The following is a 288,358-nucleotide window of genomic DNA, read 5'->3' as shown; positions in this document are numbered from 1 at the left end:
TTTTCTTGCTTGTTTAGTAGACACTTTAAATCCATTCTTATATAATGCATACATCTCAGCTTCATTAACATAGCAATATATGTTTGTGGATTTTATTTTACTAAAAGTCAGGCCTGACTCCTCATCGAAATTTTGTAATGAGGGTTTAGATGGTTTGGAAACTGAAAGTTTAAATTAGCAAAATGAAAAATGTTTTTACACAATATATTTTTTAAATATTTTATTTTATTTTATTATTGTTTTGAATTTAAATTAATCCAAAATTGATCATGATGCTTGTATAAAACATAGTCAGCTCTCTTACATATGTAAATATAGATATTTAGAAAAAAACAGATTTATATACAAACCCCTTAGAGTGTAATATTCACTCCATATTTCAGATTCATTAATTTTAACTGTACAGCGGTACAACCCGGTTACATCTTTTGTAAGCCTAAACTCATATGTGTCATTGTTTGAAGAATAAACTAAATTATCCCAGTTGTACCAGAAATATGTACCACTAGGTACATCTGTGACACACCTCAGTGCAAAAGTTTGGTTCAAGAAAGGGTTCATGGTTGGTAAAACATGAGGTTCGTCTGGAATAATATGAAAGAATACACGAACGTTTAAGTGTATACATCTTTATATAAGATATATTATGTTTTCAAGTTTCACTATTTTGAAAAAAAATATATATTTACTGTAAAATGTGACTTGTGCTGGTGGACTAACAAGCCCAGTTTTGTTATAAATATTTGTGGTGCATGTGTAGGACCCACTAACAGAGTGTGGTAGGTATGCACTGCAGTCTTGATCATCAACATATCTGATACAAGCAAGACGTATTTTTAATTTAATATCGAAAAAAATGCCATTATTTAAAAAATAAATTATTTCATAAAGAGAATAATCTAAAGTATTGAAAAAAGCTTTTTATTTTCTTAAAAATATTTATTTTGAGTACTTTGCATAAAGACATATTTTTAACAGGTTAAAGATTGGTATTTTTAAAATACCTTTTGTTGTTAATGTAGAAGGTGCAGTAGCCAATTATTTCATATGTTTGACTTGAGCATTGTATTTGTGAATTTTTACCTCTATTCATTATCTGCGGTACTTGTGATAATGAAGAGTTTGGCACTTGTACAGAAAAAGATTAATTATATATATATATATATATATATATATATATATATATATATATATATATATATATATATATATATATATAGATATATATATATATATATATATGTATATATATATATATGTATATATATATATATATATATATATATATATATATATATATATATGTACATATATATATATATACATATATATATATATATATATATATATATATATATATATATATATATATATATATATATATATATACATAAAGCAATGTATGTCTGTGTGTCTGTCTGTCTGTCTTTTATGCATTACTACACCTTTCATCCAATCGCCATGAAACTTTGGGAAGCTATTGAGAATATTTCTTGAGAGGTTTCTGAGAAAAAAAAATGAAATTCGCAGGGGTGGCGCCCAGACAGGGTGCAATTTGTTTTTTCTCTATATGCTGTATATAAAAATAAAAGTCGATTGTGGTTTCTCGCCGTTCATCCGATGGCCATCAATCTTTGGTGAGTTAATTAGAGTACTATAGGGAAAGGTTATGTAAACAAATCATTTTTAATTTCGCAAGGCCGGCGCTACGGGAGGGTGCGATTTTTCTCTATGTACGGTATATTAAAAAAAAGACGATTGCGGTTTGACACAGCTTATCCGTGTGCCATATAACTTCAGGGAGTTGATGAATACTACCGACAATTTTCAGGGGTGAGAGAGAGGGTAGGTGTGGGTGGGTGGTGGTGGGAGGGGGGATTAAATTTGCATGGGCGCCCCCCCCCCCCCCCGTAGGTTGCGATTTTGCACCCTGATCTTTTCCGTGAGCGCTATTGCAACTACATTCTGTCCAACCAGTGTGATAGACAAGTGATAGGATGGGGCGTTACAAACGCTCACTTAATTGAATCAGGCGTGCCGCCGGCGCCCTGGTAGGGTGCTATTTGGCTGCAAATAAAAATGTCAGTTTCGGCCCCCAAAGGCTCACATGGGCCACTGAGGGCCATGAATACGTTTTATTTTTAATAATTAGAAAAATGAACCAAGGTTGGATTATTAACTTGGATGCTTCTTTTTGTCCATAAAACAATCCAAAAAGTTACGTCACTTTGCGAATGATGCAATTAGCATCTATTTTTAGACAATCCAATCAGAAATTGAGATCGAGCATCTAATAATAGACCATTAGTAACGCTAACATATTGCATCAGTCACACTGATGCTTAAAACACGTCAAATAATTTGTTTACGTGTTAAAGAAAAAATCCTATTAATTTGTGTCACTTTAGCGAATGACGAAATCTGCATCATTGTTAACAGGATGATATTTGGCACTCTGGGTTATCCTATGTGCACGATGGCGCCTGTTATTTTTAAGGAGCCAGGGGCCGTACGCTGCGCCTATGCGGTAGTATAATCGGCGGGGGGGGGGGGGCTCCTGTGAGCGCCCCTCTACGTCCCTGACACATGCGCGGTCACCAAAGTGAGTAATCAATGTACAATCAAGTTTTTTATGCGGTACTGTAGGTAAACCCGTGTCCCGATATTTATGATTCAAGCGCAGGCATTGTTTACATTTAAATAACTCACTTTTAGAAAACAAGATCACGTGTCTAAGAATATAGGGTTGGTAACGCATGGATGAAACCCTTCTTATATATTTCGACAGACTTTCTTCTATTCACGAGGCAACGCGCTGGGACGGGTACGCTAGTCTATCTATATATATATATATATAAAGCAATGTATGTTTGTTTGTTTCTTTGTTTGTTTGTTTGTCTTTTATACATTACTACACCTCTTATCACATTGCCGTGAAACTTTGGGGAGATGTTGAGAATATTCCTGAGGAGGTTTCTGCAAAAAAAAGTTTCTAATTCGCAGGGGTGGCGCCCCGGTAGGGCGCGATTTGTTTTTTCTCTTTATATAAAAATATAAGTCGAATGAGTTTTCTCACCCTTCAATCGATCGAAATCAAACTTTGGGGAGTTGATTACAACCCTGCAGGGAAGGGTTCTGCAAAATAATAATTTTTAATTTCGCTAGGGCGGCGCCATGGAAAGAAGCGCTTTTCTCTATTTACGGTAAATACAAATAAAAGTCGATTTTGGTTTGACACCGTTCATCCGATAGCAATGAGATTTTGCATGTGCGGCCCCCCGGAAAACTAAAACTTACGAAACTAAAAAGACTACCAGAAAACAAAAACCCTTCGTGGACTCGAATCTAATGTCTAGGGTAAAATTACACACGAAGACCTTCTGCCACTAATAATACTTTTAATCAATCTAGAACCTTCTAAAATGCATACAAGTCTAAATAATAAATAGCTAAGTAAAAACAAAAGAAATATACAAATGAAAGACCCAACTTACGATTTTAGGAATAACACACTGAAACTACTAACACTGGATAAGGCACTTAAGTAATCAGCACAAACTACACGTTATCAAATGAGACACAGAAGGGTTCTGTAAAAAAAATTATTAATTTCGCAAGGGCGGCGCCACGGGAGGTTCCGATTTTTCTCTATATACGGTATATAAAAATAATAAAAGTGAATTGCAGTGACACCGTTCATCCGATAGGCATGAAACTTTGGGGAGTTCATCATAAACTCTAGGGAAGGGTTATGTTAAAAAATCATTTTTAATTTCACAAGGGCGGCGCCACGGGAGGCTGCGATTTTTCTCTATATACGGTTTATAAAAATAAAAGTCTATTTCGGTTTCACACCGTTCAGCCGTGTACCATGAATCTTTGGGGAGATGATTAGATCACTCAATGGTAGGGTTCTGCAAAAAAAAAGAATATTGTTTAATATTGCAAGGGCGGCGCCCCCCGGGAGGGGGGGCGATTTTTTTCTCTATACACGGTATATAAAAATGTTTTCATGCGGCAGTGTAGGTAAACTCGTGTCCCGATATTTATGATCCAAGCGCAGGCATTGTTTTCATTCAAATAACTCACTTTTAGAAAAGACGGTCACGCTTCTAAGAACATATGATTGGTAACGCGTTGGTGAGATCCTTCTAATACATTTCGTCAAACTTTCTTCTATCCCCGCGGCACGGGGGGACGGGTACGCTAGTATATATATAAAGCAATCTATGTCTGTCTGTGTGTTTGTTTGTCTTTTATTCATTACTACACCTTTCATTCGATCGCTATGAAAATTAGAGAAGTTATTGAGAATACTCCTGGGAAGGTTTCTGCGAAAAAAAGATTTCAAATTCGCATGGGTGGCGCCCCGGGAAGGGCGTGATTTTTTTTTTCTTTATAACGTTAAATTTAAAATAAAAGTCGATTGCGGTTTCACACCGATCATAATTTAGCGATCAAACTTTGGGAAGTTGATTAGAACACTTCAGGAAAGGGTTGTGTAAAAAAAATCTTTTTTAATTTTGCAAGGGAGGCGCCCCAGGAGGGTGCAAAATTTCTCTATATACGGTATATAAAAATAAAAGTCGGAGTCAGTTCGACACCGCTCAGAATTCCAGCACGGCTATCTAAGCACTTTGTATCCGTTAAACTGGCGTCCTCAATAGCGGGTAAAGGGTACTATTATATTCAGCCTTAAAAATTCAACAGGCGCAGCTGCATGCACCCCAGCTATTGCGTGACCCGAAGCGTCACGGCTCTCTGTGACCACTATTTCGTCTTACTTTTCTTTATTTTTAAAGGCTATACACTGAAGACACGATGGACAACAATAATCGTTGATTATATAGAATCGGGTGTGACCGCCTGTGCCCCTGCGGGATGAGATTTGGCACCCTGTGCTTTCCCCTGAGCGCTATGACGCTTACGATATTTCAAAACAGTGCAATAGACAATGGATAAGATTGGGCGTTATAGTCGCTCACCAAATAAAATCTGGCGCGTTTGCCGGCGCCCCGGCAGGGTGCTATTACGCTATGGCGGCTACGTTAATTTTAAGGAGCATCCTTAATTATTGACTAGGCATATTGACATGATTAAACTGCGGCTCCCCTACTGTAGTGTTTTCGGGGGCTCACGAGAGCGCCCCTCTACATCCCCGACACGTAGGCGGTGAGTGATTAACGGTGATATTAAGGTTAGTGATTAGCGAACACTCTAGGCTTTCATACATCGGTTGTGTAGATAAATCAGTGTCCCGATAAATATAATCCAAGAATAGGCATTTTTTACATTTAAACAACTTAGTTTTAGAAAACAAGGTCACGCGTATAAGAATATAGAATTGGTGAAACCCACCTAATATATTTCGTCAGGCTTTATTTATCTTTTATGCATTACTATACATTTCATCCGATTGTCATGAAACTTTTCTAGGCTCCAGTCAATACTGGAAGAAGCAATGTTTTAAAAAATGTACTCCATACGTTTTTTTTTTTAAATTATCAACTCCAGTTTGTAACTTTCACTTGAATAGATCAAAACAAACTAAAAAAAAAACAAGTTTTACTTCAACAACTTTGATTACGACTAATTGCTATCAAGAAATGACCAGCTGATGATACTTGAAAGGCCTTAGACCCCAGAAATAAAAAATCGTGTAGACCTACTGATCCGTCTGACTGCACCGTTTGAAAACACAATGTTTTTGTAAGGTAAGAATTGCGTTTTGAGTGTTATTGGAAGTAACAGGTCGGATAGTAACGAAGTTTTTATGTGCTATTGTTAAGTTGGCACAAAGGTGTATACGATTTTCTATTTGGTTTAACCGAATCTAGACGCCAAATGTTAGCAACAAGGAAATGGTGGGGTTCATCTCAAGATTACAGAAATTGAAGTCGTGAGAGCGGTCGGCGTGGTCGAGTTGGTAAACCTCATGATTGCTAAACCGAAAAGTCACGAGTTCAAACCCTCGGGAGATGAGGTACAGCCACTCTTCTAGGAGAGACTACTCCAAAATCAAACAACTGCTGCCTTGTAGTTTGTTCTTGGTTGGAAAAAGGATATGGAATCAAAAAACAATCTTTATTCTCAAGATAAATACTAAGATAGCTGCAACAAGCTAAACCAAGTGTATTTTAACTCTCTTGCCAAATTATCATCAGGGCTTAAATAGCCGTCCACTGGCCTCTGTGAAAAACTATTAGCATGCTAAATGACCATGACTTGTGTGTTTAGTAATCAGCATGTATCCGGCATTCCCGGGTTTAGGATAACCGTAACCACAATTATCCGTAACCACAACCAACCAAATCCAAAACACAAAAAAACGCAAACATATCACAAGCGCAAACACAAAGGCAAACGCAAACGCAAAAAAAGCAAACCAAAAAAACCCAAATCCAAACGCAAACACAAACCCAACCACAAATGCGAACCTAAAAACAAAGAAAACACAACCGCAAACATTAACACAAAGTGCTCACAGTCTAGCATGGGGCGCCAAATCGCACCATGCTGGGGCGCTAGCGGAATCGCCTGATTCGAACTTAGTAAACGACTATAGTATCCCAACTTATTCATAGTCTTTTGCACTCACTTAAACGAACGAAAGCTCCTTAGCCAACACGGTAAGGCTCGAGCCGCCAAAAAAACACTCTGTCTGGACGCCAGAGGACGCCCAAATTCGATTCAGGTAAAGACTATAGTAACCTTTCTTATGCATAATCTATCGCACTGTTTGAAACGAACTAATGCACCATAGCGTTCACATGATAGCCCAGGGCGCAAAAATCGAACCATCCGTGGCGCTGGCGGACGCGTCTGATTCAATTTAGTGAACGACTATAATACCCCAAGGGTATCTGCAAACGGAAAGATAGAAGTAAACATAGAGGACATTTTGGAACTGGCTTCTAAACGGTTATTTGATTAAATAAAAAAATTAGTAAACTGTACGTTCGGTGTATAGAATAAATATAAGGCAGTATTAAAAATATCTGCGTTTTACTTACCACATTTCTATTGATCAATCCACGCTAATTATGTATATTTTTCCCAACACCAAAGCAAAGTAATAAAAAGTAAATGTCCTCCCCCCCCCCCCCCCATGTAATGTTTTTTAGCGCAATTTCCATATTGCGATTATTAACTCGTCATTTCTGGATGTATGAATGGATGGATGGATGTGTGTCCGCAGCTTTAAGTGGTATCTCCTCCTCAACAAAGCAATATCGAGGACTAGTTCCAAAAGCAAATATGTTAAGCAAGTTCCAAGGATGATTGTGGGCCAAACAAATTCACGGAATTCCTTCCTGGATTTCCCGGAAAAGCCAAAAAACCTCGAACAAATGAAGTTTTTGCTCCATATCTCGGCAACCAGACAACTTAGCGACTTGAAACATTTACCAATCAATTTCTGCCATAATTTAGACCAATATTGCCGAAGAAAGTTTTCAAAAATATCCTTTCGTTAGGTCACAAAAAAATATTTACTACTTTTTTAATCTGAGCATCTTGTAGGCCTAGGAAGAACATTTAAACTGAGCATCGTGTAGGCCTAGGATAATATTTACTACTTTTTTAAACTGAGCATCGTGTAGGCCTACTCGTTAAAATAAAACTATTAGCGTTGATATAGGTTAATATAATTGTCTTTTTTTTTTAGCGCAAAAAAATATCCTTTCGTTCGGTCACAAAAAATTAAAAATTGTTATGGATAATTTAAAAAATTAATTAAGGAAATTGCGCTTAAATTGTCACTGGACTTTTTATTAACTTGTTTTTTTAAAGGAAATAGTGTTTTCCTAATTTTCAAGGGACGTAATGAGTGCTAAAGTACTAAATGAAAATAATTTTCAGACACAATTAGAATTTTTGTGAAGAGCGATACATTTTCTTTAATTTTGCTCAACGCACAGCGTAAATTAACACTATAAGTTTGGAAAATGAAAATTAGTTTATAACATCCTCAATATTATTATTTTTTATATTTTTATCTTAGCTAATGAGCACTTTAGATATATCAATTATTTGCCGGTCAATCCATGCTTTGGTCCCACTTCGGGCTTTGACCGTAATATATATATATATATATATATATATATATATATATATATATATATATATATATATATATATATATAGGCCGATATATATATATATATATATATATATATGTATATGTATATATATATATACATGTAATATAAATATACAGATAGCATCAATATATACACGTAGAAAAAGGTCTAATTACTTTTTCAAACAAGCTATCATGTGCAAAATTAGTCAAAAGAAAACGAGGCATATTAGTTAATTCGAAGTAGGCCTTCTATTCATAATTATGTGTATGTGTGTTTTATGAACACTATTAAGGCTAAATAGCATTATATATTTGATCTTTGTTTTTATGTGAATAGTTTTAAATTAAAGTTGCTGTAACAGGTTTTCTTAAATAATTAAAAGTAACGAATAACATTGAAGACCTTATCGTTTAAGGTGCTTTAAGTCACAAAAACAAAATTTTAAGAGAAATGAGTTTAAAAATATATAAAACGTTTTTATTTTATTTGTTTGACATAGGCACTCACATAAATTCGTAACTTGTCATATTTGTACTTAAGAGAAATTCATATTAGAGGACTATGACAATTGCTTCGTTTGATTTTCATAAAACCTGACTTATGTACTTATAGCACTATGATCTTCTATTATTGCTAGTAAATTTTACAGTTGTAAATACATAACTATGACGTTTAATATTATAAATGATTCACATGCGATGATATGTTTATTGTAAACAAAAAGGACGAAATAAAAGTTTTTAAAAAATGGCCTACCTTGTTGCGTGTCCACTCTGGACAATCCAAGCAGTAGTAATAAGGTGAACAACATTTTTCCTATTAACAATAGAACGTTGAGTTTATGCTGAAACAAGAACATAATATACATTATAGATGTAACTCGTCAGCGTTACCTTGTACTTAGACTACGTACATTTTCTAAATCTACTCTCTACAATGTCAAATAGAGCAAATCGATTACTGCATACATTTACCATCGAATTGAAAGATATTATTTAAGCCTATTCCAATAAAAATCTATCTTTTCTTAGGAAGATTTCAAGGTATCCCTTCCCTCCACCTGTTATGTCAAGAAATTTTAGTCTATGTGATGAAATAAACTTATTAAAATTAATTAGTTATCATTTTTTTTTACAATAATGGTAGTTATTTTAAATCATCGATTGATTGTGTCTTTATGAATTACCTAAGTTAAGCTCAATTTTGTAAAATATATTAAACGAACATTTTTTTTAAGTGCCCTCAAATATATAAGATTTTCCAGAAGCTTTATTGTCACTTCTTTGCAACAAAAAATAATAATTCAATATGAATTAACATTACCTTTGTAAATTAAAATTTTACTCAAGATTAATTAATTATCCAACACTACAGGAAATATTCCAAACAGTATAGTTAGTCTAACCTACGAAAAAACCATCCCTCTAACGCTTCACTGTTGCTAATCTCAAGGGAGCTGAATAGTTTAGGTTTGTCGTGTTCAACAATTTATAGACTGTGATGTCACGCTTAGCTGCACGAAAAAAAACTTACACATGACTAATTCGGAAACTCGCCTGTCCCCACCCTAGCTTTACTTGTGAAACACGCAGAGTTGGGGCCGTCGGTCCGACCACCAAGTTCTCTGGGTTGGGATTTCCTAAATTATTGCTTATTTTTACTTTACCACTTTCGATATTCTTGTTATTTGATTATCATAGTACCAAGTGGTTTCAATATACCATATATTATGTTATCTTGCTGTTATGCATTATTAGTTACATACTTTACACTATTACCTTAATCATGATTCAGTCCATGTGAAAGTCGATAACTTAACTGATTTACTTTTAACTAAACTTTACACTGCACGTGTCTTTGCGCACATGACAAGGAGATACCTATTTCCATTGAATTATTCTGTCCGTGACATAATTCCACGTGATAGTTGAGTAGTCATTTTAGTTACCTACTTTAACACTTTCATCCTTCACGTGTATCAGCCACGGAGCATTAAATACGATACTATTATATACTGCATAATTTTACTTTGCTACAGGCCGTAAACCCTTGCCAGAGTCAAGTGGTCATCGGATCTGGTAAAAAAACATCATTCTAATAAGGCTGTAAACTTTGTGCAATATATTTCCACTTAGTCATAAGATCTTATTGATACTACATAATTATTCTATAATCTATCGCCGGTATAGACGTGGCACATAACCCTCATACCCGTTGAATTTACACATTTTATTGATTGTTTTCAGTTATAAACGGTACTATGTTACCTGTCACAGACTGTATTATTATGTATCTTTATTATATTGTGTTTTGCATGAATGAAGAGTACCTGGCTAGCGGAAGGACTGTCTGAGCGATCGTCATGTGTTTTTTCATGTTTTTGGGTGAGATCGCTCATGTACGTAAGGGGAGAGAATGGACCGTATAAAAGGGAGAGCAAAAGGTGAACGGGTGTTGTGTGCTAGGACTTGGGACTTGAACTGTGGCAGTGAATGTAAGATGTCTCCATGACTTGGAGTCGTGACTGTGACTGTAGTTGTTGAGTATCTTCTAATATGGATTTACCATGAATAACTATGGATTTATCATTCTCACTGTATATAGTGTAAATAAAGTCATCATTTGAAGTTGCCACTATTGCTTGTATTCCTGTGTGAAAACTAACCCACAACAACAAAGAATTCATGTTGTTACCGTTGACCATAGTTTCTTCCAGGCATCTCTTCGGGGGGGCGAAGCCCCCCCCCCCCCCCCCCCCGAAATTTTTTTACCGCCCCCCCCCCCCCCCGAACGAAATTAAATTTATATAATTTATATAGAATATATATTATTTTAACAGTGTCCGCCCCCCCCCCCCCCCCGAAGAAAGGCTACCGCCCCCCCCCCCGAAAATTTCAAGTGCCCCCCCCCCCCCCGGAGAAAAAAGTCTGGAAGAAACACTGCTGTTGACATGTGGGCTCATCTAATTAAATACTAGACACGAGTTAGCCACTCGTATTTAAATTTTAACTGTTTCATATACTTGAATTTTACTCCTGTTGTTTACTTCAAATTTTCAGAGAAACTGTCTGCGTTTATTGATACCTGCCCAAGAAGTATTCTGTACAACTGACGGGTGCACAAGAAGGACAAGTCCAATGGAATTGTAGCTAAGTGTCAAATATTAGCTTAGGCTTTGACTTGATTCGTTAATTCCTTTAGTTTTTATTTTAAAACTGGTATCCAATTCCTGTATTTAGTGTAGTAGTCTATTATTTGTAGAATAGGCCTACTTCTGTTAGTCTGTCTAATACTGTCTAAAAATTAAATTAAAAGAGTTGCAGTGGGAGGAAGAAATGGAATTGAAAGAGAGAAAATGGGCTATCAAGGTCAGTATCTATGATTACGAAAGAACGGAATAAGAAAATATCAAGGCAATTGAAAAACAAGAAGACGAACTTATAGATGATTCCAGTTTATAAACCGACGAACAAATTCAACTTTTAGATAAACGTATACAGTGGCGCATCGACACACAAGCACACTTGCTGATGACCGAGAGCAGAAGCGTAGCGAGGGTGGGGGGGGGGCGGGGGGTGTGGACCGCACCGGGTGACACCATTTAGGGGGGTGACACCAAGGCAAACAATAGCAAATATATATAGAGGAAAATTTGAGCGGGGGGGGGGGGGGAGGGGGTGCAAATCGAAAATTTGAAAGTTTGACCCCGGGAGGGTTGCTACGCCTCTGGGGGTGACACAATTAAGTGCCGCACCGGGTGACACCCGACCTTGCTACGCCACTGACCGAGAGTGCCATGCTTGAGCAACTGAAAAACTTGACAATATTAGAACCTGAAACAACACCCGCTATTATACCAGACCCGCCAAACCGGTTACAGGCAGAAGATATCTAGAATCTTTTCGGTACGCCGAGCCTTGAAAATGACTTCGTTGAAATTACTTCCCCTATCCTGACTGACTCATCGTTAAAAAGTTTCATTAAAAAAACGTTTTAATAACAAGCTTTTATGTACTGATGCACTAAAGAGTAGAAAATAAATTATAGACTACTTTTTAAATAACTATAAAGAAAAACTTGGGTCTCTTCCTAAACATTAGTAAAAGTATCCAATAGATACTAAAGTGACCCACGCTTTTCATTATAATTATATAAATAGTAGTCTATAATTTATTTTCTACTTTTTAGTGCATTAATACATAAAAGCTTGTTATTAAAACGTTTTTTATGAAAACATTTTTTTAGTACTTTACATGTTTTATTTACAATAGAGTTACGTGACTAAAAACCATTGCGCAGCTATTGAACGTAAAAAGTTCCCTTTCAAACCTGACGGTCTATGAGGCAAGTGAAGTAGAGTTCACTAGTTTCTGTGACCTCGGCATATGAAGAGATAGTGTGGTCAGCACTATGCCCAGCCGCCTTTACTTTCCCTAACGTGAGTTAGGTACCTATCAGAGTTGGGTGGACTCAGGGACGGTCTACTGACTTGAACCCGGATTCGAACTCGAGACTTACGGGTTAGCAGTCCAGCTGTTGAACGTGATGACGCGCTTTTGTCGTGATAACGCGTGTGGACAAAACTGCCAACTAATTTGGTCAAAATTTTAATGAATTCATAAAAAATTAATCAGGCGACCAATTAAGTCAAATTTAATGTCACGATGCATTGTCTTCATGTCTTGACCCACGTACCAATTAGGAACCGTATCTGTCAGTTAGAAGTGCCTGCAATTTCGCTCGGCCGTTTCGATCTAGACGGACGACTGACGAGGAAGTGAGTTAAATAAAAGCTTGTAAAAACACACCGGATGCTCCAGTCTACCTTGATTGTACGGCTCGTCATGACCCGCGGAGACAAAACAACAAACCTACCGATGACGTGAGTGTCAGTCTTATCAGCCCCACACCACATACCAAACCTTACCAGCCCCTGGCCAGATAACATAGATTTGCATTTTACTGCTGCATGTTGAAAAGAATGACCAGAAGGGTTATCTGAAAAGGGTACCCTCCCCACACCATTACCCAGAACATGAACCAAATCGCAGAGCCTGACACAATTGTTTCAACGCTTAAAATAGTAAAAAAAGTGACGTGGGCTGTCAACTTCTGTCCCAACGCCCCTTTAAAGGACCTGCTACACTAAACACAGCGACAGGAGGTCAATACCCCTGTGCGACACCACTAAACACGGACCGGCCGCCTGCCAAAGCTCTTATTTGAGAGTAAGGGACAATATCTCGATAGATAACGATGGCATATACTTCAACAACGAACAACAAGAAACGGTAGATGACATTAAATATACGAACCAGACCAGGATCCACAGCCCTAACCACAGACGAACAACGAACAACAGTATCAGTAAAAAAAAGACAAGACTTTTAATAAAAATAAAACAGCATACGAACATATAAAATGAACACATAATTGAAATGGATATTACCAAGAGCCCTATACGGCCAACCCAAACACGCCCAGCCCCAAAGGACAAAACCACGACAAAAAGGAAAACATTTACACCCCTTCACTGATCCCTAATCATGAACACATAATTGAAATGGATATTACCAAGAGCCCTATACGGCCAACCCAAACACGCCCAGCCCCAAAGGACAAAACCACGACAAAAAGGAAAACATTTACACCCCTTCACTGATCCCTAATCATGAACACATAATTGAAATGGATATTACCAAGAGCCCTATACGGCCAACCCAAACACGCCCAGCCCCAAAGGACAAAACTACGACAAAAAGGAAAACATTTACACCCCTTCACTGATCCCTAACCATGAACACATAATTGAAATGGATATTACCAAGAGCCCTATACGGCCAACCCAAACACGCCCAGCCCCAAAGGACAAAACCACGACAAAAAGGAAAACATTTACACCCCTTCACTGATCCCTAACCATGAACACATAATTGAAATGGATACTATCCAGAGCCTTACACGGCTTACCCCAACACACCCAGGCCCAACCTTCAACATTCAAAGCACACGCTGAATGGTAAATACGTAAGACAAAATTATTTATCCCAAACATAAACCTGACTTCATGATATTACAAGAAACAAATCTAAAAATAAATTCACAGCAGACAAGTTCAGTCACAACTTAGGTCTAACTCTGTTAATGAATATAGTAATCTAGTGATTTAATTATAGCTCACTTATCACGGGTAGCGGATCAATAATTTCTAACAGATCAAACAAGTACAACATAACAGACACGCACGCCGACTCAGACGGAGAATTAACAATAGTTACAAACGAGTGACAAGGGGAAAAACTAAGCATAGTCAAAGTGCATGGAGCACACAGACCCAACAACAGTAATTTTTATGAAAACCTGGAAAAGTTATTGAAACAACAGATACAATCAACATGACATCATGTAAGCCGGCGACTTTAATTTCGTGGAAGACAAACTAGACATTGTAGGACCAAAAGGCTTCATTTGAAACCGCTTAACGGCAGATAAACTACACGCCAACTTTATCAACAACATTAAAACATACTTCAAACAAGTCGACACATACAGAGCACGCTATAGAACACACCATACAATCCACCCACGGAAGCGAAACATCTTGGAATAGATTCCGACTAGACAGAATTTACGCCCCAGTGGACATAAAAATCAACAGAGTAGAACATCTATTACCAACTCTACAATTTAGCGACCATAATGCAGTTCTTATAAATTTAAACAACGAACGGACACAAAATAAACAAAAACGCAACACGTACTTGAAATTCAATAACACACTATTACTAGACAAGCACTACATTAAAAATTTCAAAGACATAATCCAATTTTACACACAGTCAGCACCAAAAACAAACACAATTTAACACTTGTAAGATTTTAAACAAGACATTAAGCGGACATCAATTCAATTTGGCTGTAGCATTAACAGCGTCAGGGCCCACATAGAAACTAGGCTAAAATAAAACAAATATAAAAACCTTTATAACAAGCTTTTAAATGCGCTGAAAATATGAAAATAAACAAACTCATATTCTTTTAGAAAAACTTTGTTCGCTAAAACATATAACAAATCTTTTGCGCAACCAAAGCTTTATTGAAGAATAAAAGTTTGTTTATTTTCTTATCATAAAGGTTTTTATATTTCTTTTATTGTCAACGTTTTATTAATTTATTCTAAATGAAGTTGACACTAGACCTATATTGGCTTCGACTAAAATAAATTGCGTTAAAACCCGACAAGTAGATTGCGATCTTTAAAAGATAGTTTTCTTCCCCTTCTACTTGGTCGATACACTGGCGACCAACCGTGACCAAACGCCATTCAGGGCGAACCACATCTCACCAAACTGGTCGGGTGCTAGCGTCTAGCTAATTTTGAAATTAAACATAGATAGGCTTGTATTATCATCAAAGTGGAACGTATCTGGAAAGTTTGAACAAAATCGCTACCTTAAAAGCGGGTCAAATTCAGCTTAAAGATTAGCCACAAACTCACAAGCAATCAGACGTTACGAACTAAACGGAAGCTTGTATAAAGCTTTATAGCGACAAGATTTTAAATGACTTGAAAATAACACAAAAAAACTAATTTACTTTCTTTCATAAAAGCTTGTTTTTGCTAAAATATGTAAAAGATCTCATGATCGACCAAAGTAAATTAGAAATCAAATTAGTTTATTCTCTTATTTTCCGACTCTAGATAGATCTAGATCTAGATTTAGACTATCTAGATCTAGAATCTATTCCAATAACAAATTTCTATATTAAACTATTTCAGGCCTTAATTATTTTATAGTTTGTTAGTTTATTTAGCTATGGAATTGGCTAATTTGGGATAAAATTTTAATTTGAAAGAATAGGGCCTATTCGCGTAAGTTAAGTTTCTTAATTACCTCTTTTATCCTACATGAATCCTAAGGTGACTCAGTAGTTGAGATGATAGTGTATTTGGTACCATGCGAGTGGTACTGGTTCGAGACACACCCACTTTTTCAATTTGTTTTTTTTTTATATGTGAATGATAAAGTTGCCTATAGGGACTTGGCGGAACACGGGGCAGGTGAAGTAGAGTTCACAGTTTTCTGTCTTTTCGATATATGAAGTGATTGTGTAGTCAGACTCATGCTCAGCCGAATAGGTGTTTTTAAAAGACAAAACAACACAACTACCATTGATCAGCCGAAATCTTTTAAGTCTCTTAATTTGAAGTCTCTTAATCAGCGAGTGCATTGAATATAGTTATGTGTTGACTAATACTGTATATATTTGGTTTTATATATTTTATATATTTATATTATATATATATATATATATATATATATATATATATATATATATATATATATATATATATATATATATATATATATATATATATATATATATATATATATATATATATATGCAACTCGGGTTATAGACATGCTTTTTATTTAATGTTTTTCCATATTTAAACTTTTAAAATTATAATAGAATCTCGTAGGAAAAAAATTGCGCACAAAGTGAACAGCAAACAATGTGTGTGTAATAGTGCGGAACATTAGTACTTAATAGATTCGTATGCGCTTTTTTTTTGAGAAATCAGAAATCGCGTAAAGTACTACTTCCGGTCACTTGAAATTACTAAAAATTTGACAGAAAACAGAGGATTAGATCTTTTACTTCAATGTGAAATTTCTTCTATCAGAAACAGTACTCACGTTATCGGCTTTTGAAAACCGAAAGTAGAATAAATTTTACTTCACGTTAATTATTTCATCAATCTAGCTGTAAGGGTACTCAAGTTATCGTGTTTACAGACACACACACATACACACACATGCACACAGACATACGGACAAGATTGCAAAACTATGTTTTTCCGACTTAGGGAGGTGTAAAACGTCGAGATTTGCAAAAGTATTGTAATCGTGCAAAAAAAAAAAATCGAGATTTTTTACAAATCTCGACGTTTTACACCTCACTGATACGGAAAAACATAATTTTGCAATCTTGTCCGTATGTGTGTGTGTGTGTGTCTGTGTGTCTGTGTGTCTGTCTGTGTGTAAACACGATTACTTGAGTACCGTTACAGCTAGGTTGATGAAATGTCATATATATATAAGTATTATATCAAAATCGTAGATCCGTATCAACTTTTGAGCGATTTCCGATAACCGGAAGTGGTACTTTTTCTACTTTGAATTTTTCAAAAGCCTATAACTTGAGTACTAATTCAGATAGATAAATGAAATTTCACATGTAAGTAAAAGATCTAATTCTCTACCTTCTGTTAAATTTTGAGTAATTTCCGTTGACCGGAAGTACTAATTTACGCTATTTCCGATTTCTCAAAAAACGCATGTAAATTTATAAAGTACTAATAATATTGCGCACTATTACGCACATTTGGTTTTGGTGCTCGCTTGGTGCGCAATTTTTTTTTCTACTAGATTTTATTCTATTTTTAAAAGTTTAAGTAAACAAAAATCATGTCTATATTCCGAGTTGACATCCCACGTAATGTTATATTAGAATATTCGAGAAAGTTTAGGGGAGATCACTCCCGGTTTATTTGGTACACGATTACAATACTTTCTCTATAGGCCTACTCTGTATACGAACAAGTAAAAAAAAAGAAGGGAAAGAAATGTACTAAAATAAACAAAAAATAACTTTTTAATGGGATTATCAGCGTCTGGAAATCGTTGCAACCGTACCAATGGTCGAAGAGTAGCGCTTACGACTGTTAAATCAACCGAGACCATCGATTTATTGGGGAAGACAACTAACATACAACTTTTTAATTTGGTAGGTTACGCTACAAAATACTAGTAGTATTGTAGATATGGGAGTGATAGGAGGTCGTCCGCCCCGGGGCGACGATCATTTAAGTTTATCTACAGCTGCATTTCTAAATCATGTACTTAAGGACTTTGCTGCCTTTTCCCTTAATTTGACTCACATAAAACAGACAAGTAATTTACTATAAGCGCATTAACTTATTACTTATTTTGAAATTTCTGTACTTCTAATTTTGTCGAAAGGTAACTAAATCTAACTTCAGTTCAAATAAATAGGTTTTGTATTGGTTTTCCCTCAGTTTTTTTTCCCGCTCACCTATAAAAAAGGCCCGTTTTTACCATGCCACGAAGAGTAATCAATCTTGATCTCAGTCTTGAATTGACCGAAAGTTTTTTGTTGAATAACAAAATATTTTTAAAAATATTGTGCGGTCTAGACGCCATATGAAATAGACTTCTTATAAAAGTGTTTAAAAATGTTTACGAAATTTAGAGACGAAAAATTCAAAAATGAAAAATAAAATGCTATGTTTTAAAATATTTCTTTATTAAAAATATTAAAGGCTATAGAAAAGTAGAAAATGTTACATGTCTTCATATGTATTTAGTGTTATATACAACAATCACGACTTCAAACTAAAACGCATTACGACAAGATATGTTTAGATGGATGTTCAGTACAAAATAATTAGAGAAAAAAACACAAATGATAATATGATACTGCTGTATCGGAACATGGATATAGAATAACATTTGATACTTTTTACTGTTGAATAAAGGAAGCAATATGCATTGTACTTGGTTTCATTGTTGATGTATTCAAGTCAACATAGTGATAGGTAAGCTGATGTGAATTGTAAAAAATGAACATACTTCAAATCTAAATTAAAAGGGCAGAGTTAAAACTTGTTATACACAAAAAAAACCTCTATAATGTAATAATTAGATATAAATATTAATCTTTATGTAGAATACAATAAGATTAGATGTGTTTCTTGGTTTCACTTTCTTTTCTATTTTCAAATGATGAATCCTTAAAAACCACCACGAAAGGACCAACACATGGCATTTTCATTTTAATCAGCTGTAAATGAAAACACATTTAAATACCATAATTAACAGGAGAAATAACAAAATAATAATCATATTAATTTTTTTTTACGCAAGATATATAAGTTAAAATGTAATCAAATCCTAAATTAGATGTTTTAAGAGTTGAACATCGGTCTCTATTATAAGCATAAATGAATAATGCTACTGCTTACCTTGATATTTCCTGGACTTGAGTTTATGTCTAACAACAAGAGTGGCAATAATAGATATAATTATTAAGCCACCCACTCCAACACCAACTCCAATTCCAATTTGCTTGTCTCTTGTCTCTTTTTCAATGTATCTGTGATACAAAATGTAAAGATAATAATAGGCACGTCTATCAATTATTAAACAACTCCTGCTTTTTATGTAACCAAATAAGAAACAAGATAGCCTACTTTCTCTTGTTGACACTAAAACGTAATTTTGATATTTTAAAATAAATGCATGTAGCATTTATACACTAAATTTCATATAAAAACATAAAAGATAATATTTTATTTAAGAAATAAGCAGTTCTCAATGCTTTGAAATCTTTAATAATTATCATTAAAAAAGTTTTAAAAAAAAAACCACGTTTCTGATTGAACTAAAAAGTAGAAAATAAATGCTATACATCACAATAATGCAAGCGATCACTCTACTATAAGCGATGAAAAACGTGGGGGCGCCGAAGTAAAAGTTTTTTATCGGTCATTGTTAATATAAGATGTAAAAGTTATATTACTATTGATTAGATAATACTATTGACTTTTATTAGGGAGCTTGTAGAAAGTCAACAGTATTAGAAACTGTAAAAAAATCACGGCGCCCCACGTTTTTCATCGCTTATAGTAGAGTGATCTCTTGCATTATTGTGATGTATAGCATTTATTTTCTACTTTTTAGTTCAATCAGAAAACGTGGGTTTTTAAAAACTTGTTTAATGATAATTATTTTCTACTTTTTAGTCTTTGTCTGTTTGTTTGCATTAAAATCTTGCTATCGATTTTATCTTTTCGCATTCACTTTTTTTTGGGGGGTAAACGAAGACAACTCGTAAAAAACACGTGCCTTGAACCCGTGTCGAGTGGGTTAGCAATCGTGTGCCCAACCACTCGACCATATCGTCTCCCCCATAATGGCCACCAGTTGTTACGTTCCGGTTGTTTGTACACAAACACCGTGTGACCACTACTCAGTAAGCCAAAAGAGGAAGAGTATCGAACCTTGTTTTCATCAAATTACAATTACTGGGTTATGTCCCTTTTCCCACGTTTTTTGTACAAATATATAGTGGTCTAAAATGAAATATAAAATGTTTCCATGGATCAATTTAGTAATAATAACAATTGAATATTCTATTGTCATCGGAAACAAAGCTTCCCTGAAAATTTCAGCGCGCTAGCTAACTGGGAAGTGCCCGAAATTTCGATCGCAAGATTTGATTGGAGAACCAAACAAACAAACAAACAAACAGACGCGAAAGCAAGTTAAAGAAAACGTGGGTAAATCAGGCTGAAACATTCTAAAAGCTATTAAATAGTTTGTAAATATGGGTTTTTTATGCAAAGAATTATATTGAAACCACTTTACAAGCCATGGTATATAAACAACTATTACACATTACCCTTTTCTACCCTGTTGTAAAACCTTGTCTTTAAAACTCAAAAATATTAAAGTTTTGACACCCTTCATGGGAATGTTACCAGCTGGGAACATAACTGTGAAATTATTTACGATGTGATCTTACTGGATTGTAGGCCTTTTGGGTCTACAATTTCTAATGGGTTTTTTTCTGCATGGATGTGAGTAAAAGTTATGTCATGTGGGATTCAGGGTATTGGACATTGATTTTCATGTGGCTGACATAAATTTCCGCGGAGGAGGTAGACATTCGGGATGGTGGCAGGGAGGCAGACATAATTTCCGCAGAGGGGGCAGACATTGGCTAAACTATATATTTTCTATATAAATCTTTCTATTTCTTCGCCCCCCCCCCCCCCCTGAACAGATGCCTGATAGAAAATGGTTGTTTGACAAGTATAGGTCTAATGAGGGGTTCTACTTCGCAGGGGCGGATTAAGCTTGAGTAAGGCTGGCTGAAATTTTCTTGTGGCACCTATTTATAGCCTATGTATATATGTAAACATTATATATATATATATATATATATATATATATATATATATATATATATATATATATATATATATATATATATATATATGTATATATATGTATATATGTGTATATATGTGTATATATATATATATATATATATATATATATATATATATATATATATATATATATATATATATATATATATATATATATATATATATATATATATATATATATATATATATATATATGGTTCCATGACAAATGATCTCAGGACAAATGATCTCAGACAAAATATCTCAGACAAAATATCTCACGGACAAATGATCTCAGGACAAATGATCTCAGGACAAATGATCTCAAGGACAAATGATCTCACGGACAAAAGATACCAGGACAAAATATATCAGGACAAATGATACCATGGACAAATGATCTCAGACAAAATATCTCAGACAAAATATCTCACAGCGAATTTTTAATAGTATTTACGATGATTTTAGTTGAACTTTTTTTATTGACTGTTAATATGGTTTTGTTTACTTTTTTACGTATAATAATTGTGAATAAAATGAATTAGTGAAACCTAACAAACCATCAAAAGGTGTATTAAGCAATTGTAGTAGAATTTGATTTGAAAAGTAAAAATTAAAACAAACTTACTCTTTTAGCCTGAAAAGTTTGATAAATGATAATGAATAAAACAAATAAAGTAAAGTTATTTATACAACATTAATGTTCATATCACGCGAAATATCTTTCAAAAATGTGATTGTGTCTGAAGGTTCGTAACGTTAAACTATTGTTTTTATTACATCATCAACACAAACATAACGTGTAAGTTTCTTTTCTGGTAGGTACATCGTTATGATCACACGTCTCTAATACTATGTGATCATCTATTGTGTGAACTCTTGCTCGACATGTCCTAATTTCACATTTCCAAATCTCTTTGCCTGTTTATGGCAAACATAAATTCACCAGAAACTAATGTCCAAATACCTTTCTGCGAGGTATGGTAAGAGACCATAGCAAAGCAATCACCATTACTACTGGTTTGTTTGATGCACACTACGACATACTTAGCTCCGCGATGACCGCTGTCATTTAAAAAAGCATTAGTCACCTGATCACTAAGGTGTGACCGACGCATAACAATGGACGTTATATGCTAGTCGTATTGTCCATGGAGGGCGGATGTCTTTCCCTTTGGCATGTCTCTACCATCAAACCTTGATACAAAGGTGTGTCCTTATTGTTATTCCATCCTCTGTGATCTAGTTTCGTCCACCTGACGTGGTAGGATTGTCTCACGTTTGTCAAGCACACCTACGCAGTCTTTCGAAATTATTTCTTTAATCTTGATATACTATATTACTAATACTAACCTTAAAATGTTTAGTGCAATATGACTATTTTATACGGCAAACGTTGCTTACAATTATTATATAGGCCTATAAACAATATTAAAAATAGTAAACAAAACCATAAGACAGTCAACAAAAAAAAAATTCAGATCAATTAAAATCATCCAATACACTATTAAAATTTAGGTGTGAGATATTTTGTCTGAGATATTTTGTCTGAGATCATTTGTCCATGGTATCATTTGTCTTGATATATTTTGTCCTGGTATCTTTTGTCCGTGAGATCATTTGTCCTTGAGATCATTTGTCCTGAGATCATTTGTCTTGAGATCATTTGTCCGTGAGATATTTTGTCTGAGATATTTTGTCTGAGATCATTTGTCCTGAGATCATTTGTCCTGTCACCATATATATATATATATATATATATATATATATGTGCGCCGCCCTTGTTGTAAATATATATATATATATATATATATATATATATATATATATATATATATATATATATATATATATATATATATATATATATATATATATATATATATTTACAACAAGGGCGGCGCACTGGGGGAGTGCGATTTTTTCTCTATATACGGAATATAAAAAATAAAATTAGGAGATCATAAGTTCAGATCTTAAAACTAATTTCTTATGAATTTTTATATAGTGGTTCCGTCAAAAACACTTGATTTAATGACCCAAAACTCCCAAAAATTTAGTGTTTTTACCAGATCTAAAATTTAAACATTCATAAGAAATTTGTTTGAAGATCTACATTTAAATTTTTTAGCTGAGTACCAAAAATATGGAAGAAGATTATGAATTCATAGTAGGAAATCCTACTAAGTGGTTAATATTCAAGATTGCCGCCATTGTCATAGTTACCAAACAAAATAACCAATTTTTTAAAAAGTGGAAATGCATATTCGAATGCACCTCAATAAAGCTGTAGAAAAAAAAATTGGTTTGCTCTCTAGTATTAAAAAACATTAAAGGGGAGGGGAGTTTTAAAGTTTTTCATGGGGAACAACACATAGTTTTGTCTCTTTTGGTAAATTAAATGGCTTATCATTTTAACCCAATTTAAACACGGTCACAAATTTTCATTGATTGCAAGGGTATCTTAAAATGCTGGTAGATTGAATGTTTGCGAGTGAAAACTAATTTACAGTGAAGACCCTATACGGTATTATTTTTTTTTAGATTTTTGTTAACAACACTTAACGCGATCTGTTGCTATCTGACGACATTGATCTCAATGGCCCCTAAAAATCGGGGGCCCCCGGTTGCAGCACTCTCACCTCCTCACTTAATCCCCTACTGCTACCTCGTCGTCATTTGCATTGTCGTTTTAATTTTTATCGTTGAAACTATTTTTCACGGCGTTGTCATAAGCATTGATGTAATCTATCACTGCAAAGCATGTTTAGCTTGTGGGTCGAAGTGCGTGATACGCTGAGTATACACTCTGCAGCATGCAATGAAGTGCGTCAAATATGGGCTATTCAACATATTACATGTGTTCATTGTTATCTTTCAGATGTGCCCCTTAACAATTAAACCCCAGTGGGTGAACATCACTAACATCCCCACTTAGGTATTGGTACACAATAAAACCACTTTTTTTTTTCTAGATTATTACATTTTAGAATGAATTTGTAATGTGTTCTTATTTAATGTATTTTTATTTTAATATTATAATTTTAATGATTATAGTTTACTAGACAGGAAAGGGAAGTTCAATTCTTTTGCACGTCACTATCTGCTCAACCTCTCTAATCAAATTAAATATTTGTCATGTTCTTTTTTTATAATTCACTTACTGTTTACAAACTGCCACACCATCACTGGCAGTAACACATATCTCATCATCACTGCAGGGGTCGACCTTTGACCTTGCTTCACACTGGCTAACTTCATTTGTAATCACTTTGTAAAATAAAATATATGAATATTTTAGAACGTTTTGTCATGGTCATAACAATTTTTTTAGATTAAGAAAATAAATTAATATAATTATTATAAGTTTCAGCGACACTATCGTTAAATACAAATAATGAGCCAAAGTATAGTTTATAAATAGTACATCTGATGCTACAGCTATTTTTGAATCACAATTCTATAATAAAGAATATTTTCCTCTACTTCACAAATGTTGGTAATTTTGTATTTCTGCAAGTGTAACCATATTTCTAGTTAATACATCAATGTCCTTATTATTTTAAACATTCATATAGATTGTATTATCAAACACATTATATAGCAGTATTTAGATGTTACATTCCTTAATAATCATACTCTTTGTTTATTACATCTAACTCTCATCTTTGATTTTTAGAAAACACTGCTAGAAAACACTATTATTCACCAGTCTCCCAAGTCGGTTTTAATGCAAACTAGCAATTTTCTACTTTCAGTTTTAAGGCAGTTTTTAACACGATGAACAGTGTTTGAACCAGAACCACACACTAAACCAGGGAATCGAATATCTATATTTTTGTAAAATAATTGAGGTGCCTCCAATTCTGGACACAAATTATTCCTATTATTATAGTCATGTCGTGTCAGATTTTACTATTTGAAAAAAAATACATACAAACTGAAATCTTTAAACTAGTTATAATTTCACAGAGAATAATCATGAAAACTTACCAAAGTTATTAATTGTGATTGTTGCATTAATCTGGTATGTGCCATTGACAGTCACCAGATCCATGTTGAGCTTAGTCAGAGCTTTGATAAATTCACCAGCAGGGTTTGTGTTGACACTTTTATCTATGATTGCTTCAGCCACAAAAATCAAACTGCCTTTTCTAAAATAAACAAATGTTTACAAATTTGCACTATATTTTTATTTTATAATTAAATTAGAAGTGATGAATACAATGGAATCAGCACATTATTGTAATGTTTTTAAAAAAACCAAATTGATTAATATATTAGCATTTACAAATTAATTCCACAATTTTAAAAGAGTATTCATATATTACTATTAACATACCTTAATGCTGTACTTCAATTATAAAAAAAAATTGTGAACTTAAATAATTCTACCTTATATTTTTCACAACAAAATCCAAGAAACCTGTAACCATCTTACTTAGTTGGTTTTTCATCTAAATAAATACAGGATAATTATGTGCAAAATTGTTTAACATAACATAAGTTTTTATGCAAATGATATCTATAATCCTAATACTAAGTAATAACAAAGTAAGTAAGTTTCCCTTTCTAACCTGACGGTCTATGGGGCAAGTGAAGTAGAGTTCACTTGTTTCTGTGACCTCGGCATGTGAAGAGATAGTGTTGTCAGCACTATGCCCAGCCGCCTTTACTTTCCCTAATGTGAGTTAGGTACCCATCAGAGTTGGGTGGACTCAGGGACGGTCTACGAAACCGGACTCGAACTCGAGACTTACGGGTTAGCAGTCCAGCTCTCTACCGCTAGACCACTCCGTCCCTTCAATAACAAAGTGTATAACATTAAAATATATAATTTCTAGACATAGACATTTAATACATAATATAAATAGGTTCTTTCTATAAATTGAGTATTCAAGACACTTACTGCACCCTGCAATTCCTTTATGATTGCTTTGTATTCTTCTGAGTTGTTAACAAATAATATGTCTGGTGGAACAAACAATGGGAACTTAAGTTCCAACACCTTTGAATAAATCACTGGGGAAAAAAACAATTTTAAAAATATGTTTGTTTGAATCATTAAAACAATAAAATTAAATATTGGTATAACATATAAAAAAGCACAAATGATGAAGTTCAAAAGATTATTTAAATCTTAAAATGAACATTATTAATTTTGAATTGCTATTATAAGAAAGAAAACATGAACCTACATGTGCAAGTACCATTGCTGGTCATTGTGAAAGTATCATAGCAAGAACAAGTGTATCCACCAGGATTATTAGTACATTTTTGATGACATGGTTTTACTGTTGCACATTCATCAACATCTAAACAATTTAGAGATCATATTAAGATAATATTTACAGCAACAAAAAAACTAATATAAACCAATAGTTTTGAAGAGGCAGCTGACAGATATGTAGAATTATAGTGAAAAACTAAGCACAACAGTTTTATAGTAAAAAAAATGCTAGTGCATAACTTTTAGTAGCTTTGTTTTTTAATAAATATTTTTTTTTTATTTTTAAAAACATACCAACACAGTTTCCAGTTGCTGCCAATGAATATCCCATTGGACAATTGCATGTGTAGGAACCAATGGAATTGTTGCAAATTTTATTTGATGTGCAAGGGTTACTAAAGCACTCATTGATATCTGTGAAAGAATATAAAAATATATATAATTTTAAAAATGTATTATTTGTACAATTACTACATTTAGAATAATTCATTGTAAGAATGGATTAATATTAAAATTTTGAAAATAATTGTAAATTAATTTTAATAAAGATCATTAAAATTTTCTATTGTTGCAAGTTTTATTTGAGTTGCAAGAGTTACTGGAGCACTTGTTGATATCTGTTAAGAAAATCTAAAATCTGTTGTTAATAAATGTTTTTTTTTTTCAAATGTTAATTTTTGTATTTAAACTACAATAGAAAGTTAATTAAAATAAAGAATACATAAACTTGACTTTCTTTATTCAAAACACAAAAATAAACCCAAATATAACACAAACACAAAAACATACACAAACGAAAACACAAAAACAAATGCAAACACAAACCAACCACAAACACAAAGAAAATATAAGCGCAATTATAAATGCAAAGTGTTCACAGTCTAGCCCGCGGTGCCAAATCGCACCATGCTGATGTGCCAGCAGAACCGCCTGATTCAACTTAGTTAACGACTATAGTACCCCAACTTATTCCTAGTCTTATGCGCTCACTTAAACAAACGTAGGCGCCATAATGAACACGAGAAGGCACGGGGCACCAAATAACACCCTGTCGGGGCGTCAAAGGATGCCGGACGGATTATAGATAAAAGTAAACATAGAGGACATTTAGTAGCTGGCTTCTAAACTGTTATTGATTTTAAAAAATATTTGCGGTGCAAATATATTTATATATATATATATATATATATATATATATACATATATATATATATATATATATATATATATATATATATATATATATATATGTATATATATATATATATATTTATATATATATATATATATATATATATATTTATATATATATATATATATATATATATATATATATATATATATATATATATATATATATATATATATATATATATATATATATATGGAACAGTTAAAAGTGTTTTGATATAACTAAATTGATAAGATTAAGGTAACTGTATTACTTGAGCATGGATCTTGTGGTGCCCTTCTTGTATAGCCATCAATACAATCACATGTGTAGCTTCCTACTGAGTTTTTACACTGTTCAAAACTTCCAGTACAAAGGTTGGGTTGTCGACATTCATTCACATCTGAAAACAAATGTGTAATTGATTATCAAAGCATTTCAAAATAGATATTTTAGGTTTTATCATCAGTTAGCTTTTACCTGAGCAAGGACTCAATAATGTTGAACGTTGAAATCCTGTAATACAGGTACAAGTGAAGCTGCCTATCACTCCATTGACATTGTCACAGCTCTCATAGGGGCCGCATGGCCTTAGTGTTAAACTGCATTCATCTATATCTGTGTAACAAAGGTTATTTGTGAGATATGTTAACAGCTTAAAACATGTATACAAGATAGTAGGCAAGATATAAAAATAAAGCATGTTTTGTAATTAAATAAACAGTAGTTTAGAGAGTTTCTAATTGTTTGGCAATGAAGATTTTGATTGGCCTCTCTTCTCTTCTTTTTTCTTATTCATAATTAAAATGGGGATTTTTACTCCCACGCAATTGAATTATTACGTTTCAACATGTTTTGCACCATAATTTTTTACTCAGATGTCACACTGCTTTTCTTTCTGGATTTTGCTTCCATAGCTTTTGTTTACCCAAGAACAATGTGCTATGCAATTGTTGTTTTAAATTTTGGAGTTTTTGCTCCTAGATGTATTGCTGCCGCCAGCTGATGGGCCTCATCTGCACAAGGTTTAAACTCAGGGTTTATGGGCAGTACTATAAAGAACTATAAACTTCATAAAGTAAGAAAAGTAAAGTTTCTTTTTCAAACCTGACGGTCTATGGGGCAAGTGAAGTAGAGTTCATATTTATGAATAAAAAATCCTCACCAACAGGATTGACAAAATTAGATGAATCACTTTCTGATTTAAACATGTTCACAGTTTTTACAGCAACACTTTGACCACTGATGTCAATTGTTGTAGGTGTGTTATAGTATTTCCTGTAGATCTCAGCACCCACACTGTTATACAGGTTAGAATGCACACCAGTGCTGGCTACAAGTGCAGCTGTTATTGCTGTCCTTTAGAGAAAAAAGATTCATTTTAATCTTTTCTATATAATTTGAAACATATTTATGAAAATTATGTTAGTATTTATTAGTATTATGCACTTAACAATAGCAAACACAATCAAATTTGATAACTAAAAACTCAAATGTACAGTTTTTATGTCATGCATTAAATAAAAAAAAAAAGACTTATACTTACTCATCAACATCTGCACCAGAACTACAAAGAAAAAAAAAATTAAGAAATAAAATAAGGGTAGTTTAAAATATAAAAGAGTTTCATAAATAATTTGCGTATGCAAAAGTATGTGGCTAATAATTAGATTTTTTAAATACTATTTTGTTTACTGACAGATTAATTCAGTGTTATGTAAAGTTGGTTATTTTTTCTTCTTACATTATTGCTAGGATTGAAACTATGGTCAGATTTAGAGTGGTGAAACCAGCAGATAATATACTTATTATTAACAAAAAGTATTATTTTTTCATTTAATTTCATTCATTTGAGATAACATTTGCTCAAATTCTATCCATGATACAATTTTCAACTCAAAATGTTATTTTTGTGTCATTCCTTTGGTATAACTAATAATTAAATAGTTTTGATATAATGAGAGATATTCAATACAAGTAATGATCCTCTTTACAAAGCATTAGAAACATTTTTTTAAAAATGTATCATAAATTTAATTTCTTAGAAAATTTGACAAGTCTGTATATCGTATTAGTGAGGACAACACATGTCTATATGAAAATTCAAAACAACAATATTTCTTCAATACTTACCTAACATTATAAATTAGAACACCAACAACATTTTTGATGTAAAGAAATCTATCATTCAACTAAAATGAAAATCAATATATAAGTAATTGCAGAAACAACAATTAAATTGCATTCCCTTTAAAAATAACTGAAATTTTACTTTAAAATTAAAACAAAAGCACCAAGGATCAATGCATGCTGATTCTATATTTAGGCATAGCTTACATTAGTTTTCACAGACTCCTTTGTTTCAGCATCAAACAATGAGCTGTATGTTTTGTTTATTGTAATTCTCAAATATAGAAGTTTTTCTGCTGGAACAGCTAAATAAACAATCATTTTATGGATAGTAAGTAAAATATTAACATCAGTTAAAATATTGGTGAAATTTCAGAATGGTTTTTAATTTAAACATGTTTAAAATTGTTTAGAATTGTTTATTTATGAGTATACACTGATTGCATTATGTGATTATACATTGATTTGAATTGAAAAAAAAGTGAATTTTGTTATTACAGAGGTATTGAAAAATTTATTGGTTATACCTTCACACTGGGCAATATCAGAAGCAGCTCTTACAAGAGTGAACAAGTTGCCAGGGCAGTGGACACAATCCATCTGATTACTGTTTGACTGGTAAGAACCAAATGGGCATGGCTGACAATTTCCAGTCACAGAAATATAGAAGCCTGGACTGCAGCCAATATCATCTGTAATCATTAAAAATTAATACTTAAATAAGAAAGAAGTATTAATAACATTAGAATCAATGTGTTGTTTTAAGTATTTTTAAAAGAAAATTTGGGACCTAAAACCTAGATTAAAGTTAGAGGGCTAGAGTGAACTTTTAAGTGGAAGTATAGAGATATGTGGTGCTTTTAAAATAACAAAATATTAATTTTGTATATTTTGTAAAATTACTATATTGTAAGGTCTAAAACTAAAATACAGTTGTATGAAGTAATTTGAGTTATTTTTTCAAATTATAAAAAGTTATAACTCACCAATCACATTCAAATTTAAGCTCTCACTAATCTGAGAAACACTGAGGCTGTTTCTAACAGTACACGAATAGATTCCTGAGTTGGTAGCAGCTGCTAGTGAAATTTGATAAGTGAATGCAGTCTGTCCTGCATCACTTATATAGCCACCAGTTGCTTTAAAAATTATCTGACCATCCTTGTAGAAAGTTGCAGAAACTACTGGACTACCAGTAGAAAGGCAGTAGATAGCAAAAGATGAACCAGCTTGTATTGGTGTATTGGCAGTGATGAAAATTTGTGGCTTGGAAGGTGATAGTCCAACTATAGATGAATTTTAGCATTGATAATTTTTAATTATAAATAATGGATAGCAAAAAAGCATGCACATAGACAATTTTAAATTAATCACAGAATTATTTTAAAATGTAATTATTCAACTAAAATGAAACTATGACTTTGGATGTAGGTTAATATACATGTAAACCTTTTTCACTTTTTTATTCATCTGATTCTATTTAAATGAATTTTTTTTTTTTTAATGCAGAGTTTTTAAGATTACTTTTTTTAAATTCTACACTGCCATACTAAAGATTCAGCAATTTTAATTTTAAATTGTAAACATTAATCAAACCATAATCTATTCCTGTTTGTGCCCAAGACAAATGGGGCAGATAAGTAGAGTTCTCTGTTTCAATGACTTCTTTATAAAGTGGTAAGTATTATTCCTAGATGCAGTTGCTTTCCTAATGTGAGTCAGGTGCTATTAAGAGATGGGTGGACTCAAGTATGCCCTATATACTCTAGTTAGGAAGCTGAATCAAATCCTTTCGGTTTAAAAGTTGTAAGCTCTAACCATCCAACTACTCTGTCCCTTTAATACCAGACATACTTACAATTAATGATAAATTCTGTACTCATTGGTGTTGTCCATTCCATATTTCTTTGCTGGCATGTGTAAGTTCCTTCATCATATTGAGATATTTTATTTAAACTGAGAACATTTGATGTCAATCCCATATTGATTCCATTTTTTCTCCAAGTAATTTCAATGCTGTTAGATTCCACAAGAGTGTTGCAGGTTAGGGTGAGATTAACACCCAATGAAGGAGATGGCACAGAAGAAGTAATGGTTGGTCGATCTATGTAAAGATTATATTTTTAACATAAAAAAAATTATCATTATATTACTTGCACAATGGTCAATGAAAATGCACTTTTAACAAACAAATATTATTACATTGTCATATTAATGCCTGTATAAAATAACACATTAACATAATATGATAATCAATTGATCATAAATAAAACATTGTTATACTCACCAGCTATTCTTACTAAGAGAGGGTAACTCATAAAAGATTGCTGTGCTTCTCTGCTAACTTGACAAGTGAAATTGTAGTCTCCTTTTGTAAGTCCAGAAATGGTAAACATGCCATTTGTGTTTGCAGGCTGAGTAATTTGACGATTTTTATAAAGTGTAAAGTTGTAAGGTGATTGATTCGTACTAGAAATCTGGTAGTCATTTATATGCATGACTTGCACAAAGCAACTATTAAAAAATTAAGAAGTTAGACATTTTTCTGATAATATTTAAGATAAGAGCTGAGAATAATTGGTAAAATAAAATAATTATTTATTATTTTATTTTTTATTTAATATTTGTTTTGTCTATTATAAAACCAAAATAACATTTAAAAAAAGTATTTAGCAATTTTTATTATCCACCTATATTATTACTTTAAATGTAGTGTATCTCCTTCACCAAATGTGTAAAAGACTGGTCCATCACCATAAGGATAGTATTTGTTCTTTAGGTCGAGATAGTTGGCATTAAACAATAATATTGGTTGTAGAGGTGGTAACACTAAGAAAATATAATATCAAACATTTAAAAACTCATAATAGATTCATAACAAACAAGACACTAATTTTTTTTTAAACTCATGCATGTCTATTTAATTTATACGCGCCTCTATTATGATTTGGATAAATATAATCAATGTAATTAGTCACGTACATGAAATAAAAACTGGGTCTGAAACTTTTTCCAACCAGTAATAGCTGTAATCTTCATTTGAACGATTGGAATAAGTGCAAGTGTAGAAGCCATGATCTTCTACTGTAAGAGATTTGAGGGACAAAGTGGGTCCAGTTTTCATTATGTTTGAGAAATCTTTCTGCCATGTTATTATGAAGTTTGGTTGTGGTGTCAGTATGTTGCATGTAAGTGTTATGTTATCACCAACTTGTGGATTTACGTTGTTCATGGTAACTTGAGGCTTTATAAATCCTGCAAATATATGGATTATAAAATAAACAATTGAAATATCTTTTCACTTTTTTTAAAACTATTAACTTAGTTTGAAAACAATATTGTATATGTTGAATCTTAAAGCATAGCTTTAGCCTTGTTTTCAAATTTAAAAAATCTTCCATTTGCTTTTTCTTTTACATTTGTAAAAAAATATAAAAAAAAGATTTATATTAAAATACAGCCCACCTAAACTTCTGGTAATGTACACAGCTTTTGATGGCTGAGATTCTCCAACTGAGTTGAGTGCTGTACAGGTATAGTTTCCTTCATTAGATACAGTATTAGCATCCACTGAATAAACCCTTTGTATGCTAAATTTTCCTGAGAAGTAAAGCTCATCCACATAGGGAACATTTTTTACTACATCTCCATTTTTATAAAGCCTGAAACAGGAATTGTTTAATGAATATAATATATTGCAAAATACATACACTTAAAATAGGTATGTTAGCTAATAAAATATTAAGATTAATAATCATGATCCCACGTATATCAATACTCTCTCAATTACAACTAACTTTATAAGCATATTATGCAAATTAATTGACAAAATGGTCAAGTAGTAAATCACAATGCTTCTTATTTAAAAGCCGTGAGTTAATTTCCAGGTTGTGATCTGGAGGACACCCCTAAATCTAACAAACTATTGGATAACTGACTTGTACCAAGTAGATTAAAAAACCGATGGGTTTAGTGCTGATCACACATGATGTCACAGTAACAAACTACAGTGAACAATATATTTGATGTATCTAAGACTCACCAAACCTGAATGGCTGTTATATTTTTCTTTAAAGATAAGAAGCTGTTAAGATGTCAATAAAACAGTAACTAAAGTAATTTTAGGCTAATATTGAAACAACATTTTTTTAAATAAATTTTAAAAAAAATTATTACAAGGAATAATTTGGTTCTGTAAAAACCACAGTTAATAAATACAATACTGGGGGAATGTGAACAAAGTTATTAGATCTACAAACCGGAATGGATTTCTTGCATTGATTAGAAGAGTGTCAGTATAACAATCAAAGTACACTATGATGTTGTCTGCTTCTGCAACTGTTGCACCGCCAACTGCTCTAGAATATATTGATCCTTGTTCACCCCTACCAGCTTGATTTCTCAGAGTGATTTCAGGTACACTAGGGAGTGATACTGAAAATGATAAAAAAATTATGCTGATAAAAAAAAAACAATTTTATAAAGTAAATGCAAAATGAATAATTTAAGCATTAGATATACACATTTATCATTATATTAATAACAATTATTATATTGGACAAAATATATTTATTCTAAAACAATTAATGATTTACTCAAATAATGTTGAATGTTTTATTTTCAAGCTAAAAAAGGTTTGTGAGAGAGAGAAAGAGAGAAAGCAGAAAGTAAGTAATGCAAGACTTACCAGCTAGAACATAATAATCTCGTGCTTTGGCTGTTGACTCTTGTTTTGTAAATTCACAAATGTAGACACCTTCATCTTGTTGCGTCAGTGGATTGAAGGTTAGATTTTGAGAGGGTATCAAAGTATTTATCCCTGTAGTTCTAAAATTATTTAATATGCTTTAGACATATAGTTAATAGTTTAGTTTTAGACAATTTTTAGATGAATTATAAAAAAATTAAACTTACTGTACAAAAATATTTATATATTCGTAAAAATGTATAAGACAGAACAGTTATTACTAGTTAAGAAATTAGCTTTAAAACATTTTAAATGTTTCTATTTAACTTTTTATGAAATATTGTTGGCTATACATTGGGAAAAATGATTGGCCAGAATAGTAATTTAATTTGCTTTTAGTAAGTAATTTAACAATTACTTATGAATTTCCCAAGTGTAAGATCCAGATGACTGGTTGTTTTTAGCGCTGCAGTTCAATGAAAAAGGCTGACCAACAGAGGCCACTTCACTGCTAGCAGTTATATGAACAGTCTCTATAGCAAATGAATAACAAAATGAATTAAAATAAATTTAATAATAAATTTAAAAATTATATCTTATTTACTCTTATTTACTCTTTTGTGTACCAAAATTTAGTGTGAGCATAAAAATATTAACAAATGCGTTTTTTAAAATGTAAGTTTTATTAGAAGTAAATGTATACGTTTTTAAAAGTTTTTATTTCCAAAATTTTAAATAATTAATAAATGAGATTAAACCTTAGAATTCTTTTATAAAAAGTTAATTCTAACCAATTGTTAATGCAGAAAACACATTGTTAAAACAGGAAATGTAAAAGAAAAAACTTCATACCTTTCTTCCCTAAGTAAACAGGTTCACTTTTTTCACTTTCACCAAGTCTGTTTGATGCAGTGCATGTATACATAACTCTTTCTGAATCAGAAAGAACTACTGTAAATAAGTTGTTACTTGATTGTTTAGTAGACACTTTGATTCCATTCTTATATAATGCATATGTTTCAGCATCTCCTGCATAGCAATATAATGTTGTGGAATTGTTCTCATTAAAACTAAATCCTGAATCCCGGTTGTAATTGTCTAAAGATGGTTTAGGTGGTCGAGAAACTGAAAGTACAAGTGGTTAAAATTAGGAAGAAGAACAAAAGGTTAAAAAATATAGTAAAGTTATACATTTATAAAAGCCCAATTCATTGCTATAAATTTTAGAAATTTTTGTTTATTTGTATATTTTACCTAAATTTAAATTCACACTAAATTAAAAATTATTCTAAATGTGAATTAATAAACATTTATGCTAGTGTAGGTTTAAAAATACATTTAGCTCTGTAACACAAATAAATATAAATGAAAAATTAAAAAAACAGTATAGTATACAAACCACTGATTGGGTAAAATTCACTCCATATTTCAGTTTCATTAATTTTAACTCTACAGCGGTAAGACCCAGCCATGCTGCTTGTTAAAGTAAACTCATATGTGTCATTGTTTGAAGAATAAACTAAATTATCCCAGTTGTACCAGAAGTATGTACCACTAGGTACATCTGTGATACACCTCAGTGCAATATTTTGGTTCAAGATGGAGTTCGTGGTTGGTGAAACACGAGGTTTGTCTGGAATAACATGAAAGAATAATGTAAGTTAAAATGTTTAAAGGTCTACACCTCTATATTACATCTTATAGAACTTCATATGTTCCTGTTAAAGCAATAATGATAAAAAATGTATTTACTATAAAATGTGACTTGCACTGGTGGACTCATGAGCCCAGTTTTGTTATAAATATTTCTGGTGCATGTGTAGGACCCACCAACAGAGTGTGGTAAGTACACTGAACAGTCCTGATCATCAACATATCTGTTAAAGGCAAAATATTTTAATCAAGGTTAACACAGAAAAATGGCTTATTTTTAAAAAAAATTATTTATAAACAGAACAATCTAACATATTAAAAAGAGTATTTTGTTAATAAAAAAAATTTAGGTAACATACTTTTAACTATTGTTAGAAATTTTTTTTTTAAATACCTGATGCCATTAATGTAGAAGCTGCAGTAGTTGGTTTCTCCATAAGTTGCAGGTGAGCAGTACAGTGACACTTGAGAATATTCACCTCTAAACATTATCTGAGGCGCTTGTGGCAAAGAAGAGTTACCCACTTGAGCATCTGAAAGTTAAATTTAAATAATTTACAACTAAAATGTTAAAAATCTTAATAAAACATTTAGAATATATATATATATATATATATATATATATATATATATATATATATATATATATATATATATATATATATATATTCCTTTGTGGTCCATGGGGAGCAAAGGGCTGCAATAAAACCTCTCCACTGAACTCGGTTTTGGGCTGCTCCCTTTATCTGTGCCCACTAGAGCCCAGTGGTCTCTGCCTCTTTGTCCACCGTTCTTCTCCATAATCTCTTTGGGCAACGCACTGACTTTTCCCCAGTGGATTCCAGTTCATAGCTTTCTTTAGAATATTTTCTTCTTACATTCTCATGGTATGTCCAATCCATCCCCATTTACGGGCCTGGATTACCTTATCTATTTCTGTTGTTTTGTGTTTTGCCACAAGTCTTTATTTGATATTTTGTCTGGCCATATTATTTTAAGGACCTGTCGTAAACATTTATTTATGAACAACTATAACCTATCTATATTTGCCTTTGTAACCCTTCAAGTCTCCAAGCCATAGAGCAATACTGCCTAGTCATTTGTGTTGAAGATTCTTAAATTACTCTGGAGTGAAAGGGCTAAGCCGTTATGCACTTCCATATCTGGGGCAGTGAGTTGAAGGTCCATCTAGCCTTGTTGATATGGCTTTTATGTCCTCGTCTGCTCCCCCGTCCTTACTGATCATGCTTCCCAGATACATGAATGTGTTTATTTCTGATATACCTTCTCCATTTAGCTGTATGAAGATGTCCTGATTGTTATTAGTTTTGATAACCTCTGTTTTATTTTTATTGATTTTCAGTCCAACCTTGTAAAATATGTTAATCATGTACAATCATTACGTGTATTAATATTATTTAATCTACTGTTGTTTATTTGTGTGAATTAACTATCAATACATATAGACCTACTTCTTTAATTTTAAAATTTCATCTTCAAATTGTTACTCTAAAATGTAATTTAAATTATCAACCCCAGTTTGTACCTTTCACCATAACAGATCCTGGATCACTATAGACTGATTCTCCTCTTTTGTTTGTAAAAGTGCATGTGTAGTTTCCAGAATCTCTCATTAGAGTTCTTTGTAAAAAGAACCTGGCATATCCAAAACTTCCATTTCTCTCAGCAACTTTTACACCATTTTGATACAGAAACACCCTACAATGATACAATCATAACTATTTAAGTTTAAGGCAACACAATTTTTTAATATTTGTTTCTAGTTTTGAGTTATTTTTTTTTACTTAGTCTAAAACTGCATTATAATTTCTTATGTAGGCCTCTTAAAAAGTTTTTGGATTCAATAGCTTACTTTAGAAGACCAAATCTCAAACTGTCGTTAGCATTGCACTGAAAGCTGAAGGAAGATCCAACGTTGACTGAAGAACCAGATGGTAAACTCAGTAAAGGTTTCTCTGGAGGAGTGACTGCAGATTTTTTTTTAAAATGAAATTTAATAAGACTTATGAATTAAAACATATACCAACCCCGGAAAAAGAAAAAAAAAACAACCAAAGTTTAATGTTATTTTAAAATTTATAATTATAACTAGGCATACTGCCTAGATTCGTTTAGGTGTTCAAAAACATTTGAGAATTTGAATACTTAATTATTTAGTGACGGTTAAGGTGTGGAGTGCTTAAATTTAAACAGTAATGCTAATTTTAGAGAAAATGTTGTTTATGTTTCTTGTTTAAAGTCCGTTTTCAGAGAAAATTTTGGAAAGTTCGCAATGTATGACTAAAATAGAATGAGAACTACAGAGGTTTCATGAACAGTAGGCCCATATCTCATAATTTATATTACATCGACTTTTAAAATTAATTAACTTATTTAATTAGGATACGTCCCTTAATTAACAACTAACTTTTTTACTGCAACAAATACTATACTTCGTCATTTTCTGTTTATGTTTAAAATAGTATACAATTGTATCTAAAAATAATTATTTTTAAAAAGTTACCTTCCTTGAAAATTGAACGAATGAAGTATGTCTTTGTATACTTTTTCACAAACAATTGTTTGTAAGAAAATACGTCAACTGGACAAATCTAACAACCCTAAGGGTTTTTTTCGACGGGAATAATGTTTTTTTGTTATCCTCCGGGGTCGGTATACGACCTCACAAAATATTAGGGAGATCGTTTGTCAATTTATTTATATATATATATATATATATATATATATATATATATATATATATATATATATATATATCATATATAATGAGAATTTCACTCGCTGTCACTTTTTAGCCCTCGGGTTAGTCTGACCAACAGTTTTTCCATACGGCCTAGTCATCTATAGAGGTGCATGCAATAAAATGGCCAGATAAAAAGAGGTTGAGTATCCTAATATTTATTTTGAAATTACCCTCTTTTTCCCATAAAATACAAAGATTACATAGGGAATTATGATATTCAGTTTTGGCCCATTTGCAGATTTTTCCCGGATGTGGCGAGTTTTTTTCTGACACCCCAAGGTGTTCTACCACCTCACAAAATTTCAAGGGGAGTCGTAGGAGAAATTTTTTTTTCGTAATATAGCCCATAGAAGGCGCCGGTCAGTCGAGGTCAGTTTTTACCCCCTCTTCGTAGACTTGTTGGCCAACCGCCACGGCTCTTGTGTTCTATCGCCCCAAGGCAGACTCATGCCAAATTTGAAGTGCCTGCGGCCACTTTGCTTTATATATATATATATATATATATATATATATATATATATATATATATATATATATATATATATATATATATATATATATATATATATATATATATATATATATATATATATATATATATATATATATAATTTATTTCTCATCTTTTTTTAGCATCCTACTATTTCATATTTAATTAGTGAAATCATATTTCTTAAAGTTCAAATAATTAACTCACAAACTATAATAAAACCAGAACTCTGCAGCCCCCTCACTTCATTGATGTCAAAGGAACACTTAAATTCTCCTGCATCGTCAGCTTTTATATTTGTCAAAGTGTAGACTTGTTCAGAGGCATTAGCTAATAGATTATTACCTCTAAGGAAAAAAAAATCATGTTTAAAAATTACTGACTGTTCAAATTAATGCTAAGTTATGTATACATGAATACTTAACACTTTTTTTTATTAATTAAAGAAGAAAAAAAATGAAATCATAAGAGTGATAAGTCGATAAAAAATAATACAAAAAAAGACAAATCTATAAAAATCAGAAGCCATCACCATTTTAATAATTTAATTTTTAAATACCTAGTCTTAGCTTAAAGTTAGCATTTTTAATTCTTTCAAATATATTTTTATGCAAGCTTAAATACGTTTATAATATCTATAGGCTACGCCGCTGAGATTTAACCTTACTTGAACCAAGTAAATTTAATTCCTACAACTTGAATGGGGAGTTGACATGTCAATGTTACATCATCACTTAGTTGTGGATAATCGTTCGTTGATATCAGAGTTGGTGGACCTGAAATTCGATGTTTTAATTTGCTAGTAATCTGCTAAATGGTTTGTTGGCATAAACATTTTTTCTTTAAAATTAAATAACATGGCTCCATATTCTAATAGAACATTGGTTTTCGCATTTGAAATCAACGCAAGGTTCTGGGCGGTAAGATGAGAATAGCCAGATGTTAACAATGTATCAGCCCCCGTCTCTCCACACAGATGTTGGACCCAAGGGACAGGACATACATATAGGCCTACAACTTGGAGTCAGCACTGTCACATGAGCTACCGAAAGCAAACCAGAGTTGGTAATCATAGTAAAGTAAAGTAAGTAAAGTTCCATTTCAAACCTGACGGTCTATGGGGCAAGTGAAGTAGAGTCCACTTGTTTCATAAGGGGCGGCAAATTGTTTGATTTCGGACCCTCATCCTCCCGAGGGTTCGAGCTTGGGACTTTCTGGTTGGCAAACATGAGTTTACCCTCCCGATCACTCAGACTTTTAAAATTTATTATCAATTATATTTTTTTGCAAAACGCATAAAGATAATAGCAAGTATTATTTACTGACTTTAATTAATTATTATATATTTAACTCATAAAAGACTTTCTTTGAAGTTAGACATGTGTTGCCTGAAATTTGCCTATTTTCGTTTTATTAAAATTTAAACTTACGCAAAATTATTAGGAGAATACTGTTGCTGTGCGCAGATTCACCATTTGAGTTTGAACCCGTGCAAGTATAGTTTCCAAAAAAATGATCTTTCGACGAATCGCTAAATTACAATGTAAACAAAGGATTATCATTGCTGCTTTTTTCATACCTATTCATTAAATAATATGATCAGCTTCAACACGTATTTAGAGACGAATAAAATCTTCACAAAAACATTTTTTCCGGGGCGTTTTTATCTGGAGGGGGGGGGGGGGGGGGGAAGAGATGGGTTGGGTTGATGTCCAGGTTTTTTTTTGTCTAACCATCATTTCCTATATAAGGTAGTGGGTGATGGTAAACAAAAGGCTTTACTTAATTTTGAAAAACTTTTTTTGTTTTTGAAATTCGGCAATTCTAAAACCGTCCATGAAAACACATATCTGCTAATTGTATGTTCATTGTAAAAAAATGAATTATTGATAAGCAGAACAAACGCTACTTATAGCAGATCTTTTTTAATTTATGGTAGGGTCGACAAAACACATTCCAATAAATAGAAAACATGTTTTATGTTTAATTATCAAAATGTGATTAGTATCCCACTTTGTTATTTGATTTAATATTTTAATAAAGCTGTGTTGTTAATTTCTACACATTTATGAAACAGAATTCGTTCCATTTTACAATCTTTGGGCAATTTATTATTAGTTTTACTTTTTTGCACTAAACATAGCTTCTGCTTATCATATTGTCACACAGTGTACCCCCCCCCCTCCACTTCTCATTGAAACAAGCGCCTTACCCTTCTTCACGGATCAACTAATCTTCCGGGTTGATATGAGAATAGCAAGTGTAGGTTTAACAGGGTGTGGTAAATTGTATGTAAGGTAACAAACACACGCTAACACAAAAAGGTTGATAAGTCTGTTTTATTTATTTAAATGTTAGTCTGTAAGTGTGTAGTGGAGTCGACTCTTAGCATAAAACGGTTTGGTAGGACCCACATATTAGACACGAATGAGAATCTATTCACATACCCTAATCACTAATGCGGCCTACTGGGCCGTCCATGATATATTAACACTTGAGTGAACTTAAATTTCTATATTTTGAAAACGACCAAAGAAATATATGAAAATATACCTTCAGTGTATAAACGCCCAGACACAATAACCCTGTCAAATCGACCCATTCAAAAGAGCCAACGACAAATGAATCACGTCAATTCAGCTCCCGACACTTAGTTTCCCATCATAAAGGCTTACAAGTGGGTGGAGGAAATGAAAACAATAACTATTCTGCATAATTTTTGCATGACATTGACATTTTTTGCTTTTTAATAAAGTTTTAATAAATTAATGTGTATTTGACTTTTACTGTTCTCAACTTACTTTTTTAATAACAGGCCGAGGTTATGGTGATAATGGAGTTGCTATGGGTACATTGGCTTAGTCTATATTAAAAGACTGGAACAAATATTTTGGGACTCATTATATGAAGATTCATTTGTTCAGGAGTCAATTTATCGGGAACTAAATTGTCGGGAGCCAAAATGTATTGAGCCCATTTGTCGTGGGCCATATTCTTGCAGCTATTTTGTCGGGTGTCATTTTCAGGAGCCAGATTGTCGTGGATAGTTTTGTAATGAGCTATTTAGTCGGGAGTAATTTTGTTGGGGACATAATATAGTCGGGGCTATTTTGATTGGCTCGTTTTTTTTTGAGAGAGATTGATCAGAACAATTAGATGGTTAATTATATTAAAACATATACTTACAGGTTATAAGTATTCCAACTTTGTGTGACTTTTAAAACTCCATTTTTATAGAAATTGTAGGCTCCCACGTTGTTATATTTGGTGTCACAGGTCAGGTAGACATAGCTGCTGACTATATAAGGGCCTGGTTTGTTTGACTTAAGGTTTGGTGCATCAGGGACACTGACTTTGGATGTAAGCGTGTAGATTAGTCACTGATCCTAGTTTATAGTATACGTAAGGAGATTTATTTGCAGGTGGTAAATAGGCGAATAAGTGTTAGATTTAGCAATAATTACAGGCATAAGTGAGAATGTAAATTAAAGGTGAATGAGTCTAAATTTGTGCAAAATTGTAAAAGTGGTAGATGACGTTCGTTTTCTAATACATTTCTAACTTCCCCACTTCCGAGCCTATGGAACTTTCACCACACGTCGTCGTCAGTTTTTAATTCCTATGTCCCCTCCATAAATTTTATAATTCTCACAGTTAACTTACATTTAAAAAAACCTTTTAAATACAATTTGAAACAAAAATTAAGCTGCTTAAAATTATAACCATCTACAATGTAAAAATTATTAATAAAATATCTATCTGGTATTTGTGACATCCTTATTAATCTTGCAATGATGTTTGTCTTCTCTTACATTTGAAAAAAATATTTGTCTCTATCAAACTCGAAAGAACATTTCTTTATATTGGGCTCGTCACAATAGGTCGCTCCTGGGTGTTTTTTAAATTCTATTTAAACGTTTTTGCTTACTATTTTATTCGTATGAAAGTTAAATGAATTATACTCAAGGAGAAATTCAAGACGAGCTTGAGCTAGGTGCGCAGTAAAAGATAAAAAAATAAAACGTAAATTTGTTTTTAATTTGCATTTTCCCTTTTCGAACTTTTTATAGCATATTACTAAAACTATACTTTTGATATATTTATTTAATAAAAAGTTATTCTGATTGTTCTATATTTGGGTATTTTGTGTCTATCATATGCATGTATTTTATATGAGCCTATCTTAAAGGTAGAGGCTAGGTCTCTATTCATAATCATTTTGAGCTTATTTAAACATGTTTGTGTCACTTTTCATGATTCTGAACTAAATAACAAAATAAGCTTATTCAAAAGATTTTTACTTGTGTCGTTTGCAATACAATTTAATTTTATAATTTCAGGAAAGTAAAGGTATTTAGTTTTTAAGTAGGCCTAGCCTACTGTTACCTGCTATCTCGTACAGGTTACTCCCAAAACTCTGCTGTCCGTTACTGATGTAGTAAGTACACCTGTAGAGGCCGCTGTCTGTCGTGCTGACCGGGTTGAACGACAGAGTCGACCCGCTGACGCCAGAGATGACGTTAAAGTTTTTCTGCCACTGAAATGTTGCGACACTAACACTGCTGGGTACGCTGCAGGTTAGGGTCAAGATTTGGCCTAGTTGTGGTATTGATGGTGTCGATGCCAGAGATGGCGTTGAAACTGTTAAAACAACCACAACATCAAGGGAGGTGCCAAGTTATAAAGGTATCTTGTTTGGTTTTGTTATTTAAATATTGGTCTATAGTCTATTATTTTACTACGCACAATAGCCTTTCTTGTGTTACTTCATGGATACATAAGAGATCTTGTGTTTTCTTTATATAGTTATTTTATAAACTTGGTCACGTTATGTGTGGGATGGTAGAGCGTTAAACTGTTAGCCTGAAAGTCTTGAGTTCGGATTTCGGGCTCGATTCGGTAGATTGTCTTTAAATACACCCAGCTCTGATGAGTGCAGAGGCGTAGCGATGGGGGGCGGGGGGGGGCAGGGGGGTAAATATGTCCCCGGGTTTGTAAAAACACATTAAAATGGCATTTTAGCTGCATTTTTGCATTATAAATAGTTTGCGGGGGTGCAAATCGAAAGTTTGAGGCGGGGGGTATGCAAATCGAAAGTTTGAAGAAGGGGGAGGGGGTGCAAATTGAAAATTTGCTCCCGAGGGGGGCACCAAATTGAAAGTTTGTCCCCGGGCGCCGGGAAGGGTCGCTTCGCATCTGGATGAGTACCTGCTTCGCTTTAGAGAAAGTAATGGTGACTGCACTTAACGTTCACCGCACTATCCTTTCATAAGCCGAAACAAAAAAGAGGCAAACTCATCTTCTTCGCTAGGTCCTAACGAGTAACTTGACTATTTAAAACTTAAGAATTCTACATTTAATATCCACATCCCATCAATCCACATCATTTGCTTCAAGTTAATACAGTCCGAGTTTAAAAGTTTGAACATAAGCGTACTGTCAATAGGTACAAGTAGAAGAAGTTCTAATACATTACTTCAAACATGTTATCATTTGCAAAATTAATGTAAAGAAAAGGCACATTATTAAATTTGAAGTATGCCTTCTATCATAATTACATTTAACACCATGTATGTGTATTTTATCATTAGTATACATGTTAAATAGCCTTATATATTTGTTCTTTGTTTTTTTTAATTATTTATAATATTGTTTTAAATTAAAGTCGTTGTAACATCTTTTCTAAAATATTTTAAATTAACAAAAACAAATTGAAGACCATAGCGTTTAAAGTGCTTTAAGTCACAAAAAAAACATTTTCAGATAAATATGTTTAAAAATATAAAACGTTTTTATTTTGTTTGTTTCACAGCGACTCATAAATTCTTATTTTTTATGTTTGTACTTAAGAGAAGGTCATATTAGAGGACTACGGCCATTGTCTGGTTTGATTTTCACTAAATGTGACTGATGTACTTTTAGCACTAGGATCTTCCAACATTGCAAGTAAATGTTACATATTAAATGTTGTAATTGCAGTACTATTGTGTTTGATTTTTAAAATGATTTCCAAAAGATAACATGTTCATTGTAAATAAAAAGGATGAAATAAAAGTAAAAATAATGGCCTACGTTGTTGCATGTCCACTCTGGACAATCCAAGCAGTAGCAATAAGGCCAACAACATTTTTCTTGTAAACATTAGAACGTTGACTTTATGCTGAAACAACAACATAATTTACATTATAAACTTTGCTCCTCCACGTCCCCGTTGTGCTTAGACTAAATACAGTTTCTAAATCTACGCTCTACATTGTCAAATAAAGCAACTCGATTAACCGATTAACGCATACATTTGCCACCGTAGAGAAAGAAATCAGTGAAGCGAGAGAGGATAGCCTATTACACAAAAATCTATTTTCAAGGTTATCTTGCCTGTACTGTGCAAGAAATTTTAGTGAAACTGTTGAAATAAACTTATTCGAATTAATTAATTAACATTTTTGTTTTGACAATAATTGTAGTTATTTAAAATCAATGGTTAAATTGTGTCTTTATGACTTACCTAAGTTTAGCACAATTTTTAAAAATGATATTAAAGGAACATAATTATTGTTTGAATGCCCTCAAATACAGTAGATTTTTCGAAAGGTTGACTGACCCTTCGTTGCAAAACTACAAATTTCAATATGAATTAACATCACGGTTTTTAGTTACAATTTTTACTAAACATATATTAAGAAAATATTCCAAACAGTATAGTTAGTCTAATTTATGTAAGCGTATAAAAATACGAACAAACCATCCCTCTAACACTTCACTGTTGCTAAACTCTAGAGAGCTGAATAGTTCCAATTTGTTGTGTTCAACACACACTTTATAGCCTGTAATGTCACGCTTAGCTGCACAAGTAAAACCCACACATCCTGTCCCCACCTCTAGTTTTATTTGTGAAGCTCAGGTCTCAAAGCTAGGCAAGCCTTTCTAAAACCAGTGAACCGTATTGTTCGGGTCAGGTACATTCCTATGTATGTGGCCTAATTTATTTTGATCCAATAGGAATTAGGTCCCGTTTGTTGTGCAAAAAATTTAACATCGAGGAACAAAATTACAGACAATTGATTAACAAAATTATATAATTGAGTTAGAATTTAATTTTTAATTTTTAGTATTTCTAAAAGTAAGCATTTATAAGTTAGTATTTTTCATTTTTTTTCCATCTAGACGCTTTGTATGTAACAAAAGCATGACTGAATTGACTTAATTTGACGTACTCACAGTGAATTACACGTCACGTTTACAAGTTTACAAGTCACGTGCGTTGGTGGTATTATGGAAGATAATAAACCGGGAGTGATCTCCCCTAAACGTTTTCGAATATTCTTATATAAAAAACAGGGGATGGGAACTCGGGCTGTAGACATGATTTTTAATCCATTTTAAATACTTAAAGTTTTAAAAATAGAATAAAATCTCGTAGACAAAAGAATTGCACTCCAAGTGAACGCCAAATAAAAAAAAGCATAATAGTGCGCAATATTATTAGTACTTTAAAAATGTACATTAGTTTTTTGAGAAATCGGTAGCGTAAATTACTACTTCCGGTAAATGGAAATTACTCAAAATTTAACAGAAGGTAGATAATTAGATCTTTTACTTACATGTGAAATTTCATTTATCTATCTGAAATAGTACTCAAGTTATAGGCTTTTGGAAAATTCAAAGAAGAAAAAGTACCACTTCCGGTTATCGGAAATGCTCTGAAAAGTTGATACGGATCTACGATTTTGATAAAATACATGAAATTTCATCAACCTAGCTGTAACAGTACTCAAGTTATCGTGTTTACACACGGACAGACAGGCAGACAGACACACAGACACACAGACATACGGACAGAATTGCAAAGCCCAGTTTTTCAGACTGGATTACGCATAAAACCTCTTAATTTTGATAAATCTGGATTGATAATTTTTGCCCGATTAAAATAAGTCCTCTATACTTCGGATGTGACGAAGGGCTGAGGTGTAATACGGTGAAAATTGTAAAAATTTCAAGTGATTTTTGTGCACGATTACAATTTTTTCTCTATACTTCGTATATACGAGAAAGTAAAAAGGGAAATAGTACAGACAATTTTGACAGGGACTATGTTTGTGACTTAAAGATAAAAAGAAGCATTTTATAGCATCACTAGCCATGGGTAACCGTTTCACGTGAGTTATAGGCTTTTACATTTTTACTGCTATACTTATTTAGAAAAAAACTAATTTAGAAGACATTTGTTGGTCAAAACGCTATGTGCTTTACAACACGTTGAACGTTATTAGTGACGAAGCAAAGAAATAACTAAATAGCTAAAAATCCGACACATTTAAACTAACATAGGCTACCAATACCTATTAGAAAAATTAGAACCAAATTATATACATTATTAGTCAACACAACACCATATTAAATGCACACACTGATTAAGAAACTTAAATGATTCCGTTAAAGACCTGACTGTTCAATGGTCATTATGTTTTTTTAACCTAATTTGTATTAGTTTGACTAAAAAAATTATATACATTTCATAAATAATTGAATGAAATAGTTTATTTCACCATATTTTGAATATGTAAGATGACGCCATTAGTGCTGTGTACTTTTCGTAGTTTAAACTTGTGGCAAGTGACGTCATTGTTTATTGCGTTCTTGTCACAACTATAAACACTTTTCCGGTTGCATAATTAAAATGTGTTTCTACAATTTTAGTTATACATTTAAAACATACAGCATATTATATTCTAATAAAGCATGTACCTTAAGGTTCTCAATTAATCGTTGAAGATACTGATCTCTTAGATCTTACGCTCAGGACATGCGGACAGAGAGATAGAGGGAGAGAGAGAGAAAAGATCGCATATGGGCTTTTATATATTAGGATGGTGGGGTATACCGTGCAAAATTGTATTACTTAGCAGTTAATGGTGCCTCGTAAAACATATGTTCACCAACAACTTAGCCTAATTATCTCCATGGCATTTACAAGCAGAGGCTTTTACAACCATTGAATAATTTTAACTTTTCTATGCTAGATGCTGACTTATTTTTGTTTTCGTCTATTTCTTTTGTTTAATGATTTTACGTTTTAAAGCGCTATGAAATAATAGCTGCAATAACATTATATTAATTTGTACATAAACCATTTGAAAAGTAGTATTATCTATTACTCTAGTAAATTGCATTCATTAGAAATCCTAAACAAGGCCTTTGTCAATGTAATACGTGTTTTACTTATGTTTAACTGAAATAAAAATTTTAATACGCTGTAAAAGATATGTTAAACACATAGGTAACATTATGTAAATGTGGGTGTCAGAATGTGTCTTGAGCACTGAAGGGAAACGAAAATCAGTAGTATTTAGAAATTATAACATCCTAGAAATGTGTACACACAAGCACACACACACATACACACACACACTCTCACACACTGTCACACACAACACACAGACACACGCACAAGAGCGACATTCTGTTTTGAGTAGGCCTACAATTCGAGAACCGAGAAAATGGATCATTGGGATTTAAATGTCGTGGAAAATAGTCAAGCATACAAAAATGGAACCAGTCGTGCATTGGAGCTATTTGATGGTACTTGGCAAACTAAGTAAGTACAAAACTGTTTGGAATTTTTTACGGACAAAAGGAAACATCCTAGTTAATAATCTAACCTCGGTTAATTTTTCTGATTAAAAAAAATCATTACAGGGCGCTCAGCGGCCCATGTGAGCCGCCCATGCGAAATTAAATCCCCCCTTCCAAAAAAAATCTTCTCGGGATTATTCATCAACTCCCTAAAGTTTTATGACACTCGGATAAACGGTGTCGAACCGAATCCGACTTTCATTTCTTTTTAAAATATCATATATAGAGAAGAATCGCATCCTTCTGATGCGCCGCCCTAGCGAAATTAAAAATGATTTTTTTTTACAGAAAAATCATCTGGACTGTTTTAATCAACTCCCCAAAGTTTGATGGCGTTCAGATAAACGGTGTCAAACTGCAGTCGACTTTTATTTTTATATACCGTATATAGAGAAAAAGCACACCCTCCCGGGGCGCCGCCTTTGCAAAATTAAAAAAAAATTTTTTTTACAGAACCCATCCCTGGAGTGTTCTAACAAAGTTTAATTGCGATCGGATGAACGGTGTGAAACTGAATCAGACTTTTATTTTTATATACCATATACAGAGAAAAAAATAAATCGCGCACTGCTGGGACGCCGTCCCTGAGAATTTAAAATTATTTTTTTCTCAGAAACCTACCCTAGAATATTCTCAACAACTTCCCAAAGTCTCACGGCGATGTGATGAGAGGTTTAGAAATGCATAAAAGACACAAACACACACACAAAGACACACACACACATACATTGCTTTATATATATATATATATATATATATATATATATATATATATATATATATATATATATATATATATATATATATATATATATATATATATATATATATATATATATAATATGTGTGTTTCTGTGGGTATCTGTTTTTTTTTTTGCAGTTTGGATATGATTAATTCATACACTCATTAGTTTTTAACTATTATTCCTCTGTGGGTGTCGCGACTTAAACCCCATACACGATCACATAGGAGACGTTAATATAATGCTTGCTAATGGACGAGTTACACCCTCCATTTTCTTGCCACATGATTCCATTGTGACAGAGGGACACAATACATTATGTTAAGGTAGATCGTGTCAGCCAGTGTATGTTACTTCCCGGTTTTTTTAAAAAATAAAGCATTGACAATATCACACAGATAGATCGTGTCAATATGTATGTTACTTCCTGGTTTTTATAGCATTGATGAAATTATAATTAGTTTTGTTTTTGAATTCCGCATTGTATTGAAATATTAATTAGGAATATGCATTTCTAAAATTATTTAGAAAGTATATTTAAAATAAAATAATCTATTGAACAAAATCAAGGTTAATATGTGTAGGCCCTTAAAATAAAAACACCATTTGTTTTGTGTTGAGAGAGGATTAGAAAAGAAATATATGTAAGTGTAGTTAATTAACCTTAAGGAATATGACTTTAAATATAGCGGGAGTGATCTCCCCTAAGCTTTATCGAATATTTTTATATAACACTATCGGGCAGTGGCGTAGCGAGGTCGAGTTTCATCCGGTGCGGCACTTAATGGTGTCACCCCCCAGCCCCCCAGAGGCGTAGCGACCATTCCCGGGGACAAACTTTCAAATTTTCGATTTGCACCCCCCCCCCCCTCTCAAACTTTTGATTTGCACCCCCCCCCCCCCTCAAACTTTTGATTTGCACCCCCCCCCCCCTCAAACTTTCGATTTGCAGCCCCCCCTTCTCAAGTTTTTCTCTATATATTTTGCTATTTTGTGCCTTGGTGTCACCCCCCTCGCTACGCCTCTGCTACCGGGGATGGCATTTTGGGATACAGACGTGATTTTTTATCAATTTTTAATTACTTAAACTTTTTCTCGTAGAAAAAATAATTGCGCACCAAGTGACCTTTATAAATGTATATGCGTTTTTTGATAAATCCAAAATAGCGTAAAGTAACAACCTCGGGTCATTGGAAATTACTCAATGTCGATATCAAGGATAGTTTTATGTTTATTTATACGAGAATAGCAGTTGAATAATTATTGACCAAGAAAATAATAGGCATTGTGTCAAGTGATTATCGCCTCTATCGTGGTGATGGGAATGCACATGGTAGTGGTACGCTTTAAATGTTAGTAGATCACGTGATCAAACACGACACTCTCACAGCAGCCCTAACAGTCATGTATAAATGTGTCATCTATTCCATATGGTCTTTGTGCTAAATTTCTCTTTTGCAAATTTTTCGTTGTGTTTTATCTGGTTGCGCATTTTTCTGTTTGCGCTTTTTCCATTTGCGCTTTTTTTCTGTTTGCGCTTTTTTCTGTGTTCGCTTTTTTTCTGTTTGCGCTTTTTCCGTTTGCGCTTTTTTTTGTTTGCGCTTTTTTCTGTCTGCACTTTTTTCCGTTGCGCTTCTTTCTGGGAACCATCGAACAGTACTCAAGTTATAGGCTTTTGTAAAACGGAAAGTAGAATAAATTACATGTCCGGTTACCACGAAAAACGAAGGGAAGGAAATGTGTTAAAAACAAATAAAAGATAAATGTTGATGGGATTAAAAGTTAAAAGCTTCTGTAAATAGTTGTAACCGTACCATCCAGTGGTCGAAGAGTAGCGATTGCGACTGTTTAATCGAAATACTTAAATTTAATTTTCGGACTAGAATATGTAGAAATATGTAGTATAAGGAAGTTTTAAGGGTAACAGCTAGCCTGACGAGTATAAAACAATGCTATAATTAATCTAATATAATTAGTCTACGTGTTGGTAATTACGGTTTTATTACTTGAACACAGTTGTTGTTACTGGACAAGACAGAAATGTGTATTAGAGGCGTAATCAAGTTTGATGGCTATTAGTGAACAGTCAATAGCTAAACATGATTTTTGTGTGTGATTAGACTAAAGGTTTGGTTTTGGTTGGCAGTTAATTGATTTGGCGTGGTGCTTTGATGTCTCGTTGTTTAAAAAAATATGTATTGTTTTGAGATTAAATACTGGAAAATATAAAAAGTTCTATACTATACTCAAACTACAAAAAGTAATATTGAACTGTGAAACTAAAGCATTATACACTTTACATTGTCAGCAACGGTATTCAAATTTTAAAATAATCTCAGGAAGGTGATAATGTTTTGTTTTGTCACTGGTAGCCGTAGTGTGGCAATTATATTAGTTAAATACTTTTACATAAACGTCACACATTGACCTGAATATTTTCTTTATTGTAGGTGTGAGTTAGGGTCCTTGTCTGGTATACTGAATTGATTATTGTACCTAAAAATATTAAGACAGAGAAATCGAATTAGCTGCTGCTTGACTACGACTATTCTCTTGAACTGGACCCGAATCTGACTAGGGTTTCATGAATTTGTGGACGGTTTCGATTCTTGTGATTTTATATATATATATATATATATATATATATATATATATATATATATATATATATATATATATATATATATATATATATATATATGTTTATAGTTACTGAAGCACTGACTGATCGGTCGTTCAGGAGTCAGGAAAAATATTTTTGTTTTCTTCAAGTAAAGTTATCAGAGACTGAGGTTTGTTTGGAGGACGCCCTACTTTTCATCGATTTGTTTGTCAGTTTGTAGAGTTGTTTTTTTTTCAATATAATACATTGGAAATGCGCGTACAAATAAGAAACTTTCTGCCGTCCAGAGCTTTACCAGCGGGAGTGTAAACTGCTGGCAGGTTTAACTAAGCTGGAAAGATCTGCGTGGGTAGGGGTCAGGCGAAACCTCGCACCCTGGTCATCTAGGATGGGGGTTTAACACAATGCTTGCAACTTGATTTCGTAAAAAGAAAAAAAAAACACAACATGAACCAAAACAGAAAGCATTTTACAGGCCAAAGTGGAATTGTACTTTTAAAAATGATGTACGCTGATGGAAGCTGTGCCATCACCAGAATCGCGCTCAACTAAACGCATCAAGGAGAAAGAAAACATAGGAGACACAACCGCCGAAAAACAGCTGACAAGAAGAGGACTATTTTAGTGAACTGACTAGAAAATTGCAAGAGAAAGGCAAAATTGGAATGTCTACCTCTTTTTACTATTTTTAGAAAATTTGTTAATAACAAGAGACAAATAGGCTTTAGTCATCCTTGGCGAAGCTATCATTTATTCCTTATCCTTCTTCTTCTTCTTCGTTCTTAATTTTTGTGTTGGCAGGGGTCCCGTCCAACACAATTGGTTATGCGTCATTGAGGTTACTGACTACAATTTCAACCTGCTTTTCTTTTTGGATTTGCTTCCATAGCATTTGTCCAACCAAAAACAAACTAGTAGGCAGCAGTTTTTTGATCTCCTAGAAGAGTGGCTTTCCCCAGCTAACAAGCCTCATCTGTCCGAGGGTTCGAGCTCGAGATTTTTCGGTTTAGCAACCATGAGCTTTACGCAGACTCCTATAATTTATTCCAAAGCCAGACGTATTTAATGGGTACATTTTTATAACTTTTGGTAGTTTTGTTGCGTGTTGTCGAATTCACTTAAAAGTACGAGCTAATCCGCGACGTAGCATACGCCTCTATTTAGTTTAATTCCTATTTTTCAGTAATTCATAATTTGTGAATTCAACACTAACAATGCTGTGACTGATAATATTTTGCTTGAGAACACTATCACTAACTAGCGAAGGTCGTTTATCCTCACCCGCACTTTTCACTCCTCTCCACCTCCCGACCCCCTTGCCTCCGTGAAATCAGCCGTCTGTGACGACAGTTTACAGACGACAATGAAAATAGCAAAGCAGAACATGATATTACCTCCCCTTAATTTCAAATCGTTTAAAGCTTACGTCTTGGTGGTATCTCCCATGATCCCCACGTAGAGAATTATATATATAGTTAAATTGACGTGTATAGGCATGCAGAGATTGACAGTTGAAATCAGTTTTTTAACTGTTTTGTCTAGCGCCAGTTCTGGGTTTGCACCAAATTACAGCAGCGAAACTCCACTGGATATCGATTTATATCAATGTAAGCCCTGCTAGGGGGGATACCTAAAATCTACCCTTCTAGGCTTATCTAACTAACTACTGTCCGGTCAGTGCAAGCCCGGATAAACCCAGACTGGTTAATAACCTAAACAATGTGAGCAGGTGAATGGATTATTTATTTTGTATTATTTTATTTGGTGCGAATCTGCGAGTGGATGATCCAATGGGGAGCGGCCACGGGGTTCCCCTTCCGCCCGAAGCGGTCAGTATATAAATTGACCGCTCGGATAATTTTCTTTCTTTTTGACCCGAGGCAAGATATAGATAGGGTCGGTTTCTGCGTGGGCGCGTGGCGCACCTCACGCGTGAAGGTATTTGTTTTTATTTTACTTTTATATGAGTGATTTGTATGAATGCAACTGCCGATGTTTCTCGTTTTCTTTCATTTTCGTCTAAAACGAGATAGTGAGCATCGGCATGTCTGGTATGCACGTGTTGTGTTCTTTTAGAAAGATTTAAAATGTATTTTTGTATTTTCTAAACCCTTGGCGTGTTTTAAACCACGTGGTTTAGGTCAGTGTGTTTAGGAGTGTTTCCTAAACTGGTGCGAATGCATGTATGCATTTACTTGTTTTGCTTTATTATGATGAGTTGTTATTGTGGGTTCCCCACGATGACTAGGATTGGCTTAGTCTATAGTCAGTCGTTTTAGACAGTAATGAGTATTTTAGTTGCCTCGAGTTTTAGGTTGTTTAAAATTAATGTGTGTGCTGTTTCGTGCAACGTCATGTTGAGTATCGCTTGCTTTGTGTCTGCCTTAATTGGGGCCTTAGCGGAGTGTGTTAACTTCAATGTTATCAATATGGATGTTGTATAGGTAGACCAATGGCTTCGGGCTGCTCGTGGTGTAGGAAAGATTGGTTCTACAATGAATTTGTTTTACACGTTATTTTTAAGTTGCTAGTTTTTGGTTAGACAGTGGTTAGTTGTGCTTTTGACAATTGCTTTTAGAATTGTAATAGTAGGGATTAGTTTTACTCGAGGCTTTAGATATCTCTAGCAGAAGTTATTAATATTTAAACATATGTATATATTGATGTATGTATTTTTCCATGCATTTTTCTTATGTTTTCCTTTTCTTTTTCTCCCCCCCCCCCTTCCAGTGAGGTTGCTTGGACAACTTGTCTGGGTGTTTTGTTTGGTGTAAAAAGTTTGTTTTGTATATATTGTTTTTTACGTAATGTATTGTACGTAGTAGTAGTACGTAGTGTTTTGTTGGGTGTGGACTTTTGGATGTCGAGAATCGATGAAGGGAGGTTTCTGTGTGTCAGGACCTGGACCATCCTAGACATCATAAGTCGGTGCAACACCATTAAATGGTCGAACGTAATGTTTTGTTGTATATAAATTGTTTTGTTTTGTCTAGATCTAGATTCTAGAGATCTAGTTATTTTTATGTAAGTTTCGGTTCCATATTTTTGTTAAATAAATTTTATTATATTGCCAAATAAAATAATACAAAATAAATAATCCATTCACCCGCTCACATCAATTAATCAGTATATTAAAAAAACAAAAAACTACTCAATTCTTTACTTCTTTTTTTTTTCATAGCTCTAACTTTAAACACATATTCAAATCTAATTCAATTTGGAGGATTATTAATAATCTTACATTTGAGCCTTCAGTTTTACAAAACATTTTTCTGTGTGTGCGTGTGTGTCTGTGTGTGTTTATGTGTGTCTGTGAACACGATAACACGAGTACCGTTACAGCTACGTTGATGAAATTTCAGATAAGTGTATTGTATCAAATTTGTAGTTCTGTAGCGGTGGTCCGCTACAATCACATGACGAACATTCATCTGGTGTCACGGATGTGACATAATTCACAAATTAGTACACAAAATAAACGTTCATTCTGTTCTTTAGGCGCTAGCTGTAAGGAAATAAAAACGGTATGTTAGGTTGCAATATGTGTAAGATATTTTGATAAAGAAAAAATAATGTTTAATTTGCGGATTCCTATTATTTTAATAAGGTTCGCCAAAACAGTTTAAAGTGACTTGTTGGTTGGCACGTATGTCCACATCCATGGACCTGTTGATGATACCAGGGCAACTACTGCAACCACTTAACACAAGTACCGAAAATGTGTCTAATTTAAATTAGTGATATGAATTTACAGTAAACGCTTTTATATTTCACTTACTGTTTATAAACTGCGAACCCTTCATAAGAAGTGACACATATTCCGTAATGAATAATATAATGATCTTTGACTCAGCTTCGCAGTGGCTCATCTTGAAAGTACTTATATCTAGTGATTATGCTATTTTTGTTTAATGCAAATGCTTTACATATACTTTTAAAATGTTTAATGTTACAAAGTAAGTGCAAACGAGAACAAATTAATTTAAGTTAAATTATCATACAATAAATAATTAGCTGACACTTAAACTATTTTTAAAATTAAAATTTAACATGTTTTTCAGTTCATATAAATAAAATAAAAAACTGTTTAAACTTACCTTTTACTTTTCTTTGTTTTTAAAGCTTTATTTAAGTACCTCTTATAAAACATAGAAGTATCACTTCAAGAGCTCTTCATCGGTCGGTAAAAAATTATTGGAGAGAAGGTAAGTAACACATTCCGAGTGATGAATAAATTCGAAAAACAGTAGGCCCTTATTACGAAACGGTAGCCTATTTCTTTACAGGTGCGGTTTTGATTTGGTATTAATACATATTTAAAAACACCGTGGGCGTATAATTATAAATAATGATATAGTAAATGAACATAAAATAAATAATTAATAAGAAAAATGTTACCTATGCAGTTAATGTATTTCGAGTAAACTCTGAGTAGAGCTAGTTCGTTTTCTGAGCAGGGTATGCATGGCAGCCGTTCGTTGATTACCCTGTAAGAGCCAGACGGGCAAGGCTGACAACTACCAGAAATGGATTTATAAAAACCATGACCGCAAGCATCATCATCTGCAAAAGTTTTAATTTAGTAGTGATTAAAATTCTTTCAAATTTTGGACAATAGATTAAATATTTAAAAATAAAAGTTTTTTTTTTCATGTGTAAAAATATAAGCAGACTAACCTATTATAAACAGAAATAAATTATCACTCGTTCTAGAAAAGCCTACAATGTTCTCCACAACGCATAAGTAATTGCCTAAGTTTTTTATAGTTGCATCACTTATTTGGTATGTAAATAAAGTTTGTCCCGCATCGTCGAAAAATCCATTAGCAGAATAAAATACTTCTTTTCCATCCTTATAAATAGTGGCAGAAATAAGCGGAGCTCCAGATGCGAGGCAATAGATTTCAAACGTTAGCCCAGACTTTAACGGGGTGTCAGCAGAGGTAAAAATTTCGGGTTTTGAAGGTACTGTCCCAACTGCATAAAGAAAATAGCAAACTTAATCAAATTATCATTACACATACACACATACACATAAACACAAAACACACGCACATACACAGACACAAACACACACACTCAAGTATGTCCTATGTAGGGATCTGAATCAGAGACTTTCTAGCAGTTGTAAGCTTTACCATCTAACTATATTGTCTTTTTGTTTCAAAGAGATACAAACAATTAATTATGAATTCTGCACTCAATGGTGTCGTCCATTCCATATTTGTTTGCTGACACGTATATGATCCTTTATCATACTGAGATATTTTATTCAAACTGAGAATATTTGATGTAAATTCCATATTGATTCCATTTTTTCTCCAAGTAATGTCAATACTGTTAGATTCCACAAGAGTGTTGCAGGTTAGGGTGAGGTTAGCACCCAATGAAGGAGATGGCACAGAAGGAGTAATGGTTGGTCGATCTAAATAAATAATTCTATTTGTTAGCTACATATCATTATATTTCTTGTAATAACACGTGTACAATGGTCAAAGAAAATACATGATTATTGCATTGGTCATATTATTTCTGTACATAATAAAACATTAACAATAATATGATAATGAATTGATCATAATACAAAACATTGTTATACTCACCAGTTATCCTTACTAAGAGAGGGTAACTCATAAAAGATTGCTGTGCTTCATGGCTAACTTCACAAGTGTAATTGTAGTCTCCTTTTGTAAGTCCAGAAATGGTAAACATTCCATTTGTGTTTGCAGGTTGAGTAATTTGACCATTTTTATATAGAGCAAAGTTGTAAGGTGATGGCATCATACTGGAAATCTCGAAGACATTTATAAACATGGCTTGCACAAAGCACCTAATATAAAATAAGGAAGTTATAAAATAATAAAAGTTAGATATTTTTCTAAATATATTTATGGAAAGGCTTATTTACTAGATAACTGAGAATAATTAGAATAATAAAAGGATAATGCATTTTCAGGAATTCTTTTGCTTTTATTAAACCAAAATATTTTTTAAAAACTAAAATATTTAGGCAAGTTTATTGTTTATATTCACGTATATAATTACTTTAAATGCAGTCTGTCTTCTTCGCCAAATGTATGAAATACAGGTCCATCACCATAAGCATAATATTTGTTCTTTATGTCGATATAATTGGCATCAAACAACAAAATTGGTTGTAGAGGTGGTAGCACTAAGGAAATATAATGTCAACTATTTAAAACAATCATGATAGAATTACAAGATTTGGAATACTAATTTTTTAAAGTCATATCATTTATATTTGTGCACAATTAGTTAATTATGATTAGGATAAATACAATCAATGTCATTGGTCTCTTACATGAAATTAAAATTGGATCTGAAACCTTTTCTAACCAGAAATAGCCTTCATCATTAGATGGATTTGAATAAGTGCAAGTGTAGAAACCATGATCTTCTACTGTTAGAGATTTGAGGGAGAGAGTAACTCCAGTTTTCAGTATGGTTGAGAAATCTTTCTGCCACGTTATAATGAAGTCTGGTTGTGGTGACAATATGTTGCATGTAAGTGTAATGTTATCACCAGCTTGTGGATTTAGGTTGTTCATGGTAACTTGAGGCTTTATAAATACTGCAAATATAATATGAGGAATATAAAATAAACAATATAAAATATCTAGGTAATACTTTTTTCAACTTTTCAACTAGTTTTGATAACCCAATCAGATAGCTTGAATAGCAAAGCATAACATTATATTTTTGCAAAACAAAACGCCATCTTCCTTTAGCTTTTCATTTTTATTTTAAAATAGGAATATTTTAAAAGTGGCTAAATATTGAAAGACAGCCCACCTAAACATCTGGTAATGTACACAGCTTTTGATGGCTGAGATTCCCCAACTGAGTTGAGTGCTGTACAGGTATAATTTCCTTCATTAGATGCAATATTGGCATCTATTGAATAGACTCTTAGAATGTCAAATCTTCCCCAGAAGTAAAGCTCATCCACATAGGGCACATTTTTTACTACAACTCCATTTTTATAAAGCCTGAATCAGATATTGATTAATGACTATCATTGATTGAAAAAAAAATAATTTACAAATATAATTTAATGAAGTAAAATATTTTTTTAATATTATACAAAAAATACTTATTAACTCTAGTTTCACTGGTTAAATATTTCACCATTAATTATCTAAGAATATCAAGTTGTAAATAATGATGCTGCTAATCCAAAACACTTTAGTTGTTTTTGTGGTAAAATTAAAGTAAGCATTTCTAACTATTATTCCTAAAAAACATTCAATTTGATAGGCAAATACTTTTTCTCCTCAGCTAAACAGTGATTTATTTAAAACATTATCAAAAAGATAAGTTTGTTAATATAAAAAAAATTGAAATAACAGAAAATATATTTATTAAAAAACATATATTGGTTCTAGAAAAATCACAATCAATGTAACATTTTAGGAGTTTTAACAAAGGTTATTAAAACTATAAACCTGAATGGATTCCTTGCATTGATTAGGTAAGTGTCAATAGAACATCTCAATGATGCAATGATCTTGGGGTCTTCTGTAGATAGCCCACTGCCATTTGCTTTAGAATATCTTGAATCTTGATCAGCCATACCCACTTGAATACTTAATACAATTTTAGGTACAATAGGGAGTGAAACTGAAATCAAACAAAATTTGCTTCTAATATAGTTCTAAAATATATTTAATAACATGAGAGATTAAAATAACAAAAACATTACTCACCAGCTAGAACATAATAATTGTGAACTATTGCTATAGACTCCTGTTTTTTAAATTTACAAATGTAGATGCCTTCATCTTGCTGAGTTAATGGATCGAAAGTTAGATTTTGAGATGGTATCACATAACTGATGCCTGCAAATCTAAAATTGTTTTATTAATTTTAGTCATATATCTAATGTGTTTTTCTTGTAAAATAATAGCTAATTTGACCTAATAGTGTATCTTTTTATGATAATAACACATATTAGTAAGGATATTGCAGTATTTGTTGAAAAATTAGATCTCAAATTTGATAAAAATTTTATTTTAAATTATAATAAAACATTTTCTCTCATTAAATAGAGAAAATCACTATTTAATAATTGTTAAATATCCATTTTTGAAATAGTCAATTTAAATTAATTTTACAACGTAACATAACAGTTACTTGTGAATTTCCCAAGTGTAAGATCCAGATGACAAATTGTTTTCAGTACTGCAGTTCAAATAAAAAGGCTGACCAACAGAGGCCACTTCACTGCTGGTAGTTATATAAACAGCCTCTAAATCAAATAAATAACAAATAAAATAAAGGCTAATATTAACATTTAATTTTACAAATTAGCGCACTTATTTTATTATGAACATGCATAAAATGAAAATGCATCTCATCAACTCTTACAATGACTCACTTGTGCATAAAACATGATTGCTGGTACAAAAATATATTTGCCTCTTTCATTTTAGAAGTATTTTTAGACGTTTAAGATTATCAATAATGTATAACAAAAAAATCCAATGAGAGAATTATTTAGAATTTAGAAGTCATTTCTAATCAATATTTTATGTAGATTACATTGTTGAAGTAGACAAATAAAAGCAACAAATTATTTTTAACCTTTCATATTGATGTAGATTGGTTCGCTTTGTTCACTTTCACCAAATATGTTTAAACCAGTGCATGTGTACTGAACTGTGTCCAACCGAGACAGAACTACTGTAAATGTGTTGTTACTTGCAGGTTTAGAAGACACTTTAATTCCATTCTTATATAAAGTATACATCTCAGCATCATTATTAGAGCAATAGAAGTTTGTTGAAATTAGTTTATTAAAATCCAGTCTTGATTCCATATCATTATTGCTTAAAGCGGGTTTGGAAGGTCTAGAAACTAAAAGTTTTAAGTTGTTACAATTAGCATTATAAAAAAGTTTTTACACAATACATATATATAAATATTTTATATAATGTGTTTGTACATTTATATGTTTGACCTCACATAAAACTTTATTGTACTGAATTTGAATTAACACAAATTGATGATGATGCTAGTATATAACAGAGTTAGCTCTCTTACATTTGTAAATATAAATATCTAGAAAAACAGAATTGTATACAAACCACTTAGAGTGTAATATTCACTCCATATATCAGATTCATTAATTTTTACTGTACAGTGGTACAACCTGGCTATATCACTTGTTAGAGTAAACTCATATGTATCATTGTTTGAAGAATAAACTAAAATGCCCTGTTTGAACCAGGAGTATGTACCACTGGGTATATCTGTGATACATCTCAATGCAAAATTTTGGTTCAAGAAAGAGTTTTTGATTTGTAAAACACGAGGTTTGTCTGAAATAATATGAAAGTAAATATGAATATTAAATGTATACATCTTTATATAAAATATGTTAGGTTTTCAAATGTTCCAATTTTAAAAACAAAAAAAAATGTTATTTACTGTAAAATGTGACTTGTGCTGGTGGACTAACAAGCCCAGTTTTGTTATAAATGTTTATGGTGCATGTGTAGGATCCACTAATAGCATGTGGTAGGTACACTGAACAGTCCTTATCATCAACATATCTGTTACAGGCACAAAAAATTGTTTTAATTTAATGTAAAAAAAATCCCATTATTTTTAAAATAATTTATTTCATCAAGAGAATACTCTTATATTTTAAAAACAGTTTTTTTATGTACTTAAAAGTATTTATTTGAGTACTTTTGCACATAAACATATTTTAACATGTTTAAGATTGGTGTTTTAAAAATACCTTATGTTATTAATGTACAAGGTGCAGTAACCAGTTACTACAGATGTTTCACTATAGCAATATATTTGAGAATTTTCATCTCTATTCATTATCTGAGGTACTTGTGATAAAGAAGACTTTTCTATTTGTACATCTAAAAAGTTAAATTTAATGCATTTATTACTTATATATTTAAAAACTGTATACATTAAATATCAAAACTGAATAGAAAATGCAGTTTGGTTGAAAATTAAGGTAGGCAGTATCTAGTTACTGTCTACCTAAGCAGAGGCGTAGCGACCCTTCCCGGCGCCCGGGGCGAACTTTCAATTTGGCGCCCCCCCCCGCTTATATATATATATATATATATATATATATATATATATATATATATATATATATATATATATATATATATATATATATACATGTGTGTGTATATAATTATGTGTGTGTGATAGTGTGTTTATATATAAGCTTGTGTGTGGGTAAGAGTGTATTTGTGTGTGTGTGTGTAAGCGTGTGTGTAAGCGTGTGTGCTTCCATCCGGACAAGGTTTAATAATTACATTGTAATGATTGTATGATTTTCATTCCTTAAAACTTTACGACAATTTAATTCCCATTAAGATGCGTTTAACTTTTTTTGCGAAAGATTAGTAATGTCAGTAAAAAAAAATAAGCCTGATCTGTGTTAGAGGGTAGTTTGTAGCTAACGCTAATTTGTTTAGACCAGCCTTTTATGTTCTAGTTTTGGAACGATCTCTGTTGTGATATGGTACATAGTTGGATTCGAAGTTTGTTAGAGTAAGGACACACAAGTGTCATACAAGAATAAGTTATCAGAAATATTTATTGTTCACATTGGAATACGACATGGGTATTTCGTAGATTGGTTGATGGTATGACAAAACAAGCTAGAGAAAACAAACTGGAATCCAACGGATGTTAACAGCTCGTAGTCTTGGATTTCGAAGATTTGCCCTGTCTTCTCGCACACAGAGTTTCTTCCAGGCATCTTTTCGGGGGGGGGGGGGGCGAAGCACGAAATGAAATTTATATAATTTATATATAGAAAATATATACTTTTAACAGTGTCCGACCCCCCCCCCCCCCCCCCGAAAATTTCAAGTGCCCCCCCCGGAGAAAAAAGTCTGGAAGAAACACTGCTCGCACAACGTCAACAACAAATGCAGAACTAATTGTATTGATTGAAGAAGCAGTAACAATCAACTTAATGATAGCCCACGACGTTCTGATTATAATCAGCAGCAATAAAACGCGTTTTAACACTCTAAGAAAATGTGGAATTCAAATGCATTGTCAAAAAAATTCAATCAGCATCTATAACTAAATGTGGTCTCTTTTACTGTATGGCTCGGAGCTAGATTACAGACAGTGGAGAATGAAATAAGAGCATGGAAAAAAGTGGTGGTTAGTGGCACAATATCAGTAAATAACATCACTAAGTAGGTGCTGATGTAAAGTCCACGGGAAAAGAGAAGGAGACAAAAAGTCCTGAAGGAAATCATTTGAAATAGAGATGTGGGAGGTTGGATTATTAGGGTTCGAGCTTCATAAAAATCATTTGAGTTGACCAAGTGTTGCCTACGCCTATACTCCTTAGGAAACCGAAACAAAAAAAAATGTTTTTAGCTCTTAAAGTTTCGGCAACTGTATCGTCTTCCGCCCACCTGCTCCGACCGTATACCATTGTACTGATCGGATAGGGATTCAAGAATCCGTGGTATTTAGTTCTCTTTAATACAGTTCAGTGATCCAGGCAAGATGTAATGCAATCAATCAAAAGTATCTGATCTCTCACGTTGAAGTTGAGAGAATCGTAAGAATCTTACAAAGAACTAGTCGCGTCTTTTTTTTTAACAAAACTGGCTAGTGAAATTGTACATTACGCGTTAATACACTTGGTTTCTTTACTAAGTGTTAAGAGAGTTATCTACTCACCAATCCAGTACAAATACTTGCGATTTTTGTTAGCGAAAAAAGCGCCCCACACACACACTCATCACAACCATCTTGGACAAAGTTTGTAGAGCGGTTTGTAACGTAACTAACTTTTTTTTTAAAAATGTTACACAATTATACAATGTACATTACAATTCGTTTCTTTCTGAGAGCTAAAGGTTGTTTACTCAGAATCCTGTGTAATTTTGCTATTTTATTTAGCCTAAAAGCGCCCTCCTGCACCATCTTGATAAAAGTCACTAACGTATTTTACAGTTCAACAATCGTACAATACGTTTTAATACAATTGGTTTCTTTTAATAGTGGTAACGTTTATCGACTCAACAATCTAGTGTAAATTCTTCCGATTTAAGTCTCGAAAAAGCGCCCCCCCCCCCCCCATCTAGGAAAAGCTTCAAAGCGGTTTTGCCGGTCACTGTTTCTTAAGAGTGATATGATTTACATTAAGAAATCAAGAAAGAAAACAGTTAAATCAGTATGTAAAGGCGTGTAGCCATTACATTTCTTAACTTAGACAGTTTATAATTCAAAACTGCAGCATAACATCAGCTTTAAAAAAATTTTCCCACCCCGTTTGGCGCCCCCATAGGGTCGGCGCCCGGGGCGGCCGCCCCCCCCCCCCCCGCCCCCCCTAGCTACGCCTCTGTACCTAAGACACAATGTCATATTCTGAACAAAAATGTATTGCAACTATACAACACATAAGGGTAATGGTATAATTTTAATGTATACATGTATTGTTTTTTTGTGTGGAAAACCCACAAATAAGTAGGTCTATTAAATATTACATACTATACATATCGTATGCTGTTAGTAGTATGTATTGTAATTCTTTTCTTTTTCTATTTTTCAAACTAAAGTCTTTTCAATTAACAAGACATATACCTAGGCTCCGAACGTCTGTTTTAAGAAGCCATGTTTAATAAAATTTACTCCAAATGTAATTTAAATTATCAACACCAGTTTGTACCTTTCACTTGAATAGATCCAGGACCACTTTGAACAGATTCTCCTCTTTTGTTTGTAAAAGTGCATGTGTAGTTTCCAGAATCTCTCATAGTTGTTCTTTGTATAAAGAAGTTGGCATATCCAAGACTTCCGTTTCTTTCTGCAACTTTTACACCATTTTGATACAGACACACACTGCAATGACACAGGCACAATGTAAGTATTGTAATTTTATCACAATTAAATATTTTTTTGTTTCTTGTTTTGAGTTTGTTTTTATATGACCTTAAATTACATAGCTGTTTTCCAGCTTCTCATCAACAAATAGCCTAGATGAGTGACGAAACGTTAATTTATTCAAATAGATTACCTTAGAAGACCAAAGTTCAAGCTATCATTGGCACGACACTGAAAGCTGATGTAAGAACCAAAGTTGACTTTTGAATCACTTCGCAAACTTATAGAAGGTTTCTCTGGAGGTGTGACTGTAGACATTAAAAAACAAATGAGTAAGGCCTAGATTCTACATTAAAAATTGCACGTAGAAATACCAATCGCGTCAGAAATAAATTAGTTTAAATATTTTTTTCTTTATTTAAAACATATTTTTGTTTATATACATCTTAAAATCTCAATCTTCATTAGTGGTAGGCCTATACTATTTTTAAAGTTAAAATATTAACTCACAAACTAATATATAACCAGAACTCCGCAACGCCATAAACTCATTGATTTCAAATGAGCATTTATATTCTCCAGCGTCGACAGCGCTAACATTTGTTTTAGTGTACACTTGTTCAGAGGCATTGGCCAACACGTCGACACCTCTAAGAGAAAATAAAATTGTGTGTACAAATAACTGAATGTTGCTATTATTTATAAGTTTAGTATACATTCATAAATAACAGCTATCGATAATTAAAAAATAAATAATTAAAAAATGTAGAAAACCCAATCATGAAACACACACACACACACATACACACACACACACACACCCACATTAAGAAAGTATCGAAATCAGTCAACATTAGATAATATGTTAATTCCTAGCTAAATTATTCAATTCTTTAGATTTTTTTTCACTTAAGGTTAAATACGTTTAAAATATCCGTTCGCCTAGAGTTTGAACCTTACTTGAACCAAATAAATTTAATTCCAATAACTTGAATGGGGGGTTGACAAGTCAATGTTACATCATCGCCTATTTGTGGATAATCGTTCGTTGATATCAGAGTTGGTGGACCTGAAATTCGATAATTGCACATGGTCTTGGCGGTAACATCAAAAGAGCCATATGTTGCCAATGTAACAGACCCCCAATAGAGGGGGGTCTGTTACATTGACAACAATGTATTTTACATTGGCAACAATATATTACTTGAAATCAGCAGTGTAACATTAGTTACCGAAAACAAACCAGAGTTGGTAATCCTAAAGGGATCCAAACAGTGTTTCTTCCTGACTCTTTTTTCCAGGTGGGGGGGGGGGGGTCGCTTGAAATTTTCTCGGGGGAGGGAGCGGAAAAAAAATTCCGGGGATGGGGGACATTGTGAAAAGTTTATTTTTTCTATATACATTCCATTTCTTTCGGAGGGAGCGGTAGACTCTCTTCGTGGGAAGGGGGGAAGGGTGCTCTGACCCCCCCCCCCCCCCCCAAGAGTTGCCTGGAAGAAACAAAGGCTCCAAGTTGTTTGTTTTTTAAGCCTCTTCTTCCCGCGGGTTCGAACTTTGGACTTTCGGGTTGGCAACCATGAGCTTACCCTCCCGATCACTCCGACTTAAAATGTATTATCGTTTATTTTATTATAAAACTCATACAAATAAAAGAAAAAAACACATTGAGAATTTAAATACTCATTATATATTTAATTCACAAAAAAAATTCTTTGAAGTTAGAGTAACTGTTGCATGAAAATTGATTATTTTCTACTTTATAAAAATGTAAACTTACCCAAAACGATTAAGAGAAGACTATTGCTGTGTGCAGATTCACCAACTGAGTTTGAAGCCGTGCAAGAATAGTTTCCAGAAAAATCATCGTTCCATTCATATCTACATTTCAATGTGAATAACAGATTATCAGTGCAGCATTATTTCTAAACTATTCACTTAATAATATAAACAGCTTCAACAAGTAGCTTTGCATTAGTTTTAACATTAAAATTTAGAGACGTATAACCCCTTTACAAAATTATATTTTTTTCGGGGGTTGGGGAAGGTGATTTCCAGGTTGCTTTTGGTGCGAACATCATTTCCTATATAAGGCAGTGGGTGTGATGTTAAATAAACAGCATCACTTAATTTTGAAAAGCTTTTTTTATGAGTTTCGGCAACTCCGCACCCATAGATTAAAAAAAATAACTGCTAATTGCATGTTAATTGCAACACAAAAATGATTGATTGATAAGCAAAACAAACGCTATTAATAGCAGACCTTTTGCAAGTCATGATGAGGTCGACAAAAAAAAATTCCAGTAAATTTTTATGTTAAAATATCAAAATTTAATTACCATCCTACTTTTCATTTGATTTAATATTTTATTAAAGCTGTGTTCTTGTTAATTTCTTACACATTTATCAAAAGAAGTTTGGTCTAATTACCATTCTTTGGGCAATCGATTACAAGTGTTAATTTTTTGGCACTAAACATTTGTTCTGCTAAACATAAAAATATTGTCACGTAGTGCCCCACCATCTCCCCGCTCCCAATGACGTCAGCGTTTTCTCCTTCCCGGATCAACTATCTTCCACGTTTGAATGAGAATAGCAAGTGTAGGCTTAATATAGGCGACCTTGTTCGTCCCCTGTTGAATCTGTTACTTTGCATGCTAACTTGTATGTACGGTAACAACGACATGCAAACACAAAAAGCTTGATAAGACTGAATTATTTATTTTAAACCCCCCCCCCCCTCAAAATTGCAGTTAAATTTTTCTTAAAATACGATATTTTTCCAAAATTTTGCCTGAACTCTGGCAACATAGAGTTTTAAATCAATGCCTCACTACAATTAATTAAAACAGTTGTCTAAAACGCAAAATAAAGGCTAAAATTCGTTATTTAACATTGCTTTTTTATAATGCAAAAGTGTGACGTCACACCATCTGAACCCACCCCTACTCCCCCTCATCACACACGTCCCAAAAAAATAACGACCCCCTCTCCCCCCACGAGTGTGGCGTCTTTATGGATTACCTCTAAGTGCACATTAAACCTTTTTGGAAGGTGGTGTCTTCTCTCAATTGAACTCTATGAGGAAGCATAAACAGGTTTGTAGGACCCTAATGATAGACAGGTATGAGAATCTAATCACGTTCCCGAACAGCTAAAGCGACCTACTGGGCAGTTCATGATATATTAAGACAATGATTATTAATCATTTAGAGAATGTTAACTATATTTTGAAAACATACATTCAGCGTCAAAACTGCCGCGACAAAACGGCCCCCACACAATAACCCTGTCAAATCAACTCTTTCAAAAGAACCAGTGACAAATGGGTCACATCACTCCATCTCCCGACACATAGGTTCCCATAATAGAGGCTAAAGAGTGGGTGGAGGAAATGACAATAATCATTACTCTGCATGATCTTTGCAATACATTGACATTTTATCTTTTTAGTAAAGTTTTTACACATTAATGTCTGACTGACTTTAACTGTTCTAAACTTAATTTTTTAATAACAGGCAGAGGTTTATGGTGGTATTAGAGGTGGTATGGTTACGTTTGCTGTGTATATTAAGTCTAAATTGGGGCCATTTAGTCGGGGCTATTTTGATTGGCTTGTTTTTCGGGAGCGATTGATCAGATTAATTAGTTAATTATATTAACTTTATTAAAATTATACTTACAGGTTATACGAATTAAAACTCATTTTGACTTTTAGAAATCCATTTTTATAGAAATTGTAGGCTCTCACGTTTTGAGTCTTAGAGTCACAAGTCAGGTGGATATATCCGCTGACTACATAAGGGCCACGTTCGTTTGACTGAAGGTCCGGTGCATCAGGGACACTGACTTTGGATGTAAGGGTGTAGATTAGTCATTGATTGTAGTTGATGAGTAAGGAGAAATTATTGATTGCAGGTGGTAAATAGGTGTGTAAGGGTGTGGATTTAGCACTGATTCAAGACATTAGTGAGCATGTAAATTAGGAGTGAATAATTGGAGTAAAAATTGTCAACGTGAAAGATGACGTTTGTCTTCTCATATATTTCTAACTTCCCCACACCCGAGCCTATGGAGCATTTACCACACGTCGTCATCAGTTTTCAATTTCCATTTCCTCTCCCTAACTGTTTATAATCCTCACAATTAACTTACTTTTTAAAATGTTTGAAATACATTTTTTAATCAATCTCCCATGTAAAAATAATAATAAAGAAACTATCTGGTACTTTTGTCTTCATTAAACTTGAAAAAATATTGTCTCTATTAAACTTGAAAGTACATTGGCCTCGTTATAATATATCTCTCCTGGGTATTCTATTTATTTTCTTTAATATTTTCTGCTTACAAGCTTATTCGTGTGAATTTTACTCAACAATACCTTCAAGATGAGCAGTAAAAGAATATATATGTGACTAGGGTAGGCCTAGCCACTAGTTACAAATCTGATAACGAACGAGAAGCCGAGACGCAGTATTGGTCTGATGCAACCGATAACAGGTGGCTTATTGGGTCGGGCTGATAACAACCTCAAAGCCAACGCGTGCTATTTTGGGAAACGGTACGAGGAGATCCAGACGGCCTGTCAACTTTGATTGATAGGATGCAGATGTTATTTTACGGACTGTACGTTAGAACTACGCAACTAGTGGTCGGAGACATCGAGTACAAGTATCGATTACGGAGGAATACAAGTACGGAGACGAGTACGGATACAAGGCATAAATAGGAGGGGACGACTGAACTCGTTCTCTTCCCGTTTGCGAGCTCTCTTCCATCTTCATCGCTCGCTTTAGATCAGTCAGTCTGTGTGACATACTCAAGTTGGTTATATTGTGTTAAGAAGGACAATAGACATGTGGATTCAGTTATATGAAGCCTAGTGAGGACTGTTAGGGGGTCAGTTGATTCAGACTATTATTGTGAAACATTTCTGTTGATTCATTGTGTTATATTGAAGCATTTCTTGATTCATGTAATAAAAGGATCAATAGCGAACCTGCATCTTCGAGTCTTTCTACTGTAGTCGATGTTGTGTAGCATGAGTGGTTCAACTCGTTACATTTGGCGTTGTCGGGCAGGATAGACTCAGGGAAGGTCACATTTGGCGTTGCGAACAGGAAAGATGCAACTAGCCTAGGTCACATTTGGCGTTGTCGAGCAGGATGAATTCAACTAGACTTGCCGAGTTAGGCACCCATAGTCAACCTTGTGCATAACTGTGTTTAGTGTGTGTGTGAATTCTGACATTCAGGAACTGTGAAAATCGAGGAAAATTTTTTTCATATACACACGGTAAGAAAGAACTCTTTTGTTTTACTTACGGAATAAAATGTCTACTCTGGACGAGAAGCAGACCCATATAGTGGTCCTACCCAGAGAGTCCCACATTAACAAATTTTACGGGGACGGGGATCCAACTTTAACCAACAGGTTCAGTGAAGAGGTCAAAGCGGCCTGGGCCTCGAGAAGCATGTCACCAGAGGAAAGATTAAGACTGCTGATGGGCAGTATAGGAGAGACGGTTAGGGCAGAGGTCAAATGCCACGATAAAACCATCCAATCAGATCCAGATAAGGTGCTGGATCTGATTATGGAGACCTTTGGGGAGAGACGGTCGGGATCGCAACTGCTGGCAGGGTTCGTAGGCAAAAGGCAGAGATTGGCGGAGAGTGTGATGGAGTACTCACACAGGATGAACAGGGCCTTTGATTCGGTAAAGGTAAAAACACCTGACATTGATGTGCGCCTACTGAGGGACCATTTCATCGAGGGGCTGGCAACCCCGATCCTAAGAAGAGAGTTGAAAGAGGAGGTCCACAAAGACCCGCAGTTGACCTTCCTTCAGGTCAGGAACTCAGCGACCCGCAGGTCCGAGGATGAGGACCAATCGAACTGTTCGGTGGACAAAGTCTCTGTGCCTGAACAGAGACAATCCCCACCCACAGGGGCCGACACGATGGAGACCATGATGGCTCAACTGTTGGCCCACCTAGATAAGGTTGACCAACGTTTGGAGAGGTTAGAAAGCAGGTCAACAGCTGAGAATCAGGAAAAGAACGGGACAAAACAGGGACGGGTTGGACGGCCGCGTCCTGCCAAGCCATCACTCCAATGGACGGCCGACGGTCGACCAATTTGTTTGTCTTGTTCACAACCCGGACATATGGCACGGTACTGCCAGGGAAACGGTCGTCCTCTGTAAGGCAGGGCCAGGCTACAGAGGGGCGAGGGTATGGCCCAAGAAGCAAATTGATGGGAGTCTGTCCCGAAATGGTGATTACGATTGGGGACATCGCGGTGAAGGCAATTGTGGATACAGGCTCCCAGGTGACGACAATCACGGAAAATTTTTACACCAAATGGATGAAAGGAAAAGACCATAGGTTGAGGTCTGACACATGCATGCGCCTGACGGCAGCTAATGGACTAACCATTCCATACTGTGGTTATTTTCTGGCGGATGTCGTGGTGGCAGGACATAGGTTGAAGCAGGTTGGGGTGTTCGTTACGAAACACAACCTAGAAACAAATGTGTCAAATATACCTTGCCTGTTGGGCATGAATATTCTTGGCCAGTTGCCAGAATTTCTTACAAATATTGTCGGATCGACCACACCAGGTCGGGGATCCAAGATGGCCAGGTTTGCCAAGACCAGAGGAAGGACAGCAGTCCCGGCAAACACGGTCAAGGCGATCACATTACAAATTGGTGATAGAAGCGTGAATGGTGATGTGATGATAGAACCATGTGGCGCCGCACTGAGGGCAGGTGTCGTGTTACTGCGGACATACACATCAGCGGAAAATGGACTAGTTCAAGGATTAGTGGCAAATGTTTTGGATGAGGAAATTTTTATACCGCCTAATACTCTGGTAGGAGTACCACAGAACGTCGAGGTACTAAGGTCGGCACAGTGCATCGAACTGAGCAATACCAGCAGTAATGAAGTAACAATTAGGTCGGTCAATGTGACGGCCGAGGTGAAGAAAGAGGATGGCCGATCATATACATTCCCGGAAACTGAGGACCCAAAACTAAATGAATTGCTGAATAAATACAGTGATATATTTGCCTCGTATGAGGGTGATTTGGGGTACACGGAAGTAATCAAACACCAGATACCCTTACTACAAGACAAGCCGGTGGCGCAACCTTATCGAAGATTACCACCGAGTCACTACTCGGCGGTGAAAGCACACCTGAATGATCTACTAAAAAAGGGAATTATTACAACCAGTACAAGCCCGTATGCGGCACCGATAGTAGTGGTAAAAAAGAAGTCAGGGGAGATAAGACTGTGTTGTGATTACCGGAAATTGAACAATATCACAAGAAGGGATGCATTCCCCTTGCCTCGTATTGATGAATGTCTTGATGCGTTGGGGGGAGCAAGATTTTTTTCTACCTTGGATTTGGCTAGTGGCTACCACCAAGTGGCCATGCACCCCAACGATCAACATAAAACTGCATTTATTTCTCCACTGGGACTGTACGAGTGGACCCGTATGCCGTTTGGTCTAACTAATGCACCTGCTACATTCCAGCGAGTAATGCAGAGTGCTATGAGTGACTTTCTATTTCAAATAATGTTGGTGTATTTGGATGATATTCTAGTTTACTCAAAAACTTGGGAGGACCATCTAAAAAGATTAGAACAAGTGTTTCTCCGTCTCAGGGAGATAGGAGTAAAGCTGAATCCAGACAAATGCTGTTTTGGTCTGAAATCGGTACATTTTTTGGGTTATGTGATTTCGTCGGATGGCATCGCCACTGACCCAGATAAAATTGCAGCTGTTAAAGAATGGAAACAGCCAACAACTACAGTAGAGGTCAGATCATTCTTGGGCTTTGCTTCCTATTATAGAAAATTTGTGCCTGGTTTTGCAAAAATTGCCGCACCATTGCATGACTTGGTAAACAAAATGACAAAGAAACACAGTAAGGAGAAAAAGAAAGGTAAAACACAACTGATAGGTGAATTATGGACTGATGAATGCCTGAACTCGTTTAAGCTCTTGAAAAAGGCTTTGACAGAGGCGCCGATATTGGGATACGCGGACTTTGACAAACCATTTCGGTTAGAAATCGACGCCAGCTCTAAAGGTCTGGGAGCTGTGCTATCACAACAACAAAAGCAAGGTTTCAGGGTTATTGCGTATGCCAGTCGAGCTCTGAAGGGATCAGAGAGGAACATGACAAATTACAGCGCCATGAAACTAGAACTTTTGACATTAAAATGGGCTGTGACTGAAAAATTCAGGGACTATCTATTAGGTGCTAAATGTGTGGTATACACTGACAATAACCCCTTGAGTCACCTAAAGACAGCAAAGTTGGGATCCATCGAACAGCGATGGGCAGCAGAATTGGCACTCTTTGACCTAGAGATAAAGTATCGCCCGGGGCGGTCCAATGGCAATGCGGACGCCTTATCAAGGAATCCTTACGAGAAACCGGGTGATGAGGAAGAAACGCTGACAGGAAGATGTGAGGTCAGAGCGTCAACAGATATCCCTCATGGGGTACAAGTGATGCAAAACGGGCAGACCGGGGTGGAGCACATATCCACGGAACCCGGACATATGGACAGTAGTGATTTTAATTGCTTTAATCACAAAAAGATAAGAGATGCCCAGAGAACGGATAGTGGCTTACAACCGCTATTGAAATACGTCCAGGAACAAAAATTCCCAGGAAGAAGGGAAAGAGAACAATTTGGTCGAGAAACAAAGAAAATACTGAGTCAGTGGGACCGTCTCAGTATAGAGGATGGTGTTCTCATGCGGAGAATTCATGACCAAATTGATGGGACAATACACCAGGTGGTGGTGCCTGGACATTTACGAGAAGAAGTGCTAAGGTTGGCACATGACAGGGCAGGACACCAGGGTCAGGACAGGACGCACAAAATATTACGACGGAGGTGTTACTGGCCCAATATGGAAATGGAGGTCAAACGCCATGGTGAGGCTTGTGTGAGGTGTCAGCATGCGAAAATGCCAGTTGTCAAAATGAGACAGCCATCAGGACACCTACTAGCGACAAAACCACTAGAGATTGTGGCTATGGACTTTACGTCGTTGGAGCAATCATCGGATGGGACGGAACATGTGTTGGTAATGACTGATGTATTCACCAAATGGACGGTGGCGGTGCCCACACGAGATCAGACTGCCAAAACAGTGGCAAAGGTCTTAATAGAACATTGGTTCATCAAATATGGCATACCAAGACAATTACACTCTGAACAAGGAAGGGCTTTCGAGTCAGAAGTAATTAACCAACTGTGCAGCCACTACGGGATCAACAAATCTAGAACAACCACATTTAATCCGAAAGGAAACGGACAGTGTGAACGGTTCAACCGCAGCATGCATGATTTGCTGCGTACTCTAGAACCTGAACAGAAAAAACGTTGGCCTGATTTTCTCCCAGAGTTGGTATATCTATACAACTGCACACCCCATGCCACAACCGGCTTTTCGCCACACATGTTGCTGTTCGGACGAGAGGCTCGACTCCCTCTTGATTTGTTCCTAGGAAAAAGGGAGAGTATGACTGGCTCATACACCGCACTGGAATATGTGAATGAACATATGAGAAGAATTAGAGAAATGTACAGGGTAGTACAGGAAAGACTAGAACATGAAGCACGGCGAAGGGAACCGCCGGTACAGACGAAGGACCCGCCACTCAAACTGAATGACAGGGTATTACTGCGTAGCCACCCGTTAGGCAGAAACAAAATCCACGATCTCTGGGGACAGGAGATATGGCAAGTCGTGGAGATGCCTAAAGTAGCAGGTGGCCCCTTTAAGATAAGACCCATCGATCACGCCAAACCGGATCGGTGGGCGAATATTGCTCAATTAAAGAAATATTGGAATAGGCAAGAAGAGCAGTTACACACAAGGAAATCCAAGACAATTAGGGAACCGGAAACTATAACGGAAATTCACATACCCATCCCGGAACCATATCACCATCAACAGAACAACCGCGTTACACAAGTGGAGGATAACGGCAACAAAGAGGATCCCGTTCCTTCCAGAAGCAGAGAGACAGTAGACCATCAGATAAGTGGTCCGCGGAGAAGTTTGAGGAACAGAAGGAAGACGAAATTTTTTGTCAGCAACCATCAAGTTTTTCATGGTCGCGCTGGTATGAGAACAGACGGTGCAAAAACCTATAAAAGTGAACTGGTGAAGGCACCAAACGGAAAGGGTGGATGTGAATTCTAGAACTGTTTTGTGTCTCAGGAAGACGATGTAGACACAGTTGATATGTGAAATAGGTATAACTGTCAATCGTATACGAATGGGACGTCGTGGACAGTGAGTGGAACAAGAAAATTTTTTTACGATTATGCGATTGACTTTGGAGGAGTGCACCTGCCAGGCGTTATTTGTGGTTGAAAACACACAAAAAAAGGCAGGGGTGGATGTGACTAGGGTAGGCCTAGCCACTAGTTACAAATCTGATAACGAACGAGAAGCCGAGACGCAGTATTGGTCTGATGCAACCGATAACAGGTGGCTTATTGGGTCGGGCTGATAACAACCTCAAAGCCAACGCGTGCTATTTTGGGAAACGGTACGAGGAGATCCAGACGGCCTGTCAACTTTGATTGATAGGATGCAGATGTTATTTTACGGACTGTACGTTAGAACTACGCAACTAGTGGTCGGAGACATCGAGTACAAGTATCGATTACGGAGGAATACAAGTACGGAGACGAGTACGGATACAAGGCATAAATAGGAGGGGACGACTGAACTCGTTCTCTTCCCGTTTGCGAGCTCTCTTCCATCTTCATCGCTCGCTTTAGATCAGTCAGTCTGTGTGACATACTCAAGTTGGTTATATTGTGTTAAGAAGGACAATAGACATGTGGATTCAGTTATATGAAGCCTAGTGAGGACTGTTAGGGGGTCAGTTGATTCAGACTATTATTGTGAAACATTTCTGTTGATTCATTGTGTTATATTGAAGCATTTCTTGATTCATGTAATAAAAGGATCAATAGCGAACCTGCATCTTCGAGTCTTTCTACTGTAGTCGATGTTGTGTAGCATGAGTGGTTCAACTCGTTACATTTGGCGTTGTCGGGCAGGATAGACTCAGGGAAGGTCACATTTGGCGTTGCGAACAGGAAAGATGCAACTAGCCTAGGTCACATATATATATATATATATATATATATATATATATATATATATATATATATATATATATAGTTCTCTTCTTGGAGACGTTAGAAAACAAGCTGTAAGCGCGCCTAGCAGTCCCCTCTCTTCCTCTCTAGGCATATCGCAACCTCCCCCACCCCCACATGGTCTGGTGAGCTGTGGTTAACGCTAAATGTTTACAATCGTACAGCCGGGTTTAGTGACGCCTATTAGGGGCAGATAAGTTAGTTTGAAAATATTTTAAACTTAGGGGAGGTAACTAAGAGGAGGCTGCTTTCACGGGGGTGGTGTAGGGGGTGTAGGGTAGGGGTTGTGGTTGGGGGAAAGGAGGGTGGGGGGGTATCGTCCTTAACGGCATACTGATAGTGTTTTAAAGCAAATATTTTCAGTGGCAGCGTTGATACTGTCGAATTCACACATTGTGAATGACTGAAAAGTAGAAAATAAAACAACTAAATATCGGCGTAAGATACGTCGCGGGTCGGCTCGTATATATATAATTCTCTACGTTGCCCAACCATGCGGTACACCACGCATGAACGCGGACTCTCTACCCCCCCCCCCCCCCCACCTCGGATTGATTGTATAATAAAACAAGCTCGAGGAAACAAACTGAAATCCAACCGACACATTGTTTACGAAGTCTCGGATTTCAGGATGTATACTGCCTTCTCGCACATACTTTAAAAAAAAACAGAAAAAAACTTAACTGGGTTGAAGAAGCAGTAATATCCGTTTTAACTGATAGTGGCATAACGTTTAGATTTTTAACTTTCTAATCCAATGTGGAATTAAACTCATTGTAAAAAAAATCAATCAGAATCTATAGCTTAATATGAAGCTAGGTTACAAAAAGTGGAGTTTGAAATAACAGCAACGACAAAATGGTGATTACGGCACATTATCAGAAAGACTGTAAATAGCATCACTAAACTTGTGCTGGTGTGAAGTCCGCGGGGAAAGAGGAGGAGAAGAAGATTTTTAAAAAAGTCCTCACGGAAATCTTTTGAAAGAGAGAAGGGGGAGTCTGTGTTATCAGGGATCGATCTTCATAAAAATCAAGTGAGTTGACAAAGTGTTGCCGACCATATTCTGCTTATGAAGCCGTAAAGAATAAAAGGAAAAAAAATCAAAAGAGTTTAGAACAGTGGTTTTTAACCAGGGTTCGATGGAACCCCAGATGTTCGGCGAGTGAGTCTAAGGGCTTTGGTGGAGGTCAAAACACACCGCCCCCCCCTCCCCCTTTCCCCGACTGATATGATTCACAATCGGATTTTGTCAGTGTGGACAATAGAACTATTAGGAAGGTTCTGTAAATGCGTATATGAAACTGGTGGGGTTTGTTACCTCCAAAAAGGTTAAGAAACACTGTTCTAGTGGAGTGGAGTATGTTAAGGCGAAAGCTTATTTGGTCCACTTTTGGTCGTGTGTTTAGAACAATTTTGATACTAGTAACATACTTTTAAATTATCAGTTAGGTTGAACAAAGTAACAAAACAGCAGCAATCGTCGCATTGTACAAGTTCACCTTAGATAACTTTTCGAAATTTGCTGTATTAGGTCTTGCTATGAAACAAGAAATTAAAAATAGTTATTCTGATTATTTTATATTTGGGTTTTTAAGTGTCTACCATATGATTGTGTATTATATAAGCCTACATGAAATAGAGGCCGATATTAATAATGAATTTGAGCTTATATAAACAATTAGGTATCACTTTCCATGATAATGAACTAAATAAAAAAAATAAACTTTGCAACTTATTTAAAAGATTTCGTTTCCTTTGTCGTTTGCATAACAATTTAATATGTCAGCAAAATAAACGTGTTTGGTTTTCAAATAACCAACTATTACCTGCTATCTCGTACTGGTTACTCTCAAAACTCTGCTGTCCGTTACTGTTGAAGTAAATACACCTGTACAGGTCTATGTCTGTAGTGTTGACCGGTTTGAATGACAGAGTCGACCCGTTGACGCCAGAGATGACGTTAAAGTTTTTCAGCCACTGGAATGTGGTGACTCTGATACCACCGGGTACGCTGCAGGTTAGGGTCAAGTTTTGGCCTAGTTGTGGTGTTGATGGTGTCGATGGCAGAGATGGCGCTGAAACTGTTAAAACAACAACATTAGTCGAGGTTGTCAATCCCAATATATAAAAGACCATGTGCGCACTTCTCTCTCTCTCCGTGTCTCTCTGGCTCTCTGGCTCTCTGTCTCTCTGGCTCTCTGTCTCTCTCTCTCTCTCTCTATCTCTCTCTCTCTCTCTCTCTCTCTCTCTCTCTCTGTCCGCAACATTTTTAGGCGATGTGATCAGTATGTTCAGCGATATATGGAGAACTTAAAGAAACGGACTTTGTTGAAAATAATAAGCTAAATTTTATTTAAAGCGGAAGAATTAAAAATAAAGGCATATTCGAATGTAGAAACACATTTCTAACTAAAATGTGTACTGTCGTTACAAGAACGCAATAAACAGTGACGTCACATCACACTTGTTTAAATTAAGGAAAGAACACAAAAATAATGGTATCAACTTCCAATTTTAGAATATAAAGAAATGAACTATTTCATTCAAATTTGATTTAGATCTACTTATTAAGCTGTACGCTGTGAATCGTAAACATTTTTCTCGGCCTAAACTTAAAAAAAATAATTAGTTTATCTATTTAGATTCTAGATCTAGATCTAGAGCTACGGAAAAAAGCAGACTTAAGCCAGCCGTAGATTCTAGATCTAGACTCTAGCTCTATCTAGATCTAGATCTCGGATCTATGCCAATAATGATTATTTTATATAAATCTTTGTTTGTTTAGCTATGGAATAGGCTAATTTGTGATAACATTTTATTTGAAATAATAGGGCCTGTTCGCGTACATTTCTTACGTTGACTCTAAATCTAAGTAAAGTACCGCACTTCTTCTGCACCTAATCTGAAATGCCTAAATAGCTGAGATAAAATTAAAATCGTTACCAAGCGGTTGTTACGAGTTCGAGACACAACACGTCAATTTAATTTTTTTTTCTTTTTGTAGGTAAGAATGATAAAGTTCCCTATCGGGACTTGGCGGGACAAGGGGCAGAAGAAGTAGAGTTCACCTGTTTATGTCTTCTCAGCATATGAAGGTATAAAGTAGTCAGACCCATGCTCAGTGCAAAAAGGAGTTTTTAAAAGACAAAACAACATACTTACAATGGAATAGCCGGGTTTTAACAAAATCAATTAATACATTTAATTTTAAGTCTCTTAATCAGTGTGTGCATTTAATATGGTGGTGCGTTGACTGATAATGTTTGCGGTATGACTTGATAAAGCATATTTGCCCCATATATTTTATGATTGCCGCAAAGTTAAAAGAGCCTTATATATTTTATCTTTGTTTTTAATATGAATTGTTTTAAATTAAGTCATCGTAACAGATTTTCTTATATATTTAAAAGTAAAAACCAAATTGAAGACCTTAGCGTTTAAAGTGCTTTAAGTCACAAAAACAAAATTTTCAGATAAATGATTTTAAAAATATAAAACGTTTTTATTTTATTTGTTTGACAGAGGCACTTACATAAATACTTCTTCTTTATGTTTGTACTTAAGAGAAAGTCATATTAGAGGACTACGACCATTGCTTGGTTTGATTTTCACAAAATGTGACTTATGTACTTATAGCACTAGGATCTTTCATCATTGCAAGTAAATTTTACAGTTGTAAATACATAACTATGGTGTTTAGTTTTATACTTGATAACCAAGCGGTAACATGTTTATTGTAAACAAAAAGGATGAAATAAAAGTAAACAAAATGGCCCTACGTTGCTGCGTTTCCACTCTGGACAATCCAAGCAGTAGCAATAAGGCCAACAACATTTTTCTTGTTAACATTAGAAAGTTGACTTAATGCTGAAACAAGAACATACATTATAGAACCACACGTCGCCTACATTTTCTAACTATACGCCCTACATTGTCAAATAAAGCAAATCGATTACCCCATAATTTACCATCATACTGAATGATGTTATTGAAGCCAGAAGTGTTAGCCTATTCCAATAAAAATCTATTTTTGCTTCGGTAGATTTCAAGGTTATCTCACCTGCACTGTGCAAGACACTTTAGTGTAAGTGTTGAAATAAACTTATTCGAATTAATTAGTTAACTTTTAAAAAAAAAAATTGTAGTTATTTAAAATCAATGGTTGAATGGGTCTTTATGACATAACACAATTTTATAAATTATATTAAATTAACATATTATTTGAATGCTCTCAAATTAGAACATTTCCCAAAAGGTTTACTGTCCCTTCGTTGCAAAAATACAAATTTGAATATGAATTAGCATCACCTTTTTTTAACTAATCAATTAATTATCCAACACTTTTCAACACTATTGAAAATATTCGAAACAGTAAAGTTAATCTAAATTATGTAAACGTATAAACCTACGAATAAACTGTCCCTTAACGTTTCATAGTTGCTAAGCTCTATAGAGCTGAATAATTTCGGTTTGTCATGTTCAACACTTTATAGCTTGTGATGTCACGCTTAGCTGCACGAGTAGAACCTTACACATAACTATTCTGTCGATCGTCTGTCTCCAACACTAGTTTTGTTTGTGAAGCTCATATCATATTACTAGATAAAGCCTTTCCAAAACCAGTGAACCGTATTGTTCGTTCGGGTCGGGAACATTTTTCAGGGAATTCCTAAGTATGTGGCCTAATTTATTTTCATCCAATAGGAATTAGATCTTTTTTGTTGTGTAAAGAATTTTACAACGTGTCACAAAATTTGCAGACAATTATTTCCAAAATTATATAATCGTTTTTGTATTTAATGTTTAATTTTTAATATGTCTAAATAACAGGCAACTTTTAAGGAAGCATTTACAAGGTAAAGTATTTTTAGTTTTTGTTCCATCTAGACGTTTCGTTTGTGACAAAGCATGGTTGAATCGACTTAATTTTAAGGTACACACTGTGAATTCATGACTGTTTACAACTCAAGTACGTTGGTGACGCCATGGACGCTCAAAAGGGAAACAGTACGGACATTATGGAAAGGGGTTATGGTTGTGACTTAAATGTAAACACAAGCATTAGATGACATGACGTGGGGTATAGCATGCACAATTGTATCACTTAGTAGGTAATGTACCTCGTCAAATATATGTTCATTTACAACTGAGTCTTTTTATCTCCATGGCTTATACAATCATTGAATATTAAATTGTAAGATAAACAAAGTCTTTTCTATGCTAGATGCTGACTTATTTGTGTTTTGTCTAGTTCATTTGTGATATAATAATGGTATGTATAATAACACAAACCTACTGAATCGGCTATCTGAAGAAGCCTCCAAAGTTGGACAAAAATCAATAAAAAAACAGAGGTCATCAGTAACAATAAGAACCAGAACCTGCCCATACAGCTGAATAGAGAAAATATATAAGAAAACAAACACATTCACATATCTGGGAACTGTGATTTATAAGGACGGGGGAGCAGACGAGGACATAAAATGGCGTATTAACAAGACTAGACTTGACTTGACTTGGTCCTCCACCAGTTCCTTCCATTTCTTCCTATACTCGGCTATTAATTTTGCCATCTCCCAAGACATCCCTGTTGGCTTCAGTTCCTCAAGAAGACTCCGCCTCCAGGTCTGTCTTGGGCGTCCTCTCTTCCGCTTTCCCTGGGGGTTCCACTCAAGCGCTAGGCGTGTAAAATGTGTGTGAGCCTTTCGCAGTGTGTGACCCACACAGTGCCACTTCTTCCTTCTTATTTGCACACCCATAGGCTGCTGCTTAGATTTCCTGCATAATTCTATGTTCGACTAGATGTGCCTTCAACTCACTGCGGCCGATGTGGAGGTGCACGGCCCTATTACTCCAGAGCAAGATACACATTTTCAATACAAATGTCAAGGCAGTATTGCTCTATGGCTCAGAGCCTTTGAGGGTTACAAAGGGAAATACCGATAGGCTCCAGTCGTTCACAAACAAATTCTTACGACAGATCCTTAAAATAAGATGGGGGGACAAAATATCGAATAAAGACCTGTGGCAAAATACAAAACAACAACTAATAGATAAGGATATCAAGGCCCGTAAATTGGGATGGATTGGACAAAATATCGAATAAAGACCTGTGGCAAAATACAAAACAACAACTAATAAATAAGGATATCAAGGCCCGTAAATTGGGATGGATTGGACATACCCTGAAAAGGGAAGAAGATAATATTGCAAAGAATGCTATGGGCTGGAATCCACAGGGGAACAAGAAAAGTGGATCGGCCAAAGAGATTACGGAGAAGAAAGGTAGAGGGAGAAGCAAAGACTGCTGGGCTCTCGTTGGCATAGATAAAAGGAGCAGCCCAAAACCGAGCCCAGTGGATAAAACTTTTGAAAGAGAAGGGCTACCTGTTAATCCAGCCCTAGTAAATCGAATTCATTAGAAATAATCAACAACGTCTTTGCTAATGTAAAACGTGTTTTACTTGTGTTTTACTGAATTAAGATTATTCAATACGCTGTAAAAGATAAGTTAAACACGAAGATAACATATCTCTGAATGTGAAGTCAGCATGTGTCCTGAGAACTGAAGGGAAAAGATAAATGATATTACCTAGAAAATATGACATCCTAGAAATGTACAAACAAAAGCAAGCTACGACGTAACCGAAAAACGATTGTAATTACGATTTTTAAACTTTTTGATAAAATAAATGTAGACTGTTGTTAACTGATTGGTTTATACTGTATAATCAAATAATACATGTCGCCGGACACTAAAATATATCGCGTTTGATTTTGAAATCAACGGTCTTTAATAAACGCCCAAGATTTAAATAACTAGTTATATTTAAAAACTTAAATAAAATACTTCTAAATTGTACTTTTAAATGAAACACTTTGGGGTGTGATAAGATTCTCTCTTTCTCTTTGTACTTTTATAAACACACACACACACACTTATAGCCCCCCCCCCCCCACACACACATATACCCCCACCCCCCCCCCCCCCCCCCCACACACACGCATGCACGCACCCACACATTCACGTCATACGTCTATCACATTTGGCGTTGTCGGCAGGATGGAATCCAGGCAGATGCACACACGAACAACAACAAAATAATCAGACCACTGGGTCATATATATATATATATATATATATATATATATATATATATATATATATATATATATATATATATATGACAGGACGACACGTTACTTTTATCACGGTAGATCGTGTCAGCCGACGTATGTTACATTGACAAAATGACGCAGACTAAGTATTTTTTACCTTACCAGATTTTGTGGTTTAAACTTCCGCATTGTATTAGAATGTTATTTAGGAATATGTATTTCTAAAATTACTCAAAAAGTGTATTTAAAATGAAATTATGAAATTATTTATTGAACAGACTAAATGTTAATGTATGTAGGCTATTTCAATAAAAATAATACGAGCAAAGATTTTGAACTACCTGCAGAGAACTTGTACTAAACACATGGTATTAAGACCAAAACGACAACAAGAATGCATACTGTCTACACTCACTTAAATCCATTTCATATCCTTCTTACTCTTTGTTGAATTCTTTGTTAATGATAAATTTGTAACCGTTTCTGCTGATATGGCTAGTTTTATTATCACAGAACTATTTACGATAATTGCAGCAGATATAGTTGTAGCGATGACCGCAGTAAAGTATTTGCGATATGATTGGTAGAAATAAAAATGGTTAAAATTTTAAAAAATCAGTAGGTGATACACAGGTAGAGTTTCTTCAATGCACCTTATCGGGGTGCTTCGCCCCCCCCCCCCCTCCAAGAAGGAAATATAATTTATTTATATAGAATATATATACTTTGACCAGTGTCCGACCCCCCCCCCCCCCCACACCCCAGGAAATTTAAGACTGTTCGTCCGTCCCACCACCACCCCCCTCGTCCGTCCACCTCGAAAATTGCAAATTCCCACACCGAGAAAAAGTATGGAAGAAACAATGTGCAAAGGAATCCGTGATGCTCGTTTTACCTGTTATTGTCTATGTTATGTTGATATCAGTTGATACGGTATGTAAACAAATGAAATTACAATATAAATCGATTAACATTAAATGTGTAGTAAGGGAAGCCTCACAGCTAACATCCGTTCTAAGGCAATAATTGAAACAAGATGGCAGCTGGTTGTTATACAATACTATTTCCTAAAACAAATAATAACAAATATATAAATGAATACTTATAATGTGTGCTGTGTAAATATTGAACAACTCTGAGTATCTGTTTATAGATAGCAGCAAGTTTGTTATTGAATGAAACCAATCCGACACATCTCAAGCTGATAGAGCTGTATATGTGGTTGAATCAAAGCTGTTTCTCAGATTTCCAAGTAAAGAAAGAGCTTCAAGTAGAAATTTCATTAAGAAGACAAGACAGACATAGGCTCACAATCATATGCACTGACACACACATACAAACACGTGCATACAAACGCGAAAAAAACTTACCTACCTATAAACATTCAGCGTTTGAAGATTAGCTTAAATTACTAACACAAAGTAAAAATCAAAGTTATGATCGTTTTATTGAGCATTCATGATTAAAGAAACTTAAATCAACCGATGGCTATTTGGTTCAGTCGAAAAGCTTTCGCCTCTTGGTTTAGAACATATGAAAGAATGTAAATGAAGCAGAAAACTTATTATCTACCTACTAGTTAGGCACTTCTTTGTTACCCCGAAAACAAAATTGTCTTAAGTTTAGAAACAACAATGGAAAGTTTTGATACGTAAAATACATCAAGATTTTTTTGTTATCACCTAAAGACTTAAAACTGATATTTAATTCCTACTAATGAAACCACAAATATAATTAGTCAAATAGTCATGTATGTGAAACAACTGAGACAACCTAGCTATTATAAAAATATTGAGAACTACACACATGAATTTGGCTTTTTATATGTTATTAGTTACCTGCTTCATCCGCCAGCAAAATAAAAATAATATTTATTTACTTGCTCTGTAATATTTCTTTGTTTACGATAAATGAACATTATGTAAATAGCACGTTTCCCAACTCCAGCTAAACAAGACGATGGGAAAAATGTATAATTACCACGCCACTCAAAGACAGGTTTGTGCGTATTCTCTGATCCTGATGAAGGCTTATAAGATAGTTTTTATAATATATTAGCGAAACGTATATTCTAACCTAACACAAACAAGGGAAGGAATTTTTGTTTCACGTGAATCTTTGTACATTTTTAATTGTCTAACCTTAGTAAAAACAAACAAGGGAAGGAATTTTTGTTTCACGTGAATCTTTGTACATTTTTAATTGTCTAACCTAAGTAAAATTATTACGTAATTTTTTTCAGAGGCAATTATAAATTTTGCAAAAGATAATTAACTATCCAAAATATATTGCCTAAAATGTTTTATTACCGGAAAAGAATAATACGAAACAATGGAAAGAAACCACACTAACGACACTTGTATATATTTTTTCTCAACGGGAAAAACAAAGATAATAATGCAAATATTCTTGGATTCAACCAGCTTGTCAATAGCAATGCGTTGCTTTCGTCAGTAGTAATTTTCCTGCTCTGTGATAATTTCCAACGTCCCGATAGATTAAACGACCTTTTGAATAATCGGTTTTTTTCTGTACTGGAAAGTAATGGTATAATATGGATATTAGTCTCCTTTATCCGTTTTAGAATTATGAACTTTTTGTAAAGTAGGTTAAGCACTTAAATGATATGTACATTTCATCACTAATAACATTCTTAAAATAAACTTGTGTCTTAAACATTTGTTGATATAACTTATTTTAAGTTAAAGTGGTTTAAAACATCTTTGAATTTATTTGTATTTAAAGAGGTTAAGTAAGCCCTGTATTTACATTATTTTAATTTAATTAATGTTTTACAAACCTTTTATTTAACATTACCCCAGTCATGTAATTTACATCGTCCGTTTGCAATGCCATGTTCGCTTTAGTATTACAGTTTTCAGGACTGTTTACATTATCGCGTACTAGTAAATAAAATAAATTCTGAAAATTTAAACGAATAAACTTTCATCATTTACATTTTTAACCAATTTGTTTAATGCTTTCAGATTCTCAGTTTTAAATTGGAATTATAAATGTAGTTTAGTAATAACACTAATTAGGAAACAACAACAAAACCTCTTTATGATGTATCTAATGACATTGTTAACAATGTCTGACTACCGCTTTGCTACAGATGTTTACTGGAAATTCTTTCTTGTCATTAGAGTTTTCATCGTGAGGATTTGTTGCTGAGAAATTGTGTTACTTGATTTAAATGAGATTTCTAGTGGTATCTATTAGATAAACTTATACATAGATACCTTCACGAAAACAGCATCTTCAACATCTCTATCATGTGCAAAAAACTCCGAGTTAAAACCCCTGCACCTCGAGGTCCGCCATTTTATATAACCTGAAGTTACATCCACAACACCATCTTTCTGTTAATTCAAGGCCAGCCACTCTCCTTAACCTGAAGTTACATCAACACCATCATCTTGACGTCACATAATTCCCCAAACGCAAGGTCAGCTACTCGCTGTCCTCCACGTTCATAGTGCCACGCCTTACATCCCCTGTTACCCTTTCCAGCTGTCACAGTTCTGCGACCCGTGAGGAAAAATTATATCTTCTACAACACAACATAAATTAGGATTCTAAATTAAAATGTTAAGCCAGTTTTGTTGTTATGAAGAGTCTCCGATTAACCACAAAGAAGATACAGACCTTAATGAAGAACTGTCTTAGAGAGATTTTGAAATTGAGTTGGTAGTGCGAGGTGTCGAATACAGTGGCGTAGCGAAGTCGGGTGTCACCCAGTGCGGCACTTAATGGTGTAACCCCTCAGAGGCGTAGCGACTCTTCCCGGGGACAAATTTTCAATTTTTGATTTGCTACCCCCCCCCCCCCTCAAACTTTCGATTTGCGCCCCACCCCCTCAAACTTTCCACTTTGCACCCCCCTCAAATTGTTCTCTATATATTTTTACTATTTTTTGCCTTGGTGTCACCCCCCTAAATGGTGTCACCCGGTGCGGTCCGCACCCCCGCCCCCCCCCCCCCCCCTACGCCTCTGGTCGAATATATAACTTTGGAGAAAAGCAATACAACAGCCGAAAGCAGTGTAATTAGGAAGGAGAAAGTGGCGCCGGGTGGGACACACAATGCGTAAGGTTCACTTTAATTTGATCCGCAAGGCGCTGGAATGGAACCCCCTGGGAAAGCGAAAGGGAGGACGCCCAAGACAGACCTTGAGGCGGACTCAGGCGGAGTCTTCTTGAAGATCTCAAGACAGCAGATATGTCTTTGGAGGTTTCAAAATTAACAGCTGGCGACCGAACAAAATTAAGGTTTTGACTGAGTCATTATGCTTCACAAGGAGTAAAGAGTGTGACCAACTTAGATCCTTCTTTTTTATTTATTGTTAATTTTATTAATATTTAAATAGCCTTGAGCTGTCTGTTGTTCAAACTAAAGAAATTGTCCACCAGACTCAGGTGATAGTATTCACAACTGAGTTCGTGTAGTTCGTGATTTGGCTCCATCCCCCAATGGTCGATGAAAATGAGGTCAACATCCCATAATTTCAGAGTGGTTTATAAAGTAGGCGCCCACGAGACACCAGCACAGAGAGAGAGAGAGAGCCACGTCGCCATGTTGTATTTTCTAGATTAAGCAGTAATTATCTCTAAGTTCCAGTGTATTCAATATTTTTCTATTTTTTTCTGTCTCTTATTTTAATAACGTGTAGGTTGTGGCAATAACTTAGGTACCTTATCCAGTGTTAGTAGTTTCAGTGTGTTATTCCTGCATTTGTAAGTTGGGTTTTTTTCATCATTGTATATTTAGTACATAGTATTTTATTATTTAGACTTGTTTATATGTTAGAAGGTTTTAGATTGATTAAAAGATTTATTAGTTGCAGAAAGTCTTTGTATTTCATATTTATCCCTAGACAATAGATTCGAGCCTATGAAGAGTTTTTGTTTCTGGTACTCTTATATTAGTTTCGTATAATTTGTTCAGTCTAAGACCAGCCCAAAAGAATTCGGGAGTTACGTAATATTTATTAGCGATAGAGTTACGTAATAAGAGGATTAAGTGAGTCAAGTACCCCTTCGGCACACACCAAGCCTCCTCCACTATATGAACCACCGTGGTCAAGTACTCACCGACTGCCTTGCTTTTTCCTACCCCTACTCACTCCTACAGGGAAACAAACCTATCCCTCCAGCTCAACCCAATACACACGCTGTGTCATACAGGAAAAAAAAGATCTTTTGTTTAGTCTAGCGGATCTTAACCTTGCTTCGATCGGCGAGTCAGTCTCATGTGTTCGGCGGAGGTCAAGATACACCCAGGCTCACATGATTCACGATTGGATTTTGTTAGTGCTGATTATACAACTATTAAAAGGGTTCGTTGAATGCGCATATGAAACTGGTGGGGTTTTGGTGCCACCAAACAAGTTACGAAATACTGTTTTAGTCTTATGTGCATCTATACATAAAACAATAATTGTATTTTGTATGGCCACTGTTTTTATTGAACTTTATTTACGTTACTTTGATAAAGGTTGTGACAAGTTCAAAGCACGGACGATATGACATCAGTAAAAGTGTTAGTGGCAAATACACTGCATTTGTCACTGAAAGTTCTTAACCAATCAAAATATCAAACCGTGGTGGATTACAAGTGCATGGACATGCGTCCGGTGCCGTAGAAAAGCCGAACGCACAATGGTCTGTTAAACAAGAAAGAAGCGAACAACCTGCTCTTTTAACAGCAGCTGCAAGGAAATAAAAACAATATGTTATGTTGTAATATGTGCGGCTGATCATTGTGTAATAGAGTCAAGCAAAAAAATGTGTTTTTGTTACGGATTCAGACTTTTAAAAAAATAATATCACAAACACTGCTTTAACTAACTTGTGATTGGCTGGCAGGTGTGTCCACATCCGTTAGACTTGCAGATAGTTCCAGGGGGACAACCGGCACCACACATCTCCACGCAAATGCCGAAAATTTGTCGCCTCTTGTCCTGGTTGACCACAGCTGACGAAACTGGACAAAATAAAATAAAAATGAAATTAACAAATCTTATCAAACCACGCTTTAAATGGTTTATGACTTTTTTATGTAAACAGCGTGGTTTAATAATTACAAATCGACAGCGGCTTAGTTGTTTTATTTCTTGTTACCTCCCCTTTGTTTCAAATCGTATAAAACTAAATTATCTACCTCTAATAGCCGTCACTAATTCGACCCAGCTCTACGATTGTAAACATTAGTCGTGAACCATAGCTCACCAGACTGGTGGGGGTCGTAGCGATATGATCTGTTGCGCATGCCAGGAGAGCGAGGCAGGGGGCGGGAGGAGAATCAGATAGTCGGTTTGCGACGTGGTGGTGTCCACGTAGAGAATTATATACATAGATTAAATTGTTCAATGGTTATTTTTTAATGATAACAAAGGATTCAGATTTAGTATTGTGTGTTAGGACGATTGTACAATCTATACTAGCTAGATCGCAAGTAAGACTAAGTAGAACTATATTTATTAACAAAAGAAAATGTCTGTATTTATTCCGTTTGTCTAGCTTTTTGAGTTTTTTAAATATTATTTACACAAAATTCTTTCAAGCTAATTCGTGATTATTCCTAAGTTTGAAACTTGATTTAATGAAATTAAATTTCCAATGCTTCGACTCGAAGGTAATACATATAATCATTTACTGTACAATTGGTACGCATGTGCTTATATATTTTTGTAAGAACTTAATTTTATTAATTAATAAACAACTTGACATTTTTATCTGTAGCCTGAAATATAATTTTGCGCAGCCTTCAGACAAGTCAGCATTAGTGTACTCATAAATTCTGCTGTAAAAATCTGGGTGTTTAAAGATACATCAGGAAGCAATAAAGCTTATATATATATATATATATATATATATATATATATATATATATATATATATATATATATATAAAGAGAGAGAGAGAGAGAGTGAATAAAATCAATAACATTTATAGATGTGAACATCACCATCTGCTACTGATTTTAAAAGTCACAGCTACAAAATTAAACCATATCGTTATCTTTCCCCGTCCATGTCCATGACACACGGTGCAGAATGGTAGACTATCTGTTTTAAGAACTCGACATACATAGGAATGGTTTAGTCAGCACTATATCGTAATCCAAAAATCCATCAGAGGTAGATGGAATAAAGGACGTCCTGTTGTTTCGAAACCAGGGACTTGAACTCGAGACTTTCGGGTTAGCAGTCGTAAGCTTTATCATGCGACCACGCCTACAACAGTAAATATCTCCCACAGTTACAACTAGAAACACCACCTACATCAATAGCTAGAAACACCACCCACATCAACAGCTAGAAACACCACCCACATCTAAAGCTAAAAACATTCCCCACTTATACAGTTAGAAGCATCACACACATCTACCACTGTAAACATCACTAACATTTACAGTTGTAAACATCACCCACAACTACAGCTGAAAACATCACTCACAGCTACATCTGTAAATATCAATACATCTACAGCTGTAAACATTACTCACAGCTGTAAATATTACTCAAAGCTACAGCTGTAAATATCATCCACAGCTTTAACTTTAAACATATTAAACTATAACCATTGACTCACCAAACGTCACAGCAAGCAAACAAATAATTAGAACCTTCATGTTGAAATGAGTTGACTCGTCTTGAAATAAACTGAAAGGTTTAAACAAGAAATGTAACATCAACCGTCTTTTTATAAACTATGCTCGGTCACTATAGTGGTTCTATATTTCTAATTTTCATTCGACATATAAAAATACTAATTTCTATTACAGTCCGGCAACCGTTGATCGACCAAGTCATTCAAGTAAAATACATATTAATTTTTTAATGTACCCTACACCTACGTAAAACATTGATTTATATAAAATATAAATCAATGTATAAAGCGCCACAAATATCAATTCCACGTAATTACTTGATATAATGATAATCGCTAAAATTCTGGTATTAGACAATAACTAATGAGCGTATTATATTTATAGCAAATTAGCTTTCTACTTTAAAACTGTGTAACAGACTCAGTAAAGAATAAATTTAAAAACCTAATAATGAAGCATTTAACAGATACAGTTTTAACATATCCTAAAATAGATATGAAGAAAAATAAATAATCCCCTACAATCTACTGCGTATTTACAACACAATAATGTATAAACCGCGCGGCGTCAAAACGGCCAATGACAAAACGGCCCCGTCAAAACGACCCCGACAAATCGGCCCCGACATAAAGGCTCCCGATAAATAAGCTCCCGTCATTTAGGCTCCTGACAAATAGGCTCCCGTCATTTTGGCTCCCGACATATAGGCTCCCGTCATTTAGTTTTTTCCACAAAACGGCCCCCGTCATTACGACTCCTGACATATAGGCTCCCGCCATTTAGTTTCTCCACAAAACGGCCCCCGTCATTACGACTCCTGACAAATAGGCTCCCGCCATTTAGTTTCTCCACAAAACGGCCCCCGTCATTACGGCTCCCGACAAATAGGCTAGCGTCGTTTTGGCTCACGACAAAAAGGCTCCTGTCAATTTGGCTCCAGACAAAAGGACCACTGACAATACCGTTTCTGTAGAGACTAAGTCTCCCGGCAAAGCAGTCTCATTGAATATGACACCTGCCAGTGGGACCCCTTCATCAATAATCTTTAGAGTCAGCTTATCCAACACTATTATATAATACAACATATGCATCTCTTGTTTTCTTTCTTATTTTTATATTAGTTTATCTATTATAAAATATAGTATGTTTTAATTTAAGGGTCATCTATCTATGACATCCATAATTGAGTCGGTTATAGGCTGTTCCAACTCAGTGTGTGGGGAGAAGGGTCCACGCTGTACCTTCCTACCTGCAGTATGCTTGTAGGTTATCAAAACAAAATGCTGTTATCATGTAAACATCATGTATATCATACATTTAGGCCTACACTTCTGTGCTCGCTTTTAAGCAACAAATCTTTTCTGTTGTAAATTAAACATTATCAAAACTATACAATTGGTGGAATTCAGCTGTTAAGGGCTCGATTTGTTTGTGAATTAATGTCGTTTTATGAAAAACAATTTCATTCGGGCATTTAAAAGAGTTTATAGTGGTATTGGAGGTAGGACAAAATTGTTACTTTTATTCCAATAGTGGTCATACCATTCATTGGTCAAAAGCCAATATGTCGGGAGCCCAATTGCCGGGAGCCAATATGTCGGGAGCCCATTTGTCGGTAGCCAATATGTCGTGAGCCCATTTGTCGGGAGCCCATTTGTCTTGAGCCCTTATGTCGGGAGCCAGTATGTCGGGAGCCGCTTTGACGGGAGCCAATAAGTCGGGGCCCTCTTGACGACGCTATTTTGACTGGGTCGTTTTGTCGGGGGTCGATTTGACGGGGTCAAATTAACGGGGCCGTTTTGACGGGGCCGATTTGTCCCGGGCCGTTTTGACAGGGCACCGTATAAACATAGATTCCTTTTAGACCTGTTCATACTTTTTTCTGATTCCTTTTTTATATTACATGTATTTCTTTGTCATCGCATTGTTAACTGTCTGCTTATATTATAATATGTATTTGTTATCAATTTTAATAAAATTAGAATATTTAAAAATCATTACAATAAGACAAGGTTCAATTCAATAACTTGGGAATCTCTTTCACATGAAATCGAATCGTCACGATAAATTTTTATGGTAAAAGATAAGGACGTAGATTTGTTTTATAGAAAAATAGCAACATATTTTTTTTTCAATTATCAAAAAACTTTTTTCTTTTAAAAGTTTTTATTTATCTTGCTTTCTCGGTCTGTCGTACTTAATGGCATGGGCGGCTGTACTTTTCGTCATAAATCCACTAAATCATCGATTTCCCAGTTTTACTTGATCTATACAGAATAACCATCCAATCTAAAAATGACATTGTTATGACCTTAAAAAACAATATTTATTTATGAAAAACCGGGTTCAAAGTAGTGTGTACAGGGTCATTTTTTTTTAATTTTTTGGTAAAAATAGCGATTTTTCGACCTAGAAAAGTACTATTAGGCTTCGCGGAAACCTAATGTGTTTCATATCAATGGAAAGGCCGTGGCCTTCTTTCTTTATTTGTTCTAAAATTAAAGGACCAATCAAAATACCTATTTTAATGTGATTATTTTTCTACGTCATAAAGTTGTTTATTTTACTCAGTCGGGTTTTTCCGGTATGCAAATTTTTGAACTCAATTTTTTCATTGGCACTCAACGGCGGAAAGTAATTAGTGATTGGTCGTTTCGCTTCGGCAGTAAACATTCCCTTAGTTTCAGCGTGTTGCTAAGTTTCATCTAGTTTTGTTTCTCTAAGCTTCTGTGAAATACTTACATTATTTTAACATATAATTATTTCAATTAAATATACTATTAACAGTTTAGATTAGTTTGTGTGAATTATCGTAAGCAGTGAGACGATTTAGTTTGTTTCTCTTTCGATAATGGGTAGAACAAAACACTCGCTAAAAATAGATACACACATCTAACTAATTTACTAAAGCAAGGGCACGTCCGAATGCAACTGATTGCAGCTACCTCTACTCAATCTAGCACTATTCAGACAAGCACTGGTGCAGATGTAATATGCACGTTTAAAAAGAAACTGCGGCAATGTAAGACACAGTTTTTACAGTCAGAAGAAAACACTGTTACATCTAGTACTAATAGTGCTAATTGTAAACCACAGCCATGCAGAATTATTGTCGACTGTGATTTGCTTCTTGATGTTATCAATACATTTCCTCGCCCACTGTGATGTAGTGGCTACTATTGATGAAAAAAAAAGTAAAGGGTTTGCTTCAAGCATGGTGTGGCAGTAATAAAAAGGTTGTAAACCGTAAGTATACAACTGCAAAAGAATCCAGAACACGGCCATTCACAATAAACAAAGACATCGTCTTATCATAATTGGCTTTAGACACGAGACCATTCAAAATATACTGCTGTTTCTGCGATAGCATAATTCAATTTTGGGCCCAGGCATGCTATGACATTGCTGTCAAAAGAAGAAAACCATAGTCGAAGACTCAGTGAAGGACGCCAAAAAAGACGCCTTGACAACAGCTTTTCTACAGCTCTAGGTAAAACAAAGAGCGCCAGAAAAAAAAACAACTAACAGCTGAAGAAGCTCAGAATGAATATATTCAGCAGCAACATACTTCAGACTATAAATGTGGTCGATTTTAGTGATTTTTAGAAAAAAAAATTTCTCCAGTTACTCTGTATATATGTTCAAATAAAACTGATAGAACACTTTTGGAATTTTTGTAAAAACAAGTTAATTAAAAAGTCTAGTGACATTTAAGCGCAATTTCCTTATGTTATCTAAAAATAGCTCTGTCGTAGCGTAAATCAAGAGCAGGGTTAGTAAAACCATTGGTTAGTTATTAAAACGTTTTTTATTAAAAAAAAATTTTCAGTATTTTACATGTTTTATTTACAATAGAGTTACATGACTAAAAACCATTGCGCGCCTAGCTACCGAACGTGATGGCGCAGCCATTGACCTTGATGGCGCAGCTATTGAACGTGATGACGCGTGTGGTCTGGTTGAATAAAAATGCCTAGTAATTCGGTCCAAATTTTAATTAATTCAAAAAATTTTTTGTGACCGAACGAAAGGATATTTTTGAAAACTTTCTTCGGCAATATTGTTCTAAATTATGGCAGAAATCGATTGGTAAATGTTTCAAGTCGCTAAGTGGTCTGGTTGCCGAGATATGGGCCAAAAACTGCATTTTTTCGAGGTTTTTTGGCTTTTCCGGGAAATCCATGAAAGAAACCCGGAATTTTTATGACCTATGTTCATCCTCGTAACTTGCTTAACATAATTGCTTTTGGAACTAGTCATCGATATTGCTTCGTTGAGGAGGAGATACGACTTAAAGCTGCGGACACACATCCATCCATCCATCCATCCATTCATTCATACATTCATACATCCAGAAATGACGGGTTAATAAACGCAATTCTCCAGAATGGAAATTGCGCTAAAAAATTTTATTGTTGAAATAGTGAAAAATTGGACGAAATAATGACATTTTTACAGTGATGTATCGAAAAAAAAGTAAAAAAAAACTACCTTCTTTTTAAAAAATGTAGTCTATCAGAAGTCTTAAACACATGTGTCTGCAGACTATATTAAGTTTTCATGAAATTTGTACAAACCATTTTTGAGTTATTTCCATTTAAAAATCGTCAATAAAATCCAATATGGCCGCCGTCACCATGGCAACGGAGGATTTTAAAAAATTTAAAAAAATATTTTTATGCTTAACTCTTTGAGTTATAACTATTAGCCAAGTATTACATCTTTAGACTCGGAAATAAGGAAGTTGGTACTCATCACCCGCCCATGCCCTTAATGCTTCGTTCGTCATGTAATTTTAAAGCATGGAACGTAAATGTTTTGACCATTTCTAACAAACAAATTTCTTTGAAAATTGGAACGTGGGTCAAGATCCTATGACAATGCAAAGTGACATCTAATTTAACTTAATAATGAATTAATTAAAGTTGATAATATAAAGTACTATTGTCTGCGCCATTATGCACACTTAGTTTGTGTTCATTTAAAAATAATAATAAAAATCGTTTTAAAAATCAGCTTTATACAATAATTAATCACCGTTTAAATTACTATAACAAAAAAACGTTGTCCACTTTATCATGAATCGCTTACCTTTAATAAAAATACTAAAATTTAATGAGCATCTCCCACTATTAATGTAAAATAGTGTGCTATATTTTACGTACCATATTTGCATTTATTTGGTACGCATTTTTTTTCTACACGATTCTAGTACATAAAGCAATTAAAGTATACCGGGAGCTTTTCAGCGATTTCCGGTACACGGAGGTAAGACTTATTATACTTACAATTTTTCAGAAGCCTTTAACTTGAGTAGGCTACTGTTTCAGATAGATAAATGAAATTTTACATGTAACTTAAAGATCTAATTATCTGTCTATATTCCGAGTTTGCCATTCCCGTAGTGTTATATAAGAATACTAGCCGTCGATACCAGTTACACGTGCATTATAGGCCTATATATTTTAATTTTATACTTGTTTGAGAAAAATATTTTATAAAACAGTTATTGGTCAAAGCACAATGTGCTTTACTACACATTGAATGATATTAGTGACGAAGCAAAGAAATAAATAAATGTAAAATTTCGTTTATCTATCTTAAACAGTACTCAAGTTATAGGCTTTTGAAAAACCAAACGAAGAATAAGTTCCCTCACACGATCGCCATGAAACTTTGGGAAGATGTTGAGAATATTCATGGGGAGGCTTCTGCGCTAGAAAATATTTTCAAAATCGCAGGGGAGGCGCCCCGGCAGGGCGTTTTGTTTTCTCTAATTATATTGTATTTATATATATAATTCTCTTCTTGGATACCCTAGAAAACACCAAGCTGTAAGCGCGCCTAGCAGCCCCCTCTCTTCCTCTCTAAGCATAACCCTACCACCCCCACCCCCACAAGGTCTGGTGAGCTGTGGTTCACGCTAAATGTTTACAGTCGTAGAGCCGGGTTTAGTAACGGTTATTAGGGACAGATAATTTAGTTTGAAACGAATTTAAACTTAGGGGAAGTACCTAAGAGGAGTCTGCTTTCACGGGGGGGTGGGGGGGGTGGGGGGTAGGGTAGCGGTTGGGGTTGGGGGAAAGGAGGGGGGGGTTATCGTCCTTAACGATCTACTGATAGTGCTTTAAAGCAAATATTTTCAGTGGCAGCATTGGTACTGTCGAATTCACAAATTATGAATTACTGAAAAGTAGAAAATAAAACAACTAAATAGAGGCGTATGATACGCCGCGGGTCGGTTCGTATAAAAATAAAAGTCGATTGCGGTCTCACAACGTTCATCCGATAGCCATCAAACTTCAGGGACTTGATTAGAACACTCCGGCGAAGGGTTCTGTAAAAAATCATTTTTATTTTCGCAAGGGCGACGCCACAGGAGGGTGCGATTTTTCTCTATATACAGAATATAAAAACAAAAGTCGATTTTGGTTTGACACCATTCATCCGATCGCCATCAAACTTTGGTGATTTCATTAGAACACTCTGGGAAAGGGTTCTGTAAAAAAAATCATTTTTAATTTCAAACGGGCGCCGCCACGGGATGGTGGGAATTTTTCTCTGTATACGGTATATAAAAATAAAAGACGATTGCGGAACTACACAGTTTATCCGGGTGCCATAAACCTTTAGGGAGTTGATGAACACTCCCGATAAGGTTTCTGGGGGGGGGGGGGGAGGGGGTGGAAGTGGGTGGGTGGTGGTGGGAGGGGGGATTTAATTTTGCATGGGCACCCCCCCGGCAGGATACGATTTGGCGCCCTGGTCTTTCCCGTGAGCGCTATGGCGACTACGTTTGGTATAAACAGTGTGATAGAAACTGAATTGGATGGGGCGTTACAAACGCTCACTAAATTGAATCAGGCGTGTCCGCCGGCGCCCCGGTAGGGTGCAATTTGGCTGCAAACAAAAATTTCAGTATTGGCCCCCAAATGCTCACATGGACCGCTGAGGGTAATGTAATACGTTTTATTTTAATAATCAGAAAAATTAACCGAGGTTAGATTATTAACTGGGTTGTTTTTTTTTTTGTCCGTAAAAAATCAAAACAGTTTTGTCACTTTGCGAATGATGCAATAACCATCTATTTTTAGACTATCCAATCAGAAATTGAGATCGAGCATCTAATAATAGCCCATTAGTAACGCTAACATATTGCATCAGTCACACTGATGTTTAAAACACGTCAAATAATATTTTTACGTGTTAAAGAAAAAATCCTGTTCATTAGTGTCACTTTAGCAAATGAAGCAAACTGCATCATTGTTAAACGGATGCTATTTGGCACGATGGCGCATGTTAGTTTTTAGGAGCCAGGGGACGTAAGCGGCGCATATGCGGTAGTGTAATCGGGTGAGGGGGGGCTCCTGAGGGCAGCCCTCTACTTCCCTAACACATGGGCGGTCACCGAAGTGTGTTCTACCTCATTATTTCGGTGAGTGATTAATGTAATGTCAAGGTTTTTATTTGTGTCTATCCCCTAAATAAGAACTGTAACTTAGTGCAAAACTCCGATCTTGATCAAGTAATGCTTGGGAATGCTAAGAAAAACAATATTTTATTGTTTTTATGGAATTACTTCTACATAGAACGCTAGTGTTTAAGATTTTTTCTTGAGAGTAGGGGGTGACTTAAAACTCAAGGGGTGGGGGAAGGTTTGAGGGGAGTAGACTAAATTTTCCTAGGTAAATCGCTGATCACAAAACAATTTTTTTGTAATTTTTATAAAATTTCGAATTAAACGTGACATAGATGTTAAAATTTATCGAAACGTTTAATTGAACATTTATTCGTAGTGAATAATAAGCCAGTAAACCAAGGTTGGGACCTATTGATGGGTTATCAGAATATATAAAGTACAAATTTAAACGTATTTAAAGGAATCAACGTGAAAATTTCTAAACCTAAACAAAGTGAAAGCGTTTTTTTAATTGATTTAATTTTTTTTTCTTTTTTCAGTTATAGACCAATATATATTTTTTAGGTTTCTTGATGATAATTTTAACTGGATTGTTATCATTATTGAACCCACAATAATAATCAATGTAGGTTTTGCTGCATCTACTAGAGGTAAAACAAAGTTGCGGTCGTTTAAAATAAACTCCTTATTGTTTTAAAAAACAGGTGTTCGTTTAAAAAATACTTGGGTTTGATTATCTCCTATATTTATTTCTGTGATACTAACTATCATAAAAATATTATGGTTTGATTATCTCCTATATTTATTTCTGTGATACTAACTATCATAAAAATATTATGGTTTGATTATCTCCTATATTTATTTATGTGATATTAACTATCATAAAAATATTATGATTTGATTATTTCCTATATTTATTTATGTGATACTCACTATCATAAAAACATTATGGTTTGATTATCTCCTATATTTATTTATGTGATACTAACTATCATAAAAATATTATGGTTTGATTATCTCCTATATTTATTTCTGTGATACTAACTATCATAAAAATATTATGGTTTGATTATCTCCTATATTTCTTTATGTGATACTAACTATTAAACAGGTTCAAAAATACATTGTTATTAGGATTATACAGCAAAAACAACACAGATCATACGAATTAGGGACATATCATTTGACACTTTAAAAGGAAGCCAAACTGCTATTATCCTTTCAATAGCTCTGACCGCGACAATCTCTATGCTTAGTGAGCTTGCACAATTGTTCCAGACCAATAGGTATACTGTATAATAGGAGTAAAAACGAGAAGACATCTCGAAGTTAAATGTTTTGATTAAAGTTGTCAACTGATATAACTACTCTGTCAATGAATAAAATAAATCGGACACAGCTAACACCAAGAGTGCAATATTTGTCGAAACTTTAAAACCATTGTACACAATTATGATTATTGTGAAAATTTTTCCCAGGATAACAAATAAGCACAGAGCTTGCATTGTGAAACAGTTGACGAAAATAATAAATACATTAAAAAGTTCTGTAGAAATGTCGAACGCATACACTTCTGTTGGGTTAGCTTGAGCTATTTTTAAACTTTGATTTTCACTCCCCATGGTATGAATGCAAAAACAAATCCTGAAAAATACAGAATTACAAATATAATGAGATTAAATATTTTAAGTACTTTGCAAACTAAACTTAACATTAATATCAATATTTAAAGAATTAAATGCAGATTTATTATAAGTTTAAAATTTTAATAAAGCTTAATCGATTTTTAAAAAAAAAATATATTTTCATACTAGATCAAATTTCATGCCGTTAATATTGATGATATCAAGTAAACAATATAAAATTAAAGTAACTTTAAAAAAAATAAGTCATTTTTATTAAAATTATTTTGTAGGCTGTATTATAACATCTATATCCATTGACTTATGATAATTTTTCTTATAAGATTCTCATTAGATTATAAGCATATATATATAGGGTGCGCGGACCTTTGACCACAGGTGCTTTGATCATAACGGGTTTGACCATAGGGGGTTTGACCACAGATGTTTTTTCAGCAGAGGGTCTTTGATCACAGGCGGATTGTCAACAGGTGTTTGAGCGCAAGCGCTATGTCCGGCTTTGATCACAGGTGTTTTGTACACATAGACAACTTTCTTGCAAGGTGTCGCAGGGGCGAACTACCCAGCTGAGAAGCGATACAAGATGCTGCACGAAAAAGTACAACGTGCTGTCCAGACATATGGTCAAACAGATGTACTGACATATTTACGTGCTATATCACATCTGTCATTTAGTTAACCATTTTAAGTAGGCCAATTACTTCTTTGACTATATTGTTGGCATGTTTTTTATCATTTTTTATCCTTTATATATGCTATGTATTTTCAAATACATCTACATTTTTTATTTGTGAAAATTATTATATGTCGCATTATGTGTGTTCCATTTATATTTAAAATGAATCTATGAGGCCTAGCACTAGCCTTTATGTGGAGACTAAAATATCGTTCTTGACTTTTTTTTATATATGTGAATTTCTATTAACGTACTCTCAGGAAACATGTATAAAATCGTATTAATTGTATCATAAATTTCAATCAAAAAACAGTTTATAATTTATATTTTAAAATCTATATATTATGGTTAACCCCCTCTGTAGTCAAAGCCCCGTTGTGGTCAAAGTCCATATGGTCAAACCCCCTATGGTCAAATCCCATCTGTGGTCAAAGCTCCGCTGTTGTCAAACCCCCTATGGTCAAAGCACCTGTGGTCAAAGCACCTAGGACCATATATAGGCCTTCTTATATATATGTATTGTCCATATATAAATGTGTGTGTTTATGTGTGTCTGTCTGTTGGTTAAAACAGATTTAATGTTTATTCCTAATCCACATTTGAATTAAAACGCTTAATTTATCACTAAATTTGAATCGGATCCGGTTAGTTTTTTTGTTGTTGTTATTGTGGTAAGGCTGACATGGAGCATGATAAGTGCATTAAAATTTATAACTGAAATTTGAGCAAATCTTTTAAAATGTCCATAATAAAACCGATCTGAAGAAGTCGATGTGTTCAATGTAAATTAAATCTAGGACAGAAGCTTTACCTAGAGGTCAATTTTATCAACAGATTAAAACTTAAACAAAAGAAAATGGTATTTGATAATAAAACATTGACTGTATTAATATTAACAATTATAAAATTCATAGAAAAGAAAACGAACAGCCATCATTCTCTCTTCAGCTATTTAGAGTCGCCATGTGATCGCTGATACACACACACATAACTGGTACCAGTGTATTCCGTATACTCTTTAGTGCGCGGAAAGATAGACAGCGATTTCTAAATTTTTCAGGTCATTGCTGACAGTTTGTTCCTAAACAAGCTTTCTTCTTTTTAAAATTTCAAAATGTTGAACTACACTTAACATAATCGTAGCTTATATACCTGCATTTATTCGAGTATATTTGACGTTCTGAGTTTATAAAATGCAAATCTGCTTAACCTTAATTTTTTTTGTTATTGTAATATGTTTTAGGATATGGTATCAACGAAAATGAGTCACCCTTTAAAACAATACTAGACTAGGAACTGATTAACAAAGAAACGTATAAGTTACCACGATTCTGATTAACAATTTTTCATGTTTATCCCCAATATCATTTTCATTTTTCTAATGTGTAGAAATAATCGTGAAATGATAGTTTAGATAATGTAGGGTTATTCTGTGTGTTTCATACTAATAATTAGAAACACTACGGCGGAAATCTTATATTAACATGAAATCAATTAAATTATAGGTAAACTAATTGTCACATGCGTAAAATAACTAAAATAACCCAGTTATTATAAAAAACAAAAGCCATGAACATCAATATGGCTTTTTTTTCTGACATTACTTCCTAGTTTCATCTGCATTCTATAATTACTTTTCCTTTCCTGTCGTTTAAGTATTTCTTTGTTTACGATGAGTCATGCTGTAACTAGCACTTTTCCCATCCACTTAAATACTAATGTATCAAGTTTCTAACACTCCATTTAAAGACATTGCTCTTGGCAGGCTTTTATTCTAACCTCGATGAAGACAATACTAGTTATAAGCACTCCACTTTTTATTGCACTGACTTTTTTTAACAGATCATTCAGTGTTCAGTTATTTTTACATAACCTAAGACAAAAAAGTATAAAAATAATTTACAATTTCCTAAAAATTTCCCCATAAATAATTAATTGTAAAAAGAAAAAAAATGTAATCTATTCTAGATCTAATAAAAAATTTTTTAAACAACAATCAGTTTTGTTTCTGCTCGAAAAAAAATTCTTTTAAGATTCATATTAAGCTTATTTTAATATGATTTATATTCAAATGATAAAGTGTTTGTCTGCCAGCATGAAGGTCTTGAGTTCGGATCTCGGTTCGGACCTTTGACTGTTAGATGTCCATAATCTCATTCATCTTCGATTGGTACCTTATGTTTGGGATTTTTTTTTTTATATGATCTGTATGTCAGTAGAAGAACCTTATTAATATCTCTAAACAGTAAAACAAATTATATTTAAATAATTATTTTATACATAACTTTTCAGTTCAGCTTATAGTTTGAGAAACCTGTTACAAAAAAATGGAGAACATGAACAATACAATAGCAGTAACAAAGTCAAGGCAGGATGGTTCTGATGAGGTCTTCTTGTACATTGGCGTGATATTTAACTGTTTTATTATTCCATGTGTGTGTTTGGTTGGTGTACTAGGAAACAGCCTTACCATTGTCATTCTCGTTTACATTGGATACAATGATACAACCAACGTTATTTTAACAGGCTTGGCAGCTGCAGATCTTTTCTTTTCACTAACACAGTTTTGGTATCAATTAATTGATATAGTCCGCAAATTGGATGTGATTGTATTTTGCTATGTGAACTCATATTTTGTTTCGTACTTCTTCGGATGGAATCAGTATGCTGTGTGTATGAGTGTTCAAATGGCTACTGTAATAGCTGTAGAGAGGATGATAGCTGTGGTGTTTCCTTTTGCCGCCTCGAGATTACTTACAACGTTGCGTATTAAATGTATCGTGGTCGGTGTTTACATTTTCTCAGGGCTAATGTATGTGCCCAGATCGTTTATGTATACCGTGGTCTGGGTGTTTGACGAAACATTTAACCGAACGATTCCAGTACTAGACTACGGAGACTTCCTAAAGTATCGTCGTTACGAGTACAACATATACAACACTGGGATCATCGGGACATTTGCTGTCATTTTCCCCACTGGTGTGATACTGATCTCCACAGTATCGATACTTGTTAAACTTACGTCTTCAGCCAAGAGTAGCAAGAACATTTCTACACAATCCAAACGAATTAAAGACGTCAAGAACATAAAAATAACACTGACAATATGTTTGTGTGTCATTGTATTAGTTTTAATCCCAACCAACTTCATCAACTATTATATTCAATTTGAAAACAATAACGTACTTTCTTACAACGTTTTAACTATTATAGATATTTTATTTAGAAGTATCTATCAACTTAATGCATCCATAAATTTTGTTATTTATGTTACAATGAGTCCTAAATTTCGTAAATCTTATAACACAATATTTTGTTGTAAGTAATTTTTTTCAATTGCTATTTTTTAAACGCAAAAAGACGTTTTCTTTAAATTAATATATTATATACTCTGTTGTTGTAAGCGGTGCTTTTTCCATTAATTGTGCTCTCATCAAAGGTGCTTTGTAGGCCTACTTGTCGCGGCTTTTAGCACAGATGGTTTTTACACAGCGGGGATTAGATCACCGGGAATGTGTCTACATGGTAAGAATTAACGTCACAATGGATAAAAAATGCATAACTATATTTTCAAGTGCAGCATCATTATTTATTGATCATGTATAAACAGAGGCGTAGCGAGGGCGGGACGGGGCGTGATTAAAGTTTATACACATTTTTTTACGCGTATGTGGCATATATTTAACTTATAGGCCAATCATACATACACACACACACACACACACACACACATATATATATATATATATATATATATATATATATATATATATATATATATATATATATATATATAAAATTTCTTTGGGGCTGGGGGTGACACCAGGAAGTGCTGCACCGGGTGACACTCGACGTAGTGACTCCACTGTGTGTAAATACAAGTCACCTAGACCACCCAACTTAAATGTTGCAGCAGTCCAAAAAAAAAAAAAACTTGGTGCAATTGTTTTGTAGCGATTGTTATGCAATCAAACGCCTATAATTTATACTTTAAACATTTCGAGAACAGTTACTGGTCTTTGGAATAAACGGTATTTACATTTTTTTCAGCGTTAATGTATGTGCTCAGTTCTGTTATGTATGTGGGATGGTATACTGTTTATCCTAAAATGTAATAGTAACTTGGGTGCTTATTAAAGGGGCTAAAGTGACTAGGACTAGTTACAGAAACCCAAGGGGTTAATCTAAGTTATTGGGGATGAGCAGGCCCGGGGAAATCTAGAATTTATTTTATATGTTATCGGCTCGCTCTTGTCGTTAAGGGCTACGGGCTCTATGCAGGTGCATGAGTGACACGTAATGATGGAAAGACACCCGCGGTAATTTATGTCTAAAGGACAATGATCATGACTCATGATCTGCAGGTGGACGTCAGAAACGATTCCGCTGACCAAAAGGGATTATTATCGCCTGGGCCGGAAAGTTAGAGGCGAGCAGCGTAGGGACCTGTAGTGGTCAGGTGTAAGGCGCTGCGGGAGTGCCGTATGACCGTTCGTTAGCTCGAGCGGTGTATGACATGATCGTTAACCGGAGACAATGTGTAGATCTATAGCGGTCAATTATCGGGTGTGAAACGCAGGAGCACTTAGTGATTTGCGTTATCTCGAACGTCGAGGGATGGTACGGAGCCCGACTCGGATTCAATGACTCTAGGGAAATACAAAGGGAGGGCGAGACTAGCCAATATATGAGGAATGGTGGCTATGGTGAGGTCTCTCTCTCTCTCAGAAACATATCTGGGGCTAGATACTATGTTCTAGGCCTCGGATGGTGGCAGCCTTAATGCTGGCCGCAAAGGCTCGCTTATAGGCCCAGCCGATGTTTTGTTTATGTGGCCTGGTATTCCTGTATATATGTGCTTCGTTCCAGATGTGTATACATGTGGCCAATGTTGCACCAGTGGCCAAACTTCTTGCCGTGTAGATATGTTCTTCGTTCCAGTGACCATTATCTTTGTGGCCAGATGTTTGTACCAGTGGCCAAATGTTTTATTCCAGTGGCTGGAAATATTCCTGCCGTGTAGATATGTTCTTCTTTCCAAATGGCCATTATCTTTGTGGCCCGATGTTTGTACCAGTGTTTCCAGTGGCTAGAAATGTTCCTGCCGCTTGAGTGTCGAGCTGGATTGTTGTACTGATGAGTATTAATAAAAGGATTTAAACCGTGTTTTAATAGTGGAATCAGAACTAGTGATGCTAACATTTACTCGAGTGATTCTGAGATTACATAGCAGTGCAAGTAGTAAGTTAGAACTAGGGTCGATGACATTTACGTTTTTGATTTGTGATTACATAGCTGTACAAGTGAAATTAGGACTAGGAAGAACATTTACACGTGTTATTATGATATTACATAAGCAGTGCAAATAGTTAAGTTAGGACTAGAGGAAACGACATTAAACTGTGTGAATTCTGAGTTGTGTAAATGTAGGTTTGCTATTCACACTAATATATATATATTTTTTATGAATTAATGTCAAGAAAAACCACGGTGAATAATTCCGCATTGAAATGTAAGTTTGATTATTTTTGTCTTTTTGACTTGTATCAGAAATGTCAGTGATGTTTTCTTAAATATGAAAGACTGGACTTGTCTTATTTGTATTGTTTCTTTTGCTTTTAACATATAAGCCTTTGTGACGTCAAATAAAGATAAATGTATTAACTTAGTGTTACTAAGTTTAATTTTAGTTTAATATTAATGTTGTATTAGTGTGAAGTAATTAGTTTGCTCAGGTGTGGTAACCCTCCTTGACCAACGAGGATGCACGGAATTGAGAAAATAAAACCATCACCATCTCTCTATCGGTAAAGACCGACCCATTACCCCTCCCCCTTTACTTTGTTGGTATCAGGAGAGGAATCCCTTACATTATCTCCCTGTACCCCCTCCCTAACAGTTTTGATATCGACAATTAAAGTATCCCTTAACAAATATATATATGTATACATATTGTTTTGCGCTTGTTTATTATATGTTACTTTTTTCTGAAACCAGTTACTTTTTCAGCAACCAAATAGCTTAAATATGTATTCATATAAAATCAATAAAATATATTGATATTTGGAAGTTTTAAATTTCTTGTTTCTCCGATTACAGCTTTTAAACTTAATTGAGTGCAAGCTGTTTACATACTAAAATCTTTTCAAAATTTGGAATAAATTCATTTGTTTTAAATTTGAACGTATAAAACACAAAGTCTATAGCCTTAATATCATTAGCCAACTCTTCATAAAAAATTGTCTTCGCTGAGCTGGCGGCCAATAAGGCAGCTGAAGTAGATCTTATCTATTTATGTAACATCGGCATATAAAGAATAGTGGGTGGCCTTCACTTTCGTCGTTCAGATAATTATCAAGGCAGGTTAACTCAGTGATGTCCAACAACCCCAAGCAAGTGATCCGAACTTAAGTTGTTCTGGAAGCCAATCATGCGCTCTATTGCTCGACCACGCAGTCCTATTTGTCGCTTTATGCTCAGAGATGATTAAACTTAGTTGCTGCATTTAGAAAAGATCGAACAATGATGTAAAAATATTAAAAATAAATTCTACTTAACTCTTGTGCAAAACATATTTTTATTTTTAAAGTGTTATAATGAATTAGCATTGTCTGTATAATTAGGACAAATATTTGCAAACGTATTTTGAAAAACTGGCGTCCAGAGCTTTACCTGTGTAACCTGCTGGCAAGTTCTACTAAGCTGGGAAGATCTTCGTGGGTAGGGGTTATAGCAGGGGTTGGCAACCTGCGGCTCTTTTGATGTCAAGGTGCGGCTCTTCAGCTTCATGCACAAATATTAGTAATTATTTTATTTTATTTTTAAACTCATGAAAATATGAGTCTGCAACACTCGGTAATGAACGATATAATAATAAATATAAACAATAAACACACGCTATTCTATTAGAATATTTAGTTACTCCATTTTTCAATGTACTTCCTTGTTTTCCAAAACTGAGTTATTTAAATGTAAACAATGCCTGTGCTTGGATCATATTTATTGGGGCAAGGATTTACCTACACTACCTACACTACAGCACAACACGCCATGGGGCATGTTGTATGAAAGCCTTGAGTATACGTTAATCACTCACCATAATATCACTGTTAATCACTCACTGCCTAAGTGTCGGGGACGGAAAATGCGCTCTTGTGAACCCGATTTCGCTATCGCAGGGGCACCACGTACAGCCCCTAGCTCGGTTTAATCATCGAATGTATTGTGCCGCATTATCAATATTGTATGGTGCTCCTTAAAACTAACGTGGGCGCGTAGTGCTCGCAAGATAGCCCTGGGCGCCAAATCGCACACTGGAGAGACGCCGGAGGACTTGCCTAATTCGATTTAGTGAGCGACAAAAGCAACTCATTGTATCGAAAATGAACGTAGGCGCCATGGTGCTTACGGGTAAGGCCAGGGCGCCAAATCGCCCTCTGCCGGCGCGCCTGATTCGATTAAGTCGACGATTATTGTTGACCATCGTGTCCTTAGTGTGTAGCCTTTTTTAAACGAACTTAGGCGCCACATTTCTCGCAGGTAAGCACGCGGCTCTTCTGGTCGCGCAATCGACGAGGTACCGGCGGCTGCGCCTGTTGCAGTTTTGCCGCTGAATATAGTAGTACCCCTTACCCGCTATGTAGGAAGCCCGATTAAAGGATGCCAAGTGCTAACAAGTCTGGAACTCTGGGAGCCAAACCGTGTATTAACGAAAATCGAACCCTCCAGAATTTTTTTTTCGCAGAATCTTCTCGGGAGTATTCTGATTTACTCTCCAAAGTTTCGTGGCACTTGGATAAACGGTCTCGAAGCGCATCCGACTTTTATCTTTTTATATAGTAACCGTACTTTCCCGGGGCGCCGACTTTACGAAATTAATTTTTTTTTAGAGAAACCTCCCCTGGAATAAGCTAATTAACTCACCGAAAGTCAATCAGCAATCGACTTTTAATTTTATAAAACAAATCACTCCCTGCCGGGGCGCTACCCCTGCGAATTTGACTTTTTTTCGCAGATACCTCTCCAGGATTATTCTCAACAGCTTCCTAAAGTTTCATGGTGATCGGATAAAAGGTGTAGTAATGAATAAAAGAAAATCAGACTGTGATGACGCAAGGTTGCGTCGGAGAGGTCAGGTAGATAGCAGAAACAGGCTATAGATAGTTGGGTGGAGACCAATGGACGTACAGGAGCTGACCGGTCACGTGGGGCGGTCAGCTGACAATTGAGGCGTGGGCCAGTAGTAAAATTAGCGGCAGTTGATAGGTAGCTAGCGAAGAGTAGAGATAGGTAGATCTGGATCTAGGAAACGGCAGACAGTAGTAGTAGAGAGTATAGAATAGGCTAGTTAGGTAAGGAATTAATTTGATTGTTTAATAAAGGACATTTATCTTTTGGATCGGACTTGTATGTGTTAATTCAAAACTATAACCAGGCTGGTATTATCTTCATCACCCCCCCCTCACAACTGGTGTGACAAGAAGAACTTCTAATTCACTCGTACCCTCACACACACACACACCTACATACCTATAAATATATATATATATATATATATATATATATATATATATATATATATATATATATATATATATATATATATATACATATATATATATATATATATATATATATATATATACATATATATATATATATATATATATATATATATATACCTAATCCTAATCAAAAGATTACAATATTGAAATTGAAAAGGTTAGTGGCTCTTTGAAAGCTGGGAAATTTTGTAAATTGTAACTTTTGGCTCTTCTGTCTCAAAAGGTTGCCGACCCCTGGGTTAGACGAAAGCTAGCACACTGGTCCTCCAGGTTAAGGGTTGAATACAATGCTTGCAAGTTGATTTCGTAAAAAGGAAAAAAAAACACAACATAAACCAAAACATAAAGTATTTTAACAGACAAACTACACATTAATGAATAATCGTTTTATGGAATTTTTACTTTCTCGTATATGAAGTATAGAAGAATTATTGTAATCGTGCAATATAGATAAATCGAGATTTTCACAAATCTCGACGCTTTAAGACTCCCTGAGTCTGAAAAACTTCGTTTTGCAATTTTTTTCGCATCTCTCACTTTCTCTCTCTCTCTCTCTCTCTCTCTCTCTCTCTCTCTCTCTCTCTCTCTCTCTATCTGTGTGTGTGTGTGTGTGTGTTTATGTGTGTCTGTGAATATCAAATGCTAGTGCTATAGTGATGGTCCGCTACAATCACATGATGAACATTCATCTGGTGTCACAGAATTGACGTAACACACAAATTGGTACAAAAAAAAAACGCTTGCTCTTTTGACTCTAGCTGTAAGGAAATAAAAACGGTATGTTAAGTTGTAATATATGTACGACATTTTTCACAATTTAAAAAGCAAAAAGAATATTTAATTTGCGAATTCCATTTTTTTAAATAATGTTCTCAAAAAGAGTTTAAACTATCTTGTTATTGGTTAGCAGGGGTGTCCACATCTGTTGGATCTGGTGACGGTACCAGTGGGACAACTGGAACCTTTAACACAAGTACTGAAAATGTGTCTCATTTAAAGCATTGATCTGAATTTATAGTAATTGCTTTAATATTTTACTTACTGTTTGTACACTGCGACCCTTCCATAAGAAATGACACATATCCTGTAATGATTAATATAATGATCTTTGACTCAGATTCGCAATGGTTCATCTTGTGTGAAATACCTTGATAGTACTATTATTCTAGTGTGTTATTTTTGTTTGGTGAAAATGCTTACATTTATTTTTAAAAGTTTAATGTTACAAAGTAAATACAAACAAGAACAATTAAGCTTAAGTTACATTACCAAACAATAAATAATTAGCCCGTGACACTAATATTTAAAAGTATTTTTAAAACTAAAATGTAACATGTTTACCAGTTTAAGTAAATATAAATAAACTGTTTAAACTTACCTTTTACATATTTTTAAAAAGTTTTATTCAAATACCTCTTCTAAAAACCAGAAGTATCATTTCATGAGCTCTTCACCCGTCGGTAAAAAATAATTGGAGAGAAGTAAAGTAACACATTTCAGCGATGAATATATTCGAAAAAAAATATTTCGAAACGGTAGCGTATTTCATTTTTAGGTGTGGTTTCAATTTGGTGTTAAAAAATATTTAAATACATAAATGGTCTAAAATTTCAAATAATTCTAATAGTAAATTAACATATGATAAATACTTAATAAGAACAATGTTACCTATGCAGTTAATGTTTTTCGACGAAACTCTGAGCAGAGCTAGTTCGTTTTCTGAGCAAGGTATGCATGGCAGCCGATCGTTGATTGCACTGTAAGAGCCAGAAGTACAAGGGTGACAACTACCAGAGATGGATTTATAAAAACTGTGACCGCAAGCATCATCATCTGCAAAAGTTTAAATTTAAAGGTAATCAAAATTCTTTAAAATTTTGGACAATCGATAAAAATAAAAATAAAATATTTTCACGTGTAAAAATATTATCAGACTAACCTATTATAAACAATAATAAATTGTCACTCATTCTGGAAAAGCCTACACTGTTCTCCACAGCGCATGAGTAATTGCCTAAGTTTTTTATAGTTGCATCACTTATTTGGTATGTAAATAAAGTCTGTCCCGCATCGTCGAAAAATCCATTAGCAGAATAAAATACTGCTTTTCCATCTTTATAAATAGTGGCAGAAATAAGCGAAGTTCCGAATGCGAGGCAATATATTTCAAACTGTAGCCCAGATTTCAACAGGATGTCACCATAGGTAAAAATTTTTGGTTTTGAAGGTACTGTTCGAACTGCATGAAGAAAATAACAAACTTCATCAAATTATCATTTTACTCCCACACACACAAACACACGCACGCACACAGTCGCACACATGCACACACGCACACATACACACACACGCACTCACGCAGACACACACGCACACACGCGATTTTACACGCACAAATACACACATACATACACGCACACATACACACACACGCGCTCAACTATGTCCTATATACTATAGCTAGGAATCTGAATCAGTGACTCTCATTATAGTAGTTGTTAGCTTTACCATCCAAATATACTGTATTTTTTATACCAGAGATACTTACAATTAATGATGTATTCAGCACTGATTGGTGTCGTCCACTTTATGGCTGTTTGCTGACATGTGTAGGATCCTTCATCATACGGAGAAATTGTATTCAAACTGAGAACATTTGATGTAAGTCCCATATTAATTCCATTTTTTCTCCAAGTAATGTCAATGTTGTTAGATTCCACAAGAGTGTTGCAGGTTAGGGTGAGATTAGAACCCAATGAAGGAGATAACACAGACGGGATAATGGTTGGTCGATCTAAATAAAAGAGTAGACTTTTTAGCTTTCATTATATTTCTTGTAATATTACTTGCACAATGGTCAATAGAAGTACACTTTATTATGCAAAAGTTATTACAATATTATTGCCCTACATAATATCATATTAACATTATATGATAATTAATTTATTATAATACAAAACCTTGTTATACTCACCAGTTATCCTTACTAAGAGAGGGTAACTCATTAAAGATTGCTGTGTTTCTCTGCTAACTTGACAAGTGTAATTGTAGTCTCCTTTTGTAAGTCCAGAAATGGTAAACATGCCATTTGTGTTTGCAGGCTGAGTAATTTGACCATTTTTATTAATTGTATAGTTGTAAGATGATGGATTTATTCTAGAAATCTGGTAGTCATCTACATGCATGGCTTGCACAAAGCACCTAATATGAAATTAAAAGGTTAGACATGTTTTTTGAAAATATTTAAGTAAAATCATTTAACGAAGAGCGCTGAGAATAAATATTATAATAAAATCATTATTTATTTATTTATATTTTATTTAATTTGTTGTATTATATTTTATTTTATTTGTTTTGTTTTTTATAAAACCAAAATATATTTTCAAAAATGTATTTAGCAATTTTTAGTATTCACTTATATTATTACTTTAAATGTAGTGTATCTCCTTCACCAAAAGTGTAAAATACAGGTCCATCACTATAGTGATAGTATTTAGTTCCATAAGGAATGTACTTGTTCTTTAGGTCGAGATAATTGACGTCGAATAACAAAATTGGTTGTAGAGGTGGTAGCACTAAGAGAACACAATATCAAACATTAAAAATATAATAATAGATTCGTAACAAACAAGATATTTTTTTTAAACTCATGCATATCTGTTTAATATATATGCGCCTCTACTATAATTTGGATAAATATAAATCAATGTAGTTGGTCACGTACATGAAATTAAGATTGGGTCTGAAACCTTTTCCAACCAGTAATAGCTGTAATCTTCATTTGAACGATTGGAATAAGTGCAAGTGTAGAAGCCATGATCCTCTACTGTCAGAGATGTGAGGGATAAAGTAGGTCCAGTTTTCAATATGTTTGAGAAATCTTTCTGCCACGTTATTATAAAGTTTGGTTGTGGTGACAATATGTTGCATGTAAGTGTAATGTCATCACCAGCTTGTGGATTTACATTGTTCATGGTAACTTGAGGCTTTATCAATCCTGTAAATATATAGATTGTAAAATAAACAATTTAAAATATCTCGGTAATTCGTTTTTTAGATTTTAACGTTGTATATTATGTAGAATGGTAAAGCAATGCTTTGTCCTATTTTTTTCAAATAAAAAACAATCTCCCCTTTGCTTTTATTTTTACTTTTATATAAAAATATGAAAATGCAGATAAACATTAAAATACAGCCCACCTAAACTTCTGGTAATGTACACAGCTTTTGATGGCTGAGATTCTCCAACTGAGTTGAGTGCTGTACATGTATAGTTTCCTTCATTAGATGCTATGCTGGTATCCACTGAATACACCCTTCGTAAATCTTTATTATCCACATACGGCACATTTTTTACTACAATTCCATTTTTATAAAGCCTGAAACACATATTTTAATGAATATCATAGATAGCAAAATACATACACTTTAAATTGATATGTTAGTAAAATATTGAGAATAATAATCATGATACCACTTTCTCAATCACAACTAAATCTATAAAAGTATTATGCAGATTAATAGACAAAATGGTCAAGTAAAATCACAATGCTTCTAATTTAAAAGTCGTTGGTTGATTTCCAGGTTGTGGTCTGGAGGACAGCCCTAAATCTAACAATAACTAACTTGTACCAAGCGTATAGTACTACTTTCGTTGTACGGAAATAACTCAAAATTTGACAGATGACAGAGAATTAGATCTTTTACTTACATGTGAAATTTCATATATCTATATGAAATAGTTCTCAAGTTACAGGCTTTTGAAAAATTGAAAGTAGAATAAGTTCCACTTCCGGTTATCGGAAATCGCTTAAAAGTTGATACGCATCTACGATTTATATAATACTTATATATGAAATTTCATCAACCTAGCTTTAACAGTACTGAAGTTATCGTGTTTACAGACTCACACACATACACACACAGATATACGGACAAGATTACAAAACTATGTTTTTCCAACACAGGGATGTGTAAAACGTCGAGATTTGCAAAAATATCGAATTTTTTTTTTGCACGATTACAAGAACTTTCTCTATATTTCCTATTTACAAGAAAGTAAAAAGAAATTACAGTTATTACTAGAATAAATTGGTTCTATAAAATCCACAATTAATATAATAATGAGGCGAATTTGAACATAAATCTTTGATCACAAACCGGAATTGATTCCTTGCATTGATAACAATAGTGTCAATGTAACAATCAAATGATACTACGGTGTTATCTGCCCCTGTAGCTGTTGATCCTTGTTCACCACTACCAGCTTGGTTTCTTAGAGTGATTTCAGGTACACTAGGGAGTGATACTGAAACCAATAAAAAAAAATTCTGCTAATAAAAAAATAATTTTATAAAATAAATGCAAAAAGAATAAATTAAGCATTAGATATCCCCATTTATAATTATATTTATAGCAATTATTATAGTAGACAATATATATATATATATATATATATATATATATATATATATATATATATATATATATATATATATATATATATATATATATATTCTTAAAACAACGATTTACGCTAATAATCAGTTTGTTTGAAGGTTTTATTTCTAGCTAAAAAAGAATTTATTTAAAATATTAAAAAAAACTTTTTCTAAAAACTCATAATATTAAATGAAGAGAAAAACAAACTGAGATAGACAGAGAAAGAGAGAGAGAGAGAGAGAGAGAGAAAGAGAGAGAGAGAGAGAGAGAGCAGAAAGTAAGTAAAGCAAGACTTACAAGCTAGAACATAATAATCTCGTACTGTGGCTGTTGACTCATGTTTTTTAAATTCACAAATGTAGACACCTTCATCTTGTTGCGTCAGTGGATTGAAGGTTAGATTTTGAGATGGTATCAAAGTATTTTTCTCTCCATTTCTAAAATTATTTAATATGCTTTAGACATGTATTTAATAGTTTAGTTTTAGACAATTTTAGATGAATTTAAAAAAATAATTATATATTAATAAAAAAATAAATAAAAAACAATAGCAAAATAACTTGAAAAGATTTTAAAGGCTGCAATTTAATTTTTTATAAAATATGTTTGGCTATACAATGGGAAAATTGTGTATCTTCGACATTGTATTAAATATTACTATGATTGAAGAGAATATAAATTTAATTTGCTTTTAGTAAGTACTGTTACAATTACTTATGAATTTCCCAAGTGTAAGATCCAGATGACAGATTGTTTTCAGCGCTGCAGTTCAATGAAAAAGGCTGACCAACAGAGGCCACATTACTGCTAACAGTTATATAAACAGTCTCTATAAAAAATAACAAAATGAATTAGGGGTCATCCATAAATGACGTCACGCTTTTTTTTGACGATTTTAAACTTTTCTCTCCCCTCCGTCACACGACGTCACAAAAAGCCAGACCCCCTTCCCTAAAATGACGTCACACCTCAGCCTACAACCCCCCCCCCCTCAAAATTGCTGTTGAATTTTTCTTAAAACATCGACATTCTTCTAAATCTAGTCAGAACTCCGTCAACATAGAGTATTTTGATCAATTCCTATTACAATTTATTAAAACCGTTTTTTAAAACGCGAAATAACGGCTAAAACTCGTTTGCTAACAATGTTATTTTTTTAATTCCACACCACCTGAACCCCTCCCCCTCATCACACACCGTCACAAAATAATGGACCCCCCTCCCCCCTACGAGTGTGACGTCATTTATGGACGACCCCCTTAGTATAAACTTAATAATACTTAAATTGTTAATTTAATTAATACCGTTAGCTCTCTGAGTCACTGGTAAGTGGCGGGATCGATGCATTTTTGCAGTATCGGTAGTTCATAATGGCGCAGTACAGCTCTCACAAGTGTTCATAATTTTCCTTCATTTTACTTAAATATTCAAGTTTTTAAGCCCAATTATTTGTTATTGGCATCTTCTATAGTCAGTTAAGTTTGCCTAACTTTATTCAATTTTAATCACATTGTTTTTTGTATTAGATCAATTTTTATATGAGTACGGTCTGAAATGGCAGATTTTCAATGTGGAGTAACATAAATATTATTTTGATAATGAATTATCCAAATATTGTCAATGAATTATATTTATATGCTTAGAATAAAGTTAGCATATGGTTTACGTAACACATATTGTCAAAGAATATAGGTATACATTAGCAGAAGTATAACAAAAAAGAAGATGCAGTTGCAAGCTAGTTTACTAAATTTAGTTAAGTTTATTTGTCGGCTCAAGTCTAGTCCTAGTATTAAGATTTGTTAGTTATATGTATTGCAGAAAAATCTCTTGTCTGCAATAACTAACATGTAGGCCTACGTTAGGTATACATTTAGACTAGTAATAGTCCATACTTGTACATATAATATAGATCTTATATTATATTTGAATCAGTAGACATAAAACAGTACGCCATTAAGTCACTTATACATACATGGAGCTCATTTTATTTATGAATTTTTACACTGTAGTGTAGGCCTGACATAACATTCTAAGTTTGGTTTAGACCAAACATATTTTATATCAGTATGATACTAAAATTGTTCCCTTTCATTTCATGAACAAAACGTCCTACTTATAGTATTCATATATTTTTCTAAATATCCAGTCAACTGTGACTTATCTGTATGGAAAAGAGGATGAGCGTCTCCTGGATAAGTTACAATTCGATAGTAACAACTGATGAAAGGAACAGGTCATTCAACTTCACTGAATCAGAAGATATGAGTGATAATAATGAGTTGATCTCTGCTTCCTAATGAAGTGGTTGAAGTTTCAAAAAGAAATTTGACCTGTGATGTAGCGTTTTGCATTGTAATCAGAATCAGAGAGTAGGACATGCCGTCAACTTTTGCTGTGTTTGGCACAGTCATAATAAGATCTAAGGTGTTCCGAAAAAAAATTCAGTCAATAATCATACTAAAAATATACTTTTGTGTTGTGTTTATGTGTGAAAATTACAAATTCGATTGTTATAATGATTGCGATGTTATTAGTCAATATATTTTACAGTTTATGCATGTTTTCTTAAAAAAAATTCGTTGGAAAAAAATGTCCTACATTCCTGACGGTACTTGTAAGTACCAATATATATTTTAAAACATTAAAAATTTACGAAACTTCAATTTCCTACTACATATGCTTTAAATGTGCATAGTGCAATATAATGGCACATTGTTTAAAAAGAAATTTCATTCAGAACATAATTCCGTAAATAAAGGGTTAAAGTTTTTATTTACTATATTGTTACGACCCGATCTACCTAGACCTTTCGATCTAGGAGGAGAGAGACAAGAACTTGAATTGGTACAAACAAACACTTTTTCAATAAGAGTTAATGTTTAATTACCAAAATAGAAGTACAACACTTAAAAGTAACCGCCACTAAGATACAACATCGAAGTCCAACCACCTAATCTAACTCTATGTCTAATCCATGCTACAACTATACGTCCTAACTAGTTAGCTGCTATGCTCTGACTGACTGTCCTGACCACTCCCGAAATTCCTCACAGACTAGAGTGGGAACCCTTTAATTAGAGCTTGCCCCGGCTCATGTACGTTTACTCGGTCCCATTCGATCAGAAAGGTTTCCAAGCCATACACAACGAACTGTTACTAGCCCCGGCCTCACAACACCGGTCAGCCCGTGGTGTCACTAAGTAATATGTGGGCTTTTAGCCAAGTTTAGTAGCCGAGTCCCCGAGACTACAATAATGCGCAGCTCACAGTGTGGAATCAAATCAGCGGTGTGGACGGCCAGACCGACAGATTTCCCACGGCCAACACTGGTCAGCTTCTGATCACGCCAGGTAGATAAATGAGCGTAAGTTCGCTACCCCGATCTACGGGTCAGCCCAGGTCAAACCCCAGTTGTTAGTCCAGGTGGTGGTCTTAACAATATTTAAAAAGCACTAAATGAGCTTATACCTTAGAATTCTTATTTTAAAAGTTATTTCTAACCAATAAATAATGCAGAAAATACATTGTTAAAAAAGGAAATGTAAAAGAAAAAACTTCATACCTTTCTTCCCTAAGTAAACAGGTTCACTTTGTTCACTTTCACCAAGTCTGTTTGATGCAGTGCATGTATACATAACTGTTTCTGAATCAGACAGAACTACTGTGAATGAGTTGTTACTTGATTGTTTAGTAGACACTTTGATTCCGTTTTTATATAACGCATATATTTCAGCATCTTGTGCGTTGCAATATAACATTGTGGAATTGTTCTCATTTAAACTAAATCCTGAATCCTGGTTGTTATTGTTTAAAGAGGGTTTAGGTGGTCTAGAAACTAAAAGTAACTAGTGGTTATAATTAGGAAGAATAAAAAAAGCTTAAAACATTTAGTAAATATATAGGCCCTACATTTGTAAAATCACAATGTATAGCTTTTAATTTTGGATTTTTTGTTTGTTTGTATATTTCACTTAAATTTAAGTTTAGATCAAACATGAATAGTATTCTAAATGTGAATTAATAAACAATTATCCGTGTGGATGTTTAAAAAAAACATTTAGCTCTGTAACGCAAATAAACATTAAAGTAAAGAAAAAAAACAGAACAGTATGCAAACCACTGATACTGTAAAGTTCACTCCATATTTCAGAATCATTAATTTTAACTGTACATTGGTAAGATTCGGCAACACTCCTTGTTTGAGTAAACTCATAAGTGTTATTGTTTGAAGAATAAACTAAATTATTCCAGTTATACCAGGAGTATGTACCATTTGGTACATCTGTGATACACCTCAGTGCAAAATTTTGGTTCAAGATGGAGTTCGTGGATAGTTCAAGACGAGGTTTGTCTGGAATAACATGAAAGAATAAATGTGAGTTTTAAAATCTCTACATCCATAAATAAATATTATAGAATTTTAATTTTTCCAATTACGAAATGTCATAGTGTAGATTTATATGTGACCAGACTTACAAGAGAGTAAGACATAGACTGTGAATAAAAGACGATGCATGGGTTAGTTTGCAATGACCGTAGGTCTATATGATAAGGTTTGAGATTATTAGCTATCATTTCATTTGTTTGATAGAATATGTGTAGATTATGAAAATGAAATAAAAAATGTATTTACTGTAAAATGTGACTTGCACTGGTGGACTCATGAGCCCAGTTTTGTTATAAACATTTATGGTGCATGTGTAGGACCCACTAACACAGTGTGGTAGGTACATTTCACAGTCTTGATCATCAACATATCTGTTTAAGGCAAAATGTTGTAATCAAGATTAACACAGACAAATTCTATTATTAAAAAAATACATTTTTTTATATACAGAATAATCTAACATATCGATTGTATAGAGGCCAAATGAAGTATGTCCACTTTCTTTGGTGAAATCGATGTACATTTCTACTTTTTTGTCAGAAAAGTATAATGCAAATATTTTATGTTATGTTTAAACATAATATTTAGCGCAATTTCATTATTGGAATGAGATTTATAAACTCATTTTTCTCGAGATTATGTTTTTGTACATACTGCATTTGTCCTCTCTAACCTCGATTATTGAAAATAGTTTTTTATTCCTAAAAATATATAGTGAACATATTTTTAACTAATGTAGAAAGATATTTTTTTTAAATACCGTATGCCATTAATGTACAAGGTGCAGTAGCTTTTTTCTCCATACGTTGCAGTGTAGCAGTACATTTGAGAAAATTCACCTCTATACATTATCTGAGGTACTAGTTGCAGAGATGAGTTTCTCACTTGATCACCCGAAAGTTAAATTTAACACTTTTACTAATTAAATGGTTAATGACTTAACTATTTAAAATAAAACTAAATATAAAATAAAGTTTATTTTTCATCAAAATTGAAGGTAAATGGTGACAGTCTAGTCCTTAGGAAATTACATAGATGTTCTGGAAATACTTAAGAGTATTTGTATCATTTTAATCTTTTTTTTTCTTGTGTGAAATATCCTTCAATAAGTAGGCCTATGTATTCATTTGTATTTTGTATTGTAACTCCTTTTTATTTTTTTTAACTAAACTTAATTTAAGCATTATCAAATAACAAAACATGTGCATGCTATTGTTCATAAAATCTAATACTTAATCAATAGCCCCTAACCCATTTTCTTCTTTTTAAAAAAAAATCTCTACTCAAAATTTTTACTCCAAAATGTAATTTAAATTATCAGCACCAGTTTGTACCTTTCATTTCAACAAATCCAGGATCACTTTGGACAGACTCTCCTCTTTTGTTTGTAAAAGTGCATGTGTAGTTTCCAGAATCTCTCATTATAGTTCTTTGAATATAGAAGCTGACAAATCCAAGACTTCCATTTCTCTCTGCAACTTTTACCCCATTTTTATACACAAACATCCTATAGTGAGACAGTTATAGTATTTTAAGTAAAACACAACTAAATTTTCAAATGTTTGTTTCTAGTTTTGAACTTATTTTTACATTGTCTAAAACTGCTTTATAATTGCTTAAGTAGGCCTCTTAAAACGTTTTTGGATTCACTAGCTTACTTAAGTAGACCAAATCTCAAATTGTCATTAGCATTGCACTGAAGGTTCATGGAAAATCCATAATTGCCTGAAGAATATGATGATAAACTTTGTGAAGGTTTCTCTGGAGGAGTGACTGTAGAGTTTTTAAAAACATTGACATTGAAAAAAAAAACTTATCATGTACAACATATACTCCCCCAGAAAAACGAAAAAAAGCAACAAAGTACAATAGGTTTTTTTAAATTTATAATTATAATTAGTTATATTTAGTCTTTTTTAACATCCTACTATTTCAGATGTAATTAGTGAAATAATATTTCTTAAAGTTCAAATAATTAACTCACAAACTATAATAAAACCAGAACTCTGCGGCCCCCTCACTTCATTGATGTCATAGGAACACTTAAATTCTCCAGCATCGTCAGCTTTAATATTTGTCAAAGTGTAGACTTGTTCAGTGGCATTGTTTAATAGATTATTACTTCTGAGGAAAAAGAGTGTTTTAAAAAGACTGACTGCTCCTATTAATTTTGAGTTAAGTATACATTAATAATTAACATTTATCATCAATTAGACAAAGTTGAAGAAAAAACTCATAAGACGGTAAAAAATAATACACACATCTATAAAATCAGAAGCCATCAACATTTTAATAATATTTTGTAAATTCTTTGTCTTAGCTTAATGCTCTTAACTTTTCCGAAATTATTTTTGTGAAAGCTTAATAGATACGTTTATAAAGTATATATAGATATAGTATAGTCTATAGGCATTAGAAACCTTCAACATTTTATAATCTGAAAATTTCGTGTAGACTAACTTTAAATAATTTTTTAATATCTCTAGGTTACACCTCTGAGTTTTACACTTACTTGAACCAAATAAAAATTAATTTAATTCCTACAATTTGAATGGGGGGTTGACATGTCAATGTAACATCGTCGCCTATTTGTGGATCATCGTTTGTTGATATCAGAGTTGGTGGACCTGAAATTCGATGTTTTTTAGTTTTTATTTCCTAGCCTGCTGAAATGTCTTGTCATCGAAAACAGGTTTGTGTTCAAGTATTATCAATTTTTTATTCTAAAACTAGTGTAAATAAGATATCTCATTTAAAAGACTCGATGGTAAATAAATAATGCATAAAATATCACGCTTAAATTTTTTTTAAGTAAACATATTTGTAGAAGAGAACAAGAATTCATTTAAATATTGTTTCAAAGAAATGTATTGACGAAGAAGAAAGCGAATTTTATAAGAAGCAGAAACGTACCCAAAATTATTAAGAGAACACTATCGCTGTGAGCAGATTTACCAGCAGAGTTTGAAACAGTGCAAGTATAATTTCCAGAAAAATCCTCGTTTAATTGATATCTAAAAATAGATTTAAACATAACAGTTGGGATTTATTCATACAAGCAAAAAAAAAAAGTTAATCCCCGCCACTCCACAAAGGAAAAAATCAGGATATGAAACGTGTTCATTTATATTTTATTGAAGAGGATGTAATTGGGACATGTTATTAATAATTTGCATAAAAGGTCTGTATGTGGATCATTCAGCCCTAACACCAACCCCCAACCCAACCCTAAAGGCGGATGAGTTGTTTTTATGGTTTGCGTTTAAATATTCGTTTAAATATTCAAATGTCTAGACAAAAAATTTGTCGGAAGTTTATAATGTGTGTATGTATATGTAAATATATTTATATCTGTTTTAAATAAAATAAAAGATAGCTGTAACCATTTTAAACTTACAAGGAGAAGACATTCGACCATTGAGTGAATTTTAGTGCGCCATCCTTATATAAACTGTAACTTCTCACGCTGTTTGATTTGGTGTCGCAGGTCAGATAGACAATGTCGCTGACTACATAAGGGCCGAGTGCACTTGACTCAAGTTTTGGTGCATCAAGGACACTGACTGTTGAAGTAGGGGGATAGATTAATTAACGACAGATACCAAAGCGTAAAGTGCAGTGTAAATTAAAAGCAGATGTGTTACAACTAATTACAATATAGTTAAGTTGTAAATATGATACGTAATATGCAAATTATTTAACTGTTAGCACAATGCCCAGTCCTTTAATTTTCCTTGTATATTTCATTGTAGCTTATATACGCATGTCATGTCTCATAAAGCAATATAAATGTCATAGATTTTTAATAGTAAAGACCCTCCACTAGAGTATTAAATTGGGTGTTTTGCTGTTAGCGAAGAGGATGTTGAAAAATGACAAGAAATACTCTCACACTGACATGAATCTAAGCAAATTTTGTTTTAATTTTATTAATGACTATTAAAAAATAATATTAGTAACAAGTTATACTTAACCAACCATATCTATATACATTCATATTTCTCAATCTTAGCAAGATCATTAACCGAAGTATTAAAAAAAACTACTAACAACAGTATTAATATGGCAATCCTCAATAAAAAAAAAGTTGTGATATTTAAGCTTATTCATTCTCTCATGGATAATTAAAATGTTCCTTCATTGAATAAACAGGGACGGTATTGATTTTTCCCCCCGTATGGAATGGTGTTACGGGTCATTTGAGGTCAGGTTAGAATAGGGTAGAATAGTCTCGAGCTTAGGGGAGAGTGCATGTATGAGTTGCGTTCACCATACTGTGTAGTAACCCCGTTGTGTTTATGTCATGTAATCCCAAGTTCGAATGCGGGTATAAAAGCGCGAGTGAACGATTGTGGCGGGTGAGCGGTTAGTTGGTAGCGGTTAGGATGTGGGCTGTTCTGTTACGTGTAAAGAATTGAGACCGAATAAAAGTATTTAAGTAAACATGAATCGTCTCTTGAGTTGAAATTAACCAGGACGTAACTGAGGTAGATTGGAGTGGTTCTATTATAACACACTGACGAGAAGCCATGCTGTCTGTATATAGATTTTATTGAGCCTTCGCTAACATAATGGAGAGACCGGAACAGGAAGTAACAATAGATAAATACAAGGGACATCACTCAATAACAACATTATAAATATAACTAATACCAGAAGAGTGAGTTCCCCTGACCTCACAAATCCCAATATATTACATCCCTTTACCCTTAGTAAACACAACACATCTCTCAATAGAACAATTGACAGTATCTTAAAATCACCAATTTTATTCTAACATGAACACTATGGTAGATTACATCCTTACAAACAATGCACAATATGTTACAACATAATTAAAATACAAAACAATGATGTCAAAGTCCTTTTGACCTTTAAAATCATAGGTCTAACTTATTTGGGACTTTGATTGTCCTGCTTGACCTTCTCAGTGGCTTTTGATTTGGTGACTCAAGATTCTGACCATCTGGATTCTCTATCTCAGGAGGTCTAGGATTTATATCATCAACTCCAGAATTTACATTTTCTGACTCTAGACAACTTGGTTCACTCATATCAACAGAACTTGGTTGTGGAACAAACTGAGTTGGTGTGAACTGTTCAGATTTGGTGGGATTGACAGATTCACACTTATTATCTGCACAAGTTATTTTTAACTGGTCTGCATGTCTACGGACAATAAGTCCATCATTTGTTTTTACTTTATAAGACACAGGTCCTGTACATTGAACAATTTGACCTGGTATCCATTTTTCCTTTCTCCCGTAATTTCTCAGATACACATTCTCATTAACACCAAATTCTCTTTCAATGCATGTCTTGTCATGATTTAATGGAACTATTTTTGAATTGGCATCTGGAAGTATTATGCTGTTATTCAGATCCTTGACTGACATAAATTTCTTTGATTGATCAATTTTCTCAGGTAATCTGATAGTGCTTTCCTGGTAACCCAAAAATACTGTTTAAAAGTAATATCCTGGACCATATCACTTTGCAACTGTGATCCAGTATTTGAAGTTGGTGTATTAAATGGCAAAAATCTTTTTTTCTTTTGATGTTACCCTTTTAGTTTCTGTAAGTGCTAATGATGTTAGCAAAGTTGTTTGATGATCACATTCCTTCTTACTAATGTATTCTCTTTAAAAGCATTTGAAATTGTCATATCACCATAATCATTTATTAAGTTACAAATACTTTGTTTAGGCAACTCTGACTGATAATGGGCTGCATCTTCTCCATCTTTTATATTATCTTCACAAAGGTTTTTATTTCTTATTTTATATGGCTTTAAGTCCTCATTCACTGACTCTTCAGGCCAACCATTTTTACAGTACTCATATACTTTTATTAAGCACTCATCTTTTTGTGTTTCTCTTTTAATATCATTCACATTTATATTGGAGAACAAATACATCTTCTGGTACATAGCTAAGGCTTTGGTTTTTTAAAGGTAATCTACTAAGACTATCTGCACTATTCTCAGATCCAGGTTTGTATTTCAATTCATAATTGTATGCAGTTAGTGTGATAGCCCATCTTTGAATTCTTGGTGAGGCATGCTCAGGTAGGGTTTTGTTTTCTCCAAATAAACCTAGCAATGGTTTATGATCTGTAAAGATGGTGAACTTCCTACCAAACAGAAACTTATGAAATTTCTTAACACCAAAAATGATGCCTAAGCCTTCCCTATCTAACTGAGAATAATTTTTCTCAGCCTGGTTCAAAGATCTACTGACAAAAGCAATGGGTCTGTCACCCTTTTCATCTATGTGGGATAAGACTGCTCCTACACCATCTGGTGAAGCATCACATGTTAATATAAGTCTTTTCCCTGGGTCATAGTGAGTTAGTAAGGTGTCAGAGGACAAAGCTTCTTTTGCTGCATTAAAAGCAGCTTCTTGTTGTTTACCCCAGTGCCAAGTTGCATTTTTCTGTAGCAGCTTGTACAGTGGTGATAGTTTACCAGACAGATTCCCTATGAACTTTGCATAGTAATTTATCAAGCCCAAAAAAGCTCTTAGTTGTTGGGTATTTTCAGGTTTGGGTGCTTCTTTAATGGCTTTTGTTTTCTCAGGTTGAGGTCTGATGCCTTGCTTGCTTAATATATAACCAAGAAAACTAATTTCTGTCAGCATGAATTGACATTTATCTTTGTTTATCTTTTAACCTTTTTCACCAACTATTTTCAAGACTTTATCTAGTGTTTTAAGATGTTCAGTGTCATTCTTACCAGTTATGTACACATTGTCAAAGTAAACACAAACATTTGGAATATCCTTAAAAATACTGTCCATGACAGCTTGGAAAATTCCAGGGCTGGATGATATACCAAAACATAGTCTTTCATATTGGTAGAGTCCTTTATGTGTGTTTATTGTCGTATAGACTTTTGAATCTGGATGCAGTTCTAGTTGAGTGTAAGCATGACTAAAGTCTAATTCAGTGAATTTGTCTCCTCCTGCCAAATTCAAAGAAATTTCCTCAATGTTAGGAATAGGGTACCTATTTAGCTCTATTTGCTTATTTAGTGTAGCTTTATAGTCTCCACAAATTCTTATAGAACCATCCTTCTTTAACACTGGCACAATGGGCGTTGCCCAATCGGAATAGTCTACCTTCTTTATGATGCCATTAGATTCCAATCTACTTAGCTCATTTTCAATTTTATTCCTCATTGCATAAGGTGGAACTCTAGCTTTGCAGTATCTTGGATTTGTGTCTTTAATGCTTATCTTCACTGTTCTATCATTTAGTAATCCAGGGTTACCAAAAACACATTTATTTTCAGATATTACTTTATCTATTGAAGTAAGACTAGATTCTCTTGCATTGTTCAATGAACATATACTCTCCCAATTTAACTTAAGATCACTTAACCAGTTCCTACCTAGTAATGGTGGTCCATTTCCTTCAACCACAAGAAGAGGAAGTTTAACACTTTGACCATTATAACTTACATGAACCATACACTCTCCTATCACCGGAACATTGTCACCAGTGTATGTTGTTAGGCACTTGTGACATGGCTGTAGAGGCACTGATCCTCCTGTGACAGCGTCAAAGTCCTTCTTTGTGATGACTGTTAGAGATGCTCCAGTGTCAAGTTGGAAGCTGATGCTCTTACCGTTGATATTAACTAGTACATTGATGGGAGCATGACTTATTGATTTCACAGAGAACAGGTTGAAATCCGGCTGCGAATCAGTTTGAGCATTTTCACAGGTAGAGTGGTTCATTGGTTGGGTTAGGTAGTCTTGTAGAGAGTTAACATAGTGCTGCCTTTGGTTGCGGTAGTGTCTTGACTGGCTAGATTTAGCAACAGACGAAGACTTTGCAAAGCAGGCCTTAGCAATGTGACCTTGCTTACTGCACTTATAACAAGTTGCAGACTTGAACTTGCACCGATGAGATGCATGGGGACCTTTGCATCGATGACATTTTTGATAATTATTACTAGATTTAGATCTAGGCTTTAAACGTGCAGGCTGTTTAGCATAAGTTGAAATGCTCTGATGGAGTTGGTGTTTGTCGACTAACCTGCTGTTTACTGCATGGATCCCTGAGGGCATTAGAGATTTTGCCGCCTCGGATGACTGCTGGAATGAAGTTGCAAGTTGTATTGCTTTTTCCAATGTGAGATCTGACTCGAGAAGCAACTTTCTTTGAATATCAGGGCTATTTACACCTGTCACAAACTTTTCACATAGTCTGTCAGACAGCGTGTCTCCGAATTCACAGAATCTACTTAAATGACGTAAAGCAGCAACATATTCTGATATTGACTCGTTTGGTTGACGTGTCCTACCGTCAAATCTAGCTCTACATAGAAACTTTGATGGGGTAGGCGCATGGTGGTCTGTTAGCAATTTGTTCAGCTCGTTAAAGCTCTTGGTAGTTAGACTAGCTGGTGCGCATAAGTCCTTTAATAGCCTAAATTGTTGAGGCCCTATGACTGTTAACAAAACAGCTCTCTTTTTGGCTTCTATCGTCACGTTGTTTGCTTCAAGGTAAAAGCTTAACCTATCTAGATAATCATGAATGATTTCATCATTCGAATCAAATTCTTTTATTTGGCCATACAGCGCCATTATTCTAGAAATACTTAGCCAATATGCTCTAGCAAACCTCTTTTTGAGTAAGTAGGTGCTCTTTCTAGTGGATTATTTATCCTCGTCGCCAATTGAGGTAGATTGGAGTGGTTCTATTATAACACACTGACGAGAAGCCATGCTGTCTGTATATAGATTTTATTGGGCCTTCGCTAACATAATGGAGAGACCGGAACAGGAAGTAACAATAGATAAATACAAGGGACATCACTCAATAACAACATTATAAATATAACTAATACCAGAAGAGTGAGTTCCCCTGACCTCACAAATCCCAATATATTACAGTAACCAATGGGAATTCCATTTATATCAAGGTCTTCCTCTTCTATCCAATCTACACTCTCACCATTAATTTCATTGGCAATTATAACCATCAGTTCACGTTGGCGACGTGCAGCAACTCTCAGAGGCCTGATGCGCTGTAATGGCACAATTGATGATTCCTGTTTGTGAGTTAAAGAATGATTGCGCAGCATAACCAATGAAGTGAAGTATGAGTGACACTTTTTACAAACCCTGTCGCTGATCACGGATTGAACAGACGGACAATACAAATCATAAGGGATTGTGCGATAAGGATTTGAAGAGCGGGGGAGGATTTCATCAGCAAAAAGAGATGAAAATTTATGTGAAGAGAAATCTGTTGATCGCTCAGGTATTGTTAGTCCACAGCTTGTTTGGGCGACTGGTAAAGGTGGAGGAACAAATCGATCAGTTATTAAGCTAAAATACGAGCTTCTTGGCTTTGAGCAACATTTACCATGCATGGTTAGTTCTTACATTAATATCGTGCAACGCTGATCCTTTGCGAGCAGAGAAGTTTCAAGGAGTTCAAACTCTTCTGGGTCTATGTATGCTGCCATTGTAGGAAATGTATCCGCTGTCAAGTGTGACCATATTTCTGCCAAAGTGTTGTCGGCAAATTGAAAATTCCTCTTCTCTAAATCTGTGTCTATTGTGACTCCTCTTTTATCCAAATGACTGCAGTAGTGGTCATGGGGTAAAACTAATCCCGTGAGCTCATTGCTAAGTGGCGCAATTTTCCTTTCAAACCTATTAAATGCACTTCTTCCTGGTGCATTGGTAGCAATGAACAAACCATCATAGTTCTGATTGAGAAAGTTGTGTACCGCAACTTTGATGACCTTTCGTTTACGTATGGGCCACCATCAACCGTCAACACTAATATTAATTCAACAATTTTATCCACACCACTCTTTGTGATATCATCAAATTCATGTATAGTAAGTAATTTTTCAAAATCAAGTCCATGACTAAGCGCTGTGGATGAGGAATGTTTACCAGATCTGATTGATATGTATGTTGGGCCGGAGTATCCAACAGCTTCTCGATTTTCCAAGTCGTTGAGCTGAATTTTTATCCCGGCATAAACTGAAGGGTTCAGCTTATGTCCAGCAGCCACAACCCAGTCATGGTCAGGCAAGCTCACCCTGTATCTCATGTGCATGAGTGATGGACTCTGTTTTTTAACTGCTGTCAACCCAAGCGGAACGCAGGCCATGTCATCTTGACTTATAAAGCATACCTCATTCTGTCCAAGCATGGAAGCTAACTATTCTAGGTGATGCAGTGTTGCCGCTGTAAACAAGCGATCAATGTGATTTGCATGGCAATCGTTTTGCGCTCTTATCAATTTTACTGGGACTGTCGATACGTGTCGTTGCCCTTCATGAGAAGAAGTACGTCTTGGCAACAGTCGAAGGTACAGCCCACTTCTTCTAATTATAAACCCATCCTGTTTTAACTGATCAGCTAGCTGATCTAATGTTTTAATAGTCCTGTAGACTTCGTTCTGCCTCCTCTCGTGTGATGCTGATCCATGCATAGCAATGTTTATGATAGTTTCCAATAAAGAAGATTGATCTTCTTCAATCCTTGGCCTGCCAGAATTAGAACTAACATTCAAAATGGCGCGTAGCCCCGGATTCTCTTCAAACAAAGAATTCAGCTTTCTTTTCTTTTCATTTCGAGCTTTCTGAGATCTTATTTGATCAGATATCTTCCTCTTCTGCTTTTTTTCAAAATCACTCTTTTTCTGTTTCTTTTCTTTAAGCTCCATGTTCTTTTCTTGCGTTAACATTCCGCGAGTGTGTCGCTCATACAAGCCGACTAGATCAGAATTCAGAATCTCAATCTCTGATTGTAAGTTTATCTGGACTGTAGCGTGCTAAGATATTGATAGTTTGCTGGTAGAGGGTTTGAAATCACTGACTTCATGAGCATCCTTCACTTTTTCATCTGAATTCAGTGACTTATTAGTATTAGGTATCCTTTTTCCAAATCATAGGATTTTTTCTTATTTGAAGGTGTAGATACAGATGTTTGTTTGACTCAAAACGTCAAAAGTTAGCCTTTTTTTAACGGCAGCAATTGCTTTTAGCTCCGCTTTCAAGTGCAGATCTGCATAACTTTTTAGTTTACTCCACTTTTAAACGACTTCTTCTTGTCAAATCTTTTTACTCTTTTTAGGATATGCCAGCACGTAGGTATCGAAAATACACTTAACATTTTATTTCTATCCATGATTAACAGTCGATTTTTAAGCAGAATATATCAGATTATTAGATCTACCTTTCAATTGAAAAGCCTCACACAAAGTTGATTTAGCGAGACACGTGTAGGCCTATTTTAGTTGATTGAATAAACACGCATCACAAGCAGACCCTACACACATCCACTTTTTGTTTGCCACACCTACAAAAATCACGTGATCTCTAAGTTGGAACTGACAGTACACGTTATTTTTCCTCTAGATCGTTCAACAAGCATGAGCTACCGGCATGAACACCATGATGTAAGGGAGATAATGTGTGTCATCATGGGCAAGAGTCGCAGCCCTAAGTGTGAACATAAGTTCTGCAAATAGTTTTTAAATAAAATATTCGGGGAACGGGGTTTTAAGTTTTATTATGACTTCCCTACTCTGTAAACTTCAAAGAATAGCAAGCTTTTCGCTGATACCCCTGCCTTACCCTAGCTAGTTGACATGCTTCCGACCTTTAGTCAAATTGCACTAATGACAAATTTGCAAATACGGCAGTCTACTACACAACATACATCGTCAATTTATAGGGCAAAATAATTAGGACAACTATATATTTCACAACCTTTTGACAACTTACACAATAATGAAGTATCGCAACCAATGTAAAAATATTTAGTATTTAGTGAGTTTATTTTTCTAAAAACGAAACAAAAAAATACATGTTAATCAATTCGTGGAATTAAGACAACGAGACTTCACACTGTCTCTACCCCTCCCCTCTTCCTCGTCGAACATCGTCACAAAAGTTTGAACCCCCTCCCCCCTAGGTGTGTGATGTTATTTATTAACGACCCCCTTAACATAAATCAAATATATCAAATATACTTTTGCAATTAATTGTTACAATTTCAGTACAATACATAACTAAATTTATAACGAAGTATTTATTTAAACGAATGATATACTTTGTGATTTTTGTTTTTTCTTAAAACCTGTATAAATATTTTTAAAAATTTACTTTAAAAAGTTACATCCCCTGTACGTAAACTGAATGACGTAATCTTTGTTTTCTTTTTCACAAACAATTGTTTATATAAGAAAATACGGCATATGTACAAATCTAATGACCCTTATGGGTTTTTTCCGACGGGAATACATTTTTTATACACTACAGGGTCGGTCTACTACCTCACAAAATATTAGGGGGACCGTTCGTCATTTTATTTATATATATCTCATGTTAGGAGAATTTCACTCGCTTTCAATTTTAGCCCTAGTAGACGGCTTTGAGTCTGACCAAAAGTTTTTTTCCGTACAGCTTAGTCATCCATAGAAGTGCATGCAAAAAATTAGCTTGATGTACAGAGGGTAAGTACCCTAAACTCGTTGTTGATATTGCCCTCTATTTTTCACATAAAATACAAAGATCGGTCAGTTTTGACCCATTTCTAGATTTTCCCCAAAAATGGCGTGTTTTTTCTGAAACTTCGAGGCGTTCTTCTACCACCTCACAAATTATAAAAGGGATCGTTTGGCAAAACATTTTTTCGTAATATAGATCAAATTGAGAGAATTTCACTCGCTGTTATATTTTTTTTTTACTTGCATCACAGTGTCTTATTTTAACAAATAGTGTTTGTTTCTATAACGACTTACATTTGTTTTATAGTTGCCACTGTTTTTTCTCTTTCGCATAACGTAAAGAAAATATTAAATACACGCAAATTGCTAAAACATATTAAACGGGTGAATTTCAAATAATACTATTGCTTATATTCCTAAAAAAATTGATACATTTTAATAACAGTAGAGTCGAAAAAAATATTAATCAAAATATTTAATAATTCTGCCAGGAGAGGTAATTTAAAAAGAAATTCAACTGACGCTAATAAAAAAAAATGTAAATGCGAATTCCGTGGACGTAACAGAGGGCATTATTGTTAAATATTATAATTAGCATGGATTGTTATTTAAGTTGTGTTTATGTTATGCGTTTGATTTAGCGTTTTCGTTTTCATTTGAGTTTGCATTGTGTTTGTGTTTTCTTTTGTGTTAATGTTTACGTTTGTTATTTCTTTTGTGTTAGTGTATTGCGTTTGTTTTTATTTTGCGTTTGTTATATATTTTGTGTTTGTGTGTTGCGTTTGTATTTGCATTATGTTTGTGTATGCATTGTTTTTGTGTTTTCGTTTTCTCTTGTATTGTTTTTTCTTTTGTGATTGTGTTTATTTTTGTTCTGTTCCCAACTTGGTAAATTTTAAAAAAAGATTCACCTTAGCGGAGCACGGTTTGTTAGAAAACGAATTTTAGACGTTATTTCGCGTTTTAGAAAACTGTTTTAATAAATTTTAATAGGAATTGATAGAAATGCTCTATTTTGACAGGGTTCAGACTAGATTTTGGAAAAATATCGAAGTTTTAAAAATAAATTCAACTGCAATTTTGAGGGGGGGAGGTTCTAGGCTGAGTAGTGACGTCATTTTAAGGGGGGTCAGGCTTTTTGTGACGATGTGTGACGGAGGGGAGGGGGGGGGGGGGGGTAAAAATCGTCAAAAAAGCGAGACGTCATTGATGGATTACCCCTTAATAATACATTACATTTTTTTTTCTTCTTCGTTCTTACTTTAGTGCTGAAAGGGATTCCCTCCATCGCAATTAAGTATACGTGTCAAATGGTTATGAGCCATTTAGACCGTTGACTCCGATTTCAGCCTTCTTTTCTTTATGGACTTTCTTCCATAGCCTTTGTCCAACCAAGAACAAACTAAAAGTCAACAGTTGTTTGATTTTGAAATTGTCTCTCCTAGAAATTCTTTTAAAAACCATGTTGTTGTTTTTTTAGCCTGCCATCCCGTAGCGTCTCAGGCCAAGAATGTGGGCTACCGATCGCACCGGGTGACCAGTGGGAATAATTCGCTGCTCCTAAGCGGGTGACACCATAAACGACAGTAACACCATATCGAAAAATATCAAATTATATTTTAATTTCAGTTAGTTAATAACTTACTACGGTTACACACATAACAATGCACCCTGTAACACCATAGTGTGAAAAAAAGAATTCTACATAGTTTTAGTACATTTTATAAATATTCGTTGGCAGAGAGAGGGTGTTGGAGTTGACGCCACTACTGTCCCATGAAATACCTCCTATTCTGATACTGGTTTTATCACAGTAAAAACGTTTTGTTGTAGTATATTACCTGTTATCTCGTATTGGTTACTCTCGAAACTCTGCTGTCCGTTACTGTTGAAGTAAATACACCTGTAGAGGCCGCTGTCTGTCGTGCTGACCGGGTTGAATGACAGAGTCGACCCGCTGACGTCAGCGATGACGTTAAAGTTTTTCAGCCACTGGAATGTGGTGACATTCACACTGCTGGGTGCACTGCAGGTTAGGGTCGAGTTTTGACCTAGTTGTGATATCGATGGTGTTGATGTCAAAGATGGCGCTGAAACTGTTAAAACAGAAACGTCAGTGGAGAATGACATGATACCTTGTTTGGATTTAATGTTTTAGATAATAGTACCCACAAAGGCTTACTTGTGTTACTCTATATAGATTCTACAGGAGAATGTATTTTCTTTACTTAATTATATTAATTTCATCAATGCACATTCCTTTCTTCAAGTCGACACTGTCCGAGTATGTTTAGTTTGAACAAACCTTCATAAGTTTACTGTCGATAAGTACTGGTTAAAGACTTAGTTGTAGCATCTTATTTCAAACAGACTAGAACAGCGGTTTTTAACCTGGGTTCGATCGAACCCCAGGGGTTCGGTGAGTCAGCCTCTGATGTTCGGCGGAGTTCAAGTGACTCAAGACACACACCCAACTCATGATTCACGATCGGATTTTGTCAGTGTGGACTATACAGCTATGAAGAAGGGTTCAGTGAATGTGCATATGAAATGGTGGGGGAGGAGGGGAAAGGGCGGGTTCGGTACCTAAAAAACGGTTAAGAACCACTGGGCTAAAATTTTCGAAAAAATGGGGTAACACGTGGCCCGTTGTTAAATTTGTAGTTCGTATTCGATTGATAATTACATTATAAACCGTTTATGTGAATATTACGATTATCATTAAGATTAATTAGCCATGCCATGATATGAATTAATTGTTTTTAATTGTCTTTGTATATATATATATATATATATATATATATATATATATATATATATATATATATATATATATATATATATATATATATATATTTACAGCGTTTTTAAATATTTAAAGTAACAAAGTGAATTAATACACCTAATTTTTTCGTAGTTTTAAATATATAAATGATCTTTTTGATATTGTAAAATGATTCCGAAACGTTTGATGTAAAAATGAAGAATGAGATAAAAATAATTGCCTACGTTGTTGCGTGTCCACTCCGGACAATACAAGCTGTAACAATAAGGCGAAAAACATTTTTCTTGTCAACAACAGAATGTTAATTTTATGCTGAAATAAAGGACATAATATAGACATTATAGAATTAGCACAGCTACGCCAATACATCAACATTAGACTACATAAATTCGACTAAAATTTTCTTAAAGTAAGCTCTACATTGCATTCGACCTTGTCAAAAAAGTGAATCGATTAAGCATTCATTTACAACTACACCGTTAGAAATCAGTGAATCGAGAAATGAAAGCCTATTCCAATAAAATCTATTTTCGTATAGGCAGATTGTAATGTTATTTCACATACACTGTGCAAACATGTATCGTCTATATAAAAAAATCTAAAAGGTTTGATTTATTTCTTTATCTTTATATACTTTTATAGCTTACTGTTGTAATTTAACTTAAATATTTGATCTTATCTTAATGATTTGACAAAGTATAACACAATTGTGTGAAAGAAATCAAACGAACATTTTGTTTAAAACTCAACACAGTATAGTAGAAATTTTAAAAGCTAACCGTTACCTAAAACTACACCTTCTCAGTGAACCCTATAAAGCAGAATGGTTGCGATTTGTCAAGCCCAATAATTTATAGATTATGATGTCATGCTTGACTGCATAAAACCTTACACATGACTGGTCTGTCATTCGCCTCTCTCTACACCTACCTTTCCCCTTTTGTAACTCTGTAGCTAGAAAACTTTTTTAAAACCAGTGAACCGTATTATTCTGATCGGGTACTTTTTGGGGGGTAATCCTAAGTACGTGGCCTAATTTGTTTATAGCCAATTGGAATTATATTTTGTTTGTTGTGTATTTGATTATACTACGCTTTACAAAAATTGCAGACAATTATTTCACAAAATTATATAATTGCTTTTGTAGTTAATGTTTTCTTTTAACCTATGTCTGCATCGACAGGCAACTACAAAAAAAGCATTTGTTAGTTAATGTAATTTCACTTTATTGTGACTCAATTTTAACTACACACTGTAAATTCATGGCTATTTACAAGTCAAGTGAGTTGTTGGTAACATTGAAGATAAAAGGGAAGTATTATATTATTATATAAAAATCCAAAATAAGTAGTTGTAAGCGTTAAAATACATCATTCTCCCTTGATAAATTAAAATTAATGTTGTTTGACTAAATATATTGGGACATAAAAATATCGCATGGAATCGGCTTTCAAATTACCACAATGTTTTCCTCTTCTGTTAAATCTGATGAGGTTAGGTTAGGTTAGGTTAGGTTAGGTTAGGTTAGGTTAGGTTAGGTCAGGTCAGGTCAGGTCAGGTCAGGTCAGGTCAGGTCAGGTCAGGTCAGGTCAGGTCAGGTCAGGTCAGGTCAGGTCAGGTCAGGTTAGGTTAGGTTAGGTTAGGTTAGGTTAGGTTAGGTTAGGTTAGGTTAGGTTAGGTTAGGTTAGGTTAGGTTAGGTTAGGTTAGGTTAGGTTAGGTTAGGTTAGGTTAGGTTAGGTTAGGTTAGGTTAGGTTAGGTTAGGTTAGGTTAGGTTAGGTTAGGTTAGGTTAGGTTAGGTTAGGTTAGGTTAGGTTAGGTTAGGTTAGGTTAGGTTATTTATTGCAGATGAATAGAATATTGATCCGTGGTAGATCTAAGAGACAATAGATACTTTAAGTGTGAGCGGGTGAATGGATGATTTATTCTGTATTATATTTTTGTGTGCGAATCGGTGCATGAATGTTCTGCTGGACAGCGGATGCTGGGCTTATTTTCCGGCCATGTCACAGAGTATATGAATCGACTGACCGCTCGGATCTTTCTTTTCTTTTGACCCGAGTCGAGAATGTAGATCTGGTCAGTTTTTCTGTGGGCGCTTCGCGCACCTCGTGCGTGGAGGAATTTTTTTTTGTTTTACAATATTTTATTTTTATATGTGTGATAAGTATGAAAGCGACTGCTGATGTTTCTCGTTTTCTTTCTTTTTCGACTAAAACGAGATTGTGAGCATCGGCATGTCTGGTACGCACGTGGTGTGTTCTTTTTGAAGATTTGAAATTTAGTTTTATATTTCCTAAAACTTTGGTGTGTGTTTCGGATCACGTGTTTTAGATCGATAAGTTAAGAGGGTTTCCTAAACTAGTTTGAATGCTTGTGTATTTTACTTGATTATTTTAATGTGTTTTTATTGTGGGTTCCTCACGATGACTAAGTTTGGCTTAGTCACTACTTGTTTTTTGGTTGTCTTAGATAGTAATTAGTATATTTTAGTTTGCCTCGAGTTTTACTTTGCTTTGAAATTAATGTGCGTGATGTTTCTTGCAACGTCATGTTGAAGCACTTGCTTTGTGTCTGTCTTTATTGGGGCCTAAGCGTGGTGTGTTAACTTTATTGTTGTCAATGTGGATGTTGTGTAGGTAGACCAAGGGCTTCGGGCTTCTCCTTGTATAGGATAAGTTGGTCCTACCATGAATTTCTTACAAGTTATTTTTAATTCGCTAGTTAATTGTATGTTCTCTTTTATTAATCCTGATGGCTTTTTAACCTTGTTTGGTACCATGGCAAGACAGTGGTTAGGTGTGATTTTAAGAATTGATTTTAGGATAAGTATTAGTAGTATTAGTATTAGTAGTAGGAATTAGTATTTTACTCGAGGCTTTAACTACTTCTCTTTTAATCATGTGTATATATGTTTGTATATATTTTCCATTCATTTTATTTATGTTTTTCTTTTCTCCCCCACACCCATTCCAGTGAGGTTGCTTTTGCAACTACGCTGGGTGTTTTGTATGTATTGTTTTGTTTGATGTTTTGCTTGTATGACATGTGTGTTTGGTTCGGATATTAGATGTCGTTTCGATTGCAGTTTGGGATAGGAAGGTTGTCTGTGTTGTCAAAGCCTAGACTACCCGAGGTATCGAAGGTAAATAATATTCCTTCGAACATTGTGTGTTTTGTTTGTTTAGTGTTTGTTTAGTGTTTGATTAGGATGTTTTGGCATTGAAATAATTTTGACGTGTTATTATTGTTGGTTCCATTATTTAAAATGTAAATGAAACTATAAGCTTATTTACTTTTTGGGTTTTTTATCTAGTCTAAGATTAAGATTTTAACCAGTCTAGGTTAAGCCGGACTTACACTGACCGGAGAGTTAATTAGATAAGCCTAGGGACATAGTATAGTTATCCCCACCCCCGTCCTAGCAGGGCTATCAAATTCGTAGCACCAGTGGGGTCAGTGCCTTAGTCTAGTTAAATTTTTGTTTTTCTGTTAGGGCTAGGTTAGTTTAGATAATTTTTTGTTTTTGATAGGTCCCCTTGGAACCTACAACAGTGAAATAATGGTGGATTGTATGTTGGGAGTGTGTGTGTTGAGGGAGGCGAGATTGCATCAGAGAGACAAGGACTATGCGCATGCGCGAGAGGAACAAGTGAGGACAGGCGAGAAAATGGCGAGGTCTGAGTGGACACGATGCCTGTGTGAAACAAAATAAATATGAAAACTTGCAAGATGAAGGCTTGTCTTTTGATTTTGTATGTGTAATATAAAAGGTAGGAGAAAGGCCTGTGACATTTTGGTGTCAGAAGTGGTCGGTGCTCTACGCCGTCAAGGAAAGAATTAAATCTAGATTTAGTAGTGTAACTGAATATCTGTTCTTGCATCATTACGATGGATTTCGAGTTTTATGTCAAATACATTGAGTTGGCTGATTCGTTAGGATACACTGGGGCAGAGAAGGCAAATTGGGTAGAAAAGAAGGTAGCTGATGAAAAAGTTAAATGGCAGGCTGAGAAGGCTAAAGTTAAAATGGAGCTTAAGAAGGAAATAGCTAAAGTGAAGGCTGAGTTGGAAAAAATTTAAATGGAGGATAAGAAGAAAAGAGTTAACATGGAGGCTGAGAAAGAAAAAGTTAAAAGGGAGGCTGATAGGGAACTAGATCTAGCAGAAGTTAAAATGGAGGCCGAAGACAAAGGCAAACAGAGACAGCATGAGTTAGAGTTAGAAAAAAGTAAAAGTAACCAATCTCAAGTACTATTCGCAAACAGAGAGACTAATCATGAGTCAACAGGTTTTTCTCCTTTTGAACTTGAATTATTAAATAAACAGGAAGAGGAATTTGATCCTCATGAACTAGTAAACCAGACTAGAGAGAGAATATTTTATGGTGTTCAGACAGCCCAAGAGAATGCACAGTTAGCCAGTGAAAGGCACAGAAATATAAAAAACAAACATAGATATTTAAGAACTTTTGAAAGAGGAGATTTAGTTTTTGTCAAACTGCCAGACAGAGAAAACATAGAAGCATTTCAATGACCTTTTGAAGTAATCAAGAAACTATCTGATGTAAATTATGAAATAAACATAAGGGAAATAACACTCCTATACACATAGACAGAATGAAGAAATTATATGTAGAGCCAGAGAAACTGATAGAAGAGGAACATATGGCTTGTACTGTAATAAGTGAAAGCTGTAATACACAAGAAATTAAGACTTATCATATCCCTGTGAAGGAGAAAAACATAATGGACAAAATGATAAATGAATACAAGGATGTGATTACTACAGAAATGGGTTTTACTGAAACAATTCAACACAAAATTGACTGATTATAGTGCTATGAAAGGGAAACATTACCAAGTACCAGTTGCTTATAGAGAAGCTGTTGAAGCAGAACTGGATTTTCTACTTGAGTCTGGGCAAATAGAAAGAACAGAATCAACATACTCATCACCCATTGTAATAGTAAGAAAAAAGAACAACAAAGTAAGGATATGTTGTGACTATCGAGAGTTGAATAAAAGGACCAAGATAGATGCTGAACCCATGAATGATCCTAAAGACATTTTGGAAACTATTAGTAAATCCTCAATTTTTATCACTTGTGATTTTAACAGAGGCTTCTGGCAAATAGGATTGGAAAAGGAGTCAAGACAATACACCGCCTTTACATCTAGCAAAGGTCTATGTCAATGGAAGGTGATGCTATTCGGACTTATGAACAGTACCGCCACGTTCCACAAATTCATGAATAAAATGACAGAAGGAATGAAAAACCTGGTCTTCCTTGTTGATGATATATGCATACATAATAACACATGGGCAGAACACATAGAAACACTAAAAGAACTACTAGAAAGACTTAGAAAACATGGGGTTACCATAGCACCAGAGAAACTGCATGTGGGAGTAGATACAGTAGAATTCCTAGGATTTAAGGTTGGAAATAAAGAAATTAGACCTACTGAAGGAACTAAGGACAAAATATTAAATATCAAAACCCCTACTACAAAGAAAGAAGTGAAAGCATTGTTGGGACTATGCAATTTTTATAATATTTTTGTGGATAAATATGCTGAACTTACTACTCCTTTAAGAGAATTGCTATCCAAAGACAAAGTTAAACTAGTATGGACACAGGAATGTGAAAGTGCCTTAAATAAAATAAAGGCTGAATTCATGAGTGACAAGGTACTAATGTCACCAGATTTTAGTAAGCGTTTCACTCTTTTTACTGATGCATCAAATGTAGCGTTAGGAGCCTGCTTAATGCAAGAAAAGGGCAATAAACTATACCCAGTACAATACCTCAGCAGGGCATTATCACCAACAGAACAAAGATATGCAGTGATTGAGAAAGAGTGCCTAGCGATTGTATGGGCATTGAGTAAATTACAGAAGTATTTATTGAGAAGACACTTTACTCTCAGAATAGATCACAAGCCATTGATCACAATCAATAAGAAAATGATAATGAATAGCAAAATAAATAGATGGGCACTGATTTTACTAGATTTCAAGTTTGAGATAAAAACAGTAAAGGGATAGCACAATACACTAGCTGATTTTTTATCAAGACAGATTGAAGATGGAAAAACAAACATGGAACTGACTAAAGAAAATAACGACCTGAGACATATCATCCAATTCTTATAAGGAAATTTTGAATAATGTAGTATGTGATGTGTACTTCCAGAGTACATTAACATTTTTAAAATGTGAGCAAGATAGGAATAAGTCATAAAATGACTTGTATAAATATGTTTTACCACTATTTTAATTTAGTAATGAAAATGAACATACATTTTGTTGTATTTTTATGATTTGTATGTATACTGTATATCTTGTTAAGTAATGAACATGATTATGGCAGTATGACCTGACAGATGTGGTAATTTACATTTGTTATGATGAGGAGTTTACCTCAACCAGTGAAGTAGGGAAATCAAGGATATGATTTGCCCATGGGAGCTATTACATAGCTATGATTTTGTTCTACTAGGAGAAAGTTTTCCTCAGTTAGAATTATTTTGAGATACACTAAGAGGCAATATTCCTTAGTAAGGTTTAATGATTTCTTTTTTTGTCACATTAAAAGGAGATGTTCCTTAGTTAGAATCATTTGTTATTATTAAACTAAGAAGGTTTACCTTAGTTACAATTTTCCTTAATGGTGATACTTATTAGATAAGTGAAACTTTACACTTTGCCATGTATTTTATGAATATCATTGTTTTAATTTAAAAAAGTGTACATATAAAATAATTTAGGATGTTCATTAGCAAGTTTCTTTTTCAACATGATTTTCATTTCACTGTTACATGTATCAGGAAGATTTTATAGTGAATGTGATCTATATAACAAAAAAATTAATAAATTAATTTTTTTAAACGGGAGAAAGGGCGTATAACAGTGAAATGTTGGTGGATTGTATGTTGGGAGTGTGTGTGTTGAGGGAGGCGAGATTGCATCAGAGAGACAAGGGCTGTGCGCATGCGCGAGAGGAACAAGTGAGGACAGGCGAGAAAATGGCGAGGTTTAGTGGACACGATGCCTGTGTGAAACAAAATAAATATGAAAACTTGCAAGATGAAGGCTTGTCTTTTGATTTTGTATGTGTAATATAAAAGGTAGGAGAAAGGCCTGTGACAGAACCATGTGTGTGTTTAGTTTGTATTTAGGGTAGGGATTGTTCAAACACCCAGTGAGTCTCCAGTGCATGTGGCACGGGGCCTGGAGTGTAAGACAGACCAGTGGCTCAGCGATGTGGATGGCAGCGTCATTTGTGCTAGGCTGGGCTACGCACAGGACGTGGCACGGATCTGGTGTGTAAGGCAGACCGGTGACTCAGAGAACGGTGGCAGTCGACCCACCAACAAACGGCTTAAGGCGTCAAACTCTAGACCCAATAAAAGGACTACCTGGACACCGCCCCGCAGGTGTGTCTATACGGAGGCACTATCGTGGGGCACTATATAACGCCTCAGCTAGCCTTCGATCCAACGAAGTTTGAAATTAAAAATACACCTATTGTATTCGACAATGCACTATTCTGAAGCCAATAAATGTATTATATTTATAATCAATTTATGATCAGGTTAGGTTAGGTTAGGTTAGGTTAGGTTAGGTTAGGTTAGGTTAGGTTAGGTTAGGTTAGGTTAGGTTAGGTTAGGTTAGGTTAGGTTAGGTTAGGTTAGGTTAGGTTAGGTTAGGTTAGGTTAGGTTAGGTTAGGTTAGGTTTAACGCATCAGATAGCCTTCGATCAAATCAAGTTTTATGAAATAAGTACACCCATAGTATTCGACTATGGAGTTCACTTTTCTGAATCCAAGTAATTTTAAAATGTTTGTTATAAATAATCTTTACTACCGATGTACATAATATACGAGGCAACATTTATTTAATGTATCACTTAATACCAACCTGAATTCCAATAAATCAGAAAATGTGTAAACAAATGGCTGAGCTTGGTTGCTATTTCTGATGTTCGGAACTTACTGAAAATCTATTTTAAATCAAGCGGGAGTGATCTCCCCTAAACTTTCTCGGATATTCTAATATAAAACTATGAGGGTTTGCAACTCAGGACATACACAATATTTGTAATCCATTTTTAATTATTTAAACTTTTTATAATAGAATGGAATCTCGTAAAAAGAGAATTGCACACTAAGTGAACGCCTAATAAAATGTGCATAATAGTGCGCAATATTATTAGTACTTTATAAATTTACGTGCGTTTGAGAAATCGGAAATATCGTAAATTAGTACTTCCGTTCAACGGAAATTACTCAAAATTTGATAGAAGGTAGAGAATCAGATCTTTTACTTACATGTGAAATTTCATTTATCTATCTGAAATAGTACTCAAGTTATAAGCTTTTGAAAAATTCAAAGTAGAAAAAGAACCACTTCCGGTTATCGGAAATCGCTCAAAAGTTGATACGGATCTACGATTTTGATAAAATACTTATATATGAAATTTCATCAACCTAGCTGTAACGGTACTCAAGTAATCGTGTTTACACACAAACACACACACACACACAGACACACACACATACGGACAAGATTGCAAAATTAAGTTTTTCCGTATCAGGGCTTTCTCTATACTTCGTATATACGAGAAAGTAAAAATCAATTACATCAACAAGTAGGCTATACCGTAAAATAATCACATAATAAAATTCGGTTTATGTCAAATTAAATTAAATTACTATTATCAAGTTAAGATATTAAACTGAAGGATATTAGCAACGCGTTTTAAAAATAAAAAGAGGCAGTGAAAAATAAATTGCTGCTTCGTATCTTTATTGATTTTTTATAGATCTATTTTAAGGTTTACTTTCAATTGCAGAACCGCCACCCAATAATCGATTATTGATTGGGCCTTAACTTGGCACTGTTGGCTATACTAGTGTTGTACAATAGTGTGTGCTCATCTATGGATTACACATGTATTCAAGCGCGCCTTGGCCTATATTGGCAGTTAAATTTTGTCTGCAGAACTAAGAATTAGACATCACTACTGTAAAAATAGAAACAAACTTTAAAACCGTATGTTTTCCCAACTGAACTGAATAAAGACCGTGGTTCGAAAATCAACATCGACAAAACGTCAATGAGAGAAAAATAGCCCTAACAAAATAAATTCTAAAAACTAATGCAGACAGCTCAACAAATTTCCACTCCAAATCAGACTCCCGACAATATCTATAATCTGCTAAAAGCGAGAAGTTTGTACATTTATTTATTTACGAGCTGACCCGCGACATAGTATACGCCGCCATCTAATGGCGGCTTCCATGGAAAACCATTTTGCCTATTCAAAAGTGTTAACGCAATATAAAGCTAAATATTCTATAACTTTATCGATAGTGTCTAAGTGTGTTTGCTATTCAAACTCTAGATTCTAGATCTAGGCCAATAACGAGTTTATTTATTTTACTTTTTCAGGCCTTAATTATTTTTATAGAACTCTTTGTTTGTTTAGCAATGGAATTGGTTTAATTAGAATATAGTTTAATATAAAATAATGTTCGGCGTAACTTAACTTTATTACACTATGCTAAGTAAATTAACCCAATACAATTGTACGTATTTCGTATGTATTTGCTTGCCGAGACGATAGAGTTATAGTTACCGCGGGTGTGGTTCGGGTTCGAGACACATCATATCAATGTTAATTTTTTTTTTAATTTTTAGATATGAATGATATTAAAGTTGCCTATTTGGACTTGGCGGGACGTTGGACAGGTGACGTAGATTTCACCTGTTTCTGTAACCTCGGTATATGAAGGGATAGTGTGGTCAAATCCATGTTCAGCCAAAATCGGTGTTTTTAAAAGACAAGAACATGTTGTCTAAGGTGTGACGTCTTTTTCAATAAGGGGTTTGCCTTTTTGTGACGTTATGGAGGTGAACAGCAGAAAAGCAGCTGACAAGAGTAGGACTATCTTGGTGAACTGCCAAGAAGCTAGAAACAGGCAAAAATAGTATTTTTACCTCTTGTTATCATTTTTAAAATATACTAATATCAAGAGACAAAATGGCTTTAGTCATACTTGAAGAGGCTATCATATATTCCAAAGCCAGACGTATTCAGTGGGCACCTTCTTTAGAATTGTGTTATTTTCATTGCGTATTGTCAAAGTCGCCTGAAAGTATTGACGCATATTGGCCTACAGCGGTTGTCAGGTAAGATAAGTTTTTAACCTTCCTGGCGGGGAGTACAGTTTGAACTGTTTTATCTAGCACCAGATCAGAGGCGTAGCGACCCTTCCCTGCGCCCGGGGACAAACTTTCGATTCCCCCCCCCTCGAACTTTTCATTTGCACCCCCCCCCCCCTCAAACTTTCGATTTGCACCCTCCCTCGAACTTTTCATTTGCACCCCCCTCAAACTTTCAATTTGGCGCCCCCCCCCCCATAAGGTCGGCGCCCGGGGACATATGTCCCCCCCCCCTCGCTACGCCTCTGCGTCAGATCTGATGGTGCCAAAGTACAGCAGCGTAACTCTGCTGGATATCGATTTATATTAATTTATTAGTAGATTTTTAAAAACCTACATATTACTTTCTTTTTTTCACACAGATCTCACACCAAAAATAAATTTAAATCTAATTCAAGTTTTAAGATTTTTAATATTCTTAGGATTGAGCTTTTTATTTCACAAAACAAATTATGCAATCGTATTTTTAACTAACGCAAATTCATGAAAACGTTATAAAGTTAGAGCACAGCATCAAAGCTAATACATAAACAATTCTTCTTTCTATTTTTTGAATTCTTTGTTGAAGACAGTGTTGTAACCTTTCTGATTAGTATATGTTAAATCATAAAACTCGCGACGATTACTACAGAAGTTGTCTGCAGTAAAATATTTGCGATACGACTGGTAGAAATCAAAATTGTTGAAATAAAAATCAGTGGATGATACATTGTCCATGTTACGTAAACCATCAGTAGATATGGTGTGTAAACCAGATATATTGCATAATAAACCATGAAGATAAAATTAAGACCGGTTAAGCTTAAAGTTAGCGAAAGGTGTAATAATGCGTGTGATACCAGAGGCGTAGCGAGGGGGACATATGTCCCCGGGCGCCGACCTTAGGGGGGGGGGGGCGCCAAATTGAAAGTTTGAGGGGGGTGCAAATGAAAAGTTCGAGGGGGGGGGAATCAAAAGTTTATCCCCGGGTGCCGGGAAGGGTCGCTACGCCTCTGACGAGACACAAATAGGCACACAATCATGTGCACAGACACACAAATACAAACAAACAAACGTATGCTTACAAACGCAAATTCGCACACTGTTAAACATTCAAAGTTTGAAGATCAGCTTAACACAAAGTAAAAATTAACGTTTTGATCGTTTTATTAAGCATTTATGATTAAAGAACAGTAAATTGTCTTTTGAATTTTTGGTGTAGTCGAAAATATTTCGTTTGTTTTTTAGAAGATATAAAATAATGTCAATGAAACAAGACACTTATTATCTAGTTACTTGTTACCCACATTTTTTTGTTTAAAGTTTAGAAAGAACAATGGAACGTTTTGTTACATAAAATACAGACATACATCTAGATTGTTTTTGTTTCCACCTATGGACTGAATTTCTGATATTTACTTCCTACTAATGAAACCACAAATATAATTAGTCAAATAGTCATGTATGTGAAACAACTGAGACAACCCAGCTATTTTACAAAATATTGAGAACTGTGCACATGAATTTTGCTTTTCATATGTTATTAGTTACTTGCATTATCCGCTAGCAAAATATAAATAATATTTATTTACTAGCACTGTAATATTTCTTTGTTTACTATGAGTGAACATTATGTAAATAGCAATTATCCCAGCTAAATGCGACGATGGGAAAAATGTATAATTATTACCACGCTACTCGAAGACAGGTTTGTGCGTATTCTCTGATCCTGATGAAATCTTACAAACATTTTTTAATATATTAGCGAAATGTTTATTCTAATCTAAAACAAACAAGGGAAGGAATTTTTGTTTCACGTGAATCTTTGTACATTTTTAATTGTCTAACCTAAGTAAAATTAAATCGTAAATTTTTTCAGATGCAATTATAATTTTTGCGAAGGATAATTAACTATTCAAAATATATTGCCCAAAATGTTTTATTACCGGAAAAAAAATAATACGAAACAATGGAATGAAACCACACTAACGCCACTTGTATATTTTTTTCTCAACGGGAAAAACAAAGATAGTGATGCAAATATTCTTGGATTCATCCAGCTTGTCAATAACAATGCGTTGCTTTCGTCAGTAGTAATTTAACTACTTAAGTCGATTTTTTTTCCTGCTCTGTAATAATTTTAACGTACCAAGAGATTAAACGACTTTTTGAATAATCGGTTTTTTTCTGTACTGGAAAGTAACGGTATAATATGGATATTAGTCTCCTTTATCCGTTTTAGAATTATTAATTTTTACTTTCTCGTATATACGAAGTATAGAGAAAGTCTTGTAATCGTGCAAAAAAAAAAATCGAGATTTTTACAAATCTCGACGTTTTAAACCTCACTGATACGGAAAAACATAATTTTGCAATCTTGTCCGTATGTCTGTGTGTGTGTGTGTGTCTGTCTGTCTGTCTGTCCGTGTGTAAACACGATAACTTGAGTACCGTTACAGCTAGGTTGATGAAATTTCATATATAAGTATTTTATCAAAATCGTAGATCCGTATCAACTTTTGAGCGATTTCCGATAACCGAAAGTGGTACTTTTCCTACTTTGAATTTTTCAAAAGCCTATAACTTGAGTACTATTTCAGATAGATAAATGAAATTTCACATGTAAGTAAAACATCGAATTCTCTACCTTCTGTTAAATTTTGAGTAATTTCCGTTGACTGGAAGTAGTAATTTACGCTACTTCCGATTTCTCAAAAAACTAATGTAAATTTTTAAAGTACTAATAATATTGCGCACTATTATACGCGTTTTTATTTGGCGTTCACTTGGTGTGCAATTAATCTGTCTACGAGATTTTATTCTATTTTTAAAACTTTAAGTATTTAAAATGGATTAAAAATCATGTCTATAGCCCGAGTTCCCATCCCCTGTTATTTTATATAAAAATATTCGAGAAAGTTTAGGGGAGATCACTCCCGGTTTATTATTTTTTTAAATTTCTGAATCCGTAACTAAAACACAATTTTTTACTTGACTCTATTATGGAATGATCTGCGGCTTATATAACAACTTAACATTCTGTTTTTATTTCCTTGCAGCTGCTGTCAAAAGAAAACGTTGTGTGATTCATTTATGTTTAGACAATTGTCCGTTCGGCTTTTCTACAGCACCGGACGCATGTCCATGCACTTGTAATTCTACACCAAATCCTCTTCATATTTTGATTGGTTAAGAGCTTCCAGTGACAAATACAGTGTGTTTGCCATTAACACTTCTACTGATGTCATATCGTCAGGGCGTTGAACTTGTCACGACCTTTATTAAAGTGACGTAAATAAAGTTGTCCACAGTTCAATAAAGCCAGTGGCCATACAAAGTACAATTGCTGTTTTATGTATAGATGCACAAAACACTAAAACAGTATTTCGTAACTTGTTTGGTAGCACCAATATTTGTTTCATAAATAAAAATAGCATTTTTTTGTGTTTAGCTTTAATAGGTTTCAAAATTTTGTAAAAATTCCTTAAACATTTTATATTTACTTTCTCGTATATACGAAATGTTTAAGGAATTTTTACAAAATTTTGAAAGCTATTAAAGCTAAACACAAAAAAATGCTATTTTTATTTATGAAACAAATTAAACAAATATAGCGCTAAATACTCAAAAGACTACATGGCAGCGCTATAAAATACCACATAACTACAATCAACAATGTAAGATTATATCAAATCATCTCCTTGACTTTCCTAACAATTTTCTGACTATGTTTGTGATCAGTCCCAATCATGGTATCCATGAGACAAGGGCAAACAATCCATATCAGTGTATTATAGCATTGTGATCGAAGATGTACTAATCTGGAAAGTTTGAAATGACCACAAACCCACACACAGATAGATATAGACCATTGAGACAGCGTAGCTTAAAATAAAGTTCTTAAAAACTTGTAGTAAAAATAACTTTAACCGTATATGTTATTATTGTGTTACATGCATTCATTATATGCTTTATATATATATATATATATATATATATATATATATATATATATATATATAATGCTGTCTTCAGGTGCATCCATAACGTTGGATGACTGTGCCCTGCTGCCCTTGCAAGAGACAGGTACCTGCAGGTGCACGGCGACCTGTGTTACGAGTTTGTTGTCTACCGCCAGGTCGCCCACACAGAAGCCGAGTCGGACTGTGAGAAAAACGGCGGGACGCTGGTGCTGATCAAATCAGCCGAGACCCAGGACTTCATCACCCACCAGCTGACAGACGTGTACAGGGAGCACCACTCTGTCTGGATCGGCCTCGATGGCATACTGACCGAGAACACGTACCTGTGGGAGGACGGGACGCCCGTCACCTACAGCCACTGGACCAGCGGTAACGGGTCCGATGTGTCCGGTCTTCTCCACAACCTACAGCACGACAGCAAGGACTGCGTGGCCCTGGACGCCAGGGACGGGGGGAAGTGGAAAGAGTTCCCGTGCGAGTCCACCAATTTCCTGGTCATACTCTCCACCAACGAGAGACACAGCTACGTCTGCCAGTACCTCCCCGGGGCGCAGGTGACCGTAGCGGCGACCCAGTCCACGCTGCTGACCCTGCCCGCGGGGACCACGATGTCCTCCATCACCCACCCCTGTCCTCCCATGTCCTGCAACATCCACTGCAGTGTCTATAAAAAGGACTCCGTGACTGGCTGTGTGGTGTGTGAATGTGAGACTTAAACCAATCTCTGCTGAGATAACCTGTTGTTTTTTAAATAAATTGAGCTGTTGTTTTATCTGTTTTGCTTTTAAAATACTGATATATATCCAACATTGTCTAAAACAAAGATTACTTTGTCTTGTAACACTATAGATTTTAGGGTGAAACTGTCGCCTATGTAAGCCTTTATAAAATGGCTGTGATGAATATATCTCATTAGATTGCTGGTTTACAGTTTATTCTATTATTCGAGTATATGAAATACAGAAGTAGCAAGATGAAGAGTTAGTGGGAGGATGAAGGGTAAGTGAGAGGGTGGGGATTAGTAGGAGGGCGATGGGTTCGTGGGAGGGTGAGGGGTTAGTGGGAGGGTGAGGGGTTAGTGGGAGGGTGAGGGGTTAGTGGGAGGGTGAGGGGTTAGTGGGAGGGTGAGGGGTTAGTGGGAGGGTGAGGGGTTAGTGGGAGGGTGAGGGGTTAGTGGGAGGGTGAGGGGTTAGTGGGAGGATACGGTGACAGAGGAAGAGTGGCTTGATAGATGGATGATGCGGGTCTAAACATGTCCCCATCCTGTGAGTGTCCACCTTAAACATGTCCCCATCCTGTTAGTGTCCACCTTACACTAAACATGTCCCCATCCTGTGAGTGTCCACCTTACACTAAACATGTCCTTCATGTGAATGTCCACCTTACACTAAACATGTCCTCATCCTGAGAGTGTCCACCTTACACTAAACATGTCCCCTTCATGTGAGTGTCCACCTTACACTAAACATGTCCCTTTCATGTGAGTGTCCACCTTAAACATGTCCCCTTCATGTGAGTGTCCACCTTACACTAAACATGTCCCCATCCTGTGAGTGTCCACCTTACACTAAACATGTCCCCTTCATGTGAGTGTCCACCTTAAACATGTCCCCATCATGTGAGTGTCCACCTTACACTAAACATGTCCCCTTCATGTGAGTGTCCACCTTACACTAAACATGTCCCCATCATGTGAGTGTCCACCTTACACTAAACATGTCCCCTTCATGTGAGTGTCCACCTTACACTAAACATGTCCCCTTCATGTGAATGTCCACCTTACACTAAACATGTCCCCATCCTGTGAGTGTCCACCTTACACTAAACATGTCCCCATCATGTGAGTGTCCACCTTAAACATGTCCCCATCATGTGAGTGTCCACCTTACACTAAACATGTCCCCATCATGTGAGTGTCCACCTTAAACATGTCCCCATCATGTGAGTGTCCACCTTACACTAAACATGTCCCCATCCTGTGAGTGTCCACCTTACACTAAACATGTCCCCATCATGTGAGTGTCCACGTTACACTAAACATGTCCCCTTCATGTGAGTGTCCACCTTACACTAAACATGTCCCCATCCTGTGAGTGTCCACCTTACACTAAACATGTCCCCTTCATGTGAGTGTCCACCTTACACTAAACATGTCCCCTTCATGTGAGTGTCCACCTTACACTAAACATGACCCCTTCATGTGAGTGTCCACCTTACACTAAACATGTCCCCATCCTGTGAGTGTCCACCTTAAACATGTCCCCATCATGTGAGTGTCCACCTTACACTAAACATGTCCCCATCCTGTGAGTGTCCACCTTACACTAAACATGTCCCCATCATGTGAGTGTCCACCTTACACTAAACATGTCCCCATCATGTGAGTGTCCACCTTAAACATGTCCCCTTCATGTGAGTGTCCACCTTACACTAAACATGTCCCCATCATGTGAGTGTCCACCTTAAACATGTCCCCTTCATGTGAGTGTCCACCTTACACTAAACATGTCCCCATCCTGTGAGTGTCCACCTTACACTCAACATGTCCCCATCATGTGAGTGTCCACCTTAAACATGTCCCCTTCATGTGAGTGTCCACCTTACACTAAACATGTCCCCATCATGTGAGTGTCCACCTTAAACATGTCCCCTTCATGTGAGTGTCCACCTTACACTAAACATGTCCCCTTCATGTGAGTGTCCACACACTACATGTCCCTTTCATGTGAGTGTCCACACACTAAACATGTCCCCATCCTGTGAGTGTCCACCTTACACTAAACATGTCCCCATCATGTGAGTGTCCACCTTAAACATGTCCCCATCATGTGAGTGTCCACCTTACACTAAACATGTCCCCATCATGTGAATGTCCACCTTACACTAAACATGTCCCCATCATGTGAGTGTCCACCTTACACTAAACATGTCCCCTTCATGTGAGTGTCCACCTTACACTAAACATGTCCCCATCATGTGAGTGTCCACCTTACACTAAACATGTCCCCATCATGTGAGTGTCCACCTTACACTAAACATGTCCCCATCATGTGAGTGTCCACTTACACTAAACATGTCCCTTTCATGTGAGTGTCCACCTTAAACATGTCCCCTTCATGTGAGTGTCCACCTTACACTAAACATGTCCCCATCATGTGAGTGTCCACCTTACACTAAACATGTCCCCATCATGTGAGTGTCCACCTTACACTAAACATGTCCCCATCATGTGAGTGTCCACCTTACACTAAACATGTCCCCATCATGTGAGTGTCCACCTTACACTAAACATGTCCCCATCATGTGAGTGTCCACCTTACACTAAACATGTCCCCTTCATGTGAGTGTCCACGTTACACTAAACATGTCCCCTTCATGTGAGTGTCCACCTTACACTAAACATGTCCCCTTCATGTGAGTGTCCACCTTAAACATGTCCCCATCCTGTGAGTGTCCACCTTACACTAAACATGTCCCCATCATGTGAATGTCCACCTTACACTAAACATGTCCCCTTCATGTGAGTGTCCACGTTACACTAAACATGTCCCCTTCATGTGAGTGTCCACCTTACACTAAACATGTCCCCTTCATGTGAGTGTCCACCTTACACTAAACATGTCCCCATCCTGTGAGTGTCCACCTTACACTAAACATGTCCCCTTCATGTGAGTGTCCACCTTAAACATGTCCCCATCATGTGAGTGTCCACCTTAAACATGTCCCCATCCTGTGAGTGTCCACCTTACACTAAACATGTCCCGATCATGTGAGTGTCCACCTAACACTAAACATGTCCCCTTCATGTGAGTGTCCACCTTACACTAGACATGTCCCCTTCATGTGAGTGTCCACCTTACACTAAACATGTCCCCATCATGTGAGTGTCCACCTTACACTAAACATGTCCCCTTCATGTGAGTGTCCACCTTACACTAAACATGTCCCCATCATGTGAGTGTCCACCTTACACTAAACATGTCCCCATCCTGTGAGTGTCCACCTTACACTAAACATGTCCCCTTCATGTGAGTGTCCACCTTAAACATGTCCCCATCATGTGAGTGTCCACCTTAAACATGTCCCCATCCTGTGAGTGTCCACCTTACACTAAACATGTCCCCATCATGTGAGTGTCCACCTTAAACATGTCCCCATCATGTGAGTGTCCACCTTACACTAAACATGTCCCCATCATGTGAGTGTCCACCTTAAACATGTCATCATCATGTGAGTGTCCACCTTACACTAAACATGTCCCCATCATGTGAGTGTCCACCTTACACTAAACATGTCCCCATCATGTGAGTGTCCACCTTACACTAAACATGTCCCCATCCTGTGAGTGTCCACCTTACACTAAACATGTCCCCATCACGTGAGTGTCCACCTTACACTAAACATGTCCCCATCATGTGAGTGTCCACGTTACACTAAACATGTCCCCTTCATGTGAGTGTCCACCTTACACTAAACATGTCCCCATCCTGTGAGTGTCCACCTTACACTAAACATGTCCCCTTCATGTGAGTGTCCACCTTACACTAAACATGTCCCCTTCATGTGAGTGTCCACCTTACACTAAACATGTCCCCTTCATGTGAGTGTCCACCTTACACTAAACATGTCCCCATCCTGTGAGTGTCCACCTTAAACATGTCCCCATCATGTGAGTGTCCACCTTAAACATGTCCCCATCCTATGAGTGTCCACCTTAAACATGTCCCCATCATGTGAGTGTCCACCTTACACTAAACATGTCCCCATCATGTGAGTGTCCACCTTACACTAAACATGTCCCCTTCATGTGAGTGTCCACCTTACACTAAACATGTCCCCATCATGTGAGTGTCCACCTTACACTAAACATGTCCCCTTCATGTGAGTGTCCACCTTACACTAAATATGTCCCCATCCTGTGAGTGTCCACCTTAAACATGTCCCCATCATGTGAGTGTCCACCTTACACTAAACATGTCCCCATCCTGTGAGTGTCCACCTTACACTAAACATGTCCCCTTCATGTGAGTGTCCACCTTACACTAAACATGTCCCCTTCATGTGAGTGTCCACCTTAAACATGTCCCCTTCATGTGAGTGTCCACCTTACACTAAACATGTCCCCATCATGTGAGTGTCCACCTTACACTAAACATGTCCCCTTCATGTGAGTGTCCACCTTACACTAAACATGTCCCCTTCATGTGAGTGTCCACCTTACACTCAACATGTCCCCTACATGTGAGTGTTCAACTTAAACATGTTCCCATCCTGTGAGTGTCCACCTTACACTAAACATGTCCCCTTCATGTGAGTGTCCACCTTACACTCAACATGTCCCCTTCATGTGGGTGTCCACCTTACACATATCTTCTTCATGTGAGTGTCCACCTTACACTAAACATGTCCCCTTTATGTGAGTGTCCACCTTACACTAAACATGTCCCCATCCTGTGAGTGTTCAACTTAAACATGTCCCCATCATGTGAGTGTCCACCTTACACTAAACATGTCCCCATCATGTGAGTGTCCACGTTACACTAAACATGTCCCCATCCTGTGAGTGTCCACCTTACACTAAACATGTCCCCTTCATGTGAGTGTCCACCTTAAACATGTCCCCTTCATGTGAGTGTCCACCTTAAACATGTCCCCATCATGTGAGTGTCCACCTTACACTAAACATGTCCCCATCCTGTGAGTGTCCACCTTACACAAAACATGTCCCCTTCATGTGAGTGTCCACCTTACACTAAACATGTTCCCTTCATGTGAGTGTCCACCTTACACTAAACATATCCCTTTCATGTGAGTGTCCACCTTACACTAAACATGTCCAAAACCTTGTGAGTGTCCACCTTACACAAAACATGTCCCCTTCATGTGAGTGTCCACCTTACACTAAACATGTCCCCTTCATGTGAGTGTCCACCTTACACTAAACATATCCCTCTCATGTGAGTGTCCACCTTACACTAAACATGTCCAAAACCTTGTGAGTGTCCACCTTACACTAAACATGTCCCCATACTGTGAGTGTCCACCTTACACTAAACATGTCCCCATCATGTGAGTGTCCACCTTACACTAAACATGTCCCCATCCTGTTAGTGTCCACCTTACACTAAACATGTCCCCTTCATGTGAGTGTCCACCTTAAACATGTCCCCTTCATGTGAGTGTCCACCTTACACTAAACATGTCCCCATCATGTGAGTGTCCACCTTACACTAAACATGTCCCCATCCTGTGAGTGTCCACCTTAAACATGTCCCCTTCATGTGAGTGTCCACCTTACACTAAACATGTCCCCATCCTGTGAGTGTCCACCTTAAACATGTCCCCATCATGTGAGTGTCCACCTTACACTAAACATGTCCCCATCATGTGAGTGTCCACCTTACACTAAACATGTCCCTTTCATGTGAGTGTCCACCTTAAACATGTCCCCTTCATGTGAGTGTCCACCTTACACTAAACATGTCCCCATCATGTGAGTGTCCACCTTACACTAAACATGTCCCCATCATGTGAGTGTCCACCTTACACTAAACATGTCCCCTTCATGTGAGTGTCCACCTTAAACATGTCCCCTTCATGTGAGTGTCCACCTTACACTAAACATGTCCCCATCATGTGAGTGTCCACCTTACACTAAACATGTCCCCATCATGTGAGTGTCCACCTTAAACATGTCCCCTTCATGTGAGTGTCCACCTTACACTAAACATGTCCCCTTCATGTGAGTTTCCACCTTACACTAAACATGTCCCCTTCATGTGAGTGTTCACCTTACACTAAACATGTCCCCTTCATGTGAGTGTCCACCTTACACTAAACATGTCCCCATCCTGTGAGTGTCCACCTTACACTAAACATGTCCCCTTCATGTGAGTGTCCACCTTACACTAAACATGTCCCCATCATGTGAGTGTCCACCTTACACTAAACATGTCCCCTTCATGTGAGTGTCCACCTTACACTAAACATGTCCCTTTCATGTGAGTGTCCACCTTACACTCAACATGTCCCCTACATGTGAGTGTTCAACTTAAACATGTTCCCATCCTGTGAGTGTCCACCTTACACTAAACATGTCCCCTTCATGTGAGTGTCCACCTTACACTCAACATGTCCCCTTCATGTGGGTGTCCACCTTACACATATCTTCTTCATGTGAGTGTCCACCTTACACTAAACATGTCCCCTTTATGTGAGTGTCCACCTTACACTAAACATGTCCCCATCCTGTGAGTGTTCAACTTAAACATGTCCCCATCATGTGAGTGTCCATCTTACACTAAACATGTCCCCATCATGTGAGTGTCCACGTTACACTAAACATGTCCCCATCCTGTGAGTGTCCACCTTACACTAAACATGTCCCCTTCATGTGAGTGTCCACCTTAAACATGTCCCCTTCATGTGAGTGTCCACCTTAAACATGTCCCCATCATGTGAGTGTCCACCTTACACTAAACATGTCCCCATCCTGTGAGTGTCCACCTTACACAAAACATGTCCCCTTCATGTGAGTGTCCACCTTACACTAAACATGTCCCCTTCATGTGAGTGTCCACCTTACACTAAACATATCCCTTTCATGTGAGTGTCCACCTTACACTAAACATGTCCAAAACCTTGTGAGTGTCCACCTTACACAAAACATGTCCCCTTCATGTGAGTGTCCACCTTACACTAAACATGTCCCCTTCATGTGAGTGTCCACCTTACACTAAACATATCCCTTTCATGTGAGTGTCCACCTTACACTAAACATGTCCAAAACCTTGTGAGTGTCCACCTTACACTAAACATGTCCCCATACTGTGAGTGTCCACCTTACACTAAACATGTCCCCATCATGTGAGTGTCCACCTTACACTAAACATGTCCCCATCCTGTTAGTGTCCACCTTACACTAAACATGTCCCCTTCATGTGAGTGTCCACCTTAAACATGTCCCCTTCATGTGAGTGTCCACCTTACACTAAACATGTCCCCATCATGTGAGTGCCCACCTTACACTAAACATGTCCCCATCCTGTGAGTGTCCACCTTAAACATGTCCCCTTCATGTGAGTGTCCACCTTACACTAAACATGTCCCATCCTGTGAGTGTCCACCTTAAACATGTCCCCATCATGTGAGTGTCCACCTTACACTAAACATGTCCCCATCATGTGAGTGTCCACCTTACACTAAACATGTCCCTTTCATGTGAGTGTCCACCTTAAACATGTCCCCTTCATGTGAGTGTCCACCTTACACTAAACATGTCCCCATCATGTGAGTGTCCACCTTACACTAAACATGTCCCCATCATGTGAGTGTCCACCTTACACTAAACATGTCCCCATCATGTGAGTGTCCACCTTAAACATGTCCCCTTCATGTGAGTGTCCACCTTACACTAAACATGTCCCCATCATGTGAGTGTCCACCTTACACTAAACATGTCCCCATCATGTGAGTGTCCACCTTAAACATGTCCCCTTCATGTGAGTGTCCACCTTACACTAAACATGTCCCCTTCATGTGAGTTTCCACCTTACACTAAACATGTCCCCTTCATGTGAGTGTTCACCTTACACTAAACATGTCCCCTTCATGTGAGTGTCCACCTTACACTAAACATGTCCCCATCCTGTGAGTGTCCACCTTACACTAAACATGTCCCCTTCATGTGAGTGTCCACGTTACACTAAACATGTCCCCTTCATGTGAGTGTCCACCTTACACTAAACATGTCCCCTTCATGTGAGTGTCCACCTTACACTAAACATGTCCCCATCCTGTGAGTGTCCACCTTACACTAAACATGTCCCCTTCATGTGAGTGTCCACCTTAAACATGTCCCCATCATGTGAGTGTCCACCTTAAACATGTCCCCATCCTGTGAGTGTCCACCTTACACTAAACATGTCCCGATCATGTGAGTGTCCACCTTACACTAAACATGTCCCCTTCATGTGAGTGTCCACCTTACACTAGACATGTCCCCTTCATGTGAGTGTCCACCTTACACTAAACATGTCCCCATCATGTGAGTGTCCACCTTACACTAAACATGTCCCCTTCATGTGAGTGTCCCCCTTACACTAAACATGTCCCCTTCATGTGAGTGTCCACCTTACACTAAACATGTCCCCATCCTGTGAGTGTCCACCTTACACTAAACATGTCCCCTTCATGTGAGTGTCCACCTTAAACATGTCCCCATCATGTGAGTGTCCACCTTAAACATGTCCCCATCCTGTGAGTGTCCACCTTACACTAAACATGTCCCCATCATGTGAGTGTCCACCTTAAACATGTCCCCATCATGTGAGTGTCCACCTTACACTAAACATGTCCCCATCATGTGAGTGTCCACCTTAAACATGTCCCCATCATGTGAGTGTCCACCTTACACTAAACATGTCCCCATCATGTGAGTGTCCACCTTACACTAAACATGTCCCCATCATGTGAGTGTCCACCTTACACTAAACATGTCCCCATCCTGTGAGTGTCCACCTTACACTAAACATGTCCCCATCACGTGAGTGTCCACCTTACACTAAACATGTACCCATCATGTGAGTGTCCACGTTACACTAAACATGTCCCCTTCATGTGAGTGTCCACCTTACACTAAACATGTCCCCATCCTGTGAGTGTCCACCTTACACTAAACATGTCCCCTTCATGTGAGTGTCCACCTTACACTAAACATGTCCCCTTCATGTGAGTGTCCACCTTACACTAAACATGTCCCCATCCTGTGAGTGTCCACCTTAAACATGTCCCCATCATGTGAGTGTCCACCTTAAACATGTCCCCATCCTATGAGTGTCCACCTTAAACATGTCCCCATCATGTGAGTGTCCACCTTACACTAAACATGTCCCCATCATGTGAGTGTCCACCTTACACTAAACATGTCCCCATCATGTGAGTGTCCACCTTACACTAAACATGTCCCCGTCATGTGAGTGTCCACCTTACACTAAACATGTCCCCTTCATGTGAGTGTCCACCTTACACTAAATATGTCCCCATCCTGTGAGTGTCCACCTTAAACATGTCCCCATCATGTGAGTGTCCACCTTACACTAAACATGTCCACATCCTGTGAGTGTCCACCTTACACTAAACATGTCCCCTTCATGTGAGTGTCCACCTTACACTAAACATGTCCCCTTCATGTGAGTGTCCACCTTAAACATGTCCCCTTCATGTGAGTGTCCACCTTACACTAAACATGTCCCCATCATGTGAGTGTCCACCTTACACTAAACATGTCCCCTTCATGTGAGTGTCCACCTTACACTAAACATGTCCCCTTCATGTGAGTGTCCACCTTACACTCAACATGTCCCCTACATGTGAGTGTTCAACTTAAACATGTTCCCATCCTGTGAGTGTCCACCTTACACTAAACATGTCCCCTTCATGTGAGTGTCCACCTTACACTCAACATGTCCCCTTCATGTGGGTGTCCACCTTACACATATCTTCTTCATGTGAGTGTCCACCTTACACTAAACATGTCCCCTTTATGTGAGTGTCCACCTTACACTAAACATGTCCCCATCCTGTGAGTGTTCAACTTAAACATGTCCCCATCATGTGAGTGTCCACCTTACACTAAACATGTCCCCATCATGTGAGTGTCCACGTTACACTAAACATGTCCCCATCCTGTGAGTGTCCACCTTACACTAAACATGTCCCCTTCATGTGAGTGTCCACGTTACACTAAACATGTCCCCATCCTGTGAGTGTCCACCTTACACTAAACATGTCCCCTTCATGTGAGTGTCCACCTTAAACATGTCCCCTTCATGTGAGTGTCCACCTTAAACTAGTCCCCATCATGTGAGTGTCCACCTTACACTAAACATGTCCCCTTCATGTGAGTGTCCACCTTACACTAAACATGTCCCCTTCATGTGAGTGTCCACCTTACACTAAACATATCCCTTTCATGTGAGTGTCCACCTTACACTAAACATGTCCCCTTCATGTGAGTGTCCACCTTACACTAAACATATCCCTTTCATGTGAGTGTCCACCTTACACTAAACATGTCCCCATCCTGTTAGTGTCCACCTTACACTAAACATGTCCCCTTCATGTGAGTGTCCACCTTAAACATGTCCCCTTCATGTGAGTGTCCACCTTACACTAAACATGTCCCCATCATGTGAGTGTCCACCTTACACTAAACATGTCCCCATCCTGTGAGTGTCCACCTTAAACATGTCCCCTTCATGTGAGTGTCCACCTTAAACATGTCCCCTTCATGTGAGTGTCCACCTTACACTAAACATGTCCCCATCCTGTGAGTGTCCACCTTAAACATGTCCCCATCATGTGAGTGTCCACCTTACACTAAACATGTCCCCATCATGTGAGTGTCCACCTTACACTAAACATGTCCCTTTCATGTGAGTGTCCACCTTAAACATGTCCCCTTCATGTGAGTGTCCACCTTACACTAAACATGTCCCCATCATGTGATTGTCTACCTTACACTAAACATGTCCCCATCATGTGAGTGTCCACCTTACACTAAACATGTCCCCATCATGTGAGTGTCCACCTTAAACATGTCCCCTTCATGTGAGTGTCCACCTTACACTAAACATGTCCCCATCATGTGAGTGTCCACCTTACACTAAACATGTCCCCATCATGTGAGTGTCCACCTTAAACATGTCCCCTTCATGTGAATGTCCACGTTACACTAAACATGTCCCCATCATGTGAGTGTCCACCTTACACTAAACATGTCCCCATCATGTGAGTGTCCACCTTACACTAAACATGTCCCCATCACGTGAGTGTCCACCTTACACTAAACATGTCCCCATCCTGTGAGTGTCCACCTTACACTAAACATGTCCCCTTTATGTGAGTGTCCACGTTACACTAAACATGTCCCCATCATGTGAGTGTCCACCTTACACTAAACATGTCCCCTTCATGTGAGTGTCCACCTTACACTAAACATGTCCCCATCCTGTGAGTGTCCACCTTAAACATGTCCCCATCATGTGAGTGTCCACCTTACACTAAACATGTCCCCATCCTGTGAGTGTCCACCTTAAACATGTCCCCATCATGTGAGTGTCCACCTTACACTAAACATGTCCCCATCCTGTGAGTGTCCACCTTACACTAAACATGTCCCCTTCATGTGAGTGTCCACCTTACACTAAACATGTCCCCATCCTGTGAGTGTCCACCTTAAACATGTCCCCATCATGTGAGTGTCCACCTTACACTAAACATGTCCCCTTCATGTGAGTGTCCACCTTACACTAAACATGTCCCCTTCATGTGAGTGTCCACCTTACACTCAACATGTCCCCTACATGTGAGTGTTCAACTTAAACATGTCCCCATCATGTGAGTGTCCACCTTACACTAAACATGTCCCCTTCATGTGAGTGTCCACCTTACACTAAACATGTCCCCTTCATGTGAGTGTCCACCTTACACTCAACATGTTCCCTACATGTGAGTGTTCAACTTAAACATGTTCCCATCCTGTGAGTGTCCACCTTACACTAAACATGTCCCCTTCATGTGAGTGTCCACCTTACACTCAACATGTCCCCTTCATGTGGGTGTCCACCTTACACATATCTTCTTCATGTGAGTGTCCACCTTACACTAAACATGTCCCCTTCATGTGAGTGTCCACCTTACACTAAACATGTCCCCATCCTGTGAGTGTTCAACTTAAACATGTCCCCATCATGTGAGTGTCCACCTTACACTAAACATGTCCCCATCATGTGAGTGTCCACCTTACACTAAACATGTCCCCTTCATGTGAGTGTCCACCTTACACTCAACATGTCCCCATCATGTGAGTGTCCACCTTACACTAAACATGTCCCCTTCATGTGAGTGTCCACCTTACACTAAACATGTCCCCTTCATGTGAGTGTCCACCTTAAACATGTCCCCATCCTGTGAGTGTCCACGTTACACTAAACATGTCCCCATCCTGTGAGTGTCCACCTTACACTAAACATGTCCCCATCTTGTGAGTGTCCACCTTAAACATGTCCCCATCATGTGAGTGTCCACCTTACACTAAACATGTCCCCATCCTGTGAGTGTCCACCTTACACAAAACATGTCCCCTTCATGTGAGTGTCCACCTTACACTAAACATGTCCCCTTCATGTGAGTGTCCACCTTACACTAAACATATCCCTTTCATGTGAGTGTCCACCTTACACTAAACATGTCCCCATCATGTGAGTGTCCACCTTACACTAAACATTTCCCCTTCATGTGAGTGTCCACCTTACACTAAACATGTCCCCATCATGTGAGTGTCCACCTTACACTAAACATGTCCCCTTCATGTGAGTGTCCACCTTACACTAAACATGTCCCCATCATGTGAGTGTCCACCTTAAACATGTCCCCATCATGTGAATGTCCACCTTACACTAAACATGTCCCCATCATGTGATTGTCCACCTTACACTAAACATGTCCCCTTCATGTGAGTGTCCACCTTACACTAAACATGTCCCCATCATGTGAGTATCCACCTTACACTAAACATGTCCCCTTCATGTGAGTGTCCACCTTAAACATGTCCCCATCATGTGAATGTCCACCTTACACTAAACATGTCCCCATCATGTGAGTGTCCACCTTACACTAAACATGTCCCCTTCATGTGAGTGTCCACCTTACACTAAACATGTCCCCATCATGTGAGTGTCCACCTTACACTAAACATGTCCCCTTCATGTGAGTGTCCACCTTACACTAAACATGTCCCCATCATGTGAGTGTCCACCTTACACTAAACATGTCCCCTTCATGTGAGTGTCCACCTTAAACATGTCCCCATCATGTGAGTGTCCACCTTACACTAAACATGTCCCCATCCTGTGAGTGTCCACCTTACACAAAACATGTCCCCTTCATGTGAGTGTCCACCTTACACTAAACATGTCCCCTTCATGTGAGTGTCCACCTTACACTAAACATATCCCTTTCATGTGAGTGTCCACCTTACACTAAACATGTCCCCATCATGTGAGTGTCCACCTTACACTAAACATTTCCCCTTCATGTGAGTGTCCACCTTACACTAAACATGTCCCCATCATGTGAGTGTCCACCTTACACTAAACATGTCCCCTTCATGTGAGTGTCCACCTTACACTAAACATGTCCCCATCATGTGAGTGTCCACCTTAAACATGTCCCCATCATGTGAATGTCCACCTTACACTAAACATGTCCCCATCATGTGAGTGTCCACCTTACACTAAACATGTCCCCTTCATGTGAGTGTCCACCTTACACTAAACATGTCCCCATCATGTGAGTGTCCACCTTACACTAAACATGTCCCCTTCATGTGAGTGTCCACCTTAAACATGTCCCCATCATGTGAGTGTCCACCTTACACTAAACATGTCCCCCATCCTGTGAATGTCCACCTTACACTAAACATGTCCCCATCATGTGAGTGTCCACCTTAAACATGTCCCCATCATGTGAATGTCCACCTTACACTAAACATGTCCCCATCATGTGAGTGTCCACCTTACACTAAACATGTCCCCTTCATGTGAGTGTCCACCTTACACTAAACATGTCCCCATCATGTGAGTGTCCACCTTACACTAAACATGTCCCCTTCATGTGAGTGTCCACCTTACACTAAACATGTCCCCATCATGTGAGTGTCCACCTTACACTAAACATGTCCCCTTCATGTGAGTGTCCACCTTAAACATGTCCCCATCATGTGAGTGTCCACCTTACACTAAACATGTCCCCCATCCTGTGAATGTCCACCTTACACAAAACATGTCCCCTTCATGTGAGTGTCCACCTTACACTAAACATGTCCCCATCATGTGAGTGTCCACCTTACACTAAACATGTCCCCTTCATGTGAGTGTCCACCTTACACTAAACATGTCCCCATCATGTGAGTGTCCACCTTAAACATGTCCCCATCATGTGAATGTCCACCTTACACTAAACATGTCCCCATCATGTGAGTGTCCACCTTACACTAAACATGTCCCCTTCATGTGAGTGTCCACCTTACACTAAACATGTCCCCATCATGTGAGTGTCCACCTTACACTAAACATGTCCCCTTCATGTGAGTGTCCACCTTACACTCAACATGTCCCCTTCATGTGAGTGTCCACCTTACACTTGCTGCTGTCGTTACTGTACTAAGTCAAACAACTCTGCTACCTGTCAACAACAATTTGAAACTTTAAATAACCCACTGAGCTTAAACTGAACCGTTGTCAAATCAATGTTGGCGATTTATTGGTCACTGAGAGGAGGTGACTGAGGGTAGAAGGTCACTGAGAGGAGAAGGTGACTGAGGGTAGAAGGTCACTAAGAAGAGAAGGTCACTGAGAGGAGAAGGTAACTGAGAGGAGAAGGTCACTGAGAGGAGAAGGTCACTGAGAGGAGAAGGTCGCTGAGAGAGAAGGTCGCTGAGAAGAGGTCACTGAAAGAAGGTGACTGAGGGTAGAAGGTCACTGAGAGGAGAAGGTCACAGATAGGAGAAGGTCACTGAGAGGAGAAGGTCACTGAGAGAAGGTCACTGAGAGGAGAAGGTCACTGAGAGGAGAAGGTCGCTGAGAGAGAAGGTCGCTGAGAAGAGGTCACTGAAAGAAGGTGACTGAGGGTAGAAGGTCACTGAGAGGAGAAGGTCACAGATAGGAGAAGGTCACTGAGAGGAGAAGGTCACTGAGAGGAGGTCACTGATAGGAGAAGGTCACTGAGAGGAGAAGGTCACTGAGAGGAGAAGGTCACTGAGAGGAGAAGGTAACTGAGAGAAGGTGACTGAGAGGAGAAGGTCACTGAGAGGAGAAGGTCACTGAGAGGAGAATGTCACTGAGAGGAGAAGGTCATTGAGAGGAGAAGGTCAATGAGAGGAGAAGGTCACTGAGAGGAGAAGAGTCACTACACGAACAAGGCGAATAACCGAAGTTTTAAAAGTTGTCCGAGGTAAATTAAATGAACGCGAGAATTAGACAGAAGGCAGGCTACGATAAAGTTTATCTACTGTGTTAGTGATTTTATGTCAACTATCAACGGGCCATTATAATTTCGTATGTGTTCTTATGTCAAAAAGGAAAGTGGGTCGGCCAAAGAGATCATGGAGTAAAATAGTAGAGAGAGGGGCAAAGACGTGGGCACAGATAAAGGGAGCAGCCCAAAACCGAGTCCTGTGGAGAGGTGTGATCGTAGCCCTTTGCTGCACACGGGCCACAAAGAAAACATGAATGAATGTCTGATGAATGTTCTTATGTCTCCCTGCTTCTGTCTTTCTCTTCTCTCATACATACAGGGCCCGCGCCAGGTCGTTTAGCGCCCTAGGCAAAACTTTTTACAACGATACCCCCCCCCCCCCCCGCTAATCACATACTCATCTGAAATGTTCGAAATTAAAAGAATAACATTAATAAACACAATAATTATCATTATCTCATTATATTAACAGAGGCGTGGCTAGGGGAGGGCGGATGGAGCGACCGCTACATTTGTTGACCCAAAGGGGTGCTAACAATACATAGATAGATAGGTAGATACTAATACAAAAATCTAATTACTGAATTATATACAGTTGAAATAAAGAATGTTGACTGCTACTTGCCATGACGAATATTTAATTGGTTTTTACATCAATGGTGTGAAACCAAAATAAAAAAAGGCTAAGTCAGAGGCGTCGCGAGGCGGGTTTGGGGGGATGGGGGGGGGTGAGGACCGCACCGGGTGACACCAAGACAAAAAAAATTAAAATATTTAGATGAAATAATGTTGTTTTTTTTGCCAGTTCAATTAATGCTTAACTAGAATGAAATTGCCTTTTAAATAAAAATTGGCAAATCCCGACAATAGCTGGGAGGTGACACCATGAAGCAAACCGGCTAACTATAGAGAAAACAATGCTACATCCAACTGTATTAATAACCTACTATAGATAAACATCGTTACAACTATACACGCTATAAAACAATCACCCAGGGGTGACATAAAAATTTACAGAGGAAAAGTTGTTTAGTTGAATATTTTCAGTTACTGTTAGTTAAAGGCAATCAACGACCAGGGTGGTGCTGTCACCATCTATCTATATATATAATTCTCTTCTTCGAGCCGTTAGAAAACAAGCTGCAAACGCTCTCCCTACCTCCCCACCCCTACATGGTTTTAGTGAGCTGTGTTCACTCTAAATGTTTACAAGCAGAGCCAACGATTTTAAACGTAGGGGGGAGGGGGGAGGAGGGGGGGAGGGAAGGAAGGGGGGGGTTATGGTCCTTAACGAGCTACTTACAGTGTTTTAAAGAAATATTTCTATTCTATATATATAATTCTCTTCTTCGAGCCGTTAGAAAACAAGCTGCAAACGCTCTCCCTACCTCCCCACCCTACATGGTTTTAGTGAGCTGTGTTCACTCTAAATGTTTACAAGCAGAGCCAACGATTTTAAACGTAGGGGGGGGGGGGGAGGAGGGGGGGAGGGAAGGAAGGGGGGGAGGGTTATGGTCCTTAACGAGCTACTTACAGTGTTTTAAAGAAATATTTTCAGTGTCAGCGTTGGTACTGTCGAATTCACAAATTATGAATTATTGAAAATTAGAAACAACTAAATAGCGGCGTATGTTATGCCGCGGGCCGGCTCGTATTTAATAATTTACTATGTAAACGTTGCGTGATAGGCTTATATATATATATATATATATATATATATATATATATATATATATATATATATATATATATATATATATATATATATACATAGCCTATACTTTGATTTGGTGGGGGGGGGGGAACCATGAGGTTCCGCACCGGGTGACACCTGACCTAGAGACTCCACTGGGCAAAGTGACTGGTAAAAAGCGCCCTGACCTTTTCAAACGATTTAAGTGGAGGAGGGGATAATTTTCAATAACGCTAATAACTATATACAGGTATAATTTGCGGAGGGGACACAAAATTGATAAATTGTCTTGGGCATCGAAATATTACCTTGTCTATATATATTTTATATCATATAGTTATTAATTATTACTTTTTAATTATGGCGATTACACATTTTTGCGCCCAAGACAACCGCCTAGTTCGCCTTAAAGGTAGCGCCGGCCCTGCATACATATATATATGATACATTTGTAGGACTGATACATATCTTATACAGAACTGATAAGCTTGACGTTGAAACTAGTAATACAAGACTGTATTCGGCCTTATATTATCGTTGATAATTCAAGAAAATAGGTTTTTATGAATTAAAGTTAAGTGCCAAGTTAAAGAAATAAATAAATCTGATAGGATTAAACAAAATTAATGTAATTAAGAATAAAACAATCTTTTAAAATAGAATTAATGCAATTAAGAGTTAAACGATTTATTTTACAAATATAAAAAAAAAATAGGTATATATGTATTACTATATCGTGTTTTCACGCTGTTGTATTTGAACAGTCTTGCACCGCAATTGCTAGAGCTATCGTCCGCACTGACAAAATCCGATCGCAACTCAAATAAGTCTGTGGTGTGTCTTGAACTCAACCAAACACCTGAGACAGACTCACCGAACTCCTGGGGTTCGATCGCACCCGGGTTAAGAGCCACTGAGCTAGACATTGCCATTGATGTTTTTCAACGTGCCGAATAGTTACTTTTTTTTTTTTAATTGGGCCTCAAATGTCTTCAAACTAGTTGGTTTAGAGGTCCACTTTTGTTATGTTCGCATTGATGAATTTTTTTTTGACACATTCATCTTTTGGGTCGAAAGCTTTTTTTAAAGATTTTTAAGATTTTTTAGAATGAATGCGATAACAGTACCTATGTAGATGTCGTGAAATTCGGTTTTTAATTGAAAGAAAGATTTTTTAAGGTTAAAAAAATAGTCATGTTATTTCCTTGATTTATTTGCAGCATCCGTTTTATATATATATATAATATATATATATATATATATATATATATATATATATATATATATATATATATATATATATATATACATACACATATATTTAGTCCTAAAAATAGTCATGTTATATATATAAAAGACTACTTAAAAAGTGCGAGTGACCGTAACATGTGCGTGTCTTCTCAAGACAAAAACTTGAGTTGTGAGACGGTAGGAACCAGACGTGATATCATTCTGTCAACATGACCATCATGGACGGTGTTTTTCTGCTTCTGGGGACGTCACTTTTCATTCATTATGGTAATATCTATTTATTCATTGATGAGTTCTGTTTTTAAATTATATGTTTACTCGTGGTACAGGAAATCATTGTCCTCGTTCTTGAGCAGCACTTCCATGACAGAAGGTGTTAAGAACTGAGACTAGAGATTAGGTTTGGTTACGTTTGACTTCATCTTCTGGGGAGCCAAGGGCCGCAATTTCCCATACGGATTCTCCTCAGTTTCGCCTGCTAAATCCACACCCTCTTTGTTTTCGCTTTCAACAGTTCTCCTCCAGGATGTTCTAAGTCTACCCACTTATCTTTTCCCTTGTCGGTTCCATCCAAACGATTTTCTTCAGTTCTCTAATTCAGTTAAAATGTTAAAATGCAAATATTATATGTAAATAATCTGCTATAAATGACAAAATTCTAAAAAGAAAATCATCTAACTATATATATATATATATATATATATATATATATATATATATATATATATATATATATATATATAATGTGTGTGTATCCTACATATATATGTGTGTAATTTAGTTGTGTTTATATACTCCCCAGGTGTATCCATAACGTTGGACGACTGCCCTGCTAGCCTGGTGAGAGACAGGTACCTGCAGGTACACGGCGACCTGTGCTACGAGTTCATCGTGTACCGCCAGAGCACCCACCTAGCGGCCAAGTCAGACTGTGAGATCAACTGGGGGAGCCTGGTGTTCATCAAGTCAGCCTAGACCCAGCAGTACCTCACCCACCAGCTTGAGCACACCTACAAAGAGCATCAGTCTATCTGGATCGGCCTCGACGACATCGAGAGTGAGAACACTTTTAAATGGGAGGACGGGACGCCCCTAATCTACAGCTACTGGGCACCTGGTAACGGACCGACTGCTTCCGGGGCACACCCTGCCCAGCATGAGAACAAGGACTGCGTTGCTATGGATACCAGAGACGGAGGGAAGTGGAAAGAGTTCCCGTGCGAGTCCACCGATATTCTGGTAATCGTGTCGACAAACGAAAGACACAGTTACGTCTGCCAGTACGACCCTGGTGTCGCAGGTGACCCTGCCCGCGGGGACCACAATGTCTTCCATCACCCACCCCTTCCCGCCATTGTCCTGCATTGACCACTGCAGTGTCTACAAGAGGGACCCTGTGACCGGATGTTTTCTGTGTGAATGTGAAGCATAAACAAATATCTGTAATGACAACCCCGGTTTAAAAGATGCCCTGTATTTTTAAAGCTGTAAATGCTGGACATTAAAAAAATTATTTGACACAACTTATTGTCTCGCATGTGTTATCACAGTAAGCCTTATACAAGCAAGATTGTTTTTTTTTTCAAACTTCTTGATAACCGTTTGGATATACTATGTGTGGTTGTTTGTTTGATATTGTGTAACTAAGTTTAGAAACATTTCTAGCAAAGCGGTATCTTTTAAACTTTTCAATGATAATGATGATAGTGAGATATTAAATTAATCATTAAAGATTGATGTTAAGATTACTTAATTAAATTAGAAGAGGGAAGATGGCGAGGTAGTAGGGATCACACAATGAGCCAGGTAGTAGCAATCACATATGTATAACATATATATATATATATATATATATATATATATATATATATATATTTATATTTATACAAGACAAAGTTTATAACAATGACCAGTGGGTAAATAATTTTAAAAAATTAAACAAATAGGCCTATAACGTATCTAGTTTTTTTAATCATCGTCATAAACAAAGTTACATTAATAATTTCTTTAAAAGTTACATAATTAGAATTAATCAAATTTGACAATTAACGTATATTAGATTGGTCATACTGTGCTTAAAGTCTAGAAAGCTAAATATAAAAAAAAATATTATTTGTAAGCATACTGAAGAGTTTAAACATATTATATTGCGATATAGATTCCTGAAAACTCTAGTATTAGATGCGAAGAGAATATCAAAAGGTAGTAGTTAGAACTTTACTATAATAACAACATTAAATCGTAGCATCTAAGTGTCGAGTTGGATATGGTCTAGGGGAGTTATCAAGATCACGTGAAGCGGACTATTTCTTGTTTCATGACTGTACATTTCTGTTTTGGGTCACTGTGTCAATAATGTATGTACTGTTATGCTATGGGCCACTGTGTCAATGACATGTTTACTGTTATGCTATGAGCCACTGTGTCAATGACATGTTTACAGTTATGCTTTGGGTCACTGTGTCAATGACATGTTTACTGTTATGCTTTGGGCCACTGTGTCAATGACATGTTTACTGTTATGCTATGAGCTACTGTGTCAATGACATGTTTACTGTTATGCTATGAGCCACTGTGTCAATGACATGTTTACTGTTATGCTATGAGCCACTGTGTCAATGACATGTTTACTGTTATGCTATGAGCCACTGTGTCAATGACATGTTTACTGTTATGCTATGGGCCACTGTGTCAATGACATGTTTACTGTTATGCTATGGGCCACTGTGTCAATGACATGTTTACTGTTATGCTATGAGCCACTGTGTCAATGACATGTTTACTGTTATGCTATGGGCCACTGTGTCAATGACATGTTTACAGTTATGCTTTGTGTCACTGTGTCAATGACATGTTTACTGTTATGCTTTGGGTCACTGTGTCAATGACATGTTTACTGTTATGCTATGGGTCACTGTGTCAATGACATGTTTAATGTTATGCTATGGGTCACTGTGTCAATGACATGTTTACTGTTATGATATGGGTCACTGTGTCAATGACATGTTTACTGTTATGATATGGGTCACTGTGTCAATGACATGTTTACTGTTATGGTTTGGGTCACTGTGTCAATGACATGTTTACTGTTATGCTATGGGTCACTGTGTCAATGACATGTTTACTGTTATGATATGGGTCACTGTGTCAATGACATGTTTACTGTTATGCTATGGGTCACTGTGTCAATGACATGTTTACTGTTATGGTTTGGGTCACTGTGTCAATAACATGTTTACAGTTATGCTTTGGGTCACTGTGTCAATGACGTGTACAGTTATTCTTTGGGCCACTGTGTCGATGACATATTTACAGTAATGCTTTGGGACAGTGTGTCCATAACATATTTACAGTAATGCTTTGGGACAGTGTGTCCATAACATGTGTACAGTAATGCTTTGGGACACTGTGTCAATGACATGTTTACAGTTATGCTATGGGTCACTTTGTCAATGTCATGTTTACTGTTATGCTATGGCTCACTGTGTCAATGACATGTTTACAGTTATGTTTTGGGACACTGTGTCAATGACATGTTTACAGTTATGTTTTGGGACACTGTGTCAATGACGTGTACAGTTATACTTTGGGTCACTGTGTCAATGACATGTTTACAGTTAAGTTTTTGGCCACTGTCTCAATGACATGTTTACAGTTATGTTTTGGGTCACTGTGTCAATGACGTGTTTACAGTTATACTTTGGGTCACTGTGTCAATGACGTGTTTACAGTTATACTTTGGGTCACTGTGTCAATAACATGTTTACAGTTATGCTTTGGGTCACTGTGTCAATTATGTGTGCAATTTTTCTTGTTACAGTTCAGTAAATATGGGTTGCAGGTTTTTATTCGAACACTCCTCCGTCTGTTGGGTGTATAGAGACCTGTATTCGGCCACCTTGTCACTTTCATATGGACAGTTAAGTTTTTGGCCAACGTGTTAATTAGACGTAAATTGGTATTTCCATTTCTGGGTAGTTTGCTGTTTGTTGTTGGCTGGTTGGCTTTCTTCGGGTTGTGCTTGTTTCTAGTTGGTATTGTCAATGCAACTAGTTACTGAAGTGTTGTTGGGTTGAGGATATAATGAACATTCACTACTGGTTGGGTGAGTGATTAGCGGATGGCAGCTGATTGCCGATAGTGCGGGATGCTTGTCGGATAGTGGACCAACTTAATAGCTGTTGACTAATTAGTTTGCGGCTAATTAGATGGCGGCAGGTTTGTTGACGTGTATATGGCGGCAGGGTTGTTGACGTGTATATGGCTGGCGTTTTGATTGTGGACGTGTGGGCTAGCTAGTAAAGCGTTGATGATTTATAAGCTGGCGTCATTTTTGTTGAGAGCTAGCAGGCTATATGTTGAAGATTAGAAGCCTGGCAGCTGGTTGGCTGTGGGTTAGTGAATCGGCTGATAACGGACGCTAGACATGTTGGTTGTGGGCTTGAGGCTGGCTGGTCATACGTTGATGGATGGTTGGCTGGCGTCTATTTTGTTATTTGCTTTTGTGCTGATAATGTTTTGAAATTCAATAGGTTGACGTCCATTTTCTTGTTGGTTTGAAGGCTCACTGGTAATACATTGACTGATAATAGACTGGCTTCTTCTTGGTTGTGGGCTTGTGAGCTGACTGAAAAATTATGGTTGATTTTTATTTTACTGCTTCTCTTTATATATCGTAATATTATAAAACAATAATTCCTAATCGGATTGATTACTATGCAACACAAAATATATTGCTTCTGCAAAAATTGTGAGCATCAGTGTTGTATATTGCTAACCAAAAACAGTATTGAATATTTATTAGCTAATAATGAGAGCTAAACTGTGAAAACTGAGCGTTAAGAGTTAGGAACTCACCATTTATTTCTCAGTGCTAAATCTTTCTGTCAGTTGTGTTGCAGGAATCTTGTTGGGTTGTGGGATTCTTATTAGCTTGCTTAATTCTTGAAGGGTTGCATGATTCATGATGGGTTGCAGGATTCTTTTGGGTTGCAAAAAATCTTGTTGGGTTGCAGAATTCTTGTTTATGGCAGGATTCTTGTTGGTTTGCAGGATTCTTGTTTTTGGCAGGATTCTTGTTGGGTTGTAGAAATCATGTTGGGTTGCAGAAATCATGTTGGGTTGTAGAAATCATGTTGGGTTGCAGAAATCATGTTGGGTTGAGGAATCTTGTTGGGTTGCTTAATTCTTGAAGGGTTGCATGATTCATGATGTGTTGCAGGATTCATGATGGGTTGCAGGATTCTTTTGGGTTCCAAAAAATCTTGTTGGGTTGCAGAATTCTTGTTTTTGGCAGGATTCTTGTTGGTTTGCAGGATTCTTGTTTTTGGCAGGATTCTTGTTGGGTTGTAGAAATCATGCTGGGTTGCAGAAATCATGTTGGGTTGTAGAAATCATGTTGGGTTGTAGAAATCTTTTTTTTTTTTGCAGGATTTGCGTGGGGTTGCAGAAATCTTGTTGGGTTGCAGAAATCTTATTGGCCTGCAGAAATCATGTTGGGTTGCAGAAATCATGTTGGGTTGAAGGAATCTTGTTGGGTTGTAGAAATCATGGTGGGTTGCAAAAATCATGCTGGGTTGCATAAAAATCTTTTTGGGTTGTAGAAATCTTGTTGGGTTGCAGAAATCTTGTTGGGTTGAAGGAATCTTGTTGGGTTGTAGAAATCATGCTTGGTTGCAAAATCTTGTTGGGTTGCAGAAATCTTGTTGGGTTGCAGAAATCATGTTGGGTTGCAGAAATCATGTTGGGTTGCAGAAATCTTATTGGCCTGCAGAAATCATGTTGGGTTGCAGAAATCTTATTGGGTTGTAGAATTTTTGTTTTTGGCAGGATTCTTGTTGGTTTGCAGGATTTTTGTATTTGGCAGGATTCTTGTTGGGTTGTAGAAATTATGTTGGGTTGTAGAAATTATGTTGGTTTGCAGAAATTATGTTGGGTTCTAGAAATCTTGTTTGGGTTGTAAAAATCATGTTGGGTTGTAGAAATCATGTTAGGTTGCAAAATCGTGTTGGGTTGCAAAAATCATGTTGGGTTGTAGAAATCTTTTCTATTTTTTGCAGGATTTGCGTGAGGTTGCAGAAATCTTGTTGGGTTGTAGGAATCTTGTTGGGTTGCAGAAATCATGTTGGGTTGCAGAAATCTTATTGGCCTGCAGAAATCATGTTGCGTTGCAGAAATCATGTTGGGTTGAAGGAATCTTGTTGGGTTGTAGAAATCATGGTGGGTTGCAAAAATCATGCTGGGTTGCATAAAAATCTTTTTGGGTTGTAGAAATCTTGTTGGGTTGCAGAAATCTTGTTGGGTTGCAGAAATCAGGTTAGGTTGTAGAAATCATGTTGGGTTGCAAAAATCTTATTGGCTTGCTTAATTCTTGAAGGGTTGCATGATTGATGATGTGTTGCAGGATTCATAATGGGTTGCAGGAGTCTTTTGGGTTGCAAAAAATCTTGTTGGGTTGCAGAATTCTTGTTTTTGGCAGGATTCTTGTTGGTTTGCAGGATTCTTGTTTTTGACAGGATTCTTGTTGGGTTGTAGAAATCATGTTGGGTTGCAGAAATCTTGTTGGGTTGAAGGAATCTTGTTGGGTTGTAGAAATCATGTTTGGTTGCAAAATCTTGTTGGGTTGCAGAAATCTTGTTGGGTTGCACAAATCATGTTGGGTTGTAGAAATCTTATTGGGTTGCAGAATTCTTGTTTTTGGCAGGATTCTTGTTGGTTTGCAGGATTTTTGTATTTGGCAGGATTCTTGTTGGGTTGTAGAAATCATGTTGGTTTGCAGAAATCATGTTGGGTTGTAGAAATCTTGTTGGGTTGTAAAAATCATGTTGGGTTGTAGAAATCATGTTAGGTTGCAAAATCGTGTTGGGTTGAAAAAATCATATTGGGTTGTAGAAATCTTTTCTTTTTTTGCAGGATTTGCGTGAGGTTGCAGAAATCTTGTTGAGTTGTAGGAATCTTGTTGGGTTGCAGAAATCATGTTGGGTTGCAGAAATCTTATTGGCCTGCAGAAATCATGTTGGGTTGAAGGAATCTTGTTGGGTTGTAGAAATCATGCTTGGTTGCAAAATCTTGTTGGGTTGCAGAAATCAGGTTAGGTTGTAGAAATCATGTTGGGTTGCAGAAATCTTATTTTCTTGCTTAATTCTTGAAGGGTTGCATGATTCATGATGTGTTGCGGGATTCAAGATGGGTTGCAGGAGTCTTTTGGGTTGCAAAAAATCTTGTTGGGTTGCAGAATTCTTGTTTTTGGCAGGATTCTTGTTGGTTTGCAGGATTCTTGTTTTTGGCAGGATTCTTGATGGGTTGTAGAAATCATGTTGGGTTGCAGAAATCATGTTGGGTTGTGGAAATCTTGTTGGGTTGTAAAAATCATGTTGGGTTGTAGAAATCTTTTCTTTTTTGCAGGATTTGCTTGGGGTTGCAGAAATCTTGTTGGGTTGTAGGAATCTTGTTGGGTTGCAGAAATCATATTGGGTTGCAGAAATCTTATTGGCCTGCAGAAATCATGTTGGGTTGAAGGAATCTTGTTGGGTTGTAGAAATCATGGTGGGTTGCAAAAATCATGCTGTGTTGCATAAAAATATTTTTGGGTTGTAGAAATCTTGTTGGGTTGCAGAAATCTTGTTGGGTTGAAGGAATCTTGTTGGGTTGTAGAAATCATGCTTGGTTGCAAAATCTTGTTGGGTTGCAGAAATCATGTTGGGTTGCAGAAATCATGTTGGGTTGCAGAAATCTTATTGGCCTGCGGAAATCATGTTGGGTTGCAGAAATCATGTTGGGTTGCAGAAATCTTGTTGTTTTGTAGAAATCTTGTTGGGTTGTAAAAATCATGATGGGTTGTAAAAATCATGTTGGGTTGCAGAAATCATGTTGCGTTGCAGAAATCTTGTTGGGTTGTAGAAATCTTGTTGGGTTGTAAAAATCATGTTGGGTTGTAGAAATCATGTTAGGTTGCAAAATCTTGTTGGGTTGCAAAAATATCATGTTGGGTTGTAGAAATCTTTTCTTTTTTGCAGGATTTGCGTGCGGTTGCAGAAATCTTTTTGGGTTGCAGAAATCTTGCTGGATTGTAAAATATTTTCTTTTTTGAAGGATTTGAATTTTGGTTTGCAGAAATCTTGATGAGATGTAGAAATCATGTTAGTTTGCAGAAATCTTTTCCTTTTTACAGGATTCGCATTGGGTTGTAGGATTCATGTTGGGTTGCATAAATCTTGTTGGCCTGCAGAAATCATGTTGGGTTGCAGAAATCTTGTTGGGTTGCAGAAATCATGTTGGGTTGCAGAAATCTTGTTGGGCTGCAGAAATCTTTTGTTTTTTGCAGAATTTTTTGCAGGTGTCGCGTTGGGTTGCAGAAATCTTGTTGGCCTGTAGAATTCATGTTGGGTTGCAGAAATCTTGTTGGGTTGCAGAAATCTTGTTGGGTTGCAGAAATCATGTTGGGTTGCAGAAATCTTGTTGGGTTGCAGAAATCTTTTCTTTTTGCAGGAGTCGCGTTGGGTTGCAGAAATCATATTTGGTTGTAGAATTCATTTTGGGTTGTAGAATTTATGTTGGGTTGTAGAATTCATGTTGGTTTGTAGAAATCATGTTGAGTTGCAGAAATCATGTTGGGTTGTATAAATCATGTTCGGTTGCAGAAATCTTTTCCTTTTTGCAGGATTCGCGTTGAGTTGCAGAAATCTTTTTGGGTTGCAGAATTCTTGATGGCTTGCAGAATTCTTGATGTGTTGCAGGATTCTTTTTGGGTTACAGGAATTTTGATTGGTGGAAGAATTCTTTATGGGTTGCAGAATTCTTGATAGGTGGCAGGATTCTTGATGGATTGCTTCTTTTTATTGGGTTGCAGCTTTTTGTTGGGTTGCAAAATACTTGATGGGTTGAAAGATTCATGGTTGGTTGCATTATTCATGATTGGTTGCATGATTCATAGTTGGTTGCATGATTCATGGTTGGTTGCAAGATTCATGGTTGGTTGCAAGATTCATGGTTGGTTGCAAGATTCATGGTTGGTTGCGTGATTCATGGTTGAATGCAGGATTATTTGGATGCAAAATTATAGGTTTGATTCGTGTAAGCTCTGGTCTATTTTTTTTAATGCTCTTTGGTTGATGGCTAGAGGTCAGTTTGCTGGTCAACTAGTAGGCTGGTTACTTGTCTGCTTCTTTGCGGACTAATGTCTAGTTGTCAGCAGATGGTTGCTTGTATGGTATTGCTCTGTATGTTAGAATATTGGGTTTGTAGTCGTTATTGATATTTCCATTTCTGGTTAGGTTGCTGCTTGTTTTTGGCTGGTTGGCTTTCTTCTGCTTGTACTATTTGCTAGTTGGTATTGTCTATGAGACTAGGTACTGAAGTGCTGTCGGGTTGTGGATGTTTGCAGATTCATTACATGTTGGGCGAGTGACTTGCGGATAACTGCTGATTCTAGGTCGTGCGGGATGCTTGCAGGCTAGTGGGTTAGCAACTGGAAACCTCTTTGCTAATTAGCTTGCAGCTAATTAGATACCAGCTGGTTTTTTGACGGGTATAAGGCTGACTTCTTGGTTGTGTGGTTGTGAGAAGGCTGGTGAAAGGTTGATGATAAAAAGCTGGCTTCATTTGTGTCGTGAGCCAGCAGGTAATATGTTGATGGAAATTAGGCTAGTGTCTTTTTTGTTAAGGGCTTTGGGCTGATAATATTTTGACATATAATAGGTTGACGTCCATTATCTTGTTGACTTGAGGGCTGGCTGATAATACATTGACTGAGAGTATGCTGGCTCCTTCTTGGTTGTGGGCTTGTGGGCTGTCTGAAAAACGGTGTGTATTAGTTTAGTTAGTCTCTTTATATATCATATAATTAGAATACAATACTTCCAAATCTGATTTAGTGTTAACAAAAATGCATTGCTTCTATTAAAAATTTGAACATTATTTTTGTTTATTAGCACTGCAATCTAAACTGTGAAAACTGAGCATTAAGCATTAAGCACTCACCAATAATTTCAGAGCGCTTAATCTTTCTGCCTGTTGTATCGCACTGTTCTTGTTGATTCACAGAAATCATGTTGAGTTGCAGAGATCTTGTATTGTAGAATTGGGTTGGAGGGTTCTTGTTGGATTGTAGAATTCTTGAAGGGTTGCCGGCATCCGGGTTAGATCCAGGTTCAAGCTGGCTGCCGGTTGGTTTTTGATGCTGGTTTCAATGCGTTCTTGTTCTTACCAATCAACTGACTGTTTCTTGTTTGTCGTTTAGTGGTGTTAATTGTCGTATGTTAGTTTGTAGAACTTGGATGGTTACGTTTCGTGATTGAGTGGTCGTTAGTTAGTCGATTGTCGGTTACTGGTGCTAGCTGTGGTTCGTTGGTTGGTTGGTTATTAGTGGGTAAGTTGTCGTTCGTTGGTCAGTTGTCGGTTAGTGGTGTTAGTTGTGGTTCGTTGGTTCGTATTCGTTGGTTGGTTGGTCGTCGATTAGTGGATTAGTTGTCGTTGGTTGGTCGGTTGTCGTTCGTTGGTCAGTTATCGGTTAGTGGTGTTAGTTGTGGTTCGTAGTTTGTGGTCGTTGGTTGGTTTATCGTCGATTAGTGGATTAGTTGTCGTTGCTTGGTCGGTTGTCGGTTAGTGGTGTTAGTTGTGGATTGTAGTTTTGTGGTCGTTGGTTGGTTGGTTGGTCGTCGATTAGTGGATTAGTTGTCATTGGTTGGTCAGTTGTCGGTTAGTGGTGCTAGTTGTGGTTCGTTGGTTCGTATTCGTTGGTTGGTTGGTCGTCGATTAGTGGATTAGTTGTCGTTGGTTGGTCGGTTGTCGTTCGTTGGTCAGTTGTCGGTTAGTGGTGTTAGTTGTGGTTCGTAGTTTTGTGGTCGTTGGTTGGTTGGTCGTCGATTAGTGGATTAGTTGTCATTGGTTGGTCAGTTGTCGGTTAGTGGTGTTAGTTGTTGTTCGTAGTTTTGTGGTCGTTGGTTGGTTGGTTGGTCGTCGATTAGTGGTTTAGTTGTCGTTGGTTGGTCGGTTGTCGGTTAGTGGTGTTAGTTGTGGTTCGTAGTTTTGTGGTCGTTGGTTGGTTGGTTGATCGTCGATTAGTGGATTAGTTGTCTTTGTTTGGTCGGTTGTCGGTTAGTGGTGTTACTTGTGGTTCGTTGGTTCGTATTCGTTGGTTGGTTGGTCGTCGATTAGTGGATTAGTTGTCGTTGGTTGGTCGGTTGTCGTTCGTTGGTCAGTTGTCGGTTAGTGGTGTTAGTTGTGGTTCGTAGTTTTGTGGTCGTTGGTTGGTTGGTCGTCGATTAGTGGATTAGTTGTCATTGGCTGGTCAGTTGTCGGTTAGTGGTGTTAGTTGTTGTTCGTAGTTTTGTGGTCATTGGTTGGTTGGTTGGTCGTCGATTAGTGGATTAGTTGTCGTTGGTTTGTCGGTTGTCGGTTAGTGGTGTTAGTTGTGGTTCGTAGTTTTGTGGTCGTTGGTTGGTTGGTTGATCGTCGATTAGCGGATTAGTTGTCTTCGTTTGGTCGGTTGTCGGTTAGTGGTGTTAGTTGTAGTTCGTAGTTTTGTGGTCGTTGGTTGGTTGGTTGGTTGGTCGTCGATTAGTGGATTAGTTGTCATTGGTTGGTCAGTTGTCGGTTAGTGGTGTTAGTTGTGGTTCGTAGTTTTGTGGTCGTTGGTTGGTTGGTTGGTCGTCGATTAGTGGATTAGTTGTCATTGGTTGGTCAGTTGTCGGTTAGTGGTGTTAGTTGTGGTTCGTAGTTTTGTGATCGCTGGTTGGTTGGTCGTCGATTAGTGGATTAGTTGTCATTGGTTGGTCAGTTGTAGGTTAGTGGTGTTAGTTGTGGTTCGTAGTTTTGTGGTCGTTGGTTGGTTGGTTGGTCGTCGATTAGTGGATTAGTTGTCGTTGGTTGGTCGGTTGTCGGTTAGTGGTGTTAGTTGTGGTTCGTAGTTTTGTGATCGTTGGTTGGTTGGTCGACAATTAGTGGATTAGTTGTCATTGGTTGGTCAGTTATCGGTTTGTGGTGTTAGTTGTGGTTCGTAGTTTTGTGGTTGTTGGTTGGTTGGTTGGTCGTCGATTAGTGGATTAGTTGTCTTTGGTTGGTCGGTTGTCGGTTAGTGGTGTTAGTTGTGGTTCGTAGTTTTGTGGTCGTTTGTTGGTTTGTCGTTGATTAGTGGATTAGTTGTCATTGGTTGGTCGGTTGTCGTTCGTTGGTCAATTGTCGGTTAATGGTGTTAGTTGTAGTTCGTTGGCTGGTGGTCGACGTTTGGTTGGTTGTCGGTTAGAGGTAGGGTTGTGGTTTCGTTTTGTTGGTCGGTTTTTAGTTGGGTAGTTGATGCTGGTTCTTTAAGGACATAATAACCTGACGGTTAGTTGGTTAACTTATTTTTTACTTAATCGTTAATGGCGGGCCTGTGTTTACTTGGCTAATGGTGAGCCTCTGTTTACTTGGCTAATGGTGGGCCTCTGTTTACTTGGCTCATGGCGGGCCTGTGTTTACTTGGCTCATGGCGGGCCTCTGTTTACTTGGCTCATGGCGGGCCTCTGTTTACTTGGCTCATGGCGGGCTTCTGTTTAACTGAAGGCTAATGGCGGGCCTGTGTTTACTTGAAGGCTAATAGTGGGCTTCTGTTTACTTGGCTAATGGCGGGCCTCTGTTTACTTGGCTAATGGCGGGCCTCTGTTTACTTGAAGGCTAATGGCGGGCCTCTGTTTACTTGAGGCTAATGGCGGACATCTGTTTAGTTGAAGGCTAATGGCGGTCCTCTACTTGAAGTCTAATGAGGTGTCTCTGTTTACTTGAAGGCTAATGACAGGTCTCTGTTTACTTGGCTCATGGCGGGCCTCTGTTTACTTGGCTCATGGCGGGCCTCTGTTTACTTGGCTCATGGCGGGCCTCTGTTTACTTGGCTCATGGCGGGCCTCTGTTTACTTGGCTCATGGCGGGCCTCTGTTTACTTGAAGGCTAATGGCGGGCCTCTGTTTACTTGAGGCTAATGGCGGACATCTGTTTAGTTGAAGGCTAATGGCGGTCCTCTACTTGAAGTCTAATGAGGTGTCTCTGTTTACTTGAAGGCTAATGACAGGTCTCTGTTTACTTGGCTCATGGCGGGCCTCTGTTTACTTGGCTCATAGCGGGCCTCTGTTTACTTGGCTCATTGCGGGCCTCTGTTTACTTGGCTCATTGCGGGCCTCTGTTTACTTGGCTCATGGCGGGCCTCTGTTAACTTGGCTTATGGCGGGCCTCTATTTACTTTGCTCATGGCGGGCCTCTGTTTACTTGGCTAATGGCGGTCCTTTGTTTACTTAAAAGGCTAATGACGGGCCTCTGTTTACTTGTAGACTAATGTAGGGCTAGCTGGAATGCTGCTGATGAGAATGGCTACTTTTATTGCTGATTGACTACTCTTGACGGCTACTAATGAATAGTTGGTTTATTAGTTTACTACTGATAAAATAACCTATTTTTCTTCTACTGCTGTTGATTGAACGAGTAGTTGACTTGCTAATGATGCTTTTGATGTCTGGATTGTTAGTTGGCTTTCTGTTAATATGTTGAAGGATATTCAGATTGCTTTTGCTGACTTGGCTTATTGTCTATTTTCTTGTAAATGATTGGCCAGTTGGTTCTTGCTGATGACTTAATGGCTAGTTGGATTTCTTATGATATCTTGATGGATACTTGTTTTGCTTCTCTTGACAGCTACTTTTCATGCTTCTAATGAATAGATTGTTTATTAGTTTACTACTGATAACACGACAGCTATTTGACTTACTGCTGTTAATTTAACGGCTTGTTGGCTTATTGATGATGCCTTGACATATAGTTGGCTTGTTGCTTATGATTTGACGGCTAGGTGGCTTGCTGATGATGTCTTGACATATACTTGGTTTGCTTCTCTTGACTTAGCTACTCTGCCTGTTGCTAATCACTTGACAGCTACTTTTCTTTCTACTAATGAATAGATTGTTTATTAGTTTACTACTAATAACACGACAGCTATTTGACTTACTGCTGTTGATTTGATGGCTAGTTGGCTTGATGATGCCTTGACAATTAGTTGGCTTGTTGCTGATGACTTGATGGCTAGGTGGCTTGCTGATGATGTCTTGACGGATACTTGGTTTGCTTCTCTTGAAAGCTATTCTGCCTGCTGCTAATCACTTGACTGCTACTTTTCTTGCTACTAATGAATAGATTGTTTATTAGTTTACTACTTATAACACGACAGCTATTTGACTTACTGCTGTTGAATTAATGGTTAGCTGGCTTGTTGATGATGCCTTAATGGCTAGTTGGCTTGTTGCTGATTATATGACGGCTAGGTGGCTTGCTGATGATGTCTTGACGGATACTTGATTTGCTTCTCTTGAAAGCTATTCTGCCTCCTGCTAATCACTTGACTGCTACTTTTTTTGCTACTAATGAATAGATTGTTTATTAGTTTACTACTAATAATACGACAGCTATTTGACTTACTGCTGTTGATTTGATGGCTAGTTGGCTTATTGATGATGCCTTGACAATTAGTTGGCTTGTTGCTGATGACTTGATGGCTAGGTGGCTTGCTGATGATGTCTTGACGGATACTTGGTTTGCTTCTCTTGAAAGCTATTCTGCCTGCTGCTAATCACTTGACTGCTACTTTTCTTGCTACTAATGAATAGATTGTTTATTAGTTTACTACTTATAACACGACAGCTATTTGACTTACTGCTGTTGATTTGATGGCTAGTTGGCTTGATGATGCCTTGACAATTAGTTGGCTTGTTGCTGATGACTTGATGGCTTGGTGGCTTGCTATTGATGTCTTGACGGATACTTGGTTTGCTTCTCTTGAAAGCTATTCTGCCTGCTGCTAATCACTTGACTGCTACTTTTCTTGCTACTAATGAATAGATTGTTTATAAGTTTACTACTGATAACACGACAGCTATTTGACTTACTGCTGTTGATTTAATGGTTAGCTGGCTTGTTGATGATGCCTTAATGGCTAGTTGGCTTGTTGCTGATGATGTGACGGCTAGGTCGCTTGCTGATGATGTCTTGACGGATACTTGGTTTGCTTCTCTTGAAAGCTATTCTGCCTGCTGCTAATCACTTGACTGCTACTTTCCTTGTTACTAATGAATAGATTGTTTATTAGTTTACTACTTATAAAACGACAGCTATTTGACTTACTGCTGTTGATTTAATGGTTAGCTGGCTTGTTGATGATGCCTTAATGGCTAGTTGGCTTGTTGCTGATGATATGATGGCTAGGTGGCTTGCTGATGAGTTCTTGACAGATACTTGGTTTGCTTCTCTTGACTTAGCTACTCTGCCTGTTGCGAATCACTTGACAGCTACTTTTCTTTCTACTAATGAATAGATTGTTTATTAGTTTACTACTAATAACACGACAGCTATTTGACTTACTGCTGTTGATTTGATGGCTAGTTGGCTTGATGATGCCTTGACAATTAGTTGGCTTGTTGCTGATGACTTGATGGCTAGGTGGCTTGCTATTGATGTCTTGACGGATACTTGGTTTGCTTCTCTGAAAGCTATTCTGCCTGCTGCTAATCACTTGACTGCTACTTTTCTTGCTACTAATGAATAGATTGTTTATTAGTTTACTACTTATAACACGACAGCTATTTGACTTACTGAAGTTGATTTAATGGTTATTTGGCTTGTTGATGATGCCTTGACAATCAGTTGGCCTGTTGCTGATGACTTGATGGCTAGGTGGCTTGCTGATGATGTCTTGACAGATACTTGGTTTGCTTCTCTTGACTTAGCTACTCTGCCTGTTTCTAATCACTTGACAGCTACTTTTCTTTCTACTAATGAATAGATTGTTTATTAGTTTACTACTAATAACACGACAGCTATTTGACTTACTGCTGTTGATTTGATGGCTAGTTGGCTTGATGATGCCTTGACAATTAGTTGGCTTGTTGCTGATGACTTGATGGCTAGGTGGCTTGCTGATGATGTCTTGACGGATACTTGGTTTGCTTCTCTTGACTTAGCTACTCTGCCTGCTGCTAATCACTTGCCCGCTGCTTTTCTTTCTACTAATGAATAGATTGTTTATTAGTTTATTACTTATAACACAACAGCTATTTGACTTACTGCTGTTGCTTTAACGGCTTGTTGGCTTATTGATAATCCCTTGACAATTAGTTGGCTTGTTGATGATGACTTGTTGGCTAGTTTGATTGTTGTTGATGATATGACGGCTAGGTGGCTTACTGATGATGACTGGATGGATAGTAGACTTGCTGTAGATGACGTGATTTTTAGGTAGCTTGCTGGTGATGACGTAATGGCTATTCGAATAGCTGAATATGAATCGGCTTAATGTCTATTTTCTTGCGAATAATGGCTAATAGGCTTGTTGTTGAAATCTTGATGGCTATTTGGCTTGCTGTTAAAATCTTGATAGCTAGTTGGTTTGCAGCTGATGACTAGAGGGCTAGTATATTTCAAATTAATGAACTGAAGTGAAGTCGGCTTGCTGCTAATGACTTGATGGCTAGTTGCATTGTTTTTTATGTCTGGATGGCTAGTTGGCTTCTTGCTGATGACTGGATGGCTAGTTGGCTTGCTGCTGTTGACCTGATGGCTATTATGCTTTCTGTTAATGCATTGAAGGCTATTGCAATTGCTTATGATGACTTGGCTTATTCTCTATTTTCTTGTGAATAATTGGCCAGTTGGTTACTGCTGATGACTTAATAGCTATTTGGATTGCTGTTGAAGTCTTGACAGAAAATTGGCTTGTTACTCATAACTTAACTCCCCTGCCTGCTGCAAATACCTTGCCAGCTACTAATGAATAGTTGGTTTATTAGTTTACCACTGATAACATAAACTATTTTTCTTCTACTGCTGTTGATTAAACGAGTAGTTGACTTGCTAATGATGACTTGGCTGATTGTTTTCCTGTTTGTGACTTGAGGACTGCTTTGTTTAGTGATGGTGACTCTGTAACTGGGAATTGGCTGCTGATGACATGGTGGCCAGTAAACTTGCTGTTGATGATTTGACAGATACTTGGTTTGCTTCTCTTAAGTTAGCTGCTCTGCCTGCTGCTAATCACTTGACAGCTACTTTTCTTGCTACTAATGAATAGATTGTTTATTAGTTTAATACTGATAACATGACAGCTATTTGACTTACTGCTGTTGATCAGCTAGTTGGCTTGTTGATGATGCCTTAATGGCTAGTTGGCTTATTGCTGATGACATGATGGCTAGGTGGCTTGCTGATGATGTCTTGACAGATACTTGGTTTGCTTCTCTTGAAAGCTTTTCTGCCTGCTGCTAATCACTTGACAGCTATATTTCTTACTACTAGTGAATACATTGTTTATTAGTTTAGTGCTTATAACACAACAGCTATTTGACTTACTGCTGTTGATTTAATGGATTGTTGGCTTATTGATGATGCCTTGACAATTAGTTGGCTTGTTGCTGATGACTTGATGGCTAGGTGGCTTGCTGATGATGTCTTGACAGATACTTAGTTTGCTTCTCTTGACTTAACTACTCTGCCTGTTGCTAATTACTTGACAGCTACTTTTCTTTCTACTAATGAATAGATTGTTTATTAGTTTACTACTAATAACACGACATCTATTTGACTTACTGCTGTTGATTTGATGGCTAGTTGGCTTGATGATGCCTTGACAATTAGTTGGCTTGTTGCTGATGACTTGATGGCTAGGTTGCTTGCTGATGATGTCTTGACGGATACTTGGATTGCTTCTCTTGAAAGCTATTCTGCCTGCTGCTAATCACTTGACTGCTACTTTTCTTGCTACTAATGAATAGATTGTTTATTAGTTTACTACTAATAACACGACAGCTATTTGACTTACTGCTGTTGATTTAATGGTTAGCTGACTTGTTGATGATGCCTTAATGGCTAGTTGGCTTGTTGCTGATGATATGACGGCTAGGTGGCTTGCTGATGATGTCTTGACGGATACTTGATTTGCTTCTCTTGAAAGCTATTCAGCCTCCTGCTAATCACTTGACTGCTACTTTTTTTGCTACTAATGAATAGATTGTTTATTAGTTTACTATTTATAACACGACAGCTATTTGACTTACTGAAGTTGATTTAATGGCTATTTGGCTTGTTGATGATGCCTTGACAATCAGTTGGCTTGTTGCTGATGACTTGATTGCTAGGTGGCTTGCTGATGATGTCTTGACGGATACATGGTTTGCTTCTCTTGAAAGCTATTTTGCCTGCTGCTAATCACTTGACTGCTACTTTTCTTGCTACTAATTAATAAATTGTTTATTAGTTTACTACTTATAACACGACAGCTATTTGACTTACTGCTGTTGATTTAATGGTTAGCTGGCTTGTTGATGATGCCTTAATGGCTAGTTGGCTTGTTGCTGATGATATGACGGCTAGGTGGCTTGCTGATGATGTCTTGACATATACTTGGTTTGCTTCTCTTGAAAGCTATTCTGCAGGCTGCTAATCACTTGACAGCTACTTTTCTTGCTACTAATGAATAGATTGTTTATTAGTTTACTACTTATAACACGACAGCTATTTGACTTACTGCTGTTGATTTAATGGTTAGCTGGCTTGTTGATGATGCCTTAATGGCTAGTTGGCTTGTTGCTGATGATATGACGGCTAGGTGGCTTGCTGATGATGTCTTGACGGATACTTGATTTGCTTCTCTTTAAAGCTATTCTGCCTACTGCTAATCACTTGACTGCTACTTTTCTTGCTACTAGTGAATAGATTGTTTGTTAGTTTACTACTTATAACACGACAGCTATTTGACTTACTGAAGTTGATTTAATGGCTATTTGGCTTGTTGGTGATGCCTTGACAATTAGTTGGCTTGTTGCTGATGACTTGATTGCTAGGTGGCTTGCTGATGATGTCTTGATGGATACTTTGTTTGCTTCTCTTGACTTAGCTAATCTGCCTGCTGCTAATCACTTGCCCGCTACTTTTCTTTCTACTAATGAATAGATTGTTTATTAGTTATTACTTATAACACAACAGCTATTTGACTTACTGCTGTTGCTTTAACGGCTTGTTGGCTTATTGATGATCCCTTGACAATTAGTTGGCTTGTTGATGACGACTTGTTGGCTAGTTTGATTGTTGTTGATGATATGACGGCTAGGTGGCTTACTGATGATGACTGGATGAATAGTAGACTTGCTGTAGATGACGTGATTTTTAGGTAGCTAGCTGGTGATGACGTAATGGCTATTCGAATAGCTGAATATGAATCGGCTTAATGGCTATTTTCTTGCGAATAATGGCTAATAGGCTTGTTGTTGAAATCCTGATGGCTATTTGGCTTGCTGTTAAAATCTTGATAGCTAGTTGGTTTGCAGCTGATGACTAGAGGGCTAGTATATTTCAAATTAATGAACTGAAGTGAAGTCGGCTTGCTGCTAATGACTTGATGGCTAGTTGCGTTGTTTTTGATGTCTGGATGGCTAGTTGGCTACTTGCTGATGACTTGATGGCTAGTTGGCTTGCTGCTGATGACCTGATGGCTATTATGCTTTCTGTTAATGCATTGAAGGCTATTGCAATTGCTTATGATGACTTGGCTTATTCTCTATTTTCTTGTGAATAATTGGCCAGTTGGTTACTGCTGATGACTTGATGGCTAGTTGGCTTGTTGCTGATGACATGACAGCTAGGTGGCTTGCTGATGATGTCTTGACAGATAATTGGTTTGCTTCTGCTGTTGATTTGATCGCTAGGTTGCTTATTACTAATGACTTGCTGCCTTTTTTCTTTCTTCTGATGACTTGACGACATTTGGCCTGCTACTGTTTGGCTGACTTGATGGCTTTTTGGCTTGCTAATAAAAATTTAACGGCTGTTTGGCTTCATGACTTGACGACTTTTTTGCTTTCATTTGATGACTTGACGACTATTTTGCTTTCTTTTAATTACTTGACGACTTGCTAGCGATGACTTTACGACTATTTGACTTACTGCTGTTGATTTGACGACTGTTTTGCTTGCTACTGATGACATGATGGCTGTTTGTCTTCTTACTGAAGACTGTTTTAGAATTGTTACTGATAACTTGTCGACTAGATTGACTTGCTATTTATGACTTGACGACTATTTAACTAACTATTTATTACTTGACGGCTTTAGGGCTTGCTACTGGTGACTTGACTTATTACTAATAACTTGCTGACTTTTTTCTTTCTTCTGATGACTTGACAACTTTTCCCCTTGCTGCTTATGACTTAGTGGCTATATACGTTGCTACTGATGACTTGACGACTACTTTAAATTCTGCGGATGACTTGATGGCTATTTGGCTTGCTAATGAAAACTTGACGGCTGAATGGCTTCATAATTATGACTTGACGGCTTTAGGCTTACTACTGGTGACTTGGCTTTCTCGACTGACTTGACGACTATATGACTTTCTACTAATGACTTGACTACTTTTTGGTTTTCTACTGATGACTTGACGACTATTTTGAGTTCTTTTGATGACTTGACGACTATTTTGCTTTCTTTTGATGACTTGACTATTTTGCTTGCTAACGATGACTTGACTATTTTGCTTTCTTTTGATGACTTGATGACTATTTTGCTTGCTAACGATGACTTGACGACTATTTGACTTACTGCTGCTGATTTGACGAATATTTAGCTTGCTACTGATGACTTGATGGCTGTTTGGCTTCTTACTGGTGACGTGGCGGTTGTTTGGCTTTCTTCTCATGACTTGACGACTATATGACTTTCTACTGATGACTGTCGACTATTTTGCTTTCTAACGATGACTTGACGACTATTTGACTTACTGCTGCTGATTTGACGACTATTAAGCTTGCTACTGATGACTTGATGGCTGTTTGGCTTCTTAATGGTGACGTGGCGGTTGTTTTACTTTCTCCTCATGACTTGACGACTATATGACTTTTTACTGATGACGTGACTACTTTCTGGTTTTCTACTGATGACTTGACGACTATTTCGCTTTCTTTTGATGACTTGACGACTATTTTGCTTTCTTTTGATGACTTGATGACTATTTTACTTGCTAAAGATGACTTGATGGCTGTTTGGCTTTCTCCTCATGACTTGACGACTATATGACTTTCTACTGATGACTTGACTACTTTTCGTTTTCTACTGATAAATTGACGACTATTTCGCTTTCTTTTGATGACTTGACGACTATTTTGCTTTCTTTTGATGACTTGACTATTTTGCTTTCTTTTGATGACTTGATGACTATTTTGCTTGCTTACGATGACTTGACTATTTTGCTTTCTTTTGATGACTTGATGACTATTTTGCTTGGTAACGATGACTTGACGACTATTTGACTTACTGCTGCTGATTTGACGACTATTTAGCTTGCTACTGATGACTTGATGGCTGTTTGGCTTCTTACTGGTGACGTGGCGATTGTTTGGCTTTCTCCTCATGACTTGACGACTATATGACTTTCTACTGATGTCTTGACGACCTTTTATTTCTACTGATGACTTGACGACTATTTTGCTTTCTTTTGATGACTGTCGACTATTTTGCTTGCTAACGATGTCTTTACGACTATTTGATTTACTGCTGATGATTTGACGACTGTTTTGCTTTCTACTGATGACTTGATGGCTGTTTTGCTTTTTACTCATGACTTGACGGTTTTTATGATAGTTACTGATAACTTGACGAATAGAGTGATTTGCTATTTATGACTTGACGACTATTTTTCTAACTATTTATTACTTGACGGCTTTTGGGCTTGCTATTGTTGACTTGACTTATTACTAATGACTTGCTGACTTTTTCTTTCTTCTGCTGACTTGACGACTTTTTTCCTTGCTGCTTATGACTTAGTGGCTTTATACGTTGCTACTGATGACTTAGTGGCTTTATACGTTGCTACTGATGACTTGACGACTACTTTAAATTCTGCTGATGACTTGCTGGCTATTTGGCTTGCTAATGAAAACTTGACGGCTGATTGGCTTCATATTTATGACTTGACTGCTTTAGGCTTACTACTGGAAACTTGGCTTTCTCGACTGACTTGACGACTATATGACTTTCTACTAATGACTTGACTACTTTTTGGTTTTCTACTGATGACTTGACGACCTATTTTGCGTTCTTTTGATGACTTGACGACTATTTTGCGTTCTTTTGATGACTTGACGACCATTTTGCTTTCTTTTGATGACTTAACTATTTTGCTTTCTTTTGATGACTTGATGACTATTTAGCTTGCTACAGATGACTTGATGGCTGTTTGGCGTCTTACTGGTGACGTGGCGGTTGTTTAGCTTTCTCCTCATGATTTGACGACTATATGACTTTCTACTGATGACTTGATGACTTTTTTTTTCTACTAATGACTTGACGACTATTTTGCTTTCTTTTGATGACTGTCGACTATTTTGCTTGCTAACGATGACTTGACGACTATTTGACTTAGTGCTGCTGATTTGACGACTATTTAGCTTGCTACTGATGACTTGATGGCTGTTTGGCTTTCTCCTCATGACTTGACGACTATATGACTTTCTACTGATTACTTGACAACTTTTCGTTTTCTACTGATGACTTGACGACTATTTCGTTTTCTTTTGATGACTTGACGACTATTTTGCTTTCTTTTGATGACTGTCGACTATTTTGCTTGCTAACGATGTCTTTACGACTATTTGATTTACTGCTGATGATTTGACGACTGTTTTGCTTTATACTGATGACTTGATGGCTGTTTTGCTTTTTACTCATGACTTGACGGTTTTTATGATAGTTACTGATAACTTGACGAATAGAGTGATTTGCTATTTATGACTTGACGACTATTTTTCTAACTATTTATTACTTGACGGCTTTTGGGCTTGCTATTGTTGACTTGACTTATTACTAATGACTTGCTGACTTTTTCTTTCTTCTGCTGACTTGACGACTTTTTTCCTTGCTGCTTATGACTTAGTGGCTTTATACGTTGCTACTGATGACTTAGTGGCTTTATACGTTGCTACTGATGATTTGACGACTACTTTAAATTCTGCTGATGATTTGCTGGCTATTTGGCTCGCTAATGAAAACTTGACGGCTGATTGGCTTCATATTTATGACTTGACTGCTTTAGGCTTACTACTGGAAACTTGGCTTTCTCGACTGACTTGACGACTATATGACTTTCTACTAATGACTTGACTACTTTTTGGTTTTCTACTGATGACTTGACGACCTATTTTGCGTTCTTTTGATGACTTGACGACTATTTTGCGTTCTTTTGATGACTTGACGAACATTTTGCTTTCTTTTGATGACTTAACTATTTTGCTTTCTTTTGATGACTTGATGACTATTTAGCTTGCTACTGATGACTTGATGGCTGTTTGGCGTCTTACTGGTGACGTGGCGGTTGTTTAGCTTTCTCCTCATGATTTGACGACTATATGACTTTCTACTGATGACTTGATGACTTTTTTTTCTACTAATGACTTGAAGAATATTTTGCTTTCTTTTGATGACTGTCGACTATTTTGCTTGCTGACGATGACTTGACGACTATTTGACTTACTGCTGCTGATTTGACGACTATTTAGCTTGCTACTGATGACTTGATGGCTGTTTGGCTTCTTACTGGTGACGTGGCGGTTGTTTGGCTTTCACCTCATGACTTGACGACTATATGACTTTTTACTGATGACTTGACTACCTTCTGGTTTTCTACTGATGACTTGACGACTATTTTGCTTTATTTTGATGACTTGACGACTATTTTGCTTTATTTTGATGACTTGACGACTATTTTGCGTTCTTGTGATGACTTGACGACTATTTTGCTTTCTTTTGATGACTTGATGACTATTTTACTTGCTAACGAGGACTTGATGGCTGTTTGGCTTTCTCCTCATGACTTGACGACTATATGACTTTCTACTGATGACTTGACTACTTTTCGTTTTCTACTGATGACTATACGACTATTTCGCTTTCTTTTGATGACTTGACGACTGTTTTCCTTTCTTTTGATGACTTGACTATTTTGCTTTCTATTGATGACTTGATGACTATTTTGCTTGCTAACGATGACTTGACTATTTTGCTTTCTTTTGATGACTTGATGACTATTTTACTTGCTAACGATGACTTGATGGCTGTTTGGCTTTCTCCTCATGACTTGACGACTATATGACTTTCTACTGATGAGTTGACTACTTTTCGTTTTCTACTGATGACTTGTCGACTATTTCGCTTTCTTTTGATGACTTGACGACTATTTTGCTTTCTTTTGATGACTTGATGACTATTTTCCTCGCTAACGATGACTTGACTATTTTGCTTTCTTTTGATGACTTGATGACTATTTTGCTTGCTAACGATGACTTGACGACTATTTGACTTACTGCTGCTGATTTGACGAATATTTAGCTTGCTACTGATGACTTGATGGCTGTTTGTCTACTTACTGGTGACGTGGCGGTTGTTTGGCTTTCTCCTCATGACTTGACGACTATATGACTTTTTACTGATGACTTGACTACTTTCTAGTTTTCTACTGATGACTTGGCGACTATTTTGCTTTATTTTGATGACTTGACGACTATTTTGCTTTATTTTGATGACTTGACGACTATTTTGCTTTATTTTGATGACTTGACGACTATTTTGCGTTCTTTTGAAGACTTGACGACTATTTTGCTTTCTTTTGATGACTTGACTATTTTGCTTTCTTTTGATGACTTGATCACTATTTTACTTGCTAACGATGACTTGATGGCTGTTTGGCTTTCTCCTCATGACTTGACGACTATATGACTTTCTACTGATGACTTGACTACTTTTCGTTTTCTACTGATGACTTGACGACTATTTCGCTTTTTTTTGATGACTTGACGACTATTTTACTTTCTTTTAATGACTTGACTATTTTGCTTTCTTTTTATGACTTGATGACTATTTCGCTTGCTAACGATGACTTAACTATTTTGCTTTCTTTTGATGACTTAACGACTATTTTGCTTTATTTTGATGACTTGACGTCTATTTTGCGTTCTTTTGATGACTTGACGACTATTTTGCTTTCTTTTGATGACTTGACTATTTTGCTTTCTTTTGATGACTTGATGACTATTTTACTTGCTAACGATGACTTGATGGCTGTTTTGCTTTCTCCTAATGACTTGACGACTATATGACTTTCTACTGATGACTTGACGACTATTTCGCTTTCTTTTGATGACTTGACGACTATTTTGCTTTCTTTTGATGACTTTACTATTTTGCTTTCTTTTGATGACTTGATGACTATTTTGCTTGCTAACGATGACTTGACTATTTTGCTTTCTTTTGATAACTTGATGACTATTTTGCTTGCTAACGATGACTTGACGACTATTTGACTTACTGCTGCTGATTTGACGACTATTTAGCTTGCTACTGATGACTTGATGGCTGTTTGGCTTCTTACTGGTGACGTGGCGATTGTTTGGCTTTCTCCTCATGACTTGACGACTATATGACTTTGTACTGATGACTTGACGACCTTTTTTATCTACTGATGACTTGACGACATTTTCCCTTGCTGCTTATGACTTAGTGGCTTTATACGTTGCTACTGATGACTTAGTGGCTTTATACGTTGCTACTGATGACTTGACGACTACTTTAAATTCTGCTGATGATTTGCTTGCTATTTGGCTTGCTAATGAAAACTTGACGGCTGATTGGCTTCATATTTATGACTTGACTGCTTTAGACTTACTACTGGAGACTTGGCTTTCTCGACTGACTTGACGACTATATGACTTTCTACTAATGACCTGACTAATTTTTGGTTTTCTACTGATGACTTGACGACCTATTTTGCGTTCTTTTGATGACTTGACGACTATTTTGCGTTCATTTGATGACTTGACGACTATTTTGCTTTCTTTTGACGACTTGATGACTATTTAGCTTGCTACTGATGACTTTTATGGCTGTTTGGCTTCTTACTGGTGACGTGGCGGTTGTTTGGCTTTCTCCTCATGACTTGACGACTATATGACTTTCTACTGATGACTTGACGACTTTTTTTTTCTACTAATGACTATACGACTATTTTGCTTTCTTTTGATGACTTGATGACTATTTTGCTTGCTAACGATGACTTGACGACTATTTGACTTACTGATGCTGATTTGACGACTATTTAGCTTGCTACTGATGACTTGATGGCTGTTTGGCTTATTACTGGTGACGTGGCGGTTGTTTGGCTTTCTCCTTATGACTTGACGACTATATGACTTTTTACTGATGACGTGACTACTTTCTGGTTTTCTACAGATGACTGGACGACTATTTTGCTTTATTTTGATGACTTAACGACTATTTTGCTCTATTTTGATGACTTGACGACTATTTTGCTTTCTTTGATGATTTGAATATTTTGCTTTAATTTTGATGACTTGATGACTATTTTACTTGCTAACGATGACTTGATGGCTGTTTGGCATTCTCCTCATGACTTGACGACTATATGACTTTCTACTGATGACTTGACGTCTATTTTGCGTTCTTTTGATGACTTGACGACTATTTTGCTTTCTTTTGATGACTTGACTATTTTGCTTTCTTTTGATGACTTGATGACTATTTTACTTGCTAACGATGACTTGATGGCTGTTTTGCTTTCTCCTAATGACTTGACGACTATATGACTTTCTACTGATGACTTGACGACTATTTCGCTTTCTTTTGATGACTTGACGACTATTTTGCTTTCTTTTGATGACTTTACTATTTTGCTTTCTTTTGATGACTTGATGACTATTTTGCTTGCTAACGATGACTTGACTATTTTGCTTTCTTTTGATAACTTGATGACTATTTTGCTTGCTAACGATGACTTGACGACTATTTGACTTACTGCTGCTGATTTGACGACTATTTAGCTTGCTACTGATGACTTGATGGCTGTTTGGCTTCTTACTGGTGACGTGGCGATTGTTTGGCTTTCTCCTCATGACTTGACGACTATATGACTTTCTACTGATGACTTGACGACCTTTTTTATCTACTGATGACTTGACGACATTTTCCCTTGCTGCTTATGACTTAGTGGCTTTATACGTTGCTACTGATGACTTAGTGGCTTTATACGTTGCTACTGATGACTTGACGACTACTTTAAATTCTGCTGATGATTTGCTTGCTATTTGGCTTGCTAATGAAAACTTGACGGCTGATTGGCTTCATATTTATGACTTGACTGCTTTAGACTTACTACTGGAGACTTGGCTTTCTCGACTGACTTGACGACTATATGACTTTCTACTAATGACCTGACTAATTTTTGGTTTTCTACTGATGACTTGACGACCTATTTTGCGTTCTTTTGATGACTTGACGACTATTTTGCGTTCTTTTGATGACTTGACGACCATTTTGCTTTCTTTTGATGACTTGACTATTTTGCTTTCTTTTGACGACTTGATGACTATTTAGCTTGCTACTGATGACTTTTATGGCTGTTTGGCTTCTTACTGGTGACGTGGCGGTTGTTTGGCTTTCTCCTCATGACTTGACGACTATATGACTTTCTACTGATGACTTGACGACTTTTTTTTTCTACTAATGACTATACGACTATTTTGCTTTCTTTTGATGACTTGATGACTATTTTGCTTGCTAACGATGACTTGACGACTATTTGACTTACTGATGCTGATTTGACGACTATTTAGCTTGCTACTGATGACTTGATGGCTGTTTGGCTTCTTACTGGTCACGTGGCGGTTGTTTGGCTTTCTCCTCATGACTTGACGACTACATGAATTTCTACTGATGACTTGACGACTTTTTTTTTTCTACTAATGACTTGACGACTATTTTGCTTTCTTTTGATGACTTGATGACTATTTTGCTTGCTAACGATGACTTGACGACTATTTGACTTACTGCTGCTGATTTGACGACTATTTAGCTTGCTACTGAAGACTTGATGGCTGTTTGGCTTCTTACTGGTGACGTGGCGGTTGTTTGGCTTTCTCCTCATGACATGACGACTATATGACTTTTTACTGATGACTACTTTCTAGTTTGCTACTGATGACTTGACGACTATTTTGCTTTATTTTGATGACTTGACGACTATTTTGCTTTATTTTGATGACTTGACGACTATTTTGCGTTCTTTTGATGACTTGACGACTATTTTGCTTTCTTTTGATGACTTGACTATTTTGCTTTCTTTTGATGACTTGATGACTATTTTACTTGCTAACGATGACTTGATGGCTGTTTGGCTTTCTCCTCATGACTTGACGACTATATGACTTTCTACTGATGACTTGACTACTTTTCGTTTTCTACTGATGACTTGACGACTATTTCGCTTTCTTTTGATGACTTGACGACTATTTTGCTTTCTTTTGATGACTTGACTATTTTGCTTTCTTTTGATGACTTGATGACTATTTTGCTTGCTAACGATGACTTGACTATTTTGCTTTCTTTTGATGACTTGATGACTATTTTGCTTGCTAACGATGACTTGACGACTATTTGACTTACTGCTGCTGATTTGACGACTATTAGCTTGCTACTGATGACTTGATGGCTGTTTGGCTTCTTACTTGTGACGTGGCGATGGTTTGGCTTTCTCCTCATGACTTGACGACTATATGACTTTCTACTGATGACTTGACGACCTTTTTTTTCTACTGATGACTTGACGACTATTTTGCTTGCTAACGATGGCTTTACGACTATTTGACTTACTGCTGCTGATTTGACGATTATTGACCTTGATATTGATGACTTGATGGCTGTTTGGCTTTCTCCTCATGACTTGACGACTATACGACTTTTTACTGATGACTTGACGACTATTTAACTTTCTACTGATGACTTGACGACAATTTGGTTTTCTACTGATGACTTGACGACTATTTTGCTTTCTTTTGATGACTTTACGGCTATTTGACTTACTGCTGATGACTTGAAGGTTTTCAGGTCTGTTACTGATAACCTGACGACAAGATTGACTGCTACTTATTACTTGACGGCTTTGGGCTTGCTACTGGTTACTTGGCGATTGTTTGACTTATTACTAATCACTTGACGACTATATGCCTTTCTACTGATGACTTGGATGTAGTTTACGGGCTTCTGATGACTTGGGTGTAGTTTACGGACTTCTGGTGACTTGGATTTAGTTTACGGGGTTCTGGTGACTTTGGCGTAGTTTACGGGCTTCTGACGACTTAGATGTAGTTTACTGGCTTCCATTTTCAATCTGGATATTGCTGGTCTGCTTTTTTTGTTTTCTCGATAACGTGCTGTTGTTGTCGGTAAGTTGGTTAGCTTGTCTGTCAGTTGTATTTACGGTGTTGTGGTTTGTAGTTTTTTGTGTCTGTTAATGGATTAGTTGTCGTTGGTTGGTTGGTTGTCGGTTAGTGGTGTTAGTTGTGGTTCGTAGTTTTGTGGTCGATGGTTGGTTGGTTGGTCGTCGATTAGTAGACTAGTTGTCGTTGGTTGGTCGGTTGTCGGTTAATGGTGTTAGTTGTGGTTCGTAGTTTTGTGGTCGTTGGTTGGTTGGTCGTCGATTAGTGGATTAGTTGTCATTGGTTGGTCAGTTGTCGGTTAGTGGTGTTAGTTGTGGTTCGTAGTTATGTGGTCGTTGGTTGATCGTCGATTAGTGTATTAGTTGTCGTTGGTTGGTCTGTTGTCGGTTAATGGTGTTAGTTGTGGTTTGTAGTTTTGTGGTCGTTGGTTGGTTGGTCGTCGATTAGTGGATTAGTTGTCGTTGGTTGGTGGGTTGTCGGTTAGTGGTGTTAGTTGTGGTTCGTAGTTTTGTGGTCGATGGTTGGTTGGTTGGTCGTCGATTAGTGGATTAGTTGTCGTTGGTTGGTCGGTTGTCGGTTAATGGTGTTAGTTGTGGTTCGTAGTTTTGTGGTCGTTGGTCGTCGATTAGTGGATTAGTTGTCGTTGGTTGGTCGGTTGTCGGTTAGTGGTGTTAGTTGTGGTTCGTAGTTTTGTGGTCGTTGGTTGATCGTCGATTAGTGGATTAGTTGTCGTTGGTTGGTCGGTTGTCGGTTAGTGGTGTTAGTTGTGGTTCGTAGTTTTGTGGTCGATGGTTGGTTGGTTGGTCGTCGATTAGTGGATTAGTTGTCGTTGGTTGGTCGGTTGTCGGTTAGTGTTGTTAGTTGTGGTTCGTAGTTTTGTGGTCGATGGTTTGTTGGTTGGTCGTCGATTAGTGGATTAGTTGTCGTTGGTTGGTCGGTTGTCGGTTAGTGTTGTTAGTTGTGGTTCGTAGTTTTGTGGTCGATGGTTGGTTGGTTGGTCGTCGATTAGTGGATTAGTTGTCGTTGGTTGGTCGGTTGTCGGTTAATGGTGTTAGTTGTGGTTCGTAGTTTTGTGGTCGTTGGTCGTCGATTAGTGGATTAGTTGTCGTTGGTTGGTCGGTTGTCGGTTAATGGTGTTAGTTGTGGTTCGTAGTTTTGTGGTCGTTGGTCGTCGATTAGTGGATTAGTTGTCGTTGGTTGGTCGGTTGTCGGTTAGTGGTGTTAGTTGTGGTTCGTTGTTTTGTGGTCGTTGGTTGATCGTCGATTAGTGGATTAGTTGTCGTTGGTTGGTCGGTTGTCGGTTAGTGGTGTTAGTTGTGGTTCGTAGTTTTGTGGTCGATGGTTGGTTGGTTGGTCGTCGATTAGTGGATTAGTTGTCGTTGGTTGGTCGGTTGTCGGTTAGTGGTGTTAGTTGTGGTTCGTAGTTTTGTGGTCGTTGGTTGGTTGGTCGTCGATTAGTTGATTAGTTGTCGTTGGTTGGTCGGTTGTCGGTTAGTGGTGTTAGTTGTGGTCCGTAGTTTTGTGGTCGTTAGTTGGTTGGTCGTCGATTAGTGGATTAGTTGTCGTTGGTTGGTCGGTTGCCGGTTAGTGGTGTTAGTTGTGGTTCGTAGTTTTGTGGTCGTAGGTTGGTTGGTCGTCGATTAGTGGATTAGTTGTCGTTGGTTGGTCGGTTGTCGTTCGTTGGTCAGTTGTGTTAGTTGTGGTTGGTATTTTTGTGGTCGATCGTGGTCTGTTGTCGGTTAATGGTGGTAGCTTATGTTCGTTGGTTTGTGTTATTTTGTTTGTGATATGTTGTTTTTGTTTACTGTGTACATTTACACTTAAGCTACACACTTATCTGATTTTCACCATTTCTGATCATCTTGTTGATGGGTCCTCTAGCTGATTGGTCATCTAGCTGATGGGCTATCTAGCTGATGGGTCATCTAGCTGATGGGTCCTCTAGCTGATGGGTCCTCTAGCTGATGGGTCCTCTAGCTGATGGGTCCTCTAGCTGATGGGTCCTCTAGCTGATGGGTCCTCTAGCTGATGGGTCCTCTAGCTGATGGGTCCTCTAGCTGATGGGTCCTCTAGCTGATGGGTCTAGCTGATAGGTCTAGCTGATGGGTCCTCTAGCTGATGGGTCCTCTAGCTGATGGGTCCTCTAGCTGATGGGTCCTCTAGCTGATGGGTCCTCTAGCTGATGGGTCCTCTAGCTGATGGGTCTTCTAGCTGATGGGTCCTCTAGCTGATGGGTCCTCTAGCTGATGGGTCCTCTAGCTGATGGGTCCTCTAGCTGATGGGTACTCTAGCTGATGGGTCCTATAGTTGGTGGGTCCTCTAGCTGACGGGTCCTCTAGCTGATGGGTTCAGTATTTAATGGGTTCTCAAGTTAAAACGGTCCTTTAGTTGATGAAGCCTCTTGTTGATGTTTCCTCATGTTTGATTTTCTCGTTGATGGGTTCTATTGACTACGTAGTGACGATGTTGAAAAATAAACAGTCCTTGCTTATTCCACGAACAAATCATAATCCACACACAGAATCCACACAACTTTGCCCATTTAAATGTGTGTACCAAAGATAGTTACGTTATATTGTTGAGCTAGTTTATCTTGTGAGGTCTTTACAATAGCCAACACACTGCAAAAAAATTCCTACATCAATAATTAACACAACCGGCCTGTTTTCACAAGAAAGGGAAATAGTTGTTGAACACACCATGCCATGGGTTTTGACATGCGTGTTGTTTCATTTATCTCCCCTCCCCTCTCGGTTGTCCGTGCCACCAGTAATTTCCCTTTGACCATCTCCAATTGGTCGTCGCGTGAACACGAGCTCAGTTACCCACATGTCAAAACACAGCAGCACTAGTTAACCTTGCACTAGACACTGTCCTACACCCATCGAACATACACGAATTTTACACTATCTCACTACACATTGTTTACACGTAGCACTTTCACGTACACACAAAACTCCGTCATCACACAACCTACCCAACTGTAGTCACCATACAACATGTACATATATCAGTATCTATATATTTGTTAACCTAGCTTAGATCTTTTTAAAACTGTTTTGTATCACTAAAACATCTATCAACATTGTGAAGTACTTTGGGTATAATTCGGAAATCTTTCTCGTAACTTGTTTTAAAAATGTAATACTACATCACACAAATCCAACACGTTTCAATTTGCATTATTTTCTTAGAATTGTTTTAAAACGAAGGTGGATTTTTCCCCCATACTTTAAATTTAAGAATGCTTCTTAAACAGCTTACGAAGAAAGAGAGAACTAGTCTTTGAAACTTGATGTATTTTATTAGATAAATAAGATGCCTCTAACGAGGAACCTTATTTTACCTATTTTGTAAGCTCTCTCTCCCCCCCCCCCCTCCTTCCACACACACACCAACACTACTCGCCCCATCAGTTTACCATAGTGTGGGTGGGTGGACAATGGTTGAATTATAAATTTCATCTTTGATTTTAATATTGCGTTCCATATTGTCTGTGTGTGTGTGGGGGGGGGGGGGGGTGTTCGGCATGACATACCCCAATCTCATAGTAACATATACAGATATTATCCTATCTTAAGGGGAAGTAACCATGCTTGAATGAAACTGTCTACAGTATTAATAGAGTTGTCGCGCTTCACAAAGAAAACAAAAGAACGCTACATGGTGCCCCTGTTTATTTTATGACAGTACGCTTCTAGCAGAAATGTGGGGGAGGGGGGTGTTTGGGGGTCCAACGGTAATGAGTAGTGGGTGATGGGTTCAGAAAGTGTGATGTGGAACTGAATTTGAAAAAAAAAATTGGTGTATTTGATTGGAAGTTGTAATAAAAGAAGATACATCTTACTCAATGTTGATCCTGATCAATAAATATTTGATAGAAAGAAAATTTCATTTTAAAAATACCAATTAGAATAGAGGTGTAAAGCTATTGTGTGAGGTCATTTGGGTGGGGGGAGGCAGGCGACATATTGTGACAGTGTATACATGGGGTGTCATTTATTGTGACGATGTATAACTGGGTCAGCATATTGGGACGTTGTATAGCTGAGGGTGGCATATTGTGACGATGTGTGCCCACCCCCACCTACCGAAGCGAGATGCCTGAAAGAAACTCCGGATAAAACGGTTGTCAATCCCGGGCGACGGAATGGGTCGCCATGCCTCTGATTAGGTTGGGGATCTGTCTGTGGGAATGATGTATATAATTACTATATAAGGTTTTGTGGGTTGGTGTCCTTTATAAACCACGCCACATTACAAGGGTGGAGGGCAGAGTTTTTTCCTGGCATCGAAGACAGTCTACCGCTCCCCCCCCCCCCGAACGTAATGAAATGTATATAGAAAATATATACATTTAACAGTGTGTCCCCTCCCCCTGAAAAAGTCTACCGCCCCCCCCCCCCCCCCCGAAAATGTCAAGTGCCCCCCCCCCCCTCCCCCGGAGCAAAAAAAGTCTGGAAGAAACACTGGTGGAGGGGTTCCACATGTTTGACGATGTTATGACACACTTTTGATGCACCGTCAAAACGGCCCGGGATAAAACGGCCCGGGACAAAACGGCCCCGTTTACATGACCCCGACAAATCCCCCCCCCCCCCCCCCGACAAAACGATCTAGTCAAAATAGCCCCGTCGGGAGCCTAATTAACGGTAGCCTATTTGTCGGGAGCCTAAATGACGGGGTCAATCTGTCGCTGGCCCTTTTGACGGGGTTCTTATGTTCGAGTTGTTTTGTCGGGGTCGTTTTGACGGGGCCATTTTGAGGCCTCACGCACACTATTAATTTTCGAAAAGTTATGTTGTTAAATTAGCTTTAGCCGTTATTTTGTGCTTTTAAATTACTTTTTTTGTAAAATGTGATCAAAATCAATAATATGCTCAATGTTGCCCCTGCTCAGTCAATATTTTATTCAAACATAGCTATTTTGAGGGAGGGGGGAATGGTGATGAGTTAAGGTGTGATGTTTAGGGGTGGGATCTGACATTTTGTGGAGAGGAGGAGAGGATGCAAAATCCATTTTGAAAATAGTAGCGTTGTTTATTGGTGACTCCGTAGAGGCTGGCCCTGTTTTAGTATTATATAAGATATGCGTAATCTCTAATTATAGGCTTACATTTTTTTGCTAATAGCCAAAAATATTAAGTCGCCACTTGTTTGTCTTCAACTTATTGGCTACTTATTGGCTACATAGATCTAGAATCTATATTATGCCCAAACCTTTCTAAAAAATTGAAATGGCCAAAAAAATTTGCCGAACTCTTTAGCTTTTAACTTTAGTCTATAGGAGTTATATAATCATGGTCATCTTCTGTGTTTCTAATGAATTCGTTACTTGCGGAACGTCTTTGATCAGCAATGTCGTCCTTTAGTACCTGCAAACCGTCCAAATCCATGTGACCAAAACATGAAGGAGGATTACATTTGGCAGGAGGTATTAAAGGGATATCGCAGTTTTCAACAATGTCATTGTCATTATCATTTGGATTGTTAGTAGAAAACGACTTTCTAACCGATTCTGTGTTGATAGCCTTTAAAGAAGTATCAGCATACTCTTGTTGTATTGGAATTAAATAATCCTCACTTTCAGTCCTCTTTAGTTGCCCAGTGTGTTCGCGTGGTGGTGTTGTATTTAGTAGAAAACGACTTTCTAACCAATTCTGTGTTGCTAGCCGTTAACGAAGTATCGACATAATCTTGTTGTATTGGAATTAAAAAATCCACACTTCCAGTCCTCTTTAGTTGCCCAGTGTGTTCGTATGGTGGTGTTGTATTTAGGTTAGGTTCGGCTAGATCATTTTCTTTCACGTTATTTTGACACTGCACAGTGTGTGTAGTATCGTAGTTACGTGGGTCTGTCAAAGGTATTTCTGTCTTTAAAGGCTTTAAATGAACCAGGTATCCATCATCATCTACCTTACCGGAGACATTCTCGGCAAAGTCCGAAGCCAATTCTAGACCATGTTGAAACGGGAAATACTTGTGTTCATCATTATAGTCTTCACCAGGCACCGTCACGGAGTAAGTGTTGATAAACTTTACTTGAGTCTCTGATTCTAATTGAACGGCTTGAACTATTGTTTCAAATGTAGGATTTCTTTCCTTTAAAACCGATAGTCTGTCTGTACATCTGTCAATTATAGAACCATCAGAAATTGTTTGGATCGCCATTTAAGGACTGTCTTGAATTATACATGATGGCCGTGATACAGCTGAATCAATGTCTATACTAGTTATAGCTTTCAGAATACTTTCATTTATTTCGTTAGAATGTAATTTCTCATTCGCAAGCTGAGCTCCCTCTCGGCTTTCAATCGGTACAAGGGCCAGGTCAATGTATTGTTCCGTGGGTCGTGGCGGTAGACGTGGGACGTTCGCTTCATCATTTTGAACGTCATCACATGCATTGGTATTTCTAAAATAGCACCATAGGTCTTCCTCTTGGGCGGGATGCTTGTGCTCCGTAGGATCGTCAATAGTGTTGTAAAACTCTTCATCCATGTTTTCTGAATTTGTGTTAATAAATACATAAAGCGTTTATCAAGTGAATCCTTATTAGCATAATTATTTTTACACACTTGTTATTTTAGAAAATATAATTGAATCATGAATTAGTAACTTATTTATTATAATAAACGTTGCCGTAAATTGCATCTGTTTAAAATACTTTATTATTTATTGTAAATAAACGATTTTGTTGTTCGAGTTTCAAATATTAACTGGTGAAAGATGCCTTCACCAATGTATGGTGGTATATAATATAATCAATATACGTCTCGAAAATATAGTATACATACCAAATGTTTCCTCGGCATACATTTCTGTAAATATAATCAGTAAATATAAATACACCGTTTAACAAATTAACAAAAAATGAATATGTGCATAATTTATTTGCTTACAGCTATACTTTATGTTATGTATTATATCCTACAAAGAAAATTTTTTAACGTACCTATTATGCGCTGTAAAAGATAAAATATGTTTTGTATGTATACATATATATACATATATATATATATAAATATAAATATAAATATGAATATAAATAAATAAATAAATATATATATATATATATATATATATATATATATATATATATATATATATATATATATATATATATATATATATATATATGACAATATTTAATATATATATATGTATAATATAGTATTATCTAGTGTTGTAATATAAAAACATATATATATACATATATATTAATATCAATATATATATATATATATATATATATATATATATATATATATACATATATATTAATATCAATATATATATATATATATATATATATATATATATATATATATATATATATATATTAATATTTATTTTTAAATTTATATATATTTATATATATTTATATATTTACAAATATATTTATATAATATATATATATATATGAATATATCTATCTATCTATATATATATATAAAGAAATGTATGTTTGTTTGTGTGTGTGTGTGTGTGTCTGTGTGTTTGTCCTTTATGCATTACTACGCCTCTCATCACACCGCCGTGAAACTTTGGGAAGCTGTTGAGAATATTCCTGGGGAGGTTTCTGCGAAAAAATTTTTTTAAATTCGCAGGGGTGGCGCCCCGGCAGGGCGCGATTCGTTTTTCTCAATATACGGTATATAAAAATAAAAAGTCGATTTTGATTTGACATCGTTCATCCGATAGCCATGAGACTTTGGGGAGTTCATTATAACACTCTAGGGAAGGGTTCTGTAAAAAAATAATTTTACTTTCGCAATGGCGGCGCCACGGGAGGGTGCGATTTTCCTGTATATATGGTATATAAAAATAATAAAAGTGAATTGCAGTGACACCGTTTATCCGATAGGCATGAAACTTTGGGAAGAAGTTGAATTTATTTCTTGGGGAGGCCTCTGCGCTTAAAACATTTTCAAATTCGCAGGGGTGGCGCCCCGACAGGGCGCGATTCGCATGGGCGGCGCCACGGGAGGGTACGATTTTTCTCTATATACGTATATAAAAATAAAAGTCGAGTTTGGTGTGGCACCGTTATCCGATAGACATGAGTCTTTGGGGGAGTTGATTGGGACACTCCAGGGAAGGTTTATGTAAAAAAAATCTTTTTTTTTTTAATTTCGCAAGGGCGGCGCCACGGAATGGTGGGATTTTTCTCAATATACGGTATATAAAAATAAAAGTCGATTTTGGTTTGACACCCTTTATCTGATCGCCATCAAACTGTGGGGAGTAGATAAGAACAATTCGGGGAAGGTTTCAGTAAAAAAAAAAAAAATATATTCGCAAGGGCGGCGCCGCGGGAGGCTGCGATTTTTCTCTATATACGATTTATAAAAAAAAAAAGTCTATTTCGGTTTCACACCGTTCATCCGTGTACCATATAACTTTGGGGAGATGATCAGATCACTCTATGGTAGGGCTCTGCAAAAAAAATTTTTTTAATATTGCAAGGGCGGCGCCATATAGGGTACAACTTTCATCAATACACGGTTTGTCGCCCAGAGTTTTAGAGCGACCATGTTGGCACTTGGCATCCGTTAATCGAGCGTCCTGCATAGCGAGTAAGGGGTACTTCTATATTCAGCGGTAAAACTACAACAGGCTTCTAAAAATAACTTTGTAACGCAAGGAAATCTTTCTGTACAGTTTCGTCACCTTGCAAATGATGAAAAAATAACTTTTTTGAATATGAGGGGCCTACTCTAGAGTTTCGTCACTTTGCGAATGATGCAATAAGCATCTATTATTAGACAATCCAGACAGAAATTGAGATCGAGCATCTAATTATAGACCATTAGTAAAGCTAGCATATTGCATCAGTTAAAGAAAAAAATCCTGTTCATTTGTGTCACTTTAGCGAATGACGAAATCTGCATCAATATTAACAGGGTGCAATTTGGCACGATGGCGCCTGTTAGTTTTAAGGAGCCAGGGGTCGTACGCCGCGCCTATGCGGCTGTGTAATCGGGGGTGGGGGCCATGAGAGCGCCCCTCTACGTCTTTGACACATGGGCGGTCACCGAAGTGTGTTCTACCATATTATTTCGGTGAGTGATTAATGTACACTCAATGTTTTCATGCGGTAGTGTAGGTAAACCCTTGTTCCGATATTTATGATCCAAGCGCAGGCATTGTTTACATTTAAATAACTCACTTTCAGAAAAGACGGTCACGCGTCTAAGAACATATGATTGATAACGCGTTGGTGAAATCCTTCTAATACATTTCGTCAAACTTTCTTCTATCCCCGCGGCAACGCGCGGGGGACGGGTACGCTAGTATATATATATATATATATATATATATATATATATATATATATATATATATATATATATATATATATATGCGTGTGTGTGTGTTTGTATGTGTCTGTTATGATGTGTATTTGATCAGCCAGATTAGTGCGAACGATAGTGACGCGATACGCAAGAATGTGACGTTTCAATGTAGGTTCGTTGTTGTCAGGTAAGAAGGTTAGATAGTCTTGTTCTTGTTGTGTTAAGGTCGTGACTGTAGTCAAGTCTTAGTATCGTTTGTTCAAGTCGTCGAATGTATTGTTATTGTGCAATAAACAGTGGAGTTAAATATGTCATTCTGTCAAGTCATTTGTCAACCTTGATGTCGTCGTAGTTGTTAGAGCTCTATGGTGAACACTGAATTGGTTAGAGAGGCACTTGATGGTGTGGCATTCTAACATGGTGATGAGTCAAGTAGTTCAACCTCTCACTGCATAGCTGCGGGATACAGTATCCCCATGTATAACAGTGTGTGTGTGTTAGTTAGTTTTTTTATGGATAATGTAAATTACAATTACCACTCCAAATAAATATGTTAATGTATTCTACTTCATAAAACAAAACCTACCTCTCCGCCTATAGAAGGTATACAATAATATAACAGATCCACATAACACAGTTGCAGTAGTAACACCAGCTATTAAAGCAACGTAGTTTTCGTTTGGAGATTCTAAATGCATTATTATAAATGACACAAATATATATGTAAATATATATCTCTCTATATATAAGTATACATATATATATATATATATGTATATATATATATATATATATATATATATATATATATATATATATATATATATATATATATATATATATATATATATATATATATATATATATATATATATATATATATATATATATGTATATATATATATATATATATATATATATATATATATATGTATATGTATATATATAAATATATATATGTATATAATAGTTTAGTTATTAAATGTGCACCAAATTGTTACTAGATATATTATATTTAGCTTATCTTATCTGTACTATGTTTTGTAGCCAAATGGTTAACCGAAAATTGCTAAAACAAGTGGTTTAATAGACCTTAAACATTGAAAAGTTAGGCATTTTGATTTCAAGTCGCTTCTTAAGCGATAAAATAAATTGGTATGGAAATACACAAAAAAAAAATTAACAAACGGCGTAGCGTTAAATGAGTGTAGGCTATATATATATATATATATATATATATATATATATATATATATATATATATATATATATATATATATATATATATATATATAGCTTGACGGGTGCTGGCGTTCTAAAACAAATGATTGATTACAAATTTGAATACACAAACACGTGCAGGCTATAACATAAATATACGGGTGCCGATGCTCACCGAAACAGCCGCCTCGTCATTAAATAAAAGGTTACTGTTAATATAACAATACTGCCACCTAGTATTATAAATATTTTTTACTTCACCTAATATAGACCGCAACATGCAGCACTAGTAGGGATAATATTAACAGAAGTAATATATATATATATATATATATATATATATATATATATATATATATATATATATATATATATATATCTTCACGGAGACCATACGAGACACCACACAGCTTAGCCACCACCCTCATCCCCACCTGTCAGGTGTGCTATGGTTCACCCCGAACGTTTACAATAGTAGAGCCGGTTCGAATAAGTGACGGCTATTAGGGGCAAATAATTTAGTTTTAAAACTATTTGAAACTAAGGGGAGATAATAAGTTCTGCTTGATATTTTCATTGTCGTCTGTAAACGGCTGCTTTCACTGGGTGGGGTGGGGTGGGGGGGGGGTGTCGTATAAATATAATACTTCACATATCTAGTCCACAACATTCGACACTAGTGTGATAATAAAAACTAATAATATAAAATTAGAATACCTTCCTTAGGTCTATAAACAACCTATTTAATCTATGCCCATGTCAGCAACTGTCCTGGTCATCTGCAGCCTGGGGTCTGAATGCCATCGACACAGGAGCAACTATCCAGAGTCCTAGAGGTCAAATGACATGGGAACACAGGGACGCATTGTTCACCGAAGAGCATAACAAAAAAAAAACAGTTGCGTCTTACAGGGGCCACAACCAAATAAATTGTAAATTATCTCACTGACTGGTGACTCATGGTAATGGTATGTGTTAGATTCCGTTAAGACAGGACGACAAGGTAAATTTACCACGATAGAATCTAGGTCGTGTCAGCCAATGTACGTTACTTTTTAAAAAAATAATTTTATTTTCAATTAAAATAATTAACATCAAACGTGTATGAAAATGATAGACTGTGGTAAATTATAAAATACACATTTGAGTAGTCAGAAATATAGTTATTTTGCATAGATTTCATCACAATTTGCACATTAAAAAATACAAGACGACCAAACGAATCGATGTTTATATTTGGTTGGGTGTGGAGGGGGGTGCGAACTAAGATCGTTGGAGCAGGTAAAAGGGTCATTAGGGTATCAGGGGTAAGGGTCATGGGGGCAGATGGGGTGATTCACGGTGGCTGACGAAGCGTGAAGGGAATGAGCATTTTAAGTAAATGAAGGTGAATATTTTTAACATAAGTACAAAAGGGAAATAACGGTTGGTTGAAAAATTTACAGTTCACATGTGTGTTCTCACCATGTGTAAAAACTGTAGGGTAGTCATCCACAAAAATTACATAGTTGTTTAACACTGGTTTCATTACATTTTGTATAATAGTGTGTGCAAGAGGAAAAACAGTAGATTAATACAATTACAAAAACTGTAACCTTCTGCCAAAATGTTAACACTGATAAATAATATTTTTTTACATAATCAATATGTATGTTACATTGACGCAATTATGAAGGCCAAGTTTGTTTTTTATTGAACAATTTTAATTACGCGCTACCTCACCAAGTTGCTAAAAAACTTGTTGATGTAATTTCAGGATGGTGACCAGAGTGCTAAAATACTTGTTGATGTAATTTCAGGATGGTGACTAGAATGCTAAAATACTTGTTGATGTAATTTCAGGATGATAACCAGAGTGCTAAAATACTTGTTGATGTAATTTCAGGATGGTGACTAGAATGCTAAAATACTTGTTGATGTAATTTCAGGATAATGACCAGAGTGCTAAAATACTTGTTGATGTAATTTCAGGATGGTGACCAGAGTGCTAAAATACTTGTTGATGTAATTTCAGGATGGTGACCAGAGTGCTAAAATACTTGTTGATGTAATTTCAGGATGGTGACCAGAGTGCTAAAATACTTGTTGATGTAATTTCAGGATGATAACCAGAGTGCTAAAATACTTGTTGATGTAATTTCAGGATGGTGACTAGAATGCTAAAATACTTGTTGATGTAATTTCAGGATGATAACCAGAGTGCTAAAATACTTGTTGATGTAATTTCAGGATGGTGACTAGAATGCTAAAATACTTGTTGATGTAATTTCAGGATGATAACCAGAGTGCTAAAATACTTGTTGATGTAATTTCAGGATGGTGACTAGAATGCTAAAATACTTGTTGATGTAATTTCAGGATAATGACCAGAGTGCTAAAATACTTGTTGATGTAATTTCAGGATGGTGACCAGAGTGCTAAAATACTTGTTGATGTAATTTCAGGATGGTGACCAGAGTGCTAAAATACTTGTTGATGTAATTTCAGGATGGTGACCAGAGTGCTAAAATACTTGTTGATGTAATTTCAGGATGGTGACCAGAGTGCTAAAATACTTGTTGATGTAATTTCAGGATGGTGACCAGAGTGCTAAAATACTTGTTGATGTAATTTCAGGATGGTGATCAGAGTGCTAAAATACTTGTTGATGTAATTTCAGGATGGTGACTAGAATGCTAAAATACTTGTTGATGTAATTTCAGGATAATGACCAGAGTGCTAAAATACTTGTTGATGTAATTTCAGGATGGTGACCAGAGTGCTAAAATACTTGTTGATGTAATTTCAGGATGGTGACCAGAGTGCTAAAATACTTGTTGATGTAATTTCAGGATGGTGACCAGAGTGCTAAAATACTTGTTGATGTAATTTCAGGATTGTGACCAGAGTGCTAAAATACTTGTTGATGTAATTTCAGGATAATGACCAGAGTGCTAAAATACTTGTTGATGTAATTTCAGGATGGTGACCAGAGTGCTAAAATACTTGTTGATGTAATTTCAGGATGGTGACCAGAGTGCTAAAATACTTGTTGATGAAGCTTGTGAGATATTTGAAGATGTTCTGCTTGCTGAAGACTTGCTGGTGTTCAGACTACCCCCTTCAGATCAGGCCTTACAAGGATCTATGTACCCAACAAGAACTAAATTTTATCACTTTTAATATCAAAAGCTAGTCAATACTACTGTTCGCAAATCTACTTTATAAGTTACGAGTAACTTACATTGTAATAATGTAATCGGCAAGCGTTGCAATTCATTTTTACATTTCTAATTCTATATTTGTGTTACTATTACATTTACTATGTCTTTTTAGAAGCATTTTATAACTTACGAGTGACCCGCGGCGTACCATACGCCGCTATTTAGTTGTTTTATTTTCTACTTTTTAGTAATTTTTAATTTGTGAATTCAACGCTACAATGCTGCGACTAAAAATATTTTTCTTTAAAACACTATCAGTAGCTCGTGAAGGAGGATTATACACACCCTCCTTACCCACTTACACCCCCCCCCCCCTTTCCCGTGAAAGCAGCCGTCCGTGATTTCAGTTTTCAGACGCCAATGAAAAGTTCAAGCAGAACTTGTTAACTCTACATAGATACAAATCGTTTAAAATTAAATTATCTGACCCAAATATTCGTCACTAATACGACCTGGCTCTACAATTGTAAACATTCGCCGTGAACCACAGCTCACCAGACTGGTGGGAGTGATAACAACATGGTCATTTGCGCATGACGTGAGGGCGATGGTGGGGGAAGAGAGGAGCGTTAGAGAGTCGCATGATTGGGCTACGTAAATAATTATATATATATATATATATATATATATATATATATATATATATATATATATATATGTCGATATAGATAGAAGAGATTGGAGTATTATTAATGCCACTCAGTAATACTTAAAACATATGTAAATTTTAGACTTTTATTCACATTAAGATTTAATTGCATCCAGCATTTTCTGGCCCTGCAGCAGCTGTCTTCCCATCAGGACAGCAACCATACCTGGTACCAGCACATCCACCAATCAAGCAATTTTTGCCATTTTCACCAGCAGCTGTCTTCCCATCAGGACAGCAACCATACCTGGTACCAGCACATCCACCAATCAAGCAATTTTTGCCATTTTCACCAGCAGCTGTCTTCCCATCAGGACAGCAACCATACCTGGTACCAGCACATCCACCAATCAAGCAATTTTTGCCATTTTCACCAGCAGCTGTCTTCCCATCAGGACAGCAACCATACCTGGTACCCTTACATCCACCAACTTTAATGTTAGGGCAGCCTTTATTATTTTGCCCTCTTGCAGATGTTTTCCCATCAGGACAGCAGCCATATCGTGTTCCTCTGCAGCCACCCAGCAATTGGATTGGACAACCTGCCTGGTAAGGTCCTGTTGCTGGTGTCACATTATCTGGACAACATCCATAGGCTGTCCCAGCACATCCACCAGGTGGAGGAGGGCAGCCTTTATGGTCAGGCCCTAGAGCAGCTGGGTTAGAATCTGGACAACATCTATGTTGTGTTCCAGCACATCCACCAACCACTACTCAGTGATAGAAAAAAATCACTTGTTTAGAAAATTATGTCATGCCTACTTTTTTATTTTATTTTACACACAGACGCTTACTCATGTCTCTTTAAATAAATATACAGGCCTCTCTCTCTCTCTCTCTCTCTCAATATATATATATATATATATATATATATATATATATATATATATATATATATATATATATATATATATATATATATATAACATTTAAAAAAATATTTCATCAATGCGTATTTTTTAATTATTGACATTGTTTACTAAGTGTTATTTAAGTGTAAGCAGCACTGGAGCTATGTTGGATTTTAGTTGTTGAGGTGCTAGCTGATCTACGCTAACGCTTCACATATACTATAGAGCTGAATAGCTCCGATTTGTCGTTTCCACAATTTTATAGCCTCTGATGTAACACTTAGCTGTAAGATAAAACCTTACACATGTCTATTCTGTCGCTCGACTGTCCCCACCCTTGTTTTATTTATGAAGCTCGGGTTTTAATACTAGACACGCCTTTCCGAAACTAGAGAACCGTTTATTTTTTTTTTATCCAACTGGAGTTAGATCCTGTTTGTTGTATAAAGAATTTAACGAGGAGCAAAATTGAAGACAATTATTTCCAAAAAATATGTTATAATCTCGTTTGTACGCAATGTATAAAAGTAAGCATTTATAAGTTAAAGTATTTTTAGCTTTTGTTTTATCTAGACGCTTCGCATGTGACTAAGCATGATAGAAGTGACTTAATTTGAGGTACGCAATGTGAATTCAAGGCTGTTTACAATTAAGTGCATTGGTGGAAGTAATTGGAGATAAAAGGGGAGAAATTAAAGACATAATGGATAGGGGTTGTGCTTGTGCTTAAAGGTAAACAGAAGCATTAGATGACATCACGCGGGGAATACCGTGTAAGACTGTATTACTTTAGTAGTTAACTGTGCGTCGTTAAATATTTGTTCACCTACAACTTTGTCTAATTATTTCCATAGCATTTACCAGCAGTGGCTTGTACAACCATTGGATATTTTTAAATTTCTATGCTAGATACTGAAGTTTTTGTGTTTTCGTTTCGTTTGTTTGTTTTATAATAATGGCATGCACAATAGCATTGTTAACTTACGTTTGTAAAGCGTTATAATATAACGAGCCGACCCGCGGCATATCATACGCCGCTATTTAGTTGTTTTTTCTACTTTTCAGTTATTCATAATTTGTGAATTCGACACTACCAACGCTGCCACTGAAAATATTTCTTTAAAACACTATAAGTAGCTCGTTAAGGACGATAACCCCCCCCCCCCCTCCGTTAAAGTAAACTCCACTTAGTTACCCCCCCCCCCCCCCTACGTTTAAAATCGTTTCAAACTAAATTATCTGCCCCTAATATTCGTCACTAAACCCGGCTTTGTTTGTAAACATTTAGAGTGAACCACAGCTCACCAGACCATGTAGGGGTGGGGGGTGGTGGGAGCGCGTTTACAGCTTGTTTTCTAGCGTCTCCCAGAAGAGAATTATATAGATAGATAGCTGCAATAACATTAAATTAATTTGAACATAAACCATTTGAAAAATAGGCAATCGGGCGCTAGTAAACCGCATTCATTAGAAATCCTAAAATAGATCTTTGTCAATGTAATGCGTGTTTTACTTGTGTTTAACTGAAGTAAAATGTTCAACACGCTGTAAAATATATGTTAAGCACGAACGTAACATATTCGTGAATGTGTGTGTCAGCGTGTGTCCTGAGCACTGAAGGGGAACGAGAATCAGCAGATACTTAGAAAATGTGACATCCTAGAAATGTGCGTGTAAACACACACACGCACAAACACACACACACGCACAAACACACACACGCACACACGCACATACGCATGCACGCACAAACGCATGCACGCACACACACACACGAACGATATTCTGTTTTAGAGAAAGCAGATCAGTGGGATTTAAAGTTCGTGGAAAATATTTACTACAAAAAAGCTGAAACCTGCCAGTGCATTGTAGCTATTTGATGTTACTTGCCTGATTCGCAATGGTAGTAAGTAACAAACCTCCTTGGACAGGATTTTTTAATAACGATCTGCAGTTAAAAGTAAACGTGGCCAAAAGGGAAACACCAGGTTAATGGCATTTCAATTCATTTCAATGAGATAGATTAGTGTGAGATACGTGCATCTTGACTAACGAAAACGAAACTTTTTTGACAATACTCCTAAGGAGGTATCTGCAAAAAAGTATTTCAAATTGGCATGGGCGGCTCCTCGGCAGGGCGCAATTCGATTATTTTTTATATACGGTATATGAAAAATAAAAGCCGATTGCGGTTTGACACGGTTTATCCAATCGCAATGAAACTTTGGGGAGTTCATAAGCAGAGGTTTCTGCAAAAAAATCTTTTTTATATGCCCATGGTTGGCGCCCCAGTATGGGGGCGATATTTCTGTATGTACAGTATATAAGAAATAAAAGTTGGTTGCGGTTCGACAACGTTTATCAGCGCCCGACAGGAAGCGATTTGGCACCATAGGCTTTCCCGTGAACTCTATAGCGCCTACGTTAGTTTTAAACAGTGGGATAGACTATGGATAAGATGGAGCATTAGAATATTTTTACTAAACATAATCATGCGGGTACTCCAGCGTCCCACAGAGTGCGATTTGGCGCCCCGGACAATCACGTGCGCATTATGACGTTTTCGCTCGTTTTAAACAGTGAGAAAGTCTATGCATAAGATGGGGTATTAGAGTCGATCACTAAACATAATCAGGCGCGCCCCCTGTGCCCAGGCAGGGTGCGATTTGGCGTTCTGGGCTATTCCTTTTAAAAAGTGCAATAGACTATGGATAAAATGACGCGTTGTAGTCGTTCACTAAATTGAATCAAGCGTGTCTGCAGGCTTTCCGGCAGGGTGCTATAACTTGATAACTTGAGTATTGTTACAGCTAGGTTAATGAAATTTCATATATAAGTATTATATCGAATTTGTAGATCAAAACATTTGTTGAAATACCTTATTGTTTGTTAAAGTGATTGAAAACATCTTTGAATCTTTTTGGTTTATTTTAAGAGCTTAACTTAAGTAAGTTCTGTATTTACATTATTTTTATTGTATTACATTTATTAATTTTTTTACAAACATTTTACTTAACATTACCCCAGACATGTTATTTACAGCATCAGTTTGCCTTGCCATGTTCGCTTTAGTATTACAGTTTTATTCACCGGCTTGTGCGGACTGTTTACATTATCACGTATTAGTGAATCTACTAAAATAAATTCTGAAAATTCTGAAAAATTAAATGAATTCATCATTTACATTTTAAACCATTTTGTTTAATGCTTTCAGATTCTCAGTTACGAATGAAAACTAAAAATGAAGTTTAGTAATAACACTTAGTTCAGAAACAACAACACAACTTCTTTATGATGTATTGAATGAAATTGTTAACAATATTACCCTTATAGTTATCGGTTAAATCATCCCAGTTTTGTGCGTGTTTGGGATTGTAGGTAATGCATTTACCGTTGTAATTCTTTTTTTTTACAGCAGCCTAAGGGAGACAACCAACATTATATTAACAGCGTTGGCCGTATCGGACATGTTCTTCTCATTAACTACTCTTTGTTTTCAACGTATATCTGATTTTCTTTCCATTTTTAGCATTATATTAGTAATTACGTTCACATTGTATCTGGTAAGTGTTAATTGTCTATTTAGTGGTATTTTTCTTATATAGTTAATTAATGTTTACTGCAATTGGTATTCTGGAACTATAAGCAGATATGTATGAAAATTAAAATAGTTCTCGTTTAGTGTTTCGTTTGGGCTAATTGATTCATGTTTTTACAAATGTAATAACTGTTTAAATCCACATATTGATTATCGAAAAAAAATTTTTACCATAATATATTTGTGTCATTTCTGTCATCCATAAAGGGACCTCGTTTTTAACCCAGTTTTTACCAAATCTTCGCTATAAGGTTGCAAGATCGTTTGGGCACCAATTGTTTTACTACCAGCTCATGCGAGTCTTTAAGCTTACCCATAAAATTATGAAGGCTCTACTTCCCACACAAACAATACCTCTCACCGCACATAATCCCTACCACTTCACACACACCATTCAACCCCCACAAAACGCCTATTACTCTACACTAACAAACCCTACATCTCTACATTCGTAAACAACACCACTCCACACAGACACAAAAGCCACACCCCACTCCGCACAGTTCTTCATCATGATTCCAGCAGAAAACGTTGTAATATTGAAATTAACATTCCAATTAATGTCTAAATGATGATTCTAGACGAGTACCTTCCGTTGGACACATATAAAACCAGCTTTCCTTACTTGGTTTGCTATAGTCCTTTTTTCAAGATTTATTTGATCTGCCAACTCGCTTGTTTCACCTGGGAATTTTTTTTAGTGTAATGCCTGCTTTATTATGTTCCCTAGCCGTCTGTCCAATCCATCTCCTCTTGCCTGTTTTGACGTCTTGGTCTATGGGCGGCTAACTACTTTTTGCTACAGATGTTTACTGGAAATTCTTTCCTGTCATTAGAGGTTTCATCGTGTGGATTTGTTACTGAGAGATTGTGTTACTTTATTTAAACGAGTATTCTAGTTGTATCTATTTAAGAAATGTATACATAGATACCTTCAGGAAAACTTCATTGTATGAGCTTCAACATCTCTATCCTGTGCAAAAAAACTCTGAGTTAAAACCCCTGCACCATGAGGTCGCCATTTTTATATAACCTGAAGTTACATCCACAAAACCATCTTTCCGTTACGCAAATCCATAATTTCAAGGCCTGCCACTCTCCATAACCTTAAGTTACATCAACACCATCATCTTGACGTCACATAAATCCACAATCCACAATCGCAAGGTCAGCTACTCGCTGTCCTCCACGTTCATAATGCCACACCTTTACACCCCCTGTTACCTTTCCAGCTTTTACAGTTCTGCGACCCGTGTGGAAAAATAATATCATCAACAACACAACACAAAGTAGGCTTCTAAATTAAAATGTCAAGCCAGTTTATGTTATGAAGAGTCTCCGAGCAAGCACAAAGAAGATACAGACCTTAATGAAGAAATGTCTTAGAGAGATATTGAAATTGAATTGGTAGTGCAAGGTGTCGAATATATAACTTTGGAGAAAAGCAATACAAGAGCCATTGACAGTGTAATGAGGAAGGAGAAAGTGGCGCCGGGTGGGACACACACTGCGAAAGGCTCACTTTAATTTGATCCGCAAGGCGCTGGAGTGGAACCCCCAGGGAAAGCGAAAGGGAGGACGCCCAAGACAGACCTGGAGGCGGAGTCTTCTTGAAGATCTGAAGACAGCAGGGTTGTCTTTGGAGGTTTCAAAATTAACAGCCGGCGACCGAACAAAATTAAAGTTTTGACTGAGTCATTATGCTTCACAAGGAGTAAAGAGTGTGACCTACTTAGATCTTCTTTTTATTTATTGTTAATTTTATTAATATTTAAATAGCCTTAAGCTGTCTGTTGTTCAAACTAAAGAAATTTTCCACCAGACTCAGATGATAGTATTCACAACTGAGTTCGTGTGGCTCGTGATTTGGCTCCATCCCTCAATGGTGGTTGAAAATGAGGTCAACATCCCATAATTTCAGAGTGGTATATAAAGTAGGCGCCCACGAGACACCAGCACAGAGAGAGAGCCACGTCGCCATGTTGTATTTTCTAGATTATCTCTAAGTTCCAGTGTATTCAATATTTGTCTGTGTCTTATTTTAATAACGTGTAGGTTTTGGCAATAACTTAGGTACCTTAGCCAGTGTTAGTAGTTTCAGTGTGTTATTCCTGCGTTTGTAAGTTGGGTTTTTTCATCATTGTATATTTTAGTACATAGTATTTTATTATTTAGACTTGTTTATATTTTAGAAGGTTTTAGATTGATTAAAAGATTTATTAGTTGCAGAAAGTCTTTAAATTTCATATTTATCCCTAGACAATAGATTCGAGCCTATGAAGAGTTTTTGTTTCTGGTACTCTTTTATTAGTTTCGTATAATTTGTTCAGTCTAAGACCAGCCCAAAAGAATTCGGGAGTTACGTAATATTTATTAGCGATAGAGTTACGTAATAAGAGGATTGAGTGAGTCAAGTACCCCTTCAGCACACACCAAGCCTCCTCCACTCTATGAACCACCGTGGTCAAGTACTCACCGACTGCCTTGCTTTTTTCTACCCCTACTCACTCCCACTGGGAAACAAACCTATCCCTCCAGCTCAACCCAATACCCACGCTGTGTCATACAGGAAAAAAAAAGATATTTTGTTGAGTCTAGCGGATCTTAACCTGGGTTCGATCGGCGAGTCAGTCTCATGTGTTCGGCGGAGGTCAAGATACACCCAGGCTCACATGATTCACGATTGGATTTTGTCAGTGCTGATTATAAAACTATTAAAAGGGTTCGTTGAATGCGCCTATGAAACTGGTGGAGTTTGGTGCCACCAAACAGGTTACGAACCACTGTTTTAATCTTATGTGCATCCACACATAAAACAGTAATTGTATTTTGTATGGCCACTGGCTTTATTGAACTGTGGACAACTTTATTTACGTTACTTTAATAAAGGTCGTGACAAGTTCAACGCACGGACGATATGACAACAGTAGAAGTGTTAGTGACAAACACACTGTATTTGTCACTGGAAGTTCTTAACCAATCAAAATATTAAAAGGAGGTGTATCGTTACAAGTGCATGGACATGCGTCCGGTGCTGTAGAAAAGCCGAACGGACAATTGTCAAAACATAAATGAATAATCACACAACGTTTTCTTTTGACAGCAGCTGCAAGGAAATAAAAACAGATTGTTAAGTTGTTATATAAGCGGCAGATCATTCCATAATAGAGTCAAGTAAAAAATTGTGTTTTAGTTACGGATTCAGAATTTAAAAAATAAAAACAATATCACAAAAACGATTTTAACTAACTTGTGATTGGCTGGCAGGTGTGTCCACATCCGTTAGACTCGCAGACAGTTCCAGGGGGACAACCGGCACCACACATCTCAGCACAAATGCCAAAAATTTGTCTTCTCTTGTCCTGGTTAACCACAGCTGACGAAACTGGTCAAAACAAAATAAAAATGAAATTAACAAATCCTATCAAACCACGCTTTAATTTTGGTTGAATTATTTATGTAAACAGCGTGGTTAAAAAATTACAAACCGACCCGCGGCGTAGCATACGCCTCTATTTAGTTGTTTTATTCCTGGAGAGCGAGGCAGGGGGCGGGAGGAGAATTAGATAGTCGGTTTGCGTCGTGGTGGTGTCCACGTAGAGAATTATATACATTGATTCAATTGTTCAAGGGTTATTTTTGTATAATAACAAAGGCTTCAGCTTTAGTATTGTGTATAAGGACGTTAGACCACTCGACTTCTACCCCGAATATATCTTGTTTGGATATCAGGTTCCATTTTGTAGGATTTTTCTTAGTACACTCAGTACTGATGAATGTTAAGACGCTGGTCATAATCCTGACCACACATTCCATTAAATGCCAGATCCCAAAAACAAGTGAGCTTTACTTTATCCCATGGACCGCCAGATTCGTAAGTGAATTTTACTTTTGTGTCGTTTAGTTCATAATATATAGGGATACATTTGTTTCATTTAATAAATTTATATATTTATATATTTTAACATGCAAAACTATGTTTTTATTAAAAAAGTGTGTAAATTACTCTTACTCTTATAATGAGAATTTACACCATCGTTGCACATCAGAAAGTGTTACAATCTATAATAGCTAGATCACAAGTAAGACGAAGTATAACTATATTTATTGACAAAAGAAAAGTACTGTATTTATTCCATTTGTCGAGCTTTTTGAGTTTTATAAATATTATTAACCCAAAATTTTTTCAAGCTAATTCGCGATTATTCCTAAGTTTGAAACTTGATTTAATGAAATGAAAATTCAATTTCCAATGCTTCGACTCAAAGCTAATACATATAATCATTTTCTTAACCCCTTTACCGTGTGTCACGAGTTAACTCGTCTTGATACGAAAATAGCATTGGAAATCAATAACAATGTAGAGGGAGGCTAATCTAACAGCCAATTCAACAGCGGATGATAAAAATAGGTCAAAATGTTTTATTTTGTCAGGACAACATAACAAATCAAATAATGAAAAAAACAATTAGGCCTACATGTGCTGGTATATTTTTAAAATTACTTAGAATTAATAAAGAACTTGAGAATTTTTATCTCTAGCCTGAAATGTAATGTTGCGCAACCTTTTGACAATTCATCATTTGTGTATTCGTAAATACTGCAGTAAAAATCTGTGTGTTTAAAAATACATCAGTAAGCAGTAAACTATATAACATTTAAAGATGTGAACATCACCAACTGCTACAGATTTCAAAAGTCACAGCTACAAAATTAAACCATATCATTATCTTTTACCGTCCATGTCTATTACACACGGGGCAGAATGGTAGACTTTATCTGTTTTAAGAACTCGACATACATAGGGATCGTTTGGTCACGCTTTGTCGTAATCCAAAAACCCATCAGAGGTATGTGGACTAAAGGACGTCCTGTGGACTCGACAATAGGGACCCGAACTCGAGACTTTCTGGTTAGCAGTCGTAAGCTTGACCATTTGACCACGCCTATAAAAGTAACCATCTCCCACAGTTACAGCTAGAGACACCCCCCACATCTAATGTTAAAATTATCAGACACATCTACCACTGTAAACATTACTAACATTTACATTTGTAACGCATCACCCACGACTACAGCTGTGAACATCACCCAAAGCTGCAGCTGTAAACATAACCCACAGCTACATCTGTCAATACCATTACTTCTACAGCTGTTAACATAACCCACAGCTGTTAATATTACTCAAAGCTACAGATATAAATATCCTCCACAGCTATAACTGTGAACAAAACAACCTACAACCATTGACTCACCAAACGTAACAGCAAGCAAACAAACAATTAGAACCTTCATGTTGAAATGTGTTGAATCGTCTTTAAGTAAACGAAAGATTTAAACAAGAAATGTAACATCAACCGTCTTTTTATAAACTATTCTAGGTCACCATAGTGGTTCTAAATTTCTAATTATCGTTCAACAGATGAAAACACTGGTTTTTATTACAGCCCGACAACCGTTGATAGACTAAATCGTTCAAGTAAAATGAATATTAATGTTTTAATGTATCCTTAAACTACATAAAATCTTACACTTTTTTAAAAATATAAAAACAATTTATGAAGCTCCATTTATAAATATTAAGTCCACGTAATTACTTGTAATCACTAAAATTCTGGTTTGACATTCACTATTGCTTGCATTAATTTTATAGCAAATTAGCTTTCTACTTTAGAACTGTGAAACAAACTTGATAAAGAACAAATTTATAACTCTAACAATGAAGCATTTGACAGATACAGTTTTAGCATATCTTAAATTAGATATATAAAAAAATAATCAGCCACAATCTACTGCGTATTCACAACACTTTAATGTATAAACATACACTGATTTTAAACCTTTTCATACAATTTTCTGATTGTTATTTGATATTAAATGTATTTCTTCGTCAGCGAATTGTTGTCTGCTTATATTACATGTATTTGTTATCAATTTTAATAAAATTAGAATATTATAAAATCATTACAATAAGACAAGCTTTAATTCAATAACTTGGGCACCTCTTTTCACTTTAAATCCAAGAGTCACGATATATTTTTATTGTAAAAGATAAGGATGTAGATCTGTTTTAGAGAAAAATAGCAACATACTTTTTTCTATTATAAATAAACTTTCCCTTTTTACAAGTTTTTATGTAACTTGCTTCCCCTGTCTCTCTGTCGTGCTTAATGCTTCGTCCGTCATGTAATTTCAAAGATGGCAAGTGAAATTTCGACCATTCCTAACGAGTCAATTTATTTGAAACTTGGCATGTGGGTCAAGATCCGATGACATCTCATTGTGACATCAAATTTTACTTAATTGGATGTGTAATTAACTTCTAATGAATTAGTAACATTTTCTTATTTTAATTACTAATTTTCGCGCTAGTGTGTACATATAGTTTGTGTTCATTTAAAAACTTAATAAACAGCGTATTATTAATACTCTTTTATATAATAATACACTAAACAGTTAAAAGTAAATCATTTTCATTAAATAACTATATAAACAGAATGTGATATTTCCACGCCATGAGCAGACAAAGGTTCAGAAAATAGTCCAAGTAGAGACAGAGCAGTCAAACCCAAAGGGATCCAAACCTACCAATCCACGCGGCAATAAAATCTACTCGCCTTCCATGCATTAAGTCATACGTGTAATCACTTCTGCCAATCAGCTCTATTTCAGCTCTACGTGTAACCATCTGACTTAATGCATGGAAGGCGAGGCGATTTGGTGCCGCGTGGATTGGTAGGTTCGGATCCCTTTGCTCTGTCTCTACTTGGACTATGTTCTGTACCTTTCTCTACCTTTGGCGTTGAAATATCACTTTCTTTTAATATTTCTATTTCAGTAACACAGCTTTCTTCCATCCTCTCTACACGATTAAATATCTAATACTGCCTAACTGTTTAAATAACTATAAAGAAAGGCGAAGGTCACTGGTATTCTTTAAATATATTAAAGCGACAAAAAAATCAAAGCTCTTGTTACATCCACTTTATTTTCTTAAACTTTTTGTCATCGTTTAGATATGGATTATTGCCCTGGGCAGTATTTAGCATCAACAACTTCAGCAAGATGGCGGATTCTTCCTTCAAGACCGGTCGTTATAGGGCTGAACTTCTTAACGTAGGCTAACAGAATATCAGTGTCAAGTTGACCTGAGTTGTAGAAAAAACGATGTTTGAATATAACACTGGAGACTCAATCAATTTTTTTATTATTACATGCTGTAAATTGTTGTCAGAGAAAATATTGTAATGGATGACATTTTAATAACAAATTAACCACAACAGTGTATATATAATATAATATAATTATTGTCAAGATAGCGAGTATAAACGGTGGTAGGTTTAGGTTATCGCTGCTTCATTGAGAATTGTGTTAGACAAATCACAAGTCGCCTTTGCTTTCCTAGACGTTTTAAATGATGCCGTATTGCATTATGCAAATAAACCCAACTGAGAAGGGCTATTAATGATAACCCAGTTTGTCATGCCCACCAACTAACCTAACAACAATATATTGATGATGTCCTAGTATTCTGCCCACCAACTTACCTAACAACAATATATTGATGATGCCCTAGTATCCTGCCCACCAACTTACCTAACAATAATATATTAATGATAACCTAGTGTGTCATGCCCACCAACTTAACTAAAAACAATATATTGATGATGTCCTAGTATCCTGCCCAACACCTTACCTAACAACAACATATTGATAATAACCTAGTATTCTACCCACCAACTTACCTAACGGCAACATTTTGATGTTGCCCTAGTATCCTGCCCAATTACCTAACGGCAACATTTTGATGTTGCCCTAGTATCTTGCCTACCAACTTACCTAACGGCAACATTTTGATGTTGCCCTAGTATCCTGCCCAATTACCTAACGGCAACATTTTGATGTTGCCCTAGTATCTTGCCTACCAACTTACCTAACGGCAACATTTTGATGTTGCCCTAGTATCCTGCCCACCAACTTACCTAACGGCAACATGTTGATGTTGCCCTAGTATTCTGCCCACTTACCTAACGGCAACCTATTGATGATGCCCTGAGGTATCATGCTGAAACCGTCTCCTCCATTGATGAGATACGCGCTGGAGAGAATGTTGTACTTCCGGTCTAGAACTAGCGGTTCCAGTCTTGGTACGGCACACTCAGTACACACAACCAGTACCTCGTGTACACGCTGACCAACAGGCTTGACCAGATTGTACGTCACCTGCATGCCTGGTAGAAGACATATTCCAGTTTTGGATCAGCGGTTCTCAATTACTTATAGGGCTTGTAAGTCTCGGACTCTCTCGTTAAAATTTCGAAATATCGATAGCCGGGCAGAGATATACATTTTTTAAAACTAAATTAATTGTTGTGAACATGATTCCCATTGATAAACAAAACAAAAAAAAACCACAACGTGTATTTGTTTCTAGACCTCGCTTTGAGTTATTATAATGCCAAAAGTGCCCAAATTGCAACAATTCTAAAAATTTTACAAATAATAGAATCAAATTAAGAACCACAATCCTTTATTTATATTGTTATTGTATTTAGATTTAGGACAATTTGTTAAGGTTTCATAATTTAACGTACACTATATTTTTGTTTAACCTAGCCTTCATCATGTAGTCTATCATTATCATTGTTAATGCTTTTAAATAACATAACAATAGCGGAAGAAACTTTTTTTTTACCGATTTCAAAAACACATTTCACATTTGGTTTGTAAAATACGAGAATTTGGTGATCTACTTACAAGCTCTATTACAAACCTTTTTCTTAACTCACAATATCTCTTTTATCTGAGACTTACTGTAAACAGGTTTATTTTATCGAGGACTTATTTTTAAAAAAATATTTATTTTACCTGAAATTTCCAAGAAACAGATTTATTTTACCTTAGACGTGCATAAAACAGGTTTATCTCACCTGATATTTACAGAACCAGGTTTTTACCTGATACTTGCAGGAAACCACCGAAAGCGTCGTCCAGTTTGTCCGTCCATTTGCTCGCGCAGTACTCAAAGATGTCCAGAATTGTTCGACCAGTCACCTGGATCATGTCGACCTCGTTTCGGAAAGGCTGAAGAAATATTATGTTCTCTGTGGATATCTTTCCTGTGGACAATCACAAGGGACCAATGTTAAAAGATGGAAAATATTAATGTTTTTACACTGATTAACCAATATTGATAGATATTAATGAGTGTTTTGATTAACCGAAAAAATGTTGATGAATATAAAATAATGTCTGAACTGACAGATCAATGTTTATAGATATTGATGAATGTTTTGATTAACGAAACAATAGTGATGAATATAAAAATGTTTTAAACAACTAACCAAAGTTAATGGATAAAAACGAATATTTGAAATGACTGTCCAACAGCTATAGCTATAAACGTTTATTTGAACAGACTGACCAATGGCTATAGATATAAAACTTATATTTGAACTGACTGACCAATGGCTATAAATATTAAACTTATATTTGAACTGACTGACCAATGCCTATAAATATAAAACTAATATTTGAACTGACTGACCAATGACAATAAATATAAAACTAATATTTGAACTGACTGACCAATGGCTATAGATATAAAACTAATATTTCAACTGACTGACCAATGGCTATAGATATAAAACTAATATTTCAACTGACTGACCAATGGCTATAGATATAAAACTAATATTTCAACAGACTGACCAATGGCTATAGATATAAAACTAATATTTCAACTGACTGACCAATGGCTATAGATATAAAACTAATATTTCAACTGACTGACCAATGGCTATAGACGCCCTGAAGCTTCCAGCGTTGACAATGGCCATCCCAACTTCAGACCACGATGTGTTTGTAGGCCGTAGATTGTAATAGACAATGGCATCAGTGATTAAATTACCTGCATGTAAGATCGATGTCAGATACACTTTTGTCAGGTAAATATGGGCTTGTAGGCATAGTTGTCACCCGGTAATCATCGCATAATGTTTATAAGGTTATATTGGTATCAGTTATAGATTTTAACACCTACACTTATGGTGTAACTTTATTTCAAATGCGCAACATAATCAAGGTACATTTTCATTTTGAGGACACAGTTGGAGAGACAGAGACTCATTTAGACGGACACGAGAGACATGAGGACACGGAGAGACAGAGACTCATTTAGATGGACACGAGAGACATGAGGACACAGTTGGAGAGACAGAGACTCATTAAGACGGATATTATAGACACGAGGACATAGTTGGAGAGATACGGAGATTCTATTGGACAGACAAACTCGGACTGACACAATAGTTCAGTATGACACTGTCAGAAGACATCACCAATTTTACACAATTTTACACAGGACCCTGTCAGCGAGGAGTAATTCAAAAGTCAAAATAGAATTAAAATAATGGTTCCCAGAAAATGCGCAATCGAAAAAATGCCCAACCGAAAACTAAACAAACATAAAAATGCGTATATACAAACACACAATACTAATACACTTTGATTGTGCCATATTTTGTAGAAAAATGTTTTACTCTGCTTTAAAGTGCATTTATTCATTGTTTGTTAACGTCTATAAATAAACGATTTAAAGAAAAACATCCCTTGCGCATTTTAGTGTGCGCAGTTTTCCGTTGCGCCTTTTTCCGTAGCGCATTTTCCCGTTCCGCAGTTTTCCACCGCGCATCTTTCTGGGCACCTAAAAATACTTCACCTAGATTACACTCTCTAGTCCTACAGAGAACTCTATCAGCCATTAAACTGACATAGGTCTCCCCGATCTCCGACTGCTTCAGTGCGTCGATTTGTGGCAGGTACTTAGCAACTATAGAGGCCGCTTCTTTCTCTGTTGAAGGAAAAATGAACAACGGTTGCTTATATTAACGTCTGTACTTAGCCCAGCCGCTTTTACTTTGGAATGACTCTAGTAATTTATTTTTCAGTCCTTAATCTATTAAGTTATCTGGGTGTTTTTTTACCTGGTAAGTTATCGGCAGAGTTTTCTGTAGAGTTTTGATCTAGTTCTTTACTTATCAGATTTTGACCTGGTAAATTTGAACCTATTTCTTTATTGACAATGTCTTTTTTTAGTTGGTTCCCGGTGTGAAACGAAATCATAGGTCACTGGTCTTGACCTGTTAGAGCTGTGTACTAGCAGTGTTTCTTTCAGACTTTTTTCTCCGGGGAGCGGGCACTTGAAAATTTCGGGGGGGGGGGGGGAGGCGGACACTGTTAAAATTATTTTCTTTAAAAATTCCATTTCGTTGGGGGGGGGGGGGGTTAGACTCTCTTGGGGGGGGGGGGGGCACTGTTAAAAGTATATATTTTCTATAAAAATTTCATTTCGTTTCGAAGAGATGCCTGGAAGAAACTCTGTGTACTAGTAAATATCCTACAGGGACCGAACGGATGTAAATGAGGAGCAGATAATTTCGTGTATGTAATGATCGTCAGCAACTTATCGGGTTTTAAAGCAAACATTTTATTCGTAAAAGTACTGATTGTTTTTATAAACTTAATCGCTGAATTATTTTAAGGGTTAAAATTCAAAATTACTAAATAGCAGAATAATAATAAATAAAACTTTTATAAGAATAAGCTTTTTAATGCTCTAAAATTAGAAAAAAAAATTGGCTTGCCCTTGTTAAAGCACTGTTAGTTTTTTAAATGTATTACGTATTTTAACAAGCAATGTTATTATTCTTAGCAAAAATGATTTTATTATGTTCTTACATTCAGTGCAAATAAAAGCTTACTACTATAAACGTTTTTATACGTCTTTTATTTTCTGTTATTCAGTCTGCTTCAGTGGCGTAGGCAAGGTGGGGGGGGGGGGGGGTTATAACCCCTCCCATGGACTCACACCCGTATATATAAATATATATATATATATATATATATATATATATATATATATATATATATATATATATATATATGATTTTATATATATGGTAAAATATTTGAACCCCTCCCATGACCAACTCTAGGCTACGCCACTGGTCTGCTTAAGGTGTTAAAAAAAAAAACCACTGTATAAAACTGTAGTGAAAAGTCTAAGAAATTTTAAAGGATTCAATGCACGAGACAAGCCTGACCTTGCTCCACGCTCTTGTCCAGCAGAACTGGGTTCCCAGTCCACGACTTGACCTTCCCAGCGTCATCAAATACGACGTTCAGCTCACCCAGGTATTTACCAAAGGCGTAGTCCTGAACGACGAGGACTGTATCCCCGCTGGGTGAGCTTACGACGGTAGGGTAGTTGCCCTCGATGTGTTCGCTTGATGGGCTAGTTCCTATGGTAAAAATAAACAACTCGCTCGATGGGTTAGTTCCTATGGTAAAAATAAACAACTCGCTCGATGGGTTAGTTCCTATGGTAAAAATAAACAACTCGCTCGATGGGTTAGTTCCTATGGTAAAAATAAACAACTCGCTCGATGGGTTAGTTCCTATGGTAAAAATAAACAACTCGCTCGATGGGTTAGTTCCTATGGTAAAAATAAACAACTCGCTCGATGGGTTAGTTCCTATGGTAAAAATAAACAACTCGCTTGATGGGCTAGTTCCTATGGTAAAAATAAACAACTCGCTCGATGGGTTAGTTCCTATGGTAAAAATAAACAACTCGCTCGATGGGTTAGTTCCTATGGTAAAAATAAACAACTCGCTCGATGGGTTAGTTCCTATGGTAAAAATAAACAACTCGCTTGATGGGCTAGTTCCTATGGTAAAAATAAACAACTCGCTCGATGGGTTAGTTCCTATGGTAAAAATAAACAACTCGCTCGATGGATTAGTTCCTATTGTTATGATGCATGTTTCAGGTAGAGATTAGCACAGTGAATGTAGGTGGGAAAAGTGTATATTGAACACATAAGAAGGATGAGGCGGTTTTGAAAGATAGTGAGGTATTTGTGTAGCAACTTAGTTGCTATGAGTTTGTGTGTGAGTTAGTCTTATCTTGATCGTCGGTGTGAAAGGACGTGTGCTAACTGGTAGCCTATAACTCGAGTTGGGTGATAGATTCTAGTGATATGTATGTAGATACCAGAATAAAGAATAGGAAGAAGGAGTTATTGCGTTCGTCTTATCTATGAGCGTCATCTAGTCGTCTGAATGTGAAATAGGCTAATAGTTGCTTAAGGTTGTAATCTCTCTACATGGTAGTGAAACTGAATTAAATGGTATTGAACCGAATCAAGTGACTCAACCCACTCACTCGGCGTAACACCTATGGTAGAGGGAAACAACTCGCTTGATGTTGGGGATGTAACAACGTTTAAATTAATTCATATCTCGTATTGCTAGGTTTAAATAAACGTCTGTCGCTTAGCATTTGTCGTCGTAGTTATAGTTGTTGTTTTTGAATCTTAATTTGGCTAGAACAGTATAATATCGAACCCCAGTTTGAGCGAACCCCAGGGGTTCGGTGAGTTCGTCTGAGGGGTCAGTGGAAGTTAAGAGACAGACCTGACTCATATGATTCACGATCAGATTTAGTCAGTGTGGATGATATAACTATTAAAAAGAGTACGGTGAATCCGTATATGAAACTGATGGGGTTCGGTATCTCTAACCACTGTTCTAGAGAATTATCCATAAGTTACATTAAGATAAACAATTTTAGACTTTATTCAAAATTTAAACAGAAATGTAATAATCCAAAAAAATTTAAGTTATTAGTTATAACATATAAAAGAATCATTACAGAGATGGACATATAAAAAAACAACTATTCAAACGGGGTAACACTGTCGTTATGAAATATCAGTCTCCGATAGACTTCTACAGGGGAGATTACCGTTAAAGAGGAATGAGTTCGTGTGGCCGCCCACAACGACGTCCACATTGGTCAAGTGACGAGCCAGGTCCACGTCGTACGAGTAACCAGAATGACCGACAGCAATTATCTTGTTGACCCCTTGACCGACCAATCGGTCAACTTCCGCCTGGATGCCCTTCGCCTCGTCAATAAAGGATACCGTGCCTGCATGTCCAAACAAATAATCAAAAATAATATAAATAATCATATATATATATATATATATATATATATATATATATATATATATATATATATATATATATATATATATATATATATATATATGACCCACCTTAACCCACGGTAACACCTGACCCACCTTAACCCACGGTAATACCTGACCCCCCCCCCCCCCACTTAACCCACGCTAACACCTGACCCACCTTAACCCACGGTAATACCTGACCCCCCCCCCCCCCACTTAACCCACGCTAACACCTGACCCACCTTAACCCACGGTAACACCTGACCCACCTTAACCCACGGTAACACCTAACCCACCTGGATCTGACAAAAAGGCTGTCTCGTGTGTTGTGTAACCAATGACGCCGATTCTCTCCCCTCCAACAGTCACCACAGTCGACCTCTTGATCAGGTCCCGTAACTCTGGCGTGTTCTCGAGCTGCATGTTGCTGGACAGGAGGGGGAAGTTTAAATTTTTGACAAACGGTGCTAGGCCGGTAACTCCTTTGTCAAACTCGTGATTTCCAACAGCCTAAAACATGTATGATATTTTTAATATCCCTAACACATTCTCTTGATTCATAATTAAACAGCATTCGTCAGCAACTTCAGATTATGATCCTCAAAAATTCCTATGGATATGGTTTTTTTTTCAAAAATCGTTTTTATTTAGATTTTACTAAAGTCGCAATTGTAGTTTTTTCATTATAACATTTCCTACTTTTGCAATATTTATCAAAGCAGGACATTTATTTATTTTAAACATCATTGCTAAGTCAGTGTCTAAAATTCCCTTATCTTTCGAGCATGATTCTGTCAAGGACTTGTCTAGGTATAGATGACAAAGTGATACCACGTCACTTGTGACTTATGATCACGATACAAGCCGAAGAGTGTTACTTTTTACAGCTTTGTTGTACCAAATTCCAAATCCAACTACATACTTCATTTGAGGTTGTTACAGAGGTATATCCTTAAACACTGGGCCAGTCTAATTTGCACTTGTCGCAAACCACAGTCTAGTATCAAATCAAGTACACTGTTTTGGGTAATGGTCTGATTAAAAATACTTTAAGGCTACTGGTATTGAAAGGGTAATATTGCCATCGAGTATTATAGCATTTAGATAAATGACATCATACAATGTACATGTTAGTAGTCTTGTCCAGATTCTATTGGAAAGAAAGAAGTTGGCACGAAAATACAAGCATACCCATCCACACACACACAAATATATATATATATATATATATATATATATATATATATATATATATATATATATATATATATATATATGTATATATATATATATATATATATATATATAAATATATATATATATATATATATATATATATATATATATATATAGGTCATAGTTAAGAGCTTGAAAGGATTAGATAGGTTGATGAAGAAAACTAATTATAGTAGTTGCTCTTGAAATGAATATCAATTAATTATGAGACTGAATCTATGAAGTTTAATTTTTTTAAATATCCAGAATTTCAGCTTTTATAATATATCATTTTTACTTTCTCGTATATACGTAGTATAGAGAAAGTATTGTAATCGTGCAAAAAAAAATCGAGAATTTTACAAATCTCGACGTTTTACACCTCACTGATACGGAAAAACATAATTTTGCAATCTTGTCGGTATGTCTGTGTGTGTGTGTGTGTCTGTGTGTCGGTGTGTCTGTCTGTGTGTAAACACGATTACTTAAGTACCGTTACAGCTAGGTTGATGAAATTTCATATATAAGTATTATATCAAAATCGTAGATCCGTATCAACTTTTGAGCGATTTCCGATAACCGGAAGTGGTACTTTTTCTACTTTGAATTTTTCAAAAGCCTATAACTTGAGTACTAATTCAGATAGATAAATGAAATTTCACATGTAAGTAAAAGATCTAATTCTCTACCTTCTATCAAATTTTGAGTAATTTCCGTTGACCGGAAGTACTAATTTACGCTATTTCCGATTTCTCAAAAAACGCATGTAAATTTATAAAGTACTAATAATATTGCGCACTATTACTATTTTGGTGCTCGCTTGGTGCGCAATTTTTTTTTCTACTAGATTTTATTCTATTTTTAAAAGTTTAAGTAAACAAAAATCATGTCTATATTCCGAGTTGACATCCCACGTAGTGTTATATTAGAATATTCGAGAAGTTTAGGGGAGATCACTCCCTGTTTATTAAACTTTAGATATATGTACATTATTATTCAAAGTCTCCTAAATAAAAATTAAGAAACATTTCATTATTTACTTTAACAGTTACATTACAAAGCCAATTTCAGTGTTTCTTTTTGCTTTTTCTTAACTTAACATTTTAATCAAATTTTAAAACAATTAAAGCGGATTTTCCAAAAAACAGTGATATAGCTGAAAACTAACCTCCTAAATCCGCCACATTTGATGTGAAAGCGAAAATATTCTCCTAAATCTATACCTATAATCCTTACCATAGCGTTGTAGCCAATAAGGTTCATGAATTCGGCACTGACCAGGCCACCAAACTGATAGAACCAGAGAGTGCCCTGGAACTGGTCGCCGGCGTCAAGCAGGATAGTGTTTTGGTGCTCCGCCCTCTTCCGGTTCACCTGATACAACAAATGTTAAAACAAAAAGTTACCTTTTCGAACCTGACGGTTCCTGGGGCAAGTGAAGTAGAGTTCACCTGTTTCTGTGACCTCGACAGAAAGGGATAATGTGGTTAGCACTACGCCTAGCCGCTTTTACTTTCCCTAACGTGAGTCAGGTACCCATCAGCGCTGGGTGGATTCAATGACGTTCTACTGACTTGTACCCTGATTCCCATCAAATGTGGTGTTCTGTATTTCGGTTATTGGCGCATCATTATGGCGTGTTCTGTAACTTATGGCACACATCTAGGGGTAAAAGTAGGGGAAGGGGGGAGGCAGGTTCTGACTTACGTGCCAATAGGGCTGGTACGTAGGTCACCAACTAGTTCTAAAGCTCAATAAAACCTGCATAGAACTGGTTGGGGACCTACTTACCAGCCTTATATGTGCGGGACTTTTGGAGCAAATGAGACCTTCTGCAGAATTTTTAATTATGTTAAATTAAAATTAAATGGAACTTTGTTGAAAATCAAGACGTTTTGTTAGTTTTGGTTATTGTGTGAATGGTCACTTATATCATTTTTTGTCATTGTAGAGACAGGATCTCGTCTTTTTTAAAAACGTCTGACGAATTGTTGTTGTAAAAACCGGTGACATTGCATGCGGTTATTGATGAAAGACATGTTTTAACATCGGTTTATTATATTATTCGAGCTTTTATGATATTGTATATTAATAGTTTTTATTTTATACAATAAGTAATATGATGCGTCTCTTTGTAAATACCATTTCAATTTTAATTTGATATATTTTTCTAACTAGTATTAAGACACCCAACAATGGAGACTAAAGTATCTGTGGTTACCGCATGCAGGCAGCAGAATTTATTAAGAAATTTTTTGTATTGTATTGATTCATTGTTTTCTTACCATGGTACGTATCCTGGCTACCCCACCAAAACATTTACCGGCGGATCTCAAAGCATCCGTGCAGGGGGCTCCGTTCCTTAGAAAATAATACTTCATTTAATTCAGCAATAAAATGTAATTTAAAAAAATCAATTAATTGTTATCGTGCGACTATGCTGTAAATGTATCGCTTCGCTTTGATGTGTAGTGTTCTTTATAGTTATTTAAAAGTTAAAATGACCATGGATTTATTTGATACTTTTTTTCTTAGAGTAGGGTCTATAAAAATCATCCTCACAAAGTGTTTCAAGCTCCAACTTTAATTTTTCATAACTATTTTTTACTATCTCGTATATGAAGTATAGAGAAAGTATTGTAATTGTGCAAAACAAAACAAAAATATCGAAATTTACATCACCCTGAGTCGGAAAAACAAAGTTTTGCAATCTTGTCCGTACGCCTGTTTGTGTGTGTGTAAACAGGATAACGTGAGTACCGTTACAGCTAGGTTGATGAAATTTCATATATAATTATTATATCAAATTTGTAGATCTGTATCAACTTTTCAGCGATTTACGATAACCGGAAAATAATTTTTGTCTACTTTCAATTTTTCTAAATCCTATACCTTGAGTACTATTTCGGATAGATAAATGAAATTTTACATATATAAGTAAAAAATCTAATTCTCTTCCTTCTGTCAAATTTTGAGTAATTTCCGTTGACCGGAAGTAGTAACTTAGGGTATTTCCGAATTCTTTAAATGACGCATGTGAATTTATAAAGTACCAATATTATTCCGCACTAATATACACATTTTTGTTTGGCGTTCACATCGTGCGCAATTCTTTTTTCTACGCGATTCTATTCTATTTTTAAAAGTTTAAGTAATTGAAAATGGATTAACAATAATGTCTATATCCCGAGTTGCCATCCCCCGTAGTGTTATATAAAAATATTCGAAAAAGTTTAGGGGAGTTCACTCCCGGTTTATTTGGTGTACTATGCACCATTGATACCCAAACGTGTAGTACGGGAGGATTGTAAAAAAGAGAATTTCAATTTAACAAATACAACGTATAAAAACGTTATAAATGTAACTAAAAGTATAGACACTGGTCGCCATGTAACAGAAACGGTTAGATGTGGAGGAGCGTAGTGAAATAATATCAGGTTAGTCTCATCTCGCTTTACAGCGAGGAAAGGACAAGGTAATTGTTCAATCAAATGTTGGAGAAAATATAAATTAAGTAAACTGAGAGGGAAAAAGACAAAAAGTGTGTAGACCTACCCGACACAGAGGCATAGCGACCCTTCCCGGCGCCCGGGGACAAACTTTTCGATTTGCACCCCCCTCGAGATTTCGATCTGAACCCCCCCCCCCTCAAACTTTCGATTTGTACCCCCCCCCCCTCGCCCCTCGAGATTTCGATTTGCACCCCCTCTCGAGATTTCGATTTACACCCCCCCCCCCTCAAACTTTCGATTTGCATCCCCCTCAACCTTTCAATTTATTTTTCCAACCCATTTTGGCGCCCCCTAAGGTCGGCGCCCGGGGACATATGTCCCCCCTCCCCCTCCTCCCGCCCCCCCTCGCTACGCTATTGGACCTACACATAAAGGAGAATGTAGTTAGCAGTGAAAGGGGGGGGGGGGATGGAGAAGTATATTTTGAGCAAGATAAAACATAAGTAGCTGTATAATTGGTACGAAGAGGAAAAAAAGTTGTATATAATAGGAAAGGAAAAACCTAAGTCAATATTTGACAAAGAATGAAACGTGAAAAGATTAAATAAAACCAAAAAAGCAAGTGCAAACATGTTGAACAGATAATCATAAAAATGTGTAAATAGTAAAAAAAAATAATGTGTATATAGCGGACTTGTCGCTTTCTTCAATCCTTGCGTGAACGTCGTTAGTGTGGAGCACTGTAATGCCATAGTCTGCCGTTGTCAGGTACAGCATGGCAGAACAAGACACGATCACGGAAAATAGTCTGGTCTGCCACATCTTGGAAGACATTCTCTTAAAGGCAGGTTATTCGATCTAAATAGATAATTAACAAACTAGTAGTTACAAATTAATAAGTATAAAAAGATGATTGAAAAGCTTACAGTTATTTAAGCTTACTGATTGTGATCACATACATACTACTGATGTCTAACACATAACTAAAGGATACAAACCACAGACAATCACAAACAAGTAATAGAGACATAACAAAGACAAGCACAAACAAGTAATAGAGGCATAACAAAGACAAGCACAAACAAGTAATAGAGACATAACAAAGACAATCACAAAAGAGTACTGGATACATATCACAGACAAGTACTGGATAGCTACCACATACAAGTACTGGATACCTACCATAGAAAAGTACTGGATACCTGCTAGAGACAAGTACTGGATACCTACTTGAGACAAGTACTGAATACCTACTAGAGACAAGTACTGGATACCTACTAGAGACAAGTACTGGATACCTACCACTTCAAAGTACAGGATACCTACTAGAGACAAGTACTGGATACCTACTTGAGACAAGTACTGAATACCTAATAGAGACAAGTACTGGATACTTACCAGAGACAAGTACTGGATACCTACCACAGACAACAACTATCATCCGCAATTACAAAAACTTACCAAACACAAAGTTAGAGTATTTTCACTGCGCCGGGAAAGTTGAGATCCACAAGCCAAGCTCATAGGATCCTTTATGCTCTTATCTTAATCACCTGAAGCGGTCAGTTATTGTTTTTTTAATGTAAAGCTGTCTCCTAATTTGCTTTTTTAATTTAAATAAAATTACTGGAGTCAACATAAATTAACATTTTAGACACGCATTGGTGTTACTCAAATCGGCAGAATAATGGGTTTTTTTTTTTTTGCGTTGGTCGCTCATTAGATAAATTAACATATTTTTGCATTCAAAGCTTTTTATTAAATAGATCAAGGTTGTTTCATTTTATTTTCAGTGCATTCAAATTTTTTAAATTTAACAACTAGCTGTCCCGTCCAGGCCCTGCACTGACCTCTGTGAATAACCTATCTGTAAAGGACCATGACTTGTGTGTTATAAAGCTGCATTTACCCGGCATTGCCCGAGTTTAGGAAAATAAGTGAGATAAGGTAAAAGATGAAAAAAAAAACAACTTTCGTTCTGATCGTCCAAACTTCTACATCTACCCCATTCCTTTTTATTCCTTTTTTACTTTCTCGTATACAGAGTATAGAGGAATAAGTATAGTCATCTTGCACAAAAATCACATGAAATTTTGACAGTTTTCATCGTTTTACACCTCAGTACTTCAACATACACGGAGTATAGGGGACATATTTTAATAAGCAAAAATAATAAATGCAGATTTATCAAAATTTCAGAGTTCTATGCGTAATCGAGTCGGAAAAACTGGGCTTTGCCATTCTGTCCGTATGTCTGTGTGTCTGTATGTGTGTCTGTAAACACGATAACTTGAGTACCGTTACAGCTAGGTTGATGACATTTCATATACAAGTATTATATAAAATCTGTAGTTGTGTATCAACAATTCAGCGATTTCCGGTAAACGGAAGTGAAACTTAATCTACTTTTGATTTTTCAAAAGCCTATAACTTGATTTCTATTTCAGATAGATAAACGAAATTTCACATATAAGTAAAAAATCTAATTCTGTGCCTTCTTTTAAATTTTGAGTAATTTCCGTTGAACGGAAGTAGTAATTTACGCTATTTCCGATTTCTCAAAAAACGCATGTGAATTTATAAAGTAGTAATAATATTCCGCACTATTATACACATATTGTTTGGCCTTCGCTTGGTGCGAACTTTTTTTTCCTCGAGATTCTATTATATTTTAAAAGTTAAGTAATTAAAAATGGAATAAAAATCAGGTCTATATCCCGAGTTGTCATCCCCGTAGTGTTATATAAGAATATTCAAGAAAGTTTAGGGGAGATCACTCCCGGTTTATTTATAATTCTTTTATTTTATTTTTATTTATAATTTTTATTTTATTTTATTTTATCATTTTTTTATGCCAAAAAGTCACAAAAATTAGTTTCATAGGCACAATATCATATGCAAATATTTTAAACAAATACACTGCTTCATTCTCTTTAGTTAATTAGCCAGATGTGAAAACAGATAAATGTCACTCTTACTATCGAGTGATGGTTCAAACTAATTACTGTTTTAATTACAATTTTTTTAAAAAGACACAATCTGATCGAGTTAAATGAGCTAAATGGAATTACCATAAGTAGCTGCTGAGCCATTAGTGCACCAGTTTAGTTGATGAGAGGCCGGGAAAAAACACGTGTTCATCTAACTTCATGCAACGATTCATCCTTTGTTTGATTGTATGTTTGTTTGTTTGTTTGTTTGTTTGTTTGTTTGTTTGTCTGTCTGTCTGTTTGTCTGTCTGTTTGTCTGTCTGTCTGTCTGCCTGTTTGTTTGTTTGTTTGTTGTTTTGTTTGTTTATTTTTTTGTTTGTTTGTTTGTTGTTTTGTTTGTTTGTTTGTTTGTTTGTTTGTTTGTTTGTTTGTTTGTTTGTTTGTTTGTTTGTTTGTTTGTTTGTTTGTTTGTTTGTTTGTTTGTTTGTTTGTTTGTTTGTTTGTTTGTTTGTTTGTTTGTTTGTTTGTTTGTTTGTTTGTTTGTTTGTTTGTTTGTTTGTTTGTTTGTTTGTTTGTTTGTTTGTTTGTTTGTTTGTTTGTTTGTTTGTTTGTTTGTTTGTTTGTTTGTTTGTTTGTTAAAAAAATTAAATCACTAGATAGATTGCTATATTCAATAACAGAAGGGAAGACAAATAACCTGATGCGATTACCCTAACAGTATGGTGAGCTGCATCAACATCACTGTGTTCAAAGAACAAAACCATTTTCACACAAAAACAAAAACACAATATTGAATATATACTGCTTACTTTGTGTGACTTCTGCTGTTGCCTTTCAGACGCCAGTTCAGAAAGGCGCGCATTCACCATAATTCAGCGAGCCTTGTGTTCTAGTATTTTAGATCTCCATGCCGCGGAAGGAAGTTTTCTCTTCGTTTTGCCGTGTGCTAGACTAGCATTGTAAAAATTGGCATTGCAAATCATGCAGTTAGGACGCTGACTACCATCAAGTTCCGTTCTACCAGTGGCGTAGCTACCGTAAAGCTAGAGTAAGCACTTAGGGGCTCTTTTCCTTCTTTAAAAAAGTTGAACTTTTTACATTAAAATTTTAATATTTATTTTATATAAACAATTTTAAAAAGAAAATTGAAATCAAGTATTTTTCTACTGTAGAAATGATTTAAAATTTTAAAAAGGCCCCAAGTCCTTTCTTAGTGTACAGGCAGAGGCATTCAGTGTGAGGGAAGGCTGGCGTCGAACATGGTCCTCTCGTATTAAAAACACCACAGACGCTGAAAGTGGGGGAGGGCTGGTGTCGAACAGGGCGTACGCCGAAATTATTACACCACAGACGCTGAATGTGGGGGAGGGGCGGCGTCAAACAGGGTTCACTGTCCGTCCACCCCATATTAATAACATCACAGTCGCTGAGTGTGGGGTGAGGGGTGTCTTGGATAAGGGACCAACCCGTATTAATAAGACCACAGGCACTGCCACAGTTCTGGCAAGCCATTCAGAGAATCAACCTATAAATAAATTTCAACTTTGACTTTTGTGTGAGATACGACACCCAACACCCGTTCATTCACACGTATCGCTAAAAACCTGAGTGAGAAACTCCCTACCCTCCCCCCATACAGAAACCTGCATCTCTCTTCTGTCTCCCTAAAATGCACGACTAGGTCGCAGAAATGCGGACGGGTACGCCAGTTCCGTATAAAAATTCATTAACATTCCAGGGAGATTGAGAAGAAGATTTTGTTGTCTATGATGGGATTTTAAAATCTGATTCTTTGTATATTATGATCATGTTATAAAACAAATTGTATTTGGTTCATTAACTTGGCCAGATAAAGAAGCTCATTAAACATTTTGCAAACTTAAAAGCTTGAAAAAGAAATCAAATCTATATAAATCATGATACAATTTTTTAAAATTGTGTTTAGTTAGTGGTCACAAGATCGGGTCCACCTGAGCGTTTACTGATTGTGTAACTCACCTCCTCCCTAGTTAGTAGCAGTGTTTCTTCCACGCATCACTTCAAGTGTTTCTTCCAGACTTTTTTCTCTGGGGGGGGGGGCACTTGAAATGTTCGGGGGGCGGTAGACTTTCTTCGGGGGGAGGGGGGCGGACACTGTTAAAAGTATATATTTTCTATATAAATTATATAAATTTTAATTCGTTAGGGGCGGTAGAATTTTTTCGGGGGGGGGGGGGGGGGCTTAGCCCCCCCGCCCCCCCCCCCCCCCCCCCCCCCGAAGAGATGCCTGGAAGAAACTCTGATCACTTCGGGAGAGAGTCTATCGCCCCCCCCCCCCACCAACGAGATGGAATTTATATAGAAAATATATACTTAAAACATTTACTTTTAACTTTTAACAATGCCCCCCCCCCCCCGGAAAAAAAGTCTGGAAGAAACACTGAAACACACAATCGATTTCTCCGCTGCACATGTTTAACTTACTTGTAGCCTAACGGCTGACGAAGGGGCCCATTCATAATTTTTCATAGGGGCCCGAAAATCCTAGCTACGCCACTGCGTTCTACATGTGAAATCATATTGTACATATTCGTCCGACCACTTTTTTTTTCTTTTTTTTTTTGCTCGACATCCTATGAAAGGATTAACATTTCAAGAAATATATCACACCACGTACCATCTCGACAGTCAGTAGTGCCTACTCAGTCATAATATAAAACATACAGTGTAAGTTCGTCAAAACACATGCCATATATACACAATCAACGCGCCCTATAGGCAACGAAAATAAGTGACCCTTTAATAAAGTACTAGACTAGGAACTGATAAGCAAATAAACGTATAAGTTACCAGGATTCTGATTGACAATTTTTTCATATAATAACATGGCTATCCCCGATATCATTTTCATTTTTCTACTGTGTAGAAATAATCGTGAAAAGGTTATGTAGGTTTATTCAGTGTCTTTCATACTAATAATTAGAAACATTTGGGCGGTAATCTTATATTAACATGGAATCAATTAAATTATAGGTAACCTAATTGTCACGTACGTAAAATAACTAAAATAACCCAGTTATTATAAAAAAAAACAAAAGCCATAAATTTTTGAGCTTTTGGTTTTTGTAATAACTGGGTTATGATAAACATCAATTTGGCTTTCTACTCTGAAATTACTACCTAGTTTCATCTGCATTCTATAATTACTTTTCCTTTCCTGTCATTTAAGTATGAGTCATAATATAAACAGCACATTTTTTCCATCCACTTAAATGCAAATGTATCAAGTTTCTAACACGCCATTTAAAGACATTGTTCTTGTTAGGCTTTTATTCTAACCTTGATGAAGACAATACTAGTTATAAGCTCACCACTTTTTATTGCACTGACTTTTTTTTAACAGATCGTTCAGTGTTCAGTTATTTGTACACAACCTAAGAAAAAACAAGTATAAAAATAATTTACAATTTCCTAAAATTTCCCCATAAACAATTAATTGTAAAAAGAAAAAAAAATGTAATCTATTCTAGATCTAATTAAATATTTTTCTTTAAACAACAATCAGTTTTGTTTCTGCTCGATTAAAAAACATGAAGGTTTTGAGTTCAGATCTCGGTTCGGACCTTTGACTGTAATATGCCCATTAGCTCACCCATCTCCGATTGGAACCTTATGTTTGGGATTTTTTTTTATATGATCTGTATGTCTATAGAAGACCCCTACTAATTTTTTTTAATAAAACAAATCATGTTTAAATAATTGTTCACATAACTTTTCAGTTCAGCTTATAGTTAGCAAAACAAAAAATGGAGAACATGAACAATACAATAGCAGTAACAAAGTCAAGGCGGGATGGTTCTGATGAGGTCTTCTTGTACATCGACGTTATATTTAACTGTTTTATTATCCCATGTTTGTGTTTGTTTGGTGTACTAGGGAATAGCCTTACCATTGTCATTCTCGTTTACATTGGATACAATGATACAACCAACGTTATTTTAACAGGCTTGGCAGCTGCAGATCTTTTATTTTCACTAACACAGTTTTGGTATCAATTAGTTGATATAAGCCGCAGATTGGATATGATTGTATTTTACTATGTGAACTCATATTTCTTTTCGTACTTTTTCGGATGGAATCAGTATGCTGTGTGTATGAGTGTACAAATGGCTACTGTAATAGCTGTAGAGAGGATGATAGCTGTGGTGTTTCCTTTTGCCGCCTCGAGATTACTTACAACGTTTCGTATTAAGTGTATAGTAGTCGGTGTTTACATTTTCTCAGGGCTAATGTATGTGCCCAGATCTTTTATGTATACCGTGGTCTGGGTGTTCGTACGAAAATTTAACAGAACGATTCCAATACTGGACTATGGAGACTTCCTAAAGTATCGTCTTTACGAGTACAACATATACAACACTGGGATCGTCGGGACATTTTCAATCATTATCCCTACTGGTGTGATACTGATCTCCACAGTATCGATACTTGTTAAACTTAAAGCTTCAGCCAAGAGTATCAAGAACATTTCTACACAACCAAAACGAATAAAGGACGTCAAGAACATAAAAATAACACTGACAATATGTTTGTGTGTCATTGTATTAGTCTTGATCCCAACCAACTTCACAACCTTTTATGTTCAATTCAATAACAATAACGTACTTTCTTACAACGTTTTAACTGTTATAGATATTGTAGTAAAATGTATCTATCAACTTAATGCATCCATAAATTTTTTTATATATGTTACATTCAGTCCAAAATTTCGTAAATCTTATAACAAAATATTTTGTTGTAAGTAATGTTTTCATTTGTTATTTTTTTAAACGTAAAAATACTATTTCTCTAAATTAATATATTATGTACTCTGTTGTTGTAAGCGGCGCTTTTGCCATTAATTGTGCCTTGACAATCAGGGCTCTGACCTAGGTGCTTTGTCGTGGTCGCAGATTTGAGCACAGATGGTTTTTACACAGGGTATTAGATCACAGGGAATTTGTCTTTACATGGTAAGAATTAACTTCACATGGGTTAAAAAGATGCGTAACTATACTTTAAGGTGCGGCATTATGATTATTTATCATGTATAAATACAGGTAATCTAGACCACTCATCTTAATCGTTGCAGCAGTCCATAAAATAAAAACTTGGTTCAAATATTGTGTAGCTATTGTCATGTAAATAAAGGCCTAATATGCATGCTTTAAACATTTCGAGAAAAGTAATCGGTGTTTACGTTTTTTTCAGCGCTAATTTATGTGCTCAGATCTTTTATGTGAACCGTCGTCTGGGTGTTTGCCGGAAAATTTAAAAGAACGGTTCCATTTCTGTACTACGGAGAATTCGGTATCGTCGGGATATCTGCAGTCGTTATCCCCACTAATATGATACTGATCTCTACAGTATCGATGCCAGTTAAATTTCAAGAGCATGCAGAACGTGTCTACACAAACAAAACGATTAAAGGACGTCAAGAACATACAAATAACGCTGATAATATGTCTGTGTGTCATTGCATTATTCCAAACAACTTCACCACATATTATATTCAGTTCGATAACGATATCGTACTTTCTTAAAACTGTTATAGATATTGTAATAAAATGTATCTATCAACTTAATGCATAAACTTTGTTATTTATGTAACAATGTTGAAAAACAGTTTAGAAATATTTTATCAATTCAATTTTTTTTAAATCTGCCCTCAGCATCTCCTTTAAGTCAACCGGAATGGTGAGGGAGAGTAAAACAATTCAAGTCAGAAAAATTATTTTCCATGATAATATATATATATATATATATATATATATATATATATATATATATATATATATATATATATATATATATATATATATATATATATATATATATACATATATATATATATAACAAGCCTTTTGATAGGGGGGTGACACTATGAAGTCACGCACCGTGGGACACCCGACCTCGGTACGCCACTGAATCTACCTATCAATACAGAATATGGCATAGATATCAGCAAACTGATTTGGTATTTTAAATGATTTTAACATTAAAAATGCTGATAAATGATCTCATCGGCCTCAACTTTTCGGGTGCCATGCGTTAAAGTAACTAAAACTATTGGTAGTTTATTGCCACCACCTCCCCTCCTGTGTGGTAACACCATGTCCCTAATGATGTATATAACTTTAATAAGCTTTCAGACTAATTGCAAACAATTAGACTTCAGTAATACAATTAGTTGTGTTGTCCCCCACCTTGGATAGTGTCACCAGATGAGGTCCTCACCTTAGCCCCCTTCTTGTGACACATACACATAAAGTAATAACGTGAATGAATGCTTTTTGCAACAACAAAATAAATTAAATATTAATGCAAATGTTTGAAATTGAAGAACTGTTGACATAAAAAAGGGTAAGTTTGAATTTTTTTTTAAATGTTGCAAACACGATTTTAAATATTTATATCTGCAACATTTATAATCTTTATTAATATAAATGCAGCTGATGGGAAAATAACCCAACAAGACAGGACACACATTTTTAAAAAATCATACCTTACTATTACTGAACACGCGTTAAAGAAATAGAGGAAGATCATATCTGACTTTGGAAAAAAAAACAGATTCAATCAAATAAAACCAAATCAAATAATTTATTTTACTGCTTTTTAAATTGTCCAAATGCTAAATTTAATCTAATATTTTAAAAGGAAAAGTGGGATTACTAAAATGGAATATTGAATAATTATTTCATATAAATAGATGAAATTGCTTGCAATAATGATATTATGGACGAATGATACATTTAAATTGATCATCATACACATAAAGTAATAACGTGAATAAATGTTTTTTGCAACATCACAATAAATACAAAATTAATGCACATATTTGGAATTGAAAAACTGTGACATTAAAAATAAACCGGGAGTGTTCTCCCCTAAACTTTCTCGAATATTCTTATATAACACTACGGGGGATGGCAACTCGGTATGTAGACAAATGTTTTTAATCCATTTCTGATTACTTAAACTTTTTAAAAATAGAATAGGATCTCGTAGAAAAAAAGCATACTAAGTGAACGTGAAGTTTTTTGTGTGTTTTTGTTTGTATTTGCGTTTGTGTTTGCTTGTTGCTCTCATATTGCGTTTGTGTTTGCATTTGTATTTGTGTTTTTGTTTGCATTTGCGTTTTGAAATGTTTTTCTCGATTTTTATTTTGCTATCTCCCCTACGAGTCGAAACTGTTTATTAATTTTAATGATTAATGAAAGATCCAATTAAATTAAAAAAATAGATACACTTCTATTGTCATCGAAGTAGAACGTATCTGGAAAATTTGAAAGAAATCGCTGTATTAAAGGTGGGTTAAAACTAAGTTACAAGATTTGCCACAAACCAACACACAAACTACAAACAAATAAACAAACACACAGACGTTGCGAACTAATTCATTCGTTTAAACGAAAATCATTCACCTTTAAAAAAAAAATAGACCAGTAAGTGATAAACTAATAAACTTATATTACCAGGATTCTTATTAACAATTTTTGCATGTATTAACAGGGTTATCCACAAGATTATTTTCATTTGCCTATTGTGTTGAAATAATCATGAAACGATAGTTTACATTATATTTACAGTAATTTTGTTTTGTCACGTACGTAAAATATAACATCGGAGTTGCCTCCCCTACAAGTGTTTCTGTATCCACCTAACATTGAGTTTTTTTCACCTAGATAGGTTGCTGTACCTAGCTAACATTGAGTTTTCTGACCTAGATAGGTTGCTGTACCTAGCTAACATTGAGTTTACTTCCCTAGATAGGTTGCTGTACCTAGCTAACATTGAGTTTTCTGACCTAGATAGGTTGCTGTACCTAGCTAACATTGAGTATTCTCCCCTAGATAGGTTGCTGTACCTAGCTAATATTGAGTTTTCTCCCCTAGATAGGTTGCTGTACCTAGCTAACATTGAGTTTTCTGACCTAGATAGGACCCTGTACCTAGCTAACATTTAGTTTTCTCCCCTAGAAAGGACGCTGTACCTAGATAACATTGAGTTTTCTCCCCTAGTTTAGTTGCTGTGACTAGTTATCATCGGAGTTACCTCTCTTAAACTTGTTGCTGTACCCACCTATTTTTTTGTTTTCTTCCCTGAATTGGCTGCTGTTATTTGTATTAAACTGGTTTGATTAATTTTTTATATTCCAAAGAAGTGACATCTTATAGAGAAATAATTTGATAAGAAATGTAACTCCATCAGATGTATTAGAGGCAAACTTTATTTGTTGCTTAAAGTTTTTTAAACAGTCAGAGGTGATTCGTTACAAGCACACGATGGACACCCCTCAGGTGTCAGCTTGTTTCCGTACAGACAAAAACTGTTACACATAGCCATGATACAACCGGCTCGTTTGACGGTGGCTGCAAGGAAATAAAAACAGTTTTTAGGCTGTAATACATATATATATATATATATATATATATATATATATATATATATATATATATATATATATATATATATATATATATATAAGCTGTAATATATTAAACAAAAAAAATATAAAATTAAAATTAAGCTAGAGTATTGTTTTATTGTTGGAGAAAAATCTGTGCAAGACCCTATTGGCAAAGAAATACAAATCGTAAATGACGATGGACACACTATGCGTAAACAACTAGTAACATCATTAGACATGCAACTGATTGGAATCCTCAAGGAAAAGGAAAAGTAGATAGAGCAAAACAAGCATGGAAAAGGTCAGTTGTCATTGAAGTAGAGGCAGATGAAATGTTGTGGACCCAGCTTTGAGGAATAACCCAAGGTTGAGTACAATGGAGAGGTGTGGCTGCGTTCCCTATGCTCAACACGGGGTCCAAATGAATGTTGATAATGATTGATTTACTTGCAGAATCAGATTGTAATTTATCGAAAACGACAAACACAGTTTTAACTAACTTGTGATAGGCTGGCAGGTGTGTCCACATCCGTTAGACTTGCAGACAGTTCCAGGGGGACAACCGGCACCACACATCTCCACGCAAATTCCAAAAATTTGTCTCCTCTTGTCCTGGTTAACCACAGCTGAAGAAACTGTACAAACAAAAAACAAGTTGAAAAAAATATTATTTTTTATAAAAATACAAATAGACTCCACATTCGTTGCGAACATGGTTTTAATAATTATGTATCGTCCGTTTTTTATTTTGTTTATTTGTGTGGCCTACTCGTAGCTCTCATATAAATATAAGAATAATGTGTATGTTTTATTTGATACATCTTTATTTGATAAATTAGGTTATAGTAAACTCGAAGCGATATTTTATTTAATTTTAGCTGCGAAATTAGTTTAAAAAATGAAAAATCTGCACCTTTTCTTCAAGATTAGATCAAATAACAGCTATTTGTCTCTAGAAATTAGAGTATTAATTGGATTTTTGAACATATAATAGCGAATGTTTATACGCAATCCATCAAATCAATCACATCTTTAAACATCCCTACATCTACGGCTGTTAACCCAAATCTACAGCTGTAAATATCCACATATACGGCCGTAAACATCCCCCACATCTACATGTGTAAACATCACCCACATCTACATCTGTAAACATCACCCATATATAGGGCTGTAAACCCACATCTGCAGCTGTTAACGTATATCTACAACAGTAAACGCCACCCAAATCTACGGCTGTAAACGCATATCAACAGCCGTTAACCCAAATCTACAGCTGTAAACATTATCCACATCTACGGCTGTAAACATCCCCCACATCTACGGCTGTAAACATCACATACATCTACAGATGTAAACGTGTGTGATGTTATCACCCAAATATACTGATGTACACTCAAAGCTAAAGCTATCAACATCACCCAAATCTAGAGCTGTAAACCCACAGCTACAGCTGTGAACATAACAAACTACTACCATTGACTTACCAAAAGTGACAGCAAGCAGACATACAATAAGAACCTTCATGGTGAAATTAGTTACGGCCAAGTCGTCTTTTAGTAAATGAATGATTAAAGCAAGAAATGTAACATAACCCGTCAATTTATAAACTTTGCTTGGTGATTTTAGTGGTTCTGTCTTTTTAAACATTGCTACATCCGAACATATATTACTTGACAATAACTGAAATAATTGCGTTGACAATCATTTTTGTTTGCATTGATGTTATGGTAAATTTGCATATGGGGCCTACTTTAAAACTATACGTAACATACTAGCTTTTACTGAACACGAAAATTATAGGCAAATAATAGATTCAGATTTCAACAGATCTTAATAACTTAGTAATGAAGAAAAAATAGCAACTTAAATTCAAAGCGCATTGTAAAAGTATCAATACTTATAGGCCCTAAATTTATTTGCCATCCATTTAAATAAAATTATAATTTCAAAATGTCTGCACAATTAGACTTTAGAACCCCTCTTAACTTTCAATCGAAATGTCACGACATTCTTTTTTAACTGCGAAAGATAAGGATGTAGACCTAGTTTAGAGAAAAAGACAACATATTTTTTCTGTTATCAATAAACTTTTCCTTTTAAATGCTACAGATAGTACTTCTATTTTTATTAACTGCGTATATTTTTTTTTTGCTGCCTGTATTTTACGTTGACAGTACATTGTTTAAAAAAACATGACATTGTATTTAATCCGACGTGTTAAATTAACACGTTATTTTCACATTTTCTTAAATAAGAATATGGGGTTTTCCATAAACGAAGTCATGCTTTTTTAACAACGATTTTTATCTCCCCCTACATAGTCTTGAAAAATCGTTACAAACACCCCCACCCCCGCCTTAAAATAACTTCACAACTATGCCTACCTCCCCTAATCAGAATTGCTTTTATTTGTTAGTTAAATATTAATTATTTTCAATGTTTTCTGAGTTTGGTCAACATTTACTATATCAAACGATTCCCATAACAATTTTCAGAAAACAATCGTTTTAAAAAATATAAAAAAGGCTTAAGCTACGTGACATAGCTGTCTAATCCCCCCCCCCCCCCCCCGAATGTACCTAGTCAAGAAAATCCGAAACTCGTTCCCGTTCTCTCTTTGATTGTGACGTCTTTCAAGGACGATCCCTTACGTTATCTCAAAAGATAAAAGACATAAAAGTTCACTAAATTACCAATAAAGATAATGTCTGCTTTTTAAACTAATTTTTGCAGACATCTACATAGGTTCACTGTCCTCACTATTCGCCTATGGCGAGTCACAAATTAAATGCATGTCATCTAGCCTGAATTCACCCAAGATGCTTAGATTATTCTAAAATAATTTAGCCGTTAAATAACAAGTAATATTTAAAAATTAGCACAGTCTACAACGCACATTAAATACAAGCCTCGTAAAAGTATTTAAAACTGTAATGAAAATTAACAAACAAGAAGTAAAAATAAAACGAATTTTTTTTTTTTTATTTTATTAATAAAAATGTTAAAATGTATAGAAAAGTAAAAAAGGATATAAGCACACAGTATGTGTTTGGTGTTTTATACAAAAAGATAATAATCACAGTTTCAAACTAAAAACACAGTATGACAAGATATATGTTAAAACTAAAGTTCAATAGCAAAATAATTATAGAGAAACGCTTGACACATAATATAGTACTGGTATGACCATACAAACAAAATATTTTCTATGTCATTCACTGTTTAGAAATAGAAATCTCATTGTATTGAAGTTAGCTCAATTTTTTATGAAGAAGAGACAAAAAAACCTGATAAGTTAACTTATGTTGTGAATTTTTTTGTAGAAAACATTCATTGTATAAGAAATAGCTATTAATTATAAACATAAGGGCGAAATAATTTACATTTGTAATATGCATAAAACAAACACAGCAACATAATATTTAGATGTAAATATATAGTTCATTATGTAGACTAAAATGTGGTTAAATGTGTTTCAGGTTTCAGTTTTTTGTCATGTTTTGAAATGCTGAATCTTTAACAACATCAGGAATTGATCAACACATTGCATCTCAATTTCAATAGGCTGAAAAAAAATTGTATACATGGTAAGTAATAGACATAAATAACAAAATAATATCCAGGTTCAGACAAAATAGTTTTCTTTTTCTAATATATTAAATTAAAATGTTAAACAATTTATGTATTGAGAGTTGAAAACCTGTCTATTATAAGCATATATGAATGATGCTAACCTTGGTATTTCCTGGACTTGAGTTTGTGTCTTACAACCAGAGTTGTAATAATTGCAATAACTATCAGACCACCCACTCCAACACCAACACCTATTCCAATTTGCTTGTCTCTTGTCTCTTTGTCAATGTATCTGTGACAGAAAATTTTAAGAGAATAATGTGGGTTTCTTACATTAAATAGACACCCTCTGCTGTTCATGTGAGTAACTAAGCAATAGATTAGTATTTTTTTTAAATTCAAGAATAACATTCATTAGACTAGTATAAAGTTAGCATTTGTTTCATAATATAAGTATATTAAATTAAATGAAAAATGATAACTTGTATATTTTCTTGAGAAATAGAAACACTTTGAGAATCTTTTAAATACTACTGAAAAAAGATGTTTAAGAAAATGTAGCCATTGTCTTGCTCAAATTAATATGATGTAGTTACTCTGGATAACTTGGAATTTCGAAGCAAACAACAACATTTTAAACCTCAGTAAATGCCATAAATAAATTAACATATTAAGTCTTAGACGTTACCGTCCCCAGTCATTTTTTACTTACCCACTAGACTTTAAACCCAAATATTCTTAATATTAAACACATAATATTAAATATAAAAAAACAGATTTAGTCCCCTTGCTATTTGATTTTCATTATATCATAAATTTGTTTATATATATTAGAAATATTAGAAATAGGTAAATTATTCCTTAAGTTATTTGTTATTTGAAGCATTTTAGCTGCAAAATATTTGGCCACTTGTTAGATTTTTTTTTTATTATAATAAACTAGCCAACCCGTGGCGTATCATATGCCGCTATTAAGTTGTTTTATTTTCTACTTTTCAGTCATGCATAATTTGTGAATTCGACAGTACCAACGCCGCCACTAAAAATATTTGCTTTAAAACACTATCAGTAGCTCGTTAAGGATGATAACCCCCCCTCCTTTCCCCAACCCCTACCCCACATCCCCCATGTAAGCAAACTCCTCTTAGTTACCTCCCCTAAGTTTAAAATCGTTTCAAACTACATTATCTGCCCCTAATAACCGTCACCATTTAACCCGGCTCTACAATTGTAAACTTTTAGCTTGAACCACAGCTCACTAGACCATGTAGAGTGGGGGTGGTAGGGAGCTCGCTTACAGCTTGGTGTTTTCTATCATCTCCAAGAAGAGAATTATATATATAGATTAATAATTTTCCTTACTACCTGAGTTTAATGTTATGATTTTAATCTTTATAGTTTACTAAATTGTAGAGGAAGGAAGTTCAATTTTGTTGGAAGTTAGGGGTCGTCCATAAATGACGTCACACTCGTAAGGGGGGAGGGTCCGTAATTTTGTGACAGTGTGTGATGAGGGGGAGGGGGTACAGATGGTGCAATGTCACACTTTTGCATTATAAAAAACCAATGTTAGAAAACTGTTTTAATAAATTGTAATAGGAATTGATTAAAATACTCTATTTTGATGGAGTTCAGACAAGATTTTGGAAAAATATCAATGTTTAAAAAAAAATTCAACTTTTTTTTTAGTTTTGATGGGGGTTGTAGACTGAGGTGTGACGTCATTTTAGGGGGGGGTCTGGCTTTTTGTGACGATGTGTGGCGGAGGGGAGGGGGGAGGTAAAAATTGTCAAAAAAGTGTGACATCATTTATGGATGATCCCTTATGGTGAGTGAACATTGTGGTATATTGAAATGATATAAATGTTCTCCAATACAAATGAACTCTACTATCTGCTCTTCCCTAACTGTTCAGCCTCAAAAAGGCAAATAATGTTATAATTGTGTTCACTTTTATAATTCACTTACTGCTTACAAACTGCCACACCATCACTGGCAGTAACACATATCTCATCATCACTGCAGGGGTCAACCTTTGACCTTGCTTCACACTGGCTAACTTCATTTGTAATCACTTTGTAAAATAAAAGATATGAAATTTTAGAACATTATTTTAGGATCATATAATTGTTTTAAAATTTTTAAGATTCATTATATAAATTAGGTGTAGAGATATATAAGTATTAACTAAACAATCATTAACTACAAATAATTATGTAATGTAAAAATTATTTTAGTTAAATCTGAAGCTAAAGTTATTTTATAATCTCAAGATTTTTAATGGAGAATCATAACATGTTAACAATTTATGTATTTCCTAAAGTGTAATTAGATTACTACTTAAAACACAGACTTTTAAATGAGATACAAATCTAGAGAATACAGATAAGTAAACTCACAGAAGTTATTAACTGTGATTGTTGCATTACTCTGATATGTGCCATTGACAGTTACCAGATCCATGTTGAGTTTAGTAAGAGCTTTGATAAATTCACCAGCAGGGTTCGTGTTGACACTTCCATCTATCATAGCCTCAGCCTCAACAATCAAACTGCCTTTTCTGATGTAAATAAAGGTTTGAAAATTAACCTTACAACCTTTTATTATAATTTTTAAAAATAGTTTTATAATTTTTTTTAAACTGGAAGTTTTCAGAAGAAAAACGTATTCACACAGTTCAATTAAATTTGCTTGTCAATGAAAAATTAAATAACACTGAATGGTAAAAAGATTAACATTTAAAATGATTAGAGAAAGAATTTTTCAAAAATATTTATAATTAACTGGGGGGACGGAGTGGTCTAGCGGTCAAGAGCCTGACTGCTAACCCATAAGTCTCGAGTTCAAATTTGGGTTCAAGTCAGTAGACCATCTCTGAATCCACCCAACTCTGATGGGTACCTAACTCTCGTTAGGGAAAGTAAAGGCTGCTGGGCATAGTGCTGACCACACTGTCTCTACATATGCCGAGGTCACAGAAACCAGTGAATTCTACTTCACTTGCCCCATAGACATTCAGGTTTGAAAAGGGAACTTTACTTTACTTTTACTAATGCTGTACTACATGTAACTATATATATAAATTTAGAAAATAAAATTTTAAGACTTGATTCATTTTACCTTAAATTTTTCACAACAAAGTCCAAGAAACCTTGAACCAGCTTATTCAATTGGTTTTTCATCTAAATAAATACACGATAATCATGTACAATAATTTTTACATTTTTAATAATATTTCTAATATACATACATATAACTTTACAATCTAGCTGTTAGACGTTAATATTTTTAAAAATATTTAAAATAAGGTTCTTTCTACAAACTGAGTATTCAAGACACTCACACCACTCTGGAGTTCCTTCATGATGGCTTTGTATTCTTCTGAGTTTTTATCAAATAAAATGTCAGGCGGAATAAAAAAGGGGAACCTAATTTCAAAGAGCTTTGAATAAATCACTGTGGGAAAAAAAGATCAAAAAATATATTTGTTAATGATTAACATTACTTTCAAAGTTATTAATGCAATAGCTTAGCATGGATAAAAACAGGTGATTAAGTAAAAAGATTATTAAAGTCTTAAATATAAAAATGTTTATTATGAATTGGTAATTTTAGAAAAGAAAATTAATAAAGAACTCACATGTGCATGTACCATTGCTGTTCATTGTGAAAGTATCATAGCAAGAACAATTGTATCCACCAGGACTATTAGTACACTTTTGTTGGCATGGTTTTATTGTTGCACATTCATCAACATCTGTAATGTTTAGAAATTGTATTAAGATAGCATTTTTACAGAAAACTATTTTGAAAATAAATAAAAAATACTTTGAAATAGAGCTTACAGAATATATATTTATTTATATATTTTTTAAATTAATGTTCAAATATTATCATGAAATACAGATAAGTAAAAAAATATTAAAATATTTTCACTTTTTATTAATTTTATTTGTATCAAACATTTATTTCAATATATAATGTTACACACATACCAACACAGCTGCCATTTGCTGCTAATGAATATCCCATTGGACAATTGCATGTATAGGAACCAATGGTATTGATACAAGTTTTATTTGAGGTGCAAGGTTTACTGGAACACTCATTGATATCTGAAAGGACCATTAACTTCCTGTAAAATTCAACTCAGCTAAAGTACTTTAAATTCTTAATTGGATTGATACAAATTTGAATAATTTCTTTTTTTTTAAATTGATGTTATCTAACAAGATCGTAAAATATTGTTTCCATTTCCATGATGGTAATAATTATGCATGCTTTAACAAGCCTCAAATTTTAATGTTTAATGTATTTGGCAAATTTTAGTAGTAGAAAAGCTAAAGTTTAGTATATATCAGTATTTTTCATATATTTTCTTTTATACAACAAAATAAAATGTATATCAGTATTTTTCATATATTTTCTTTTATACAACAAAACAAAATATATTTTTACATACCAACACATGTTCCATTGACTGCCATTGAATATCCCATTGAACAATTGCATGTGTAGGAACCAATTGTATTGAAGCAAGTTTTATTAGACGTGCAAGGGTTACTGGAGCACTCATTGATATCTGAAAGTACCATTAACTTATGGTAAAAATTCAACTCAGCTAAAGTACTTAAAAAAATCATTGGATTCTTTCAACTATTTAGTCATAAAATTTGAATAATTTTTTTTTTTAAATTGATGTTATCTAACAAGATTGTAAAATATTGTCACCATTTCCATGATGACCTAATAATGCTGAATTTTTTAACATGTGTCAAATTTTAATATTAGACGTATTGACAAATTTTAGTAGTTACTAAGTATCTGAAAAGCTTAAGTTTAGTATATAAGTATTTTTCACTTTTTTACTTTTATTCCAGTAAACAAAACATAATTTTACTTACCAACACAGCTGCCATTGGCTGCTAATGAATATCCCATTGGACAATTGCATGTGTAGGAACCAATGGTATTGATACAAGTTTTATTTGAGGTGCAAGGGTTACTGGAGCACTCATTGATATCTAAAAGTACCATTAACTTCTGGTAAAAATTCAGCTCAGCTAAAGTGCTTTAAATAATTATTTAGATTGATACAAATTTGAATAATTTCTTTTTTTTTAAATCGATGTTATCTAACAAGATTGTAAAATATTGTCTCCATTTCCATGATGGTAATAATTATGAATGCTTTAACAAGCCTCAAATTTTAATGTTTAATGTATTTGGCAAATTTTAGTAGTAGAAAAGCTAAAGTTTAGTATATCAGTATTTTTCATTTATTTACTCTTATACAACAAAACAAAATATATTTTTACATACCAACACATGTGCCATTGACTGCCATTGAATATCCCATTGAACAATTGCATGTGTAGGAACCAATTGTATTGATGCAAGTTTTATTAGAGGTGCAAGGGTTACTGCTGCACTCATTGATATCTGTGAAGAAAATATAAACTTCGTTTTTAATTGTGTTTTTGTTAAATTGTTAAATTTCACATTTACTTTGATGTAAAACAAGTTAATATCAAGAAAGATTATTATTATTTTTTTTAATTATGATTTTTTTTTAAAATTCAATACAATTGTTATAATTATTTTCTCTTTCTTCTGGTACTTATTTTTATTTTTTTGTAAAAAATAGTTTTCAAATAATATTTTATACCTAAAATATGAACTAACCAACACACATATCGCTGACTGCTAATAGAAAACCCATTTTGAAATTATTTGAACATAAACCAATAGTTTTGTAATATGATTTAATTGTTTGTGTAACAGCACTATCAGGAAAGGCCTACACATTTGTTATTATAAACTTATAAGTAATAACAGTTTTGATTATGAAACGCCAAGAAATAATTAATGTTTATTGAATTGATATTAATGATCAAGTTATCAAGACTATAAAGATTCTATTTTTCTACTTACCAACACAGCTACCATTGGCTGCTAATGAATAGCCCAGTGTACAGTTGCATGTGTAGGAACCAGCAGTGTTGTAACAAACTTTATTTGATGAACATGGGTTACTTGTGCATTCATTAATATCTGCAAAGATAATATTAAGCCCTTAGTTTTATTTGATTATTTTGTGTTGATAATTTATTCCTTTTAAATAAAAAAAATGTAATTTGTATTGAATTTGTATTTGATTAAATGATCACAATTTTTAATGATTAATAAATTAGTATAATTGCTTTTTAAAAAAATGTTAACAATTTATTTTTATGGTGTTATATTAAGAATGTTTATATTACGGCTAAGGATGCATGTTTAAATTGTAAAATTTGAACTATGTTATACATACCAACACAGCTAGCATTTGCAGCCAATGAATAACCTGACAGGCAGTCACATGTATAGGAACCTACAGTGTTAATGCAGGTCTGATTTGTTGAGCATGGGTTGCTGGTGCATTCATTGATATCTGTAAGTACAATTAACATACAATAACAATAATTTAATTAGACTCTTACAACACTTTAGTCATATAACTCTAAAGGATTTCAATGTTGTAAAGGTGATTCTACAAAAAAAAGACAGTAAATCATTGTTCGAATTCCATGGTGGTAATTGAAATATCAAGAATGTGGAACAGGAATATACTATAAAAGATAAGAGATGTTTATGTCATTGTATTGAAAACAGTATTCATCTATGTACCACCATAATAGATTCACCGAAAAAAATCAATTAATTGTTGAAGACACTTTGGTTAATTTTTTTTTATTGAATTTTGTGAAACAAATATTTGTTTATTTTAGTTGTGGTTAAGAGATCACTTTGCAGTGTGTGACAAGTTAAAGCCTCACCAAGTGTATCAAGTACACTTTTATTTTTACTTTTATATAAATAACAAGAAATAATTGTCTACATACCAACACAACTGCCATTAGCTGCCAACGAATATCCCATTGGACAATTGCATGTGTATGAACCAATTGTATTGATGCAAGTTTTATTTAAGGTGCAAGGGTTACTGGAGCACTCATTGATATCTGTGAAGACAAAATATACCATTTTTTTTACAATTACTACAGTAGAAATTAAGTTAATTTTAAAATAAATGCATACATGGATATTATGAAAAAAAAGTTTTATTTTGAAAGATTTTTTAATTATTTTCCTATCATTTACAATGTTTTGCAGCAGTTATAATTTATATTAAAAACATGATACTCCATCTACTTATAACCAAATATTTTAAATAATCAAAAATATATTTTATTGTATTATTATCTTATAGATTTATTTTATCAGTTAACCTACATACCAACACAGCTGCCATTGGCTGCTAATGAGTAGCCTAATGGACAAGTACATGTGTATGAACCAACATTATTGTAGCAAGTTTTATTTGAGGTGCATGGGTTGCTGGAGCATTCATCAATATCTAAAATAAAAAATAGTAAATTGCAACAAAATACTGGTAAGCTTTTTATGGAATAATTGTTTACTCTTGAACTTCAGAAATGAATTGTTATACATATAAATAACATGAAGAGATACATTAATTAAAATTTTTTTAAGCCATTGGAATAAAAAGTTTTAATTAGTATAATTTATTTTTCATTTAAGAAACTATTGCTTACACATGAGAAAATGTAAAATATTTTATTAACAGGAAAGAATGAAAGAAGAGTAATTTGCACGTACCAACACAACTTCCATTTGCTGCTAATGAATAGCCAGATGGGCAAGTACATGTGTATGATCCTTCTGTGTTGTAGCAGATTTTGTTAGAGCTACATGGATTGTTTATACATTCATTTATATCTGCAGAATTTTACAGAAAATTTATTTGCATTTTTTTTATATTGGAATTAATAGTTAAATGTTTAACACGACAAATGTAATGGTATTATAGTTTATTTAAACTTATGAATCATTTTTTTCTTAAATACCACAGTCTGATAAACACCTTTAAATGTTAATGAAGTAAACATTTGATGTGTAAGAAAGTAAAGTTGTATAAGCTAGACAGGATGCTAGGTCAGAAGCAGTCATTTTATTGTTGTTTAGTATGTAGCTTTTGGTTCTGTGTATTTTACCTTGATCAGTGCTAGGTAATGTGATATTTTTTAAGCCTAATTGATCATACAGTAATAATCCTGTAGAAGTTAACATGTAGTCTGTCAAGATGTTGTAGACAACAGAAATGTTGTTAGTATAGATTGTTAAATGTCTTGACTCTCATTTGTCTGTTGTCATTGTAGTTGTTGCAATAGGTTTTTTTTAAATTATTTATGAGTGATCTCCCTATGGAATGTTATCTTATTTTCACTTGTATTATGCAATGTTAGCTATAGAAATTAGCTTCTCTCTTTAAATTTGTTTTTATCCCAGCCTTTAAGCAGTGGATGATGTTAACACTGTCTCAACAATCATTCTGAACATTTACTTTAGTATTTATTTTAAAAAAAAGACTACTGTGTTTTACCTTCACAAAGATTTGAGGCATTGACCTGATGACCAGGTAGACAATCACACCTGTAAGATCCATAGGTGTTGACACAAACTTTAGTGGCACCACAGTTATGGGTGTCTAGGGAATAATACGTAAAAGTAAATTAATTTATTTTAAATTTAATTTTATAAAATAAGAACAGTAAAACTTGTTTTGTATGGTGTCATACTTCTTGCACATTCATCAATGTCCACATCACAGTTGGTCCCTTCCCATCCGGGGTTACATGAACAGGCACCTGTAACTTTGTTACATGTTGAAGTTTGTGAGTTACAGCTACAGACTGATGCACAATCAGCTCCATAAAAGTTCTCATCACATTCTGAAAAGCATTTATTTAAATAACCATTATGTTAATGATGGTAAGGCCTACAAGCATTTAAGCTTATTACCATGTGTAGATGATCAAAATTTGAAAATTCAACCATTAACCTTAAAAACTTTGGCATGAAATTTTGTATCCTGAAGTGGCTTTAGCCAGCTTTCTTTTCCTCCTAAAAAAAAAAAAAACTCACCATAACAATCATTTTGAGACTGATTTTTCTGAATGAAACCATTATTACACTTGCAGTAGAAAGAGCCTTGAGCATTAATACACTGGCTGTTTGCATCAGGACATGGTGAAGGGCTTCCAAGGCATTCATTGATGTCTGTACTGCAGTCTACTCCAGTCCAGCCCTGTTTGAATGATTTTAAAAAAAGGTTAAAATAATAATTGCTCTTTTTCATCAGACTTGATAAACAAATTACATTTTATTTTCTAAATTTCTATATGAATTTTGTTTTATTTCATTTAGAAAACACTTACAGGCTTGCATTCACAGGAACCATTTGATGAGCTACAAAGTTTTGTGTTTTCAAATTTACAAGAGCATGTACCAGAACAGGCAGCACCAAACTTTCCAAATGGACATTCTGATTTGTTAGATGGAAAAATACATTTTTACTTATTCAAGAACCATAACTCTCAATTTTTTAAATAAATAGAAATCATATCTAATGCACTATAAATTTAATAGCATTTTTAAGCTAAAATATGCAAACAGGTTTTACACAAACTTTGATTAATTTACTTTTTCCTAGAAATAATGTTATTAAGTTTTTAGGTCCATATTTAGGAAACTTATATGTAATATGACAGCAAAATCATTTTTAAAATTAGGAGGTAAAATGCAGCTACCTTTACACGACACTTTATCTTCTGCTAAGATGTAGCCATCTCTACAGCTGCAAACAAATTCTGTTCCATCAGCATTCTCCTCACACATTTGATCACATGGCTTTGAGGCACACAAGTCTACATCTACATAGATAAAGAAGGTTTTGCAGTTATTTCAACAGAATATTATGTTATAAAACACCAAAATGTGCATTTTGATTCTTCAAATTAAAAAGATATAGGAAAGCAGAAAATAGAACTAGGTTATACATTATGTGGCCTAAGTGATATAGCGCTGGACTGATAATCCGAAAGTGTCAAGTTCAAATCCAGGTCCAAGTCAGTAGAATGTCTCTGAGTGCACCTAGCTCTGATGGGTACCTAACTTACGTTATGAAAAGTAAGGGCAGCTGGGTAAAGCGCTGACAACACCTTCCCTTCATATGCCAAGGCCTAGAAACATATGAACTCTACTTCATCTGCCCAATGGATAGCTAGTTCTAAAGAGGATTTTTTTTACTCATAAATTATGTCTACATGAGCAAAAATATTTTTTTAAGAAAGTTTAAGTAGAATCAGGTGGTTAATTTTTACCTTGACACTGAAGTTCATTGTTGCTGTCAACTATTTGGCCTTTGGGACAGAAACAGGTTTCCATACCATTCACCACAGCACAGGTTGATGCACAATTCTTATTCATACAGGAGTTGATAGCTGTTGGACACAAAAATAATATTATATCTCAAACATTGTTAATTTAAAATGTAAACAAAAACTGCATTGAAATTTATCCTCATTTTTATTTTATATTATTATTATTTTTATTATTATTATTTTTATAATTACACTAACAAAAAAGTTGTTTTAAATATATTAATGTACAAGATATTCAAGGTTATGTGACATCAAGAATCAAGAGGAATATTTCTATCTATGGTCTACATATGAAATGAAAAGGGTAAAATAATAACTTTTCAGTTTACCTGTACAAGATACACCATCATCAGCAAGTAGAAAACCACTCCCACAAGAGCACCTGTAGCTTCCTATTGTGTTAATACAACCCTGAGTACACAGTGATGTCCCCTTAGCACACTCATCAACATCTGTTTTATAAAAATAATTTATTTAAAGGATACATCAATTTAAAGTACGATTTTTAAAATTGTAAACTATAGCTAATGATATAAGTAAACTATAGCTAATGATATTAGTAAACTATAGCTAATGATATTAGTAAACTATAGCTAATGATATTAGTAAACTATAGCTAATGATATTAGTAAACTATAGCTAATGATATTAGTAAACTATAGCTAATGATATTAGTAAACTATAGCTAATGATATTAGTAAACTATAGCTAATGATATTAGTAAACTATAGCTAATCATATTAATAAAAACAATTAAAATGTACCAAAGCATCTCTTTTCTGTAGTGTTGTATATAAAACCAGGAAAACATTTGCAGGAGAATCCTCCTGGATAGTTAGTGCAGTCTTGATCACAGTTGTTCAGTGCTGAGTTCAGACATTCATTTACATCTGGAAATAAAATTTAAATGTTTACAAAATACATTTATTATTTTTATTTTATTATTTATTTTATAAATTAAGTGAATTATATTAAAAACCAAAAATGATACAAATTTAATATATTAATAATTTGCACATTGTAGGTCACTATGTTTTTAAAACATTAAATTAAATATTAAATACATATCCAATAATATATATAGACCATGTTTATATTTAATTCTTCAACCCTTTTACTCATGTAACTTAGACATTACTTGGAGTTGTTGGAATACAAGTGGGGAGATGGTGTGTCAGATGGGTATTTTCCTACCATAAGTAGGGGTGTTAAACAGTGGGCTGGGGGGGGGGGGGGGTAATTGAGAAGTGAGATGGTAGGTGTTAAAACTGACATCGGAGATAACATTCTGCTCTATTTACTCAAGCAGCTTATTTATGATTACTAATCTTAAAGTTTCTTATCTTGGGAACAGCACAGTTAGCTCTTTGAAAAAAATTGTTCATAGGACCTAACCATATGAAGCCTAAAGAGTATTTATATTTTAGTTTCATTGTTTCTCTTGCAAACAGCACAGATAATTCTAAGCCTAAAGAGTATTTATAGCTTAGTTACCAGCACAAGTTCCATTGTTTTTCTTGTATCCTGGTGGACACTCACACACAAAGGAGCCAACAGTGTTAACACACACCTCAGGTAGTTGACATGGAGAGGTAGTTGTCTGACACTCATTGATGTCATAATCACAGTACCTGCCTGAATAGATAGATAGAATGTGGCATTAACTGCAGCAGTATTAACACACTTGTATAAAACTAGTATTTTTATTTTTATTTAGTTAAAGAGCAGCCAATATATAAATCAGCTTAAACCAAGCATGTTATGAGTTCAGATAATTAGCCATCATTGTACATTAACTTTTACCAAGGACTCAAGAAAATTAGATTTAATGTTTAATTATTTAGTGTTGTATCTAGGTAAGAAGGGGGAATGGATAAACATACGACTCACTTTAAATCAATATAAATATATGTCTATGAACGCCAAGCTAAAAATTTGTAATTAATAAACACAAACCAGAAACACTAAAATTTACACCTGGTGTGTTGAATTAATTCATGCATGCAGCCAGATTTTTCTAAGAATACAAATGAAAAATGTTTATTTCATTTGATGTTGTTTTACCTGTGAATCCTGTCCTGCAGACACATCCAGTGACAGGGTGACATGACTGAGCGCCACCAGAGCAGGAGCAGGAGTTGGAGCAGTTCACACCCCAAGTCTCACCCTCACATCCTGAAGTTGTCATATATTAACATCATATATATATATATATATATATATATATATATATATATATATATATATTTATAAAAGAAAAACTAATCCTTTTAAAACATCGCATGTTTAGTTAAAAAAGATAAAAAGTTTTTACAACTAATCGAAATGAAATGTGTAAAAGAATATAAAATTTAAAATTATTAGTGTATAACAATGTAGGATGAGTTGAAAAAAGTTATGTAAATATTAGGTTGGTATATTTTATACCTGAGCATGTTCTTTGATCATTCTCTAGTTTAAATCCAGCAGGACAGGAACAGGTGTAGCCTCCATTTGTGTTGAGACATCTCTCTTTATAGGTGCAGCGATTGGTTGTCATGTTGCTGCACTCATTAATATCTAAGAAAAGACAGTATAGTATGATAAATATATATTAAACTTTTACTAATTATTAGCATAGCAAAAATGAATCCAACAAATTGAAGATATGTAGGGAAGAGAATGATTGGCTGGGAGAGTGCATGACTGCTAATACAAAAATCCTGAGTTTGCACCACCAAGAGATGATGCTCATCTTGGGGAAACAAACTTAAAATCAAACAACTGCTGCCTAGCAGATTATTCTTGGATAGACAAATAGTATGGAATGAAATCCATAAAGAAAAGAAGGTTGATTCAACTACACATAGCATATGAAATATTAAATAATTTTGGAAGAAATCCCCTCCAATATTCCAATTAAAAACAGAAAAAATGGATGAAAATACCAATATTTTTGTTTTAGAAAAAACTAGATTAAACCACACATAAAATTTTTACCTAGACATGTTTGTTTATCAGCTGCTAGAGTGTACCCAGAGTTACAGTAACAAAATGCTTCTTTAGTTTCAAATTTTACAGTACAGCCGTGAGCACAGTTCAAGTTGGACACATCCTTACACACATCTTGACCTGTGGATTAAAGACATTCAAATTAACCTATCGGTTTATGTTAGTGGTAAAGCTATTCTTAATTAAACACACGTGTTTTTATATAAGTGGAGCATTGCAAATTTTTTATTTTCTAAATTTTATGAAGTGTTAGTGTGGGACAGTGTTGGTGTAGAGCGTTTGGTTGCTATAATGAATGTCTTGCGTTTGGATCTCCATTCAGATTTGTGACTGTAGGATGTCCCTGAGCTCTGATAAATATCTGACTAATGTTGGGGAAAGTAAAGGTGGTTGTCATAGTGCTAACCACACCATCCATTTATTTGCCGAGGTTATGAACATGAACTCTACTTCTTCTGCCAAATGGATCACTAGATCCTCAATACTATAGAAATTTATACTTTTATAAAGTATTAGCAATACGAAATTTGAATTAGCTGAACAATGACTTTTTGTACACAGTTAAAGTTCTTGTGATTCAAGAAAACTTTTTAGGCTAAATGTATTAAATTTAAAAAAAAATGTAAAGAACTTACTCTGCACACATTTTGTTCTATCTATATCATCCAGCCTAAAGCCAAAGTAACAACTGCAACTAAATCCCCCCAAGTTGTTGTTACACAGTTGCTGACAGTTATGTGTGTTGCTTGAGCATTCATCAATATCTTGTAAATAATAAAAAATAATAAAATAATTACCTCCCTTGACAAACACATTCATCCGTTTTTATAAATCATTCTATATTAGTATTATGAATTGAAATAGATTTAAAAATAATTTATAATGGTGAAGTCAATTCCAAATTATCCTGATATTTATAATATAATTAAGTGAATAGAAAAGGGTATATTATTTTATAAAAAAAAAACATGATAAAAGTGATCTCTTAATAAGAACATTAATGTGCTATTTTGCTTGTAATTTTGTTATTTCTATAGTATGTGTTAAGTAGTTATAATCCACTTATATCAAAACAAACCATGGGTGAAGTATTCAGGCTGTGTGAAAGACACGGTAGTGGATTAATTAAATAAGGTAGTAGGTTAGAAGTTTTAGATTAATCAAAACTAAGTCTCAAGTATTTGATTAATTATATTCATTTTATTATTTCCTGCTAAAGATGTTGAAAATTAAGTCAAATATACAATAACGTTAAAGAAACATTAAATTATTTTCTATGGTTTAATTTAGTAAAATGATTACCTTGGCACGATCCAACAGTATTTTTGTAGTAGCCAGCAATACAGTCACAGGTAAAACTACCAGGTGTGTTTCTACAAAGTTGTGTGGACAAGTCACAGTTGTGGGTCAAGACATCATCACATTCATTCACATCTAGGAGCAAAGCATTATTAGCTTGACTATGATTACAAACAAATATGTGTATTTTTAAGATTTAATATACCTGTTAATATTATACAGACTTAAATGTTAATATGGTACAAACAGAAACCCATCTAGAAGAGAGAACTCATAATTCAAACAACTGCTGCTTTCTAGTTTAATCTTTGTTGGACAAAGACTACTGAAGCACACCCAGATAAAAAAGCAGACATAAACCAGAGTTAAGAGGCCATATAACACATAACATGTTGACACAAAATACTTAATTGTGTTGGAAAAAATCACATTAATTATATAAATTAATAACAAAAAAAGCACTTAAAACACAATTTACCAACACAACTTTGGTTGACACGCTTATATCCATCAGCACAAAGACATTGATAGCCTCCCTCCAGGTCTTGGCAGACTTGGTTGATGCCACATGGATTGTTGCCTTCACACTCGTTGATGTTGACATCACAGCCTGAGCCAGTCCAGCCAGACTGACACACACAGCCATAGACCTTGTCACAGTACAGGGAACGGCCACCACACAAGCAAGTCTGTGCACAGTTGAGGCCAAAACTTGGGCTTTCACAGGCTGGTGAGAATATACATATTAAATAAACAGATTGCAATCACACAAGAAATTTTTGTTTCTATACTTAATGATTGGTAATCAAAGGTTTATGAATTCATTTGATAAAAGTCAATATTATTATAGCTCTGAGACGGCATGGCCTAAAGGTAGAGAGCTTGGCTGCTAACCCAAAATTCTTGAGTTCGATTCTGGGTTCAAGTCTGTGGAGCGTCAATGAGTCTGCCCAACTCTGATGGGTACCTAACTCTTGTTAGGGAAAGCAAAGGAGGTTGGGAACAGTGCTGAACACACTATCTCTTCTTTTGCTGAGGTACCTGAATCAGATTAACTTTACTTTATCTGCCCCATGTGTGTTGGGAACGAACGGGAAAAGATGATGATTTTTATAGATATTTTTTTTATTTCTTACAAAATGATTAAACTGGTTTATTCTGCTGAAAACCAATTAGTGAAAATTATGACACTCTTAATCAACCAATTGAAAATAAATTGGTTCTGGGGGAAAACTTACATAGGCCTGATGCATTCTATGCAAAACTTACGTAGGCAAGATGTTGTATCTGATTTGTTATAGCCAAAACTTGCATACTCATAATATTTTATCTCATTTGTTCTAGGCAAAACTTACGTAGGCATAATATTTTATCTGATGTGTTCTAGGGCAAAACTTACGAAGGCATGTTGTTTTATCTGATGAAAGTTTGTAACCAGGATGACAGGAACATTCATATCCTTCATTTTTATTGGTGCATATCTGGTCACATGGTTGGTTTGCTAGTTCACATTCATTGACATCTAACAGATTGATCAATAATTGATTCATCAAAAACTTCATTATAACATATTCAGCTAATTTTTCCATTTGCTAATATACTTTTAATAGATTATTTTTTTAAAACCAAACAATTTTTAAGCTTAAAATAATGCAATTAGAATCTACATACCAACACAAGACATTGGGTCTTGGGAAGAAATTTGGTAGAAAGAGTTGCAGCTACATACAGGATTGTTACTGACATCAAGGACACAAACTTGGCTGCACATGGAGTTTGAACAAGCCGATGAGCTCACTGCTGTATACAAACATTTATTTTCATTAGATAAAGCTTTGTCAGTAGAAGAATTAATTAGATCAATTAGAGATACTTTGGGATGGTGTAGTCTAGTGATAGCGAGTACGCTTGCTAATACAAAAGTCTTGAGTTCGGATCACATGCTTGAGTTTGTGGGACATCTGTAAGTCCAACCAGCTCTGTTTAGTGAGAATAATTATGGCAGGGCAAACAACTGACCACACTATGCCTTCATATGCAGTGGCCACAGAATAAGTGAGCTCAACTTCACTAGTTATTGACCAGCACTGCCAAAATTATGTATCCTTACTTTAATCTCCAAATTAAAAATATATAAATATAAATATAGTAAATATAAATAAAAATATAGTATAGATACAAATAAAAATGAATAAGAAATAAAATTAAAAATATATACTGATAAATATAAACATAGTAAATATAAATAAAATATGGTATAGACACATAAAAATAAATAACTGATATATAGAGCTTTAAAAATGTATATTCAACAACAGGTTAATTAAAATTATATTCACAATTTAATGTTTTTAGAAATTCAAGCTGATTAATTCACTGAAACAATCTTTTAAATACATTTATTTAATAAAAAGTGATTTATTTTTCTGTTTATTTTTTCCTCTACTTACAAAGCTGACAGGTTCTGGCGTCATTTTGTAAAGTATACCCTGCTTCACAGCTGCAGGTGAAAGACCCTTCAGTATTGGTACACTTCTGTTGACAGTTGTGTGTTCTCTCACTACATTCATTAATGTCTGCAATAAGATTAAGGTCAGTGGACAAAGTAGTTTGTAAGTTGATTATTAGAAAAGCCCTACTTTTTTTATTTGTATTCCATTTTTTCAAATTTTAAAACTACTTTTATTTAAAGTAATTATTGTATACTTAAAGAGTAATATAAAATAAAGAAATGGATATAAAAATACGTGTGATGAAAAATAAGATCAGAATAATTTACATTACCTATACAGGTTCTTCTATCTTGTGTGTTTAGCCTAAAACCAGTGTTACAACTACATGAATAGGATCCAATGCTGTTTGTGCATTGTTGACTACAAGGGTTATTTGAACACTCATTAATATCTAAAAATAAACAAGTGTAAACAATGGATTCAGTTGAAACTATATCTAATAAAAATTAATGCTGACATTGAGATTGCAATTATATACTAAAAAATAGAGTAGCTTCCCTTTAGCGTTGATAGGCCTATTACTAGGTATATATAGTGCTCTAGAATAAATAAAAATCATGATAGTTTTTATATACTGGGGGTGTAGAGACTTATCTCTGTAAAGAGTTTGGAAATTAAACGTCAAATAGGCCTACCTCATATTAAATTAATGTTTTTAGGGATGTGTTATTAATAATTTGCCAATTTAAGAACAACATTACAACAAACATATCACACATCAATTTTATTTAATTGCATTGATTTTTTTAATATATTAATTTAGAAAAAGGATTTTCCCTATCATATTGTGTGGAATTTATTGTGCTTGCTATTCAATTATTTTTTGCTTGGAAATATGCTAATTAAAACGTAATATTTTGAGGCCTCTAACAAATTTGATATTTATACATACATTTATCTGTTTAAAAATGTATTGCTTTTAATTCAAAAGTACCTATGCATCTATTATTGACATCTTGAAATCCAGATGGACATGGTCCACAACTATAGCTGCTAGCTCCATCTTTATCTTGGCTTAAAGCTGGGGTGTCATTGCATTCTTGCCCTTGGCTGCATGGGTTGTCTGCACATGCATTTAGATCTGCTTCACAATCTGGGCCTACAAAAGTAAACATTAAAACTTCAATGTCACTGGACAGACTGTTACAGAGACAATTACATGTAACTTTTAATAATTTAGCTAGCCGAAAAAAAAGAGTTAAAAATGGAAGACAAAAAATACATTGTACTAATATAATAGGGCCTACTTCTAGCCAAATAATTATGGCAGCTTTTGTAATATGCAAGGGGAATAAGCCATGATAAATCACCATAAAACTATATGATTCTAAAGCCTGGACTATATAATTAATGACATTTACAGTACATACTGACAAAGTATAATTTTTATATTTAATAAAAAGTTAAAAATCATCTCTATATCCTAAAAATAATGAAAGAGGAGATAAATAATTACAATGCCTTTCTATTGCAATATTTTTCTTACATTTAAAGTAGTTGTACATAATTATGGTGTTATACTAGTGATGGATTATTCTTATATTTAAAAAGCTATAGACCTATTTAATTAAAATGCCTTAACATTTTAAGATTATTCTTATATTTTAAAAAAAAGCTATAAGCCTATATAATCACATTGACTTACCTGTATATGCAGGTCTACAGAGACACACAAGCTTCTTGAAATTTCCACCTTCTTCACTGGTCAGCCTCACATTGTTCCCATCACACTGACCATGTCCACTGCACAATGTGCAGACTACAACAGGGATTGTTAAAGCTGGTGATCTCCCACCTACACTGTCCACTGCCACAACACTGAAATATACTTTCTTCATTAGACATGCTGAGCTTATCATACTGTTGCAGTTTATGTAGGTAATAATAAAGGTCAATAAGATATTCTTGAGAGGTATATACAAGAAAAATTGATAAAATCTGGACAATAATTTTAGTTTTGTACCTCACGATACAAATACCATAAACAGCATAGAGTGGAATTTTTAAAATGATTTATTGTAATGGTAAATTTTCCACTTTTTTACTCCAATGTATGGCCTACTAAATAGTATAAAAACTCAATACACCTTCATATTCTAAAAAAATATCATTGGTCTTGAAATCTTTAAATATTAAAAATGTGTTTCCTTTGATATTCAAGAAGAATAATCTTAATAGGTAATTTAAAACTAGTTACACATAAAGAGAATCCAAACTGTAGTTTTTAAAAAGCAAAATACCTATTTGAATGTGTAGGCTACACCACACTAAAATTGTGTTACAGCTTTGGCTGCAATCATACTGAATCAAGATTAATAAGGCACTGCTTATTTCGGTTTGTTAAAAAGTTAACAAAATAAAATGTGTGAAACAAACTACTAACCTGATTGTAACAGGTGTATTAGGATTTGGTGTGTAGAAAATAAAACCCGACTGATTTAACTCTACGCCAGCTGGTGATTCAACGAGCTCGTATTTCTCAAAGTCACCATCTGGGTCAGTGGCATTGACCCTCAATGTTGCAGTCTGACCCTCTGTGACACTGATGCCACCATGGGCACCAGGAGCTGTTATCAGGGAAATACTTGGCACTGTGTTCTCTGAAGGAATGTAAAATACAGTTTTTAAAAATTAATCAAAGCTTAATGGAACTAGGTAACAATCTTATTTTTTTATTTATATAATTAAGACAAAAACAGTACAGATACTAGGCATACTACATAAAAGATTGGGATTATACAAGGATACTGATAAGATTTTTTTTAGTTTGGTCTGGTATAAATCTTAAAATTACTGAGTCCACGCTTGAATTTTGACGTGGGCTACAATACTTCACCACTTTTATGAGAATTAGCATAGTATTTGTTTAACAGCAACACTTTTTTGTTTAATAAATGATGAAAAAATTAACTGATTTCGGTCTATCATAAATTCATTTAAAATCAAGATTAAAACATGAATTCACCTAAGGTTCTGCGAGTTTTGTCTCCCTCATCATTAAATGTCTTAGTGTTTTGAGCGAATGAGGGGTCAGAGGTTATGAGGTAATCAAAAATACAAGGGTCATTTCCTTCTCCACATAAACTTATGGCTGACTGACGCAATGTAGCATTAAAATCTTCCAAGAAGTATGGAACATAGTTGGGATAACTGTAATTTGCTGCTGATTCTCCTATTGGATATGTAAAGACTGAGTTTTCTGCAGTTACTTCCCCTGTAAAAAAAACAACAGTTTTTTTAATAGGTAAATTAAAATGATTATGACATCAAATAATAAAACTCAAACAGCTTTTACAATTTAGTTAAAGTATGCTTGTTCTTGAACTCATCTTTGATTTGAATGAGTAAATAAAATTTATAAAAATAAAACACTTCCAATAGTCTAAGATGCATATTAAAAGATTTTTTTATTTGGCTAATTCAAAACCAAAATTAAAGGACTAAAATAGAAGCTACTCTATACACAGTGAATGTCACTACTTTTTATTCAGATTTCCATATTTAGAAAGATAAATAACCCTATGTGCAAATAATTATTAATTATATTATTACTCACAATGTTTTCCAAAATCGTAGTATATCTGACGTTCAGTCAGGTTGGGGCTGAGAGTAGTTCCATTAGGCAGTTGATATTCATTGCTTGTATTGCCATCAAAATTTCCCAGTAGACCTGATGTTAAGCCTTTCAGTGTGACTAACATTTTAAACTCTAGAATCAAACTGCGCACACTTGCAAATACTGAAATCTCAACACCTAAAAACAAAAGAAAACATGTAAGTATAGTTTATTTTAAAAGAATGGGAGGAGTTTATTCAAAGAACCATAAAAGATAAAAATATAATGCAGAACTGTGTATGTGCACTGTAATCACTTATGACAGTAGAGGCCACATACATAAATTTTTCATTGGTCAAAGGCAGACTACAAGTGAGGGGGGGGGGTGGGATGGCTTGTGTTGATGTTAGTATTTTTTAGCATAAAAGTACTTAAAAACAATATTTAATTTAAATTATTCAACCTTTAACCAAAGAGCGACTGATTATGCTTTATGCATTTTTCTTTGACCAGCAACAAATAAAAAAATGAGAAACAGGCTTTATAGTCACTCACCAGATGAGAAAGTGGCAATAACTTTTGTAACATTGTTTTCGTCAATCCTCTCCACAGTCAGAGTTGAGTTTATTTCCTTGCTGAACGTTGAATCCCCATAAAATCCAGTTGTCAAATCTTGTCCATTCGCATAAATTATCATTCCTGAAACAAATTTGAATTGGAAAATATTACTACTTATTTTTTTTTTTACTAAATTATTAAATATTTTTTAATTTGAATATAATACTTTTTAACCATTACTTATAACAAGTCAAGTTTTTAATGATGTAACACAATCAGTCATATTTTTAGTTACATTACATTTTAAGTAAAGTAGGTTTAAAAATTCACAATAGTAAACATTGTTTAGTAGGGTATTACACAAAAAACCTAGAGATACATGATTATTTGAAGACCAATAAGATGTTATGTGACACACTACAGTGGAAAATGTCTGAATAAATTCTTACTATCTCGTGAAGAAGTGAGCTCCACTTGGAATGTTGTAAGATATTGCTTGACAGCTATAGCTGTAAAAACTGTTGCACCTTTTATTTCAGTACCGTCTTGTCTAGTGGCCATATCTGTACGAGCCTATTAAGGATAAATAAGAGAATGTTAATTAATTACATTGCTAACAGGTTCATAATGAAAGATAGAACATTAAATTTATTCAACTAATTTAACAATTAGAACTTTTGATTAAATAATGGCTTTTATTGATTTCCCAATTTCTGGATTTGACCAGAACAATAGTTTAATTGAAGAATTTTTATCCAAATGTATATATTTTTTTTAGATTTATAATTTTTATAAGAGTTAAAAGATAAATAATTCATTTTAATAGAAATTTATTTAAACCCAATTGAAGAGAAATGTTTAAACATAAAGCTTTCTATATTTAAAAAAACAAATGACACTTTAAATTAATGTGTGCATTTAAAAAAAAATTGTGTCATATTTTCTATAAAATAACTGAAAAACTGTATTACCTGAGCTACAATTTTGGCGGAGGGAATTTGGAACATAATAAATTCTCCTTTCCCATTAAAGGTGTATTTCAGACCATCCATTGTAGTCATATGTGGATCACCTAATGCTATACCAGATATTATAATGGCTTGTGTGCTGCAGTTTTTGTTGGGTCTCACTGTATAGAACAAGCTGCATAAATAATCAGAGTCTGAATCATCACAGCACCACCTATGGGGGTTAATGTCAAACATCCTTGACTCTCTGACAGAAGAGCTCCAAGAAAAGGGATCATACAATGTCACATAACCAGCATGGGGTGGTGATGATATGAATGTCATTGTTGCTCTCTGGCTCCACCATCCAAAGGCTGGGTTGTAATTATAACAACAGATCTGTGTAAAATATATAAATAGGTCACTATTTGTAATATTATATTTTTTAAAGTGTTGTTTAAATTTATAATCAAATTTCTTTAAATAACAACATAGGCCAATATTTACATTTTATAAAACAAATATATGTATAAAAAATTATTTAATAAATAGTATTTTTTTTAATTTGGTATATTACCTTATTTCTAGTGTGACCAAAAAATCTGGTTACTAGACTATTGAGGGCAAAACAAGTCCTATTTCCTTCAATGTTTAACTGACTCCATTGTCTGCCCATTTGAGTGACACTACATGGGCAGTCAAAAAGACCTGCAGATTAACCAATAACCAAATTATAAAGAAAATATAATTACTGTAGACCATTACATAGAACAAAAATATACAGCTGTATAAATGAAATCAACTGTTGTTGTTGTGAGACAAATATTATCTTTATATTGGTAGTAATTTATACTTACTACATAACAAATTTTATGAGGTGTAAATATGAAACATAAGTATAAAATAAATACAAAAATATCTTTTTCTATTAAAATTTAATGTTCACATGATATTGTATTCTAATCTTACCTGCAACTTGTGCTTGGAATGTTTGATCAGCCAGTAAATAAGAGTTAGCGGTATAGAAATTTTCACATCTCTGGGCTGCATTGTTTATTTCACCAATTTTAGCCAGCCATGTTCCATATCGACCTAGTAAACAGAATAGCATTGTTAGAATCTGATAAAATACAGGTTTAAATCTACATTTTAGAAGCTTTAGAATTACATTACTTACCTTTATTGCCAATTAAAATTATATGTCTTACCTTTATTGCCAATTAAAATTATATATCTTATCTTTATTGCCAATTAAAATTATATGTCTTACCTTTATTGCCAATTAAAATTATATGGCTTATGTTTATTGCCAATTAAAATTATATGGCTTACCTTTATTGCTAATTAAAATTATATGTCTTACCTTTATTGCCAATTAAAATTATATGTCTCACCTTTATTGCCAATTAAAATTATGTCTTACCTTTATTGCCAATTAAAATTATATGTCTTACCTTTATTGCCAATTAAAATTATGTCTTACCTTTATTGCCAATTAAAAATTATGTCTTACCTTTATTGCTAATTAAAATTACATGCCTTACCTTTATTTCCAATTATTTCATCAAGTGAAGATAGCAAGTAACTATCATGGTCGACAAGTTCTTGATATTCAACATCATTTACAAAGCCAACACCAATGCTTTGTCCTCTAATGTAAGGCCAGTTGAACTCTCCAGATTTGTACAAGAAAATTAGGAAAGACTGCATACCATCAGTAATAATAACAGCTTGGAATGTAGCCAGGTTGGGTTTCTCCTAATTCAATTTTTTTTAAAGTAGATTTAATGCATTTAATGTATGAATAAAAAAAAATATAATAAAAAAAGAAATAACATAATAAGAATTGATACTCTTAAAATATTTTCAATTTCAAACAGAAACAAGCAATTTGATATTTATTTTTGTTGTTATACTAAAAGGATAATGACATTACTCTATATTATAATGCTGAAATTTTAAACACTTGTTACTTTAAATCAATTTTAAATATGTAACAAAATAACAAAAGAAAACTAACAGCTTCTCTTATGAATACATGATTGGTGTAATAGTTGTAGTAATCCACTCTGCCCTTTACTTTCACCCAGGTAGCCACAAGTACTTGGTTGGGAACAAAGTCTGTTAGACCAAAGTTGTCCAGAATATCAGCACCTGCCCTTTGTAGAACTGTTTGTATATTTGCTGCAGTTGTTTCATTAGGACCAGAGCTTCTTTTGTACAGCTGATAGAGTATGCTGCTGTCTGTAACAATCATTCGGAAAAAAGTATTAGACTGGATTTCATAATTTAAACTAAATCTTTTTGTATAAAAAATACTATTCAATATTGTGTGCTTTTCTTGAACAATAATCCATAATAAAAATAAGGGGCTTTTTATCTTTATAATAATTGATTAATATAGACTTATAAATTTTTTTAAACATGTAGACCTATCATTTTGTATAGAACAAATATTTTGAAAGTTTAAATTTTTTTACACCAACAAATAATGGTACATTATGGTCGGGTGGTTGATCACACATTGCTAAACAATAATTTCAAATGTGCAGTATTCTCATGGGCCCATCCAGTTTCAAAGGGTACTTTACTCATATTTAGTGGGAAAAAAAAGTTGGCTTGCCACAGATTGGACAAAACTATAATTATGTATATTGTGGTCTCAGAAGAAGATGAAGTATACTTCATATTCCTTAATGACAACCAGGTATGACAGGGTAACTTTACAGTAATACATATATCTACATCAACATTATGTGTTGGTGCTGCTTTTAATAAATGATATTTGGGACATTAATTCTATAAAGAAAAAAATGTCAAGTATAATTTATAAAATAGTCTTTCATGGATGAAATTTTTTGGAAGATTTGTTCTTGTAAACTAATTTAGAGGATAAATTTTGAGATAATTTTTAAAGCTTTTCCAAATTTTGAGGTAACTTTTAAAACTTTTCCAACTTATGTTAATTTAACTTACCATTGTTGACCTGTATTTCTGTCATAAAGGGGCAGATAATTTTATGTCCATAACTGTATCTATCCTTAAGGTTACCCCAGTACCAGTACTGCAGTAAATTACCAACACTAATCATGCCATTGGCAGACACCTGAAAGTAACAACATAATTTTAAAACTCATAAACAATATTACTTAAATCTTAAGTTGCTAACAACAGGCAGGGAAAAAATTAATAAAAATTGAAATATTTAGTCAATTATAAAATTATAAAATTACGAGCTAGATTTTTTGGATTAATTTTTAGATTTGAAATCTATATAAATAAAATCTTTTAAACTAACAGTATTTATAATTTTATTTATGATATTGGTTAAAAGTATATAATTATATTTTGAATGTACTTGCATATATGTTAGAAAACTTTTCAGTTCCAAATGGAAGACCATTATTAAAAGTAATGGCAGGGCTGACTGCAAAATAATCAGATGGGAGCTTGTTGTCTCCCTTATCCACTCCGTAAGGATATAGGCTTTGCTGGGATCTGTCAAAGTCTGCATTTAAAAAATACAATCTTGATAATAAACTGTAATGGTTTTAATACACACACAAACATACATTGACATACAAACACACACACACACATATGTATATATATATATTGCATTCAGAAATACAGAGATTTTTAAAAAAAAAAGATTGATATCTTGTGCTAAAAATGATTTTATACCTGTTAATTTCAATCACAGTTTAAAAATGAAAATATGCATGTTTTTTATTTATTTTTAAAATAAAACAGGTTTTTAAATAATTAAAAAATAAAGCTTTTAAAATTCAAATTCACAATGAAATATGATAAAATGGAACAGTTAAAATTGCTTCGATACAATTAACTAATTTTGTATGTATAATATAACTGTATTACTTGAGCATGGATCTTGTGGTGCCCTTCTTGTATAGCCATCAATACAATCACATGTGTAGCTTCCTACTGAGTTTTTACACTGCTCAAAACTTCCAGTACAAAGGTTGGGTTGTTGACATTCATTCACATCTGAAAACAAATGTGTAATTAGTTATCAAAGTATTTCAAAATTTATATATAAATTTTATGTTTTAGTCAATCAGCTGTGTGGAGAGGTGGGGCCTGATACATGGGCAACATCTGGCTCTTCTCAACTTAGGGCCCAGGCTTTGTGCTTGGATTTTCCAATGCGTAATTATACAATGGTCTATTAAGACTATGGAGCCATATTATTATTATTATTCTTAAGTAAAAGTAAAGTTTCCCTTTCAAACCTGATGGTCTATGGGGCAAGTGAAGTAGAGTTCACTTGTTTCTGTGACCTCGGCATATGAAGAGATAGTGTGGTCAGCACTATGCCCAGCCGCCTTTACTTTCCCTAACGTGAGTTAGGTACCCAACAGAGCTGGGTGGACTCAGGGACGGTCTACTGATTTGAACCCGGATTCGAACTCGAGAGTTACGGGTTAGCAGTCCAGCTCTCTACCTCTAGACCACTCCGTCCCATATTATTATTATTATTAATCAGCTTTAAATACCTGAGCAAGGACTTAATGGTGTTGAACGTTGGAATCCTGTAATACAGATACAAGTGAAGCTGCCTATCACTCCATTGACATTTTCACAGCTCTCGTAGGGGCCACATGGCCTGGGTGTTAAACTGCATTCATCTATATCTGTATAACAAAAGTCATTGGTGGGATAATGTTAATAGGTTAAATTTACATACTAGAAAGTATGGATTGAATAAAAACAACAATTTAGAGAATTTCTGAGTTTGTGGTAGTGAAGATTTTTAGGGGCATTTTTTCTCTTATTTTTCCTTCTTATTCCTATTATTATTGTTGGGGATTTCCTCCAGTTGAGTATTAATGTCAAAACATGTTATGCACCTGCTTTTATTTCTAGATTTGCTTTCAAAGCTTTTGTCCACCTAAGACAATCTACAAGGCAGTTGTTTTAATTTTGGAGTTTTTTTCTCCAACATAAGATGCTGCCTCCAGCTAGTGGCCTTATCTACTCAGGGTTTAAATTAAGGGCGTTTGGGCCTAGCAATCATAAGCTCTCCTGCCTGACCATGCCATCCCTTGTGAGTGGTCAATACAACACTGATCTACTTTCTAACTCTTTAACCTAAATTCAAGTATTTATACATTTAATATCTTTATCAGCACTGTAAAGAGTTATAAATTGCATATACTATTTAAATAATTTAAGAAAAAAAAATCCTCACCAACAGGATTGACAAAATTAGATGAATCACTTTCTGATTTAAACATGTTCACAGTTTTTACAGCAACACTTTCACCACTGATGTCAATTGTTGTAGGTGTGTTATAGTATTTCTTGTAGATTTCAGCACCCACACTGTTATACATGTTAGGTTGTACAGTAGTGCTGGATACAAGTGCAGCTGTTATTGCTGTCCTGTAGAGAAAAAAAGATTCACTTTAATCTATTCTACATCATTTTAAACATATGTTGATTTTTTTAGTATTGATTAATATTATTCACTTAGCATTAGAAAACAGTAAAATTTGGTAACTAAAAACTGTGAAATGTACAGTTTTTAGGTATCTTTAAATTTTAAAAAAACCTAATTACATTTATTTTTTTAAATACATTTATACTTACTCATCAACAGCTACACCAGAACTACAAAGACAAAAAAAAAAGAAATAAGAATAGTTAAATATACAAATGAGTATAACAAATGAATATAATTTGAGTATAAAAAAATAGCAGATGATATATTTGATATTAAAATAAAAATATTATTTTTTTCATTTAATTTCATTCTTTATTTGAGCTAACCATTGCATAGATTCTATTTACTTCTACAATTTTAAAAGCAAAATAATACTTTTATGTCATCCCTTTAATAAAACTGATAATAAGTATAATTAAACAGTTTTAATATAATGACAGATATTCAATACAAGTAATAATTCTCTTTATAAATCATTAGAATACATTAAACACATGTATTATCAATTTAATTTCTTAGAAAATTTGACAAGTCTTATTAATGAGGACAACACATGTCTACCCCAAACCCTAATTTATATGCAAACTCACAACAAACATATTTTTCCATTAAAACAATACTTACCTAATGTTATAAAATAGAACACCAACAACATTTTTCAGGAAAAGAAATCCATCATTCAACTAAAATCAAAATCAATGTATAAGTAATTGATAAAACAATAATCAAATTTTATGCTCTTTAAAATAAATGCAATATTACCTTTTAAATTTAAAATAGAAATAAAATAGAACTATGAGGATTCTATATTTAGGCATAGCTTACATTAGTTTTTACAGCCTCCTTTGTTTCAGCATCAATCAATGAGCTTTGTGTTTTGTTTATTGTAATTCTCAAATATAGAAGTTTTTCAGCTGGAACAGCTAAATAAACAATAATTTTATGGTTAGTAAATAAAATTTTAACATCAGTTAAAATATTGCTGAAATTTCATAATGGTTTTTAATTTAAAACATGTTTTAAATTTTTCGGAATTTATTTATAGGTATACACTGATTACATTATATGGTTATACAATGATTTGAATTTTAAAAAATTAATGTTGTTTATTACAATAGTATTGAAAAATCTCTTTTTTTTATCATACCTTCACACTGGGCAATATCAGAAGCAGCTCTTACAAGAGTGAACAAATTGCCGGGACAGGGAACACAATCCATCTGATTACTATTTGACTGGTAAGAACCAAATGGGCATGGCTGACAATTTCCAGTCACAGATATATAGAAGCCTGGACTGCAGCCTATATCATCTGTAATCATTAAAGATTAATAGTTAAATAAGGCTAGTAGATTCCATGAACTGTTTCAAGTATTTTTTAAAGAAAACTTGGAACCTAAATACTAGAAAAAAGTTAGGGGCTAGAGTAAACTTTGTAGTGGAAGTATAGATATTTGGTTCTTATAAATTTAAAAAAAAATTGAAATATTATATGTTTTGTAAAATGAATTATTATAAGAAATTTTTTCAATAATTTGGATTAGTTATTAGCCTATAAAAACCATAAATTATAAAGTGTTTGAAAGCAAGTTTATCGTTATATCTATAACTTACCAATCACATTCAAATTTAGGGTCTCACTAATCTGAGAAACACTGAGGCTGTTTCTAACCAAACACGAATAGATTCCTGAGTTGGTAGCAGCTGCTAGTGTTATTTGATAAGTGAATACAGTCTGTCCCGCATCACTCATATAGCCACCAGTTGCATTGAAAATGATCTGACCATCCTTGTAGAAAGTTGCAGAAACTACTGGAGTACCAGTAGAAAGGCAGTAGATGGCAAAAGATGAACCAGCTTGTATTGGTGTATCGGCAGTGATGAAAATATCTGGCTTGGAAGGTGCAAGTCCAACTATAGATGAATGAGAGCATTCATAATTATTTAATTATAAATAATGGATGGCAACCTTGCACAAAGACAATTTTAAATTAATCACAGAATTCTTTTAAAATGTAATTATTAAAAAAAAATGAAACTATGACTTTGAATGTTTGTTAATATATGTGTAAACTTTTTCACTTTTTGTTTCATCTGATTGTATTTAAGTGAATACCATCTTCCTTCTTTATTATGCAAAGTTTCTTTTAGATTTTTGTTTTAAATTCTGCACTGTCAATCATACTGAAGATACAGAATTTCTATTTTTAAATTGTAAACTATAATGAAAACTTAATCTATTCCTGTTCATGCCCAAGACACATGGGGCAGATAAGTAGAGTTCACCTGTTTCAATGACCTCTTCATAAATTGGTCAGTATTATTCTCAGCTGGAGTTGCTTTCCTAATGTGAGTCAGGTGCCCATAAGAGCTGGGTGGATTCAAGTACATCTTATGTACTCTAGCTTAGGATTTTCAGTTTAGCAGTTGTGAGCTCTACCATAAAACTACTCTTCAATACTAGAAATACTTACAATTAATGATGAATTCCTCGCTCAATGGTGACGTCCACTCCATATTTGTTTGCTGGCATGTGTAAGATCCTTCATCATATTGGGATATTGTATTCAAACTGAGAATATTTGATGTAAATCCCATATTGATTCCATTTTTTCTCCAAGTAATGTCAATGCTGTTAGATTCCACAAGAGTGTTGCAGGTTAGGGTGAGATTAGCACCCAATGAAGGAGATGGCACAGAAGAAGTAATGGTTGGTCGATCTAAATAAAAGATTATACTTTTAGCTTTCATTATATTTCTTGTAATATTAGTTGCACCATTGTCAATGGAAGTACACTTTTATATGCAAATATTATTACAATAGTCATATTATTGCCTGCACATAATAACACATTAATATAAAATGATAATGAATTGATCATAATACAAAACATTGTTGCACTCACCAGTTATCCTTACCAAGAGAGGGTAACTCATTAAAGATTGCTGTGCTTCACGGCTAACTTGACAAGTGTAATTGTAGTCTCCTTTTGAAAGTCCAGAAATGGTAAATATGCCATTTGTGTTTGCAGGCTGAGTAATTTGACCATTTTTATAAAGTGTAAAGTTGTAAGGTGATGGATTAATATTGGAAAACTGGTAGTCATTTATATGCATGGCTTGCACAAAGCACCTAATATGGAAATTAAGAAGTTAGACATTTTCTGACATTTAAGTAAAAGATTTATTACCGAAGAGAGCTGAGAATAATTAATATAATAAAATAATTTTTTAATTTTTTATTTAATTTTTTTGCTTTTTATAAAAACAAAATAACATTTCTTTTTTTAAAGTATTTAGCAATTTTTAATATTCCTTAATATTATTACTTTAAATGTAGTGTATCTCCTTCACCAAATGTGTAAAAGACCGGTCCATCACCATAGGCATAATATTTGTTCTTTAGGTCGAGATAGTTGGCATCAAACAGTAATATTGGTTGTAGAGGTGGTAACACTAAGAAAAAATATCAAACATTTAAAAACTCATAATTGACTCAAAACAAACAAGATACTAAATTTTTTTTAACTCATGCATGCCTATTTAATTTACACACGCCTCTATTATGATTTGGATAAATATAATCAATGTATTTGGTCACATACATGAAATAAAAACTGGATCTGAAACTTTTTCCAACCAGTAATAGCTGTAATCTTCATTTGAACGGTTGGAATATGTGCAAGTGTAGAAGCCATGATCTTCTACTGTTAGAGATTTGAGGGAGAGAGTAACTCCAGTTTTCAGTATGGTTGAGAAATCTTTCTGCCACGTTATTATGTAGTTTAGTTGTGGTGACAATATGTTGCATGTAAGTGTAATGTCATCACCAGCTTGTGGATTTACATTGTTCATGGTAACTTGAGGCTTTATAAATCCTGAAAATATATGAATTAAAAAATTTTTTTTAAAAATATCTTAATAATTTTGTCAACTTTTAACCTAGTTTGAAAACAGTATTGTATATGTAAAATGGTAAAGCTTTATCCTTTTTTTCAAATAAAACAAACAATCATCCCTTTATTTTTTATTTTTACATTTATAGAAAATATGAAAATGCAGATAAATATTAAAATACAGCCCACCTAAACTTCTGGTAATGTACACAGCTTTTGATTGCTGAGATTCCCCAACTGAGTTGAGGGCTGTACAGGTATAGTTTCCTTCATTGGATGCTATGCTTGTATCCACTGAATAGATCCTTCGTATGTTAAATCTTCCCGAGAAGTAAAGCTCATCCACATAGGGCACATTTTTTACTACAACTCCATTTTTATACAGCCTGAAACAGAATTAGATAGTGTATAATGAATATTCTACATTGCAAAATGCATCCACTTTAAATAGATTTTAGCTAGCAAAATATTGAGAATAATAATCATGATCCCATCTCCATCAATACTGTCTCAATTACAATTAAATCTATAACAATGTTAAGCAAATTAATGGACAAAATGGTCAATTAGTAAATCACAATGCTTCTAATTTAAAAGTCGTGAGTTGATTTCCAGGCTGTGGTCTGGATGACATCCTTAAGTCTAACAAACTATTGGATAACTGACTTGTACCAAGTAGATTATAAAGCTGATAGGTTGAGTGCTGATCACACATGATGTCAGAGTAACAAACTACAGTGAACAATATTTGACATACCTAAGACCCATCAAATCTGAATGGCTGTTATATTTTTCTTTAAAGATCAGAAACTAGTGAGATGTCAATAATACAACTAAAATAATTTTAGCCCAATAATGAAACTAAATTTAAAAAAAATGAATAAAATAAATTATTGTATGGAATAAATTGGTTAATAAATATAATAGTGAGGCAATTTGAACAAAGTTATTAGATCTACAAACCGGAATGGATTTCTTGGATTGATTAGAAGAGTGTCAGTATAACAATCAAAGTACACTATGATGTTATCTGCTTCTGCCGCTGTTGCACCACCAATTGCTCTAGAATCTCTTGATTTTTGTTCACCCCTACCAGCTTGATTTCTTAGAGTGATTACAGGTACACTAGGGAGTGATACTGAAAACAATAAAAAAAATTCTGCTGATTAAAAAAACAATTTTATAAAGTAAATGCAAAATGAATAATTTAAGCATTAGATATACACATTTATCATTATATTAATAACAATTATTATATTGGACAAAATATATTTATTCTAAAACAATTAATGATTTACTCAAATAACGTTGAATGTTTGTGAGAGAGAGAAAGAGAGAGAGCAGAAAGTAAGTAAAACAAGACTTACCAGCTAGAACATAATAATCACGTGCTGTGGCTCTTGAATCCTCTTTTGTAAATTCACAAATGTAGACACCTTCATCTTGTTGTGTCAGTGGATTGAAGGTTAGATTTTGAGATGGTATCAAAGTATTTATCCCTGCAGTTCTAAAATTATTTAATATGCTTTAGACATGTAGTTAATAGTTTAGTTTTAGACAATGTTTAGATGAATTATAAAAAAATTAAACTTACTGGACAAAAATATTTATATATTCGTAAAAATTTATAAGACAGACCAGTTATTACTAGTTAAGAAATTAGCTTTAAAACAGTTTAAATGTTTCTATTTACTTTTTATGAAATATTGTTGGCTATACAATGGGAAAAATGATTGCCCAGAACATCAATTTAATTTGCTTTTAGTAAGTACTGTAACAATTACTTATGAATTTCCCAAGTGTAAGATCCAGATGACTGATTGTTTTCAGCGCTGCAGTTCAATGAAAAAGGCTGACCAACAGAGGCCACTTTACTGCTAGCAGTTATATAAACAGTCTCTATAGCAAATGAATAACAAAATGAATTAAAATAAACTTAATAATAATAAATTTTAAAATTATATCTTATTTACTCTTATTTACTCTTTTGTGTACCAAAATTTATTGTGAGCATAAAAATATTAACACATGCCTTTTTTAAAATGTAAGTTTTATTAGAAGTAAATGTATATGTTTCTAAAAGTTTTTATTTACAAAATTTAAAATAATTAATAAATGAGATTAAACCTTAGAATTCTTTTTTAAAAAGTTAATTCTAACCAATTGTTAATGCAGAAAACATTGTTAAAACAGGAAATGTAAAAAAAAAGCTTCATACCTTTCTTCCTTAAGTAAACAGGTTCACTTTGTTCACTTTCACCAAGTCTGTTTGATGCAGTGCATGTATACCTAACTGTTTCTGAATCAGATAGAACTACTGTGAATATGTTGTTACTTGATTGTTTAGTAGACACTTTGATTCCATTCTTATATAATGCATATATTTCAGCATCTCCTGCATAGCAATATAAGTTTGTGGAATTGTTCTCATTAAAACTAAATCCTGAATCACGGTTGTAATTGTCTAAAGAGGGTTTAGGTGGTCGAGACACTGAAAATACAAGTGGTTAAAATTAGGAAGAAGAATAAAAAGCTTTAAAAATGTAAATACAATTAACAATTGTAAAATCATAATATATTGCTTTAAATTTTGCAATTTTTGTGTGGGGATATTTTACCTAAATTTAAATTCACATTAAACATGAATATTATTCTGAATGTGAATTACTAAACATAAATCCTGATGTAGGTTTAAAAATAAATTTAGCTCTTTAACACAAATAAATATAAATGAAAAATAAAAACCAGTATAGTATACAAACCACTGAGTGGGTAAAATTCACTCCATATTTCAGATTCATTAATTTTAACCCTACAGCGGTAAGAACCTGCCAAATCACTCGTTAGAGTAAACTCATATGTGTCATTGTTTGAAGAGGATACTAAATTGTACCACTTGTACCAGGAGTATGTACCACTGGGTATATCTGTAACACACCTCAGTGCAATATTTTGATTCAAGAAAAAATTCGTGGTTGGTACAACACGGGGTTTGTCTGGAATAGCATGAAAGAATAAATGTAAGAAAAATGTTTTAATGTCTACACTCATATTGACTTAGATAACGAACCAGACAACAATAAGTCCAAACTAATTTCGGATCGCAATATCCCTGTTTTACAAGTGTTTTTATTACATTTTCATGTTTACCGCGAATTGACAAAAATGTTGAATGTTTTAAAGCTGGTCAAATTTATATAAACACATAAGCTTGATTTGTGCAATGGTTTCTCGCGTTGTGTTTATTTTTATGATTTTTTGTATTTATATTATTAGTTTTGAATACATTCATTTTTATAGCTTTAGAATTCTTTAGTATGGCTTATTTAAATAATAATTGAGAGAAGAAATTGCTTTTTAACTTACATAGTACAAAACTATTTAAATGAGCTTTATGGGCACCCTATTTTAAAGAAGGGCAGTAAGTCATGGAAGTAGTTTGAACGTTTGCCTATCTTTCAAACTACAGCTCTTGTAGATTTTATATTTTTCTAAGCAAAAGTGTGTGTTAGTTACTGTAGAACAATCACTGCAATTGTAGACCTGTTTGTTTTTTACAAAACCACTATCAAGGTGCGCGAAAAATATTATTTATGAAAAGAAAATTCATTGTTTTTTTTGGTCGAAATTGGGCCCCTAAATGTCGTTGGGCCCCCCCCCCCTCATTGCGGGGTCTGGCGGCACTGTAGTTCTGCCCCTGGTTTGGGAGTATTTGATATTGTGTCATTTTGTTTATTGAGTATGTGTAGTGTGAATATAATGAATATAATGCATTGAGTAAAGAATGTCATAGTTGACAAACTTATGGGACAGTTGGGTCAATATGCCGGGTTGCAAGAGGAAGATTCGTCTTAGTAAAGCCAAAGATTAGCAAAAATTGAATTAGTTATCTTCCCACCTATTAAAAATATTGTGCATGATCGTTCATCTTTAATCCTTTTTAATGGTATGCATGGAAATTAGCTGACCACAGAGCATAGCTACCTATTCCAGCGCCCGGGGTGGACTATAATTTTTTCACCAACCCCCCCCCCCCCCCCCCCCCCCCCGTTGGAAAGGCTTGTCCAGCTTCTTACCAGATACTATCCTGTAACATTTTCTGGACCTCAAAATTGATGTAGAAAACAGTTAAATCAGTGTGTAAAACCTTGTCCCTTTATTCATAGCTTTGATTGTGTATAATCCCAATACTTCAGCTTAAAACAAGCTTTTAAATTAATTTTTCTACCCATTTTGGTGCCCTTAGCACCCGAGGTTGTTGCCCAACCTGCCCACCCCAAGCTACCTGCCCTCTATACTGAAGATATAGTCAAACCTTGTATAGTTTATGGCTAAACAAATCCATAACATATTAAAAAGCAAAAATGAAACAAATGTTATTTACTGTAAAATGTGACTTGCACTGGTGGACTCATGAGCCCAGTTTTGTTATAAATATTTCTGTTGCATGTGTAGGATCCACTAACAGAGTGTGGTAGGTACACTGAACAGTCCTGATCATCAACATATCTGTTAAAGGCAAAATATTTTAATCAAGATTAACACACACAAAAATGCCATTATTTTAAAAATAAATTAACATATTGAATAGACTTTTTTTTCCTAAAATATTTAGTAACCATATTTTCATCTAATTTAAGAAATTGTTTTTAAATACCTTATTCCATCAGTATTTATATACATTAATCTAACATATTGAAAAGAGTTTTTGTTTCTAAAAAAAAAATTAGCTTTTAACTAATGTAAGAAAGATTTTATTAAATACCTGATCCCATCAATATACAAGGTACAGTAGCTTGTTTCTCCATTAGTTGCAGCTGAGCAGTACAGTTGAGAATATTCACCTCTATTCATTATCTGAGGTACTTGTGGCAGAGAAGAGTTTCCCACTTGAGCATCTGAGTTAAATTTTAACACTTCTATTACCATCCCTGAGTCCACCCAACTCTGATGGGTACCTAACTCATGTTAGGGAGAGTAAAGGCGGCTGGACATAGTACTGACCACACTATCTCTTCATATGCCGAGGTCACAGAAACAAGTGAACTCTACTTCACTTGCCCCATAGACCGTCAGGTTTGAAAGGGAAACTTTCTTTTACTTCTATTACTTAAATCTATGTGGTCGAGTTGGTAAAAGCTCATGATTGCTAAACTGAAATGTCTTGAGTTCAAATCCAACTGATGGGGACAGCCACTCATCTAGGAGAAACTCCGAAATCAAACAACTGCTGCCTTTTAGTTTGTTCTTGTTAAGACAAAGGCTATGGAAGCAAGTCCAAAAACAAAAGCAGGCTGAAATTGGAGTCAACTGCCTAAATAGCGTGTAACCAGTTGACACGTATAGTTAAATGTGTTGGAGGGAATCCCTTCCAACACTAAAATTAAGAACAGAGAAGAAGAATTACTTAAAAGTTTAAAATTTTAATTAAAAATTTAGAATAAAACTAAATATAAAATACAGAGTATTTTTCATCAAAATTGAGAGTAAATAGTGACAGTCTAGTTGAATTGAAATTGCATGGTTTTAATGCCTATAAAAACTGAATATATTCTGAAAATATGTTATGCCTATGCAATATTTAAGAATATTAATATTATTTTAATCTACTGTTTTCTATTGTGAATAAGTAGGCCTATGTGTTCATTTGTATTTTGTATTTTAACTCTTTTTTTTTTTAAACTTATACTACTTACTTAATTTAAGCCTTATCAAATAACAAAACGTGTGCATGATCTTGTTCATGAAATCTAAAACTTAATCAATAACCCACTAACCCATATAGGCCTACTTCTTTTTTTTTTTAAATATCATCTAAAAATATTTACTCCAAATTGTAATTTGAATTATCAACACCAGTTTGTACCTTTCACTTCAACAGATGCAGGATCACTTTGGACAGACTCTCCTCTTTTGTTTGTAAAAGTGCATGTGTAGTTTCCAGAATCTCTCATTAGAGTTCTTTGTATATAGAAGCTGGCAAATCCAAGACTCCCGTTTCTTTCTGCTACTTTTACATCATTTTTATACAGAAACACCCTATAATGATACAGTCATAAATATTTTAATTTTACCAAAAATGGATTTTTTAATATATGTTTCTAGTTTTGAGCTTTTATTTTTATTTAATTTAGTCTAAAACTACTTTATAATTTCTAAAGTAGGCCTCTTAAAAAGATTTTGGATTCAATAGCTTACTTAAGAAGACCAAATCTCAAATTGTCGTTAGCATTGCACTGAAAGCTGAAGAAAGATCCAAAGTTGACTGAAGAATCAGATGGCAAACTCAGTGAAGGTTTCTCTGGAGGAGTGACTGCAGATTTTTTTAAGACATTAAAATTTAATAAAACTTTGCAACATATAGAAATCTACTCCCAGCGGACAATGGGGGAAAAAAACAAAGTACAATATGTTATTTTAAAAAGTATAATTATAACTTTTTATATTTGGTCTTTTTAACATGTTACTATTTCAGATGTAATTAGTGAAATCATATTTCTTATACCGCGTTTACACTTGCGACATGTATACTATACATGTCTAGAAAAAAAAACTTCGCAATAAATGGGTAGGCTCCCCTATTATCTTAGGCCCTATGGCGAAGTTTTTTTTTCCTAGAAAGGTATAGTATACATGTTGCAAGTGTAAACGCTATATTAAAGTTCAAATAATTAACTCACAAACAATAATAAAACCAGAACTCTGCAGCCCCCTCACTTCATTGATGTCAAAGGAACATTTAAATTCTCCTGCATCGTCAGCTTTAATATTTGACAAAGTGTAGACTTGTTCAGAGGCATTAGCTAATAGATTATTACCTCTAAAGAAAAAAAATAATGTTTAAAAATTAGGCCTACTGCTACTGACTGTTCAAATTAATTTTGAGGTAGGCCTATCTTAATATCTATAGTATAGTTAGTATGTATACATGAATAACTAAGAAGACTAAGAGTTATCATTAATTAATCAAAGAAGAAAATCAAGAAATCAGAGTGATAAGATTAAGAGGGTAAAAAATAATACACATAAAAAAAAGACAAATCTATCAAAATCAGAAGCCATCAACAGTTTAATAATTTTAATTTGTAAATTCTTAGTCTTAGCCTACTCTTAGCCCTTAAGGCCTTAACTTAAAACTTTTAAAACTTAAAGTTTTTAACTCTTTTGAATTTATTTTTTGTGCCTGCTTGATTTTAATTAAATTAGTTTAGGCTATCTAGAATCTATAATCTATAGGCCTATAGTGATTCTATAAATCTATTATATATAACTATAATATATTGGCTTCACCGCTGAGTTTTAATCTTACTTGAACCAAGTAAATTTAATTCCTACAACTTGAATGGGAGGTTGACACGTTAGTGTAACATCATCGCCTATTTGTGGATCATTGTTTGTTGATATCAAAGTTGGCGGACCTGAAATTCAATTTTTTTAATGTTATATAGATGTAGATCTACTAGTTTAGATCTAGACCTCTATATATT

General features: G+C 35.3%; 5 protein-coding genes across 9 annotated transcripts; all 5 read right to left on the bottom strand.

Moving 5' to 3' along the window:
* Positions 1-18,437: 18,437 nt before the first annotated feature.
* Positions 18,438-65,017, bottom strand: LOC131951114 (uncharacterized). Its single transcript, XM_059313400.1, has 29 exons — positions 64,930-65,017; positions 61,996-62,128; positions 61,680-61,804; positions 61,337-61,570; positions 60,834-61,106; positions 60,384-60,498; positions 59,957-60,096; positions 59,696-59,870; positions 59,043-59,239; positions 58,552-58,821; positions 58,275-58,401; positions 57,833-58,059; positions 31,495-31,740; positions 30,623-30,922; positions 30,164-30,328; positions 29,844-29,941; positions 29,640-29,698; positions 29,053-29,073; positions 28,672-28,865; positions 27,987-28,124; positions 27,781-27,909; positions 26,630-26,749; positions 26,304-26,420; positions 26,015-26,127; positions 25,501-25,562; positions 25,099-25,259; positions 24,270-24,375; positions 19,135-19,265; positions 18,438-18,953 (listed from the first exon to the last, which is right to left on the bottom strand). The coding sequence occupies exons 1-29, from the start codon at positions 65,015-65,017 to the stop codon at positions 18,946-18,948; spliced, it is 4,272 nt and encodes a 1,423-aa protein (XP_059169383.1). The 3' UTR covers positions 18,438-18,945.
* Positions 65,018-88,952: 23,935 nt separating this feature from the next.
* On the bottom strand, positions 88,953-247,388 carry LOC131951119 (uncharacterized). Of its 5 annotated transcripts, none has more exons than XM_059313407.1 (3): positions 247,270-247,388; positions 89,272-89,406; positions 88,953-89,131 (listed from the first exon to the last, which is right to left on the bottom strand). In XM_059313407.1, the coding sequence occupies exons 1-3, from the start codon at positions 247,307-247,309 to the stop codon at positions 89,001-89,003; spliced, it is 306 nt and encodes a 101-aa protein (XP_059169390.1). In that variant the 5' UTR covers positions 247,310-247,388; the 3' UTR covers positions 88,953-89,000. The 5 variants fall into 5 exon arrangements, with proteins under 5 accessions (XP_059169390.1, XP_059169392.1, XP_059169388.1 ...); XM_059313409.1 differs by lacking the exons at positions 88,953-89,131; positions 89,272-89,406 and adding exons at positions 218,538-218,749; positions 218,966-219,100 and having other exon boundaries at positions 247,270-247,385; XM_059313405.1 differs by lacking the exons at positions 88,953-89,131; positions 89,272-89,406 and adding exons at positions 218,538-218,821; positions 218,966-219,100 and having other exon boundaries at positions 247,270-247,381.
* LOC131951118 (papilin-like) lies at positions 211,367-212,492 on the bottom strand. Its single transcript, XM_059313404.1, has 2 exons — positions 212,421-212,492; positions 211,367-211,976 (listed from the first exon to the last, which is right to left on the bottom strand). Exons 1-2 carry the CDS (start codon positions 212,422-212,424, stop codon positions 211,369-211,371), a joined length of 612 nt encoding a protein of 203 aa, XP_059169387.1. The 5' UTR covers positions 212,425-212,492; the 3' UTR covers positions 211,367-211,368.
* LOC131951117 (snake venom 5'-nucleotidase) lies at positions 222,705-235,930 on the bottom strand. Its single transcript, XM_059313403.1, has 12 exons — positions 235,883-235,930; positions 235,116-235,279; positions 233,255-233,330; positions 232,206-232,343; positions 230,051-230,264; positions 229,526-229,711; positions 227,820-228,017; positions 226,436-226,567; positions 225,509-225,625; positions 224,673-224,834; positions 223,743-223,946; positions 222,705-222,863 (listed from the first exon to the last, which is right to left on the bottom strand). The coding sequence occupies exons 2-12, from the start codon at positions 235,253-235,255 to the stop codon at positions 222,739-222,741; spliced, it is 1,692 nt and encodes a 563-aa protein (XP_059169386.1). The 5' UTR covers positions 235,256-235,279; positions 235,883-235,930; the 3' UTR covers positions 222,705-222,738.
* A 1,399-nt stretch (positions 247,389-248,787) lies between the features above and the next one.
* On the bottom strand, positions 248,788-288,291 carry LOC131951116 (uncharacterized). The gene is made up of 73 exons (XM_059313402.1): positions 288,181-288,291; positions 287,552-287,691; positions 287,070-287,184; positions 286,738-286,910; positions 285,637-285,769; positions 285,256-285,380; positions 283,634-283,867; positions 283,090-283,362; positions 282,656-282,770; positions 282,239-282,378; positions 281,835-282,009; positions 281,061-281,257; positions 280,581-280,853; positions 280,305-280,431; positions 279,882-280,108; positions 279,450-279,695; positions 278,590-278,889; positions 278,123-278,287; positions 277,801-277,898; positions 277,600-277,658; positions 277,122-277,142; positions 276,721-276,914; positions 276,026-276,163; positions 275,388-275,516; positions 274,871-275,016; positions 274,485-274,614; positions 273,529-273,752; positions 273,053-273,266; positions 272,478-272,600; positions 272,086-272,216; positions 271,533-271,907; positions 271,011-271,134; positions 270,559-270,702; positions 270,004-270,201; positions 269,413-269,661; positions 268,831-269,047; positions 268,093-268,265; positions 267,382-267,546; positions 266,719-266,838; positions 266,385-266,510; positions 265,606-265,734; positions 265,334-265,456; positions 264,413-264,661; positions 263,938-264,069; positions 263,271-263,399; positions 262,624-262,755; positions 262,072-262,203; positions 261,709-261,819; positions 261,139-261,279; positions 260,409-260,534; positions 259,974-260,096; positions 259,585-259,704; positions 259,012-259,134; positions 258,640-258,746; positions 258,347-258,509; positions 258,001-258,153; positions 257,805-257,909; positions 257,021-257,140; positions 256,638-256,757; positions 256,243-256,362; positions 255,672-255,791; positions 255,293-255,412; positions 254,681-254,800; positions 254,263-254,382; positions 253,821-253,940; positions 253,354-253,473; positions 252,999-253,115; positions 252,702-252,814; positions 252,479-252,540; positions 251,758-251,918; positions 251,327-251,432; positions 249,520-249,650; positions 248,788-249,350 (listed from the first exon to the last, which is right to left on the bottom strand). Exons 4-73 carry the CDS (start codon positions 286,823-286,825, stop codon positions 249,343-249,345), a joined length of 10,392 nt encoding a protein of 3,463 aa, XP_059169385.1. The 5' UTR covers positions 286,826-286,910; positions 287,070-287,184; positions 287,552-287,691; positions 288,181-288,291; the 3' UTR covers positions 248,788-249,342.
* Between the last annotated feature and the right edge of the window lie 67 nt (positions 288,292-288,358).

The sequence above is a fragment of the Physella acuta genome, unplaced genomic scaffold (genome assembly GCF_028476545.2).
Source record: "Physella acuta isolate Inbredline_101_S28 unplaced genomic scaffold, ASM2847654v3 ptg000800l, whole genome shotgun sequence".
Lineage (NCBI taxonomy): Eukaryota > Metazoa > Mollusca > Gastropoda > Physidae > Physella > Physella acuta.
Note: the sequence above shows the minus strand (reverse complement) of the source record. Positions and strands in the feature narration are given on the sequence as shown.

Bases quoted from the DNA above. Each gene is read 5' to 3' on its own strand.
- LOC131951114 (XM_059313400.1), bottom strand. From the start codon at position 65,017: ATGAGAGATTCTGGAAACTACACATGCACTTTTACAAACAAAAGAGGA. The intron at 59,240-59,695 runs GTTTATAGTTTT...TATCTGATTCAG, and splicing joins AATGCAAGGAATCCATTCAG to GCTTTATAAAAATGGAGTTG. The intron at 58,822-59,042 runs GTGGGCTGTCTT...TTATATTTGCAG, and splicing joins GTACATTACCAGATGTTTAG to TATTTATAAAGCCTCAAGTT.
- LOC131951117 (XM_059313403.1), bottom strand. From the start codon at position 235,255: ATGTCTTCCAAGATGTGGCAGACCAGACTATTTTCCGTGATCGTGTCT. The intron at 233,331-235,115 runs GTCCGCTATATA...TTATTTTCTAAG, and splicing joins AGGATTGAAGAAAGCGACAA to GAACGGAGCCCCCTGCACGG. The intron at 229,712-230,050 runs GTGGGTTAGGTG...TTGGACATGCAG, and splicing joins AGCCTTTTTGTCAGATCCAG to GCACGGTATCCTTTATTGAC.
- LOC131951119 (XM_059313405.1), bottom strand. From the start codon at position 247,309: ATGAAGGTTCTTATTGTATGTCTGCTTGCTGTCACTTTTG. The intron at 219,101-247,269 runs GTAAGTCAATGG...TGTTTTGACCAG, and splicing joins TCTGCTTGCTGTCACTTTTG to TTTCGTCAGCTGTGGTTAAC. The intron at 218,822-218,965 runs GTTAGTTAAAAT...ATTTCCTTGCAG, and splicing joins CACCTGCCAGCCAATCACAA to CTGCTGTCAAAAGAAAACGT.
- LOC131951116 (XM_059313402.1), bottom strand. From the start codon at position 286,825: ATGAGAGATTCTGGAAACTACACATGCACTTTTACAAACAAAAGAGGA. The intron at 271,908-272,085 runs GTAATATACCAA...TATTTTACACAG, and splicing joins TTGGTCACACTAGAAATAAG to ATCTGTTGTTATAATTACAA. The intron at 256,363-256,637 runs GTATGTAGGTTA...TTGTCTTCACAG, and splicing joins AGCCAATGGCAGCTGTGTTG to ATATCAATGAGTGCTCCAGT.